The 267,216-nt window shown below is 41.9% G+C and overlaps 17 protein-coding genes and 1 long non-coding RNA gene across 22 annotated transcripts in view; 9 read left to right on the top strand and 9 right to left on the bottom strand.

Moving 5' to 3' along the window:
- Nucleotides 1-26,741: 26,741 nt before the first annotated feature.
- On the top strand, nucleotides 26,742-53,685 carry notch3 (notch receptor 3). Of its 2 annotated transcripts, XM_070847266.1 has the most exons (33): nucleotides 26,742-26,895; nucleotides 27,973-28,045; nucleotides 38,613-38,755; nucleotides 38,857-39,192; nucleotides 39,885-40,007; nucleotides 40,101-40,334; nucleotides 40,426-40,581; nucleotides 40,700-40,885; nucleotides 41,972-42,085; nucleotides 43,208-43,321; nucleotides 44,381-44,614; nucleotides 44,865-44,975; nucleotides 45,088-45,280; nucleotides 45,390-45,535; nucleotides 45,802-46,035; nucleotides 46,159-46,311; nucleotides 46,424-46,652; nucleotides 46,780-46,981; nucleotides 47,103-47,259; nucleotides 47,354-47,538; nucleotides 47,645-47,777; nucleotides 47,870-48,127; nucleotides 48,232-48,344; nucleotides 48,455-48,984; nucleotides 49,081-49,407; nucleotides 49,498-49,646; nucleotides 49,739-49,967; nucleotides 50,077-50,167; nucleotides 50,319-50,487; nucleotides 50,616-50,920; nucleotides 51,034-51,181; nucleotides 51,274-51,371; nucleotides 51,485-53,685. In XM_070847266.1, exons 1-33 carry the CDS (start codon nucleotides 26,835-26,837, stop codon nucleotides 52,985-52,987), a joined length of 7,437 nt encoding a protein of 2,478 aa, XP_070703367.1. In that variant the 5' UTR covers nucleotides 26,742-26,834; the 3' UTR covers nucleotides 52,988-53,685. The 2 variants fall into 2 exon arrangements, with proteins under 2 accessions (XP_070703367.1, XP_070703366.1); XM_070847265.1 differs by lacking the exons at nucleotides 26,742-26,895; nucleotides 27,973-28,045; nucleotides 38,613-38,755; ... (2 more) ...; nucleotides 40,101-40,334; nucleotides 40,426-40,581 and having other exon boundaries at nucleotides 40,735-40,885; nucleotides 49,742-49,967.
- Nucleotides 53,686-57,095: 3,410 nt separating this feature from the next.
- On the bottom strand, nucleotides 57,096-59,591 carry LOC139216728 (retinol dehydrogenase 8). 2 transcript variants are annotated; one of them, XM_070847948.1, is made up of 7 exons: nucleotides 59,423-59,591; nucleotides 58,449-58,605; nucleotides 58,166-58,327; nucleotides 57,903-58,082; nucleotides 57,728-57,821; nucleotides 57,438-57,621; nucleotides 57,096-57,323 (listed from the first exon to the last, which is right to left on the bottom strand). In XM_070847948.1, the coding sequence occupies exons 2-7, from the start codon at nucleotides 58,543-58,545 to the stop codon at nucleotides 57,114-57,116; spliced, it is 927 nt and encodes a 308-aa protein (XP_070704049.1). In that variant the 5' UTR covers nucleotides 58,546-58,605; nucleotides 59,423-59,591; the 3' UTR covers nucleotides 57,096-57,113. The 2 variants fall into 2 exon arrangements, with proteins under 2 accessions (XP_070704049.1, XP_070704050.1); XM_070847949.1 differs by lacking the exon at nucleotides 59,423-59,591 and having other exon boundaries at nucleotides 58,166-58,331; nucleotides 58,449-58,523.
- A 3,983-nt stretch (nucleotides 59,592-63,574) lies between these two features.
- On the top strand, nucleotides 63,575-65,653 carry soul5 (heme-binding protein soul5). Its single transcript, XM_070848295.1, has 7 exons — nucleotides 63,575-63,677; nucleotides 63,784-63,843; nucleotides 64,130-64,211; nucleotides 64,309-64,429; nucleotides 64,794-64,930; nucleotides 65,012-65,175; nucleotides 65,318-65,653. The coding sequence occupies exons 1-7, from the start codon at nucleotides 63,649-63,651 to the stop codon at nucleotides 65,418-65,420; spliced, it is 696 nt and encodes a 231-aa protein (XP_070704396.1). The 5' UTR covers nucleotides 63,575-63,648; the 3' UTR covers nucleotides 65,421-65,653.
- Nucleotides 65,654-67,538: 1,885 nt separating this feature from the next.
- Nucleotides 67,539-71,093, top strand: nr5a5 (nuclear receptor subfamily 5, group A, member 5). The gene is made up of 7 exons (XM_070847309.1): nucleotides 67,539-67,680; nucleotides 68,641-68,756; nucleotides 68,937-69,078; nucleotides 69,403-70,160; nucleotides 70,286-70,405; nucleotides 70,536-70,683; nucleotides 70,826-71,093. Exons 1-7 carry the CDS (start codon nucleotides 67,590-67,592, stop codon nucleotides 71,071-71,073), a joined length of 1,623 nt encoding a protein of 540 aa, XP_070703410.1. The 5' UTR covers nucleotides 67,539-67,589; the 3' UTR covers nucleotides 71,074-71,093.
- Nucleotides 71,094-72,115: 1,022 nt separating this feature from the next.
- Nucleotides 72,116-94,516, bottom strand: camsap3 (calmodulin regulated spectrin-associated protein family, member 3). 2 transcript variants are annotated; one of them, XM_070847306.1, is made up of 17 exons: nucleotides 94,265-94,516; nucleotides 87,975-88,237; nucleotides 80,810-80,950; nucleotides 80,555-80,641; nucleotides 79,224-79,362; nucleotides 78,996-79,135; nucleotides 78,795-78,879; nucleotides 78,640-78,682; nucleotides 78,486-78,541; nucleotides 78,175-78,247; nucleotides 75,988-78,085; nucleotides 75,771-75,895; nucleotides 75,206-75,498; nucleotides 74,992-75,085; nucleotides 74,472-74,590; nucleotides 74,259-74,377; nucleotides 72,116-74,143 (listed from the first exon to the last, which is right to left on the bottom strand). In XM_070847306.1, the coding sequence occupies exons 1-17, from the start codon at nucleotides 94,395-94,397 to the stop codon at nucleotides 73,844-73,846; spliced, it is 4,308 nt and encodes a 1,435-aa protein (XP_070703407.1). In that variant the 5' UTR covers nucleotides 94,398-94,516; the 3' UTR covers nucleotides 72,116-73,843. The 2 variants fall into 2 exon arrangements, with proteins under 2 accessions (XP_070703407.1, XP_070703408.1); XM_070847307.1 differs by having other exon boundaries at nucleotides 78,175-78,211.
- A 2,111-nt stretch (nucleotides 94,517-96,627) lies between these two features.
- Nucleotides 96,628-104,466, bottom strand: xab2 (XPA binding protein 2). The gene is made up of 19 exons (XM_070848447.1): nucleotides 104,352-104,466; nucleotides 103,849-103,997; nucleotides 103,543-103,666; nucleotides 103,233-103,430; nucleotides 102,754-102,888; nucleotides 102,478-102,642; nucleotides 102,157-102,301; nucleotides 101,920-102,071; nucleotides 101,693-101,812; nucleotides 101,007-101,138; nucleotides 100,214-100,345; nucleotides 99,968-100,081; nucleotides 99,704-99,866; nucleotides 99,399-99,589; nucleotides 98,751-98,873; nucleotides 98,476-98,647; nucleotides 98,122-98,248; nucleotides 97,883-97,989; nucleotides 96,628-97,748 (listed from the first exon to the last, which is right to left on the bottom strand). The coding sequence occupies exons 1-19, from the start codon at nucleotides 104,385-104,387 to the stop codon at nucleotides 97,687-97,689; spliced, it is 2,547 nt and encodes an 848-aa protein (XP_070704548.1). The 5' UTR covers nucleotides 104,388-104,466; the 3' UTR covers nucleotides 96,628-97,686.
- Nucleotides 104,467-107,119: 2,653 nt separating this feature from the next.
- On the top strand, nucleotides 107,120-117,882 carry LOC139216271 (myosin heavy chain, fast skeletal muscle). Its single transcript, XM_070847359.1, has 39 exons — nucleotides 107,120-107,338; nucleotides 107,465-107,608; nucleotides 107,776-107,932; nucleotides 108,068-108,095; nucleotides 108,179-108,287; nucleotides 108,375-108,467; nucleotides 108,545-108,608; nucleotides 108,741-108,839; nucleotides 108,929-109,032; nucleotides 109,111-109,249; nucleotides 109,346-109,464; nucleotides 109,584-109,733; nucleotides 109,870-110,040; nucleotides 110,125-110,431; nucleotides 110,873-110,946; nucleotides 111,037-111,124; nucleotides 111,245-111,362; nucleotides 111,460-111,583; nucleotides 111,678-111,814; nucleotides 111,928-112,183; nucleotides 112,339-112,581; nucleotides 112,692-112,868; nucleotides 112,989-113,134; nucleotides 113,248-113,338; nucleotides 113,426-113,815; nucleotides 114,010-114,136; nucleotides 114,214-114,332; nucleotides 114,504-114,700; nucleotides 114,819-115,002; nucleotides 115,096-115,261; nucleotides 115,349-115,473; nucleotides 115,825-116,133; nucleotides 116,224-116,427; nucleotides 116,522-116,647; nucleotides 116,742-116,912; nucleotides 117,027-117,131; nucleotides 117,218-117,313; nucleotides 117,419-117,550; nucleotides 117,763-117,882. The coding sequence occupies exons 1-39, from the start codon at nucleotides 107,135-107,137 to the stop codon at nucleotides 117,778-117,780; spliced, it is 5,811 nt and encodes a 1,936-aa protein (XP_070703460.1). The 5' UTR covers nucleotides 107,120-107,134; the 3' UTR covers nucleotides 117,781-117,882.
- Nucleotides 117,883-122,517: 4,635 nt separating this feature from the next.
- Nucleotides 122,518-133,486, top strand: LOC139216270 (myosin heavy chain, fast skeletal muscle-like). Its single transcript, XM_070847358.1, has 40 exons — nucleotides 122,518-122,573; nucleotides 122,676-122,898; nucleotides 123,142-123,285; nucleotides 123,395-123,551; nucleotides 123,648-123,675; nucleotides 123,764-123,875; nucleotides 123,966-124,058; nucleotides 124,139-124,202; nucleotides 124,325-124,423; nucleotides 124,514-124,617; nucleotides 124,696-124,834; nucleotides 124,931-125,049; nucleotides 125,170-125,319; nucleotides 125,456-125,626; nucleotides 125,721-126,027; nucleotides 126,309-126,385; nucleotides 126,475-126,562; nucleotides 126,651-126,768; nucleotides 126,890-127,013; nucleotides 127,109-127,245; nucleotides 127,361-127,616; nucleotides 127,743-127,985; nucleotides 128,096-128,272; nucleotides 128,393-128,538; nucleotides 128,652-128,742; nucleotides 128,830-129,219; nucleotides 129,414-129,540; nucleotides 129,618-129,736; nucleotides 130,111-130,307; nucleotides 130,395-130,578; nucleotides 130,682-130,847; nucleotides 131,133-131,257; nucleotides 131,390-131,698; nucleotides 131,790-131,993; nucleotides 132,085-132,210; nucleotides 132,311-132,481; nucleotides 132,624-132,728; nucleotides 132,821-132,916; nucleotides 133,022-133,153; nucleotides 133,367-133,486. Exons 2-40 carry the CDS (start codon nucleotides 122,695-122,697, stop codon nucleotides 133,382-133,384), a joined length of 5,817 nt encoding a protein of 1,938 aa, XP_070703459.1. The 5' UTR covers nucleotides 122,518-122,573; nucleotides 122,676-122,694; the 3' UTR covers nucleotides 133,385-133,486.
- A 3,225-nt stretch (nucleotides 133,487-136,711) lies between these two features.
- LOC139216268 (myosin heavy chain, fast skeletal muscle-like) lies at nucleotides 136,712-147,483 on the top strand. Its single transcript, XM_070847357.1, has 40 exons — nucleotides 136,712-136,767; nucleotides 136,870-137,092; nucleotides 137,336-137,479; nucleotides 137,589-137,745; nucleotides 137,842-137,869; nucleotides 137,958-138,069; nucleotides 138,160-138,252; nucleotides 138,333-138,396; nucleotides 138,519-138,617; nucleotides 138,705-138,808; nucleotides 138,887-139,025; nucleotides 139,122-139,240; nucleotides 139,361-139,510; nucleotides 139,647-139,817; nucleotides 139,912-140,218; nucleotides 140,478-140,554; nucleotides 140,644-140,731; nucleotides 140,820-140,937; nucleotides 141,059-141,182; nucleotides 141,278-141,414; nucleotides 141,563-141,818; nucleotides 141,945-142,187; nucleotides 142,298-142,474; nucleotides 142,595-142,740; nucleotides 142,854-142,944; nucleotides 143,032-143,421; nucleotides 143,616-143,742; nucleotides 143,820-143,938; nucleotides 144,227-144,423; nucleotides 144,512-144,695; nucleotides 144,799-144,964; nucleotides 145,250-145,374; nucleotides 145,507-145,815; nucleotides 145,907-146,110; nucleotides 146,202-146,327; nucleotides 146,428-146,598; nucleotides 146,713-146,817; nucleotides 146,907-147,002; nucleotides 147,108-147,239; nucleotides 147,368-147,483. Exons 2-40 carry the CDS (start codon nucleotides 136,889-136,891, stop codon nucleotides 147,383-147,385), a joined length of 5,817 nt encoding a protein of 1,938 aa, XP_070703458.1. The 5' UTR covers nucleotides 136,712-136,767; nucleotides 136,870-136,888; the 3' UTR covers nucleotides 147,386-147,483.
- A 14,909-nt stretch (nucleotides 147,484-162,392) lies between these two features.
- LOC139216385 (myosin heavy chain, fast skeletal muscle-like) lies at nucleotides 162,393-174,640 on the top strand. Its single transcript, XM_070847478.1, has 39 exons — nucleotides 162,393-162,602; nucleotides 162,772-162,915; nucleotides 163,003-163,159; nucleotides 163,252-163,279; nucleotides 163,365-163,473; nucleotides 163,561-163,653; nucleotides 163,733-163,796; nucleotides 163,907-164,005; nucleotides 164,088-164,191; nucleotides 164,278-164,416; nucleotides 164,928-165,046; nucleotides 165,164-165,313; nucleotides 165,450-165,620; nucleotides 165,708-166,014; nucleotides 166,112-166,185; nucleotides 166,283-166,370; nucleotides 166,485-166,602; nucleotides 166,724-166,847; nucleotides 166,942-167,078; nucleotides 167,169-167,424; nucleotides 167,608-167,850; nucleotides 167,961-168,137; nucleotides 168,258-168,403; nucleotides 168,502-168,592; nucleotides 168,690-169,079; nucleotides 169,190-169,316; nucleotides 169,661-169,779; nucleotides 170,147-170,343; nucleotides 170,432-170,615; nucleotides 170,719-170,884; nucleotides 170,972-171,096; nucleotides 171,240-171,548; nucleotides 171,634-171,837; nucleotides 171,927-172,052; nucleotides 173,181-173,351; nucleotides 173,466-173,570; nucleotides 173,996-174,091; nucleotides 174,188-174,319; nucleotides 174,620-174,640. Exons 1-39 carry the CDS (start codon nucleotides 162,399-162,401, stop codon nucleotides 174,638-174,640), a joined length of 5,814 nt encoding a protein of 1,937 aa, XP_070703579.1. The 5' UTR covers nucleotides 162,393-162,398.
- Nucleotides 174,641-175,248: 608 nt separating this feature from the next.
- On the bottom strand, nucleotides 175,249-177,056 carry LOC139217336 (uncharacterized). Its single transcript, XM_070848664.1, has 4 exons — nucleotides 177,011-177,056; nucleotides 176,382-176,561; nucleotides 175,924-175,962; nucleotides 175,249-175,829 (listed from the first exon to the last, which is right to left on the bottom strand). Exons 2-4 carry the CDS (start codon nucleotides 176,475-176,477, stop codon nucleotides 175,413-175,415), a joined length of 552 nt encoding a protein of 183 aa, XP_070704765.1. The 5' UTR covers nucleotides 176,478-176,561; nucleotides 177,011-177,056; the 3' UTR covers nucleotides 175,249-175,412.
- A 12-nt stretch (nucleotides 177,057-177,068) lies between these two features.
- LOC139217335 (uncharacterized) lies at nucleotides 177,069-177,746 on the bottom strand. Its single transcript, XR_011585605.1, has 3 exons — nucleotides 177,634-177,746; nucleotides 177,222-177,375; nucleotides 177,069-177,132 (listed from the first exon to the last, which is right to left on the bottom strand). It is a non-coding gene; the product is annotated as an uncharacterized lncRNA (long non-coding RNA).
- Nucleotides 177,747-185,691: 7,945 nt separating this feature from the next.
- Nucleotides 185,692-197,060, bottom strand: stxbp2 (syntaxin binding protein 2). Its single transcript, XM_070847898.1, has 19 exons — nucleotides 196,990-197,060; nucleotides 194,379-194,428; nucleotides 194,217-194,298; nucleotides 193,440-193,516; nucleotides 193,249-193,324; nucleotides 192,920-193,023; nucleotides 192,456-192,604; nucleotides 192,287-192,371; nucleotides 191,566-191,696; nucleotides 191,326-191,433; nucleotides 190,902-190,959; nucleotides 190,734-190,799; nucleotides 190,374-190,454; nucleotides 188,469-188,610; nucleotides 188,257-188,363; nucleotides 188,073-188,171; nucleotides 187,891-187,976; nucleotides 186,525-186,685; nucleotides 185,692-186,419 (listed from the first exon to the last, which is right to left on the bottom strand). The coding sequence occupies exons 1-19, from the start codon at nucleotides 197,024-197,026 to the stop codon at nucleotides 186,340-186,342; spliced, it is 1,779 nt and encodes a 592-aa protein (XP_070703999.1). The 5' UTR covers nucleotides 197,027-197,060; the 3' UTR covers nucleotides 185,692-186,339.
- An 897-nt stretch (nucleotides 197,061-197,957) lies between these two features.
- pet100 (PET100 cytochrome c oxidase chaperone) lies at nucleotides 197,958-199,733 on the bottom strand. The gene is made up of 4 exons (XM_070848397.1): nucleotides 199,663-199,733; nucleotides 199,384-199,470; nucleotides 199,235-199,267; nucleotides 197,958-198,808 (listed from the first exon to the last, which is right to left on the bottom strand). Exons 1-4 carry the CDS (start codon nucleotides 199,687-199,689, stop codon nucleotides 198,719-198,721), a joined length of 237 nt encoding a protein of 78 aa, XP_070704498.1. The 5' UTR covers nucleotides 199,690-199,733; the 3' UTR covers nucleotides 197,958-198,718.
- Nucleotides 199,734-206,752: 7,019 nt separating this feature from the next.
- On the top strand, nucleotides 206,753-226,887 carry brd4 (bromodomain containing 4). The gene is made up of 19 exons (XM_070847385.1): nucleotides 206,753-207,378; nucleotides 217,743-218,133; nucleotides 218,990-219,127; nucleotides 219,218-219,353; nucleotides 219,460-219,800; nucleotides 219,960-220,346; nucleotides 220,467-220,595; nucleotides 220,734-220,964; nucleotides 221,058-221,287; nucleotides 221,669-222,000; nucleotides 222,116-222,211; nucleotides 222,296-222,685; nucleotides 222,920-223,783; nucleotides 223,899-224,005; nucleotides 224,099-224,249; nucleotides 224,446-224,576; nucleotides 224,732-224,937; nucleotides 225,813-226,149; nucleotides 226,320-226,887. Exons 1-19 carry the CDS (start codon nucleotides 207,281-207,283, stop codon nucleotides 226,386-226,388), a joined length of 4,764 nt encoding a protein of 1,587 aa, XP_070703486.1. The 5' UTR covers nucleotides 206,753-207,280; the 3' UTR covers nucleotides 226,389-226,887.
- Nucleotides 226,888-231,190: 4,303 nt separating this feature from the next.
- On the top strand, nucleotides 231,191-235,754 carry lpar2a (lysophosphatidic acid receptor 2a). The gene is made up of 4 exons (XM_070848709.1): nucleotides 231,191-231,294; nucleotides 232,524-233,276; nucleotides 233,789-234,045; nucleotides 234,989-235,754. Exons 2-4 carry the CDS (start codon nucleotides 232,526-232,528, stop codon nucleotides 235,073-235,075), a joined length of 1,095 nt encoding a protein of 364 aa, XP_070704810.1. The 5' UTR covers nucleotides 231,191-231,294; nucleotides 232,524-232,525; the 3' UTR covers nucleotides 235,076-235,754.
- A 3,052-nt stretch (nucleotides 235,755-238,806) lies between these two features.
- Nucleotides 238,807-262,091, bottom strand: pbx4 (pre-B-cell leukemia transcription factor 4). 2 transcript variants are annotated; one of them, XM_070847921.1, is made up of 9 exons: nucleotides 261,800-262,091; nucleotides 259,350-259,463; nucleotides 257,717-257,790; nucleotides 244,996-245,240; nucleotides 244,269-244,459; nucleotides 243,935-244,070; nucleotides 243,459-243,615; nucleotides 239,997-240,083; nucleotides 238,807-238,898 (listed from the first exon to the last, which is right to left on the bottom strand). In XM_070847921.1, exons 1-8 carry the CDS (start codon nucleotides 261,982-261,984, stop codon nucleotides 240,040-240,042), a joined length of 1,146 nt encoding a protein of 381 aa, XP_070704022.1. In that variant the 5' UTR covers nucleotides 261,985-262,091; the 3' UTR covers nucleotides 238,807-238,898; nucleotides 239,997-240,039. The 2 variants fall into 2 exon arrangements, with proteins under 2 accessions (XP_070704022.1, XP_070704023.1); XM_070847922.1 differs by lacking the exon at nucleotides 259,350-259,463.
- Nucleotides 262,092-264,974: 2,883 nt separating this feature from the next.
- The window catches only part of LOC139216384 (kinetochore-associated protein DSN1 homolog), a 5,378-nt gene continuing 3,136 nt past the window's right edge, over nucleotides 264,975-267,216 (bottom strand). The window contains exons 10-12 of the mRNA XM_070847477.1: nucleotides 266,998-267,145; nucleotides 265,662-265,749; nucleotides 264,975-265,561 (exon numbers count right to left, since the gene is read on the bottom strand). Coding sequence (XP_070703578.1) covers nucleotides 265,479-265,561; nucleotides 265,662-265,749; nucleotides 266,998-267,145 — 319 coding nt within the window. The 3' untranslated portion in view covers nucleotides 264,975-265,478. The remainder of the gene's footprint in view (nucleotides 265,562-265,661; nucleotides 265,750-266,997; nucleotides 267,146-267,216) is intronic.

Below are 267,216 nucleotides of genomic sequence, written 5' to 3'. Positions count from 1 at the left end.
CCTTATTTTCCTGCCAGAGGGAAAAGCTCGCTCTGTACCCCATTAGCACTGCCACGGATCTGATCTATTCACTGTCGCCAACCATAAAGATGAGAAACCAAACAGGGTGCGGGCACACCCATGCCAGGAAGCCCGTCTTACCCCAAAGAGCCCGCATCATTGTTTATTCAGCTTGAGTGCATCATATCTTGGCAGCCAGGGTGAGAGTGAAAATCATAGCATAGTTTCGGGTAGCAGCTCGTTTCAGCATAAGGAATAATGAAAACGGCTCTTGTGCACACTTTCATGCCTCTAGACTCCAAAACCCGAAAGCATTTTGGTCATCTGCTTTACTGAAGAGCAGATGAACGGTAAACTTTGTGCTGCATTCATGGATCCACTTGCTCAAAACAAAAGAATGCCTCCGTCTATTGACCGTGAAAAGATGTTCATAGATTTGTCCCCAGTGAAGAGACGTCTTTGTTGGTTATCTCCATTGGTGAGCCGCCGCCATTTGGCTAAGCCTAATCAGAACACAAACACGCCTCTGTCATTTGGCTGCTCTCCCTCTCACACCCTCCATCTCTCCCTCTCTCTCAGTCTGTCTCTTATTAACTAACACTACAAATTAGATTCTATTTTCTCCCTCCTCGATTCATTTGCACGTCTATTTTTTCATATCCCCTCTCCTACTTACACTTGTTTACGGGTGTGAGTCCATATGCAATAGGAAGAAAATCGCACTACTGCTATTCTCTATGGCCCTCCTCCTCCCACCTTGGCCTCTGATTCGTTTTCTCTCTTTCATCTTCCCTCTATCTAATCTACTCATCTAGATGGTGTGTGTCTCCCCCTGAGGCACAGACACTGAGGCCTGGCATACATTAACTTTGCTTGTCTGTGCACAGCCTGGTTTCGGTTGCTGGAGAGGAAGTGTTGTATTGTAAAGAGAATCCCTGAGGGGGAAGACCTGTGCTGGATTCCTGATGAATACGAGGTGGTCACGTCCTGAATGTGTTCAGGATTACAGTTTCCTTACACTAAAGAAGCACATACTGCTCACCTTGACATCTCAAGAATGATTCTATGCAGCTGAATGTGGCTACAAGCCCAAGACACATTTCAGAGAAGAGGAGGGAAAATGATTGCAACATGAAAACATGTTTCCAAAACCAGAACGAAATCAGTTTTAATTCCACTTCAAAAAGTTTTTTTATAAGAAGTTCAATATGTTATGCACAGACAAATGTTTACGCACTAAATTAGGAATCTGAGACTGAATCACTGACGACCAAAAAAGTACCAAATGGAAATTAATGTCTTTTGTTGTTTGTTGGAATGTTCTGTGATTTAAAAGACATACAACATACAGTTTGTGCCAAAGCTGCTGCACATCCGAATCCTATAACAGAGTTCTTCTCAGCGTTGGAAGACGTATGAATGCCAACCATATGCACACATGGCTGTTCATCAGGCAGTGAAGGGATGTGGTCACATTGATGTTAATGATGTGCACAATCCAGAGCTACACACGTCGCTCCAGGTTCTGTGTGCTGTCACTGGAGCTCACTGGAAGCTAAATGGTTTTTCTGCACACCGACCGCTTGTCTGCACTGAACGTTTGTCCTTTCGCTCTACTTTTGTTCCTACAGTTTAAAAACTGTTACAGCGTGGTGTTTCTGCGTTTAGTGTATATTTCAATATGATATTGTTTTCAACAAATAACAAGATTTGTTTAAACCTTAAATATTACACGTAACACGAACATACATCTCGAAACTGAGTTTTCTATTGTGTATTTGAATGTAGGCTACCGTATCATATTGCAAAAGGTGAAGTTTGTGATGTGCATTCTTTGGTTTGAGTTTTGAGCCTTATTTATGAATCGATGATAAAATATGAATGTCTTACATTTAATTTTTTCTCAATGCTGAGTTCCCATTTTCAGAGTAGGCAGGAATACCACACACAGTAAAACAGCTGTGAACTGTGGGTCATTTTTTATTCACCGACCACTTCTTTCAAAATTCATGAATATTTTACTCAGTCAAACTCAACCACCAGCAAAATTCTATGTATATTATCTGCTGACTAGTCTGCATGTTTACATAGGCTGCTCTTTTCTGAAATCTTAGATTTATTTGGAAAACAAAAGACCCCCACATTTAGTTTATTTCAGCAGGAGGCCCATCCAGGTGACTATCTATATAAAGACACGATTTTAAAATATACTGTGTCCTCTTAACATTTCATAAACATGGACACATCCAGGCGTAAGGAAATGGATGAAACTGAAAGATGAAGTGGAAAGTTTACGATTATCATTCACTGAATACTGGAGGCATGAAGCTCTTGGTATGAGATTAAAGAAATGGATCAGGCAAAGAGAAAGTGATATAACACATTTAGATTATTAGATGATTTTGATAATAGTTTTAAAGTAAAACCAAAAGCTTGAAACAGCATTCATATCTCATATCATATCATTATTCAGAGTAACTTCAATTTTACAGCCTTTTATCACCAAATAAATCAACATCTATCAGAAATCACTGTATAAAAGTCACACAGCAAATATAATCTTATTAATGTTATAGTATGTAAATCCCATGACATGGAATTTAGTCATGATCATAGTTGAAGATGAAAATATTTTTGATGGGATCAGAACCAAATGTTTCATATAACAGAGACCAGACCTTGCACCCAGATCAGGACTCTCTCCATATTTCCCCTGACCTGTGGAGAATGGCCTAACTGTGGCATTTGCTGAAGGTCAGGTCTGCCTTGAGTACTGGGCAAGACCCCACTCATGTGATCGCCCACTTCCTTGGATTTTTTCCAGGAAAGAACAGAGTGATGTGTTTGGTCCGTGGTGGGAAAAGCATCCCTTGGAATGTAAGTTTGAGAAAACCATGTGGGATCGACAAGAGAGTCCTCCCTTTCTCAGTAAAAAGGCTTCTCCTTCTGGGGCTGTGGGGAGGTCAGAGGTCAGATGTACCCAGTGCCCACTCTTTGCAGCACACAAAACCCACAGCTGACGTTACAGCTCTATCCAGAAACCCCGAGGGCAGTGGTGGAAACAACTGGCTACACAGCTAACCACACAATTCTTCCCAAACACAAGTGCATGTCTTTGAGATTGTCATCATGGGGTTTATACATTCATCTTGACTAGAAGTCTGATACCTCAACAGGTGAGTAATGTTTGCTCAGTCAGGTGAAACTAGGTGTTCAAACCTGCAAGGAGTATTCAAGGAGGACATGATGTAACCTGGGATATCCTTGCACGACTATTATGCATGGCGTGTATGTGCTTTTCTCTTTTTCGCTTTGTTTTCTGTGACTGGTTGCCTGGGGTTAGTGTCCACCTACATTTTGTTCCTGGCATAATGCAAACAAACCAGTGGAGCAGTCCATGCACCTCAAAAACCATTGCCTGTAAGTCCAGTCTTATACTATGATATAGGTCTTTACCAAACTCTGCAACAGAAAACGTGTTTTCCATTTCCTTGCAGATATATTTATGACTTGTTCAAGTCCGAAAACCCACCATCCCAGTCTCCAGGGGTACTGTCAATGAAACATGGGAGAATATTCCCTCCATCTTGACCTCCATAACCCCCCCCCCTTGCTGATCTTACAACACAAGCTCTCACAGGAAAATAATAAACAGATGAGTGGGATGGGAAAGGCTCCCAGTGAGAGCAGGCAGGTACTTAGGCAAGCAGGCATCACAGCTCTGGTTCCCAGGCTGGAGGGAAAGAGGGCAGGCCTCAGCTTGACTGTCCCCGTCACCGACCAGAACCTGAAAAACCTGACAGAAATTACCGTTACCTGTCACTTTCTTTGAGTCTACACACCCCCTTGCACAAGTCTGAACATAAACCAAGGAACTGAGAGGAAGACAAAGATGATGATTAGTCCTGCTGTCCTGGACTCTGCATGTGGTCCTGTGAGTAGCAACCCTCCGTGGTTGGGTGCTATAGCTGTTTGAGATGGGTTGTGCTCGCACTTGGGTAATGCTGGAGAGCCGTAGATTCTCCCAGGCTTGTGGGCCCAGGCCCATGCCAGAGTAATCTGCAGACAAACACAGACTATTAACTACTCAGTTTCACAGTAACCCACACCCCCACCCGCCACCCCTTATCCCCCCCTCCTGCACCCTTGCGCACACTCACACACTGAAACACACAACCACTTGCACAACCCTTTTCCAGACAAACAGAACCACTAGAAGGCTCAAAATGGCTGCCTGTCACATCCACATATCTCAGAGACGTCCAGCCTCAGTCTTATCATTCGCAGCAGAGTTCAGAGAGGGTCGCTCGGCACTCAAACACACAGAGAAAAGTAGCCCGCTGCCTTTATTTCTCCCACACCCTCTCTCTCTCGCCTTCATTCTCTTTCTGTATTCTGGCAAGGTCCGCTTTTGCAAATTAAACACAGATCTCCCTTAGATGCTGGGCTGACAGCTCCAGCTACGTGCCAACACTACTAAATGTCTGGAGGTCAGCGGGTCTAGGAACACAGGATTATCCCCACTGACTCTCTTGAGCCAGACAAGTATTTCATTTGGCTCTAACTGTATATGCTTTTGTGTCACTTGGATCCATCTGTTGGCCAATGACAGCTGAACGCCGCAATCATCATGGGCTGATGATGTTTGCAACAGCACTGACATCATAGAAAAACTGAATTACTTACCCACACAACGCTGTATAGACACACACACACACACACACACACAAATTCATACAAACATAAAGAAAGCGGTGCACACAAGGCTCCGAAGCGCAGACATGTGATGTAGGTTTGTACCACAGCAAGATTAACGTGATGAAAGCAGCAGTCTGTGTCTGATCTGTGTCTGATCTGTGTGTACTTGTTTGTGTGTCAATGAGTCACTCTGTCGTCTAAGGTGTAGCTTGAAGTCTCCTGCCACAAATGTAAAGTGCTTTTTCAGTTCTGCTTCTGCTGAGTCACATGGCTTCTCGGATTACGCTGGAAAGACTTATACCTGCAACCTGCTGCTATTTGTCAGTTTGCCAAACAGTGTATCTCTCCCTCTGATTCTCTGTGAGTGTATGTGTGTCGGCATGTTTGTGGCATAGCGCGTGGATGTGGAAATGTGGGCATGCGTCATCACAATCAGTCTGCCAGGAGCCGGTCCGTCCAGGAACATATGCAGATGCACACTTTGAGAAGGCAGAAGAACATCAGATAAATGTTGCTCAGTGTGCGGTCGATTTTTGCACACACAAGAGGGAACGCCACAGAACAAAAGCACAAAGAAAATGTGCGGAAACCACAGCAGTCTGGTCCCTGTGGCAGCAGGCTGGTTATGTGGTGAGTGAGGTGGAGGGTTTCGGCAGGGAAATGGGTATAGAGAACAGGCCCTTGTATGGTGAAATGATGCAGACCCTCATTCCTCCGGCCTTACAAAAGACTATTTTGGGGCATTTTGAACTCTCCCACGCAAGCACAACAATTTTGGGGTTAGTTCATTTATTTATCTTTTATGTTTTCCATCTAATGAAACCCAAGAGAGGGACACGAATAGTTGTTTTTGGCCTTTAAGTCAGGGAGAAAAGGAGGAGGGGTGTAAGAGTGTCTGCATGCCTGAGTGTGTGACTGTAGCCTGAACAATAATTGCTTTTGGTACTTTTGAGCCTTCCCCAAAGCACCACTGCCGCTATGACTCAACTTTTATATCTGCAGCCTATTGCAAAAGGTGTGTCTGTTCTGCAACACCATGGAGCCTTACCCTGTTAGTGGAGCACAGTGAGTTTCTAGCTCTATACTGGCCAAAGCTGGATGTGGCTGTGATTTATGGTTATTCTCTTATACAGAGGAGAGGAATGGGGAGATGGCGTGGGAGAGACTCTGGAAAAAGAAACCTCTCTCTCATAACCCCACTGCGGAGGGCCAAGAGTGGGGTTATAACCTTTTTTCTCTGAATAAAATCCATACCCACATATATATTAGGTTCAGTGCAAAGGGATAAAGTATGAATACAGCACACAGTCACAGCAAAGGCTCTTCTATTTTCATAATTGATAGCTTTTGACTAGCTTTATGCTAGTGTTTACGGGCTTCAAGGACATGGAAATGCTTTGTGGCTCACATTTTGGAGATGATGGCTTTATTTTACAGCCAATATTGCAGTGAAGGCTATAAAGATCGCTCTATTATTCTTTTCAACCAGGTCATAACTCTCCTTGCCATATTTATTTGACGACCTCGGGATGTTAGCCGATTCTGCATTAACTCTGCACTACTGAGCCGCACAGCAATAAGACATACATATCGTTCAGATAAAGATAAAACAAGAGAGAATGCTTAATATCTCATGAGTTCTCTACCTCTTTTGGACTATTACAGTACGTCGTTACAGTGCAATGTATGCCAGTGTGGTGGTGTATTTATGTCTTAAGGTAGAAAGATGAAAGGGTCACTAAGGGCCATTTACATTGTGAGTTATGGACCATGACAGACTTTATTAAATATTACTGTTTGACTAAGACCCTCATGGAGTTGTGTGTTTTTTAAACAGTCAGCCAGATGAGACGCAGGGCTTTCAGCAGCAGTGGTGTGTGACGGGCCGCTACTGGGTTGGTGACAGTTCTGCTGTAGCTACAGGCTCTGACAGAATATCTCCAAAGGGACCAGTAAACACGACTGCCCGGCAAAGTGCTCACTTTCTCACCAAAGAGTTGATGATTAGGGGTTGTTTATGAGTCTCACAAGATATAATATGATACCTTGCTCATTTGTTTTTATGCCCATTTAAGGTTTATACACTGTATAAAGCACTAGAGCTAAACTGCACTGGCAAACAGCATTTACATAATATAGAATTAGATGATTGAATAATTAGCTGAATATTTTAACGGGTGGAAAAAGTATTTAAATCCTTTCTTTACTTATTTATTGGTTCAATTAAGAAACCAGTGCACAACAATACATTTCTGTAAATGTTCCAGACTTGTCCAACAGGGTATTTTTCATCTGTAGTCCCAGGACAGATGTTACGAAGTCATCCAAGTTTTAACACTCTTGCGTCATCAGATTTCATATTACCCTATTGTGTTGTTCTCTTCTAATAGCAGTAGAGTAAAGCATACAGGGGGAGTATTAAAAGAAAATACTCAAGCAAGAAGAACCGCAAATCTATCAGTACAGTGTTTAGTAAATGTACTTAGTTACATTCCACTACGGCATATTTTATTTATCTGAATCTGTTAGACTGTCAGGACTTATCCATCCGCACGTTGCTCTTGCTGTTAACCACAAAGTCTTCCTCCTCCCCCTCCTCCTCCTCCTCCACCACTCTTTAATGTCTACTAGGGGTGTGTATTCTTCTTCCTGGCCTGACCCTGGCCCCCATCTTGAATTAAAGCGTGCACACACTTCTATGAACCTGGATGTGGGCCTTCTACATGCTACACGAGATAAGACTGCGGTTGTAGCGGCGTCTTTCTGATGCCAGCTTTATCAGAGAGGCCCCACGAATGAGCCAGCATAGTTTCGCTGAGAATGCAACAATAACACACCTAACACGCTTCATTCCCTCCCTCTCTCCCACTCTCTCTGCTGGGATGAGTGTGAAGGATAAACTGTCAGACTATCTCACAGAGATCATGTTCCATACTGCACCATCAAGTCTTTAAAAAAAAAACCTCCTTGAGCAAGATAAAGCTTGCACTGTATATACATTTACAATGGTCAAGAAAATGACTCTGCACAAAGTCAATTTTCACAATAAGATGGCAGAGTGAGTAAAAACAACAGCCAGACTTTGCTGAATGTTTATTTAGGCTCTATAACACAAGCCTCTTACACAAAGTCCAGTTTCTTCTCTCCTGCAGTGGCATTCTGTTGCCCAAGTTTGTACCATCCTGTAAACACTGACAGGAAGTGATTTCACTAAGTGGATCTGTTTCATTCTGTGGAGGAGTCAAACTCACATATCCTCAGGGAACAGACCTCTGACCCCTTTGTGCAGCCAGCCAGGCGGCTCCATGCTCTCTTTTTCTTTATATTTCCTCACCCCTTCCCAGTGCGCTTGTTTTTTCATTGGAAGCCCCAACTCAGTATGCATCCCACAGAACAACGCTGCTAGCTTTTCTCTGAGTGTTACTGTGTTGATGATGGTGAGAATGACAGGTGAAATAGGAAATATAACTAATTTTTTCATCATTTCAGTTCAATTTTCCCAGTGTTTAGGACCCCTATTGGGACTGTAAGAGCTTGTGTGTGGGAGGAGAAACCGAGAGACAACTTATGGTTGCAATTTGAAGATGCTTTTTTTAGTCCCTCTTAAATGTGGGAAGTCAAAGTCGTTGAGCCCGGGGCGTCTGTGGGAAGGCAGGCTTGAGATCTGGGAAGGAGGGAAGTTTAGATCTCCTGGTGGAATTCTCTCACTTTCAACTAAGGGGGGCTTTTGGTTTTCAGGGGCCGTAGGTTTGTTGAAAGTTAGGAATGCTTATTTACATTAGATTGATTCAGTCTGTCACAGTAAAGAGGGAGGCATACAAAGTTAATCTGCAGGAAACGGAACATGCAGCCCACACCACATGCAGTTCTCTGTAATGTGGGAACCCTGAGCCACATGACGTTGTAAATGCTGGAAGAAGGCCTGGAACTGAACCACAGATTATAGTTTAACCAGGGGGTAAAAGTCAAAAACTTAGTGCAATTTGATGTGATCTTGCTGTGTTTTTGTGTGTGTGAAAGAGAAAGAGAGGGGGAGAAGAGCGGGCGAGAAGGAAAATAAGAAAGACAGACAGGGACCGTGCATAGGCTTGTAATGGTGTAAAGTGCATCTTAGCCTTTCTCGCTGGTTCCCAGAGTCTGAGCCAGCTGGATGGTAACTGTCCAGTCTTTGCTACACAGCTGCCCTCCAAACTGATTAGAGGGAGCTGGCTCACTTCACCAGCAACCATTGTGCCCTTCTTTCCAATCTGAACTTGAGGAAAATGTGAAAACACAAGAAAGATTACTTTGGTGCTGTTTTTCACTGTCCATTGTTCTTTAAGGATATCGAATGTGGCCGGGCAACTGACCCGTGACATACTTGTGAGTGATTGCTGTCCGTGATGTTAAAGTTTCTAAATAAAGGGGATTAGTGTGAAAAATGTCTTAAAATTCAACTTCAAAAAGGGATATAGTTGACAGATGTCCCAGTTGACCAATGACACTGCCGAAATACATCCGTTGTGTGTGCATGGCTTTTTCAAAAGTGGCTGAAATGCAATCTGCCCATCTGTACAGGGGCCGCAGCGGTGGAACACAGCACGATGAAAAAGAGCATCAAATCAGCGTGCTAATTCACAGTAAATCCTCTTAAAAGACTCCGTTCCTTCCTGTCACTCACACACATACAGGGGTCACAACCTCCAGAGTGTATGGCCACAAAAGTTTTAAAAACCAGAACGAAAACGTCACAGCCCAGCCACAGGCCTCAAGCCGCAGCATAAGAAATAAGATACCCACAAAACGGACCTGCTGCAGGAAAAAAAAAAAGCACAAAGAGGTCTTCAAAGACACAGGCATGCAGATGAGGAGTCTGAGAGGACTCATGTTGAGTAGGGAACGTGAGTTGGACGAATGTGGAGGTCACACAGCCTTTGTTGTAAAGAGCAAACCTGGGCACAAGTGGATAGTAGCAGGTGGCAAGCAGATTTGGTTACCTGGAGCAGAAAGCGGCCATGATTTCAAAGAGCAGTTGGGTGAAATTGTCATTGCTTCACCATAAAGATACAAATAAAAGAAGCCCACATGGTTTTATTCATTATTAAACAGTTGGGGACAAAATGAATTAAAATGAAAGTAACATCAACATCGGATAGAACAGATAATTAATACCTACTAATCAGAAAATCAAATAAAGGAACTGTGCTACTTTTCACACTAATGATGCGTTTATCACTCGTCTGGTGGGAATCTAATTTTCAGGCTGATGTCTTTCCATGACTGTGTCCAGTGCCGCCACTATCAACGTGCATGGTTGGTCTCAAGTCAGCTAATCAGATTCAGTGGTGGTCAAGTTGTGTTATCTGGGCTGCCACGGTCCACCAGTCCACCCATTTTGTGAGCTCTTAGTGGGAGTGCAGTTTCCATGCAGTCATGAACTATAAAGGGGAAGTCATGTTGGCCTCCTGCAGTACTGTGGGAAAGTGCAGCTCTTGCTTCCTCTGCTTATTCGGACCAATCTGGTTATAAATGGAAATTCACAAGCAGGCGGCCCTGCAAGGACAGCCCAGAGCCCTTTAGTCACATTAGCCTCCTTAATATTCCCTATCTCAAGAGACCAGAGTTCTGAGAGAGAGGAGCTGGGGGCCATGCTTTTTTTTCCATTCAACAGAGCAGAAAATATTCACTTGTATGTTTTAAGTGGACGTTTAACCCGCGATAGCCATGATAGTAATTTAGATTGATTGCCTGAAACATTTAGTCCCCAGAGACCTTGTCAGTTTTCTAATTTGCTGTTTTTTTTCAGTCCTTCTCCCCACTTTCCTCATCTTTTCTGAGTGGTTAGCCTCCCTTTATTTATGTCTAGCATTAATAAGATAAATGGGGAAAAAAAAGTGCCATGATAGAAAGATAATGAACAAGACAATCAGATACAGTTTGTGAACGTTCATGTTGCACGCTTGCAGTTTCAAACTGCAACTCCATAAGACTGTTTTGAAACCAAGCATTCTCGTCCAAGCTGCATTCCTCGGCCCAGTAGATCACTGTAGACATATTCCATATCATTAGATTACAGCCCTGCTGAGGTCAGAGCACCCACAGAGGAGCTTCATTGTTAAGTGTGGTGACAGATCAGAAGCCAGTGGGAGGGAATAGAGCAGGTCCTGGCCTCTGCTCCTGGCCGAGGTTCAGATTGGACCCACAGCTGCACAGGCAGGGTTCTGCAGAATCCAGGGCTTGAGCTGAGCCCTGACAGGTGCTGCATTAAAACTGCTCTGAAACCGCTCTCTTTGGCTTAACACTGATCCCCTCTCGCAGACGCCCGTGGAATGGCACTTTTCTTTGCTATGCTGTTAAACTCAACGCCAATCTGTGACCAAAGCACAGGCCAGCATAACACCAGGCCTCCAGAAGACCACTGAAGGAAGGAAGTGAAAGAAAGGATGAGAAGAAAACTGATGCTGGAAGACGTAAGGATAAGCTTTCATCTGAGGATCATCCTTACTCCCTTTTTCTGCATTATCTTTTGGATGACTGACCCTCACTCCATATGATTTATTCCACTCAGAAATCCCAATTATCTCAAGCTCGCCTCTTTTTTCTCTTCCTGCTTAACATTCGTCCACAGTCTCATTTACTCAAACGCTGACTTGAAACAAAAAAACAGAAAAAGAACAATTACCCAGTCTTCTGGAGAAGGTTTGTGTGTGTTCCTAGAATCCCTCAGTTGGACGCGGTAGCAGCAGCTGTCATTGTCACTCTCTCTCTCTCTTTTTCTCTGGCGCACAACAGCATTATACTTTTAATGGGTGATTAGTGTCAGATATCTGGCTGTTGCCGCCTGGACCTCAACTGTGGGAAATAGTCGTGCTGGTTGCACCTGATGGGCTCAGTTTAGAGTTTCCTCCTATTTAAAGAGGAACAGAGAGATCTAGCACACACAAACCCAACTTAGAAGATCTACTTTACAGAACGGCATTTCATTAAGATAAGCACAGCTCTGCCACTCAGTTGGAGCCTCTCCAACCAACACTGGGCTGAGGGGCATAGAGCACAAGTTTACCCAAGCATTTTCCAAACCCAAATCCTCATTTTCATTATACAATATGACAATTTGGCCGGCGTTCCCAGTGAAACTAAAGAGGCTTGCAGAGAGTTATTGTGCGCATGCATTAGGGTCAGGTGAGGTGAATTCCTTGGCTTGGTTACACGAATTCATAGCTGATGTTCATGGTGGACTAAAACCCCCAAAAATTTAAATTGGACACTAATTTCACCCTGGTCTGGTCATAGTAAGGAAAATAGAAAGGAACATTGTACACTGTCCTTTTTTACAATTTTGTATCATTATATTAACCAGCATCATTAAAGACTGTGTGTTTTCTTTAAAGTCTACATCCCACTGTAGATAAAACAATGGGATCCTGTTGTCGTTTTTTATAAGTTCAGTATTCAGTGGAGATCGTTGTCCAAAACAATGGCACAAATATTCTGGTTCCACTTATCTACAGTATCACATTTACTGGATTTGGCTTTCCCCTGCTCTGCGTATTTTGCAAGGATTTGCTAACTCAGTCCTCCAGTGTCTCCCAGCAGCAGTGGGCCGAGTCAATCACAGAATGATGAGGACCATGTGGATCAGCTCTGGAAAACCACCACTACCTAATCACCTGCATGTGGCACAACAGCCTCTTGCAGCTGTTTAGAGAACACTGGGTGATGGAAACAAACAGAACACGCAGACATTAACATTTGGTTGTACAGTTAAGCAATGATTGTTTCTCTCTCTGTCGCTCTGTCTCTCTCCACTGGCACAGCAGCATGTGAATGATGCCCCACACCACAGCGAGGAGCAGTGGGTAGACGGCTGTCTGTGCGACGGCTGCGGTGTCCTCTCTAAGACAAAGGGAACTTGGCAGGCTGCTGGGCTGCGGCTGGATCAAACAGGCCTTGTTTATTGGACCTCTCCCTCTTTGCTCTGCGCTCATCAGAGGCTGTGTGTGAGACTGCAGTCTGAAGTGTCTGAGAGATCTGCTCACTCCTCGAAGACGGGAACCACTCAGACCACACACAGGGCCGCTTCAGCTACCACAAAGGAGGGCCAGAGACGAGGCTGAGACACTCACTGAGCATATGCTCTCTTTATGACGTCTTCAAGTCATCCATTTTGTATCTATGTTATTTAAAGCAATATTAAGAAATATATTTTTCTTCTTACACCAGACCTTAAAGCACATGGTGTCTTGTGGTTTCATTTTTCCTATCTCTCTCACTCAGCTCCCTGCACCAACCCCCTGTCTTTCTTTCTTTCTGTCCCTGTCCTCACTGTGAGAACAATGTCCTTGCTCCTGCTCCTGTGTTTTCCCATGGTGCTAGCACTGGAATGTGTGACTGTTAAAGGTGATATATATTTGCTATCAGGCAGAGAGAGGAGGCCTTCATTACTGCGCGTTACAGATAGGAGGGAAAAGCCAAGATTGAATACCAGTTCCCAGAGGTTTTATTCAACAGCTTTCACTCTGCGTGCATTGATGACATCTGAGATTCACACAGTTGTAAATCTTATGACAGTGGTGGGTTGCAGGAAAGCGTGCTGGTGTTTTTAAGAGAGTAAGAGTGATAAGTGAGAGATAATGATCAGCTTGATAAGTTTGAGTGGGAGATATGGATGGAAGACCATGCATGAACAGGTTACTGCCTTATCCGACATCTAATGTTGGGTTCCCAGAACACTCAAGACTGACATATGTGCAGCGCAGAAGTTTTGCGATTAAAGTTATGACCTCAGGGAAGAGGAGGAAGGAGGAGGAAGAAGAGTTTGCGATGCCTTCCCTATCTGAGCTTTTTTCCCTCTAAATGTTGTGTGTTTGAGTGACAGACCGTCCTTATTCGCTCCCCATCCTCCTGTAGCTGTCCTTGATTCCCACGCTAAGTACCCGCTCTGATGGGAAAGATTCAAAAACACAGGGACAAAATTCCAGGATTCTTGTGGTGTGTACAAATCTGTCACCCAGTTTAAAAAAAAAAGGGAAAGAAAGAGGGAGAAAATTGCACACGGCAAAAAATGCCAATTATTCTAATGTATTAGTGGAAAATTCTGGAGCTGGCTCATTCACAGATTCCCTTGTTTTGAGGAAGCAGTCTGTGTGTGTTTACATCAACTCCTTCAAAGCAAACGTGTTTTAAATAACTGAAATAGATGATGAAAATGAATGCACAGCAATACCCTTGTTTCAAACTTCTCCAAAGAACAAATAAAATTTTTTGTTACTTTTCTGTCAAGGTTTGTGGAAAATTGCGTACAGCTTTCCTCCTTTGACGCAGGAGCTTAGAAGAGCATATAAATGTAGTGAGACTTCTCCATCAGAGTGCCATAACACAACTACAACACAGGAGTGGGATTATCCAGATGATGGATGTTGGACTTGTCTTCCTTTTCGGAACCAGAGTATGATTGTTTGGTTTCAGAAGACTCTGATTACACTGCATGAGCTGTTTGTAGTAGTTTTATGGCATTTTTGGACCTCTGCTGGCCACATCTGTTGTTTTGGAGGAGGCTAAAATATAGCAGCCGCTAAATCACTGTCTGTTACACTGACACACAGCTTCACCAATGCTTTAAGTGATATGAGTCTTCCTATATAATGAGGAAATCCCCTGAATTCTGCCCTCTTGTCGCAGCATAGGAAGCCGTTCTCAGGGTGACCTTACTGCTGCTCATATTTAAGAGAAATTACAAAAAGGGGGAGGAAGAAAAGGATTTTCATGCATGCTCAGCCAAGGCCACTGAACATTCTTATCTCTCCTTCATCGATCCAAACTGTGGTGAGCAGCTTTTCCCACACAGAGTCCCCTCACTCTGCAGAGTAAACACATACACAAAGCCTCCCATCTGCATGTGGAGCAGCAGAGCTAAGAAGGGATCATTTTCAGACACATCCGAGCCACAGGAACCTGCATTTAGTGGCCTGGCTGTGGTAAGGGAAAGGAAAAGAAAGAGAAAGTCTCATCAGGGTGTTAGAGGAGTCATCAAAGGAGGATGCAGAGATGGACGGTACTGAATAATGGAAAGCATTAGAGTGTGCAGGGTGCCAGGCTGAGTCACCGAGGGTCATTCAGCCAACCACTGGCCCACACAGAGCATGTGTTTCTGTCATCAGGAGGATTGTATGCCCTGAGTGCCTGTCAATATGAGAATTCTTGCTGCTTTGAACATGCCAGCGTTCAGGCTGCAGCCCCCATCAGGACAGAGAGATGAAACAGGTTTTAGCCTTGTTAAAGCAGGGCTAAAGATCTTTTGTGAGCCACACGTGTGTAGAGAAGACAAAACATCCAAATAACTCAAAATCCAGAGTGTGTAATAATGAAACCCCCCCCCAGCTGTTCATGGTTTCACTCAACTGAGTCAAGGTCAAACCTGTCCCTACCAAATATCACTATCTGATTAAAATCTGAAAACTGCACTTGGCAGTATTATAACTGGTTTTAAGTTGTACATTTCAGCACCATGTCCCAAATGGAACACATTATTTGCAATTGGTTTAGCAGAAGTGCAAATACCAGGCCTGGTATTTTTCATCCTGCACAGTCATTCCCTTTCACTCACTAAATTCAGCTATCCACTCAACGCTGCTTTGTCCAAGACATGACTTTATGGAAAATGTGTTTTGTGAGGGCTGTGCTGAAAAGGAAATCCAGGCATTAGTCACTCAGGCCCCTTTAATGCTGTCACTGCAGGGACTTTCTGACTTTGAGTAAACCAGTGGATTCCTGAGGACTTGCCACATTTTGTTCCTCTTTCATGTCTTCTTACTTAGTGTCAGATCTGATCACTATTTAAAAACGGCGCCCCACATTCATTCATTTAGCCTTGATTTCAGCAATCACGTTGGTGGTGGTGACTAATTGCAGTGTATAAAATGGGATTTGTTTTCCAAGGGATTTAGGGATCAGATCCAGAAATTCAGTTCAGTGTTTCTGTGCAATGTTCTGTACAACTGCTGCATCCAGATCAGTCCGACACACTGTCATTGGACCTGATATTACACATGGAAACATTAAAGTTGTGGGTAGAACCAGCGCGCTCTGAGGAATGAGATCTCAACCAAGGACTCAGGTTTCAGAAGAACTTCAAACAGTCTAGGACTGGAGGCCAGTTTGTGTAAAACCACAAAATGAGCAGACCCCATGTGAAGGAGAGAAATTCCCTTGTATATGAGGGCGTGGGCTACCCACTTCCCTTATTTGCGACCCCCTCACTCCTGTGCCTCAAGCCCCACTGTGATTGCATTGACCCTCTTCCTCCTTATGCCCCTAAGACTGCGCTTACTGTGGCGATGTGAGGCTTCAGTGCTTCCTCTTCGCTGTTTGTCCTACAGGACCTTAGAGAGATGAGGGAATTAGAACAAGCTGTTGCAACAACTTCCATGGGAGCCCAGGTCAAGGAGACCCCCAAGGTCTTTTTCATATATGTGGGAAATCCACCTCTAAAGCCCAGTGCTAAGCAGGAAGACGTCTATGTCCCATATATTCACAAAAATAAAAAAAGTTACAATAAGCCAGCATAGACAGAGAGGCAATTCATTGTTCTCCTCAATTCATTGTACTGTTAAAGTAGGTTACTTCATTAATCACCTCAGTTGTTATTTGCAAACATTGTTATTTTGGAGTGTGTGGGGGGGGGTCTAAAATATGTGTTGTTTACCATATATTCAACTTGTAATTGCAGTAGCTTGTTTGGGTGCATGTATGTGCACTGAAGACAGGACAAGGAAAATAAATCAATTGGCATCCACCAGCTTGAATCAAAGGACAGTTCTCAGTAATTATGTCCCATAACGGAGGCAATAGTGTAATTAGGGTTTAGTACAGAGCAGAGTGTGGACCACATCTAGGAACCCCGGGGACTTCGTGTCTCAACATGTTCACCAGAGTGTGAGAACCTCAGCCCATAAGCACACCTAACCACACTGAGTTCCTCCAAATACAGCACAACATCTTCGTCTCAAATAACAAGTTTTATGTTAAATGATAGAGTCTAAATCTTTAATCAAACTTACTTACATATTTCTCACATTTCGTTGGTACTCCGGTTAGTTTTTTTTTTACTCTCAAGTTTGGCTATGCGGGGAGGAAGCCAGGTCACTGTGAGAAGTCTCCGAGACATGGGATCTCATGACACACAGTGCAGTCATCACTCTTTGCCTTGTCTAAAGGAATATGAATGAATCAAGCAACAGGTGATTCCAGGACTGTTTTTCTCCTCAAAGCAGCAGGTGCCTGCCCCAGTCCAAACAACCCAGCAGGGGCCTTTGCTTTCCAGTGTGAGAACCACACAGAAAGTCCAAGAAGAGCTGCAACGCCTTGTGACATTTCCAACACTCTCTGAACCTATTCTGATAAAAAAAAATTGGCCCACGACATGCTAGACTAGTGTGCAAGTAAAATATTCCACACCAATTCCAAAATAAATGAAAGCCATCTAGATCTCTTTCTCCACCAATCATCTTACTGTCATTCCCATTGTACTGATTCCAGAGCAAGAGTGAAGAACTGACTCTGCCAGCAGAAAACCCTGAACTATTAGAGAAGAGGTCAGAAATGGGAGATGTCCTTTTAAATTATATACATCAGTGTGGACCAGGTCTTAGTGGTTGATGGTGCCCGAAGGCTGTAGGTGCATCTCTCCTATAAGGACCACCACTTAAATGACTTCTGTTTTTACTGCTGGGGCATGCAGTGACTAAGCTCTATCCTGTAATCCATCCTACCTGCCACAGGTGTTCTGCTGAGAGGCAATGCCACAACTGTGGAAAGTGTGATAGGGGGCATCAGTGCTCCTCACACTCCCCGCCCCCACCTCCTCACCCAGCTTTGATGGTTGAGGGTTTGCAGAGCCTGACAGCTGCTCTTAAATTAGAGAGTAGTAGTAGAGAATACAACAGGACCCAGGAATGTCTGGATTGTCTGGATTGCCTTTCTCTTCCGCAGAGTCCTGGGAAGATGGCTGCAGCTTAGTCAAAGTTTTGTCAGGATGCTGGGTAATCCGGTACATCGTATCTATGCATAATGCATTCCTGACCATATATTATCAACATTCCTTTGGAAATACCAGCTGGCTCAGAGGCATCAGGGGGCACATATGTAGGCGATGAATGTTATAAGATTAATATAACTGAACAGCAGGGACAGAGGAATTGAACGCGTCATTTGTGAGCGGCTGATGGTATCTGCCCTGGGCCCGACAGTCAGGCCATCCTGAGGTGAAACCTCCTCTCTTCGTGCATTATCACACCTCCTTCATTAGTTGCTGGGGAGACAGTGACCAGGTCGCTGAGGTCAGTGTGGCCAGAGGCATGGTTGTAAAATTGCTGAGACAAAAAAGTCAGCCTCAATAACGGTGTAGTGGCCATTCAGGAGAGATTAGCACTACACAGCCTGGGATCCACCCAGGAACACAACCTTTACCTAAAGCCACAGGACACCAAACAAAACACAGGACAAGAAAGGCAGCAAGGGAGGAGCATCACATGGCATCCAGACAGCAAAATCTGCAGTTGGGAGGGACACACATGAGGTGGGTGACCATAGATAATTGGGCCATGAGAGGAAATGGAGGAAAAAGAGATTGATAGAGTGGGGCCGAGAGGATAGGCTGGATGGAACAAACGTAGGAGATTAAAGGAGTGGGCAGAGGAGTGATGGCTGGACAGCTGTTTGAGCAACAGTAGATGGAGGTGTGGAGGGGAGATGTGAAGGAGGGAAGAACAAAAAGAAACATTCACTGAAGCTTAAAGGCACAAGCTTCCACATAGTGAGAGGGAGGTTGGATCCAGCTGTCATGCTGATTTTCTCCTCCTCCTGCCACTGAGCAGCATGTTGTTTTTCTTCAATATGTTTTAATAAAAGTGGAATTACTGCAAGCCCTCCTCTCTCCTCTGCCCCTGGGTGGTGTGGTGTGGAATGTCTGCTGCTGTCAGCCATCACTTCACTTACCCACTGAAACCAAGCCTTTCTGAAAATGGCGACCGCTTGCTTCAAACATACTCTTGACCCATGTGACCCATATCTAAACAGTAAAATAACAGCGCCAGGATAACCGTAAACTGGACTTTAAACTCCTAAGGCACATATTTCATTTCAACATATTAAAACTAAGCAATAGCATGAGAATCATCCACATTTAATAATTAATTCAGTAGTCCTCCTCACCGAGGAACTAAAGCTCACTCACAGATAGTAGTTTTAGCCGGAGAGTGTATTTGGTGTATTTGAAAGAAACTACAAACAGAGTGGTCAACCTCTAAGAGTTTCCTTTTTAAAGCTGGATTGTCAGCCCTCAGGCACAGAGCACTTAAACCATATCGACCCCAAACACTTCACTCTAGTCCCACCCTGTCTTATTCCATTACTGCTTTCCTTATCACTCAAGTGTGCCTGTAGGCAAGCCATAGCCCGGGAACATGGAATGCACCTTTCAATCTTTGTCCAATAAACCTGCCATTTTCCAAGTATACCTCTTTTTCTTCACTTGATCGTTGCTTTCAGTCCCTAAACTGACAACAGATTAGCATCAGATACTTTTTAATGAAGTGCAACAGCTGCTGTGGCATGTCTGAGTACGATAACATCTTTGACTGAATCCAGTTCTGCTGCTGCCGTCCACAACCCATCCAGTGCGATGAAGAGAAGGATGGTGGGGATGATAACCACACATGTAATGTCACACCGCTTCAGCGGGCTTGGACAAAAGGGCCGGGGGCTTCTATGATGGATTTAGCGATCAGACACTGCTTGGCCGACAAAGCAAGCATGCCTGTTGATTTTGGCAAGGATTCAGTCTCTCACTGGACAACGCTGGCAAGATTCATGCCAGACCTTCACAAATAGTCACTGTCCATCTACAAAGCCATAATATCACAGAGGCGCACATCAAAAACCAGACCAGTCAACCTTGAAAAAACACTCCATCAGCAAATGTATCTATTCTTTGGGTTCTTAGTGAGAATCAAACTGCTGTCTATGACATATTTGAGGGTAGGAGAATTATGTGTTTGTGGCAAAAAAGTTTTTGTTTTAAACTGTGTGTGTGTGTGTGAGTGGAGCAGGAGTAGGATTGGGGAATTGGCAGGCACAGGCTAATTATCCCATTCTTGGTTGCTTTAGAAGTAATTATACCTTAGTGGTGTACTAGCATCGTTACTTACTGGCTGTTGTTTTGATTACGCACTGGCCAGGTTTTGTGTTTTCTCCCTGTTCTTTTCTTAAGGAAGATCCTGGCTCAGGAGTGCTCTGCTGGGACACGTAGAGGCACAGGTGGGGCTGCGGGTACAGCCTCTCTCACCTCAATGTGTAAGTGTGGGAACCGCTCAGCCGCCAGTAGTGCATGAGTAACAAGGACCCTGAGGGAGTGTGGCGTAATCTCCTCTAACGCTCTCGTCTCTTCTCTTATTCTCACTCGGTGGAACACACACATTCACTCGGAGGGCTGAGTAAACTCGTGCATTTATCTCAATCAGCATGCATTTGCAAACAGCAATCTTCAAATGAAAGCTTATTCTGAAATCACATAGACACAGACATATCTGTATTGTAAATACAGTCAGAGCCACGTAAATAATACTCTTCTTTGTTGGACCAGAAATGCTGAACTTTACCGAAGGAGCTTGGATGACAAATAACATCATAAAAATGAATCATTTAGTTACATATGCGTCATAAATCTAAATGTATCTGTAGCTTGTCTTTATCTCCACTCTTCAATAAAGTAGCTCAAAATTAAAACCCTCTTAATGCCATGTAGAGTTTATATGTGTTTTACATTTTCCAAAAGCAGCTGATAATTCAAACCATGCGAACACAGAAAACGGGGAACCAGATGGGAGAAAGTGTCATACCTTTAAAGAATACTGTAATGGATATAAATCAGCAGGTCGTTCAGCCTTCATCAGATTATAGTATAATCTTCAACTCTCGAAAGCGAACTATGGCATCAAAACAACTGAAATTCATGATTTTGTAATTTGCAAAGCCATGTGCCGCCAAAAATTACTTACATATATGAATTTTTACACAGATTTACCATATTATACTGTGCTCAAGTGAAAAGGGATTGAAAATGATGTACATCTCTGTGAAGGAATGTAAAGAAATGACAATAAATTGCTGCTCTAATACAGATTTTATAGAGCTGTGTTGGTGGGGCGGTTGGGGGCAGTGGGCTGGCAGCTGTTGCTGCTGTGCGGGGGCCCTCAGGTCTCGGCCTACCCCTAATGGCCAGACCAGCTGTCGGAGTTCTGTCTGTAGCAGCGCGGGGCTTTAGGAGGCGGGGAGGGCATGAGAACTTCCACCCCCCTGTCCTGGGGGGCGGGTCCCCGCCTTGTCTACTCTCCTCTGAAAGGGGGTGATTGATGGCGCAGGGTTGACACCATGCTTCCCCAACAATTGACTCAGGAGGGACAGAGGATGAACAGAGAGCTCGGGACCCCTCCACGTCTTTCTCCTCTGGTTTTCAGAGGCAAATGTGGGATCAGTCGCAGTTATAATTCAGTCATTTTTCTCAATATGTCTTTTATTTGACATTTTTAGTGGAGCATATGCCACTCGAAACACTTTTCAAGCCTGTCACTGGAATAATTCTGCAGACAAATGCAAGTTATTTTCTGCTTTATTTGTCAGATTACATGGATTTGAACATGGTTTTGTAAAATGGCTTAAATGACCCTCTGCCTTTCGTTAAGATAAGCCCTCTTGTTGCAGCAGGCCTTCACTGCCCTCTTCCTTACACCGGTTCAATTAATCCTGACAACAGAGTGGAGATCCCTGGTGCCTCCAGGGTGGACAGTGCCCCGGCCTCAAGCGTGTGTGTTGGGTCATCAGTGGGTATCTGCCCACAGTCTCAGCACCGGGGCCTGCTCACACAGACCTGACCTTTTGCACTAAACCCCAGGATCCTCTCTGGATCCCTTTCAGCACGTCACCAACATCTCCGTTCTCCCTCAAGATTTACAGCCCCACGGAGGAAGAGAGGAGGTGGACAAGGGGTGGGGGTGGGGGGTGGTGCACTGTCCGGCAGCTGTTCACAGTGGTCTTAAGTAGCTATTTCACACGGAAACAGAGTCATAGCTTTCTGAATTCCTCCAGCTGGCCAGTCTCCAGCTCTGTCTGAAATACATTCCTGCACAGAGATGTCTATTGCACTCTCTGCCCCCCATTCTCACTGCTCTGTGGATGCAAATGCCTCCAGACCCTCCACCGAGTCTCTGTCCACTATCTGTAGATTTATATGTCAAAGAGAAAGGACACAAATTCTGCCATCCTGATTAGTGACAGAGACAGACCTTAGAGAGAAAGACATATATATATAGTTGTCTTGTTCCACTGTTCCCTGGACAACAATTTAGACAGTGGGATGGGGTTCAGAAAACGAAGGTTTCCCATAGGTAAAATTCAAAAATGTCTATTTCCTTCCTTCTCTCAGTCCCTGTCCTCTGCAGAAACAAGGCTTATGTACACACACAGGATTTAATAGTCGTTTAGAGAGCCTGTGTGAAAGTCACACACTTTTTCCCACAATCCAAAGAAAGATCCATCATTCACATGTGTTTACTTTAGGCAAAAAGCCCCGCTCTCTATGTCACTGTGTGTGTGCATGTGTGTGTGTGTGTGTGCACGTGTGCTGCAGCAGAGTGGGTGGAAGGAACAGAAGAAAGGAATCACAGTGAAAGAGGATACAAAAAGTATGAATACAAACACAACTCCAGTGGAAGTCTCTGTTTTGTGTGTGTGTGTGTGTGTTTGACAAATTAATTAATCAGAGACTGGGGAGGTACAAGAGAGATATGAAGCAAACAGAACAAGGACAAATCACATTGATGTAAAAAAAAAAAAGATGTTACGTTGCATGCAATGTCAAAGGTAGAATCCTACATGGTAACAAGCACCACAGGAATATCTTTGCTGTTTATTTTGCTCTAAATTTTCTTGAAAAACTGACTGACTGATGTGTGGAAAGGGAGCTGAACAAACGAAAATGTAGGATCCTGGGAAAAGCAGAGGTGTCCTTTTCCTAATTGAAGATCCCAGCGTCCCAGAACAGAGCAGAAACAAAGATAAGTTATCTTATCACTGTGGGATGCAGTTGTGTGCATGTTGTGGGGGCTGCTTGTGCCTTTGTCTCACACACACACACACACACACACACATACAGACAGCATCAGAAGTGTGCCTACTATCTCTGGAAACCTCAGAAGCCCACTACACTTGAAGCTGAAGTGCTTACCAAAAAACCCTGAATGATAAAGAGATCATACAATTATGAAGAAGCGATAAAGAAGACAATCCAGACCATCAACCTGAACACTGCGCTGCAATTGGCCCCGACATCTGTCTGTAGGGGGCCTCGGCCGCTGATTGGCCATGACCAGTTTTGTAGAGGGGCTTCTAATCCTCTCCACACTCTCTGTGGGTGCTCTCGGGGCTTTTCCCACATAAATCAGTCTGGCCTGGGTGGTAAAGTCATCACGTCCACTGTGTCCACAAACACTGCCTGTTAGCAGTCCCATCCACATGGAGCGTGCTGGCACTGAAAGGCCACCGAGCATGAAAGGAGGGCGCTGGCTGACCACACTATGCATGCACTGGTAACTCCACTTGACACTGTACTGTTGCTGTGACAGGGACTTCAGGAAACATGTGGTGACATTAAAATTTCCACCATAGCTAACACAAGCTTTAATTTTCATGAGTATGTCATGCAAACTAAAATTTTTTTTATCGTGGCCTGAGTGACCCCCCCTCCGCAGTCTGTGGACTCACTCCCCTGACTTAGGGGGACAGTCAAAGCTTGAGGATACCATTTTGCCTCTCACCCATGGGTGGTCTTCACTTAATGGGCTTTGGTCAGCTTTCACTCTTAACACTGCAAACGTACAGTATCATTCACATGCAGCTCTGGATAAAAGCCTCTCTGTCAGTGATGTGCGTCACAATGGTGCATGTTATCCCAAGGTATCAAATGCTCAATGGGAGGAATTACAGAGTACTTTGTGCAGCTGGATACTCAGAAGCAGAAAAGTGGTGCCACAAAGGCAGTCTCTACATTAAATGTGTAGGCTAAGGTTATTTCAGGTTTACAGGTTTATTAATTATGAGAAATGCTAATGACCGTTCAAAGGGCAGTGCCGCTCTCTCTCCAACAGAGAACAGAGCTATAAATCCTGACCTGTCACATCTTTGTTTGTGTGATTGGAGATTCCCCCTGAGTTCTGTGCGAGAACTTTGTCGCCAAGGGCTTCTACTCTCACACTTTCTCTCTAATACAAACAAAACAGTGAATTATTTCTTCTGTTGTATGTGTGTGTGTGTGTGTAGAGAGAGAGAGAGAGAGAGAGAAGGTGAGAGACAGACGAGATAATGAAGCAAAGACATAACACTATTAAGAATTCATCAAAGTTACAATTTACAGACTTTACAGTGAAAAATGTCCTGCAAAGAAACCAGAGACTGTCTGATACTGCAGTTGTTCACACAAGATTAAATTCGCTGTTCTCTTTCATTTCTCAAACAATTGAGGAAAGGTCATATTTCCAGGGGGAAGGGCTGGAGCAGCCACTTCCACTAATGAGATCAGAGAGAGAGAACACAAACTGGAATTTTCTCATTGGCTCTTTATTTTCTGGAGTCAAGCGGTGTAGATTGTAATCCTCTCTAACAAAGCATTTTAGCTTGTGAGTGAAGAAAATTGGGAGTTCTGTGGACCTTTCAACAGCGCTCTTTCAAAGTTTGCTGCAGCGACTCTGATTACATGGGGGAATTCATTAATGGGAGAACGCAGCATTGCTGAAATACCTGACATTAAAAAAAATGTAAACTGAAGCACAACATGTTAAGAAGTCTGTCAAAAGAATTTTTTCTGTTTCATTGGATGCCTGTTTCTTTGTACTGTAATTGCTTTTTTTTATGTGACAATTAAAATGATTATTTTGTGCTGTTACGGTATTAAACACATTCTTCTGAGCGGTTTTGTGGCAATAACATGTTGATTGACAACAGCCTCAACTTGTGATACTTTTATTGTGAAAACATTGTGTGAGGACATGAAGAAGCCAGTAGCTGTTTTTCATGTTTTCAGAGGAATGAAGCACAAGAAGCATTTGTTTTGAGTGCCTAGATAGCAGCATGCTGTAAATACAACTGTCTGTCCTTGAGCACACTGAGAAATCTCTTCTCAGACCATCTCCAACTGGAAGCCAGTCAAAACATTGCCAACACCTGCCAGAGTGAGCTGGGTGTGCATCTACTACATCCCGAGGATGTGAAAGACATATTTCACAGCCAGGTGAAAACAGGTCATTACACGTACTTGTAATACCGGCCTACATAAACTCTTTGACACCCCTCTCCGTGTCTCAGTGTCACTAGTTTACACTTGCAGCTAGAGAAACATCATTGTGGATACAAGCTTGCGTTACGATGGCACGATCGTACCAGATTTTAAAGAGGATTTTCCCTCAGTTGCAGTAATATCCAAGTGCCAGTGAAGAATACAAGACTAAGTAGGCCTGTTATTGTGCACAAAAAGCTGAATCCAGCTATTGAAAACTTTGCACTGCCCAACTTTCATCACACGGTGGGTGCCAAATTAAGCAGGTGTCTGTGAGGCCTAACAAGCTCTTTTCACTGACCCCTATAGATGACGTCACACGCACTAACGAACTTCACTCCAAACCAGCCTGCTACATTCATGGCCCTACCCACGCCTGTAATTTATGCAAGGACAGGACCAGGAATAGTGTGATGGAGAGGGGGAGACAGTGGTGTAGGGGCAGTGTGCTTGAATATTAGTGTGCTGCCCTCCCCTGCAGAGAGAAACTGTGTCATAATGCCGGACTGCTTTTATGATTCAAATCAAGGCTATTGTCTCTGTAAGCGACCGGCTCCGCTCTGTGCAGCAGAACAACTGAGGCACTATACGCCGGCTGCAGAAAATGAGTCCACCACCACCATCTGAGGAGGCTCAGGCTGCAGAAAGCAAGGCTGCAACTCCATTCGCGGTCCGTGGGGATAACAGGAATGCCTCCACTCTCTGCTATCATGTAAACAAATTTCACTCTCTTATCTGCAATTCATCAACTGTAAACATGCAAACAAACAATATAAGCCTTCACTGGATTGGACACAGTCCAGTCAGCTGCCATGATACAGAAGCTACTTCTGTGTAGAAGTCTGAAGCAAAAAGCTGTGAAATATTGCCAGAATACAATAAAAATTATATTGTGTTTGTAAAAATGAAGCACAATTAACATCAAAATGAATATGACCAGATTCCTCCGACCTCCAGAGTCCTTGGGTGTCTGTGGGTTTTGTAGGTTTGTAGAAGAGAATCATAAATTAAGAGATACCTCTGGTTTTCAGATTGTTCTGAGGCGTTTGGGGGCAATTCTTGAAATGTTCGGCCTGTGCAGGGAATTTGATTTCTTAAAAAAAAAAAAAAAAAGAAGAAAAAGAAAATACACTCCCAAAGCCGAGTGTGTAACTTGTAGCTTTACGTGACACTAAACAAATCCATAACTGGTTAAGTGCAGATTCTGGAACAAAAGACTATAATAAAACTTGCTTTTCATGTCATGTTTTCGTGCCCATTCATGTCTCAGCAAAGTGAATGATGTGATTTAGTCCAGAACTGAGTAACTGTAGTTTGGACTCTGATCAGTATGTTTCTCCGCCTGTATTCTATCAATTCAAAGGGAGTGAAATAAATTTAACTTGTCTGTTCAAGTGTGTGTGTGCAAGTGTGTGTGTGTGTGTGTGTGTGTGTGTATTTGGGGTGGTGGTGAGCTCTGAGCACTGAGGATCTGGTGTGGGGGTGAGAGAGAGAGAGAGAGAGAGAGAGAGAGAGGAGGCGGAGTGCTACCAGACGCTGGGACACATCGGGAAGGAAAAGTTTTTCAGAAGTTTCAGGAGGTTAACCAAGAATCACAGCAGCCGTGGCCGAGCTGCAGAGGATAATACGGGATTGGGACCTAACGCTCCGCTTTCCGGCTGACTTCATGAAAAATCCCCCATCGAGTCTGGAGCCTTAATTTTTATGTGAACTCAACAAAGGATGTATTTCTACTAAAAGCCCAACTTGAAACGCTGGAAACTTTTCCACCGAAATGGAAGGGAATATTCCATGGATTATTTTGTCATTTTTATTGTTTATGCATATTTGTGAAGGTAAGCCAAACTAATTAACACTAACAATTACTTTTGGTGGCGCACAAGCGGCTCATGCACCCATATAAGAAGACTGGACACGTCTGGACGGTCCATCCACCGTAATTCACCAAATAACTTTAACTGTCCAGGCTTGTAATGAGCACTGGCGAGTTTTGTAACTTTTTTATTAGTCTCCTTACTTTTTTATTAGTCTCTTTACTTTCAGCGGTTTTACCAGTTTGAGTTACAGATATCACCGGATAATCTACAAAGTTTTCCAAAGCCCAATTAATGGCACAGTTGAGCCGCAACAGATGAGGGCAACAGATATCGAAGACGTTTACACGCTTCACGTGTCGTAATATCACGCAAATAATGTGAATAAATCTCTGTGTTTTGAGGGGGGAAACAGATGCTTGTGCAGATTCCATCTGATCTTTCTGCAGTGGCTGGTTTTCTTTTGTTTGGCAGTCTGGTGGCACAATATGAGCGCTGCTGTTCACCAAGTGTCCAAGAAGCTGCTGAAGCACCGGCAGCGCTTTAAAAGCAGCCTGATCTCGTGCGGAGATGTTCAACATGAACACTTCCCACACATGTATTTATTGTATGTTTGAGCCAAAGCAGGAGATAATCACTCCCTCTCTGAACAAAGACATTTAACTTTGAATTGACATTTTGAATATTTTTCCCTTGAAGTGGTTGAGCAATAACTTCTCAAACTTCTCGGTCTCATTGTGGAAGCTTGTATCTCTTCCAGGGAAACAGAAGTTTATCTGCTTTTGACAAAGTAAACAACAAACAGGCGGGTGTGTCTGTAAGATGCCACAAGTGGCAAAGGCCTGCTGCCTCCAGAGGCATGCTAGAAATCTGAACCAGTGACTCTAAAGGCAATGCACGAATTTTAGTATGTCCATGATATGTTGAAGTGTGTTTAAAGACCTCCTGCATCTATACTATTCCAGTGGGACATCATTTAAAGTGTGGCTGGGACTCCCTGCTTCAAGGATTAAATGTTCCTCTTCAGAATAAAAGTGAATGACATCAAGTAATTTGTCAGTTTTGTGGTTCTCTAACTAATTTCTCCATTTCCCACAGGGTTCCGTTGCGTGGATAAATACAGACCTTGTGAAAATGGAGGGACATGCTTAGATTCACCTTCTCGATGCATGTAAGTGGAACATGTAAAGATGTACCAGGATAAAACCTGAGGGCCCAGGGTTTCCTAACCAAAAGCGGAGGCCTTGTGTGTAAACTGATTTATACAGGCCATTGTTTGTTAACTGGATCTTTTAAAGGTTCAGTTCTTTATATCCTGTTGGCTGTGAATTTACAACACTCCCACAGAAGTGGTGAGAGATAGGACAAATCGATTAGGCCTAAGCAGATGAGCTTCAGCGAGCCTCGACATGTTCGGCTGCCACTCTCATCTCTTGCACCTGTTTGTCAGAGACATTAATCACAGCTTTGTACTGAACTTAGCATGAGTGATGTTCTCCGTCGGGTTTTTTGTTTCATTGTTATTTTCAATGTGTGATATTTTCTTATACACTTGTAAGGTTTTCTTTTTATTAGCAATTTTAAGACTTAATTTATTTATTTTTTGATGAATTGTCTTTGTGTCCTGCCTTCTTGAAGCATTTTTTGAGCTCTCTAATCTTTTGACAGTGATAAGGCCTTTGTTTTTCAAATTGGTGAGGGGGGTTGTGTGGGAGCCTATTACAATAGTCAAGTTAAATAGCCTACAGTGTCTTGCTCGGGGGTCATTTGTCCTTTTAAAGAAAACCTTTAGCTTAGGAAACATGCCTGAGTGTTTCAGATGGAGGAGATACAGTCATTGATGGAACAAAAACTCCTTGGCTGCCAGCTGCTTCCCTCCAAAACAGTAGATTTATTATTTTATTGCAGTTATTTGCAGTTTACAATAGTGCAGGGGTCAAAGTTGAGTATGTTGAATGCACTTTTCACAAGCACATTATAAGGCAAATATCTTCTCATACTTATATTATTTTAAGCATAAAAGTAGATGCATTACATTACAATCTATAAAGGGGTTTTTCTGTCTAATAGTGGCCACCACACTCCAGCCAATGTGTAACTTGGCTGCATGTGGTACAACAATTCACCACCCACAGTTTTTCAATCATTAAAGGAGCCAAGCTGGGTGTTGTCATTAAGTTAGTAAATGTATAATTTTTGTAGCCAAATCTTTTGAGCAAATAATTTATTTTCAGCTCCACACAGACATAACACTTCCCTAGTAGTAGGGGGAAATAAACACAGCACTCTGCGTAGCCTAGTGTGTACATTACTCGCATCCTCTCATCACAAGGGATGTGTTTTCTTTTGGAGGACACCATTCATTCATTCATGCTTGGTGCTGTGTACATGTCTGTGTCTAAATGTCGGGGATGTTGGAGTTGGGCACGTGGAATCACTACGCTGGTTCAGCGCCAAGAAACGTGCGCTTTAAGTGCAAAGTGAGAGGATTTCTAATGGAAGGGGGACATCAAATGTCATAGCACACAGAAAGAGACCCATAGCGGGGCAGAGCATTGGAGCGGAGCGTGGCCACATGAGAGTGGTCAGACCAGTCGTAGACAGAGGTGAGTGGTGGAGTCACCCCACCCCTTCCCCTGGGAGCCTACAGAAACAGGAGATCCAAAACAGCAGAAAAGATCCTTTCTTCCACCAGATACCTGCCTGTAACCTGGCACCATCACAACAGGGTGTAGAGAGGGAGAGAAGAAAGGCCACAGGAAAGTGAGGCCAATGCAGAGTAGAAAAACAGAAAGAAAATGCAGACACAGATACATGTTTTGGCATTTGAAAAGAATTTGCAGAACCAGTGGAAAACAACGTTGCTTGAAATCTTCACTATTCCAGAGAGTGTTCATCAGAACGTTTGTTTTAAATTTTTCTGACGGCCAGTAGTTTCTGATGTGATAGTAATACTGTGTGTATGGCAGGCACCATTGTTACTGTTCCAGATACCAGATGTATCTCTGCCCTCTTGGCAAACACAGCTGTGATACCACACTATAGCTTCAACATGTAAGAAATCTCAAAGTTCTCATCTCCTTTTCTTTATGTTTACTTTTCTTCACGTGTCTCTGACATTGTTGGCTTCCTCCTTGGATGATTTGGTAAAGGTTTCAGGCCAGAGTTTCTAATAGGGGATTACAGTAGTAATCCTCAGATCCTCTAATACACATTTCACCTGTTTCAGTGACCCAGCAAAAATCAGTTTATGGTTTTAGTCTGAATGGGTTGAGCATTTCAACATGGCTCCAACCTAGGCACTAAACTTGCAATAGATATTGGCTGCAACTGCTAGTCAGCCATAAATTCCATGTTTAGCTGTGACGTAAGTGCAGGAAATCCAGTATTTACTTATGACCAGCGTCCTGATATGAGGCAACAAGTGTAGAGCTCAGAATCAGTGTCATGCATTGGGTTTGTGTGAGAGATGGTTTAATTAAGGCAGTTAACATGAGGTCGATTGAACTGAGATGATTCCCGTTGGCATGGAAACACTTCATAAGCACTAAAACATGCTTCTGTGTTTCAGTCTGCAAACATGTTAGTTTGTGAAACCAGAATGTAAAAGCTGCTTAGAATAAATCTTAGAACACTCAAAGCATTTAAAAGCCAAAATATAAACCTATTGGATGTTGGTCCAAGCCCAGAGAATATCCGTCATGTTAAACCAGCTAGCTTTTGTTTGAGTTTGTTTGCTGCTAACAACATGTGGGCGAGATTTGGTAGATATAAACAATTTATAAGTAAGTTCCAAAGAAGCCGTAGTCGTCGTGGCATAGATTCAAAACGCCTTGTAATCCAGTAAAGTGAGGTTTCATCCACATTTTTCCGACACACTGTTGTGTTGTGACTCACTGGATACATAATAGATATTTTTTTGAAGCAGTCTTTCTATGATCTTTGTCTGTGCCCAGAGTTTTGAACTTGACAGTGAAGGGTTGATAGTGTCACAGAGAGTGCCGCTTTCTAGGTGAGCAGTCAGGAAGTCTCGTTGAAGAGCCTTTGGCCCCTCGGCTCCGCCCTGTGAGCAGAATGTGCCGCCTGGTGAGGGCCGCAGCGGCACGGCCAGAGGAGAGATAATTAGGCAGATTGAGAGGGTGTCATTCAGAGAGGATCCAGCTGGAGGGACTGGACTGGGGGCAGGGAAAGGGTTGAGGGAAGCTGGGTAGGAGGGCGGGAGGGGGAGGCCAGGGGGGCTGCGTAGGGGACAGCTGGTGGATGTTGTGATGGTAATCCAGCGAAGTCAGATCTTGACAAAGGGGAAGCATAGGGCCAGGTGCTGCCATTGAACAGTCAGCCGCCCCCATACTGTGAGAGACAAGCTCGTGAAGGAATGAAGACGGTAGCTCGTCGTCCCTCTAGCACATGTTGCCTCTCTCACAGTGCAGCAGCAGCCAGGTCCACTCTTTCTCTCCCTCTCTGCGTGTTGTCCCGGCTCTGGCGGCTCATCCTCAGCGTCTGTCTCTTCACACAGTGGCAGATCACAGATTACGACCAACTCCTTCCTCTCAGATCCTCTGAATGAAAATAAATGTGAGGCTTCTCCGCTGTGTGAGGCCCGTGGATGGATACAGTAGTGCTCTTTATGTTATAAATTCTTTGCCCTTGGCCTCAGTGGCAGAGTTTGCATATAAATTGTCAGTGTTTTGTTATGGCCCTGTAGCACCTCCCAACCTCTTAGAACATGATGAAAGAGGACATCTTTGACTTTGATTGGAAGCAGACTGCTCAGCGAGTTGTGAAGGGCTCCTTCTCTACTAAAAAGTGTCAGCCTACTTTATTTCACTTTTGTAAAGTAACAAAATCTCTACGGTTCGAGGAGAAAGGACAGATACTCGGTCTCCTTCTCAATATGGAAGAATTCAGTCGGAGGGTACAATGTTTTCAAATGGGAAATGCAACACCTACAAGATAATTTACTCAAAAAGTGATGAAAAATGCATTTTTGAACACAATTCTCTAAGAAGTGGAAACATGCCCAGGCGCATATTTACTGACAGACCGTAGCAAAGAGACAGATTATATTGTTGGCTTAGTTGAGAGCACCTCAGGGCTAGTGTTTTCTTTGGCATCTTTATGGTGGATTAGAGAGGAATGCTTAGTAAGATTCCTCCTGTCCCTCTGGTGCTTTCAGGTTATTGTCCATACCTCCTATCCATTCACCATGGTAGCCCCTTCAGGAATGCCTTTAACAATACTGTCAGCCTAGTCTCATTGAAAATGGGACGTTTGGAATGACTTGTTTGATTTGAAATTAGTTACTTTGCAATTTTGTGAGGCAACATATAGCCCATATCATTCATGCTGTCCTGACAGGCAGATGGACCCATTGTCTTGTCATTATTCAGGAAAACTGATGCGTTGCAGACCCAGTAGTTTCAAATGACTTAAAAGGAGGACAGTGGTTATATCCACAAGGAGTTGAGTGCTATCCGAGCAAGAGGTTATACCATCATAGGGAGGAAGATTTGGGTTTGTTGTCCCTTCTTCTCCCTGGGTCGTGACCAGAGACTGGAGGCTTTGGTTCCCAGGCCCCATCACAGGAAACGGTGCCTTCTGACCTCCCTGCTACGCACAGCCCTGACTTATCAGGGAAGCTTAAGCAACATACTCAGTGCACCCAGGTCTCCATGTTCCCCATCCTTTGCATTATTTTATTACAGCTTCCCTTCTCGCCACATGACATTGTGCTAAAACTGTTTCATCCGAAGTTGAAATGAAAAATCGTGCGCTCACTTGCACATCACACATTCAGAAAACTAACCCTGAGTGCTTGTATTATTACTCTTTTTTTTTTTTTTTAAGAGTCAGTGTATGTCTGGACCACATGCTTATGTAGGGATAAGCTTGCCTCTGAAGTCTCATCCCCTGGCTGTTTTGTTCTTATCCAGGAGACAATGGCTTCTGAGGAGACATTCAGGCAGGCCTGATCAGAATAACTGAGGTCCGCCAGCGAAATTTCCCTAGCCCCCCTTCCCCTTTTAGAAAAGGAAGGGATGGGTCCATCATTTAATGATTCAGGAAAAGGCATTCACTTTTCCACTAAGCACATTTTCCACAGACATCTTGATTTTAACCAGGCAGCATTTTGCCAGTGTTTACCTTTTCTTCATTTGAGATTTATCAGAGGTTTTAGGACTTAAATACTTTGCTGCATGAAAGTTAAACATAATGGCTACATTATGGTAGTTTTCTAAAAATGTTTCATTAGATATGACTGGCCCACATCCTTCTTTAATATCTACTCCTTCTTTGGGTGACAGCAGTGTAGATAATAGACATTCTCTGGGTGTTTTCCTAGCGTATTCCTTAGCTTATCACTAAGAACCTTTACCAGAGCACCATAAACAAATCCCATTCATTCAGGACTGTGAGTCTGTGAGTCTGTGCTAGTCTCAATCATTCTGTGCAACAGTTTCTGTCAACATTATTAAACTAGAGTGTTTTTTATCAGACATTATTCTGGTTGTGCTCAATCCACATTAATTGTGCAGCAAATGTTTGCTGTGAAATAGCAAAACAAACGATTAAAAGGTCTAAAATCACTCATTATGTTTGTACTGTCAAAGCTAACTTAAGATAAAACATTGGACAAGGCATTGTAGTTGATCTTTTATGTTAAGTTTGGAATGGGGTCTTATTAAATTTCAGTTTCAAAGTTAAGCGAAATCTGGTTCGGTTTAGGTCTTTGGGTGGGGTTTTTGTGGTGGAGTTCAGTGGAGAATGCTTTGAAAGACCTCGACCCTGAGATTCATGCAATGTGGTTATGGGCAAACGTGTGGCTATTTGAAAAATGTCAGAGAGTATTCCAAAAATCTGTTGACACTTTTCTTCACAATTTCTTCATGATCTAAAGTGTAAAAACTATGAGCTGTTGTTCAGCCCATTCATAGCACTGTTACTGAGCACTTGGCAGCAAAAGTACTTTTTTATTCTCTTGGTGCAGAGGATCTGTGCAATCCACACTGGAGTCTGGATCTATTTTATATATATATATATATATATATTATACATGTATTGGAGGGGCTGTCAGAGGAGAGAGGGATGCACTGACAGCCTTCCTAGCTTTTTAGTCAGCTTCATTATTGCTTTTCCTCAAGAGAAAGTTAAATGTCCTGATATTCACATGTTTAATATTCATGCTCTGGGGGTGCTCTGAAAACCTCCTTCCAAAGATTTCAATACCTTCTTTGTGTGTCTAAGCACAATTGTTGAAACAAACTTTGCACTCAAAGCTCTGAAACACGCATCCTTTTAGACATGATCGTACTTAATTACCAGACTGAATTGGTCCGGCACGGCGTCAGTGCTACCTGCATATGTAGGGGATCAGTCCTCTGGAGTGCTCCAACTGTCCTCACGAAACCTCCCAACACCCCCTTTTCTCACTCTGGCTCTCTCTCACCATGGGTTACTGTTGCCAGGCTACAGCCCAGGCCTGTTGGTCCGTGTAAGACCAGGCCTGAAAGACTAGCTGTTTGGGTCACTGCTCCCCCCCAACACTTTCATACAAAGGAGTTCTGACTACTTTAGCTCTTTTATTTGGGCCACAAAACACTCCCCAACCCCCAATCTGGCTCTTTGCTGAGAAAGGGAGAGCCAAGCTGAGGAGAGCAGAGCAGAAGAGGCTATTGGTAGGAGGGGGGGGGGGGGGGGTGTGGATGGGCTCCTGTTGGCAGTGTGGTGTCAGTGTGGAGTCGCATAAAGGAGTAGAGCTGGTTCCTGCTTGCTTGTGGAAGGAGGGGGTTAGGGAAATAGGCCTGTGTTGAAAGAAAGAGACAGTGTTGTAAGAGTTTTCCCAAAGATTGGTATTTCTTTGTAGCAGCGTCACCTTCAAATAATTTAGTAAAACTTTGATTAGTTCTTGTCATGTAACATGAAAGGTGAAATCTTGCACCAAGTCAAAAGATGGCTGTTCCGTTGTCGTTGCTCTTCCTCTCCATTTGTCTTAGTAAATGCCCTCTCAGATAGGAAGACTCCTTTATACTTGTTGCTTTGTGGAGCATGACTGTGTGTATGAACCGTGTCAGAGATTACAGCCTCTTTGTTCACAGGTGAGCCGCCCTTTGACCTCTGGCAGAGTAGCTGCTATTGTATAGGAGAGGATGAGCTCAGGTTACCCTGCTTCAGTGACCCAGAAAGCAGGAAAACTGGCATTGTGTTACACAAGTATAGGTGACAGAACTCTTGTGCATAAATCAAATGGTTTTAATAAGAAGATCTTCATAACTAACTAAGAAATCCCAGCACACTGCTGGAATGTCACATTTCAAATTGAAAAATGTTTCGTACGGTCATTTGTGCTTAAAACCTTTCTTCATTAAATGTTTACCAGTTGCCTTCTCTTTCCTCCCTCTTTTATAATATTCTCTGTGGATCTTCTCTTTTATGGGTTCACGATACTACCCTTCCTCTGAGGCTGGTTGTAAGTTTCTTTTCTTTGTGTTTAGGCATGTAGTGATTGTTGCATGTGTTTGCTTTGTTGCAGTGGTGCCTTTGTGTTACAATCTTGAAAGTGTGCTAAGAGGGACTGTTAATGCATGTGTTTATAACGGAAATGGCCAATGTGTGTGAGTGTGTGTGCTGGTAACTGGTCCAGTTCCATGAGCAAAACAGTATAGTTGTTTTGGCTTAAAGTCTAGTAGGAGAGGTGGATGCCAGACAGCCAAAAGTGCACTGACAGATGTGGACAGATGCATGGTGCCGGGGCTGCAGCTGGCAGAAGTCCTCATGTGCTGACATGGAGAGATTACCCACTCTGGCCATTCCTCTGCTGCACGCAAAGACCTCCTCCTCATCTGCTGCACTCTTCCTCAAAGGTCAGAAGTCGGCACTCACTAAATGTGACTCCGGGGCCAATTGCACAACAGCAGCCTGCACCTGCCTTCCACATCCTCCACAAATAAGGCTGGGCAAAGGCTCAGTTCCTGCTCCGCTTTTCCCAGAGCCAGTGGAATCCATAAGGTTGTAAAGAGCCTGATAAGGAGACTTTCAGGTGCAGCAGGACAAAGTTGCATGTCTCTCACAGTCTACGCACTGATAGCACTCTGATTTGTGTGTTATGGGAGTAGCATGTTGGCAATGAGTCAGGCCTAGACAAAAGAATGTGTGTTTTGGCTGCTCGGTTCATTGTGCATTTGTGAGGAAGGACAAATAATTTATCAGGCATAGCTCCTATCGCCATTCTTACACATCCACCTACATAGACTCATACAAACATGTACACCAACACACTCAAAAATAATCTCCTGTCCACTTTATTCTCATAGCTTAACTCACATTATGCCAAAGTGTATCAGTGTCTGTCGTGCATCGTCACCATGCACTTGGACGGACAATACTTCCTGGAATTGGTTGTAAGTTATTCTCTGTCCACAGAGAGTCACAACTGTCTTGTTAAGGCCGTAGCTCTTCGGCTTTCATCAGCAGTCAAATGCCTACAGGACAGAGCGGCTCCAGAAGAATTTGACTGTCAGTCTGTGTCATACTTTTTCAGCTCTATAAGCAACTTTCCTCCCCAGTCCTTTCAAAGCCGTCTCCGTGCCACATTTGTGTTCCATTTTTTAGTGACACCCTAGATTCCAGACATAGTTAATTTGCCTCTAAATAAACCCAGCCAAGCCATGACAAATAGCCATGGGGACCAAGGGTGGGGGGTGGGGAGGGGTGATTGGTTGGGTGTCAGGCTGGCTTGTTCGTCTGTGAGGTTGCTAGGGCAACAGGGATCGTGCATTCGAAGTGAGTGCGGTGTTTTCAGAGCAAGGGACGAGGGATTACAGGAAATATGACATGACATTCTTTCTGGACTAGACCACTCTCTCCTCCTCTTCGTCGCTCTCTGCAGCAGTTCAACCTTCTAAAGACATTCTCTCCTGCACAGCAGCCCCACCCCACACCCTGCAGCCTGAGTGACATTATCATCACAATTAGATGGGGGACCTCTGACATCTGACCTCTCAGCGCGTGAGAGGAGGGGGTTGTTGAGGGGGGGGGAAGCCAAGCTGGTGTTTAGGGGGGCTTTAGGAGATGGAAGAGTAGCTATAATAACTGTGCAAACTCTCTCTCAACATCAGTGCTCCAGTGCCGCTTCATTTAAACTTGTAGACCACCTTACAGTGCCTCAGTGCTGTAATGTCTTCTTAGATGTTTGATTATTTTATATATGACTGCAAACTATTACTTTAGAGAGTTTCCTTTTTTACTGTTTCTGTGTTGTAGATATGTCCACGTGCCAGGATCCTTCATGTCACCATGATCTTTGGAAAAGCTGGAAACTACTCAATCTTCTCTTCCAGCTTTACAGAGTTAGATCAGAGTCAGTCAGAAAGATAGCAGGCAGTTTCAGTGAAAATCGAGCTCTGGATCTGATCATGCTCTTCACCTTTAGCTTTTCCCCGGCAGGGCCAGCTTCAATCTCCTAGCCAGGGGCAAGAGCCACAATTTTTTTTAGGCTTTGTTGTAGTTTATTGGGGTGGGGGCATCAAAAAAGTAAAAGGTGAACTAACACCAGTATAGAGGGGATGCATTGTTGATCCTGCCCATGGGCTCCTCTCCCAGTGAAAGAATAGGCAGAGCCTAAGGGCGGGCCAAAAGCCAGCCGTCACTGTTCTGTCATCAGCATCAAACAGCCTGTTTGAAGAGGGGGCCTGTACTCAGCCAGGGGCTCTACTGTGGGTGTAGAGTTACCAGCTCATACTGGACTCCTTAGTAAGTCCGAGCCTTGTCTGAACTCCCATAGGACATCTGCAGAGAGTTATAGGAGGCCCTGTTTGTATGTTTATCATATAGGTTTAGGTGAGTCCACCACCTGTGTCTGCACAGAAGTACCAAGTGAGGGTCAGAGACCAATACACAATCACTGTAGTTACTCGTATATAGTGCACGTACAATATAAAGTGATATTTTGTCTATGTAGGCAGCTAAATTAATTAAAACAGAAGCATATCTGTTCCATGTGATGCACATGAAAGGGGCGACTGAAAACACAGCTAAAACTCTGTGAAGACAAGTCATTAGTTTTTGATTAAGATATTACATATCGGTATATACTGGTTTGGGAGGAAGATATGTTGTTTCACTCTGTTGCTGCAGCTGCTTCCATCATTTGGTCCATGTGTGCTGTGTGTAATCCTCATTTTACTCATGTCAGTATTTATTGGCAGTTGTTCAGTTTCCAGACTGCTGTTTCTGGGTGTGTTCTTTTTCATATATGAGAACAGAAACAAGAGTTAATGTGCGGAAAAACTGTAACAGTTGAGGAATGTTAGCTGACATGGAGAGACTGAGGCTTTCCTGTTGGAAATAACAGAGTGTGTCCCTTGTGAAGCCTATAAGACACAGTGAGATGGCCTCCCTCCAGGTTCGTATTTTAAAGTTTGTTTGCGACTGTATGTGAGTTTATTTCATGAACAATCTAATGCATGATTAGTACTCAAGGAGTAACCTATTTAAATACAATTAATTCCCCGGCTGAGAAGCATTACTCATGCCAAGATATGAGTCAGGCAGCAGGTCTTGCCAAAGTGGTCACTGGGCCCTGATTGCCAAACCCAGAACATGATGGGAATTGCACTACGCTGTAGTTGTGTGTCACAGCTCTGTCTTAAATATCTCTGCATGTCAGATTATGACCTGTCTGGACCTGCAAGCCAAAGACGTCCTAATGTCTGCATGTGTCTGTACATTTGTTTTTCCAGATGTCGTCCTGGATTCATTGGTCCTCTCTGTCAGCATCTGGATCCTTGTCATCGATCACCATGCCTTAACGGAGCAGCTTGCAAGAGCCAGGTGGTCAATGGCATCCCACAATACACCTGTGTGTGCCAGAGAGGGTTCAGAGGTACATTTATCACAACTTGTCTTCATCAGAAAGATCAGATCTAAGACAGTAGATTTAAAGTTTGTATTTTAACTGAATACGATTCGCTATTTAATCTCTAGGCCAAGACTGCTCCCTCATTGATGCCTGTGCCACAAGTCCCTGTGCCAATGGGGCCCGCTGTGCCAATTGGAATAACCACTACAACTGTTCCTGCCCACCTGGCTTCCAGGGAAAGAACTGTCGCAATGACATTGATGAGTGCCGCAAGCCTGGCGTGTGCCTCAATGGTGGCCTCTGCATTAACACCCATGGGTCCTTCCGCTGCCAGTGCCAACCTGGATACAGCGGGCGCACATGTGAGGTGTCCACCCTTCCCTGTGCACCATCTCAGTGCCTTAATGGGGGCACATGTCGACAGACCAGTGACCATTCGTACGAGTGTGCTTGCCTACCAGGTAGAATAACTCTCTATCAGCATAACAGAACAGGAACACATGCTCACACACGCATATACATACACTCACACATAAACATAATCAGAGTCGGCGTGCAGAACCCAACTGTTTTCCCAGGCCCTCAGCACAGTGCTACAAACATACAGATTTTCCCAGCCTGGTGACGTAGGTATTAGTGCTGTTGGTGGGATTTACTCCTCCATCCCAGGTCAGCTTCCTTTCTGCTATTAATAGCTACTGATGGGAGATGGGTGGTGGGAGAGTTGAAGAGGCAGCCTGCCGGCACTCTACTCCACTCTGCTCTGTTCACAACAGAAGGAATTTACTTTATGGGCCCTCTGCTTTCCCACTGGGGAACTGACAGGAAATGTCTCTTGCCAGAGAGGAAGTCATTGAAACTGTGAGAGATTATAAAACAAGCAAACACTGCAGGGAGCGCGGACCTCTGTAGCAGGCAGGAGTCATGGCTGTTGCTGGCATCGTGTGGGAACCATCATGAGAAGATGTAAACAATCAGACACCCCCTGAACCTTTTTACTGCCCACATTGCCCCGCACCTCCTCTCGTGTGGGAAACATGACTCAAGGTTATGAGTAAAAATGCTTAGTGTCTGGAACGGGGACGAGCGAATGTTTAATAAACGCTCAGTCCGTGTGTATATCATAACTCTTTCCTCTCTCTGTTTGTCTCAGGGTTTGAGGGACACAACTGTGAGAACAATGTGGATGACTGTCCTGGTCACAAGTGTATGAATGGAGGATTATGTGTGGATGGTGTCAACACCTATAATTGCCAGTGCCCACCAGAATGGACAGGTACAGCTCTATTTAATCATGATTGAACTATAACATTTTAGCTATCTATATCATGGAGAGTATGTGTGAAACAATATGTCACCTCACCACTAGGGCAATACTGTGCTGAGGACGTCAATGAGTGTCTCATGCAGCCAAACGCCTGCCATAATGGGGGCACTTGCTTCAACACCATCGGTGGTCATACTTGTGTCTGCGTTAACGGCTGGACTGGAGATGACTGCAGTGAGAACATCGATGACTGCGCCATAGCTGTTTGCTTCAACGGCGCCACCTGCCATGACCGTGTAGCATCATTCTTCTGCGAGTGCCCGGTTGGAAAGACGGGTGAGTTAAATCATCAAATGGCTTGTGTGCTCCTCGTAGTGCTGTTTGCTAAATTGTAACAATATATTTTCGGTCTGTGCTTTCTTTATAGGTTTGCTGTGCCACCTTGATGATGCATGTGTGAGTAACCCCTGCAACGAGGGGGCAGTGTGTGACACCAACCCTCTTAACGGCCGCGCTATTTGCACCTGTCCTGCTGGGTTTGTAGGAGGCGCCTGCAACCAGGACATGGATGAATGCTCAATTGGCAAGTCTGCTATTTTATCTAGTTTATCAGTGTTGTGGTCATATCATGGTCTGCTTTATCTTTTTTTTTTTCTTCATTGTATTTCATATACTGATGCCCAGCTGCCTTATACCTACAGGTGCCAACCCATGCGAGCATTTTGGGAAATGCGTAAACACAGAGGGCTCCTTCCAGTGTCAGTGCGGTCGTGGATATGCTGGCCCACGTTGTGAGATTGACATCAATGAATGCCTGTCCATGCCCTGCCAGAATGATGCAACTTGCCTGGACCGCATCGGAGAGTTCACCTGCATCTGCATGCCAGGTATTTAGAGCTGTTTAGTTGTATTTTAGCACTACCAGTAAAACAATACTGAACACCTGATTTCACCCCGACGTCATTCATGTGGGACAGCCTGGAACCAGTAGCAGACTAGAACAACTGATTATTTAAACTTGAACTTCTAAAGTACCACTGTCTTCTGTGCTGCCATACTGACAGCCAGTGTAGACTATTATGTAATACATTCCCATTGATGTTGAGGGTATGGAGGTGCTGGTGTGCTCTCAGTGCACGGTACAGACAGACAGGGTATTAGTTTGGACTAAGTGATGGTTTGGACAGTCAGTGACAAAAACAGAGTGAAACTCTCACGCACAGTTCTACATGCATCCTGGGGTTTTGGGAACTATACAAATTAGAGCTGGGAGTCGGGTCTATAGGACTGGATGTGAGAGAGGGCCAGGAGTTAGGGGGAGGAGTGTGCTGTGAATACTAATGAGTGGTAGAGTGGTGGGAATGGAGCGGAACAATAGGGCCCCTCTGTGCTCCACTTTGCACCCCTCATACACACAGAGAGGGAAAGAGGACTTTTCCCAGAGTCTCTCCCCCTCCCCCTTCATTTCCAGAGACGGGCCCTTCCTCTTCACCCTCCTCATCATCAGCCAGCCTGGCAAAGCTCATGTGGAGCTGCTGATTATTTCTGATTCCACGCTAGCCTCTCCCCAGGGGCAGCACTCTGATCCACACTCTGTTTCACCTCAATGAAGGAGCCCTCCATAGTTTGCTAACACAGAATGTATGACATGCATCTGGTGAATGGGACACTGACCCAGGGAGGGGTTATGCTCCACGGACAGTAGGGTGTGGTGATTTCAGGTCAGGGGAGTGGGAACACTGCGGATGCTCTGGGGATCTTTTATTCCATCCTGTGGTTCAGCAGAGACCAGTGTCAAACTATGAGGCTTCCCATGAGAGAAAAGTTTCCCACAGATCTTCTCCCCGTCGCAAAGAGTACACACAATAACATGGACACCATGCTGGCTTGAACTGACACGCATACATAAACATGGTGAATCTTCGTGAACTGCAAAAATGTTTGTGAATTCAGTTTAAACTTCTGTCTTCCAGGCTACATGGGGACTTACTGTGAGATTGACATAGATGACTGTGAGAGCAACCCATGTGTGAATGACGGCATCTGCCGGGACATGGTCAATGGCTTCACGTGCACCTGCCAGCCAGGTAAGACTTTTTAACTGACCTCTTTTAACTCTAAGTGACAACAGCAGTAAGAACAGAGAGCCAAAGTTTAAATGTCCCCAGAACCAGAGGTGGGAGGATAAGTCTCACTACTCTGGCCTGCTGGTGTTTAGAGCCACCACTCAAATAAAAAGGCAGGCCCAAAAGGCTGCCTATCCTCTCCTCACGCCTGAACAAAGACGCTATTGTGACCCGCTCCCCTCTCCTCTGTGGAATGTGGAAGGGACAGCAGTCTCCCTCATCCTGCCCTGGTGGTGGTGGGGAACAGCAGTCCTGCTAATGAGATTCTTTTCCAGGTCCGCAATTTACATCTGGGACAGACGTCCCCCCTCCACCTCCCATCTAGCTATTGAGCCGGTGGAGCTGATGCAGGAAGGGGGGTCTCTAAAAGAGAAAACAATCCCACCGTCTCCTCTAACACCCCTCGCCCCATACCCCACCCTCCTTTGCAACCCAAGCACCAACACACAGACCGTCTTGACACTGTTAATCAACTGAGCAGTGTGCTACCAATGCACCAATTCACCCCTGTCTGGGCACTGTGCCTGCTGATTTCAAGCCTGCTCAGTTTCTCAAGCTTTTAAAGTAGCAGATTATAGATGGATAGATACATAGAGAGATGATGGTGATGATTAATGTTGTTATTATTGTTGCTGTTACCAAAAATTAGCTCTTTTTCCTCATATTCCATAGAATATGAAGTCCTGACAGTCCAGTGCAGAGGACATTGTGCAGACAACATAACAGTAATGTACCATAACCTGACGTCAGCTGAGGCTGCATAAGCTGCATTTTGCTGCCCAGATATTACGTACAACCTGATAGCAATATTATTTTATTGTCAGTCCCTCCTCAAAAACCCCATCAAGGTCACAGGCTTTCTAGTGCATTTTGTAGTGGTCATCTCAGCTTTGGTCCAAGTGCACAGATGACATGTCCTTAACCAGTCGAGACGCTCTCAAACCTATTCTTGGCCAGACGTCACTAACCTACCCAAAGACCTCTGCCCTTCTAAGAAGAGACTGAACTGCCCTCTGACCTGAGCATGGACCCTTCCACTGGACCTTCTTTCTGACCCTTCACCTCTGTGTTTGCATGTCCCAGGGTTTACCGGCACCATGTGTCAGATCGACATAGATGAGTGCGCCAGCACTCCCTGCCAGAATGGAGCAAAGTGCTACGACCGACCCAATGGATTTGAGTGCCGCTGTGCTGAAGGTGAGAGCTTCTGTACCTAATAGTTAGCAGTGGATAGTTGTTAGACAGTACACCGCTCAAGATGTCTTCCCAGGCAGAAGAGCAGATGAGCCTTAACCACTTGTTGGTCTGTGTTTGGCCTTTTGTTAAGTGTTCAGTGTTTTGGGGGGTCAGCTATTTCTCTGAATGTCTGCTGGCCAAGCAGACTGACTTGAGGCCCCTAATCCCACTCTTTCCGTCATCGGCTCTCAGGATCATGGGGTCACCAGCAGTTGCCAAGAAAAGAACCTTGGTCATCACCCCGACATCTGTTCATCTGTTAAACCCCCACACACCACCTTATGCTGCATCTTAACTTTCATTCCTTCACATTCAATCATGTCCATGTTTGAAAAAAACAAACCAACCTAGATACAGTGAGCTGTAGTAAAGTTTGTCAAGGGCTGCATACACAAGCTGACTGTGTGTATACATTGATATTTAACATGTTTGTTTGGAGCTATGCCTATGGATGAGTCTGCTTCATTGTTTCAGTGGCCAGCTGCTTGGTATTCCCTGTGTTTGTGGGCCCCTTCTGTTGAGTGAAGTGGCCCTGTTTGACGTGGTGCAGCCTATTGTTCCCTCCGCCACTGAGAACAAAAGCAGGACTGGGAGGCCTGTGTAGGGCCCTTCTTTACTGCTTTGCCCAACTCAGCACTGCACTCCACACACACACACACACAAACACACAAACCAACACTTACTTGCCTAACACACAGACACTGTTGACATGGAAACCACAGTGATCAGAACCAAAAGCTGCAGACACTTATATAAAGAAAAAGTGGGGGAACAGAAAGAGGAAGTTCAACAAAGTAACAAATGATTAGAGGAAAAAGAGAAAGAATAGATGAAATGGCCATTGAAGGAAAAACAAATTGGGATTAGTGAAAACATGAAAAAGTAAAAGTATGTGTTTTATGATGAAACGGGCGAGGCAAGCATCATATTGTCAAGCAACAAAAGGTTGGAGCTTCGTGAATCAAATAACCAGATACATGCCTTAACATCAATCTCCTCTTGTGCTTTTTCCCTCTCTAGGTTATGAAGGGACACTTTGTGAGAGTAATATCAACAACTGTCAGCCAGACCCATGTCACCATGGTACCTGTATAGATGGCATTGCCAGCTACACATGTAACTGTGATGCCGGCTACACAGGCTATCGCTGCGAGAACCAGCTTAATGAGTGCCACAGCAACCCTTGTCAGAACGGAGGCAAGTGTGTGGACCTTGTCAACAAGTACTTGTGCCAGTGCCAACATGGAACTTCAGGTAAAAAAGAAAAACTCAGTTAATTCAGTCATTTAAATTAATAATTTCAGAAAATGTACAGCAAGGTTTACTACAAATGTACTGCAGCTGAATCCTGTTTTATTCTTGCATGTCTGCAAATGACACTGCTGTTGAGGGTGATAATATGCGATATGTATCATAACACCATATAGTTTTCACTTTAATGTTCTCTACTGAAGCATATTTCTGCAAGGCCAATGTAAAAACGTTGATGTCTTTTTCAACGCAGGTACAAACTGTGAGTTAAACTTTGATGATTGTGCCAGTAACCCATGTGACTACGGCATCTGCAAAGATGGCATCAACCGTTATGACTGCGTTTGCAAACCTGGCTTCACTGGTAAGGCCCTCTGAAAATCCAACCACAAACTTGAGATAAAAAAAAAAACAATGCTCATTGGAAATATTGACAGAAAACACATTTTGATGATGTCCAACATCTCTCCCGCCAGGTCCCAAATGTAATGTGGAGATAGATGAGTGTGCATCTAGCCCGTGTAGGAATGGGGGCACATGTGTGGACGAGGAGAATGGATTTCACTGCCAGTGTCCTGAGGGCTTTAAGCCCCCTTACTGTTACTCCCAGGTGGATGAGTGTGGTAGCAGTCCATGTGTCCATGGCTCATGCAGGGATGACATCAACGGGTATGAACCGTTTTATCCTTTCTCTTGGCATGACCACCTTGTCGTTAATCCTACAGGTTTTTACTTGTACATCAGTTCATTATTATTAACTGTACCTCTGTATTTCCAGTTACCGCTGTGATTGCGAGCCTGGATGGGTGGGGAAGAACTGTGACCTGGACAGGAACGATTGTTTGCCGAGTCCCTGCCAGAATGCTGGCACTTGCATTGACCAGCTCAATGGCTTCACCTGCAAGTGTCGCCAAGGTTTCAGAGGTGAGAGGGCAGAGCGTAGTAGTACAACACAGAGTAACCTTGCAGCCATCGGTATCAAAAAGTCGAGGGCAAAGAGAGGAATGCACACGTACAGCAGTAATTCAGTCATGTCACTGAATGCCTTACAGACTGCATGTCCATCATGTCCTCCTGAATGATGATCGCCTGCCTCCCCCTAGTGGTGTATTAAAAATGCACAGATTCAAAAAAAAATTCAAAACTCAACTCTGCAATAGGTTTTAATGTCTTCTCTGCCTCTCCAACAGGTAACCTCTGCCAGGTGAACATCAACGAATGTGCATCCAGTCCCTGTCTGAACAAGGGTACTTGTGTGGATGGTGTGGCAAGTTTCACATGTCTGTGTGAACTTCCTTACAGTGGACCCACTTGTGCTGAAGTCCTAACCCCTTGCTCCCCTAACCCATGTGCCAATCATGCCATCTGCACACACACACCAGACTACTTGGGCTATCAATGCAACTGCCAGTCAGGGTGGCAAGGTTAGTAATCATCTCTCAATGCCTGATTGTGAGATTATCTGTCTGGAAGCTTACAGAAACTCTTACTGCATAATGCATGATCTTGGATTAAACTTTATTGTACCTTTCTTTTGCATTCTTCAGGTCAGTTGTGCAACATAGATGTTAATGAGTGCATCTCAAACCCCTGCAAGAATCGTGGAACCTGCACCAACACACTTGGTGGCTTTGTGTGCTCATGCAGACCTGGATATACTGGGCTGACCTGTGAAACAGACATCAATGACTGTTCTCCTAGTGAGTGGCTTTGTAAACTGAGCATGCTGAATCACTACAACTGTCTGCTGGTGTCAAACACAGTACCAGTATCATGAGTGACCAAATCCGTCCTATCCTTTTGTGCCATCAGATCCATGCCTAAGTGGAGGTTCCTGCACGGATGATGTGAACTCCTTCCACTGTAGCTGCCTACCAGGCTTCACTGGGCCCCGCTGTGCTTTAGAGATCAATGAATGCCAAAGTTCTCCCTGCAAAAATGGGGGCACATGCACAGACTATGTGAACTCCTACACCTGCACCTGTAGGCCTGGATTTACAGGCATCCACTGCGAAACCAACATCCCTGATTGCACTGAAAGGTGATGGCGTGCCTTCGTGTTTGAGTCATGGACACATATCCTGTTGTACTTTTCTCAACCTGCTCATACACACATGCATATAACTACCGAATATGACAATAAAACTTGAAAATCTCTGTTTTTACAGCTCTTGCTTCAACGGAGGGACGTGCACAGATAAAATCAATGGCTATTCCTGTACCTGCCGCTCAGGCTTTACTGGCTCCCACTGCCAATACGAGGTCAATGAGTGTGACTCCCAGCCCTGCCTTAATGGAGGCATCTGTCAAGATGCCCTGGAGTCCTTCCGTTGCTCCTGCCCCAAGGGCTACACTGGCAACCGCTGCCAGGTACACACATGCATATCTCACAGACATTCTTGAAAGGTCTTGTTAACTAGAATCTCCATACCTTTATGTTTTTAGACTACGAAATGATGACAATTTTTCCATCTGCCTCTTGCCAACCTAGACACCTGTCGACTGGTGTAGACGCTCGTCTCCCTGCCAGAATGGAGGACGCTGCCGTCAAAAGGATGCTTCATTCATCTGTGACTGTAGTAACGGCTGGTCTGGACGTTACTGTGACATCCCCAGGGTCTCCTGTGAGACAGCTGCTCGCCAGAGAGGTATGTTTAACTTCTCTACAGGATGACAGTTGACCTCTCGGCCTGTGATTGTGTTGTAACTGAAGTTACATTTTCTTCCAAATCCTTAAATCAGGCATCCAGACGGACGAGCTGTGTCACCACGGTGGTCACTGTGTCAACACTGGGAATACTCACTATTGTAAATGTCCTGCTGACTACACTGGAAGCTATTGCATGAGCCAAGTGGACCACTGTGAAGACAAACCCTGCCACAATGGTGCCACCTGCAGGGGATATGTGGGAGGGTACCAATGTGATGTGAGTCCATTGCTTTATCACTGTCAGATTTCTGCAAAGTCAGTATTCACACGGTGCTTCGTCACTATTGTGCAGGTTATGTAATGTTATCTGTGTGCTATTACAGTGTATGCCAGGCTATACTGGACAGAACTGCGAGATTGAGATCAACGAGTGCCAGTCTCATCCTTGCCAGAATGGAGGCACTTGCATTGATCTGGTGGGACATTACATCTGCTCCTGCCCCCCTGGCACACTAGGTATGCAAGTACATATTCAAGAGAAACCTGTGTTTAATACTAACAACACTTCACTATAAATATCTAATATCTAATAATCTTCTTCTACGAAGGTGTTCTCTGTGAGATCAATGAAGACGACTGCGCTCCACCCCTGAGGCTGCGTAGCACTCCTCCTAAGTGTCTCAACAATGGCACCTGTGTGGACAGAGTGGGTGGATACCGTTGCAACTGTCCGCCTGGATTCACAGGAGAAAGATGTGAGGGAGACATAAATGAGTGTCTCTCTAACCCCTGCAGTCCCTCCAACAGTCTCGACTGCATCCAGTTGCCCAATGACTACCAATGTGTCTGCAAGCCTGGCTTCACAGGTTAGACAACTGGAGGCTCCCCTCAGCCTCTCAATGGGAATTCTCTTTGTGTAAAATACTCTCTTCCAGGTGTAAAGCTTAACCATCAATATGCTGTTTTTCAGGTCGGAGGTGTCAGAGCAGGTTTAGTGTATGTGAGCCTCAGCCCTGTCAAAACGGAGGAGCCTGCTCTGTATCCAGCAGCTCTGCAGCGGGATACATCTGCACATGTCAGCTTGTAAGTGTACATTCACGTTCAGAGTTAAACACCTCATTTGAATTTGTAGTTTGAGTATTTTGCTTTTTCTTGTTTGTGTTAACAAAATGATTCTATCTATCTATTTTCAGGGTTATACTGGGCCCAACTGTGAGAGAAGCATGTCTTGTCGGGAGCTGTCGTGCTACAATGGAGGTAGCTGTGCTCTTACCACAAGAGGGGCGCGTTGCACCTGCCTTCCAGGTTATGGTGGGCCCCAGTGTCAGCATCAAAGTAAGGAAGGCTGCTCTTCCCAGCCCTGCCTGAATGGAGGGTTGTGCACTGAAGAGACGGGCTTCCCGTTCTTTCACTGCCAGTGTCCCTGGGGCTTCAAAGGTAAACGATGCGAGCAGAGCATTGGAACCATTAAGCCCCAGACACCCTCCTGCCCTCTAGCAGACTGTCATGGCAAAGCCAACGATGGCGTTTGCGACAAGGAATGCAACACGTTTGCTTGTCGCTGGGACGGTGGCGACTGTTCTCTAGCAGTGAACCCCTGGGCTCGTTGTGCAGATCCTCGCTGCTGGCGTGTCTTCAACAACAGCCAGTGCGATGAGTCCTGCAACAACGCTGACTGTCTGTATGACAACTTTGACTGCAAAACCAAGGAGAAAGTTTGCAAGTGAGTTTACTTTTACTGTTAAGAAGATTTTATTTCGTTTTTTCTGTCCTGATCTTAGAAAATTTGAGCTGATCCTTCTTTTTGTTTCACCCCCAGTCCAATATATGAAACCTACTGTATCGACCACTTTGCTGATGGAAAATGTGACCAGGGCTGCAACACGGAGGAGTGTGGCTGGGATGGCTTGGACTGTGCAAAACATTTTCCGGAAGAACTCGCTGAGGGTGTCTTGGTTGTGATAGTCCTTCTACCTCCAGAGGAGCTTCTCCGCACCCGCACAGCTTTCCTGCAGAAATTAAGTGCCATCCTACGCACATCACTGCGCTTCCGGCTAGACCAAAATGGAGATGCCATGATCCGCCCCTACACCCGCCAAGAGGCACGCCTCAAGCGGGAGCTGGAGCCTCAACAGGAGGTCATCGGGTCAGTCAGGCATACAGTAAAGATTAAATCTGAAGCCTTTCCTGTACATCGTACAGTACACTAAACACCTGCCTGTCTGCTTTCCTATAGCTCCATAGTGTACCTGGAAATAGACAACCGCTTGTGCTACAAGGGCTCTGAAGACTGTTTCCCTACAGCTGAATGTGCTGCAGAGTACCTTGGAGCCCTGTCAGCTGTAGAAATGCTCCGCTTCCCTTACCCTATCAAAGAAGTCCGTGGTGAGTAGGGCTACTAAAAGATTACAAAATTAACTTGTAAGTCTAATGAGGCACAAATGTGTGATTGGCTTGTCTTTGTCTTCTCGCCATAGCAGAATGGATGCCACCCGACGATGACCTCATACCTCAGTGGGGCAAGCTAATGATGGTGGGGATAGCCTCTCTTTTCCTTTTGGTCATCCTTGTGATAGGCATGTTGATTGCTCGTAGAAAGAGAGAACACAGTACCCTTTGGTTCCCTGAGGGCTTCTTCCTTAAGAAGGAACCCAGCAGCAACAAGAACCGCAGGGAGCCCGTCGGCCAGGATGCTCTGGGAATGAAGTAAGTTATTTTTGTCCAAATGTTAACACTAATGATGTTGAGAGTGAATTGTTTTAGCAATTTGAGTTTCCCTGTGCTTACATTGTTAAACTTATTCCTCTGTAAACAGACACATGCCAAAAACTGTGGAGGAATCTCTCCTTGGAGATCACAGTGACCAGTGGATGGACTCAGACTGCCCAGAGGCAAAAAGACTCAAGGTCAGTTACACAACTTTTTTTTTTCAATTAAACGTCGTCTTAATCGCACAAGAGTGTGTGTGTGTGTGTGTGTGTGTAAATCTTACAACAGCATGTCATCCTGGATTTGAAGTTAGCAATTAGATTGAATTTTCTTATTCTGTGAGTTTAGGTTGAGGAGCCCAGTATGCTGTCCGACAGTGAAGATGCAGTGGACAGCAGGCAGTGGACACAGCATCACCTTGCAGCTGCAGACATCCGTGTGCCTCCCACAATGGCCCTCACACCACCTCAAGGAGAGTTTGAAAGTGACTGCATGGATGTTAACGTCCGAGGCCCAGGTTAGTCTTGAGATAACCCAAGTTCTATGACCTGTACTTTTTTTAATACTGTCTTTGTATGATCTTTTATGGTGAACAGGTGAATACACATAAACTCACCCATGCCTGTTTTTATCTCCTCCTACTAGATGGTTTTACACCTCTGATGCTGGCATCATTCTGTGGAGGCGGCTTAGAGCCTGAGATAGCAGAGGAGGAGGAGAATGAGGAGTGTTCAGCCAACATAATCTCTGACCTAATCTACCAGGGCGCATCACTTGCTGCCCAAACAGACCGCACTGGTGAGACAGCGCTCCACCTGGCTGCTCGATATGCTCGTGCCGATGCAGCCAAGAGGCTGCTGGATGCGGGGGCAGATGCCAACGCTCAGGACAACACAGGGCGTTCACCGCTACATGCTGCAGTGGCCGCAGATGCACAGGGTGTCTTCCAGGTAAACATACATCAACATATACTGTTTATTGGCCACACCAGTGGTAGAAATGTCTATAGTATAACTTCTTTTAGCAAGTATTGTATAAATCGCCCGTTTCTCTATTATCCTAGATTCTGATCCGAAATCGGGCTACAGATCTTGACTCCCGTATGTATGATGGCTCCACTGCACTGATCCTGGCGGCACGGCTTGCAGTAGAGGGCATGGTAGAGGAACTCATCACTTGTCATGCGGATGTCAATGCAGTTGATGAATTGGGTATGTATAGGTTTTCACCCAAGCGAGTGTCCTGGTGCAGCTGTTCCTGTTTAGTGATAATGTGTAATCTCATTGGTTGTTATCTCTTTTAGGTAAATCTGCCTTGCACTGGGCTGCTGCTGTTAACAATGTGGATGCCACTGTTGCCCTGCTGAAGAATGGTGCAAACAAAGATATGCAAGATCTCAAGGTATGAAATCCACTTGTGCCATTTTAATCACATTTTTGCATCAGTGTGGCTTAAACAGAGGTGTGTTTGTATCTAACACAGCTTCTGATTTGTTGCTCTGTTTTTCTTTTTAGGAGGAGACTCCTCTGTTTCTTGCAGCCCGTGAGGGCAGTTGTGAGGCTGTAAGGGTGCTGCTGGCTCACTTTGCAAACAGAGAGATCACAGACCATATGGACAGGTTGCCAAGGGACATTGCTCAGGAGCGTATGCACCACGACATTGTGCAGCTTCTCGATGAGTACAACACAGTAAGGAGTCCCCAGGGCCACGGAGGGGCTGGACACCACCTCACTGGGGGACACACTCTGTCTCCTCTCATGTGCCCTCCCAGTGCCTTCCTACCTAGTCTGAAGAACACCCCACAGGGCAAGAAGAATCGACGGCCTGGGGCCAAAGGTTCTAGCCTGGGAGGCCAACATGCTACCAGTCTGAAGGAGACAGTCAAGGCCCGCAATAAGAAGCTGACCTTGGACATGCAGAGTGCCTTACTGGAGAGCTCAGTTACCTTGTCCCCAGTCGACTCACTGGACTCACCCCACGGGGGAGCTAGCAATGCTGGCTACATCACCAACCCCACTTCTCCTGTGGCTATGCAGTCACCAGGGCTCTTCCACTCCTCAATGTCTGTGCCAAACACCCCAATGGTACATAATAGCATGTTGGAGGGAGGTGGCCCCTTTGCTGTGTCTCTAGCCCAACTCAACGACATGGGAGCAGCGGGAATGTCCTTGCAAGGACGAGTCTCCATGGCCTCAGATGTCAACCATGGTTATGTGCTGAGTTCAGGCCAGATGGGGCTCAACATGGGCCTGGTCAGTCCTGTTAGTGTGCCCTTCGACTGGCACAATCGGATGCCCAGCTCCTCCCAGTGCGGTCAGCAGGTAGTGAATCTTGTGCAGAGTAGCCAAGCAGGCATGCACCCCCAGAGCCCAGCCATGCAGCAGCAGAACATGCTGATGCACCAACAGCAGATCTACCGTAATGCCATGCTGCAGCCCACACCTGTTACCTCCACACCCACCATCAGCCCAGTCAAGCTGCCCTCCATTGCTGAGCAACAGCAACAACAGCAGCAACAGCAGCTCATCAACCACACCATCACCAACCAGCAGAGCATGGCTCGCATGGGCACCTCCACCCCACCGACACCCCAGACCTCCCAGCCACCGCCATCCTTCTTCCAGCAGCAGCAGCAACAGCAGATGCCTCAGCAACCCTCTCAGCCCCAGCCTCCTCCTCAGCCCCCACAGGCAGCCACGCCAGCAGCCCAGCCCACTCAGGCCCTGCCCTCCCAGCCTAGTGGCAGCACTGCAGGAACGGAGGATTACCCAACCCCTCCCTCACAGCACAGCTACTCATCCGCACTCGATGCCACGCCCAAGCATTACCTGCGTTTGCCCAGCGAGCACCCCTACCTGACCCCGTCCCCGGAGTCTCCGGAGCCCTGGTCCAGCCCCTCACCTCACTGCGTCTCCGACTGGTCAGATTCCACACCCAGCCCAGCAGTTGCTGGCCCTGCCCAGACCCAAATTACTCAAATCCCAGAGGCCAATGGCAAGATGCAGGTGTTTGCGTGAAGATCTCATGGCCCCTGCTTGAAAAGGGACCTGAGGTAAAAGAATCTGTGGACTGGCTCTTGGGCCTGTCTGTGTTTATGTCAGCCTGTTTCCAAGATTTTCATTGGATTTGGATTGACTGTTTATTGCGAGGACCGTCTGCTAGTGATTTTTGCAGAGAAAAAAAGTAAAGGGAAATGTGTGTTGTCTGAGAAAACAGCAGACAATTTAATGAAGTAATTCTGTCACAGATGGACTTGTTTTTTATTATAAAAAAAAAAGTATATGAAGAAAACCAAGTCTTTCATTTCAAAGACTTAGGGATGCTCTCCTGGAAACTAACAAACATTTAAAAAGTAGATAAGAGAAACAAGTAAAATGTTGAAGGGAATTCATTTATTTTTATTTATTGTTTTTATCTCTCTGAAATGTTTTTAGGTGTTTTCACCCTCTTTCTGTCCCAGCTTCTCACGTAATGTGCCACTCCCTTCTATTTTATATACGGACCGCCTACATTTCTGCGGCAAGCGATGATAAAGGAATATAATTCATCACTCAGACCAGTTAACAGACAGAAAGAGAACTATTCACCTTTTGACTGATATTTATTTAGGCCAACAACAGCTGGTGAGGATGATAAACTGGTTCTAACAGATATATATTAAGAGTTGCTCAGCAGTGGTGATATGTTCTGATTTGATTGAATTGTGGTAATCGATAACTTTGATTAAGAATGTAGATGAGTGTGTCTGAAGCACTTCAAGTGACAAATACAACATTTAACTACAATGGTTATTTATGATGTATATTGGAAGCATTTTTTTTTTTTTTTATGACCTTTCAAAATAAATCAGCAGAGTTAAGTATTAGGTGTTGTGCTTCCATTTCAACTGTGGTTTCTCACTGACTCTGCAGGACTCTTACTAGTTATACTGTCAGCCCTGATTGAAGCTTGTTTTCATTCACTTTAAGAAACTGTTTTGCCTATAAAATCAGCCTCTCACTGCCCTTTTTAGTAAATGTTTAAATTTTTTTGTTTGTTCCATTTGTTTTATACTCTGTATATTTGTGAAAACCATGGATACCTTTTTTTTTTCTTTCATCATTACTTCGGATGTACTAAGCTATGCTTATCAGCTGCTATTTTATATCACTCTTCCCTGCAAACATTCCTCCATTTTGCCTGTCGTGTTGAGTCTGGAGAGAAGACAGACGGGTACACGTTTGATCAGTTGAGTCCGCATCGTGTCCTTCACTGGACTAAATGGGAAAAATTCTTGGACTATCTGTGGCAGTTCAGATGTCATTGACCTCGTCTCTGGTAGTGTCTGTGGTGGAGTAGTGGTCAGTATGAGCGTGCGGCTGCTGTGCTGTGACTGCTTATGCCCTGTCACTCCTCAGGGAGGTGTTTTATGGCATGCAGTGGGACAGTTCCCCCTGCATCTACAGTAGCTTCCAGTCCAGGGGCTGTGGAGATGCATCTTAAGATGATTCTTAGAAGAGACTAAAGGAAAGAACACTACTATGTAGTGCTGCAGCCTTTAACTTTTTACACTATTCTGGGTCGACACTCCCAGTCATCCAGCTAACACCTCATGTAATATCTGACCAGCTCTTTGTCTTCGCATGTCCTGAGTGTGGAGCACGGAGGTAATCCTCTCCTTCACGCTCTCAGGACATTTCAGAATAAAGTTGATTGATAGTTGTAGAATAAAGTAACCATTTCCAGAGTGACCAGATATGAGCGGGCCACCACTCCTAGCTACAACGTTAGTGGTGGCCTAACACTGCCCCTAGTTGTGTCATAGACTGTCGTTCATTGTTTGATCCTGTTATCTGCTATAGACTCAGCTTGTGTTCTGTCAGAGTCCACTTCAGTTCACATTTGACTTACAAGGAAAACTGTTTTTGTTTTTTGTTTTTTTTTTATATATATAACTGGTCTTTCAATTTCCCTACCAGATCGCACTAAGTGTTTTGTACATTTCAACCTCCCAACTTCTGTTTGTAAATATGTTTGTTCTGGGTAGATCTTTGCTTGAGAAGTCTTATGTTTCTAAAATGATTGTTATGTACTAAAAAGGACAAAAATAAAATGTACTTCATTTAGCATTATTTGAAGCTGAGGCTGTGACTGATATTTTATTGGTCTTGTGTTATTAGAACAGTCATAGATATTTTCTATCATTATTAATTCCTATACTTGTTTAAAAGTAGTTCAAAATCATTGTACATAAAACCTTTCCATGGTTTTTCTTTCTACAGTCAAAAGTTGTAAAATAAGTTACTTATAATAAAAACTGTAGGGAACTACATTCTTGTGTCCTCGTGTTCAGTGATTATTTATTTTAAAGGAGGGTGTTCATTAATTCAGCTCCTCAGTCATAACCATTAGAATAAAACTGGAAATGCAGCTACCTGAGATGAATTATTCAGTCTGGCATGAATAAATTATATTAAATGATCTAAGTTTGTTAATAAAGTTTAGATTTCTGAAGGTTGAGGTAACATTAGACTGCATACAACAGAAGCTACACCTTACAACGATGATCACACACCTGTGTGATCTCTCTGCATCAAATGGTTGTATTAGTCTGCAGGGTTGTTGTATTAGATTGTACATACAGGCACAGATATCGTGTCCATGCCCACCCAATGTAGTATTTTACCACTAAACATAACCCCAAAAATGAGATGGAAAGAGATTTAAACAAGTCCAATTCTTGTACATATAGACCGTCTTTCTTAATAAGGACACTGAGATCTCATCTAACTTTTAGCTGCAACCAAACGGTGAATCCAGGCTTTAATGCACATGTTCATTTGGACACAGACTCGACTTCGGACTGCTTTCTTGAAGTTTAGCTTTCTCTGTAAACGGGAGCTTAAAACCAGACTCAGTCAATTATGGTGCCAAACAGCGAGCAGACCCCCCCCTATAAGGATTACCGTGAAGTCGTGCTGCTTCATTAGAGCGATAATGGTGAGTTGATGTTCATTTAAACACTGACGTTTAGTTTATGGTGCAAGTTATGTTACATAGTTAAAGAGAAGTTGAAGATTTTAGTGTTATTCCATGAATCCAGTCGGCCAATCATGTTGTACAAATATGCTGTTAGTTTTTTGTGTTGGCAGTTGATCATCCTTTTTCTCACACAACACTTTTCTCCAAAGTGCCTGTGATCCGTCCTTGTCTAAGTGTTGTCTCTGCCACATCTGGAGAGCATTCATCACTCTGAGGAGGAGCTATGACCTGAAGGTAGAAATGAAGGACATAAACAAGGTTAAACAAGTACCGCGTCCAGTTCAGTTTTCGTGGCCTCGAAGATGCCGGTGAGTCCTAACGAGAATGAAATGGCAGCTTCAGTGTCTCAGCATCCTGAACACATTGGAGCAGTTAAGTTTTCTTGATTGTTTTTTTCTTCAGGAAATAAGTGATGATCATAAGTTTTCTACATTTGACAAAGACCATGACACTCACTCTTCAGACCTGGGAGGATGCTGGCATGTGTCAAAACAGCTCATGGAGCAGCTATGCGACTGGAATTGACTGGGTGCCTCGAACAGGATATAAACCATTGTAATGAAGGTAAGACCCCAAAAGTGATGTGAGTGATTAGAAAGATATTTCTTATTACGTTTAATGTGGATCATTTAGTTCAGGTCATAGTATATTACTTATTTTCTTTGCTTGTCTTCCGACAGGACAAATCATAAACAGTATGATTCTATAATTTCCACTAGTTTTACACCAAATCTTCTCAGTCACAATCATTACAGTCCGATAAAACATTCTTTTTATCAACTTGCTCTTATCTTCCTTCAAGGAGAGTGTAAAACTTCTAAGCTTGTTGCTTAAAGAGAATAGAAAATGGAAGAGTGCTTATGCTTCAAGTTATATTATACAGTATTCACCTATACAAACCAATAGAAACTAAATATATATATATATTATGTTCATATTCACAGTACATGGGGAATCATTTAGTTCAGAGTTACTGTGTTGTACTGACTACATCCTGTGTCCCATGTCCAAGTACAGCTGGACAACATACTTCAGGAACTGTAACGAGCTGCAGCTACCACAGTCAATCACTGCCTCCTAAATCAATCACATAATAGTCTGAGCTACTTGACAGTGAATGTTTTATTTCTTCCCTGCCCTCCTCTGTAGCAGGCGCAGCACCCCGAGGCTCGCGTTGAGCACGCGGTCATGTTTAAAGATCATCTTATAGAAAGTGTCCAGAGGCAGTCGACCGGTCGGATCTGCATGCTTCAGCGCGGTCATGGGCATGTACAGGCGGTTGGTCTGGTGGCGCAGAGGAGGCTCCTTGGCTGTGATCACTCCAACAGTTTGCTGAGCAACAAAAACAAAGATATTATAGAAATATCAAACAACGCCGGCCTCCTCATTCTGCATTTTCTCTGGCAAAACTAATGGTTTTACAGAAAGATGAGTGTCATCACTTGCCTCAGCCACTTCCTCCGCTGTCTGACCTAACGAGGCGAAGACCTTTTTAGAATATGGAAGGTAAATCTCACGGAAGATTTTGGCGGTCTCCTCGTCCGCCCCCGATAGATCCATCGTCTCGGCATCCTCGTACACTTTCCTCTCAAACTCCGTCACCACAGGGCCGGGTTCCACCAGAGTCGTCCTTGTGACGGAGATATGAAAAAAGACACATGTAGGATTGTAAAAGTCTTCTGGATGTGCTGCATTAAGTTGTTAAGACCAGTGCATTCTTCAGGGTATGGAATCACTTGATGTTAAACTTCATCGCCTGCACAGCCAGACTTTCACAAAATCCTTCCACGGCAAACTTGGAGGCAGAGTAGACGTCATTGAACAGCAGCCCTGTGCAGAAAGACAAGAACCTGTCAGCAGCTTCTTATCTGCTTTGAATCGTCAGCATTTCACCGACACAAACAAACGCACCCTGTATTCCCATGACGCTGCTCATCACCACGATGTGGCCGCTCTGCCTCCGCTTCATGTCGGGGAGCAGCTCCTTCACCAGCCGTGCCAGGCCGAAGAAGTTTATGTCAAAGAGCTCCTTCATGGCAGCGATACTTTGACACTCCAGTGGTCCGATCATGCCGACGCCAGCGTTGTTCACTGTAACAGCAGAGCAGCCTTTGTCGTTACAGTATTCACCTGAGGAGAGACCTTAACAAAGTGTCAGTGAGAATGTGACAGACCGAGAACATCCACCCGTCTGTCCGGCAGGCTGTTGACGCACTCTCTGATGGAGGCTTCACAACAAGCGTCTAACTGTTTGATTTCCAGCGTTTTGTTTAAGGAGTCGCCCGCCGCGCTCTCCAAGGGCCCCCGCTTCCTGAGATCCCTCATTGTGGCGACCACTGCCTCGGATAGACAACGATCAATCAATCACCCAGTCAATCAATCGTTCCTTATACAGGTTCATAACAACTGTCATCTCAAGATGCTACCCATGGTTATTTCTATCATCGAATGTCTGACCTCTAAACCGTCTCAGCTCATCCTTGGCCAGCCGTGCAGCCACCGCCAAGCCGATGCCAGAGGAGCACCCGGTTACCAGCACCCTCCTGGTTCCCATGGCTCTTTGACTCCTGACCTCAAGGCTCAGGAGGAACCCGACTGCTCAGTCCAAAAAACGCTGTGGACGTGGAAATTTAATTAAAGGAAACAGACATAAATAGGAGAGAGGGATCCGGAGTTTTTTGCTCTAAACAATTCATTTCATTTAAAACTGGACAAATGAAGCCAGTGGATGTGAGAATCCAACCTTGCCCCCGTGAGGCACCACTGAGGTCAGTTTGGTGTTTGTTCAAAGATTAAATTGGCTCTAATCTGATTTATGTCTGCAGGAATGTTCAGCTGCCCACAGCAGCGAGCTTAGTGCTTTGAGCACAGCGACTGTTCATCCACACTGGAACCCTCTGACAGGTACAATCACACCTCATCTCCTACAAAATAATACATGAATAATATTGCAGAATATTATCATACATTTCTAACTATGTTGTTGTTATTATCACTATATACTACTGAAAGTTTCTAAGATGGGAATTCAGACCACCTACATGTAGATGGTTTCCAAAATAAAATCCTAAAGACAATTTGATAACATGGTACTATATCTGCTTATATTATTAAAAACTATGAAGCCATTGTTTCACTTTATTTAATCACTTATAGCACTGGGTAGTCTGATCTATAACAATGCATCAGATTTTATAACTGCAGTAAATCTCAAACACTTTCCTCTGAAACACAGTGAAGCAGAATTAAAGCACCAAATGAAGACACTGTGAAGCTCAGTACTCCAGTAAAGTAATGAGATGTTAAATATGCAGGGAGGTGACAGTGAAAACTGCAGACACAGTAAATCCCCACAGGAAGAGTCCACCCTGTCACAGTCCTGCTCAGAGGCCTGTGTGGCTGCTTGTAGGTGCTGAGGTGCTTCTACCAACCTGAGGAGCGAGCAGCGCGTCCCCCACGGCGGCAGCTCTGCAAGTAAACACCGCACTGGATCGATAAAGCGACGTTTCTGCAGAGCTGAGAGAGGAGGGACGAGGCCGGGACAGGCCGGGACAGGCGGATACATGAGCCCAGCGATTACCTAAATGGGTCACACAGGCCGACTCACACTGTGGGAGTTGTAGTTCTTTAAGTGACGGCGTCTCTGCAGCGGATCACACACACACAACACATTGTATGGGTCACTGATCACACTGTGTGGTGTTAAACTACAGCAAGTAATGCAGCATGATGATGATCAGAGAAGGAACATGTTTTATTATTATCATCATTATTATTATTATTAGTAGTAGTTGTTGTTGTTGTTGTACAGATTACAGGTTACAGGGACACTTTCACCTCTAAAAAACAAACAAAAAATGAGAATAAATATCTGTATTATCTCGACTAAAGAAGGTTAATTAATAATCAGTTAATAATCAGACAATATGATCTTATTTTATATTATCAGCAACAGTGCAGTTCCTCATTGTGGCCACCAGGGGGAGGCAAACACTCATCCTTTTATAAACACTCAGTCCAACTTCAGTTCTTCTGAGCTTCAAAACAGACACAATAAAGACAAACAGACAAACAGACAGACAGACATTGTGATTAATTTTAATTGCTTTTATCACTTAAAACTATGCACCTGAAGTATTTTACACTGGTATCCAATCAGCACTTTAACTTTAACATACTGCAGTTTCTCATTGTGGCCACAAGGTGGCAGAAAATAACACGAATATAAATACATTCAAGTGAGTGGTCAGTCCCTCTAAAGTCAAAACCACAGACGGCGGTCTGGACTGCTGCAAACCTGCTCTGCTCTCTGAAGTGTGCAAACAGACAACAAGACATTCAAACCGTATCCGGGGGGGGCACTGACACTGCAAGGCTATATGTTACTGTACATGATGAAAACATAGATTTATTGATTGAATCATCGCAATTCTGTTACTATAGTTAAGTTTAGATAATAGCATTAATGATAAGTTAATGATTGGACAATATAATGATATTGATATTATTAACCAATGTAGTTCCTCGGTGTGACCACTAGAGGGCAGCAAACACCCGTGATTTTAAACACTCAGAACAACTTCAGTTCTTCTGAGCTTCAAGACAGACAGACAGTAAAGACAGACAGACACAGTAAAGACAGACAGACAGACACAGTAAAGACAGACAGACACAGTAGAGACAGACAGACACAGTAGAGACAGACACAGTAAAGACAGACAGACACAGTAGAGACAGACAGTAAAGACAGACAGACACAGTAAAGACAGACAGTAAAGACAGACAGACACAGTAAAGACAGACAGTAAAGACAGGCAGACACAGTAAAGACAGACAGACACAGTAAAGACAGACAGTAAAGACAGACAGACACAGTAAAGACAGACAGTAAAGACAGGCAGACACAGTAAAGACAGACAGACACAGTAAAGACAGGCAGACACAGTAAAGACAGACAGACACAGTAGAGACAGACAGACACAGTAAAGACAGACAGTAAAGACAGACAGACACAGTAAAGACAGACAGTAAAGACAGACAGACACAGTAGAGACAGACAGTAAAGACAGACAGACACAGTAGTGACAGACAGACAGACAGACACAGTAAAAACAGACAGTAAAGACAGACACAATGAAGACAGACAGTAAAGACAGACAGACACAGTAAAGACAGTAAAGTAACATACTGACTAATAGCTGGGGTCCAGCTCTTGGATCCTCAACAGAACAACGTGAAGTCGATCCTCAAGACCTGCGAAGGACAGACAGACACACAGACGTTCATTCATTTATGATTAAATAATCAAAACTATTCAACAGACTTTGCTACTTAACACTGATGCAGTTTCACTCAGCTGAATGTTGCATCCATGAACTTTAGCATCTAACAAATGACACAGTGAAATAATTCACTTCATGACATTTATATATATATTAAAGCACATTATAAAGAGTTTATTTATCAGACACATTATCATGAAAACAGCTGAAAGATGCAAGTGAGTTTTTTAACACTTATGACTGAGAGTGCGTGAGAACTGGACAGAGGCCTGAGGGAGGGTTTCATATATCTTCCTATTTGCCATAAGAGGAAAAACTGTGAGTTCTCAGGTTACTCTCCTCCAAACACTGAACAGGGGTCATATAACTCCTTTGTACATGAAGTCCTTTATGGAGCTTAAAAAGATGTTTGTTAACCGTCAGGTCTTTACATTAGTGGTTAACAACAACAACAATAATAATATTAATATTAATAATAATCAGCATCATTATAATAGACACAATTTGAACACAAAACATGTTAAAAACATTAAAATAGAATATATAAAATATATATATATAACATGGAAGATACAATTAATTGAAAATAAAGATAATAATGAAAGAAATAGAATTCATAGAAGCATTAAATCAAGAAAAATACACATTTAAAAGAGGAGCAGTGGTGCAAAGTGCTTCTGGGTTGTAAAAAATGTTTGTTTTGAATATAATTTGTTCATTTAATGAAATACTGTCTAACACAAAGCCGTCATTAAGACCTTTACCGGAACTACAAGTAAAGTGTCTCTTCAGTGAGTTAATAACATGGTGGACACAGGGTCCAGGTCTCTGTGTCCTTAAAGGACAAATATTAGATAATCATTTTTTCTTTTTTAGAGCGTGATTGTTATTTCTTTAATGTCTTTGTTCTCTCAGTGATGATCATCGTTTAAAATCAAATGCATACCCAGGATCTCCTTCAGTTAAATCAAGGCAGCACATTTAACGTCTAATGACTATATAATTATTAACCTTTTTGTCTGTGCAGCCTGGTTGTGGACCAAAACTCTCTCACCTGTTGTGCATAAGGGTGTGATTGGACCTTTTGTCTTGTGGCTGAATGCATTTTTGAAGCAAGAACAAACTCCAGGGATTTGACGTTTTGCAGGTAACAAAGCAGGTATCATGTGGTCTGTGCCAACAAAAGGGACAATGTAAGTAATTCTCCTGGGACATGGGGTCTTACATTGTCCATCATTTCTGTCTAATCCGCTTGTTCTTTTCTGTCTGATTGTGTAAACCAGGGTGGTCATTCTGTACAATGTGGTGGTAAATAATATTCCATGGGAAGAAGGCGTTTCTTCTGCTCTGAGAGTGAAAACATGAGCCACCATGTCCCATCACGTTCTGTCTGATTCTGCTGAATGTTGATTTAATCTTTTAAAAGTACGTTTGTCCACTTATTCTGATTATTAGCTTGTAGAGAATCCCAGCAGACTTGCAAGTGATGAAACCAAAACGAAGGGTAACATTTTGTGTATATTCATGTTTGATCACCTGTACAATCCAAAGGAAGGCTTTGCCATAAAGTCTACCTGTACAAAGTGAAGCTACACTGTCATGTGAAGTATATGTACATTACAGAGGCCATAATTCAAGGTGTTGTTTGAAGGGACTACATTATATTGAGAAGTGCCTCTACTGTTTTGTCCTCCCTATTTACACACTGTACTGTGGGGATAAGAAAACTATCAACTATGCATTTTATCTCTCGTTCTTTCTTCAAGGTTTTCTGGTGTCAAAATGAGGACAAAGGCATCATACATAAAAACTGAACATCTCTAACGTGCTCCCAGGATTTAAGAAAGAAGAATCATGAAGATAAAGAACATTTGTCAACTGTGACTTCAGAGGTCGTCACATTAGGATTACCTGTTTCTCCCCTAAACACCCACAGTCACACACACACACACACACACACACAATAACATTGGCAGGTTAGGTGACATTTTACTGATGTTGTTAAAGTCAGTAAAACATCATCAGCACTTCTCTGCCAGTTCCATAAAGTTATCGTTTGCTGCAGCGCTGTTGTTCAGGGTTGTGTTAGATCTTACAGATGCTCCTTTGACTAAATTAGATCTTATTTGATCTCCATAAGATCGTCTACATCTATTGCTTAAAGCGGTTACAAAACTTGTCCGTGACACACACAGTCTCACGTGTGTCTGTTTGTGTATTGATTCTTCTCGGTCTCTTGTTTCAGCTTTGGGTTCCCATTGGTCACAACACTGTCTGGTTCATGTTATAAGCTCAGGGAGTGGCCACTTTTCCTTTCATAACCAGAGTTGATATAAATAGTTTCTCTGCAACGCACAGTAAAGGTCCAGTTTTTGATGCACGGAGCTCAACACTGTGTCACGATGTAAGTATCGTGTATAATTAAATGTTTTGTGAAAACTTGTTGTCTTTTCATGACATGAACAAAATTGCTTTGTGAAATCTGTCTGAAAACTAAATGTGTGTCTCAGGATTTACCTTTCAGGGCTTGTTGCCTTTCTGCTGCTGCTGACAGCTGAAGCCAGAGTTGGGTAAGAAACCAGAATTTAATCCCCATTTTTAGTAGATTGCTGCATTTGACCAAAGTTACAGAGTAAAAAAGGACAAGTTTTTACGATTAAGTGTTGGTCAGCAGAAAACCGGAAGCCTCCTCGAGTCACATTTGAAACTTGAAAGATTATAAAGTAGATTGATGGACATCAGAGGAAACGAAGAGACCAGTCGCATTGTTACCCAGATCTTGGCAAGGCCGATCACTACGATCACCTTCCATACCCCTCACTGTCTTCTTTAACCGCCTCTGCTCTAATTACACAGAAACTCGTCCCAGTTGGCGTTCTGTTCTGAGACAGAGCAATGCCTGCTGTTTGATCTGATTTGTCAGACTGACAAATATGAGGTGAGTGTGTCAGAGCCAGAGAGCAAAACCTTTTCATATTTCAGGTGCAAGAAACTTCCAAAAAGCCCACTCCACTGTGTTTGTTCGTGTCCCTCAGGCCCGTCACTACGGCTCCGTGAAATGGGTCTCAACTGAGGAGACGTCCTTCTTCATGGAGATGGCAGCAATGAGAGCTTTCAGACGACTGTATGAATACATCACTGGTGCCAACGGGAGTGGTGCGTTAGTGTGTGTGTGTGTGTGTACATCCACTATTAAATAAAAATGATGTATTTACTTATTCAGACTTGTGTGCAAGAATAAACGCACAGTAAACAACGTCAGAGCAAACAAACAGATATTTTACTGGCAAAACCTTTTGAAACTCATTCAGTTTGTGATGAACAGTTTAGCTTTCCAAGCTCTGTCTGAATGTGTGGAGCAGCTAAGATTAAAAATACCCTCTGACCTGACATTGTAATTACTGTATTTAGTTGTGATCAGAGAGCAGAGACTTTAGAGGATATTCAAGTCAGAACAGTTGAGGTTTGTTATGCGTTTCCTCTTTGTGACATTTCTAAAAGACAGTTGTGTTTTCTCAAGGAAAGAAAATTGCAATGACAGCTCCTGTTGTTGTGAGAATGCCTGACAAGAGATTCTGGGAAATGGGAGTCTACACAATGAGTTTCCTGCTACCAGCCGAGGAGCAGAATAATCCCCCAAAACCTACGGATGATAAGGCAAGTTTTTTCTCTGACAAGCCTGTTTGAAGGCATCCTGTGAAGTCCACCTTCAGGTAATGACACTTTGCTGGCTTGCAGGTGTTCCTCCATGAAATGCCAGAGACCAAAGTGTATGTGGGGAGCTACGGAGGATGGATGACCAGCATGTCTGACAGAAACAATGCTAACAGTCTGGCCTCTGTCCTCAACTCTGCCGATGCAAAGTACAAAAAGGGCTTCCACTATGCTGTTGGGTACAACAGGTAAACAAATCACCATCATTTTCTCAGTGATAAAAGAAAAAACCCTAAAAACCTTAGTATGTGGTGATGATTTTACATTTTGCAATAATTATATATTGTGTGTGTGTGTGTGTGTGTGTGTGTGTGTGACTTCTTCCTGCAGTCCGATGACGATGTTCAACAGGCACAATGAGGTGTGGTTTGTCGCTGAGGATGACCCGGAGTGCTCCAGCAGTGAGGAATTGGAGTTTTCTCCTTTCTCCTGAATACTGGGAGCCCCGTGCAGTGACGGCTTACAGCAGACAATGTATGAGGGCACGTGTTGTAGGTGAACGCTGCTTCAAGTCATACCACGTTATATAAAAGGCCTTCCAGCAAAAGCACATATTTTTAAAAAGAAATTGTCATGAATTTGAATAAACTGAGTACCACGTGTTACTGGTGACGGCGTGTAACACGTGTGACAAGCTTGTCTGATTGTTTTCTGTTATATTCAATAAAGTCCTCATTTTGCATTAATTTCCTTTGGGTTTTCTTAATCAATTAAACCTTCATATTATGTGTAAAGCAGCTTGTTTAACAATAGATGAAGCCTGAAAAGACAACCTGCCTCTCTTTGGTTTAGAGCAGTGTTTTCCACAACACCACCAGATGGCACTACACACACACACACACACTATTATTACCTCCAGGAATACTATACCACACATCACTTCAGGCTTTTCAGTGACAAAAATAATGAATTGTTGAATATTTTCCATTTCATGAAGAGATAACTTCTGACAGGAGAAACACAAAGTCGTGTGTCAGAAGCTGAACAGACTAGACCGGTGAAAATAGCACTGCAGACCATTTTAATGATAAATGTCATAATACATTTACAAGCTAATGTGCAGGTGTCATAACCAGCCACCCTTGAACTGTTAGCTGTGAGCTGTGAAGCACGGTGATCTCTCGAAAGTGGATGAATTATGTTTTACTCAAGAACAGCGGATTAACTTAAATTCAGCAGTGGAAAGTAACTAAGTACATTTACTCAAATACTGTAATTGACTACAGTTTTTACTTTAATATTTCCATGTTTTGTTGCTTTATACTTCTACTCCATTACATTTCAGAGGGAAATAATGTATAAAACATACATTATTACTCCACAACATTTATACGACAGCCATAGTTACTAGTTACTTTGCAGGTTAACACCTTACATACAAAACACATGATCATCTTACGCACTACAATACATCGCTAAAGATTAAAGCAGTGGCCTGTAAAAGAAGAGAGAAGCATGCAGTCAGGGCCCCTTGTCTCACATTTCAGATGTGTATATCTGTGATTTCACCTCTGAACATCTTATGAGGTTTCAATTTAATTACCAATCAAAGGTTAAAGTTATTCAGTATTTCAAAAAGCAAATATTGGAGAAACGTAAAGCTGCACTTTAGTTTGTCTTTTTCCCCTAATCACCTCATCTCAATCATCTCACAATGATTCAGGTTTAACTTGTGAACATTTGAAGGGACCAGACTCTATAAATTGGGATCCACGGGATTAAATAACCCAATTTGCTAAAATTAGCTTCACTAAAACAGTAAAATGCTACTTAAACATTGATGCATCAGCAATCGAATGCCATATAAGGTAAACAGGCCGGACTCGTACGATACCTTTAAACAACTTAAAGTGCTGTAACACTACATTTACAATCACACGCAGATTGGAGTTTGCCAACCGTGCCATCAGGAGGAGACTAATCATTCGCACACGGAGCAGAGGAGGTTCTTGCCCAAGGACACTTTGACCTGCAGACTGGAGCCAGAGATTGAGCTGCTGCTCTTCTGATTGGTGGATGAGCCACATCAGTCAGTCAAAGGGCCAGTTTCTTTGCTACAAGAGCACATTTAGCTGGTTACACTTGTCAACTTTCACTGTTTTGATTAAGCACTTTTCTTATAAATGAAATAGAGTATTTTTAGTACTTTGTGCTTTTTTGACCACTGAATAAAAATCAGTGCTGCCATACATGATGATGATGATGATGATGCAGGAATTAACGTGAAATCTGAATGGCTGGTTTGATAGTGGTTAACTGCACTCTTTCTTATCTTATCAGCTGAGCTCCTCAATGATAGCAGAGTGATTTCAGTACAGTATATTCCAGCAGGAGGATATCTGACAGTTTTTCATGAAGGGGTTTGCTGACTGACTGACTGACTGACTGACTGACTGGGTAGGAGTGCCAGTCAGGAGAGGTTTTATGACACTCACTTCAGATCGAAGTCCACTTCTGGGCCTCGAACGACCATCAGTCCACTGGGGCTGTTAGGCCTGCCTGCCGGCCTGTCTGTGGCTCTCCTGTGGGTCTGGTGTCCTGGTCTCTGCAGCTCTGAAGAACATGCTGGACTGACTCTGGAGCTCAAGTCCCATAAGCTAGAATGGACCTACCTGGTGATCACCCCCAGCCTCTTGTCCACCACAATGGGAACTACCCAGAGGATCTTTTATGTTTGGAAGGATCATCAACTTGTGAGTACAGGACAGATAGATAGATTTCTGGAAATATGACTTATATATCTAACACACTGTTGCCCATAAAGTTGGAATAAAATGTTTTTTACTTCTTCTATCTGATTGTGACGATATGATTTATGTGTATATCTTCTCAACTTTATTGATCAAACTCTTCCAAACATATCACAGTGAAACTTAAACCACAATTAACCTTTGCAAACTGTGTATTCAGGCTTTAACAAAATTGGGGGTATTGAACAATTATTCCAACTTTATGGGCAACAGTGTAGAATATATCTTTATATCTTTAAATATTTTAAATGTCTTGTTTTGAAAGTGGGGGTACAACAGTGTTAGAAATGTTTATTATGAGTAACGCAGAAATTATGTTGATCAGTACAGTGAAGCAAGCGTGTAAAAGTAGTTCACTTCCGTGCTTTGTATTTTCATTTGGGAGATTGGTTCCTGTGGAAGTCATTACCATTGATCTCTGGGAATTATGTAAGGGTCATATCTGTGATCATAGTCTAGCAAATCAAACTGAGTGATAAGGTGCTGTCTGGCAAGGATAGATGGTCCTGTGCAGCTCGCTGTTCTCTCAACAGCTGAGCAGTAAACCTCATTAGATGACACACTTACATGTCAACAGCATAGCACTCAACCACTGACTATTCTACAGACGTTCTCATTATTATTCATGAAGAACCCATTTTGTGGCTGACTTGAGACATTATCTGCACTGATGCAAAACTGGAGTGTTGTATTACTATTTATGTTGACGTATACAATAATGATGCCGCAAAAAAAAGAAATGCAACACAGCGGGAGGTCCAGCCACCTTCATCATGTCTGTATCTTGATAAAAGTAAATAAGAAAAGGGAGAGATAAGAAAATGGGAACAAGAAAAGAATCAGAAGATTGTGTCATACTATACATTTGATATTTCAAAGCAGTTGTGGTGTCGTTCTCTACAGCTCAAGAGTTAAAGACAGAGCAAGACAGTCTACCAGAGTCAGCGGAGAGCTGCCCTGTCTGTGGTGACAAAGTGTCAGGATACCACTATGGGCTGCTCACATGTGAAAGCTGTAAGGTAAGGCCCAGTCCATGAAGTCTGTGCTCTCTGTTGGTGTTGAAGCATTCACCAAATAGCCTGAATAACTGAGATATATCATCGCTGTAACTATAATTGTGCATATTTTATCATCAACATAGTTATTGGGATTGTTTTGTCTGCAGACAATGTAGCCACAGTCTCTCTCTGTCCCTGCAGGGCTTCTTTAAACGCTCAGTGCAGAACAACAAGCATTACACCTGTGCAGAACAACAGAGCTGCCCCATGAATCTTTCCCAGAGGAAACGTTGCCCTTTCTGCCGATTGCAAAAGTGTTTGGCAGTGGGCATGAAGACAGAAGGTACGGTAAATAGCCCCCCCCACCCCGCCCCACACAAGAACATACACACATACCCTCATGCTTTTGCTATGGTATTCTGCTCTATTGCGACGTGTCTTGTGCTCCACTGACATGCATGTTCTTTTCTTCCCTTGTGGCTTATCTTAGCAGTCATAAACCAGTGCTGTAATGACCCAGATTATATACATTGTCATGGCTTTGTATTGTGGAGCTAATCTAGGGCCTAATATGGGCATATTATTATTTTATATAAACTAAATCATCTCTGGCAATGCCTGCAAACTTGTGACAACCTTGATAATATGTGTCATCTTATATCAACAGCGGTAAGAGCAGACCGTATGAGAGGCGGCAGGAATAAATTTGGCCCTTTGTACCGGCGGGACAGGCAGATGAAACAGCAAAAGGTGTGTCACCAGGCAAACACTGCTCCCTACAGGATTAAGATGGAAACTACCCAAATACACTGGGCCACAGCTCCTAATGACCTTCATCTAATGAGCAGTCACACAAGTGCTCATTTATCCTCTGAGGCTTTTCATCAGTCCCACATGTATCCCTCTGGCATGGGGCAGTTGAGTGCACCCATGCCTCTGGACTGCACTATGAAAACAGATGTGGGGCTCACAGCTCCATCCCTGCCCTACCCCGGACTGTACCACCACACCTTCCCTGGATACCTCCAGGACAAAGGAGAAATGTCTTTCAGCCACAGCCCGGCTTCCTCAAGCTATCCAGTGCACCCAATTTTGAACAGTTCACTCTCACCAAGAAGCACACCAGCATCATCCCCCTGCTCGACAACATGCTCGAGCGCCCCTCTCTCCCAGGCTCCCACTCAAACCACAGACACCCCCTCATCTCCCTATCTTACACCTAACTTTCTAAGCCAGCTGCTGGAGGGGGAGCAGGATGAGAGCCAGCTGTGTGCCAAGATCCTTGCCAGTCTGCAGAGAGAGCAGGCCAACCGAGGCAAACATGACCGCCTAAATACATTCAGCATCATGTGCAAAATGGCCGACCAGACGCTGTTTGGGCTCGTTGAGTGGGCCAGGAACAGTGCAGTCTTCAAGGAGATCAAGGTGATGAATTATGAAACTCTAATCTCTAAATCTTTTTGTGTTGGGTGCTGCTGGAGGTCAAAGGTCACACTCTTCAACTTGCAACCACATAAAATAAAACATAAAAGCTGTTATGCTTCCCATAGGTGGAGGACCAGATGGTGCTGCTGCAGAGCTGTTGGAGTGAGCTGCTGGTCCTGGATCACCTCTGTAGACAGGTGACATACAGCAAAGAGGGCTGCATATATCTGGTTACAGGACAACAGGTGAAGTTTAACACAGAATTATTATGATCATCTAAATTGTCTTTACACTCATTTACACTCTATCTGTTGTTTTAGGATCTGTGTTGCACAGAAACTTATTGATCACCATCTTCATTTCATCCTGATGCAGATTGAGGTGTCGACCATCATCTCTCAGGCAGGAGTGACACTGAGTAGCCTGGTATCCAGGACCCAGGACCTGGTGTCCAAACTGAAGGTGCTCCAGTTAGACAGGCATGAGTTTGTCTGCCTCAAATACTTGGTGCTATTCAACCCTGGTGAGTTTTTTTCTTTTCAAACTCTAGTTAGACCCTTTATAGCAGATACAGATATATTTTGATCAACTTTGTGACCTTATAGTTGTACAATTTTCTCCTAATGTTCTGCTGGCATTGCAAATGTGTGTTCTTTCTGCTCTAGATGTGAAGTCAGTGCAGAGCCGCAAGCAGGTGGAGCAGACTCAAGAGAAGGTGAACAGGGCCCTGATGGAGCACACCCAACAAAGGGAGCCAGGACACTCGGACAAGTTTGGCCAGCTGCTGCTCCGGCTGCCTGAAGTACGCAGCATTAGCTTGCAGGTTGAGGAGTATTTGTACCAACGCCATCTTCTGGGAGATTTGCCCTGCAACTCTCTGCTCACTGAGATGCTGCACACCAAGCACAGCTGAGTCGATGCTGCTTTATCTTCGAGCCCTGGTGACAAAAATGTGGCAAAGCCTAAGTTTGCTGCTGTAAATATTTGTACCTCTTTTTCAGCCTTTCAGACCCAACTGTGCTTTTTACTGTTTAACAGTCTTTACTGTTTCACAGAAGCGAGGGTAAATGTGATCCAGGATCAACCGTGAAGGGGAACATTTACTTAACGTCTGTCATGCTTCACCCAAATGCCCATTGTATAACAGTATTACCACAGCCAAAGGGCCCAGTAAATGTTTTTTTTTCTGTCAGTATTGGAGGACAGATTTGAGATCCAAGCACTACCATGAACCATTTGTCAAAAGCAGAAAGCACTTAATTGTATAAAGAAAAAAAGGAAAATCATTGAATAAAGAAAACTGGTTTTTGGATACGTCTGTGTATCAAAATAACAACCATAACTGAATTTACTGAAGCGTGCATCAGCATTATTATATAAAGGTCACTTTTTCCGCATCTGCCAGAATAGCTCTTTTCTGCAGCAAGATTTTGCCCTTAATCATAAGCATGTGGCAAAAACTGCACCCAAAAGTCTAATAAAATAAACAATGTTCATGCAAATGGAAAAAATAAACACAGGAATGAAAAAAATATAGATGATGATGATGATTTAAAAAGGATTTTTATTTTTCTGGTCCAGTTGCCAAGGATAGTCAATTTATGAAATGAACATACATAATGTGCTGGCACAGGTTTGATAACAGAAAAGAAAGAAAATAACATAAAAACTTCTATGAAATGAGTGAGTGATTTACCACCTTAACCAAAAAAAAAAAAAAGACATAGTAGAACCTGAAACTAAACATCAAATGCACCATCTAATGCAAACCAAATAAATACACCTCTGGGTGGGATTTCTAGGGGGAGAATTGCACAGAATCAAAATATAATGTGTATCTACCACATACTACTCTTTACAAACACATAAATACAGACATTCACTAATTCCATATGCACTCCTCCACTCACACTTTTAATCAATCATCTTACCATTTTCCTAAATGCTGCTAGACATTTGTTTCACATCTGTATTGGAATCTCATTCAAACACCACATTTGTTGGAGGCAGTTAGTGATTTGAAAGAAGATAGCTGCACCATGGCAGCTGCTGTAGTGCTAACGACTGCAAAGGAAGGGAAGAAGGCCAATTTCCCACAGATTTTGTGGCGATGTTGACCTGATCACAAGCAACTGCAGGGGTCAAGTGTTTTCCTAATAACATGGACACACTGGCAAAAAAGAAAAAAAACACAACAACAGCGTGGCGTTTTACATTCCCCCAGTTTTGTGTGAAGGAGTCTCTAGAGACCGTGTGGGGAAAATGAGGGCTGTTACAGTCCAGAATGATCCTTCATTAAGAAACCTCCTGTTTATATGCCAGGGCACACAAACAGGAAATAATGTAATAGGAAACAGACTCATAGTGACCTAAAGGATTTATTCATCCCTAGACAAAAGGTTTCAGCAATTTTCAGCTGTTTGACAATTTCTATTCATTCTCATTCACTCATTTTCATCTCAAACATACATCTCACTAATGCTTAAGCAGCAGGCTAGCTTATTTGTAGCTTACAAAGGTCAACTTACTTTTTACAAATCATTGTCAAAAAAATCAAAGTGATCAGCATTCAGTATATATTAAATCAGCATTGATTATCATTTTCACAAAGAGCTGTATCCAGGTACTGATAAACGTGATAAAGCCCTCCTTCATATTTCCAGTATTGTTTTTCAAGATAAGCTCAGTTAACATTTCAATTCATCACGTGTTGAAAATGAGAAAGCAAGTAAAGAGGAAAAAGTCACATGAATTTCATTCTTCTTTCAGCTCACAAAGGCCGAAGCGATTTGTCCAGCAAAAACATGTCGAAATAGTATAAAAAAAACATCCAGATGTCTACAGCTGAAAGAGAGTTGGAATGGAGTGGAGTGCACAAACTGTGGGGGGCACAGGCAGTTTCTGGGTGTGCAAGTCCATTGACAATCACAGTAGCCTCCGCCAGTGCCGCCCACAGAGGAACCACCCACTATGGTATTTTCTGGCCATGACCAACCAGTGAAAACACCCCTGAATGGAATGAGTGGTTAGTGTGTGTGCCCTACATTCATATGAGAGCAGTATTACCTGCTATTCATTTTCAGCTGAGATCTCCTATCAAAACTGAGCGCTGAGCCACTGTTCTCAGTAGACTGGAGAGAGAGAGTGAGCCCTGGAGGAAGAGAAGGCAGCAAAAGGAAAAGCAAGCAGATTTGAGAGGGGCTGGAACTACTCTGGCCCAGAATAGTGTTGTGTGGGCAAAGGCAGTGTGGTTGTCCCCTCTTTTTCTTGCCTAGGAGTCGCAAAAATGACTCCGGGGGCAGGGTAAGGCAAGGCATGAGGAGGCAGGGTGCAATGTAAAGAGAGTTCTTCATCCTGACAGAATCTGTCACTTTACATTTTACAATCTAGGTAGACCAGGCAGAGCCGATCATGGGCTCTCAGGAGAGAAACTAATCTAACTACATTGGCTGAATGAGTGAGTGATTGGCCGTCTCTCTTGGCGTGTAGAGTTGACTGGATTGTTCTCGTCGTCCAGCCTGATAGCTGGCCAAAAGCCTGATCAGTCATGCTGTCCCCTGCTAGTCTAACTGGGTAATGAACAATCTGAAGTGCCTCACTGGCCAAAATAAAGGACAATATAGCAGTCAAGTCAGGAGTTGGTTCCCTGAATGGTAACATCTCAACCCATCCTGGGTATGTCATTATTTTGGGGTGCCAAGCTTCTTGGGAGTTCCAGGGCGCTTTTGCCAAAAGTGACCAGGGATGGTGAAGGCGTCAACACTCATGGACATGGTTTTGGACGGGATGACAGTGAACTGCTTGCGGTCAGAGCTGTATTTGTAAATGGACTCAACCATCTCGGGTGTGATGGTCCGTGGGCCGATGCCAGTGAGCCGCGCCATCTCCTCGGTTTCGGGGTTCATGGTGTAAACTGCTCTGAACTGGCAGCTGTTGTCTCTGAAGAGGATGAGGAAATGGTTGGCTGCACTCTTCTCCATTTCCTGAAGGTGAAAAAAACAAAAAAGGTGAGAGCAGCTGACTACAGAAATTCAAGTGACTTACAGCCCAGTTGGGGTGGAACTTTTTGTTGGACTCTGACACAGCAGCATGGTTTACCTCTACAATCTTGTTTTTCTGTGGTTCATTGACCTTGCCAGCCAGGCAGCACCGAGTGATAGCATTGTGGATGATGAACTTGTTGGACTTAAAGCTAGGCTCCTTGTACAGCTTTGGTCCTGCAAGACAGCATTTTCAAATGCCATTAACCCAACAAAACAATGCTCAATGGATTCATGTTCATAATCTCTCACTTTGGAACATATCACTGACCTGTGTATTCTGGGATTGAGGCTGGGGAGGAAATAGTGGAGCCAGTCTCCCAGTCCTTCTCTCCGTTCTGAGCAGTCCTTCGTCCTGGTGACATTAGCCTTGAGGGAGAGTGTGAACGGCTAGAGGGAGCCAAAAAATAAAGAAATGAAAAGAGTTTAGTGAGGGAAGTTATGTTGGGTGTTACATGCATCTTTGCCCCTGATAACACTGAGAACAGCTACCACTAAACTTACATTATACTTAATCACACGTGTATTGGATACCTGAATATCAATTTTCTGAACATATTTTAGAAAAGGCAAATGATGTAGACATGATAGCTCCACTGAATCAAGGTTATTCTATATAATGACATCAATATTATAGTGATATATTCCCCAACTCTGCTTTACTATAAGAATTTTACATGTAAAAGACCTTTTATTTCTCTGGAACTTAAAACAATCTCAGCACTGTTTGTACCTCTCACTTTCCAGGTATTTATTATGAAAACACAAGCTATCGTCACTGTGCAGGTTACCTTGGAGACCTCCTCACACTCAGGCCCCCAGAGTCATTTGCCATGGAAGACAGGTTCATGGTTGAGTGGGAGTACACCTTGTTCAGCTTGGTGCCTAGAGGGAGGAAAAGAAGGATGGAAAAAGAAAGTATACTGAGAAAACAAAAACATGTGAGTGTAGGAAGAGGGCATGCAGACGCCCAGACCAGCGTGGGTAAACATGAGAATTATTTACCCATGAAACCCTTGACAGGGCTATGAGAGAGGACGGAGTCGTCTCTGAACACGGTCTTGGGTCTCTGCTTCTTGACACCGCGAACTGTGGTGGGTTTCTGCCTCAGCACCTTGTCCAAGTCTTCCATGATCTTCAGCTGATGTCTCCTCTCATACTCCTGCCTGGTGAAGTCTCCTCTGCGCTGGGGAGTCCCCTCTACGGGTGGAGTGCATGATGCTGGAGGAGTGCCTGGGGTCTGCGGTCTGTCCTCGTTCTTATTCCCCCACCCCTCGATGATCATCCACTGAGGCTTGCTAAAAGTACAGGAAGATAGTGTGTAAAATGTTCAAAAAAAAGAAATATGTGGAGTCTGATTTATCAGTGTGGTAAATATAGGAAACATTTGGTTTAATTCACTAACCATAAAACAATAAATCATTTAATCCTAATCATTAGCAGTAATATCAAAAAAATGAAAGAAAACTTAACAGTAACCTTCAAATCTGACATTTTTAATGTAAGATATTAAATGCTACAGTCTTCATTAGGTTATACATCCCAGTATTTGAATAGAAAAGGTTCTCACTTTGATTCTCTTTCTTTTTCCTGCTCAAGTTTGCGTCTTTTCATCTCTTCTGCTCTCTTCTGCTGTTTTTCCAGCAAAGCTGCTCTTCGCTGGGCCATCTCATCCTCCGGTCGCTCCATGTCATCCTTATAGTTAAGACAGGAATCAAAGAGATGAATCAGCTGACCTGACAGATGCAGCATTTTTAAAACGGCACGTATAGCAATAAGGGGATTACCTTAAAAAAGAAACCAACTCCTTTCATCTCTGGCTCTGTCCGGTCACTCATCGAGTCAGAAAAAGCATCAGGTACTTGGTCGTCTTCCTCCCCATTGCCTTGCAGAGCAGACAGCGAGATCTCTATCAGGCTGCTGCGTTTGCCATTAATCATCCCTGCAGGTACGTCACTCTCAAAGGAGCACTCTGATGGGGCACCGGAGCTGCAGCCCCCACCTGCAAGCCCGTCCTTCTTAGCGAAAGGACCGTGCGAGGGCCCGGCCTCCAGGTCCATGCTAAATATACTATGATCGTCAATGGAGCCTACCTCTGACAGGGCGTCATCTGTGGGAGGGCGGGGGATCGGGATAGGAGTTGGTGTAGGGGTCAGTCTAGGCGTGGGGACAGGAGTCGGTCCAGATGAGCGCAGTTCGTCTAGGTTGTCAGAGTCACCAATAGAGAATGAGGACGAAGTCTGGACTTGAGATTGCCAGGGATTTACACGACGAAGGTGGGGGATGCGGTCGACGTTTTGAGGTGGGGTGAGAACCCTCGACAGGGTGGGGACCTTAACATCCAAGGGACGACTATGTTGGTGGTGTTTAGGGCTTTTAGGGGGCACAGACTGGGCTCTACGATGGACATGAGGAGATTTAGGAGGAGTGGCGTGATTTGTGATTTTGCGAGATGGAGACGGAGAGGAGGAGGCTGAATTTAAATCTCGCGTGGATTCTCGCGACATCCGTGCGGTAGGGGCTGGGGTGGAGGTTTTGGGGCTGGCTGGAATGACCCAGGATTTGTTGCTGGAAGGTGCAGCTTTCTTATTGATTAGCTGGTTCTGCTGCTCAGTCAGCCGCTGCATGTCACTTTGCAGGGAGCTAAGAGCTGCAGTCAGCTTCGATACAGCGTTGTTATAGTCCCCTAGTGGAGCTACCATTTTCTCCCCAGGTGTCCCAGAGCCCTTCTCTCCTGGTGTACCTGCCTTTTCTTTGGAGTGACTGACCATTTTGTTGAGTGCAGGTCCACCTTTGATATTACCCTCATCCTCCACCGAGAGGCGCTGTTCATCTTGTTCCAGCTGTTCTTCCTCTTCCATTCGTGCTAGCTTTTCTTCCAGTTTCAACCGAGAGAGGTCTTCTTCTGTGGAGGACATGCCACTTTCATCCTCGCCTTCATCCTCATGCTGCTCCTTCTTTAACTGCAGAAAGGCACTCTTCCCCAGTCTTTGCCGGTGCTTTGCAAAAATGGCCTCAATACGCTTCTTCTGGGCTTCGATAGCCTTGCGCTTTTCTTCAAGCCGTACCCCCAGCTCAGACATCTCAGTATTGAGTTGTGGGCTCTTGGTGGGGCTTTCATCGGACTTTTGTGCCCAGGTGGTCATCTGAGGAGAAGTGGGGTCGCTGGCTTTGGGAGAATCCATAATCTGCTTCTTTTTGCGTTCTGCAAAGCTGGTCATCCTCACACCGCTGTCAGACACGTCTTTGCCGTGTGCACCAGTAGCTGGAGTGGTTGGAGTTGACTGGGCCTTAGGCAGGTCTTCTGATGCATCTGAGTCCACACTGCCATCTCTCAAGACCGAGTCATCATCTCGTGAACATTCAGAGGTGTTTCTGGTGCGAGTGGACTCCTTGGACTCTCCCGTGGGCCGGTACATCATTCCTGAGCGTGTAGGGGCAGAGCAGCTGATGGGTGCTATGTTGTTGTTATGTCTAGAACTAGCAGGGTCATCAGGGGAGTGGAGGTAGAAGCCATCAGGAGCCCCATCAGGATGTAAACGAGGCTCCATCTTGCTTTCGTTGTGGATAATTTGGAGAGCCTCTTCAATAGTGGGCAATTCTCCCGTTTCACTTGCTGCAAGGCCGTTCTCCTCGGCCATCCTTGGAATACTGGGACTCTGGGTGGCCCAGGATGCTCTCTGCGGGCCGTTGGGGCCAGGAGGTTTGCTCAGCAAATGGCTAAGGTCTTCAGGAGGGGTGTAGGGCACCCGGGTCATGTTTTGGCCTGCTGGGTTCAGTTGGTCTGAGCTCACAGAGCGGGTTATCACAGGGTTGCCCATCACAATGTCCACATCACTGTCAAGGCCAAAAGGAATGCTGAAGGATACTGCTGACAGTGGGCGGCTAGGAAGAAAATAATGACAGTAAGTACAATAAAAATAATTTAAAAAGACAGTGAGCAAATGGTACTGAATATACAGTACAGGTCGTACCTGAGAGGTTTCTTGCCCCATGTCTTTCCAACTCCCTCTATATGAGACATTGAGGTAGACTGAGTCAAAGATCCTGAGTGCAATGGGGGACACACAGACACGTAAAGGCATGCACACCACAGGGATGCACAAATCAACCAAGCAATACACTAATAAAATGAAAAAATGTGCACAAAAAAATCCAAGAAAACATCATACAACACGAAAACACAACTAAGAACAAACAAGGATTGAGGGAAATAGGTGAACAAGATTGTAAAATGATAGAGACGTACGTAAAATACTGTAGTTCAAAGCAATGATAACATTACCTGATGCAGGAGAGGAGATGGGGAGGAAAGGCTTCTTGAAGATAGAAGGGGAAGTACTGTAAGGCAGAGAAACAACCTTTGAGTTCAAACAAGTGCTTCATCCAAAGAAAACGTCAGATTACTGCAAAAGTTCAAATTCAGAGAGGTTCTGTACCTGTTAGCACTCAAGCTACTCGATATCACTGGCGTGGATCCATCTAACAAAAAAACAACACCCCCAATAAGACTTTGTGGCAGAATTTCATTTTTATGTTCACACTGGTGGGATAACACAGTTGTACATAGAGCCACAAAACTGGTGACACTCACCTAACGTGTCTATTGGCTGAACAAATTCAGGCCTCTGCACTTCAAACCAGCTAAGTAGTTCTGCCAGGAAGCTCAGCAAGTTGAGCTAAACAAATCACACAGAACAAACCAGACATTAAGAAGACAGTACAATACTTCATATTTTTTGTCATGGTGCCAGTCAGTTGATTCATGATGAGGTGTAGAGTGAGGTGAAAGTACCTGAAGCTCTTGTGGTGTGTATAGCATGTCCTCAAGTGCCAAGTGACAGCAGCTCTTCAGGCAGCTGTCACAGAATTCGTGGATGAACTGCAGGTTGTACAGACTGTCTGCTACAGACATGGACTCCTTCATACAAACATCTTACAGAGAGGGAAAAAAAAAAAAAGAGTGTTAAACTGACACTTTAAGTACTAAAATGCTGTTTGTGGTTACAATGTTTGCTGGTACCTTCAAGTCTTAGCAGGCCAGGGCAATAGTAATGTATGACGGCAGCAAGAGCACAACCACTGGACAGGTCTTTGACTTCATTCACCACTGGAAAGATAGGCTTTTGTTTGGACTGAACTTTATCTTTCCTGTATCGGAGCTAAAAACAGAACAAACAAACAAACAATCAAACACTGCGGTGCGGCTTTACAGGGGCTTTGTTATGTTAATATGTTAAATATTTGACATTTCAGTGAATGTTAAAACCATCGGCAGAGTCAGGGTTTCCAAACATAGCTAATTATCTGAAGGTTAAATGTGCTGTGGTACATAACAGAAAATGTTAAAAAAAAAAAAAAGAGCTGCAGTATGAATGTAACAAAAGGGAACTATTGAAGGTCATGCTAACGTGAACAAGAGAGAGCTTAGGAGAACAAATGGCAGACGCAAAAAGAGTGACTTAATCGAAGCAGAAAGAAGGAAGGCTTTGTCAGGGGAAACAGGGACGACTGAGGATCTCAGGAGGCAAGAGCGAGAGAAAAAAATGATTCAGGTATGACTATAGTACACAGACAAACAGCTCACTGTCGGTGGGGACCAGCTGAGCAGAGGCCTGTCTCTGTTAACCCCCACAGCAAATCACACACAAACTCACACTCTGATACTCATACAGAGGATCAGAAGAACCGGTTGTGTACTGCAGTTTTAAATACCATGCACCACTGTCCTACCCTATGGCATTTATACTTGATAACATGCAGTTGAATGCAGATTAGGATGTGATGCTGCACACTTGCATTCTCACACCAGCATATGGAGAAAAAAAAACAAAAAAACACACCTGACCATCAGATATTTGCAGATAAATTTGATGAAGACACTGGAAGGATGGAGGGACAGGGGGAAGGAGCAGAGGAAAGATGGGAACTTACAGGAACAAGTTTCCAGTACCAGCGAGTAGGACACTGTCAGAGAGGAGGAAGGACAGGAAATAGAAAAAACAGGGATATGGAGAACAGGAGCAGAAGGAGAGGTATTAAGCCTACAGTGGAAGAACTAGACGAACAAGAGAAAGGGTTGTGGAGGTGGTACTTTCTTGAAATGACAAGCCAACTTTGTTGGCAAAGCAATGGCGCTACCCGTAGTTTTATTGTGTCGACCGATACTGTACGAGAGAGTAAAGGCCAACAAGTGCAGCAGCACCAACAATATGAGCTTAATACACAGCACTTTGGGTGCTTTTTATGGCTTTGAGTGCATAATCCTAGACAGATTATCATGTGTGTTTGGATATAATGATGGGTGACACAAGGTAGAAATACACCGGATGTGTACGGTAATGCAGTACTCACAGAGGGCTGAACAGGCTGGGGCTCTGTAATGGCCTGAGATGTGTCATTCTGGGATACTTCAGTACACTCTCTCAACTTCTGGTTTAACTGAGTATGCCAAGAAGAAAAAACACTTAGATCACACATGTACAGTTTACTGTGTTGCCACCTTTTTAAAGCATAGTGGGTTAAAGGAGGAAAGACAAAACAAAGACTAGTTTCTGACTGGATACAATAAAGATGTGGGCTTGAGATTCTCTCCGGCTTGCTCCTCACCCCATTAACCCAATAAAGCAGAGCAGCTTCCCAGCTCGAGGCTCCACCCAGTAGCTCAGCAGAACCACATGTCTTCACCGCAGTCACCGTCTCCATGGCTCCCACGGACATCAGCGCATCGATCACTGCCAGGTGAGCACTCTGCACCAATCACACGGGAGAAAAAAGAGGAAGTGTCAGCGGTGGGACAGTTGGCAGCGTAGGCCAGAGAGCACAGACAGCATCGGTCAATTATAGCTAACACAATGATGCTGGACATCTGTAGTGCTCGAGCAGGGCACCGCTTACTGCAGAGCAGGGATCACCTCAAACTGCAGCAGTACTACCATTATTTACCAGCAGCATCCTCTAGATGTCACCAGAAGCCAGCTGTGAGTCAGCAGAAACACTAACAGGGGTTTTCAGCACACAAACACACACACACACACACACACACACACACACGCAGACACACGCAGACACAAGTAGATGTGGGTGAACTTTGGACCTGTGTTTGTACAACCATTAAATCATTAAATAGGCAATGGACCAGTAATATGATTACATGTGTGTCCCAGGACCGTCATTCCTCAGCTGCTTTACCTTTATTTGCCTCTTCTCTTCAGTGTGCTTGCCTTCCCTTTTGCGCAGTGAAATATTGCTGTATGACTCATGTGTAAGGCTACAGGATAAAATGAGGCGTTGTAACTAGATCACCGGGAAGCACAACAATGAACTGCATTCTCTGTAAGAAACAGGTGTCCCATGTTTTTTTTTCTGCAATTTCGGTGTATGAATGTGTTTTTGTCCACACAAATACAGCAAACAATAATATCTCGCTCACACGTATCTGACTTCCCAAGCGTTTGTATCCAGCAGTTAAAAAGTGTTATTTCCTTAAGAGTGAGAGACCATTTCAGATGCCTTTCCAGTGGCTAGAGCCCATTAAAATGCACCAACATTATCAGCTCAGTCTGAGAGAGAGCTCCTTAACTCCATAAACCTGTTAGCTCATTAGAAGTTGTGCTCTGTATGTGCCATGGGACTACGAGCAACAGTAATTTATACTTCTAACCTCCATGTTGTTCACAGATTTAAACCGTTTCAACTGTATTTATTCATACAGACGATTGGCAAATTAAACTTTTGGGTAAATTCACGATAAATTAAGCCCTCCTAAGTCCTTTGTCCATTTATTTTCATTTTTGCAATTATAAAGATGGTCAAAGTAGCTTATAAATCAAGTTATTTGTAGTTTTAGAAAGCCTCAACAGGACCGCGGCTTGTTTACAAAATCAGCACTGCAGCGCTAGAGCTTTTAGTTGCCATCCAAGAGCAACAATAGAGCCTCTCTCGTCACTATTGGCTAACTGCAACAAGCTCCTTGTTGTATATGTTGTATATCATCCTGGCCAAGCAAGAGAGAACACATACGTTGCAAACAACACATTAATGCCATGGGGCCTCGCCTTCAATCTCCAGTCTTCAGTTTTGAGCCTAATCTGTGCAAATCAGTGCCTGTTCCCTTTTACTACTTACAAATTCCACTTAAGAGGCCAGACATTCTTACTCTAACCTCTGACGTTGCCCCAGATGGAGGCTGGTGGCAGTCCAGCTGCGTGCATGAGCCCTGTCTGCATGTCTGCCTACTCAACCCTGATGTAAAGTGCTGACCTGGGCAGACCCTGTGCTGGGGCGGGCAGGGCGGGCTATGCCAGCAAAGGCTTGTCAAATAACATTGGGCCAAGCTCTCTAGATGTGCTGCAGTCAGTCGCTGGGAGCTGTGTGGTCCTGACTGGCCTGCACTCCCAACACTGCTGTCTGTGACATGACTTGTCTGTTCAGTGGAAATATCTGCAATACAGAAGGGGACAAATCGTCTCATACTAGGGAGTCTGACTGATTCAGAGCACTGTTACTTAGCAGTGATAACTGAAATATGGCAGGGCAAGGCCCTGAGCAAATTTAAGTTATTGTTTTGCATGTGTAAAGAGGTCTGTCTTATGTAAACGCGCAAAACACAGTTCATTGTATTAAACAACGATTGGATTCTTTTTACATATACACTCCCTGGCCCCTTTACTAGGTGCACCTATACGAGCTAACACAATCCAGCACAACAGCTCTTCAGCATATTCTGCCTTTATGAAACGCTTTTATGCCTTGATGAAACTTAAAATGTCCAGTTTTTGTCAAAAACTTTTTAAAACGGTGTTAATTCAACTGCTTATTACCGAGGTCAGAGTTAGTGGTGGTGTTGTACTGGTCTGTATTGTATTGAAGTATTCTCTTCTGTCAGTATAATCAAGTCCAGTTCAACGCCCCTGCAAACTACAACCTCAATAAATAACCATATTTATACCTTTATGAAGTGTCAATAAAAACTGAGCACTGGGATGGGAGGGGAGAATTTATGGCTGTGCTGTTGTATTGAGTTGTATTAAACTATCAGTGCACGTGAATACTGGAAAAAAATACTCTTATTGTATTAATATTAATATTAATTTCAACCGTGATATAGATTTCAACCATTTCTCTGAGGCCGGAGAGTGAAAGAAACAGACAGCAGCTCTGGTTCAAACGCTGCGAGTGAAAACAAAGTGATTTGAGGTAGCAAGATATTTTTGCTTTGAGCCACAAAGTAATCATAGGTTGAGCCATTGTCACAGTGTGAAAAGAGATGGGGCGACTCAAAACGAGGAAATGAACAAGAAAGAATGAAAGACCTAGTGAAATGTGGCCAACCCTGGTGTCATCCTGTAGAGTAGTTATTCAGAGGAGAGGTTTATTCATGACAGTAAGTGCAGAATGAAAGGGGGAAGAAGGGGGGTTGCTAGTGGATTTCCCGTTGCAGACCCAGGAGAGCTCGCTAAGCTAAATCACAAGTCTCCCTAATGAGAGGGGAGAGAGGAGCAACTCATGAACACCCAGCACAGAGCCTGCCAGATCACCATAACAACCAACCAGCTGACCCACAATGCATCTCAACACAAGCCTGACCGCAGCACTGCTCTGTGCCCCTGGCTTAGCACTGGTCCAACCAGCACTCCTCAAACCGATGTGACAGAGAGGAAAAATTAATACCCCATCAATTAACACCACCAACTTCTTCATGGCTCTATTTGTCAAATCTGCTTGCATAATCACACACACACAAAGAATGCAAAGACATCTTGTGGATCATTAAGTGAGATTATGATGGGGTCAAAACCTGATTGTGTCTGAAATATGACTTAACCCCATCCCCCCCCACACAGCCTGGTGCCTACTGAGGGGGAGACAAACAGGGGGATCAGGCAGGTCTGGGGCCCGCTGGGGGATTTTAGGCAGCAGGTTCTCTCAAAGCACATGGTTATATTAACACTGATATTTATATGAACTGTATGCTTAACCAAGGAAAAACAGTCTAAAAGAGCTTAACACCAAACTCGTTAAACACAAGGTAGATAAACTTAATTATCACTCCACATGAGTTTCCCCATCAGCGAAGGCCCAAAGCAGAACAAATGGTGTAAGATGATGGTTAGCCTTTCTGATAGTCTGCCACTTCTATTTTCAACTAAGCTCCTGACTGATGCTCACTTGACCAGAAACCTGCTAACACAGCAGTATGATTTAAGACCAAGTGTCAGTGCCCATCCAAAACCAACAAGGGACCGGGAGGAGGGTTAGCTGCATTATGGCTACATGACTTACTTTGTCACTGTGGGAACAAATGCTTAACCCAGTTCTAGTGTAATCAAAGGTATATTTGACACAGCTATAGATAATTATGATTCATATTCCACAGTTTCGAGCACAAGTAAATGTAGAGAATTAGTTTGATGTTGTGAGACGTGGTAGGTGCATGGTGAGTCGGTGGTCATCTCTGGCGTGTCATCCAATCGTGGATGATGACGTTCAGTCTGCATGGCAGATTATCTCTAATCTGGGCTGGGCCACTACCAGAAGGACAGATACCAGTAGGAAACACATGCATGCGCACACACACATATATATTTATACATATATATAGCTAGTAGGGGCTGGAGGTAGCTGGAGGGTCCAGTGCTGAACCCCAGGGGCTTTCTATCTACAAAGCTTTCCTTTCAGGGAAACCCTGGCCTCTGAAGATGCTGCTGCTATTTGGGTTGCAGCAGGACCAGTGCCATTGAGTTACTGTTTCAAGGGCTCCATACCCTCAAAGTAGGGCAGAAGCAGACGCATCAGTGTTTGACTTCAGGCTTCATCAGTACCTGAATTAACTTGTTCAATGTGCCTACATTTTGTTATATTTTAAGGGTTTTTTGGCTTTTGCAGATGCCATCACTATCAATGAACACATAGTTTGTAAAACTATCGTCTGTACCATGTATACAAATATGTGTGCTGGGTTTACAAGACACCATAATTTAAATTTAGAATCGCAAGTTAATACCACAAAACTGCATATACAAATATTGGATATTGCTCAAATGTTAAGGGGTTAGACTTTTAGATCTTCATTTTTATATAATTACAACACAAAAAACAAAATCAAGATTAAGTAAATAAATGCATATTTTCCTTCTTTTCTGAGGTTATTTTGTCAAAATCTTTAATTTCATATGCAACCATCTCATATTATGTAAAGTTTAGAGGAAAAGAGGACTCATTTTCTACTTCGCACAGCTGACACCATCTATTTCCATCTACTATTTGAGGAATTTCAAGGTCTAGAAGCAAGGACAAACAGCAAATTCTTCCTCATTCTGTAGCAGCAATGTGCAGTCTGATGAAGAGAATAGTTACTGTAGCACCATTTTATAAGTGTTAGGTGATCTATGATATGTCGTTAGTGCCCTACTTTGATCATAGCACAGAGTGTGTAGTTTTATAGAGGTTGTCATTGGCAGGTCATTGCTGCTTTGTACTGCTGCTGGTGCAGCAACCCAAGCCAGTATCAGCATCTTTGTGGGTTATAACCTACATCCCTGGATTTATGCACGAGCCAAATTTTACAATTATCCCCACTGAACAGCAAAGATGTAAGATATGTGATGCACCAATTACAAGTGAAAAGTCATGAACAGAAAATTGTTTAGCACATCAACTAGCAGTAGTGTTACCTTGTCAGCGAGAAGCATAACTCAATATACTTTTACCTACATTCACTATATGTTATCCTCCTGTTTGACACAGATATGTAAAGCTTGAATTTACAGCAGTGCTGCAGCAGATTGCTGCTGTTCCAAAGCTGTAAACTGGCCAAGACCCACATTGATGCTCCATCCTTCTGATGCTGCTGCAGCATGACCCACTTTCTTTGCTTGCCACACTGTAGCTACAGTGCCAGTGAGTGGCAGACAAGCTCAGAGAGAGCAGCCTGGGGCCAAGCAGCGACTAGAGGGCTCATAGACCAAAGCAGCAAAGCGCAAATGCAGCATTTAGAGTAACAGCCAAAATAAGAGTTTAATGATTAGGATTTAGCTGAGATGGTCCATGGTCTGGCCTGGAAGCTTCACCCAAAACAGAGACACATGCAAGCAGATTATTGCTTGTGGCGTAGTGATGATGATGATGATGATTAAATTGTAGTAATTATTACTAAGAATATATATGCTTTGTTCTTGTGATTTTTTTATTTTTGCAATTTAACGTATTGTTAGTACCTTGATGTGAAATAGCACACCCATCGGTGCTGGTGGTAACGGTCAGACATCCCACAAGAGACGGACTATATGACCTCAAATTCAGTGCAAGAGGAGTGGACACGCTTTAGGGCACTGAACTAACACACAATGAATATAGCAGCACTGAAAATGACTGAAATGGATGCAGAACATTAAAATAGATGCTAAAACTTAAATTGTTAGATTGTGACTTGTGGAAACAGAGGTAGTAGAGGATAAGGCACAGCACTATCTAAAGATAAATAGAAAAACCCAATCAAAGGAACCTTCTTCACTCTGTCCTCGCTAGCAGTTTTCTTCCAGTGCTGTTCATGTGCTGTGTCTTACATGTACAAAACAACATCTGTCCTGTTCCAAAGTACGACTTAGACAGTGTTTCTTTTGTCATATTCGATATAGCTTCACCACAGTACAACATTCAGCACTATCCAAACTCTCTTAATCACCATGCTCTACTGCTAATGATCACAATTCCAAAGCTATTTAGTTTTAAAAAATCACTGATGCACACAAAGCTTTTCAAACATACAATTAAGCTAATAATCACAACAGGACCAGCAGTTCCATACCCGCTGCAGAGGCCAGTAGACACCAGCAATGGAGCAAAGAGCTTGCACAACAACAACACTATCCATGCAGATCCCTGGAGACTCCCCTACTTAGCTTTCAAAAAAAAAAAAAAACAGCCTGTATGTGCACGAACCAAAGTGGCAAAGGAAACCCAGTTGTGTGTCATCTTTTGAGGGAGATAATTCTCTGTATAAAGGAAGGTTTTGTAGGAATGCTTGAGTTTACTCAAAATTGAGTTACAGCGAGTCCTCGTTGTGTCATCAAGCATCCCTCCTCTTTCAGATTATTATGATTCCTACTTTTAAAAAAACATAGTCATCTGTAGGTTTTCATGCTGAGACTATAATAAAGACAGACAGACAGAGAGAGAGAGAGAGGGAGAGAGGGAGAGAGGGAGAGAGAGAGATCCATTGTCAAGGGCTTAGAGGACAAACCAGTTTCTCTTGAATTAACTCACTGAGCCAGCCCAGAGTTTTCTCTCTCGACACAGTATCTAAAGTTACACCAGAACTGTTTAGCCATTGTTCTGCAACTGATCCGGACCATCTATTGAATCTAGACTCTCCCTCCCTCTCACACTCTGGAATTAAAGTAGTCATCCTTTGTGTCACCATGCCTGCCCTGGTCGTAGCAGCTGGATCCACTCATCCTCTAGGATCAGGTGGGGGCAGTACATGGGGGTGGGGGCAGGGTTGAATGAGTGGGGGTCTTTTTGATGTCCTCTAATCCGTAGACTCAAAGCAAAAACAAGCCCCTATGTAAACAACCAGGCACACTCAAGTCTGACTGCTTTTCCAGAGACTCCTGGATAGCAGGCCAACTGGTTCGACAGGAGGTGACATTCACTCCTTCAGGGGAGTGACAGCATCAACAGTTCAGTGCAACAGTTCCTTGAATCAGTCCATGCAGGCCACTGCATGGGTCAGCTATGTGTTTATCGTTCCCATAATCAAATCATAACATACCATTTTGATAGGTTTATGTCGGAGGTCTGCATCAGTCACTGGTGTGTCCTGGTCTTTGGAGACTATGCCTCTTTGAGTGAAGACCTGCAACAGGGCGACATTGTCTTTGGGCTGTGCCTCGGCTCCGGTGCCCCCCAGTAATAGGCTGTAGGTGCGGCAGTAGAGCTCGGAGGACTGCAGGAGGCGTGTGACTGGCGGTTTAAGGTGCTCCTGCTCATACTGGTCACAGTAGAAGGGGTCACGCAGCTCTGCAGGGACATTCTCTACCGAGAGACAAAACATACAGAGTACATACAGTTAGACAAGTTCCTGGAGCAGAGGTAATACTTCACAGCTGGCTGTAGAATGTAAAATACAATAAGTTGAGGGAGATGCACGAGGAGCATGAAGAGGATGAAGTCCTAAATGTTTTGAAAACGGGAGGAAATTCAAAATCACGAGCACGTTCTGTTGGTGCTGGCTTGGAAACCTGCTTCCTGCCAGGTTTGGTGGCAGATTAAGGCAGCTGGTATATACCCTTGAGCTATAATCATATGAGTGGGTAGAGCAGAGCAAGCATCAAGGTCAGTGGGGCATGATGAGCTCAGAGATTGGCATCTGCAGATTACAAGATGTTCTGCCACTGGTTTCCTCCGTCTTTTTAAACCCTCTGCTTCATTTTTGTACAAAGATTCAGCGAAAATTGGTCTTTGAGATCTTCACAAAGATGGTGGAAATCTCTCTAGTAGAAATCAGCAACCTGATCAATGAGAAGCAAATGAGAAACTCAGAGAAAGTTCAGTAAGGCAATATGTAGCACTATTAGTACCTGAAGATTGTTAAAACAACTGTTCAAACTGGCCTTTCTGTAAATAAGATCACAGCAAACATACACTAGACACGCCCTCTGTCAAACTGGTTTCTCTGCATCCAGACCAAACCAGAACCAATTCCAATAGCTTCTGTGCAAACATACTGGAATGAGCATCTCACTGTTTTTAAGGGCTTTCAGGAAAAAAGGCTGAAATACCAGCAGTCTGCCTGAAACGTAAGTGTATCTTAGACTGTGCCTAACAGCAAAGCATAGGGGTCATTACATGGGAGGTGTCACTATGTTGTCATATCATTATAAAGTCATGTAATGGATCCACTAACATCAGACAACAAAACTAAACGCCCAGCTTCAGAGGTTAGACAATGCCCTGTTCAGTGTCTCTCACTCTCACTCCATGACTATAGCTGTCAGACAATATTGTTGTCAGTCACGCCACATGGTCCATTTTGTTGTAAATATGCTCCTGTGTGCCAAAACTGCAACCCTCAGTGCTGTGAACACTGCCACAACCAACCAGCATTTACACCCTTAGCTTTATGTCCATGAATTTACATAATACATGCAAAAGAAAAGAAAAAAAACTCTTCCCATGATGACGTGTTTTACAAAAAAAAAAAGGAAAAGAAAAACATCCCCAGAAGGCAAATCACGATGCAAATACCACAACTCAGTGAGATGAGAGAGATCGATATGAGCACAATTTCCCTATGAGACAGCCACGAATGAAGACACTGTGTGACACATGTGCATTGGATACAAACAGAGTTCAAATTTTAACTTCCAAACACAATTTTCCAAAGTAGTGACCCTGCACATCAGAAATAACAACAGTCAGTGAGGAAAGCACACACCTACTGTAGAAAAACTAAAAGGAGCCTTCAATTAAAGCCAAGCAAAAATAAACGTGATGGCTTCAAAATATTGACATCAATGGGGAAATATTTAGATTAACAACACAGGCTTGTGTGTTTGCATAAACTGGAGCAACAGCCTCTCTGTCACTTTCACAGGTCGTGGGGGTCGGCTCTTATCTGCTGGTCTGAATAAGATGTTATCATGGCGGGAGAGCAGGACGTTTGCTCTTCAGATACAGAGGTCCCAGCAAGTATTTACCATCCGCCGAGGAGATTCTGACCAAGACCAACTTAATCGGCACCACCTGGGGGTGCTCTTTGCTGTAGCTGACCCTGACCTCTTCCCTTAGTTCAAGGGAGGAAAGCAAACAGAGGCTTTCAGCTGTGTCATATTGTTATTATCATCACACAAAAAAACAAACCAGAATGAGTACAGCACCATTTGAGTGCTGAGCTGGTATGCAAGGTATTAAAGCGCACAGTGGAACTGGTGCAGCTTGCCATCACGGCTGTAGTCAGGTCCGCTGTGCTGGCTTCTATCTGTATTGACCCGCTTTGCTTGATAGTCTGCTGATAACAGACGCCATGTTACCTTCTACTTCATTGACTGGATGAGCTAGTGTGCTGGTCATGTCAGACATTACCACATGTGTCTGTCAGTCATCAACAAACACAGAGCACCATAAACACATACAAACAATGGTCTCCTTTAGGGAAAAAAAAAGGTTAGACAAGAGCCCACCACCCACCCCTTCTCACTTTACAGTTAAGTGGAACAGTCGGCATTGGATTTCAAGAAGGTTGTCACAGTAACAGTGAACATTAAGTAGCTCTCTCTATTAATAACAGGGCACGGCAATTTGCAAAACCTGTTGGGTTTGACAATCTGAACTGTCAGGCTGCTTACTGGAACCTGTCAGGAACCCTGGCACACATCAAATAATTCACAAGAGCCAAAATATGCGGAAGTGTGAGAGGTACGCATATGAAAAAGAAGTTCAAGATGAGCCGCCACCCCCCCCCAGGTCATGTTTAGGCATCAGTGCATACCTGACCAATTAAAAGCAAACAATATTTTTCTCACTATGCCACCAACATGATTAACTCAGCACTGCATGTTTTTTGATATGGCTATTGGCAGTGTCCTCTAAATCTTCCCTGAAAAACGGAGCTATAAACATCCTCATCATGTGGTGGTAAGGATCAAACACAGATGATTATCCGCTCTCTCTTTTCGAACAAAGCAGGTACTGTTTTGTTGCCCCAAAATCCAGCACTGCTGAGTGGGGCTGTGTTAACCCTCCTTTACATGTGACCATTAGCTCTGAGTGAGATGCTAATGCCAACATGAACATTATAGCTGAGATGTCTCAGACGAGACAGGAAGAGACCGTATGTCAAGTACTATTCTAGATAAAACTATTTAGATGTTTTGCCGAATTACAGCGTATTTCACTTGCCAGTGACAGCATGTGAAATACACATAAAGCACTGCACATGGCGTGTATGTCTCCCATCCCCCTGAACATTCACAGGTTCACTTACCATAGAAACGCCACCCCTAACAGCCCTGTGCGTCCTGAAACACATCGCCACAGACAGCGCTGTAGCATGACATAAGCAAAGTGGCTTTAAATTGCATTAAAGTCCAGCGAACACAGGAGCACATCAGAGAGTGTAATTACAATGTGGCTGCTTGAGACACTAACAGGACAGCATTGGATGTCTGAGCGATAACGTGTGCAGGATGCATTTGTCTTGAAAAGGTGGACAGCCGTGCAGAAAAGGTCCTGCAGTTACAGACCAACTCCCAACCAGAGCTTTGTGTCCTGTTGTGTAGCTCACTGTGACCTCTGACCCTCCTGTGTGGCATAAAGAACCACTTCTCTTACAAACACACACTGAAACTCAAACTTCATCGAGTGGTTTACCAAAGTGTGGAAGAGTTCTATGTAGTCCTATTCTATATCAATAGGACTGCCTATGTCTTGAGTAAACACTAATAGCAAGACGACATCCTCCTTGGGTCCTTGTCTCTTGATGACTCACCGTAGTTACAATGATTAAGAGAGGATGAGTAATCACTCTAATAGGATCTCAGCATGATCCAAAGAGCTTTGTAGTTAGGTGGAGCTAACATCTTAAAGAAACAACTTTAAGAAAACAAATAGGTAACATCTGCATGTTTTAAAAGTTGTTTCTTCTTCTGGTGTTCTGGTTTCATAGCTCGGAAAAATGCAAAACTTACATTAGCAGCATGGGCAGAATTATATGAGCAAGTTTCACCCAAGTCTACAAAACTGGTGGATCAAGAGTTTCTGGTCTCATTCGAACGACACAGTAAAAAGACTTTGAGTCACCGTGAAATGATGAAATGATCTGTCACAGCAACTACAAGGTCAGATCAGAAATTACTTCCTTGCCAAACCGCTCTTCCTTCACCTTGATGGAAAACATTAGGCATAAATTAGATTAGACATTACAAAATAATCAGCAGCACTGAGCAGACAAACATCTACCACCCAAGACTGGTAGAAATAGCCAAATATGAACAGATCAATCAATCTTGCTGACATCTAAGATATATATGAGCCGGCACTAAATAATTACAGTGCATTAGACCGTGCAATGATGAGGCTTTATGCTGGTTTTAACTATGTTATTATGAAACTACAAACATAATGCTGCTGGGTGGATCAAGTAGTCTTTAGGGAACACCCACACTGCATGCTGACTGCTGGGGCTAGGAACTGTGGGGATGGCACAATCTCCTTCCTTTCATTAGGGATGATTCTGTGTTTCCTTGGCTGGAGGAGGCAGGAAAATAACTGCTGCAGCTCTTTTCTTTAGCATTTAGAGTATTTGATCAGGTTTAAGTGAGTACGTTTTATTGGAGGTGGTTAACTGTACACTGTGGTTGTAGTGGGAGATGAGGGGATCAGTCTTCCTGTGCACCAGCTTCTGGGTTGTTGTTTTTTTCATTCTAACAAAAGGTATTTCAGCCCAAGCCAATGAGCAGCTTTCAGATTATCATGATTACACATGGATTCATTTTAGGGTGGGCTATATATTCCTCAGTGGACCCTCACCAGCTCCCGTTAAATGCTCACCATTTAACATCCATTTATCTAATTAAATATGGCCTCAGATGTATACAGTGTGTAGTCCATGTGAAAGTCTGACTTGTATTCCAACAGCTCAGAGATTAAAAATGCCGCCTATTGTTATCAGTAGGTTAACTGACCTGGAAGAGCCGAGGACCAGATGACCCAGTCTGGCTCCTGCTGTGATATCTGTTGTTTCTACCCAGGAAGGGTCGCTGTGACGTCACCTCGACTCAACTATCAGTAAAGCAATTGAGTTGATAGAGACAAAACCACACATCATCACAATCTTGGTCCTCATATTCGCGTCGCTTGGAACGGAGAGTGACTTTGACCAGAGGGCGTGGTTGAGGTGCTAAACAGAGCACACAGAGGCCTCTGCAACCTATAGTCCAGGACCCGAGGCCTGTCTGGGATTGTGTAATATGCAAGTCATGTTGTTAAAGTGAAACAGAGTTAACCTCACACCACGTTCTGGCCTTTAAAACCTTGACCTCTGAGCATTTATTTACATCCACGTCCCACGAATGAGGATGTTTTTTTTGTGTCTTGGCTTATTTCAGTAAACACACGCCAGATTACTTGGAAAGTGTGCCCTTTCATTAAGACAACCGTGCACACAGTCTGGTGAAGTAAAGTCAAACTGAGAATGAGAATGAGACACAGACATGTTTTGGTGTTCTTCTTTGCCAGATCTAATCTTCACCAAGGGCTTTAAAACAAAAGAGACTCGTTATCACCTCAGGGTCAAAGCTGACGCTCTTCTACCACTTGTCTCAAGCAACCCAAGGCAAAACCATGTCTTATGATACTTCTGCTCCATGCAACACAATTACTTCCTTAGGTGGGAGGTGTTTTGCATCACAGAGGCTCCTCTCGGGATTTTGTTGACAGAGGACACTGGAAGAAACCCTCTGACAAACTGAGGGGGGGGGGGGGGGGGGGGGTATTACAGTCTGTCCACTCACTGTACAATTGCAGAGGAATTGCAGAGGAAGTGGTGTTGCTCTGCTCAGGCTGTCATCACAGAGGAGAGAAGAAGAATTGGTGCTGGGGGGAAAAAAAAACCTCTCTACGCCCCAAATGCAACGTCTGTGTAACCGGATTAAAAACACACCCGGTAGGCTGCAGTTTGTGCCTGAAGCCTGGCGGCTAGAAAAACGAACAAAATGGGTTAACGATAGCGTGATAAGGCCTAGGGAGGAGGCCCGCTTCTCTCTCACACACACACACACACATATACCCAGAAAATGTGACCACACATTGAGTGAGAACAAATGACATGTGTCAGAGTCCAAAAAACGCACACCCGTGCACGGTCCGCCTTTCATATGCTGCTCTTTGTGCTGAGAATCGCTGAGCTGTACACACACTGTACCCCGACATGCATGTGCTTTACGCTGCACTGCTGGACAGAATATAAATATATTGGTGCACAACAAAAGGATGGTGGTCTTCACACCCCCTCTCCGAACAGTATGGGAACTCAGCAGGCCCGCAGCCTGGACTGAAACCTACCTGCACTGCCGTAGGACTTCGCCAGGAGCCATCCGACACTTGCGCATATTTTTGCTTTAGTACAGTCATACAAATCCAATGGCTTTATGTCTGGGACCACAAAAGTCTTCCTCATAGTGGGGGAGTCCACCATAGCGAGTCTGTATTAAAAAAAAATGGGAAGCGTTGCTGAGAAAAAAAAAAAAGAGGCTACAAGACAGTATAAAAATATTCAAGCGATCATTATTTCAGCTGGCTCTTCCACACAACCAGGGCTGGAGCTCGGCTCTGGTGACGGGTTTGTCGGGAAAATATCCGCCCCGGCGCAGCTCCCAAACCGCTTAGTGTCCGTTTCCTTTCGGTTCAGAAGAAGAAATCCCTCTTAAATTACGCCTCACGACAAAGCAAAGCCCCGATCGGAGGGGTTGTAAAGGAAAACCAGACTATTCCCCTCGTTTTTGCCCTTCTTCGTCCACATTTCGGTGCAGTCAGCCCGCTGTGCGCAGCTCCACTGAGAGCCCCGCCGATGACTGACTACCAGGTGCTCCACACTGGCACCACTCACTCATCCCGCCGTCCAATAGGAATTGAGCTTGTGCGGCGAGGGCGGGCTCTTCCCTGTGTGAACACAGGCAGCAGGTAGAGGTGTGGTGTGACTTCTGCCACAGGTTCATCTGCTGGTGCACGCGCACAGGTGAACGCCTGAGGAGGCACCTTTTAACTGGGGAGTCAGCTAAAAGTGTCCTAATGTGAGAAATATCACCAACTTCATAGATGTGTTTTATACATAAACGCTGGGAAGGACTGAGGAAGTATTCAGGTCTGTCTCCTCAGTAACAGCAGCACAATCACAGTTTAATTTTTATTTACTTTGAATATTAGGCACAAAATCTGCTTAGATAATCAAAAGTAGCCCTCTCAATATGCAAAGTGCTCTCCTGTGTGTTGTATGTAGGATATTTGTGCAACGTTGATGCTTCAAAATGTAATTCAGATGTAGATAGTTCAAAGATCCTGCACATCCATGGTTCCCCCCCAATGAGCTCTGTTCACAGGACTGAGCATGCATGTTCAAAATGGGCTTGACGGACATGTTTCTCACTCTTCTTTTAATTTCGCTGCAGGACAGGTGACAACTCCATCATACTTATTAGTGCATGGAGCTCTGTAACCTCGAGTTAATCCCAGTATGGCTTCGCACAACTCCAGCTTGAGCAGGTTTTTAATAAGCAGCAATAACTGCAAACATCTGTGTGGGTATGTGGGGCTTTTTATCTGTTATGCATCTTTTTTTTTTACAGCTGATCTTGTGTTTTATATATAAAATCAAACTGTCATTTTAGTTTCATAATATGAAAGGGGGTAAAATGAGGATCTAGTGCTTCTCAGTGAAGCATCATATTTTAATTTCTTTGCTTTGCTTTTATACTCCAGAGAAAGAAGGCATTAATAACAATTCAGACCACGCAGACACTTAAAACCTTGACACCCCATAGCAGCTTGTATTAGTAAACTACTTTTAAGTTTGTCCAGAATTAAAATACATTATTGAATAATTTTATCAGTATGCCATGTAAATTAAATGCATTTTTATAACAGCTTTGCTTTCCTCAAGAGCTAAAGGTACAAAAGCAAGACATACAATGGCCACACTATCAAGAAATGATTAGGTCATAACTATTTCTATCAGTTAATATCTAGTGTAGATCAGCAGCGATGTCAAAAACCTGCAGATATGTTTAGCTGCACCTCACTATACCTTCAAAGCTAGAGAAAATCTGCAATGAGAGGAACAGAGTAAACACACAAGTTTAGTGTAAACCTGTTCAAAAAGGAAAAAGGGAAATCAAATTTGTGAAATAGTTGTTTGCTTCTAATTATTGTGACCCAGGACGGTTTTCCTCCCAGTTGTTTCTGAAGTCTTGTTTCCAGTGGCACCATCCTCTTTGGAAAACAGTAATCTCAAGAGTGCCTCGTCACATGATGTTGCTCAAAGTGGCCCACTGCAGTAACTTTGTAAGGCGATTACCTCTCAGCTATTTTAATCTAATTATGAAAACAATTTCTTCCTAGTCTGTACTTTTTCAGTCCTCTGTCATTTCAACTCTTTTGACTGGGTGCAAACAAATAAAAGCATGACGCCTTTTTCCATTTAATACTACAGAAGATCACATTTAATTCTGAAAGTAAATCCCCCGCGGATTCATAGGTTGCACATTCATTATCGGAGCACAATTTGAATGTGTTAAGTGATGTCTGAGTAAATGGGAGTTTTACAAGATATACATGTATGCTACATCAGCAAAGTGAGACTTGAATGCTTAGCTCCTGCTTCTATGAAATGTTCCTTTCCTGCAAACTCGTATGCAGCATTTTCTGGGACAGAAAAGTCACTCAACAGGTACAAATGCATTTTTATTACAACTGCACTTTCAAAGTAATGTAAAGGAAGTTTTAAAGATTCAGAGACCAGCTTGTAACAGTGAGAATTGCTGGTGCAGAATTCACAAACTGCAAAGGTGTGTGGATATTAAAATGACTTGTTCTTACAAATCTTGTTTTGTACCAAAGGCTGCTTTGGGTCACATGTAAACCCTCGGCAACACTGACTGGAAGACATTTTTACAGCAGTATTACCGACAGTGAACACCATCAAAAACAGGCATGAGGAACTCCTGCAAATTCACATTTACTGCAGGGCTGTTGAATTATTAGTTGTTTTTAAATATATTTTCTTTACAGCCGTCCTACTATTCAATTGGTCATACAAACTGTTCCTTGAGCAACAATACATGAGCAGGATTTTAATATTTGGATAGTGACATGTGTATACAAGTTATGAAATCTTTTCTGAAACACTGGGTTTTGCAGGACTCCCACCTAACTAGTGATCCTCAAGCCAAAAATGTGAGGCTTGAATGCTCAGCTCCACTTTCAAATGAATGCCCCCTGTTGAAGAAACTATGCTCCTCCCCTGTGTTTTCTAGGGCAGAGCTTCCTGTTAGAGAAAGCTCTCTGTATTTAGAAGGTGTATAAAGGTGTTTTAACTCTTTTACAAAATGTTCTCTGGAGACAAAGTCAAACTACACCTGACTTCAGTTACAGCTATCATGTAACCACATATTAGCATTTTTTAGCAACAGAAAGCTGCTCAATTGTACAATTATCCTGAACTTCATACTTGAGAAAGACTGACACCATATGGCCAATACTAATACAGGCTCACATCTTCGTATACTGCACTACAAAAATAGACCAGGAAAATACATAGACGGCACAAATGCAGCCATTCTGTTTTTCACTCATGTCCTGTTCTATTCTTAAAATAGAGTGGATACAACTGAGCATTTACAAAAAATGTTTAAAAAAAAGGAGCCTATGCAATGTCTACAAGGGAATTCAGAGGATTGCTTCTTTGCAAAGTTCAGTGAGTGAGGCCTCTTTCAGTCATCTTTCAGCCCTCCAAACACAGCTGTGGGGACACTCTTCTGTTCAAGAGGCACCTCTGTAGAAGCCAAGAGGAGAAGACTATTAGCACATGCATGTTCATGAATAAAAGGTGTCTGCATGAATGTTTAAACAAATATCAAGTATTTCTATTTCACTGCTGAGGCTGGGCCTGTTGTGTCTGTCACTCACCATCTGGTCCCTGGTCTTCGTCGTCGTCGTCATCATCATCAATGTCAATCTCATCAGGATTGGCTTGTTTGGAAAGTTCAGCCAACTCACTGCGAGAGGTGTCACTCCTGCACAGGCAGATACAGAGAGTGAGACTTGTGTCACCTTTTACTTTGGATAGAATCTAACTTTATATTTAAAAAAGGCGCAGGTCTTCACAGATACTTCTCACTGGAGTTTAAAAAAGGCAAGAGACAAACCTGACAAAGAGAATCTTCTCTTTGGGCTTTGGTTTGTCCTGCTCAGCCTCTGCAGCAAGCTGCTGTGCTTTCTGCTCCAGCATCTTCATGTCATCGATTCCCATTTGGCCTGGAGCGAGATCTGACACTGATGACACAAGATGAAACAAACGGTTAGATCAACACAGACACATTAGCAAAAATATACTTGTACATTAATGCTTGTGCAGTTCTTGGTGTAACATCAGGATTTGGGGATCAGGAATATCTAGCATGTGTGGGTACCATATAATGTCTCGTATAGCCCACACAGGTAAAGGCACTTGCCCAGGGTGAGCTTGTCAGCTGCTAATGAGTTGGTGCAAACTTTCTCACCAGTGCCTGTGGAGCTTGTTGTGGCCTTGAGCATCTGAGAGGACATAAAGTTGACCTGGGTGTTGTATGTGGCCTGGACACTGCGTTTGATCCTCAGCATTTCTCTAATAGTGTCCTCATTTCCATGGCGGATCTCAAATTCTTTCCAGGTCTGCCAGAAATTAGCAGTCACCTGAAAGATCAAGTTCATAAATATATCAAGAGAAATTATGATGTGCACACAAATGTGACATTTTATGTGGAAACAGGTGAAGGCAGCAGGCTGTGTTTCTCACCCTGGGGTCACAGATCTGGGAGCAGTAGGAGTAGATTGCTCTGGCTCGATCGATCTCGCCCAGTTTACTCTCCATGTCAGAAAATCGCAGACACATGTCCCTGGCATGCTCATCAGGAAGGACCTGGATAAATACAAAAGTACAATTTAGATTCTTGTTGTTTTAACAATGAACAGAACAAAAGAACATAACCTATACATTAGTTACAGTATTCGAGAAAATGATTAAACTTGCACATGCTTTTCAGGAATTGGAACAGATCAAACTGGGCTAGCCTCATTTTAATCCAAGGAGGAATATCCTCCAAATGAAAAAGCAACAGTAACTAGTTTTATAGGACAGCTAACAGGTCAGACTTAGTAGAGGAGAGAGATAATCCAAAGACAATAATTTGAAAGTATCACACTTAAAAAAAGATAACTTTCATGAGTACAAATTTGAATGTATGAAATACCATACATATCTCCTATTCTTATTCTCAGTGCACATAAAGTACTGAGCAATCAAAGCAATGATTTGTTTAGACAAAAAACATCGACAACACCATGATTATCTTCATTAGTGCATCTACATGAACACCCTGAAATTCAGATTAAGGAAAAAAACATGTTTCAATAAGACACATTCATTAATGCTTTTGGCAGGTACCTCGATAGCCTTCTGGTAAATTGCTCTAGTATATGTGACTCCATAAATTTCAGCTGCTCTCTTGATGTAGATGTTGAACATGTGATGTCTCTCGTCAGTTTCTACTGCCTGCGTAGCTCTTTCATAGACAGCCATGGCGTGTCGTGCCAATCCATATCCCTCCTCCAACTTGGCATAAAGCAGGTAAATGGCTGGAAAGCAAAGCACAGTGGTACATTCCAGTTCAGTACATTTCATAAAGAAAAAGTATACACAATGGGGATCACACTTCAAGCTGGCAATACAATCCAAACAAAGACACTTACTCTTGGCAAATTTGGCAGGGCAGCCATCTAAGGCTTGCTCAAATAAGTCTCTGGCTCTCTCCAGCTTCTTGCCCCCGTAACGATCAATGAACTTGGTGAGGTAAGTGTTCCAGATGTCATAAACATTTGGCCACCTGAAGAGAGCAATACCGCGTTCATACGCCTACAAAGGTTGAAAAAAAGACATGAAGGAATTAAATGGGTGGTAGGTTGACCAAGGGAAGAATACATGTTTAGTTTAGTTAATTAGCAGCAGGTTATTACCTTGAAACTTTCCTCAAAATAGTCGTGCTCTTCAAGGAACATGGCATAATTGATGATGATCTGAGGCGTGGCGATGCGGAGGTCGATGATGCGGTCATACACCGCTTTCGTAGACTGAGGCAAAAAAAAAATGTCCTTTTTAAAAAAAGGAAAATGGAGGAAGACATAGACCAAATGTACAAAACTGACAGAGATCAATGTCCACAATGTGGACGAGGATGTATACCTCATATGTAGTGAACATACCTGGAAAGTGCCAAGACTCTCCTCCAAGTCCGCCAGCATAGACCAGACCTTCAGGGACTTGTAGACTCTGTTTTGAACTGGCTCAGATGCATCGAAGTACTCTGCTTTCTTAGATGGGATAGCTGTAGCTTTCTAGATTCATATTATATAAAATAAAAACATACATCTTACAGCAATATCCACAAAGCATTTATACACAAATATATAAGTGGTCTCATATATTTTAAAGGTGCGATCAGTAATATTTTACTCTTAGCTTGGACTTATAAGTATTGCTGTTTAATGCCAGTTATTTCTCTGTAGCTCAGATTTCATTACCTCTGAACAGGCAGAGCTGCCCCAAATCTATTTGATTGTCAGTGCTCTAATCTCCTAGGGCCGTAAACCACCCAGCCTAGACTATGCATTTGGCTTTGTTTTCCCCAGACACAAGTAAACATCTGTAAAATGGTGAAAAGAACATCAGACAAAGCAACCAATGGCATGCAATATTTTGTTAGTCACTTATCAAGCTAGTGTTTTTAGTTTAATGCCAACCAAACGTCTCCATGAAACACTATTACGATATGCAGCCTTAGGCCTTATCTCTGGACTACTGTATCAGTTACCAGGTGTTAAGCTTACATATCATCAGCTAAATCTTGATTGAGAATACACTTTAAAACACTTTCCAATGTTGTTGTAGTTCCTTGGTCCTGCCACTAGATGTTGCTAAACATTCAGTGTAAATGGTGCTGGTATATTACGGATTGCACCGACAGTTATGACTGCAGATTAGTTACAAGTGTCTCACTCTCAGTATGCGCAGAGCCTGTTCATAGTTCTCAGGACGTAGCTCCATCTCCCCATATTCACACCACACCGCAGCGAGGTCATCCACCTGCTTGTAGTTCACCTTGGTGGCTTTCTCGAAAATTGTCCTGGCCTGTCAGTAAATATAAAACACATAAAGAATAGAAAAAGGTATCTGGTTTGAAATACCTGTGGGAAGATTACTGTGGGGGCAACTTTTCCGTGTGGGGTGCTGGAGGTTAGGAGATGAGTTTAGACTCACGGTACAAACAAAAGCACTCTCAGAGATCCTTGTAATCCGTTCCTTGATGTACATTCATTTAAAGTTACGTCAACAAATAAACTCTGAGGTTGACTTTTCCGTCAAATTAAATTCTCATTACTTAAACAAAAGAACAACTCAAACTTAAAACCTGTGGTCATAAATCTGTTTGTCTTCCTTCCAACACAAAAGAGATCCCCCAGCTGTCTCCTGTCAGCTGATTATAATGCAGGAGGGGGCGGAGGAAGGAGATGACCAGCGCCAGATACGCTAGAATAATTATAGCAATGCAACGTTTCTCTAAATCAAAAGTTTCAAATGATCGATCAGAAAATATATCATTAACAATGCATGATCCAAATACAACTCAGAAATATAAATACAAATTAATTTCTGTGTTGGCTCCAACAATTACAGTGACTTACATCATCCATTTGCTCATTTTCCTCATAGAATTTAGCAAAGGAAACCCAGAGAGAGTGAGGCTTCCCTGTGGCTTTCATTGGATCCACAGTCTGCACTGCCTCGGTGTATGTATTGATGATCTGCAGAAGATTGAGATGCAAAAGCTTGTTAAATTTTACACTGCTATGAATCGTGTGTGTACTGTCCCTTTAAAAAGAAGTGGGGAAAGAATAGGCCTAAAACACACCTGCCGTGGATTGCCATCATACAGTTTTACCCGCTTATGCCACTCATGGACATTATGCGGGTTCTGCCGCAGTAGGACGCTGTTCAACAGGAGAGGACGCCTGGCTATCAGCTCCTCAAAGCGGGCCAGTCTGAGCTCCACGTCTGTGTCCTCTGGGATTAGAGGGACAAAGAGTAAGGAATACATGACAAGAGAAGCACAAGAAAGGACAATTGCCAATATTTATAAATCCCCCACCATCTTCATCCTGCCCCATCTCAGCAGTGGTCTCCATCTTTGCTGCGATCATGCTCTCTTCAAACTGGGCGTAACTATCAAACACTTGTGTGAAATCCCTTACAGTTACCACCGTAAGGATGGCCTCCTCATACACATCACGGGCCTGAGAAAGTATAAACACATTAACAGCCAGTCAGTCAAATGTGCACACAGTAAATTAATGGTAATGCAACTGCGCTGAACTAAAGAGCAGAGGACTACTTTGAATCAACAACTTTCAATACGTTAATTGCTTGTGAGATGTAAAAAAAAAACGGGAGCTATTCAGAGGAAACACACCTTCTCAAAGTGACCACTCCTGATGAAATAGTCGGCTAAAGAGCACCAGAGTTTTCCAAGCTGGTCTGTGAAGCGAGTGAGGCCTCCTCGGATGATGGCTCCAACATTCAGAGACGTCACCTTATCAGGGTTCTGGGAGATCAGGTCACAGAGCTCATGCCAGAGCTGTCCAAGAAATAAGCACAGAAACATGATTTATTGATTTTTCTGTTCAGCTTAAAAAAAAAAAAAAAACAGGCACAATGTTGGGTGCTTGGAATGAGAATAAAATCTTACTTGATAGTTGGACTTGCCCTCCTTGGACACAAAGCTCTCGTCATTGACAACAGCTGCTAGCCGCACAGCTGCTTCGTCCAAGCGGCCAACGGACCGCAAATAGTCTATGTACTCCTCTGTATTCTCTGGAGAAAGCTAGATAGCACGAAGAGTGCACAGCACATATTGAGGACATTTTCAAACAGGAAAAAAAAAATATGAATCACTTCAATGTCACAGTCAATTGCTATCTTTCCTTTTCAATAGTAGTTTCACCTATAAATAGTAACCCTATTCTATTGTATAGATATGATTTTAAGGAAATTTGTCCTCCTTCTTAATCAACATCAGAGCTTTACACAGAATGCTGATGAAGCATTTTAGATGGTTTGTGAAACATTCAATTCAATTCAATTCAATTTCAAGTATTCAGAAACCTTCCTACATCAGTCCTAAATGGCAGCTGCTGTATGGAACTAGTTGATGCACCATGCTCTCACCTTAAGGTACCTGCGGTACACCCGGATGGCTGTCTCAGGCAGGGGCAAGTTACGGACAAAGCGGAGATAAAGAGGCCAGATGCGTGGGTGCTGGGTAACAGGAAGAGCCCTGAGTGCACGGTCAAATGTTTGCCGACTTCTCGTGATCTTGCATTGACTAACAAGGAACTGGCAGTAATCAAGCCATATTCTAGGCATCTAGTTTAAAGAGAGACAGATTGTTAGTTGCAAGCACAACCTCCCTAGACACACTGTAAGATCATGTTGTACTGTCAAGTGGTTCAGTATGGGGTACTATAGAAGGCATTACCTTGTGCATGAACACCAGTGCCCTTTCATGGCAGTTATTGATCTCTTCATAGCCTGGTTCAGTGATACATTTCCCTTTGACTTGTTTCCGTCTCTCCCTCAGATAATTGTACCACAGCTTATAGCTGCAAAAAGAAAAAGAGTTAGACCATGGCCATAAAGTAATCAGATTAATCTTAAAACTGCTTTGATCACACTTTCACCTACATGAAAACTAAGGTAGTTATCCAAATGTTTTAAACAACTACTTTTAATCGCAAAGCCAAAGCCAGCTTTCTTTATAACCCTCTCCTGTGATGTTAGTTACCTGCCAGGCAGCTCCTTCAGAGCGCGCTCGTAAATCATGTTGAGGGTGAGTTTGGGCCCATTTTGTTTGAATTCGATGTAACGCATCCAGCACTTGACCGAGTAGGGGTTCCTGATGATTTCCTCTTCATAAGGCAGGTCATCGTCCTCCTAACAGACCCAGAAATCATACAACACAAACCTTCAAGTACAACCGTTACAACTTTTAGGAGAATTGCTAACGCTAACGTTAGCACGACAGCGTAACGTTACTATGACGTTGACCATCTTTCATCGGTACATTGTGAATTAAACATCATTAGATCAACGATAACAGAATTTAAATACTATCACGACACTTCAGGAGCCAAGTGTCTCTGACAACGACCCTGAATCCGATTTTACGAAAAGCAACAAGCTAACTTCAGTTAACACTACACACAGTCAAGCTAGCACTCCAGCTAAAGATAGCTAGTTAATACTCAAACACTTATGGAAAACAATATACTGTGGGATGTAACTTACAAAAATAACATCAGGTTTTCCGTTTAGCGAAGGCATTTCTACCAAGACAGAACGGTCGTTCGAGATTAACAAAGTAATGCTAACTGCAGCTAGCTCAAGCTGCCTGGGTGTTCGAAGCGTGTGGTACTCAATGTTACTTCCGGTTTCGGTACGCAAAGGGTACGCAAAGGCGTAATACTCGTCAAAAACTACAAACGTCACTGTGTTTGTAGTTCCAAAATGTATTTTTATGATATGCTATTTGGTAAAATGTTGTATTTGTTTGTTAAAATGTTGTATTTGTTTGGTAAACTGTTGTATTTGTGCTTGACCATGCAAAAAATGCATATTGCACATTCATTAATTTATATTTATATATTTATTTATATAACAAAGTAATGATAACTATGATTTTGGAACATGCTGTAATAGGTAGCATCCTGGTAGTGTTTACTATAGAGCACAATGACAAATGACTGATATTAATATGATTGTTTTTATTACTAGAGAAAGTGATATCCTCAGTATGAGCAGCTCATTTCTCTGTAAACTACGACTCTCGCTGTCTTAATGAAAAAGTTTGACCTACAGTGCAATACTAAACAACAAGTCATTATGGCAAAATGACAAATGACAGTCAAAATGAAATGCATACAAGATATTTAGTTACCACTTGCAAAACTTTAATTTCGATTATGCCTTTATCGAACCCTTTATGAATGCACAAAAACAGAGTGCAAAAGCTGTTTATCAATGGAGGTCCTTCAGTTTTAAAGTGTTTTTTTAAGATGTAAAAAAAGGGGGGAGGGGGGAGGGGGGGACTATTATTGTATAACTTAATGTTATGACCTTTGAAAGGCATTTTGACAGTTGGCAATTATGTAGGTCATTTTACTTTGGAGCCAATGCCGGCAATGTCTCAAAAACAGAGTCACATAGTTTGTCAAGGACACAGTGTTTCCATAACAGCAACAACATCCTTAGAATCAAATGTAGCATGAGGATAAAGATCTTTGATATCTGAGTGGGACTTATTATAGGTCTTATCTCAGCCTGCCTGGCAAATGTTCCTCGGGTCCTTTTAAGGCAAGGTGTAATACCACTTGAACTTTACAGAAAGGGCCTTACATTCAGTTTTATTAGAGGAATATGAGATGTGCCAGTGTCCTGCAACCATATACCAGCACCACTTGGGTGCTTCTCCAAAATGAGGTTCCATTCCTGGCTGTGACCATGTTTAATTGCAAGGGTAAATAGAGACAGCCTCTCATTATTAAATGATGAACTCCTTCTCCTGTAAGTCAGAATCTATATTTGAGTAAATTATTTACTGGAACAAATTAGTGGTTTAAAAACCCTAAATCTATTTAGGGACATACCATCACACTTAACGTTTTATGAGCCAAATTAGAGTAAACACTGATGATTCTCTTTAAAACATGATGTTTATTGTTATTAATATTACATTTCTACATCAAAATTAATATGTGGCATGTGAGGGACTTGAAGTCACAATGCTAAATGTTATTTTACTTACAACATTGGTGATAGTCACCGATATTTAATTTTATTGTATTTAAAAGATTTTACATGTGCACAAGCTCTGACACTCAATACTAGTGACATTTGAGTTCATCTCACTGAGGGAAAAGAGCTTATGGGTTCAAAAAGGGAAATCAAAGCACATGTCCCTTAATAAATGATTTAAATATGCATCTGTCACATTAGGTGTGTTGTGATTTTATTCATTCTTTTTCAGTTTTCCCGCTTTCTTGTTTTATCGCTATTTTGTTAAGCAATGATTTATCTTAAGCACAAAAAAGCTCACTAAACCTGCGATGTTACGAGATACTCCTTAAGATGACAGGGATGCTTGACCAAATCGAGTGGCAGACTGCTGCTGACCAGGCACTTCCAGCCTCTATAAAAGCAGCAGCTTCAGGCTCCTCTAAGAACTGACAGGCATCCCAGGTTAGTGCTTTTGTGTGTTTCTGCTCGCCTAACATGCTTTTGCTTAACATTATATTAATGTCATGTGACTTTTTGTCATCATGTTTTCATGTTGAATAATCTTTAGGGGATAATATCAATGAAATATGCTAGTTTCTATTGCACAGCAAGGAGCAAATACATAGTACAACCACTAATTCAGAAAAAGCATGTCAATGAATTTGTTGTTTGATATTCTTTGAACACTCAAATACTTTGGAATCACTTGAGGGGCCAGTCTTCAGAGTGGTGTTGGTACTTATAGGCTCATGTTGAATTCATTGTAAAGGCAAGGCAAGGCAAGGTAGCTTATTTTCATAGCTCATTTTCAAATATGGGCAATTCAAAGTGCTTTACATAGGCAAAGAAAAGCATTAGAATGACTAAAAGGCAGAATAAACTTAGGCTAGAATGAAATGAGATTTAAAGAATAGATGAAATCTAAATAAAATGCATTAAAATGAAATGAAAGACAAGATGAAATGACAAATGAAAGTTTAGTGATAAAAGCTTATGGAGCCATGAAGGTTTAAGGTTCAAGTTCACATAGTGTGATAGCTGTTTGGAAAATTAAAATTTTAATGTTGTGCCTTCTTTAATGATCATCTCACTCTTTCTTTAATAGCATCTTTAGACAACAACAGACCTGTGCCATTCAGTCGGGGTAAACTGAGGTAAGATATGGCTGAGATGACAAAAACTTCCATCATATTCAGATACAAACACAACCGACACCATTACTTAAATTACATCACAATCACACATATTCAAAGTAACTCCAACTCTTTCTTTTCAGTCCCCGATAAAGTGCCACAATGAGTACGGACGCAGAAATGCAGCAATATGGGCCTGCATCCATATACCTCCGCAAGCCTGAGAGGGAGAGGATTGAAGCTCAGAACACTCCATTTGATGCCAAAACAGCTTTCTTTGTGGCTGAACCTGCAGAGATGTACCTCAAAGGTAAACTCACCAAAAGAGAGGGTGGCAAAGCCACAGTTGACACACTGTCTGGAAAGGTAAGCGAATCAATGCTTTATTTAAAATTCTTGTGAAATAGGATGACATCCATTCCTATAAAACATGATCTGATATACTGCTCTAGTAAAACACAACCTTTTTTAAAAATTGAATTTCCTATTCAGACTATCACTGTAAAAGAGGATGACATCCATCCCATGAATCCTCCAAAGTACGATAAAATTGAGGACATGGCCATGATGACCCACCTCAATGAGCCATGTGTGCTGTATAACCTCAAAGAGCGTTTCGCATCATGGATGATCTACGTGAGTGTTTCACTTTACTCAGATTAGCATGAACCAACAGATAAAAATTTGCAAACGTTTACAAGTGGAGGTTTCGCTACTACTCTAAACAAAGTTCAGTTTGAAATTATATCCATGTAAAAATATAGAAGCAGTGACGTTTAGAGTGAACTTTCCTCTCTTTCCAGACCTACTCCGGCCTATTCTGTGTCGTTGTGAACCCCTACAAGTGGCTTCCTGTGTACGATGCTCAGGTTGTTCAAGCATACAGAGGCAAGAAGAGAGTTGAAGCTCCACCCCACATCTTCTCCATCTCTGATAATGCCTATCAGTTCATGCTCACTGGTAAGATATTTCATTGTGATCAATATATGTTTACATGACACTCAAAATCAAACACAGAATATATGACATGAAATGTGGCTGCATTTTTTCCGTATGTGGTATTTTATGAGATATTAAAGTGTATGTTATTTTCAGATCGTGAGAACCAGTCTATCCTTATCACGTGAGTAATTTACAAATATAATACTGAATGAATATATATTATATCAAAATATCAATATTGAGATACTATGATTCTTCCCCCAGTGGAGAATCCGGTGCAGGAAAGACTGTCAACACCAAGCGTGTCATCCAGTACTTTGCAACAATTGCAGTGGCTGGAGGAAAGAAGGCTGAGCAAACTAGCAAAATTCAGGTTAAAATGGGCATTGAAATGGTCAAAGAACTGTCTGTGTATGTATTCTTTACAATCTACAATATTTCTTTGGATATCTTTTCGTAGGGTTCGCTGGAAGATCAAATCATTGCAGCCAACCCTCTGCTGGAGGCCTATGGTAATGCCAAGACTGTGAGGAATGACAACTCCTCTCGTTTTGTAAGTGTTCAAAAAATAAACATAAGCTTTTGGGCTGCATATCAAGAATCCTCCTGACTTAAATCTACATTGTTTAGGGTAAATTCATCAGAATTCACTTTGGAACCTCTGGCAAACTGGCCTCAGCTGATATTGAAACATGTAAGTCACTTTCTTTGAATTTATGTTTGGGTATAATTCTAATTTTAGAAAAAGGTTAAGAGACATTTGTTGCCATTTTGTGATGTCCTACCAGCAATATGGTGTAATCTCACCTTGACTTGTTACTTTAAGATCTGCTGGAGAAGTCCCGTGTCACCTTCCAGCTGTCTGCTGAGAGGAGCTACCATATCTTCTATCAGCTGATGACTGGCCACAAGCCTGAGCTCCTGGGTAAGTTGTAGTAAGAACTTGAAATATAAATTTCAACAATATAGACAAAACACCAAACAATACAATGCATTTCTGTTGTGCCCCTGCAGAGGCTCTTCTGATCACCACCAACCCCTATGACTACCCAATGATCAGTCAGGGTGAAATCACTGTCAAAAGCATCAATGATGTGGAGGAGTTCATTGCAACAGATGTAAGACAACAATTTAGTTAAATAGATATTAAACTGGGGAAAATGTTTGGCATACCCTAACTTACACTTTCACCTCAGACTGCTATTGACATCTTGGGCTTCACTGCTGAGGAGAAACTGGGCATCTACAAGCTGACTGGAGCTGTGATGCATCATGGCAACATGAAATTCAAGCAGAAGCAGCGTGAAGAGCAGGCTGAACCAGATGGCACTGAGGGTAATTGTCAATAACATCATTCTCATCATGCATGTTTTCTGGTGAGTAAAATACTACTCAGGTCATTGTGTAATCATTGTCTTTCTTTTCCATCAGTGGCCGATAAAATCGCCTACCTCCTGGGCCTGAACTCAGCTGATATGCTGAAAGCTCTGTGCTACCCAAGAGTCAAGGTCGGAAATGAGATGGTGACCAAAGGTCAGACAGTGCCACAGGTAATGAAAAGAGGATTATCTATTTGATATTTGAAACAAAAATAAAATTGGGGACATATTTGCATTTTGATATGAAAATATAATTCTGAAAGATTTGCCTTCTAAAATCTTATTCCTAGGTCAACAATGCTGTCATGGCTCTGTGCAAGTCCATCTATGAGAAAATGTTCTTGTGGATGGTCGTGCGTATCAATGAGATGCTGGACACAAAGCAGCCAAGACAGTTCTTCATTGGAGTGTTGGATATCGCTGGATTTGAGATCTTCGATGTGAGTTGTTGACAAATATCCAAACAAATTTAAAGCTTGACCCTAATTTCCCAGGAAATTAAATATTTTCACCTAATGGTGATTATCTACATCTACTGCATGCCCAATGACATGCTTATCTACCTGTATACTGTAGTTCAACAGCTTGGAGCAACTCTGCATTAACTTCACCAATGAGAAACTGCAACAGTTCTTCAACCACCACATGTTTGTTCTGGAGCAAGAGGAGTACAAGAAAGAAGGCATTGAGTGGGAGTTCATTGACTTCGGTATGGACTTGGCGGCCTGCATTGAGCTTATTGAGAAGGTAAGACAACTGCCTGGTATAACAGAATTCCTGACTACCTGTTAAATTAGTGATTCTTTTAAATTTGACAACATTTCCTTTCAGCCAATGGGCATCTTCTCCATCCTTGAAGAGGAGTGCATGTTCCCCAAGGCCTCTGACACAACTTTCAAGAACAAGCTGCATGATCAGCATCTTGGCAAGACCAAGGGCTTTGAGAAGCCAAAGCCTGGAAAGGGCAAAGCTGAGGCTCACTTCTCCCTGGTTCATTATGCTGGTACAGTGGACTACAATATCACTGGCTGGCTGGATAAGAACAAGGACCCTCTGAACGACTCAGTTGTTCAGCTCTACCAGAAGTCTTCAAACAAACTGCTGGCATTGCTATATGTAACCCATGGCGCAGGTGAAGGTAAGAAGCAACAAACTGGTGATCAGTTAATTCATGCTACTAAGCTGAAAATGTAGTTTTCATGTGGATATAAACCTGAGCACAAACAAAAGCAATGTAGTATTGTTGCAACTTGTGGTTGCTTGTCCGTTGTTTAAGAAACATGATGAATTTCTTATAAAAACATTAACTACTTTCTGTTATTATTGGTACAAGATAGTGAGCAACATGGTTGAAATAGCTGTCTCTTCATTAGCTATTAGCAGCTAATCAGAAAATGTGGTTACCTATTACATTTGGTTTGGGACAAACCTAAAGTTGATTTCTGCTCTGTAGTGATATATTCATTCATATGACGAAATAAAAAATCCACATTCTGCGGAAAAGAAGAGTGAACATAGTTATTACAGTGTTATATATTCAGTGCCATGAAACAATGAAATCCAATGTTTTGCAAAACAGAGGCTGCTGCTGGTGGCAAGAAGGGTGGAAAAAAGAAGGGTGGCTCCTTCCAGACGGTGTCTGCTCTTTTCAGAGTAAGTATTTTTTTCATAATTTAGGATACGAATTAAACACCTCATCTTAAAATGATGTGAGCGAATTGTTTTTGTCATGGTGATCCACAGGAGAACTTGGGCAAGCTGATGACCAACTTGAGGAGCACCCATCCTCATTTTGTGCGCTGCCTGATTCCTAATGAATCAAAAACGCCTGGTAAGAAGTTCATAACCCACCATTCTGCACATTGTTTTAGCATAATATATATATATATATATATATATATATATATATATATAATATAATATTTTACCAATATGTATTTACAATGTTCAGGTCTTATGGAGAACTTCCTGGTCATCCACCAGCTGAGGTGTAACGGTGTGCTGGAGGGCATCAGAATCTGCAGAAAGGGCTTCCCCAGCAGAATCCTCTACGGTGACTTCAAGCAGAGGTGACTTTTTGGTAGAAGTAATTCAAGTTGTTTTCAGTTGACTTGTTATGGAATAAAACACAAGGAGAATGGGAGGTAAACACAACTTCTTTTGCAGATACAAAGTATTGAATGCCAGTGTCATCCCAGAGGGACAGTTCATTGACAACAAGAAAGCTTCAGAGAAGCTGCTTGGCTCAATTGATGTGGACCACACTCAGTACAAGTTTGGACACACAAAGGTTCATCCTTTTAACTAACTTTTACCTCTGCAGTTACCCTGTTGTATCCAAGTGTGCTGATGACCAATTTCCTTCACCTGATAACATACTGTAGGTGTTCTTCAAAGCTGGTCTGCTGGGTACCCTGGAGGAGATGAGAGATGAGAAACTGGCTGAGCTGGTGACCATGACTCAGGCTCTCTGCAGAGGATATGTCATGAGGAAGGAGTTTGTTAAGATGATGGAGAGGAGGTAGGATTCTCACACAGTACACTAAATTGTGTCTAGATATTATATTGGTAACATCCCTATTTCTAAAAAAATATTGCAAGAAAAGTGAAATTTTGTTTCTATTTCTTCTATAGAGAATCTATCTTTTCAATCCAGTACAATATCCGTTCATTCATGAATGTGAAGAACTGGCCATGGCTGAAATTGTACTTCAAGATCAAACCTCTTCTGAAGAGTGCTGAGACTGAGAAAGAGCTGACACAGATGAAGGAGAACTATGATAAGATGAAAACTGACCTGGCTACTGCTCTGGCCAAGAAGAAGGAACTGGAGGAGAAGATGGTGTCTCTGCTGCAGGAGAAGAATGACCTGCAACTGCAAGTGGCTGCAGTAAGTAGGAGATAAAAGAAAGTGTGATAATGTTCATATATCTAAGTGAGATAAGAGGAGGTTACGGAATTTCCTTTTCATTTCCTGGTTGTCTTTAGAATATTAAAAATATTTAACAAAAAAGCTAACTTATTGCATGTCCAAATGTACTGTAGGAAGTTGAGAGCCTCTCTGATGCAGAGGAAAGGTGTGAGGGGCTCATTAAGAGCAAGATCCAGCTGGAGGCCAAACTCAAAGAGACAAGTGAGAGACTGGAGGATGAAGAGGAAATCAATGCTGAGCTGACTGCCAAGAAGAGGAAGCTGGAGGATGAATGCTCTGAGCTGAAGAAAGACATTGATGACTTGGAGCTCACCTTGGCTAAAGTGGAGAAGGAGAAACATGCCACAGAAAACAAGGTTCTTATAATTTTAAATCGATTTTGATACAATATGATGAAATGTTTCTACAGAGGCTTCAAATATATAAAGATGCTACAGGACAAATGTACCTCTCATTCCATGTTCAGGTGAAAAACCTGACAGAGGAGATGGCATCTCAAGATGAGGCTATTGCCAAGTTAACCAAGGAGAAGAAAGCCCTCCAAGAGAGCCACCAGCAAACACTTGATGATCTCCAGGCAGAGGAGGACAAAGTCAACACTCTGACCAAGGCCAAGACGAAGCTGGAACAGCAAGTAGATGACGTAAGAAAACAAATGCTCTTACTTTGTAGGTTTTTGCCCTGCAATTACTTGGTATTCTTGGTATTGGTGCTCTGTCTTTCAAATGACTCACATTAACTATCATTTACTGTCATCTGGTAGCTTGAGGGGTCACTGGAGCAAGAGAAGAAGCTCCGCATGGACCTTGAAAGAGCCAAGAGGAAGCTTGAGGGAGATCTGAAACTGGCCCAGGAATCCATAATGGACCTGGAGAATGAGAAACAGCAATCTGATGAGAAAATCAAGAAGTACGTTCTTTATATGTTTTAGGTTATTAAGTCTCTTGTCAGCATTTCATACATTACACTCCAACAACTGTGCAAACTATGACAGTGAAAGCTTTCTTGTTATCCTCTTCAAGGAAAGACTTTGAGATCAGCCAACTCCTCAGCAAGATTGAGGACGAGCAGTCTCTTGGTGCTCAGCTTCAGAAGAAGATCAAGGAACTCCAGGTAACATATTCTGCATACATGCAGTATAAAAAACAGTACATTACTGCACATTTCAGTTAATAAACCTTCTACCATCATCACATCTAGGCCCGTATTGAGGAGTTGGAAGAAGAGATTGAGGCTGAGAGGGCTGCCCGGGCCAAGGTTGAGAAGCAGAGGGCCGACCTTTCCAGGGAGCTTGAGGAGATCAGTGAGAGGCTCGAGGAGGCTGGCGGAGCAACAGCAGCTCAGATCGAGATGAACAAGAAACGCGAAGCTGAGTTCCAGAAGCTGCGTCGTGATCTTGAAGAATCAACCCTGCAGCATGAAGCTACCGCGGCAGCTCTGCGCAAGAAGCAGGCTGACAGTGTTGCAGAGCTGGGTGAGCAGATCGACAACCTCCAGCGTGTCAAGCAGAAGCTTGAGAAGGAGAAGAGTGAGTACAAGATGGAGATTGATGACCTCTCCAGCAACATGGAGGCTGTTGCTAAATCAAAAGTGAGTCTTTTCGTCTTAAGTGAAGGTTTTATCTCTCTGTCATTAGGTTTAAAGATACTAGCACAGAAACTATATTTACATGAGTATAGTTGCTAGATAAGGGTAACACCAAGAATAGTCACACAATAAAAGTGTCTATTGAAAAGTAGTGTTAAATGCAGGTTTTTCAAAGGCAGCACATTTGTTTTTGAAAGGGCAACTTGGAGAAAATGTGCAGAACTCTTGAGGACCAGCTGAGTGAACTCAAATCCAAAAATGATGAGAACGTCCGGCAGCTGAATGACATTAATGCACAGAGGGCCAGACTGCAGACAGAGAATGGTGAGTCACCTTTGATAAAAACTAGTGATGGAAACCATTAATGAACACTTTTATGACTGTCAATGATTGCCATTTAGGTGAGTTTTCTCGCCAGCTTGAGGAGAAGGAAGCTCTTGTTTCCCAGCTGACCAGGGGCAAGCAGGCCTTCACTCAGCAGATTGAAGAGTTGAAGAGGCACGTTGAGGAGGAAGTCAAGGTATAACGATAACCATATTTTGCACAAAATGCATCACAACATAAATGAAAATAAAAAATTGTGAAAAAACATCTTTTGTAAGTTACCAAGAAAGTTTTATGCTGCCTCAAGATCCTATTTACAGCATATGATATGTATGTCAATAAATAATGTCTCTGTCATTCTGAATAGGCCAAGAATGCCCTGGCTCATGCTGTTCAGTCAGCCCGCCATGACTGTGATCTACTCAGAGAGCAGTTTGAGGAGGAGCAGGAGGCCAAGGCTGAGCTGCAGAGGGGAATGTCCAAGGCCAACAGCGAGGTGGCTCAGTGGAGATCCAAATATGAGACGGATGCGATTCAGCGCACTGAGGAGCTGGAGGAGGCCAAGTACATAAAACTTTTCTAATTTTTCCACAAATTAAACAAACTTTATTAAACTGTAGTGTAAGTACTTTTCTTTGTATAAGTGTGCAAGCAAAAATAAATCCTTGTTTGCTCACTACAGGAAAAAGCTTGCCCAGCGCCTGCAGGATGCTGAGGAATCCATTGAGGCTGTGAACTCCAAGTGTGCCTCTTTGGAGAAGACCAAGCAGAGGCTGCAGGGAGAGGTGGAGGACCTCATGATTGATGTGGAGAGAGCTAATGCTCTGGCTGCCAACCTTGACAAGAAGCAGAGGAACTTTGATAAGGTAACAGTAAATCAAGACCAGATATTAATTTGAGTGTATAGAAAAATCTGTCTTACTGTCAGTAATAATTGTTATTCATCTATGTCATTATAGGTCCTGGCAGAATGGAAGCAGAAGTATGAGGAGAGCCAGGCAGAGCTGGAAGGAGCCCAGAAGGAGGCTCGCTCTCTCAGCACTGAACTGTTCAAGATGAAGAACTCTTATGAGGAAACTCTGGATCACCTGGAGACCATGAAGAGAGAGAACAAGAACCTGCAGCGTATGTCAATTTCTATATTTGAGAGAAAATAATACAGATTCTACCGTTTACCACCTCTTAAAACTGTTATCTGTTTTTTTCCTGTAGAGGAGATTTCAGACCTGACTGAACAGATTGGTGAGACTGGAAAGACTATCCATGAACTGGAGAAAGCCAAGAAAACAGTGGAGACTGAAAAGACTGAAATTCAGGCAGCACTGGAGGAAGCTGAGGTAGAGCAACATCAGTTCTTAAGCAGGGCTTATCAAACTAGTATTATAACAATGATAAAAAAGGTGTTGGATGTAGCACTTTTCCTTCTGATCTTCAAAGTGCTTTGGCATTGATATGTCACTAAAAACAATGTACTTGCTCTTACTGAAAATTGTTTTTGTAATTTTAAGTATGTATTTTGAATGCTGATATGTTGGAAATATACTCTTAGAGGACATTTAAAGTGGCGTAATGGAAAAGAGGCCTGTTAGTAATTTCACATCATATCACTTAGATAGTGCTAATATGTTTAGAGGAACTCTTGTAACAGTCATTAACTTTCAGAACTTACTTGTTGAAATTACACAAAGGGCACACTGGAGCATGAGGAGGCCAAGATTCTGCGTGTTCAGCTTGAGCTCAACCAGATCAAAGGTGAGGTCGACAGGAAGCTGGCAGAGAAGGATGAGGAGATGGAGCAGATCAAGAGGAACAGTCAGAGGGTGATTGACTCCATGCAGAGCACTCTCGATTCTGAGATCAGGAGCAGGAATGATGCCCTGAGAATCAAGAAGAAGATGGAAGGAGACTTGAATGAGATGGAGATTCAGCTGAGCCATTCCAGCAGGCAGGCTGCTGAGGCCCAGAAACAACTGAGGAATGTCCAGGGACAGCTCAAGGTGAGGATTACATATTCATTTAGTTTACAAAAAAAAAAGAAACATGCAAAGAGTTCAGATGGTTGACTGTGTTTTTTCTTGTGGTCTCAGGATGCCCAACTGCACCTTGATGATGCTATCAGGGGACACGAAGACATGAAGGAGCAGGTCGCCATGGTGGAGCGCAGAAACGGTCTGATGCTGGCTGAGATTGAGGAGCTGAGAGTCGCTCTGGAGCAGACAGAGAGAGGACGCAAAGTGGCTGAGCAGGAGTTGGTTGATGCCAGTGAGCGTGTCGGACTGCTTCACTCCCAGGTTTTTTTTTTTAATGTTAATTCACATGAAACATGTATTTATTGAAAACAGATTATAGATATCATATTAAGCATGGCTTTTCTTACACATTCAGAACACCAGTCTTATCAACACCAAGAAGAAGCTGGAGGCTGACCTCGTCCAGGTTCAGGGTGAAGTGGATGATTCTGTTCAGGAAGCAAGAAATGCTGAGGAGAAAGCCAAGAAGGCTATCACTGATGTGAGTTTACATGTCAAGAAGTGCTTAATGCAGTCTACTTGTTTGTGTTCAAGTGTTGCTTGAACTAGAAATAGAGAACATATGATCCTTCCAGGCTGCCATGATGGCTGAGGAGCTGAAGAAGGAGCAGGACACCAGTGCTCATCTGGAGAGGATGAAGAAGAACCTGGAGGTCACAGTCAAGGACCTGCAGCACCGTCTGGATGAAGCTGAGAACCTCGCCATGAAGGGTGGCAAGAAGCAGCTCCAGAAACTGGAGTCCAGGGTATGCATTATAAATAAAAACTGATCATTTTTGGGAGCACATTACACTTTCCCTGTTTTCATGTATGTCATGTATTACTTTTGTTCTGATGTATTATTTATCATCGTGATACAGGTGCGCGAGCTGGAAGCTGAAGTTGATGCCGAGCAGAGACGTGGAGCTGATGCTGTGAAAGGAGTCCGCAAATATGAGAGGAGAGTGAAGGAGCTGACCTACCAGGTAACTCCTACTAAAAAGAAACTACCTTGACTTCTCTGTAATTTTCTACTCTTCATCACTTACTGTTTAATTCTTTATCTGTACAGACTGAGGAGGACAAGAAGAACGTGATCAGACTTCAGGACCTGGTGGACAAGCTGCAGCTCAAAGTCAAGGCTTACAAGAGACAGTCTGAGGAGGCTGTAAGTCACACACACAATGTAACACATCATTCACACTTGATTTAATAATATCATTACTACAAACTGTTTTGTAACTATGTCAATACAACTCCAAACACTTCACAGGAGGAGCAGGCCAACTCTCACATGTCCAGGCTGAGGAAGGTCCAGCATGAGCTGGAGGAGGCTCAGGAACGCGCTGACATCGCTGAGTCCCAGGTCAACAAGCTGAGAGCCAAGAGCCGTGACGCTGGAAAGGTAGCTTTGTTGTTTGCATGATCACAATATCAACTGTATTTAAAGTAGAAGTCAGCAACATGATTTGACTTTCACCATTGACAGTGTAAATCAAGATCACATCTTATGAAGTACCCAATTTTTCAAATGAAAAGATAAAATAACTCATTCAGTAACTTGATTCCTAAATTTAAATTTTCCATGCTAATTGATTTTCCCCTCTTTTCTTTTAGTCTGATTCTGCAGAGTAGGAGTCATCATCCAGTTGAGGCCTTTCACCAGAGTTCATAAAATATGAATCAGTGGAAGGGGGCTCTTTAACATTTCAATAAAGATGATAATTGTTATCACAATCCTGAATCCTGTCATTTCCTCTGTGACAACTAAGTTATTTGGTTGTCCAGGAAAATATTTAGTCCAAAACTAAGTAGAGCAATTAGCCATGCTATAATGTCTTGTGCTACAGTATCATGTATTTAAGATGGAGATAAAGTGGAAACCTTAGATTTGCTACCTTGAAAAAGTTTAATAGTGATTTTCTGACACTGAAACCTTTTTGCTTCTTTTCAAATTGTTGATACTTTTAAAACTTGACCTGAAGAGATGAAAACTCCAGCAACACTTGAAGTAGAATAACTGTTATGCCCCAGTCTAGGGGTTCTGGAGCGCAAATCAGGTTTGTTAATAATAATCAGAGATAATTAATAATCATATTTATTAATGGGACTTAGTGTAAAGGCCACCTTGGGGGCACCACTTCTTTAAAAAGAATAAAAAGATAAGTCAATTTAACTGATTCAGTCTCATTAAATACACTAAACTATCAATTTGGAATTGTGATTGATAATTAACTTAATAACTACATTCAAAGTAGAGTTTATCACCATTCACTCTGCACAACATTAAAGAAGACAACATATATTAATACATTAATTAAAACATACAAAACAATATAACTACAGGGAGAGTGGGTGTGTATCTGAGTGTGAGGTTGTGCGTGTACACGTGACTGCAAAAGAAGAGAAGGCTCGGGTGTTTGACTGTTGAGGCAAAGAAAAAATACAAAAGGTATCACAATCAAAAGGTGACCACGTGCAAAATGGCTGCCATTCAGACTTGATGTGTGGGTCAGAGGTAGATAATGGATGTGCTGGAGACTCATGTGTGTGGCTGTTAGCTCTGTCTCTCGGTTGGGGTAAATTTGTGTAGATGTCTATGTAAGTGTGTTGAATAATGGTACCAGGTTAGGAAAGAATGGTTAGTTTGCATGCAAGACCCTGTGTCTGTGGTATGGCAACACAGTAACCTGACACATCACACATCACAACAATCAAAGTCAATGAATATTTTTAGCAAATCAAAACCTACACATTAACAAGATTAAACCATTGCTTGGCAATGTATACAGTTATGTTATGCTATGTATGACCAGTTAGAGTTCCTTGGAGGGAACAGAGAAAGGTCCTTCGGTGTGCTTTCTTACCTGGCAAATTTGTTGATGAGCCAGGCTGGAAAAAGTAAAGGTGGTCATTGTCCTTGCTGTATCCTGCTTGCAGGTTGGAGGAAACTGGTTGTTCCTTTGTTCTTTAGCCACTCAGTGCTAACTTGTTTGTGTACGTCTGTTGGCTTGAAAGATCATCTGGCCAACTTTCTTACCTGCTGGCACTAAATAAACTTGTTTCAGGCAGGACTTCATGGTACTGCCATGAAAAGAAAGGGTGGCCTGCTTTATACAGGCCACACTAAGGCAGAGAGATGGCAGCTGAGGGCCTCTTTAGCTCAGGAGAACATCACAGGAGAGAGAAGAGTGCAGCAGAGCTGGAGCTGGAAAAGAGAGCTGAGGTGGAGTGGGACCCTCAGACATCCAGGGGAGAAGAGCACAGCAGACCTGGACCCTCAGTAAGGTCCACTCCTAGGGAGAAGAGAGAAACTCTGCTCTGCTTGTCATGGCTCATGTGCCACACATTGATCAATTGTGGGTGGAGGCTGGATCAAGGGATTTAGCATGTTGGTGTGAAAACCTACAGAAAAGACAAAGAAATATGTAGTCCCCAACATTATGGGGGAGATCCAATAGTTGAGTTGTGCCAGAAATCCCTACTCTGCAAACACAGCCAAGTGGAAGTTAAAATGGGAATATGTATGTATATGCCGATAAAGTTGGAATAAAATGTGTTTTACCTCTTCTCATGAAATGATGAGAATGACAATGTGATTTATTCTTGATAAATAAAGTGTATATCTTCTCAACTTTATTGATCAAACTCTTCCAAACATATCACAGTGAAACTTAAACCACAATTAACCAAACTGTGTATTCAGGCTTTAACAAAATTGGGGGTATTCAACAATTATTCCAACTTTATGGGCAACAGTGTATATATATATATATATATATATATATATATATATATATATATATATATATATATATATATATATATATATATATATATATATATATATATATGTATATGTATGTATGTATGTATGTATGTATGTATGTATGTATGTATATGTGTGTGTGTGTGTGTATATATATATATATATGTGTGTGTGTGTGTGTGTGTATGTATATATATATATGTATATATATACACATATATATACATATATACATATATACACACACACATATATATATATATACATATATTCTTCATTGTTGAATCAGTCCAAACACATATCATGACACAATACACGCCCACACAAGAGCTGAAAGAGCTTGTCTGAGCCTTCTCACTCTTCATCCAGTGCAAGCCGAACATTTGTCAACATTTGTCAATTGTTGGCAGATTATTGCATTATGAATATGTATTATTTGTCCTGAGGAACACTGTGTGCAGCTCTAAGGTTACATTATTCACTTATTTGAATTCCAAACACGTTATTATTAATGCATCTTTAACCCTCAAATTCTAGACTCATAAAAACAATGATGAAGAATGAATGTTATTTTGAAAATTAAAGGACAAGAAAGGAGTATTCTGTCTTAGCATTCACATTCGGCTTAGGACTTGTGAAAAGAATAAGGCTTGCCTTGTATCCTTGCAGCGCTCTCTTTGGGATGTCACAGCGACAAAGTCATGCAAGTCCTTGCACTATGACCAATGGTGGAAAGTACATCTTGACTTGGAATCTTGGAGCAGAGTGTGCTCACCACTTAAGCTTTTAATGAACCTTCATCTGTCATCCCTTTGGGTTTTTCAGCGATGGGGAATTGGATTTCACATCCCTTTTGTATCCTCTTAAAAGGAATATATGTTGACAGGCTAAACATGCCCATGTCACATATACAGCAAAAGAAATCAACACCACCAATTCACCATAGAGGATTTCTTTCCATAGCTGAATCCTAAATATAAAGGGAACAACATTTATAACTAATGGGTCCCAGTACCCATACCTACCAGACTCCTTGGATGAACTCACAAATCATTCTTTACAGCTCGGACCATATAATTATATCAAACAAGATGCAATGTGGTGGTTTTCCCATGAATAGGTAATCTCGCCACTCTTCCATGTCTTCCATGTGCATATTGGACCTTAGTATCAAATGTAACTACTGGATGACATTTTGCCTTGTGATAAACTTATTTTGAGCCTTAACTCAATGCCAACTGTTTTCATGTCCATTCATGGAGTTACATAAAAGGACATTGAGCTTTTATGGATTATACCTCATCTTTACTTTTATTACAGGGATATGAGATGTGCCAGTGTCCTGTAACTGTAGATCATGAACATGCTGGGGCCTCTCCAAAACTAAGCTCCACGGAGGCAAAGCATTCTTGTATCTCTATTAATAAAGTGCGTTAATTCTGATTTATATGATGAAACAGTGCACAACATTTAACACGTTTTGTTAAATATATTATTATTATTATTGTCAAACATGATTGAAAACTATGATTTAATTATTCCCCAGACTTAGCACATCTTCTAAGTTTATATTAAAGCTGATAATTATTGTTGTTATTATTAGTGTCATTTAGGGGTGGACTTTCTGTCATTTCAGCAATCTCAAATGTGCATGTGTCCTGCAATTGAATACCAGTGGAATTTGAAAGACTTTCCAAAACCAACCCAAGCTGCCCATGAATTTAAAAAAAGATTCTAAATGTTCACAACATGTTTCAACTCTAGTTTTATTGTACATTTATTGGAATTGTACATAAGTCATGTTCTGCGCTATTTAATGAATGGTAGACTTTGGCTGTCACTTCTATGCCTTCACTTGGAGGCAGTAGTGGACCAACATTTAGAACAGCCAGGCTTGTAAATAACAAAAACGAATCTTGGGCAGAATGCATAAGCATCTCCTTTGTTCCCACTTGATTAATTTGAAATTCACACTTCCTTAAGACTTAAATGATTTACTGGAATGTCTCTGTGTTTGAACATTTTTACAGTAGTTTTTTACACAAGACCGTGATCATAATTAACATACCTGTTAAAACCATTAAGTCATATAAATTTAAACACCCACATTGTGTTGGTCACATCCAACATTGTAATCAAATTAGTTGGTAAAACATCATAACGTATCCTGAATTTTAAAAATTCTATTTACAAAGAAATGTGATGACCACCTGCTGGACCATCACTGCCACAAAATAAGCAACAGGATGTAAAGTGGACATGACCAAACTGAGGGAGAGATCACTGCTGACTAGGCACCTCCACCCTCTATATAAGAGGCAGCTCTGGACTTCTGCAAGAACTGATAGGCTCCCAACACAGGTGAGTGCATTTACTGTGAACTCAGATGGCACTATTGATTTGTCACTGAAGTTAATGTGTTTCTAATTACTTATGTATATGCAATTTTCTTGATATACTTAATATACCCTTAAGAAGGGATTTCTTCCACAAAAATCCCATAATTACTTATTTTGTGCTGGTTTTTGATTGACTGAAATTCCACAACTAAAATTTTAATTTACAAAAACAATCTGAACTCATGTTTTATCATCTTTTTATAGCATCTGGAGACTCCACCAAAAACTGCACCACTCAATCTTTTTTGGAGCAAACTGAGGTAAAAGATGTCACCATGACATTGCCACCATCATCTGGATACAATACTGCATCTATCTCATTTTGATATGTGAACACTTTTGTGGACTCTTCATCTTTTCAGCCTCCACTAAAGTGCCATCATGAGCACAGACGCAGAGATGCAGGCCTATGGCGCTGCAGCCGTATACCTCCGGAAGCCTGAGAAGGAGAGGCTTGAGGCACAAACAGCTCCTTTTGATGCCAAAACAGCCTACTTTGTAGCTGAACCTCAAGAGATGTACCTCAAGGGTAAACTCACCAAAAAAGAGGGTGGCAATGCTACAGTTGACACAGACAGTGGAAAGGTAGGTGATGCTTTGCATTTCTTTTTAAAATATTTCTTTTGATCCTTTCTGTACAGGGGGATGACTATCTATCCACGAACATTTACTCAACATGATATCTTAGTAAAACATTTAGTGAGCTATTTATTTATCGCTGTATGTTAAATTTAAACTGACACTGTAAACAACTATGGCATCCATCTGATGATTTGTCTATTAGAAATTATTTCTTTGTAAAAATGTTGTACTGTACTTCCTATTCAGACTATCACTGTAAAAGAAGCTGACATCCATCCCAGGAATCCTCCAAAGTACGATAAAATTGAGGACATGGCCATGATGACCCACCTCAACGAGCCTTGTGTGTTGTATAACCTCAAAGAGCGTTATGCATCATGGATGATCTACGTGAGTTTCCACTGTACTACACAAATTCACTGTGTTTGTACTCATGTACATGTGCCTGAATAAATCTATCCTAATGTTAACATTATGTCTATGCCCTCTACTATGACAGACCTACTCTGGGTTGTTCTGCGTTGTCGTGAATCCCTACAAGTGGCTTCCTGTGTATGATGCTATATGTGTAGCAGCATACAGAGGCAAGAAGAGGATTGAGGCTCCACCCCACATCTTCTCCATCTCTGACAATGCCTATCAGTTCATGCACACTGGTAAGACCACAGTTTCTCATGTGAAAGTGGAAATAAAAAGAAGTTAAATTGTCCTTAAACAAAAACTTATTGAAAGATCAATCATTTGTATTTCAGATCGTGAGAACCAGTCTGTCCTGATTACGTGAGTATAAGATAAACTGTCAAGCTAAATCATTATGAACTTCATGATAATGAAGCAGAATTTTGATAATGTATCTCTTCTACCCCAGTGGAGAATCCGGAGCTGGAAAGACTGTCAACACCAAGCGTGTCATCCAGTACTTTGCAACAATTGCAGCTATTGGAGCCAAGAAGGCTGAGCCAACACCCGGCAAAATGCAGGTAATTTTAAGGTTATTTAAGATGAAAGTCTTTCTCAGAAGAAAGTTCATTTGAATGCACGACTCATGTAACTACAATCTTCTCTTGCAGGGCTCCCTTGAGGACCAAATCGTTGCGGCCAACCCTCTGCTGGAGGCCTATGGTAATGCAAAGACTGTGAGGAATGACAACTCATCTCGTTTCGTAAGTATGCAAGAAATATTTTGAGACTTTTTTGCTAAAAAATTGCAAAAATGTAAGATTTTAATGATTTGGCTGCCTAGGGTAAATTCATCAGGATCCACTTTGGCTCTACTGGCAAGCTGGCTTCAGCTGATATTGAAACGTGTAAGTTTCAAGCATGGTGTGAGTCTAGATTCAACTGAACTGAAATCTGGTCTCTGATAAAGTAAAACAGTGTAATGCAATACAGTTGTCTTAAAGTTCTCAATTAATTGTGTTATTTTTAGATCTGCTGGAGAAGTCCCGTGTCACCTTCCAGCTGTCTGCTGAGAGGAGCTACCATATCTTCTATCAGCTGATGACTGGCCACAGGCCTGAGCTCCTGGGTAAGTTGTAGTAAGAACTTGAAATATAAATTTCAACAATATAGACAACAACATCAAACAATACAATGCATTTCTGTTGTGCCCCTGCAGAGGCTCTTCTGATCACCACCAACCCCTATGACTACCCAATGATCAGTCAGGGTGAAATCACTGTCAAAAGCATCAATGATGTGGAGGAGTTTGATGCAACAGATGTAAGACAACAATTTAGTTAAATAGATATTAAACTGGGGAAAATGTTTGGCATACCCTAACTTACACTTTCACCTCAGACTGCTATTGACATCTTGGGCTTCACTGCTGAGGAGAAACTGGGCATCTACAAGCTGACTGGAGCTGTGATGCATCATGGCAACATGAAATTCAAGCAGAAGCAGCGTGAAGAGCAGGCTGAACCAGATGGCACTGAGGGTAATTGTCAATAACATCATTCTCATCATGCATGTTTTCTGGTAAGTAAAATACTACTCAGGTCATTGTGTAATCATTGTCTTTCTTTTCCATCAGTGGCCGATAAAATCGCCTACCTCCTGGGCCTGAACTCAGCTGATATGCTGAAAGCTCTGTGCTACCCAAGAGTCAAGGTCGGAAATGAGATGGTGACCAAAGGTCAGACAGTGCCACAGGTAATGAAAAGAGGATTATCTATTTGATATTTGAAACAAAAATACAATTTGTGGTATATTTGCATTTTGACATTATAATATAATATAAAGAGATTCACAATCTCAAATACTTATTCCTAGGTCAACAATTCTGTCAGTGCTCTGTGCAAGTCCATCTATGAGAAAATGTTCTTGTGGATGGTCGTGCGTATCAATGAGATGCTGGACACAAAGCAGCCAAGACAGTTCTTCATTGGAGTGTTGGATATCGCTGGATTTGAGATCTTCGATGTGAGTTGTTGAAAAATATCCAAACAAATTTAAAACTTGACCCTAATTTCCCAGGAAATTAAATATTTTCACCTAATGGTGATTATCTACATCTACTGCATGCCCAATGACATGCTTATCTACCTGTATACTGTAGTTCAACAGCTTGGAGCAGCTCTGCATTAACTTCACCAATGAGAAACTGCAACAGTTCTTCAACCACCACATGTTTGTTCTGGAGCAAGAGGAGTACAAGAAAGAAGGCATTATTTGGGAGTTCATTGACTTCGGTATGGACTTGGCTGCCTGCATTGAGCTTATTGAGAAGGTAAGTAACCATTCTGGTAGACGTAAGTTCATGATTCATGCAAGTGTTTGCTTCCTCAGTTTAATTTTTAACATGAAATGCAAATTCTTCTCAGCCAATGGGCATCTTCTCCATCCTTGAAGAGGAGTGCATGTTCCCCAAGGCCTCTGACACAACTTTTAAGAACAAGCTGTATGATCAGCATCTTGGCAAGACCAAGGCCTTTGAGAAGCCAAAGCCTGGAAAGGGCAAGGCTGAGGCTCACTTCTCCCTGGTTCATTATGCTGGTACAGTGGACTACAATGTCTCTGGCTGGTTGGATAAGAACAAGGACCCTCTGAACGACTCAGTTGTTCAGCTCTACCAGAAGTCTTCAAACAAACTGCTGGCATTGCTATATGCAACCCATGGTGCAGGTGAAGGTAAGAAATAAGAGTGAACAGAGTATTCAGGAACTCTGCGTATCCAGTACAGATCAGCTTATCAGAGATTGAGTGTTGGAGGAGGGGCAGCATGTTAGTGACGGGTAAGAAACTGTGTCTCTTTGGGTCAGGCCTGGTAAGAAGCTGATGACCACTCTGTGGTATGAAAGTTGAGATGAAGTTAATCCACATAGACAAAAAATCTTCAAACAGTTGGAACTACAGTGTTATGTGTTACAGTGTATTGTGCCATTAATGAAATTCAATGTTTTGCAAAACAGAGGCTGCTGGTGGTGGTGGCAAGAAGGGTGGCAAGAAGAAGGGTGGCTCCTTCCAAACGGTGTCTGCTCTTTTCAGAGTATGTATTTTTTCATATTTTTAAGTAGTAATTATGAACCTCGTCTTAAAATATTGGTAACTTGATAATGTTGTGTTGCTGATCCACAGGAGAACTTGGGCAAGCTGATGACCAACTTGAGGAGCACTCACCCTCATTTTGTGCGCTGCCTGATTCCTAATGAATCAAAGACTCCTGGTAAGAACTTCATAATCCACCTTTCTGCACGTTGTTTTAGCATAATAACAAAAGAAGTATTTTACCAATATGCAACTGCAATGTCCAGGTCTTATGGAGAACTTCCTGGTCATCCACCAGCTGAGGTGTAACGGTGTGCTGGAGGGCATCAGAATCTGCAGAAAGGGCTTCCCCAGCAGAATCCTCTACGCTGACTTCAAGCAAAGGTATCACTCATTTTTAGTTGATGCATAACAAATTCAATTCATTTTACTTCAAGCACTGGGATTGAGAATGCCACACCAAGATTTTAAATACATCTAAGTAACAACACATTTTCTTTTGCAGATACAAAGTATTGAATGCCAGTGTCATCCCAGAGGGACAGTTCATTGACAACAAGAAAGCTTCAGAGAAGCTGCTTGGCTCAATTGATGTGGACCACACTCAGTACAAGTTTGGACACACAAAGGTTCATCCTTATAAGACAATATTTACAGACTTAGTCGTCCTGTTATATCCAAGTGTGCTGGTGACTAATTTCCTTCACCTGATAACATACTGTAGGTGTTCTTCAAAGCTGGTCTGCTGGGTACCCTGGAGGAGATGAGAGATGAGAAACTGGCTGCACTGGTGACCATGACTCAGGCTCTCTGCAGAGGATATGTCATGAGGAAGGAGTTTGTTAAGATGATGGAGAGGAGGTAGGATTCTCACACAATACACTAAATTGTGTCTAGAAATTATATTGGTAACATCCCTATTTCTAAAAAAAAATATTGCAAGAAAAGTGAAATTTTGTTTCTATTTCTTCTATAGAGAATCTATCTTTTCAATCCAGTACAATATCCGTTCATTCATGAATGTGAAGAACTGGCCATGGCTGAAATTGTACTTCAAGATCAAACCTCTTCTGAAGAGTGCTGAGACTGAGAAGGAGCTGACACAGATGAAGGAGAACTATGATAAGATGAAAACTGACCTGGCTACTGCTCTGGCCAAGAAGAAGGAACTGGAGGAGAAGATGGTGTCTCTGCTGCAGGAGAAGAATGACCTGCAACTGCAAGTGGCTGCAGTAAGTAGGAGATAAAAGAAAGTGTGATAATGTTCATATATCTAAGTAAGATAAGAGGAGGTTACAAAAATTGACTTTCATTTCCTGGTTGTCTTTTAAGTTATTGCATGTCCAAATGTACTATAGGAAGTTGAGAGCCTCTCTGATGCAGAGGAAAGGTGTGAGGGGCTCATTAAGAGCAAGATCCAGATGGAGGCCAAACTCAAAGAGACAAGTGAGAGACTGGAGGATGAAGAGGAAATCAATGCTGAGCTGACTGCCAAGAAGAGGAAGCTGGAGGATGAATGCTCTGAGCTGAAGAAAGACATTGATGACTTGGAGCTCACCTTGGCTAAAGTGGAGAAGGAGAAACATGCCACAGAAAACAAGGTTCTTATAACTTTAAATCGATTTTGATACAATATGATGAAATGTTTCTACAGAGGCTTCAAATATATAAAGATGCTACAGGACAAATGTACCTCTCATTCCATGTTCAGGTGAAAAACCTGACAGAGGAGATGGCATCTCAAGATGAGACTATTGCCAAGTTAACCAAGGAGAAGAAAGCCCTCCAAGAGAGCCACCAGCAAACACTTGATGATCTCCAGGCAGAGGAGGACAAAGTCAACACTCTGACCAAGGCCAAGACGAAGCTGGAACAGCAAGTGGACGATGTAAGAAAACAAATGCTCTTACTTTGTAGGTTTTTGCCCTGCAATTACTTGGTATTCTTGGTATTGATGCTCTGTCTTTCAAATGACTCACATTAACTATCATTTACTGTCATCTGGTAGCTTGAGGGGTCACTGGAGCAAGAGAAGAAGCTCCGCATGGACCTTGAAAGAGCCAAGAGGAAGCTTGAGGGAGATCTGAAACTGGCCCAGGAATCCATAATGGACCTGGAGAATGACAAACAGCAATCTGATGAGAAAATCAAGAAGTACGTTTTTTATATGTTTTAGGATATTAGTTTTCTTGTCAGCATTTCATACATTACACTCCAACAACTGTGCAAACCATGACAGTGAAAGCTTTCTTGTTATCCTCATCAAGGAAAGAATTTGAGACCAGCCAACTCCTCAGCAAGATTGAGGACGAGCAGTCTCTTGGTGCTCAGCTTCAGAAGAAGATCAAGGAACTCCAGGTAACATATTCTGCATACATGCAGTATAAAAAACAGTACATTACTGCACATTTCAGTTAATAAACCTTCTACCATCATCACATCTAGGCCCGTATTGAGGAGCTGGAAGAGGAGATTGAGGCTGAGAGGGCTGCCCGGGCCAAGGTTGAGAAGCAGAGGGCCGACCTTTCCAGGGAGCTTGAGGAGATCAGTGAGAGGCTCGAGGAGGCTGGCGGAGCAACAGCAGCTCAGATCGAGATGAACAAGAAACGCGAAGCTGAGTTCCAGAAGCTGCGTCGTGATCTTGAAGAATCAACCCTGCAGCATGAAGCTACCGCGGCAGCTCTGCGCAAGAAGCAGGCTGACAGTGTTGCAGAGCTGGGTGAGCAGATCGACAACCTCCAGCGTGTCAAGCAGAAGCTTGAGAAGGAGAAGAGTGAGTACAAGATGGAGATTGATGACCTCTCCAGCAACATGGAGGCTGTTGCTAAATCAAAAGTGAGTTTTGTCTTCATAAGTTAAGGTTTTATCTCTCTGTCATTAGGTTTAAAGATACTAGCACAGAAACTATATTTACATGAGTATAGTTGCTAGATAAGGGTAACACCAAGAATAGTCACACAATAAAAGTGTCTATTGAAAAGTAGTGTTAAATGCAGGTTTTTCAAAGGCAGCACATTTGTTTTTGAAAGGGCAACTTGGAGAAAATGTGCAGAACTCTTGAGGACCAGCTGAGTGAACTCAAATCCAAAAATGATGAAAACGTCCGGCAGCTGAATGACATTAATGCACAGAGGGCCAGACTGCAGACAGAGAATGGTGAGTCACCTTTGATAAAAACTAGTGATGGAAACCATTAATGAACACTTTTATGACTGTCAATGATTGTCATTTAGGTGAGTTTTCTCGCCAGCTTGAGGAGAAGGAAGCTCTTGTTTCCCAGCTGACCAGGGGCAAGCAGGCCTTCACTCAGCAGATTGAAGAGTTGAAGAGGCACGTTGAGGAGGAAATCAAGGTATAACAAGGTTACATGTCTTGTTACTTGGTTTTAACTGTGGCTGAATGCAGTTCTCATTTTCAAATATAGTCATTAAAAGATACTTGCATTATATTCTAAGATTATGTTAAAAAATAATAAAAGCTCAATTATCTAGTCCTTTAAAACATCTAAAAACATCTATACAAACATCATACAAAGTGAAATCTCTTTGTACGTTTTTGTCAGATAATGAAAAGAAAGATCAATATTACCTGATGCTAAATAGAAAATATAAATGGTAAAAGCAAATGCTCCAAAACTAAACTGAACATGTTTCAACTTGAGAAAGTGCTCATTTACATTTTCTCTGTCTGCTCCACTGGTAAGCTGCAAATGTTTTTTTTCAACAGGCCAAGAATGCCCTGGCTCATGGTGTTCAGTCAGCCCGCCATGACTGTGATCTACTCAGAGAGCAGTTTGAGGAGGAGCAGGAGGCCAAGGCTGAGCTGCAGAGGGGAATGTCCAAGGCCAACAGCGAGGTGGCTCAGTGGAGATCCAAATATGAGACGGATGCTATTCAGCGCACTGAAGAGCTGGAGGAGGCCAAGTACATAAAACTTCTCGTTTTTATTCAATATTTTATCACCCCACATATTTTTGCAAAATTCAAATTGAAAACACTTCTTCGCTACAGGAAAAAGCTTGCCCAGCGCCTGCAGGATGCTGAGGAATCCATTGAGGCTGTGAACTCCAAGTGTGCCTCTTTGGAGAAGACCAAGCAGAGGCTGCAGGGAGAGGTGGAGGACCTCATGATTGATGTGGAGAGAGCTAATAGTCTGGCTGCCAACCTTGACAAGAAGCAGAGGAACTTTGACAAGGTAAGTGGTGATAGTGGACAAGACTAGTCTCAACTAAAGGCCTGACCAATCTGAAACATGATACTACTTTAGTAATATTTTTAATTCATCTATGTCATTATAGGTCCTGGCAGAATGGAAGCAGAAGTATGAGGAGGGCCAGGCAGAGCTGGAAGGAGCCCAGAAGGAGGCTCGCTCTCTCAGCACTGAACTGTTCAAGATGAAGAACTCTTATGAAGAGGCTTTGGATCACCTGGAGACCATGAAGAGAGAGAACAAGAACCTGCAGCGTATGTCAATCTTTTAAAGTAAAAATGCAAATTATGTTGGGTTCTTTTCTGACCTTCACAAGAGTACTAAACCTCTATGGCATAAAAAACTCTTTTGTATGAATGGAAACGATACTATACCACTTTTCAGGAGACTCTGAATTTGAGGGAGAATAATTCCTTTCAAAATATGTTACAGAAGAGCCCTACTTTCATTTTTCATAAAAAATTTAATTTCTGAAGCATTTTGTAGGACAGATTCTGTGGGCCACTGTTAACTATACTTTGGTTTTGCATGCTCTTCAGAGGAGATTTCAGACCTGACTGAACAGATTGGTGAGACTGGAAAGAGCATCCATGAGCTGGAGAAAGCCAAGAAGACTGTGGAGACTGAGAAGACTGAAATTCAGACAGCCCTGGAGGAAGCTGAGGTAAAATCTTGATTGCAATATTGGACCACTTAAATGATAAAATACAACAGCATATATTATGTAACCATGTATTTCTTTTGAGTTGTTTGTTCCTGCGAAAAGTAACTTTTGTTATGTTTGTGACTTTTCAAGGGCACACTGGAGCATGAGGAGGCCAAGATTCTGCGTGTTCAGCTTGAGCTCAACCAGATCAAAGGTGAGGTCGACAGGAAGCTGGCAGAGAAGGATGAGGAGATGGAGCAGATCAAGAGGAACAGTCAGAGGGTGATTGACTCCATGCAGAGCACTCTCGATTCTGAGGTCAGGAGCAGGAATGATGCCCTGAGAATCAAGAAGAAGATGGAGGGAGACTTGAATGAGATGGAGATTCAGCTGAGCCATTCCAACAGGCAGGCTGCTGAGGCCCAGAAACAACTGAGGAATGTCCAGGGACAGCTCAAGGTGAGGATTACATATTCATTTAGTTTACAAAAAAAAAAAGAAACATGCAAAGAGTTCAGATGGTTGACTGTGTTTTTTCTTGTGGTCTCAGGATGCCCAACTGCACCTTGATGATGCCATCAGGGGACACGAAGACATGAAGGAGCAGGTCGCCATGGTGGAGCGCAGAAACGGTCTGATGCTGGCTGAGATTGAGGAGCTGAGAGTCGCTCTGGAGCAGACAGAGAGAGGACGCAAAGTGGCTGAGCAGGAGTTGGTTGATGCCAGTGAGCGTGTCGGACTGCTTCACTCCCAGGTTTTTTTTTATGTTAATTCACATGAAACATGTATTTACTGAAAACAGATTACAGATATCATATTAAGCATGGCTTTTCTTACACATTCAGAACACCAGTCTTATCAACACCAAGAAGAAGCTGGAGGCTGACCTCGTCCAGGTTCAGGGTGAAGTGGATGATTCTGTTCAGGAAGCAAGAAATGCTGAGGAGAAAGCCAAGAAGGCTATCACTGATGTGAGTATTCTTTTTTTATGTAAAATGCTACTTCACCAAAGACTTGTTTATGCTTGACCATCGATGTCATGTCCTAATTCCAAACTGCCCATCATTTCAGGCTGCCATGATGGCTGAGGAGCTGAAGAAGGAGCAGGACACCAGTGCTCATCTGGAGAGGATGAAGAAGAACCTGGAGGTCACAGTCAAGGACCTGCAGCACCGTCTGGATGAAGCTGAGAACCTCGCCATGAAGGGTGGCAAGAAGCAGCTCCAGAAACTGGAGTCCAGGGTATGCATTATAAATAAAAACTCACAAGTGATCATTTTTGGGAGCACATCACAGTTTCACAGTGTTCAATTAATTTAACTCTATTTCTTTTTAGTAAAAGTAGTGAAATAAAATGGATGTATTATTTATCATCGTGATACAGGTGCGCGAGCTGGAGACTGAAGTTGATGCCGAGCAGAGACGTGGAGCTGATGCTGTGAAAGGAGTCCGCAAATATGAGAGGAGAGTGAAGGAACTGACCTACCAGGTAGGTTTAATATTAACTAAAAACTACCATGACTTCTTAATGTCTTGATTCTGTCCCTATACTCCATTGGTAATAATTCTTTATCTGTACAGACTGAGGAGGACAAGAAGAACGTGAACAGACTTCAGGACCTGGTGGACAAGCTGCAGCTCAAAGTCAAGGCTTACAAGAGACAGTCTGAGGAGGCTGTAAGTCACACACACAATGTAACACATCATTCACACTTGATTTAATAATATCATTACTACAAACTGTTTTGTAACTATGTCAATACAACTCCAAACACTTCACAGGAGGAGCAGGCCAACTCTCACATGTCCAAGCTGAGGAAGGTCCAGCATGAGCTGGAGGAGGCTCAGGAACGCGCTGACATCGCTGAGTCCCAGGTCAACAAGCTGAGAGCCAAGAGCCGTGACACTGGAAAGGTAACTTTGTTGTTTGCACGATCACAATATCAACTGTATTTAAAGTAGAAGTCAGCAACATGATTTGACTTTCACCATTGACAGTGTAAATCAAGATCACATCTTATGAAGTACCCAATTTTTCAAATGAAAAGATAAAATAACTCATTCTGTAACTTGATTCCTAAATTTAAATTTTTCCATGCTAATTGATTTTCCCCTCTTTTCTTTTAGTCTGATTCTGCAGAGTAGGAGTCATCATCCAGTTGAGGCCTTTCACCAGAGTTCATAAAATATGAATCAGTGGAAGGGGGCTCTTTAACATTTCAATAAAGATGATAATTGTTATCACAATCCTGAATCCTGTCATTTCCTCTGTGACAACAAATATTTAGTCCAAAACTAAGTAGAGCAATTAGCCATGCTATAATGTCTTGTGATACAGTATCATGCATTTAAAATGGCGATAAAGTGGAAACCTTAGATTTGCAATATGGTGCAAGACTGATACCTTGAGAAAGTTCAACAGTGATTTTCTGACACTGAAACTTTTGCTTCTTATTAAATTGTTGGTGCTTTTAAAACTTGACCTGTGGTAATCAAAACTCCAGCAACTCTTGTACTATACAGAACAACTTTATTGTTAGAGCAGCACATTTTGGCCTGTAGTCTTCGTCAGGGTTGTCTCATAATCAAGATGTTCTGTATACTATAAGCACTGCTGGAGGTTTGACATCTTCAGTCTTTTTTCTCTTCTCCATGAACATTAAGCCAGTAATTCCTATTATTATCTAGATCCATAAAAACAATGATGGATGAAGAATGAATGCTAATTTGGAAAGTAAAGGACAAAAAAGGAGTATTCTGTATTCTCAGATGAATACAATTAGCATTCATATTCTGCTTAGGACTGGTGAAAATGAGAAGGCCTGCCATGCATCATTGCAATGCTCTATTTGGGATGTCACAGGCGACAAATAGATGCTGGTTGCCAAGTCATGCAAGTCCTTTCACTATGACCAATGGAAGGAATTAAATCTTGACTTGGAATCTTGGAGCAGAATGAGCTCCCCACTTAAGCTTTTGATGATCCTTCATCTGTTATCCCTTTGGGTTTTTCAGCAACGGGGAATTGGGTTTCACATCCCTTTTGTATCCTCCTAACGGGAATATATGGTGACAGGCTAAACATGCCATGTCACATATACAGCAAAAGAAATCAACACCACCAATTCACCAAAGTGTATTCCTTTCCATAGCAGAATCCCAAATATCAAGGGAACAACATTTATAGCTAATCGGCCCTGGTAATGATGAGTATCCAGGTCAGATGCAATGCAGAGTCCTAATATAAACATAGAAAACTCCCTGGATAAACTCACAGTTCAGTCTTCAGAGCTTGTACTATAAAGTGATATCAGTCAAGAGGCTATGGGGTAATTTTCCTGGGTAAATAGGTGTAATTTCTACACTCTTCCATATCTGTCATATGTGGGCACAAACCCCCTTCCTACTCACACACACACAAACACACACACACACACACACACACACACACACACACACACACACACACACACACACACAAACCCCCCTCCCACACACACACACACACAGGGTTTTGTTTTTCCATCAATATCAGATTTAAAGCAGGGATCTGCTGTGATGAGTATCAACATCAAAGAAGTTATGAGAAATCTGTGTGTTGGTCACTTGGCCATTTTAAGTTGTCACACAATCTGCTCAGATCAGCATGTGTCCTCACAGCTGACAGAAAAAAATTCAATATTACTAAAGAAAAGAAGTTGATAAAACTCCACTCCACTTTCTGAGACGTGTCCTCTGTGGTTTGTCACTAAAAATTAACATTTATGCATCACATGTATCATGTATCTTGCTTCTTAAACAGATGTCATCTCCTTAGTATCAAATGCAGCTATTGGAAGAAGTTCATTTTGCCTTGTGATAAACTTATTTTAGGCCTGATCTGCAATGTGATGCCAACTGTTTTCATGTCCATTCATGGAGTTACATAAAAGGACATTGAGCTTTTATGGATTATACCTCATCTTTACTTTTATTACAGGGATATGAGATGTGCCAGTGCCCTGTAACTGTAGATCATAAACATGTTGGGGCCTCTCCAAAACTAAGCTCCACAGACGCAAACCATTCCTGTATCTCTATTAATAAAGTGCTTTAATTTTGATTTATATGATGGAATAGTGCACAAATCTAACTACTCACTTAATGGTATTGATTTTGAGGTATTCTTTAGCTTGTTGTGTTAAATATATTATTATTATTATTGTCAAACATGATTGAAAACTATGATTTAATTATTCCCCAGACTTAGCACATCTTCTAAGTTTATATTAAAGCTGATAATTATTGTTGTTATTATTAGTGTCATTTAGGGGTGGACTTTCTGTCATTTCAGCAATCTCAAATGTGCATGTGTCCTGCAATTGAATACCAGTGGAATTTGAAAGACTTTCCAAAACCAACCCAAGCTGCCCATGAATTTAAAAAAAGATTCTAAATGTTCACAACATGTTTCAACTCTAGTTTTATTGTACATTTATTGGAATTGTACATAATTCATGTTCTGTGCTATTTGAATGGTAGACTTTGGCTGTCACTTGGAGGCAGTAGTGGACCAACATTTAGAACAGCCAGGCTTGTAAATAACAAAAACGAATCTTGGGCAGAATGCATAAGCATCTCCTTTGTTCCCACTTGATTCATTTGAAATTCACACTTCCTTAAGACTTAAATGATTTACTGGGATGTCTCTGTGTTTGAACATTTTTACAGTAGTTTTTTACACTAAGACTGTGATCATAATTAACATACCTGTTAAAACCATTAAGTCATATTTTAAATTTAAACACCCACATTGTCTTGGTCACATCCAACATTGAAAAAAAAATGTAATCAAATTAGTTGGTACAACATCATAATGTATCCTGAATTTTAAAAATTCTATTTACAAAGAAATGTGATGACCACCTGCTGGACCATCACTGCCACAAAATAAGCAACAGGATGTAAAGTGGACATGACCAAACTGAGGGAGAGACCACTGCTGACTAGGCACCTCCACCCTCTATATAAGAGGCAGCTCTGGAATTCTGCAAGAACTGATAGGCTCTCAACACAGGTGAGTGCATTTACTGTGAACTCAGATGGCACTATTGATTTGTCAGTGAAGTTAATGTGTTTCTAATTACTTATGTATATGCAATTTTCTTGATATACTTAATATACCCTTAAGAAGGGATTTCTTCCACAAAAACCCCATAATTACTTATTTTGTGTTGACATCTAGTTCACATCCTGTCTTATCACATATATACTAAGGATCATAAAGGACAATCTGTTTCTCTAGTTGTGGAGGGAAGGTGAGATGACCAGAGAGTACTGAGCTTTGATAGTTCAATTCATTAAGACGAAGACATTTAGCTTCATTTAACTTTTACTATTCTCGAACTTATTGGATTTCCACAACTACAATTTTAAACTACAAAAACAATCTGAAACAAATTATTGAACTCATGTTTTATCATCTTTTTATAGCATCTGGAGACTCCACCAAAAACTGCACCACTCAATCTTTTTTGGAGCAAACTGAGGTAAAAGATGTCACCATGATATCGCCACCATCATCTGGATACAATACTGCTTCTATCTCATTTTGATATGTGAACACTTTTGTGGACTCTTCATCTTTTCAGCCTCCACTAAAGTGCCATCATGAGCACAGACGCAGAGATGCAGGCCTATGGCGCTGCAGCCGTATACCTCCGGAAGCCTGAGAAGGAGAGGATTGAGGCACAAACAGCTCCTTTTGATGCCAAAACAGCCTTCTTTGTAGCTGAACCTGAAGAGATGTACCTCAAGGGTAAACTCACCAAAAAAGAGGGTGGCAATGCTACAGTTGACACAGACAGTGGAAAGGTAGGTGATGCTTTGCATTTCTTTTTAAAATATTTCTTTTGATCTTTTCTGTACAGGGGGATGACTATCTATCCACGAACATTTACTCAACATGATATCTTAGTAAAACATTTAGTGAGCTATTTATTTATCGCTGTATGTTAAATTTAAACTGACACTGTAAACAACTATGGCATCCATCTGATGATTTGTCTATTAGAAATTATTTCTTTGTAAAAATGTTGTACTGTACTTCCTATTCAGACTATCACTGTAAAAGAAGCTGACATCCATCCCAGGAATCCTCCAAAGTACGATAAAATTGAGGACATGGCCATGATGACCCACCTCAACGAGCCTTGTGTGTTGTATAACCTCAAAGAGCGTTATGCATCATGGATGATCTACGTGAGTTTCCACTGTACTACACAAATTCACTGTGTTTGTACTCATGTACATGTGCCTGAATAAATCTATCCTAATGTTAACATTATGTCTATGCCCTCTACTATGACAGACCTACTCTGGGTTGTTCTGCGTTGTCGTGAATCCCTACAAGTGGCTTCCTGTGTATGATGCTATATGTGTAGCAGCATACAGAGGCAAGAAGAGGATTGAGGCTCCACCCCACATCTTCTCCATCTCTGACAATGCCTATCAGTTCATGCACACTGGTAAGACCACAGTTTCTCATGTGAAAGTGGAAATAAAAAGAAGTTAAATTGTCCTTAAACAAAAACTTATCGAAAGATCAATCATTTGTATTTCAGATCGTGAGAACCAGTCTGTCCTGATTACGTGAGTATAAGATAAACTGTCAAGCTAAATCATTATGAACTTCATGATAATGAAGCAGAATTTTGATAATGTATCTCTTCTACCCCAGTGGAGAATCCGGAGCTGGAAAGACTGTCAACACCAAGCGTGTCATCCAGTACTTTGCAACAATTGCAGCTATTGGAGCCAAGAAGGCTGAGCCAACACCCGGCAAAATGCAGGTAATTTTAAGGTTATTTAAGATGAAAGTCTTTCTCAGAAGAAAGTTCATTTGAATGCACGACTCATGTAACTACAATCTTCTCTTGCAGGGCTCCCTTGAGGACCAAATCGTTGCGGCCAACCCTCTGCTGGAGGCCTATGGTAATGCCAAGACTGTGAGGAATGACAACTCATCTCGTTTTGTAAGTATGCAAGAAATATTTTGAGACTTTTTTGCTAAAAAATTGCAAAAATGTAAGATTTTAATGATTTGGCTGCCTAGGGTAAATTCATCAGGATCCACTTTGGCTCTACTGGCAAGCTGGCTTCAGCTGATATTGAAACGTGTAAGTTTCAAGCATGGTGTGAGTCTAGATTCAACTGGACTGAAATCTGGTCTCTGATAAAGTAAAACAGTGTAATGCAATACAGTTGTCTTAAAGTTCTCAATTAATTGTGTTATTTTTAGATCTGCTGGAGAAGTCCCGTGTCACCTTCCAGCTGTCTGCTGAGAGGAGCTACCATATCTTCTATCAGCTGATGACTGGCCACAGGCCTGAGCTCCTGGGTAAGTTGTAGTAAGACCTTGAAATATAAATTTCAACAATATAGACAACACCAAACAATACAATGCATTTCTGTTGTGCCCCTGCAGAGGCTCTTCTGATCACCACCAACCCCTATGACTACCCAATGATCAGTCAGGGTGAAATCACTGTCAAAAGCATCAATGATGTGGAGGAGTTTGATGCAACAGATGTAAGACAACAATTTAGTTAAATAGATATTAAACTGGGGAAAATGTTTGGCATACCCTAACTTACACTTTCACCTCAGACTGCTATTGACATCTTGGGCTTCACTGCTGAGGAGAAACTGGGCATCTACAAGCTGACTGGAGCTGTGATGCATCATGGCAACATGAAATTCAAGCAGAAGCAGCGTGAAGAGCAGGCTGAACCAGATGGCACTGAGGGTAATTGTCAATAACATCATTCTCATCATGCATGTTTTCTGGTGAGTAAAATACTACTCAGGTCATTGTGTAATCATTGTCTTTCTTTTCCATCAGTGGCCGATAAAATCGCCTACCTCCTGGGTCTGAACTCGGCTGATATGCTGAAAGCTCTGTGCTACCCAAGAGTCAAGGTCGGAAATGAGATGGTGACCAAAGGTCAGACAGTGCCACAGGTAATGAAAAGAGGATTATCTATTTGATATTTGAAACAACAATACAATTTGTGGTATATTTGCATTTTGACATTATAATATAATATAAAGAGATTCACAATCTCAAATACTTATTCCTAGGTCAACAATTCTGTCAGTGCTCTGTGCAAGTCCATCTATGAGAAAATGTTCTTGTGGATGGTCGTGCGTATCAATGAGATGCTGGACACAAAGCAGCCAAGACAGTTCTTCATTGGAGTGTTGGATATCGCTGGATTTGAGATCTTCGATGTGAGTTGTTGAAAAATATCCAAACAAATTTAAAGCTTGACCCTAATTTACCAGGAAATTAAATATTTTCACCTAATGGTGATTATCTACATCTACTGCATGCCCAATGACATGCTTATCTACCTGTATACTGTAGTTCAACAGCTTGGAGCAGCTCTGCATTAACTTCACCAATGAGAAATTGCAACAGTTCTTCAACCACCACATGTTTGTTCTGGAGCAAGAGGAGTACAAGAAAGAAGGCATTATTTGGGAGTTCATTGACTTCGGTATGGACTTGGCTGCCTGCATTGAGCTTATTGAGAAGGTAAGTAACCATTCTGGTAGACGTAAGTTCATGATTCATGCAAGTGTTTGCTTCCTCAGTTTAATTTTTAACATGAAATGCAAATTCTTCTCAGCCAATGGGCATCTTCTCCATCCTTGAAGAGGAGTGCATGTTCCCCAAGGCCTCTGACACAACTTTTAAGAACAAGCTGTATGATCAGCATCTTGGCAAGAACAAGGCCTTTGAGAAGCCAAAGCCTGGAAAGGGCAAGGCTGAGGCTCACTTCTCCCTGGTTCATTATGCTGGTACAGTGGACTACAATGTCTCTGGCTGGTTGGATAAGAACAAGGACCCTCTGAACGACTCAGTTGTTCAGCTCTACCAGAAGGCTTCAAATAAACTGCTGGCATTGCTATATGCAACCCATGGTGCAGGTGAAGGTAAGAAATAAGAGTGAACAGAGTATTCAGGAACTCTGCGTATTCAGTACAGATCAGCTTATCAGAGATTGAGTGTTGGAGGAGGGGCAGCATGTTAGTGACGGGTAAGAAACTGTGTCTGTTTGGGTCAGGCCTGGTAAGAAGCTGATGACCACTCTGTGGTATGAAACTCATTAATGAGAGTTAAACAGTTGGAACTACAGTGTTATGTGTTACGGTGTATTGTGCCATTAATGAAATTCAATGTTTTGCAAAACAGAGGCTGCTGGTGGTGGTGGCAAGAAGGGTGGCAAGAAGAAGGGTGGCTCCTTCCAGACAGTGTCTGCTCTTTTCAGAGTATGTATTTTTTCATATTTTTAAGTAGTAATTATGAATCTCATCTTAAAATATTGGTAACTTGATAATGTTGTGTTGCTGATCCACAGGAGAACTTGGGCAAGCTGATGACCAACTTGAGGAGCACTCACCCTCATTTTGTGCGCTGCCTGATTCCTAATGAATCAAAGACTCCTGGTAAGAACTTCATAATCCACCTTTCTGCACGTTGTTTTAGCATAATAACAAAAGAAGTATTTTACCAATATGCAACTGCAATGTCCAGGTCTTATGGAGAACTTCCTGGTCATCCACCAGCTGAGGTGTAACGGTGTGCTGGAGGGCATCAGAATCTGCAGAAAGGGCTTCCCCAGCAGAATCCTCTACGCTGACTTCAAGCAGAGGTATCACTCATTTTTAGTTGATGCATAACAAATTCAATTCATTTTACTTCAAGCACTGGGATTGAGAATGCCACACCAAGATTTTAAATACATCTAAGTAACAACACATTTTCTTTTGCAGATACAAAGTATTGAATGCCAGTGTCATCCCCGAGGGACAGTTCATTGACAACAAGAAAGCGTCAGAGAAGCTGCTTGGCTCAATTGATGTGGACCACACTCAGTACAAGTTTGGACACACAAAGGTTCATCCTTATAAGACAATATTTACAGACTTAGTCGTCCTGTTGTATCCAAGTGTGCTGGTGACTAATTTCCTTCACCTGATAACATACTGTAGGTGTTCTTCAAAGCTGGTCTGCTGGGTACCCTGGAGGAGATGAGAGATGAGAAACTGGCTGCACTGGTGACCATGACTCAGGCTCTCTGCAGAGGATATGTCATGAGGAAGGAGTTTGTTAAGATGATGGAGAGGAGGTAGGATTCTCACACAGTACACTAAATTGTTCTGTTCATTTCAATAGTGTCCAGAAATTCATCATAATTCAATCATAATTATCCCTAGTTCTCAAAAAACAACAACAATGCAGTAAAAGTGATTTTCTGTTTTCTGTTTATTCAATAGAGAATCTATCTATTCAATCCAGTACAATGTCCGTTCATTCATGAATGTGAAGAACTGGCCATGGCTGAAATTGTACTTCAAGATCAAACCTCTTCTGAAGAGTGCTGAGACTGAGAAGGAGCTGACACAGATGAAGGAGAACTATGATAAGATGAAAACTGACCTGGCTACTGCTCTGGCCAAGAAGAAGGAACTGGAGGAGAAGATGGTGTCTCTGCTGCAGGAGAAGAATGACCTGCAACTGCAAGTGGCTGCAGTAAGTAGGAGATAAAAGAAAGTGTGATAATGTTCATATATCTAAGTAAGATAAGAGGAGGTTACGAAAATTGACTTTCATTTCCTGGTTGTCTTTTAACTTATTGCATGTCCAAATGTACTATAGGAAGTTGAGAGCCTCTCTGATGCAGAGGAAAGGTGTGAGGGGCTCATTAAGAGCAAGATCCAGATGGAGGCCAAACTCAAAGAGACAAGTGAGAGACTGGAGGATGAAGAGGAAATCAATGCTGAGCTGACTGCCAAGAAGAGGAAGCTGGAGGATGAATGCTCTGAGCTGAAGAAAGACATTGATGACTTGGAGCTCACCTTGGCTAAAGTGGAGAAGGAGAAACATGCCACAGAAAACAAGGTTCTTATAACTTTAAATCGATTTTGATACAATATGATGAAATGTTTCTACAGAGGCTTCAAATATATAAAGATGCTACAGGACAAATGTACCTCTCATTCCATGTTCAGGTGAAAAACCTGACAGAGGAGATGGCATCTCAAGATGAGACTATTGCCAAGTTAACCAAGGAGAAGAAAGCCCTCCAAGAGAGCCACCAGCAAACACTTGATGATCTCCAGGCAGAGGAGGACAAAGTCAACACTCTGACCAAGGCCAAGACGAAGCTGGAACAGCAAGTGGACGATGTAAGAAAACAAATGCTCTTACTTTGTAGGTTTTTGCCCTGCAATTACTTGGTATTCTTGGTATTGATGCTCTGTCTTTCAAATGACTCACATTAACTATCATTTACTGTCATCTGGTAGCTTGAGGGGTCACTGGAGCAAGAGAAGAAGCTCCGCATGGACCTTGAAAGAGCCAAGAGGAAGCTTGAGGGAGATCTGAAACTGGCCCAGGAATCCATAATGGACCTGGAGAATGACAAACAGCAATCTGATGAGAAAATCAAGAAGTACGTTTTTTATATGTTTTAGGATATTAGTTTTCTTGTCAGCATTTCATACATTACACTCCAACAACTGTGCAAACCATGACAGTGAAAGCTTTCTTGTTATCCTCATCAAGGAAAGACTTTGAGACCAGCCAACTCCTCAGCAAGATTGAGGACGAGCAGTCTCTTGGTGCTCAGCTTCAGAAGAAGATCAAGGAACTCCAGGTAACATATTCTGCATACATGCAGTATAAAAAACAGTACATTACTGCACATTTCAGTTAATAAACCTTCTACCATCATCACATCTAGGCCCGTATTGAGGAGCTGGAAGAAGAGATTGAGGCTGAGAGGGCTGCCCGGGCCAAGGTTGAGAAGCAGAGGGCCGACCTTTCCAGGGAGCTTGAGGAGATCAGTGAGAGGCTCGAGGAGGCTGGCGGAGCAACAGCAGCTCAGATCGAGATGAACAAGAAACGCGAAGCTGAGTTCCAGAAGCTGCGTCGTGATCTTGAAGAATCAACCCTGCAGCATGAAGCTACCGCGGCAGCTCTGCGCAAGAAGCAGGCTGACAGTGTTGCAGAGCTGGGTGAGCAGATCGACAACCTCCAGCGTGTCAAGCAGAAGCTTGAGAAGGAGAAGAGTGAGTACAAGATGGAGATTGATGACCTCTCCAGCAACATGGAGGCTGTTGCTAAATCAAAAGTGAGTTTTGTCTTCATAAGTTAAGGTTTTATCTCTCTGTCATTAGGTTTAAAGATACTAGCACAGAAACTATATTTACATGAGTATAGTTGCTAGATAAGGGTAACACCAAGAATAGTCACACAATAAAAGTGTCTATTGAAAAGTAGTGTTAAATGCAGGTTTTTCAAAGGCAGCACATTTGTTTTTGAAAGGGCAACTTGGAGAAAATGTGCAGAACTCTTGAGGACCAGCTGAGTGAACTCAAATCCAAAAATGATGAGAACGTCCGGCAGCTGAATGACATTAATGCACAGAGGGCCAGACTGCAGACAGAGAATGGTGAGTCACCTTTGATAAAAACTAGTGATGGAAACCATTAATGAACACTTTTATAACTGTCAATGATTGTCATTTAGGTGAGTTTTCTCGCCAGCTTGAGGAGAAGGAAGCTCTTGTTTCCCAGCTGACCAGGGGCAAGCAGGCCTTCACTCAGCAGATTGAAGAGTTGAAGAGGCACGTTGAGGAGGAAATCAAGGTATAACAAGGTTACATGTCTTGTTACTTGGCTTTAACTGTGGCTGAATGCAGTTCTCATTTTCAAATATAGTCATCCATACAAACATCATACAAAGTGAAATCTCTTTGTACATTTTTGTCAGATAATGAAAAGAAAGATCAATATTACCTGATGCTAAATAGAAAATATAAATGGTAAAAGCAAATGCTCCAAAACTAAACTGAACATGTTTCAACTTGAGAAAGTGCTCATTTACATTTTCTCTGTCTGCTCCACTGGTAAGCTGCAAATGTCTTTTTTCAACAGGCCAAGAATGCCCTGGCTCATGGTGTTCAGTCAGCCCGCCATGACTGTGATCTACTCAGAGAGCAGTTTGAGGAGGAGCAGGAGGCCAAGGCTGAGCTGCAGAGGGGAATGTCCAAGGCCAACAGCGAGGTGGCTCAGTGGAGATCCAAATATGAGACGGATGCTATTCAGCGCACTGAGGAGCTGGAGGAGGCCAAGTACATAAAACTTCTCGTTTTTAATTCAATATTTTATCACCCCACATATTCTTGCAAAATTCAAATCAAAAACACTTCTTCGCTACAGGAAAAAGCTTGCCCAGCGCCTGCAGGATGCTGAGGAATCCATTGAGGCTGTGAACTCCAAGTGTGCCTCTTTGGAGAAGACCAAGCAGAGGCTGCAGGGAGAGGTGGAGGACCTCATGATTGATGTGGAGAGAGCTAATAGTCTGGCTGCCAACCTTGACAAGAAGCAGAGGAACTTTGACAAGGTAAGTGGTGATAGTGGACAAGACTAGTCTCAACTAAAGGCCTGACCAATCTGAAACATGATACTACTTTAGTAATATTTTTAATTCATCTATGTCATTATAGGTCCTGGCAGAATGGAAGCAGAAGTATGAGGAGAGCCAGGCAGAGCTGGAAGGAGCCCAGAAGGAGGCTCGCTCTCTCAGCACTGAACTGTTCAAGATGAAGAACTCTTATGAAGAGTCTTTGGATCACCTGGAGACCATGAAGAGAGAGAACAAGAACCTGCAGCGTATGTCAATCTTTTAAAGTAAAAATGCAAATTATGTTGGGTTCTTTTCTGACCTTCACAAGAGTACTAAACCTCTATGGCATAAAAAACTCTTTTGTATGAATGGAAACGATACTATACCACTTTCCAGGAGACTCTGAATTTGAGGGAGAATAATTCCTTTCAAAATATGTTACAGAAGAGCCCTACTTTCATTTTTCATAAAAAATTTAATTTCTGAAGCATTTTGTAGGACAGATTCTGTGGGCCACTGTTAACTATACTTTGGTTTTGCATGCTCTTCAGAGGAGATTTCAGACATGACTGAACAGATTGGTGAGACTGGAAAGAGCATCCATGAGCTGGAGAAAGCCAAGAAGACTGTGGAGACTGAGAAGACTGAAATTCAGACAGCCCTGGAGGAAGCTGAGGTAAAATCTTGATTGCAATATTGGACCATTTAAATAATAAAATACAACAGCATATATCATGTAACCATGTATTTCTTTTGAGTTGTTTGTTCCTGCGAAAAGTAACTTTTGTTATGTTTGTGACTTTTCAAGGGCACACTGGAGCATGAGGAGGCCAAGATTCTGCGTGTTCAGCTTGAGCTCAACCAGATCAAAGGTGAGGTCGACAGGAAGCTGGCAGAGAAGGATGAGGAGATGGAGCAGATCAAGAGGAACAGTCAGAGGGTGATTGACTCCATGCAGAGCACTCTCGATTCTGAGGTCAGGAGCAGGAATGATGCCCTGAGAATCAAGAAGAAGATGGAGGGAGACTTGAATGAGATGGAGATTCAGCTGAGCCATTCCAACAGGCAGGCTGCTGAGGCCCAGAAACAACTGAGGAATGTCCAGGGACAGCTCAAGGCGAGGATTACATATTCATTTAGTTTACAAAAAAAAAAAGAAACATGCAAAGAGTTCAGATGATTGACTGTGTTTTTTCTTGTGGTCTCAGGATGCCCAACTGCACCTTGATGATGCCATCAGGGGACACGAAGACATGAAGGAGCAGGTCGCCATGGTGGAGCGCAGAAACGGTCTGATGCTGGCTGAGATTGAGGAGCTGAGAATCGCTCTGGAGCAGACAGAGAGAGGACGCAAAGTGGCTGAGCAGGAGTTGGTTGATGCCAGTGAGCGTGTCGGACTGCTTCACTCCCAGGTTTTTTTTTATGTTAATTCACATGAAACATGTATTTATTGAAAACAGATTATAGATATCATATTAAGCATGGCTTGTCTTACACATTCAGAACACCAGTCTTATCAACACCAAGAAGAAGCTGGAGGCTGACCTCGTCCAGGTTCAGGGTGAAGTGGATGATTCTGTTCAGGAAGCAAGAAATGCTGAGGAGAAAGCCAAGAAGGCTATCACTGATGTGAGTATTCTTTTTTTATGTAAAATGCTACTTCACCAAAGACTTGTTTATGCTTGACCATCTATGTCATGTCCTAATTCCAAACTGCCCATCATTTCAGGCTGCCATGATGGCTGAGGAGCTGAAGAAGGAGCAGGACACCAGTGCTCATCTGGAGAGGATGAAGAAGAACCTGGAGGTCACAGTCAAGGACCTGCAGCACCGTCTGGATGAAGCTGAGAACCTCGCCATGAAGGGTGGCAAGAAGCAGCTCCAGAAACTGGAGTCCAGAGTATGCATTACATATAATAACTCAGCAATTTAAGACTCTAAATCCCTTTAAAAGTTTTTCTGTCTCTGCAGTCAAATCCTTCACCTACAAAACCTTGATTATTTCTCATTGCAGGTGCGCGAGCTGGAGACTGAAGTTGATGCCGAGCAGAGACGTGGAGCTGATGCTGTGAAAGGAGTCCGCAAATATGAGAGGAGAGTGAAGGAACTGACCTACCAGGTAGGTTTAATATTAACTAAAAACTACCTAAACTTAATGTCTTGATTCTGTCCCTATACTCCATTGGTAATAATTCTTTATCTGTACAGACTGAGGAGGACAAGAAGAACGTGAACAGACTTCAGGACCTGGTGGACAAGCTGCAGCTCAAAGTCAAGGCTTACAAGAGACAGTCTGAGGAGGCTGTAAGTCACACACACAATGTGACACATCATTCACACTTGATTTAACAATATCATCTGTATTGACTTTCTTGTAATGATGTCAATACAACTCCAAACACTTCACAGGAGGAGCAGGCCAACTCTCACATGTCCAAGCTGAGGAAGGTCCAGCATGAGCTGGAGGAGGCTCAGGAACGCGCTGATATCGCTGAGTCCCAGGTCAACAAGCTGAGAGCCAAGAGCCGTGACACTGGAAAGGTAACCATTTATGTGATCATATTTTAAATAAGATAATGGAGTTGTATTCTTTATACCATTTTTTATTTATCCTGCATAGATATGCATAATACACACTGAATAATTGTATGTGTCTTGCTTTTTTCCAGTCTGACAGTGCTGAATAAAAGACAATATCCTTTGGGAGCCTTTTGACAAAGTTCATAAAATATGAACTAGCTGTTGAATTGTCTTCTTATAATGTCAATAAATTGTATACACATGAGTTGACTCTGTTTTATTTACTTTCTATTTTATCTACATTTTGCTTTCTATATTTGCTTAGTGTTTCCCTAAGCTGTATTTAGCATGAGTGATACCTTAAAAGACATCTTTGGATTTTACAGAGCAAAGATGACAATGCATAATTTCAATATACAGTAAATACAGCATCATAAGCAAAATACAACCCTAAAACCACAATTAATTCCCATTGTTAATGATGTTAATGATGGGCCAGTTAGCATTATTGCCTCACAGCAAGAAGGTTTCAGGTTCAAATCCAGTTTTGAACCTGGGGGATCTCTCTTTGTGGAGTTTGCATGTTCTCCCCATGCTCCGGCTTCCTCCCACAGTCCAAAGACTTGAAGAGTAAAGAAGGTTAGGTTAATTGCTGACTCTAAATTGCCTGTAGGTGTAAGTGTGAGTGTAAGTGTGAGTAATTGTCTGTCTCTATGTGTCTGCCCTGTGATTGACTGGCAACCAGTCCAGGGTGTACCCCGCCTCTCTCAGCTCAGCTCTCAGCTGGGATTGGTTATAGCCCCCCTGCAACCCTGAAGGATGAGTGGTGTAGACATTGGATGGATGGATGGATGGATGGATGGATGGTAATAATGCAGTACAAACACATAAGAACAGGATAATAAACCCATAAACCATTTACAAAAATATGTTCAGCATTCTAGACAGCAGTAATACCTCACCCAGGCTATGGAAACCAGTACCTCTCTCTGGAGCTAGACCTGGGAGGGTGGCTGAGCCTAGATTCATGGGGACAAGCCTGAAGAAAATGGAGCTGCTTCCTAATTACAGGGTGTGATGTAAGGTGTGCGAATCCCTGGCATTGCAGACTGGCTCCACAGACATTGGAATGTCACCACGCTGGCGGGGAAGGAACCAAAGCTGGTGCAGAACGAGCAGTGGTACCAACTACATATGATTTGGCTCACCTCTACACACAAACTCCTGGAGAGGGGCTGGACTCTCTCTGTTTCCAGAGTTGCTCAGTGAGGGTGCATACTCACAAGCCCCCGAATGGTTTCCCTGGTGAACAAGAGGGCCACATCTGTGCAATTAAGACTAATTGAGGGGAAGACTCTGACTGTTGTGTGTTCTTATGAACCAAACAGCAGTTAACAGTGTCTGGCCTTCATCAAGTCTGGTTGGCCCCAGAAATGGTTCCATCCATGGACTCTATAGCTCTACTGAGGGATTTCAACAGAGAAACCTAGAGGGGGGTCATTGGGAGAAACGTCTTGCCTGATCTGAACCAAAGTGGTGCTTTATTATTGGACTTCTGTCCTAGTCATGGATTGGCCATAACAAACACCATGTCAAGCATAAGGTTGTCCACAAGTGAACATGGTAATAGAAAACCTTAGACCAAAGATCGATGATTGATTGTGTGCTCGTAAATAAGGAAGTTCAAGTATCTTGAGTATTGTTCATGAGTGAGGGTGAAATGGAAAGACAGACAGACGAATTGGTCGTGGCATTAGCACTGTACCGTCCAATGGTTGGATGGATTGTCAATCAGCTTCAAACAAGGTTGATTTTGTGAGAATCTGAAAAGCCTTGGAGATGCATGGTCTTCAATGGACACCCTTCTTTTGTGATGGACATATCACACCTGAGTGACTCCACTAATTGAAATAAGTTAGAGCAAGTGTTAAAATGAACTCTTCTCAAGAGAGAAGATCTGCAAGAGAGGAGCAGAGGGCTCGGCAAAATAAAATGGTGTAATTTAGAGTAGCAGAAGGGGTTTGAGACACATTTTCTCCAGATGTTAATGTTAAAAATAGGGCTGCAACAAACAATTATTTTCATTATTGATTAATCTGACAAGTATTTTCTCAATTATTCAGTTAATCGTTTGATGTGCGAAGGTGTGAGGTGTGTTTGTTTGTGCAAGCAACAGTCCAAAACCCAAAGGTATTCAAGTTACACCAATATAAAACAACAAAAAACAGCAAACTATTGCATTGGAGACACTAGAAATATATAATGTGATTAATTTGTTATCAACACAGTTACAGATAATTTTTCTATTGGTCAACTAATTGACTGTTTTGATTGTAGTTGAAGATATACATGCATCTGTCTTTCAAAGACACACTCTCCACACTCCACAGCCATCTGCTTCAAGAAAAGTCCACCACAAATAGAGGTCATCTCCCAGTTATGACATGGTAAATGCATGGTCTGACACTCGTCCTCCATGGTGAGCACCTGGGCAGAATGCTCAAGGTCCTTACAAACCACAATGGCCTTCACAGCAACTGGGTTGCAGCAGAAACCACTGACGAGCAACCACTACTCAGAGAGGCTCAAATAATACAACTTTTCTACACAATTCACTCCAGGTCAAAAAATTGTTATAGCGGACCTGCTCTCCTGTCCTTCAGGAATTATGTCTGCTTGTCCCAGAGGGTCTGAGCTCCTGTTACCAGCATATCCTTTCCAAGGGTAATGAGGGTATTGTGAAATCCACATCCAAGCATTTAAAGATGATATTAGAGCTGCCTGTAGTTGTTACAGTAGCATTACAGAGCAGCAGAGCTGCAGCCTGCCAGCACCACATGAAAGAATGTTTTGACAAGAAAAGTCAAAGGGAAGACCAACGGGCTACACGGTGCTACAGGGATGACGGACTACATGACAGGGTTCGCCAACCTAGCCAGGGCCACAAACTGCTCTCTGTCTGGCCCACACAAATTGAGGTCACAGATTAACTGAGGCCAGTTGTCATTTCAGTCATTGTTCTTGTGATGCTCATGTTTTGCCATAAGTGAATTGCATACCAGGGCTAAAAACAAGAGGTCCATTTTCCAGTTGTGGTTGTGGCTCCTGCTTAATGCTGGAGCTCTTCTCTGGCAATTCTACACGACCCCAGAATGACTGTAATGAATCTACATAATGTATTGTACTTAATAAATCCCTGGGAATGGCCATACTTTACTTCTACAAACATTATTCTTTTTACTGAAATACTTTTGAGAAATAAATTGATTATTTGAGAAGATAAATGGCTAAAGATTAATCTCTTTAAACTTGGGTAAACAACATATCTAAATGAGTCCTATAAATATATCCTCCTCTCATTGCCAAATATGAATCACTGCTCCCTCCCATTGCTGGATTTATTTTTGACCAAGGTAATACCTCATGATCTGCTGGTAAGATGGCAAATAATAAGCCAAGTCTGTGCAAAACTTAGAGATGAAAGTTGCTCCTGGAGATGATCCCAGACTTTCCCTTCATTAAATCATTTGTCAGTCAGTCAGTCGTTATGTTAACCTCTTCCCATCAAAAACTACATCTTTTTCATTCCTCGTAGCAAAATATTAATGGAGTTTGTGAGGAACACATCTCTGGGATTAAATTATCTGAGTTGGCAATCCTTCATAAAGTCTGTTCCTTGGAGATATATAACACTTATCTAGTGTTAATGGAATGACCATCAGCCTAAATTTTATTTCAGATATCTGAGACCTGTAACTATACACCAGTGACATTTTAATGCTTCTTCAAATTGAAAACTCATCACTGGCTGTGCTAACAAAATTCACAGAACTCATGTGCTTACTACAAGCAGTGTCCACTTAAAATAATTCACCCTCCGCGTGCACTGAATAAACAATCCACAAACAATGTAGTGCACTTTTGCAATGTACTACTGGGTTTACTGTGGGCATTTCTGGTGTGCTCAGTATTTACAAGCACAATCAAGTTCCAAAATATGTCAGCCTAACAATATCGTCATCTGTTACTGACAGTACTTTTCAACAAGGAGTAATGATATTCATTTTCAGGATTATGTTAGTGGTGTGTGCAAAAAGTTACAATAATTTTACCCCATACTATTTTGGTACACATCATGAGACTATATAAATGATATATCAAATGTTAACTATAGTGTATATGTAGAAAATGAAACATGCTTTTTCATAAATATGCACAAAACATAAATTCATTCCTAACCAAAGTGAGTAGAGCACTGAACAGACAGCAGCTCCGGACTGATCAGCATCAAAGATGACTGAGCACAGTTAACTGATCCTGTGGCACGTCTTCATGATAGTATTATACTTTATCACTGTTAATTGATAATACATTGTTTCGGTGTTTCACTTTTCAATTACTTGTTTTGTAGCATCTTGACATATAGGATGTTATGTTTGCGTCCGTTGAGGTAAATTCTTCACAATAAAAACAATGTAAATGAGTCAACTGTAGGTTCGATAGCAAACTTATGCCAGTGAGATTGTTTAAGAGTTATTATGTGCAGTATCCAGTGTGTGAAACTTAATTACTGTCCACATGCTACCGAACATAATAAACTGTTGCTTATTCGCCATGTGATGGGATACTTTTGAGCTAGCTGGCTTAGATCCTCCACCTTCCTTCAAAGGAAACTGCAGAAGCAGTATGGATGCCTTGGCAGTGTCAGTATTTGTGAAGTGGTGTCTTAGTTTAGAGCTTACTTCTCAAATAGAGGTGAGCAAAGAGGCATGGCATGCTGTGTGTACAAAACTACAGATGGTTTTTATGTATCTTTTACCTTCTGTTTCCAAGGTTGTGCTGTAACTTTGGCTCAGTTTAAGAACTTTCTGCAAGGCCACTGATGCTGCCCCATGTCCCCATTTCTGCTCTTTGGTCATTTATTTTGTTGCCCATTATATTTAGTTTTTGCCATTCATAACACGTACTCACAGTCATTGCCCAAAAAGAAATGTTAGTATTTCATTAACATGAATTAAACTCAAGAAAGGGTATTGGTCACCAGATGTGGGCGAATGCATGGGTGGATTACTGTACAGGCCTACTGGACACAGGGGCTCAGGGGGGCCCTAAGTCAAACCCTCTGTGTGAAGTCTTCACAAACCTTGTATTGAGTTTCCACCTCTGGTTCATAAAAAAAATGCATATACTCGATAAGTCATTCTCTCTTCCCTGGAAAGTACGTCCTGACTGACCTGCAAATTTCAGCGCACTTTCCAGCAAAGGAAGGCAAGCAGGTGGAGCTCCTTCTGTGCTTATAGAACTAGAGTTACAATGGAGAGACTTCATTATCTTCGTTATTTCATGACTGCTATACACCTGGCAAATTAAAAACATTATATTTCATTGTCTGTAACCTACTCTTCTGTAATACCAGAGCTAAAAACAAGTTCAACAAGTCAGTCGTTTTAGTATTGTGCTTGTGGCTCCTGCCTAATGCTGTGTGTTGGCTCAGCACTTCTCTGGCAGTTCTACCTGACTACAGTGAACATACAGATTACTGAAGTTAATAAATCCCTGTCAATGGCCTTACCTTACACACGACATTATTGTTTTTATTGAGATTCATTTGAGAAATAAATAGGTTGCTTTAGTGGATAAACTGAAAAAGAATAATCTCTTTAAACTTGGGATATGATATTAACAAAATATCTAAATGAGTCCTATAAATAAATCCTTCTTTCTATGCCAGGTACGAATCATGGCTCCCTCCCATTGCTGGATTTATTTTTGAACATGGTAACACTTCATGATCTGCTGGTGAGATGACAAATAATAAGCAAAGTCGGTGCAAAACTCCCAGATCCCAGACTTTCCCTTCATTAAATTACTTGTCAGTCAGTCAGTCATTATAAAAACCCTCTCCAATCAAAAACTAAATCTTCTTTATTCATCACAGCAAAATATTAATGGAGTTTGTGAGGAGCACATTTCTGGTATTAAATTATCTGAGTTGGCAATCCTTCATCAAGTCTGTTCCCAAGAGATATGTAACACTTGTCCAGTGTTAATGGAATGACCATCAGCCTTAATTTTATTTTAGATATCTGAGACCTGTAACTATACACCAGTGGCATTTTAATGCTTCTCCAAATTTAAAACTCATTGCTGGCTGTGGTATCACAATTAAAAGGGCCTATGAGCTTACTTACAAACCGTGTCCACTTAAAATAATTTCACCCTCTGCATTTATTGAATAAACAATTCACAAAAACAGTGCACATCATTCTCAAGAAACAAGATGTCAAGTATTTCTCTGTAAAGTTGAGGCACTTTTACTGAGAAGGCAGAATCATGTGTAAGAAACATATAACTTACATTTGAATCATATTCATCTATTGTCATATTTTGAGTCCCCAGTAAAGTGCCAACATAACCCTAACCCATAAATGCACAGAGAAGTGAAGTGAAAACAACAGAAAAAGAGATCTGAGGCCCAGACTGCTCAGCTTGATGCCAAATCTGCCTTCTTTGTAACTGATACTGATAAGCTGTATGTCAAGGGCAAACTTGTCAGAAGAGAGGGTGGTAATTAGCCACAGATGTGACAGATGGAGGGAAGACAGGTCAATAATTATACAATTTGAAATACCATGGTAAAAAAAGATATTTTTATCATGACTGTTATAGTCCATGTTATTTAACTGATAAACCATTTCATGAATTAACTATATTTCGTTGACTCCTTCACTCTATTTCCCACTCAGACGGTCACAGAAAAAGAGGATAACATCTATCCCAGGAACAATCCACAGTTTGATTAAACTGACACCATGGCCATGGTGACCCACCTCCCAGAGCGTTATCAAACATGAATGATCTTTTGTTTATATTTCAGATCATGAGGACCACTCTATCCTGGTTGCGCGAGTATGAAACAAACTGTCAAGGTAAATCTATATGAACTTTATTACAACTAAGCACAATCTTGATAATGTGTGTCTTATATCTCAGTGGAGAATCTGGAGCTGGAAAAACTGTCAACACATAGCATGTCAATCAGTACTTTGCAACAGTTGCTGCCATTGGTGATAAAAAGGCTGAGCCAGCAGATAAAACTGCTTATTTTAGATTAAAATGTTTGTCAGAAGAATATTAATGTCTTGTAATTACAATCTGCTCTTGCTGGGCTCTCTTGAGGACCAGATCGTTGCGGTCAACCCCCTGCTGGAAGCCTATGGTAATGCCAAGACTGCAAGGAATGACAACTCCTCTTGGTTTGTAAGTTATCACGTCCAGGAATCATCCTTTACTAATTGCTCTCTTGTAAAATGTTTCTGGGAAAAATTCATTAGGATCCATGTTGGTTCCACTGGAAAGCTTGAGTCAGCTGATACTGAAACATGTGCGTCAATGCTAAATTTACAAGAATTTATAATTATATATTATTTATAATTGATGATCGTCTGTACTGTTGGTCCCTTGTATACACATGGCATCTATTGCATGTCTGTCAGTCATGGCGGGGAGATCCCCCCACTGCTGCTCTTCCTGAGATATCATCCACTTTATTGCCCTGTCAAAGGGTTTTCATGGGGAGTTTTTCCTCATTCAAATCAAGTGTTTAAGCAAACGGGTTGCTGTATTCTGTAAATACTGTAAAGCTCCTTGAGACAGATTTGTAATTTGTGATATCGGGCTCTGTAAAAAAACTGACTTGACTTTTATCAAAAATGGCTTTGTTTAACTATTATTTTAGACAAGGGACAGCTGATGCATAACATTAGCCCTGTTTACATACCATAGATATGATGGATCAGTTTAGTTTAAGGAAGAGAAATTATCATGTTGTGGGGAAGCGTAAGCATGGGTAGTGAGCGTGGTGTGTTTGCAGCGAGGCTGTGGCCAAGGTAATTCATATGAGCAGGCAGCTTAATAGTCACATATAGATTCACACAGTAATTGACTGCCATCTGTTGGTCTGACAGCACTTCATACCATAGTCATATTCCAGCTCCCCGCAAATGTATGCAGTACAAGAAGGTGATGATAGGGGATGGATAGACACTTGCAGTGACCAGGGTTAGAAGTAAGGCAATGTGAAGGAAGCTGCAAAAAGTGTTTATGGTGTGTAAAAAGCTACTCCAGTTAAATTGTATTTAGCACATTTTGTGTATTTTGCTCCAAGAGTCAAGGCTGAAGGTCAGAAAGTGCCACAGCTAATAAAAAAAGAATGTGATGCTTGAAAAAAACAGAGAAATAATTTCATTTTGATATGAAAAGAAATAAGAAAGAGATTTTCATCCTAATATCATTATTTCTAGGTCGGCAATGGCTCTGTGGAAGTCTGCACGATGCTATATGTACAGGACAGCATATAATCATCTGTGTATGCTTATATCCACACAAGTTACCTCAAGAACTTACTGCTGAAGGCAGCACATGTTAAATCAGAAGCTACACACAGAACAGAATCTGCAGTGGAGGAGGTTGAGGAATAAAATAAACATTACTGACTGAACTATACAACAAAGGGGACATCTTACTGGAGGGGACTTTATCCTGATGTGGATTTATTCTGACAAATAAGTCCAGACTTGCAAATGCCTTTCCACTTTGATCAGGTTATATCACCTTACCTTCTCGAAAAATATGTGCAGTCACCAGATAATTTACACCTGTTAGTTTTAAAATCTGATATTGTTTCATAGCACATTGCACAGCCATATATGTCAACCGTCTTCAGAAAATGATCTGTTGCAACCTGTTAATTAAAATAAATAATGTTTTAAAAAGGGATATGAGAGGATGGAGTTTAGATAGATTTAGTATTTTGTAAGTTTATAATAAGCAGTCTAAAAGAAACCAAGAAGGCCATGTGCAATGTAATAAAATCCAAAACAATTTCCTCCATCACACATTGGCTTCAGTATGCTCAAACCCCTGTAAGCAACAGGCAGTTCTAAAAATATACTTCAGAGAGGGCAGAACATCAACCTGGTTCTGGTTCCACATTTTCCATCTACTCTGTTCCCGTACCATATATCAACAGATCCTGCCACTCCCTCCTGCCCTTCATAACCCGTGTTCCCGCCATTCACCATCACCTAATTTTCCATGCCCATCTCCATAACTGTTCCCACTTCCTCATCAGCCTTGCAGTATATAGAACGGCCCTTTCACATTCATTCACTGCTACATCGCTTATCCACTCTCACTTAGCAGTCTGATATTGACATCTCTGCCTGTCTGATTCTCGCCACCGTCAACCCCAGCCGATCTGTCTGGAACGGACTTTTGTCTGTCTGACTCTTGCATTCAGGTCTAAATCTGATTATACTAAACTGGGCTTTTACAGCATTATTGTGTGCAGTTATCCAAAGAGGTCATGGGTCTTTGAAAACAGTGAGAAAGACTTTGAGGGTCTTTCATGGTTTCATGTATAGCTGCTATGAAGCAATATCAGATTTTAAAACTAGCATGTGTAAATCATGTGATGACCACACAGATTTTCGTAAGGTGACATAGTCTGATCTGGTGTGATAGAAGGAAAGATAGATAGACGCCCCTCTTGACCTTGTTCATAGGTACATCTAGCAATATCTAGGTTGTCAAGCTGACTGTACTGTATTTGATGAGTGGAATCTGTCTCATCCCCCTGTAACTGTACACCAGCGACATTCTGACACTTCTCCAACTTCTACACTCACCAGTATTGACCAGGCACATATCACATTCGAATATATATATATATATATATGTGTATATATATATATATATATAGATATATATATAGATATATAAAAATAAAAGCTGTCAGGTCTGGATGCCCACAGGTTCTGATACAGGTGAGTGTAGTCATATATTCCATGATAAATGAAGATGGTTTAGTCATGATCAGTCATCATCTTACACATAAGGCTATTGCAGCGACCTGAACTCACATGGCATGTCGTATGTTTGTATTCCAGTCCGTCCGATTACGTATTTAGGAAACATGAAATGTGTACTAATGTAATTCCATAATACATAAGTCAACATCAGATCATATTTTAAAGGATACTTCTCATCATTTTTCAAATGTTGCATTTTGAGGTGTGGTGTTTGACTGAGACAAACCCCTGAATCGATGTAAATAACTGTTTACTGCAGGCCAAGGCTCAGGAAGGTCCAGCATGAGCTGGAGGAAGTTCAGGACCGTGTTGGCGTTCCCAGGTCAACAAGCCATGAGCCAAGAGCTGTAATGCTGGAGAGGTCTCTACTGAAGCTGTCTGTAGAGTATGCTAATACAAATCACTTAAAAGGATGTAAAACTGATACCACTGACAAGTTGCTGTCTGAGATTATGGTAGGATTTAGCAGTGAGTCAATGGCCCTTGTAATAGTGAGACACTCGCTGTTATGGAATGACAATTGGCTTTATATAAGCTCAAAACCATTGCAAGAATCCCGGTACTCTCTTGCGGCTACTTGTTGGCTTGACTGCACAATGCTCCAAGTGTTCAGGAAGGTCACTGTCAGTATAAATGAATAGCCATCCTAATAACACTCTAATTTTACGACCAGTCCTACTTGTTGCCAACAAAGCCCATTCATACACAGAGTGCTGACTGGCTCATACGAAATAAACTATGACAAAGGTCCCATCAGCCAGCAGCAGTAACTCAAGCGTTGCAAAGGGATTTGAAAATTGTCATTGACTGACAGTGTTAATAGTTAAATCGATCTTTTATTCATTTCAGTGTGGGGGTGCTGATGAAGAGACGTCTGGTGGACAACTTTTAGTGCATAAAAAAGGAATGCTCTGTTGTGACATTTATACAAATTAATTAAGGCTTTTGTGTACTGTATATTGTGGCTTTTCCCCCTTTTTTCTTTCCAAAGCCAAACTCAATGCACCAAGACAGCACAGTTTAACTGAACTAACTCGGACCAGGTTTAATTTGAGGAAGCGGCTCCACGTAATCACAAAGGTTTTTCCAAAGTTCTTATAATTTAAAAAAAGGATTTCAAGATTAAAGTAAAAAATGAAATCTACAGGATTGTTCAGTCAGATAGAAAAGATGTTACTGAAACCTTAATTTGCTTTTTTGCGCAACAGGTGTGTGAGTATGCAACTTTATCACATTTGATTGAACAATTCTTTCGCTTTACTTGATGCAATCTTTGAAGAGTGGGGGCCTGCTTTCCCATTCATTTATTTGGGCACAGCTAGGCAAGCGCTTATGGTACAAAATTACAAGTTGAAGACATGGATGTAACCAGAAAATGTATCCCGTAGGTTACATGATATGACAGTAAAAGGAAGGAAGGATTAATTAACAGCAGCTTAAGATGCTCTTGCATTTGTGACACCCAACCCTCACAGTCTGCATAGGAAGCACAGGTGCTGGTGGACCTTGCACACTGACTGGTTGCCCATTTGTGCACCAAGATATTTTTAGGAATTGACTTGGCTTTGTAGTGTTTATTGACAACTGCAGGTGAGTGGCCACCAAGGCGTTTGATGTAAAGACAATATCCTTTGTTTAGATTGACAAAGACAGTATCATATGACAATTTGACACAGCTGTCTTTATATTTTTAATGTATAACAATGGCATGCTTAAGCTGTGGAGAAAATAACTGCTGTTTAATATTGTCTCACTCTCATGTTTCAATCATAACACAGTTGTTCAGGGTTTTCATTGGAGCTACTTCAATTTACGCCTGACATTCCCCTGATCAAGGAATCTATTTGGAAGCAAATGCAGTTTATGGTTGACATGAATATTCCAGTTAACCACTGTGCTTACAAAAGCAATATAACAAATTAAAACACAACCATCAAGATTATTTGAATGTGTAAGCTTTGGCTACAACATGCTAATTAGCATAGGATTATTGTATACAGGAAGCTTCACTGTCAGGCTCACCTCCTCCTTTTTTTCTTTTCTTTCCCATTCTTGTTATTCGTCATCTCTTCACAAATTATTGCATTTCAGGTTAGACTGGCAAGCTAGTTTGTACGCAAATTCTGAAAATACAACCTTGAAAGGTAAGCACACCTGTGCTCTTTAGTCTGCAAGTGTGAAACTAGGAAAACTAAATCAAGCAAAGTAAAATAGAGAGAGCTTAACTCTCATCACCTTTGATTGTGATAGTGTCACTACCCAGTCTTAAGAGGAGTCTAACACTCTTTTAAACCTTCTCATGCTCCTCCTCACCAGACGTATATGGCATGTTATATTTCAGTTCAAGGGCTTAGAGCAGAGTCTCATCTATAAGCACTCAAGGACATACAAAGGAGAAGGTTAGTCGGGACAATCTGTCCCAACTTGTCTCTGTCTTATCTCCACCTTCTAAAAAAAAAGCTTGTGCCTCTCACTCATAATCTAATTATTAATAATCCTGTTGAAGCTTACAGTTTACATTTCCAGTAACACCACATAATGCAAAATAAGTTTTAGCTTTTACTCATTACAGTAAATAAACAAATGCTAACATGCAGTCTAAGCTTGCTGCATTTTATTCTTAGATGTATTCAAAAGATAATATGGTGTGAGTGGTGTGTATCATGTAATCTGCATCAATATGTGCAGTAAAATACATGTACTGTACGTAGAGGCAAGAAGACAGTACCCTCAACAGATAAATAGCAAGTAAACTATAAAGTGAAGTTCTCTATTAAACTATAGCAAATGTAATGTAGCACCATGACGCTGCATTTTCATCCTGTGGCAGTCTGGTGTCAGTGACTGACACAACAAGTATATAATTCTGTCTCTTCATCATCCTGAATCACAACATAAAGGTTTCATTAATTTAAAAATTAAATGGCAAGCCCAGTTTGGGACATCACTGTTTATGTTGATCACTAAAAAGGGTTTAGATACAACTCAAAACAGCTGGTGCATTTCGTCACCAGAGATGAGACAGTACAATAATGGGCCCTGTGTGCACAGCATGCTGTGTACCCAAGGTGACACAGCACATACATACCATCTGTAAGAAACTTTAAGCCTTAGAAAATGAACAAGTTGCATCCAGAAGACTGTAATGGAAGCATTGGCTCATCTTTGTGTGACACATGCAGGTTGAGAAATAGTATGAAATCATAATTGAACAACAAAAGCCTCACCTCTGCTGTGCCCAATGTATTTAAGCACACCAAGGCCGTCAAACAAGCTGACTAAAAACACAACTGAGGACCTATGACCTTACTTGAATAGCATACTTGACACGTGCTATTCAGGTTGGCTGAAAAAAAATGGAGACCTTTGACCTCACTTGAATAGTTTGTGTGCGACACATGTTTGCACAATAGCCCACCTACCTGTTGAGGTCAAATGGGTGACATTCCTCAAGGTCATCTCCTTATTTGAAGACAGAGGGTTAAGTAAATCTAAAAGGCAACAACAGAACTTCCCTCAAGAATCCAGATTTAAAAAAAGAAAAAAGGAACAGTCTTTGGGGAAAAAATAAAAATACAAATATTGTTTCCCACACTTATTACATTCAAATTTTAACTTACACTAGTCCTTGATACACTTTTCATTCACGGTACTGTTACAGGTCTGGAATCTCCAACATCTTGTTTATTGGCATAGGACTTATTTTAGGTCTTACCCGAGGCTAGATGGCAACTGTTCATCCACTCCATTCCAAGGTGCTATGTAATCCATCCTCAGCTTTTATGGCATGGCGCTCAGCCTCAATTTTATTTCAGACATCTGAGATGTGTGGTTGTTCTGCAACTGTATACCAGTGACATTTACATGCTTCTCCAAAACCCAGCCTGTGCCTGCCATAACAGAGTCTAGATTATCATTACTAACACTGCAGAGTATTAAGGAAATTACATTTTATTACTGAAACAAGTAGCTGACAGATCTGTCCTTTAATGAAATGGATATATCTAGTGTACAATCTGTGTTCAGTGGATTCCAGTCAAATGTCCTACTAATTACTGAGTCATATTTGATGGCATACTGTTCACTTGTATGGTGATAAAATAAGCAATACAAACAACTGGTAATAAAGGAATAAAACATTTTAAACATATTAGCAATATATGCCATGAGTCTTAAAAATATTACTAAAATAATGCTAAAATATTTTTTTATCTGTGACCCTGAATGGAATGGCTCTGACCCTATTCTATGGAATTGATCGCCCTGTTTTATTGGATGACAAATGTCATGTGAATATCCTGCAACTGTACACCAGTGACATTTCAGTGCTTCTCCAAAACTGGAAAATAGTTGAATCCATGCTATATGTGAATGTACGTATCATAATTTTAACTGACTGACTGACATAATATATTATACTGTGTTTAAATTTAACAATACAGATGACATCAACCCTTCTCTTTTAAGAGAAGATATTCCTTTATTAGTCCCACAACGCAGAAATTTATAAATTCTATGAACTCGACTGTGCTTGCAAGTCATATGATAGAAAATGGAATATCTTTTTTAAATTATTTTTGTAAACTAAAGTCTAAAAGTCACTGTTCATGTAAGCATATCATTTGAATTAATTGTACTAACACTATGCTTTTTCACTATTCAGTCTGGGCGCAGGGAAAAAAATACCTACAGCAACAAATGTGAGTACAAGGCAATATCAATCAATGTAAATGTCAATGTCACAGGATTAGCGGCAACATGAGAAGAATGCATGACCAAATTGAGCAGGGCACACCTCTGAGGAGACAGTCCTCCCGCTATAAAAGAGGCAGTCCAGAACTGTGTAGTTAACTGGTAGGCTTCCAGCTCAGGTAAGTACATCAACTTTAACTGATTATTAAGCAAGTAGTTGATTAATTATCTAAATGTATTTGCAACAGTGCTTATAAGCATAATTTAAAATCTATTTTTAATATTTTTTTATTTCCACTGGTGTGCTATACTCAAATGTGAATCCAGTCAGTAGATTTTAAGATATACTGTATATGAACATGTATTTCTCTATAGACTTATGTGCTCATGTTCGACCATTTATCAACAGGATCAAAAGAACAGACGGACCTGTATTCCATCTTCTGTTGGGACCAAAAGAGGTAAATTGTACTTTAAGGCAACATGTACTACACATATTAGTATTATACACCTCACCTCTCTGGCTTACCAAGAAGCATGCTAACATTTATTCAAACACATACTAAAGACATTTAGTATGAATGACCTCTCCCTATTTTTCACTTAAGGTGCCATCATGAGCACAGACGCAGAGATGGAGGCCTATGGCGCCGCAGCCATATACCTCCGGAAGCCTGAGAAGGAGAGGATTGAGGCACAAACAGCTCCTTTTGATGCCAAATCAGCCTACTTTGTGGCTGAACCTGAAGAGATGTACCTCAAGGGTAAACTCACCAAAAGAGAGGGTGGCAAAGCCACAGTTGACACATTCTCTGGAAAGGTAGGTGCAATAATGCCTAAATGATACTGAAAGATAGACAAATTGATCACAGTCCTCCAAAACATCTGAATAATATTTGCTTTACTTCATAAACTCTTTCAGCAAAAAGAAAAATTAAGATTATTTTTATTCAACTACTATATTCTTATTTATTGAATTTCCTATTCAGACTATCACTGTAAAAGAGGATGACATCCATCCCATGAATCCTCCCAAGTACGATAAAATTGAGGACATGGCCATGATGACCCACCTCAATGAGCCTGCTGTGCTGTATAACCTCAAAGAGCGTTTTGCATCATGGATGATCTACGTGAGTTTCAATTTTGTAATATATTGTGCTCGATTCTGTTACGTCTGGGCATCAGTTGTGATCATGTTTCTCTCTTTGGTGCTACAGACCTACTCCGGCCTGTTCTGTGTCGTCGTGAATCCCTACAAGTGGCTTCCTGTGTACGATGCTCAGGTTGTTCAAGCATACAGAGGCAAGAAGAGGATTGAGGCTCCACCCCACATCTTCTCCATCTCTGACAATGCCTATCAGTTCATGCTCACCGGTAAGATCCAAGCTAGCAGTCACAGAATGTGAGTGGATGATGACAATGAAGCTCAGCCATGGGTTTAACTTGAGTGTGTGCTCATATTGCAGATCGTGAGAACCAGTCTGTCCTTATCACGTGAGTATAACTCAATTTATTAAGACAATTCTTTATACTTATTCTACCTTGCTAAGTAGGTAAAGATTATCTTTTAATTCCCCAGTGGAGAATCCGGTGCAGGAAAGACTGTCAACACCAAGCGTGTCATCCAGTACTTTGCAACAATTGCAGTGGCTGGAGGAAAGAAGGCTGAGCAAACTAGCAAAATTCAGGTTAAAATGGGCATTGAAATGGTCAAAGAACTGTCTGTGTATGTATTCTTTACAATCTAAAAAATTTCTTTGAATATCTTTTCGTAGGGTTCACTGGAAGATCAAATCATTGCGGCCAACCCTCTGCTGGAGGCCTATGGTAATGCCAAGACTGTGAGGAATGACAACTCCTCTCGTTTTGTAAGTGTTAAAAAAAATAAACATTAAGGTTTTGGGCTGCATATCAAGAATCCTCCTAACTTAAATCTACGTTGTTTAGGGTAAATTCATCAGAATTCACTTTGGAACCTCTGGCAAACTGGCCTCAGCTGATATTGAAACATGTAAGTTCTAGTTATCCTCCCTTTGTAGCTGGCAACACAAGTAGTGCCCAAATAGGGGTTTGGCATTGTTTGATGCGCATCAATTCTTGATATCTAACAAATACTCACAGATCTGTTGGAGAAGTCCCGTGTCACCTTCCAGCTGTCTGCTGAGAGGAGCTACCATATCTTCTATCAGCTGATGACTGGCCACAAGCCTGAGCTCCTGGGTAAGTTATTACACAATAAACAAATAATCAGAAAAGAATAAGAGTATGTGCTCACTCATGCATTGCCTCTACTTTCTTCCAGAGGCTCTTTTGATCACCACCAACCCCTATGACTACCCAATGATCAGTCAGGGTGAAATCACTGTCAAAAGCATCAATGATGTGGAGGAGTTCATTGCAACAGACGTAAGTTGATAGCAATTTGTAGAATAACAGCAGATGAATGTCAGAATACCTGATTTTCTAAGGGGATTTCCTGTGCCGAATTGCAGACTGCTATTGACATCTTGGGCTTCACTGGTGAAGAGAAGGTTGCCATCTACAAGCTGACTGGAGCTGTGATGCATCATGGCAACATGAAATTCAAGCAGAAGCAGCGTGAAGAGCAGGGTGAACCAGACGGCACTGAGGGTAATTGTATTTATAATGTGAATTTACGCTTTCATAGTAATATTAATGGAACCTCAAGTTTTTTTTGCATGAATTTAAACTGCAAGTATGTAATCTCAATTTAATCGCGTTGTTATAATAGTGGAATATATTGGTTGAATGCCAATTGGCATCTCTTGCCTATTAAAAAAAAGGTCCGGTAGTCAGTGCTCTAAGGTGTAAGCCTTTAAAGATAAGATAACTTATGGTATAGTACAGTAAGGAATGTCATCTGTGCCAAAACTGTGGGGATATGATTTAGTAGGTCAAGGAGTTGAAAATATCATGACATATTTCAAACAGACAAATTGCATGAATGAAGAGCAGACAAACAGCACTTCACATACAATGTGATATACATTTTTAGCAGTGTTCCCAGTGATGATTTTAATAATATTACAGTTAACATTCTTGCTTCATAGTGTTAACATCGCTTTGCTTTGTTAAATACTGTGCATGTCTTTGCCTTAACATACTTTTTTCTTTCAATCAGTGGCTGATAAAATCGCCTACCTCATGGGTCTGAACTCAGCTGATATGCTGAAAGCTCTGTGCTACCCAAGAGTCAAGGTCGGAAATGAGATGGTGACCAAAGGTCAGACAGTGCCACAGGTAATGAAAAGAGGATTATCTATTTGATGTTTGAAGAACAATACAATTTGTGGTATATTTGCATTTTGATATGTATATTGTTCTAAGAGATTCACAATCTCAAATACTTATTCCTAGGTCAACAATGCTGTCAGTGCTCTGTGCAAGTCCGTCTATGAGAAAATGTTCTTGTGGATGGTCATCCGTATCAATGAGATGCTGGACACAAAGCAGCCAAGACAGTTCTTCATTGGAGTGTTGGATATCGCTGGATTTGAGATCTTCGATGTGAGTTGTTGACAAATATCCAAACAAATTTAAAGCTTGACCCTAATTTTCCAGGAAATTAAATATTTTCACCTAATGGTGATTATCTACATCTACTGCATGCCCAATGACATGCTTATCTACCTGTACATTGTAGTACAACAGCTTGGAGCAGCTCTGCATTAACTTCACCAATGAGAAACTGCAACAGTTCTTCAACCACCACATGTTTGTTCTGGAGCAAGAGGAGTACAAGAAAGAAGGCATTGACTGGGAGTTCATTGACTTCGGTATGGACTTGGCTGCCTGCATTGAGCTTATTGAGAAGGTAAGACAAGTCTGTTAGGTAGAATTGCTTTCTGAGAGTATGCTAAACTGTTATAACTCTTTTTAATATGACACAATTTCCTTTCAGCCAATGGGCATCTTCTCCATCCTTGAAGAGGAGTGCATGTTCCCCAAGGCCACAGACACTTCTTTCAAGAACAAGCTGCATGATCAGCATCTTGGCAAGACCAAGGCCTTTGAGAAGCCAAAACCTGCAAAGGGCAAGGCTGAGGCTCACTTCTCCCTGGTTCATTATGCTGGTACAGTGGACTACAATATCACTGGCTGGCTGGATAAAAACAAGGACCCCCTGAACGACTCAGTTGTTCAGCTCTACCAGAAGTCTTCAAACAAACTGCTGTGCCTCCTGTATGCATCTCATGCTGCGGCTGAGGGTAAGAAGCTGATACTGTATCTCCTACATGGAAATTCAGTTGCTCATTCAGTTAAAGCTGAACAATGATGTGCTGACACTATGTTTTAATAAAACAGAGGCTGGTGGCAAAAAGGGTGGTGGTGGAAAGAAGAAGGGTGGTTCCTTCCAGACTGTGTCTGCTCTTTTCAGGGTATGTTTAACATTTGTAAAAGTCAAGATTCAATTTAACCTGATTGGTTTATAGTGAAGTTGACATTTGTTTTAAATGCTAATGTTTCACCCCTCAGGAGAACTTGGGCAAGCTGATGACCAACTTGAGGAGCACTCATCCTCATTTTGTGCGCTGCCTGATTCCTAATGAATCAAAGACCCCAGGTTTGGCGTTTTTTGTTGTTTTGTCTTTTTTCTCAAAAGCAGACACTTTTGAGAAAAAAAAGCCCAGAATCACAGAAATGCTTTTTAGACTGACTTATTTTATACAATGTCCAGGTCTTATGGAGAACTTCCTGGTCATCCACCAGCTGAGGTGTAACGGTGTGCTGGAGGGCATCAGAATCTGCAGAAAGGGCTTCCCCAGCAGAATCCTCTACGGTGACTTCAAGCAGAGGTATCAGTCATTTTTAGTTGATGCATAACAAATTCAATTCATTTTACTTCAAGCACTGGGATTGAGAATGCCACACCAAGATTTTAAATGCATCTAAGTAACAACACATTTTCTTTTGCAGATACAAAGTATTGAATGCCAGTGTCATCCCCGAGGGACAGTTCATTGACAACAAGAAAGCTTCAGAGAAGCTGCTTGGCTCAATTGATGTGGACCACACTCAGTACAAGTTTGGACACACAAAGGTTCATCCTTTTAACCAACTTTTTCCTCTGCAGTTACCCTGTTGTATCCAAGTGTGCTGATGACCAATTTCCTTCACCTGATAACATACTGTAGGTGTTCTTCAAAGCTGGTCTGCTGGGTACCCTGGAGGAGATGAGAGATGAGAAACTGGCTGAGCTGGTGACCATGACTCAGGCTCTCTGCAGAGCATTCCTCATGCGGAAGGAGTTTGTTAAGATGATGGAGAGGAGGTAGGATTCTGATACACTATCCTGAATTGAAATTGCAATGTGATGTTAAACAAAAGCAATATTTATACACTAAGTGATGCTCTTTTTTAGAGATGCAATCTTCACCATCCAGTACAATGTCCGTTCATTCATGAATGTGAAGAACTGGCCATGGATGCATCTGTACTTCAAGATCAAACCTCTTCTGAAGAGTGCTGAGACTGAAAAAGAGCTGGCTCAGATGAAGGAGAACTATGATAAGATGAAAACAGACCTGGCTACTGCTCTGGCCAAGAAGAAGGAACTGGAGGAGAAGATGGTGTCTCTGCTGCAGGAGAAGAATGACCTGCAACTGCAAGTGGCTTCAGTAAGTAGGAGATAAAAGAAAGTGTGATAATGTTCATACATCAAGGTGAGATAAGAGGAGGTTACGAAATTTCATTGTCTCCTGGTTGTCTATGTGCTTCAAGTTGTGCATTAACAAAATTTATAATCAACAAAAACTAACTAACACACTAACTAACTCATTGTATGCCCAAATGTATTATAGGAAAGTGAGAACCTCTCTGATGCAGAGGAAAGGTGTGAGGGGCTCATTAAGAGCAAGATCCAGCTGGAGGCCAAACTCAAAGAGACAACTGAGAGACTGGAGGATGAAGAGGAAATCAATGCTGAGCTTACTGCCAAGAAGAGGAAGCTGGAGGATGAATGCTCTGAGCTGAAGAAAGACATTGATGACTTGGAGCTCACCTTGGCTAAAGTGGAGAAGGAGAAACATGCCACAGAAAACAAGGTTCTTATAACTTTAAATCGATTTTGATACAATATGATGAAATGTTTCTACAGAGGCTTCAAATATATAAAGATGCTACAGGACAAATGTACCTCTCATTCCATGTTCAGGTGAAAAACCTGACAGAGGAGATGGCATCTCAAGATGAGGCTATTGCCAAGTTAACCAAGGAGAAGAAAGCCCTCCAAGAGAGCCACCAGCAAACACTTGATGATCTCCAGGCAGAGGAGGACAAAGTCAACACTCTGACCAAGGCCAAGACGAAGCTGGAACAGCAAGTGGATGACGTAAGAAAACAAATGCTCTTACTTTGTAGGTTTTTGCCCAGCAATTACTTGGTATTCTTGGTATTGATGCTCTGTCTTTCAAATGCCTCATATTAACTATCATTTACTGTCATCTGATAGCTTGAGGGGTCACTGGAGCAAGAGAAGAAGCTCCGCATGGACCTTGAGAGAGCCAAGAGGAAGCTTGAGGGAGATCTGAAACTGGCCCAGGAATCCATAATGGACCTGGAGAATGACAAACAGCAATCTGAGGAAAAACTCAAGAAGTAAGTGAAAAAATTAGGTATTGATGAAATTCCTGCATTCACACACAGAAGTTAGAAAAATCTAATATGAAACATTGCTTTTTGTTTTAATCATTAAGGAAAGACTTTGAGACCAGCCAACTCCTCAGTAAGATTGAGGATGAGCAGTCTCTTGGCTCTCAGCTTCAGAAGAAGATCAAGGAACTCCAGGTAACATATTTGACATTAATAGTGAACTCAGTGAACCAAAAACAACATGTTGGACTATGTTAATAAGCATTCCTGACATCATTACCATCACATCTAGGCCCGTATTGAGGAGCTGGAAGAAGAGATTGAGGCTGAGAGGGCTGCCCGGGCCAAGATTGAGAAGCAGAGGGCCGACCTTTCCAGGGAGCTTGAGGAGATCAGTGAGAGGCTCGAGGAGGCTGGCGGAGCAACAGCAGCTCAGATCGAGATGAACAAGAAACGCGAAGCTGAGTTCCAGAAGCTGCGTCGTGATCTTGAAGAATCAACCCTGCAGCATGAAGCTACCGCGGCAGCTCTGCGCAAGAAGCAGGCTGACAGTGTTGCAGAGCTGGGTGAGCAGATCGACAACCTCCAGCGTGTCAAGCAGAAGCTTGAGAAGGAGAAGAGTGAGTACAAGATGGAGATTGATGACCTCTCCAGCAACATGGAGTCAGTCGCCAAAGTAAAGGTATGCACTGTTTTTAAGAAAACACAACGACATACAGTTTCAGCAGATATCCAAATAATGAAGGTGCAGAATAAATGCAGAATATCTGATTTGAGTCATATCAATTGCAGGCCAACCTGGAGAAAATGTGCCGAACTCTTGAAGACCAGTTGAGTGAAATCAAGTCCAAAAATGATGAGAACGTCCGCCAACTAAATGACATGAGTGCACAGAGGGCAAGACTGCAAACAGAGAATGGTGTGTATCCAAATAAGCGCCTTTTAAAAGGGCTTGGGTGAATGGCCAAAAATGATTTGTTTGAATGTTTAAATGGATTCTGTGATTTTTACATGTATAGCAATGGTCCCAAAACTTGATTCTTACGTTGGTCATGAAAGGCCTAGTTATTCAGATCACATTTTTACCATGTTTTTTTTATCTGTTGTTGTATTCTACATATTTTTATCTAAAGAAAATGGAGTTTGATACGTATAATTCTGTCCGTCTCTTATGTGTGTTGTGCTCTCATTTCAAATATTTATTTTCTTTCTGATGTAAAGCACTTTTAGCAACAAATCTTATTCTTGCTCATATTTGTTCAGGTGAGTTTGGCCGGCAGCTTGAGGAGAAGGATGCTCTTATCTCCCAGCTCACCAGAGGCAAACAGGCTTACACTCAGCAGATTGAGGAGCTTAAGAGACACATTGAGGAGGAAGTGAAGGTACAAGATCATATATTAGCATCAGCCACTTTATAATGCAATGTGTGCTTGGACTGTGTGTCTATTTGTCAGGTATGATATCTTCAGTGATATCTCAGGCATGACTGGTTTCAGTTTAACAAGGCCTGAATGACAGATGGATCTCTACAATGTAAACTGATCTTAAAAATGCATAAATGAAGGAATCAGACAGCACTTGTCTGATTAAAAAACATTAATATGACCAGAAATTTCAATTTTTGTTTCTTAGTTAAGATAACACAGCAAGTTTGTCAAACTGTGCAGTTTGTTCTTTGTTTCATTTATGTTAAACAAGATGTTAACAGAATTAATTAAGACTTCCATGATTTTTATGATGAATTCATAGGCCAAGAATGCCCTGGCTCATGCTGTTCAGTCAGCCCGCCATGACTGTGATCTACTCAGAGAGCAGTTTGAGGAGGAGCAGGAGGCCAAGGCTGAGCTGCAGAGGGGAATGTCCAAGGCCAACAGCGAGGTGGCTCAGTGGAGATCCAAATATGAGACGGATGCTATTCAGCGCACTGAGGAGCTGGAGGAGGCCAAGTACATAAAACTTCTCGTTTTTAATTCAATATTTTATCACCCCACATATTTTTGCAAAATTCAAATCAAAAACACTTCTTCGCTACAGGAAAAAGCTTGCCCAGCGCCTGCAGGATGCTGAGGAATCCATTGAGGCTGTGAACTCCAAGTGTGCCTCTTTGGAGAAGACCAAGCAGAGGCTGCAGGGAGAGGTGGAGGACCTCATGATTGATGTGGAGAGAGCTAATAGTCTGGCTGCCAACCTTGACAAGAAGCAGAGGAACTTTGACAAGGTAAGTGGTGATAGTGGACAAGACTAGTCTCAACTAAAGGCCTGACCAATCTGAAACATGATACTACTTTAGTAATATTTTTAATTCATCTATGTCATTATAGGTCCTGGCAGAATGGAAGCAGAAGTATGAGGAGAGCCAGGCAGAGCTGGAAGGAGCCCAGAAGGAGGCTCGCTCTCTCAGCACTGAACTGTTCAAGATGAAGAACTCTTATGAGGAGGCTTTGGATCAGCTGGAGACCATGAAGAGAGAGAACAAGAACCTGCAGCGTATGTGAACTGCTATCTGCATTAAAGACAAATAATAATTTATTACCACCTCTGCAAAGTCTAAAAATGTCTGTCTTCACTTTGTAGAGGAGATCTCAGACCTGACTGAACAGATTGGTGAGACTGGAAAAAGCATCCATGAGCTGGAGAAAGCCAAGAAGACTATTGAAAGTGAGAAGGCTGAAATTCAGACAGCCCTGGAGGAAGCTGAGGTACCATCTTTTATATTTAATATGTTTGTTTTCGCAACAACTAATTCAACAGTGCTCTATGCTATTAGTTCTTTAACTAATTTCAAATATAATCAAGAGGTAATTTTGGTTCTTAGCTATTCTTACCTGACTTTTTCTTGCAGGGCACACTGGAGCATGAGGAGTCTAAGATTCTGCGTGTTCAGCTTGAGCTCAACCAGATCAAAGGTGAGGTCGACAGGAAGATGGCAGAGAAGGATGAAGAGATGGAGCAGATCAAGAGGAACAGTCAGAGGGTGACTGACTCCATGCAGAGCACTCTCGATTCTGAGGTCAGGAGCAGGAATGATGCCCTGAGAGTCAAGAAGAAGATGGAAGGAGACTTGAATGAGATGGAGATTCAGCTGAGCCATGCCAACAGGCAGGCTGCTGAGGCCCAGAAACAACTGAGGAATGTCCAAGGACAGCTCAAGGTGAGATTTGTGCGAGTGCTGCATGAAAAAAAACAGTTTGAGAGTAAAGACAGTTGTGATTAACTCTTAATTTCTATGTACTCAGGATGCCCAACTGCACCTTGATGATGCTATCAGGGGACAGGAAGACATGAGGGAGCAGGTCGCCATGGTGGAGCGCAGAAACGGTCTGATGCTGGCTGAGATTGAGGAGCTGAGAGCCGCTCTGGAGCAGACAGAGAGAGGACGCAAAGTGGCTGAGCAGGAGTTGGTTGATGCCAGTGAGCGTGTCGGACTGCTTCACTCCCAGGTTTTTTTTCTATTAACTCACAAGATCTAGAATTTTGAAAATACATAATAGAAATATCATATTAAACATGACTTTTCTTAAACATTCAGAACACCAGTCTTCTGAACACCAAGAAGAAGCTGGAGGCTGACTTTGTCCAGGTTCAGGGTGAAGTGGATGATTCTGTTCAGGAAGCAAGAAATGCTGAGGAGAAAGCCAAGAAGGCTATCACTGATGTGAGTTCACTTCTCTAACTCACATATGTTATGTTTCTGGTCTATTTCTATGCACTGATGACACAAAATTACATTGCCATAACACATTTACAAGTCCTGAGATAAATTTACATTTAAGAAAACAAATTTACAAGACGTGAAACACTTTTACAAACGGCGAGACAAATTTACAAGTAACTTTTTCAACCGGAAAGGGAATGTACCGCGTTAATCGGCTCATATGTTCGCAAAAGACCGCTTGACTGCCGTCCATCTTGGGTCGCCATGAACTCCTCATTTCCGGTTCTACTCGACAGTTGGTACATTCCCACAATTTTTTTCGGCCGCTTGTAAAAGTGTTTCGTCACTTGTAAATTTGTATTTGTAATAAAAGAATTCAACAAGTCACCAAACACTCTAACCACCGACACCAGGCATTTTCAGCAACACAATTTGCTCCTCGGAGCCTGTAAGCCAAAGATACCGCTCGTAGTTGCTGACCTGAAAGTGGCGGACGAACCCTTTTCCCGGCTGGGACAGGCTTGCTAGCTTCGGGGTAGGCCAGCATTTTCTTGGAAAGTCCGCCTTTAAAATGGATTTCTAAGTAGATCTGCGACCAAATTAACATCTTCTCCTCCGTCAGCCATTGTGGGCTAAAAAAAACTGCTATTAATACTTACAATCATGATAACGTTTTAGCTCGTGCAGGTCGCTACAGCTAAGAATCGCTAGCTTTGGCTAAACTCTCTGACCAGCCAATCAGAGGACGTGAAAATACCGACGTCATCGTACGCCTGTTAGAAGGCCCTGGGGTCACCAGCTCGAAATCTGATTGGTTAAAGCAACAGTTTCATTGTGACGTGTTTTAAACTACGGGCGCCTGCACTTTTGATTCTGAAGGCCTCGGGGCAGATTTCTTTGACCCTGGCAACACATGATGGCTGAAATATGATTGGATAAAAGCTCTAATATAGACATACACTGCTGGAAGAGACACAGAGAGATGAAATGAAGAGCATAGCCTATTAGGAATAATCTAAAAAGATTAATGGGAAAATATTAAAACGTAAATCAGTGATTCTGAGTTTAGGCCAGCAGAGAAGGCCACTGCAGAATACAAATTAATTAGAGAACACTTGATCCTTCCAGGCTGCCATGATGGCTGAGGAGCTGAAGAAGGAGCAGGACACCAGTGCTCATCTGGAGAGGATGAAGAAGAACCTGGAGGTCACAGTCAAGGACCTGCAGCACCGTCTGGATGAAGCTGAGAACCTCGCCATGAAGGGTGGCAAGAAGCAGCTCCAGAAACTGGAGTCCAGGGTATGCATTATAAATAAAAACTCATCAATTTAAGATTCTAAATCCCTTTAAAAGTTTTTCTGTCTCTGCACTCAAATCCTTCACCTACAAAACCTTGATTATTTCTCATTGCAGGTGCGTGAGCTGGAGGGTGAAGTTGAAGCCGAGCAGAGACGTGGAGCTGATGCTGTGAAAGGAGTCCGCAAATATGAGAGGAGAGTGAAGGAGCTGACCTACCAGGTAGGTTTAATGAACTAAAAATAGCCATAATCATACCTTAATGTACTTAAATGCAGTTTTGAGGTACTTAACTTGAGTATTTCCATTTTATGTTACTTTATACTTTTACTCTACTACATTGCAGAGGCAAATATTGCACCTTTTAATCCACTACATTTTTTGATAGCTAATTCTTTGCAACTTATAGGCTGAGTACATCCCCACAGGTTTTTCCTTTTGCTTTTGACACCTCTAGTAATTCTTTCTGATAATACTTCTGCACTTTTATGAAAGTACATTTTTGAATGCAGGACTTTTAGTTGTAACAGTATTTTTACACTGTGGTATTACTATTTTTACTTCACCAAAGCAACTAAAAACTCTTCTTCCACAACTGCTTGATTCTGCTTCAACTCTCCATAAGTGACCATTCTTTATTTGTACAGACTGAGGAGGACAAGAAGAACGTGAACAGACTTCAGGACCTGGTGGACAAGCTGCAGCTCAAAGTCAAGGCTTACAAGAGACAGGCTGAGGAGGCTGTAAGTCAACTGAATTAATGTGACTAATCACGGAGTTAGATCAATAATGATACCACATTTAACAACGAAATTAATGTAACTCTAAACCCATCGCAGGAGGAGCAGGCCAACACCCACATGTCCAGGCTAAGGAAGGTCCAGCATGAGCTGGAGGAGGCTCAGGAGCGCGCTGACATCGCTGAGTCCCAGGTCAACAAGCTGAGAGCCAAGAGCCGTGACGCTGGAAAGGTAGCTTTTTCATTCTCTTTGACAGTGTCATGTACCGCCCATATGCCTGCACTTCATCTATATATCCATGATTTTTACATTTCAATACATAATATCTATATACATAATCACCTCTGAAGTCAATGATTAGTTGCAGCGTGGTATTCCACAGGGTCACAAGAAGCCGTTTTGTCGCTCCCTAAAATGTTGCATTGCTTTTTCCAACAATACAGAGTGATTGTTATTGTACTCCTACTATATAACATTCATACAAATTGCCCACAAGTACTAATTATCTCTCCATCTGTCTCTCTCACTCAGGGAAGTGACTCTGCTGAATGAGATACAAGATCCAGCTGAGGCATTATTAACAGAGTTCATACAATATGAACTGCTGAGAATTTTCTTCTGTAAATCATCAATAAATGTTTAAAATGTCTCAAGTGTGCTGTTTTCTTTTTATTTGTTTGTCATGTTCACACTCGGATAACCAAGTTTGCTTAGATAACATTACATGAAACTGTATCAGAATACTGTGTCTCACTATGAAGACCGAACAGCCAAATTATTGTTGCAGCTAAAATCAATTGTTTCACATCTTTTCATATCACATGCTGCAGTTGAGATGTACCAGCAATTTATTGAAAGCAGTTGTGCCGGACGCTGTTAATAGCTATACTGTAGCTAACTATGTAAAATGTTGCAAGTAGGCTCTAGTTTCATTTGTCAGTTATATATAACTAACTAAGAGCAAACATGAATTGGCAACCTGGTTTAATTTAGGAATTTCTGTTTGTATTTTTATTCATTAGTTTCATCATTTTACAGAGTTTTCAGAGTATTGGATTTAATCCCAACCTACTGAAGATTTCTCTCTTTCTCCTTCTCTATAATTATGGAACATCTAAATTGCAAAGAAGGAAAAAAATGCCCTAACAAAAAATCAACCCAGCTCTGAGAAGAAAAAAAACCAGAATTAACAGAAAAATCCTCTCATTAGTCCGGGCATATGAAAACTACAATTTCATTCACACCATTCGATCGCAGTCAGTCACTGACACATCACATTTCATCTCTATTGTTTTCCTCAATAGAGCATGATCAATGTACTTGACTAATGTTTATTGCCACCATCTTTCTTATCTTTCTTTAAAGCCTTCTTTCCTTTTCCTTGTTCTTTGCACTTCTGTCCTTGAAGCATTGCTCTCTGAAGCTGGGCTGTGTGAACCTTCTCGATCAGAGAGAAGCAGTCATCGTCTGGACTGACAGGGTTGACCACAAGATCCCCCTGGTCGTGTGGGTATGAAGTTTCAGGATGTGCCCTACTGGTGTCCCCTGGATTGGGAGATGACGGCCTTGAATGGGCTTTTCTGGGACTTGGGGAGCAGTCCGTGTCTTCTTTTGGGACAAGATTTAAGTTGAATGACAGTGGTCTGTCGGGTGTTGGGCTCAGAGGGATTACAAAGTTCTCTCCAGGGGCTCCTAAAGTGAGGAAGACTTCTGGGAATGGTAGGTCAATATGCTTCTGTCCCTAGGCAGATAAGAGTTGAAAAAAGCATCAATGAAGGCACACATCTTCCTTGGGCAAATAGCTCACTTTCTACACAAACTGTGGTGCATCTTACCTGCGGTGGTGTGAAGCTCATGGACACCTTCACTGTCATCTGTAAAGAAATAGCATGTAATTGCTCTATACAAAGTGTATCAGTGATTGTTGTTTAGCATTTCATTCACTGGTTGCCAACCGCAGACCAGTTAAAAGACTAGACTTGAAAAAAATCAATCAAAGCACCATAAATTGGCAAGTTGTCCTTATCAGTGACAGTCACACATGGGGCTCCAGTGTAGGAGCATCATTTCCTAACTGAAACCCACATGAAGTAATAATTAAAATATTTAAAAACTGGCTTCATGCTAGTTAGATCTTTTTATTTTCATCCATTTGGTGTCTCTCAGTGCAAGTCATTACTAAACAACCAGATTGGCAAACACATGCAGTCTACTGACACCGCCTTATTTGACCTCTCCAAGCAATAACACTTCTAATGAAATAACACTGTTATGATTGAGGTGAACAATTTACTTGTGCTGGGGAATGCTTCTTCATATGTTCTGTCTCAGGGGTAAATGAAGCAGATTTGGGTAGGCCTCTGGGTGAGCCAGATTCTGCATAACCCATTGGGGGTTGAGAGTTTGGTCTGGAACCGTCTTTCCTTGGTGTTGTAGGTGTGCTTTCAGCCACAGTGATGTGTGGGGGAGAAGCCTTGCAGAAGAAAAATTACAACCAAAGTCAGGTGAGCTGTGAAGGATTCACTTATAATCAATTATGGGTAGAAAACTATTTATTAAGCAAATATTTCCATTTCAACATTTTTTTTTCTTCTTTAGATAAAGTGCACATGGTACAAATATGCTCAAAATATAGAATTAAGTCATATCTGAATTTGGAGCCGTAAAGGTTTTACAAAATCTATTCATCTCAGCTACTCTACAGAGGGAATCTGTGATCAAAGTATGACATTTCTGCTATGAACGGTTCTCGAGTTACAGTACTGTAGATGCATGTGATGCAATGTGAGAATGGCAGACACACATCATGTCCTGCATACCATTCACTTTGTGGGAGCGTGACTAAAGTTAAATTTAGTAACATTTGGTAGTATTATTTATTTATTTGTGCAACGCTATTCATTTAAATGTTGTGTAACTTACTGCCTTTGTATTTCTACTATGTTCTTTCACTTCAGACAAGGCAGGAAGTGCGACACGCTGATCATCTAGTCGCCGTGACTGACTGGAGGCAAGGATATTGAAGAGTGCGTCAGCGTCTGCACCTGTTATGGAGAGACAGGAGTTACAAGGGTTATTTCTGTGAGACAGAAAACACATACTTGACCTTCCGTGCCCAGTGTGTTTTACGGACCTGTTGGTATATTATTCAAAGCACTTCCATTGTGTGTGGGTGTTCCAGTTGTACTTCTGTTGGGTTGTAATGAGCAACGCTGCTCATCCATACGTCCACTTTGTGCATGGCTTATCATTTTAAAGAATTGGTCCCGTTCAGCTGGCGATGCCTCCTAAAAAAAGATTTGAAGGAAGAAAAGCAATAAAAAGTGGGACAACTCAAACATCTTGGCCAACCGAGGCTTCCACTCAAAATTATCAGGAGGACAAAATTAAACAAACATGTCCTCAAGAGACCTTCAAAAGACTGTGGAGGATGAGCCACCCTATCTACCACTGATGACATTTTCATACCTTACTGAATAAAAATAGGGTTTTACAGGACAGGAAGTAAAATTATGAGCTGTGTACTGAGCAGAATGACATCTCACCTGATGTTGGTCAGTTTTGGCACGGTGTAAGGAGCCAGACCTCTGGGGAGGTTTATCAGACGCATCAGAAGTACTCAAGGGTGCAGAGCATCTTTGTTCATCCATCCTTGAGCCCTGTTGGGAGGAAAATGGGTTTCATTGCTGTAATGTTGGGATCAAATGGTTTTTACAGCATTTGCACTTTGAGATCTGGACTGTGAGAACTAAAATGCATTATTATTCTATTTTTGTAGGGGTCCCACCTGGACTTTGGAGACCATGTAACACAAGTAGCTTGCATCCCTCTCTGCAGCATTAGATGTTGATGTACTGCCTCCATTCTGTATCCCTGGCAGTGAGGGAAGAGTCACTCGCTGGTCATCTAGCCGTTTGCCCTGAGAGTTGGCCAGCAGGCTGAAGAACTTTTCAGAATCTGGACCTGGGAAGGTGAAAAAAGATACATTAGTTTTATAATAAAATAAATAACTAATTAAATAAAGCCTTAAATTCAACAAAAAAACAGGCAGGCAAAGATATTTGTATTCAAACCTTTGGGTGTGGGACTCTGATTGGGCTTGTGTTTGGGTGTGGAGTGGGAGGTGATATTTAAGACACATCGCTGCTCATCCATTCGTCCACGCTGGGAGTGACTCATTAAGGACAAAAAATCTTCCTGGTCACCAGGGGACAAGCCCTAGATGGGAAAATTGTTTGTAGGTCAGTAAATAAATAATCTGAAATATAAAATACATGCAAACACAAATGAACATTTTGGTTGCAGGTCTAAGCCGTCATTTTAAAAAAAATGTTGTAATCTAATAAGTAATTTACCTGCTAGGGTTAAAATGATAGCAGGGACTTGATCATATACCTGTTTTAGAGGTGTTTTATCTTTACTCTTTGGTCGTTCTATGTCCATGTTCTTTATGGGCGAAGACTGGGTTGCCGGGGTACCTATTTGAGGTAGCGAGCATCTCTGATCGTCCATTTCAGACCCCTGAAAACACATAAAGCCAGCAGTCCTCAGTGTCTTTAATCAGGAGGCACACTTCTTTAGCACACAAGTCCCACAAAACATTGAGTAAATTTTGGCTTCATGTGTGATTTTGGTTGTAAGCCCTAAAAAGACACATTTTACAAATGACATATTAAAGCTTTCAAACTTTGTCTCATATGAACTGTTCCTATAGCAGCAAGTAGTACTGAGAAGAGAGAGGACTACAGCTCCACATCACTACAGCATTTTGGTTCTTTCTGTTAAAAATGTCAAATATTTCGTTCTTTACACTAACCTGGACTTTAGAGATCATGTAACACAAGTAGCTTGCTTCGTTGTCTGCAGCAGAAGTGGTATTTTCTTTCTGTAATCCTGGTAATGTTGGAAGAGTCACTCTCTGGTCGTCTAGCCGTGTGCTCTGAGTGCTGGCCAAGAGGTTGAGGAAATCAGAATCTGGACCTGGGAAGGTAAAAATATCATATTAGTTTATGATCAAATGTGTAAATAATTATAACATAATGTAATAAAGCAATGAAATTATCATTGTAGAAACATTAAAGCAGGACAAAAAGCAGTAAAGGAAACGTGTTCCTGTTCCAACCTTGGGGTGCGGGGCTCTGACTGGGCTTGTGTTTAGGTGTGGACTGAGGGGTGGTACTGGCAGATATAGCATTTTTTTTCTGTAATCCTGGTAATGTTGGGAGAGTCACTCTCTGGTCGTCCAGCCGTCGGCTCTGAGTGCTGGCCAAGAGGTTGAGGAAATCAGAATCTGGACCTGAGAAGGTGAAAAGAGACACACGTTAGTTTTATGATAAAATGTATAAATGATTATCACATTCTGGCATGATAAAATAATTAAATGATCATGGTGAAAACATTAAAAAAACAAACAACAGTAACACAAACATGTTTGTATTCAAACCTTTGGGCGTGGGACTCTGACTGGGCTTGTGTTTGGGTGTGGACTGGGGGGTGATAGTTAAGACACATCGCTGTTCATCCATTCGTCCACGCTGGGAGTGACTCATTAAGGACAAGAAATCTTCCTGGTCACCAGGGGACAAGCCCTAGATGGGGAAAGAGTGTACAGTACATATGTAGGTCAGTAAATAAATAATCTGAAATATAAATTACATGCAAACACAAATAGATATTCAGAATGCAGATCTAAGCCGTCATTTGTATGTTGTAATGTTGTAATCTAATGTTATTTACCTTCAAGGGTTAAAATGATAGCAGGGACTTGATCATATACCTGTTTTTGAGGTGTTTTATCTTTACTCTTTGGTTTTTCTATATCTGAGTTGGGGCTGAAGGAGGCTGAACGTGGAGGGCCTTCATTGGACACAGACTTATCCTTTTTGGGTGAAGACTGGGAGGTCGGGGTTACGATTTGAGGTAGCGAGCAGCTTTGATCGTCCATTTCAGAGCCCTGAAAACACATAAAGCCAGCAGTCGTCATTGTTTTTAATCAGGACGCACACTTCTTTAACACCCAAGTCCCACAAAACATTGAGTAAACGATGGCTTCATGTGTGCCTGTGGTTATAAGCCCTAGAAAGCCACACTGTCAGCCGGTTTGAATTTTATATATTTTACAAATTACATATCAAAGCTTTCAAAAAGTGTCTCATGTGTACAGCTCTTAAGATGATGACATGCTTTAATGTGACATTTCCATGAAAACAGACTATGAGGCATTGTACATCCAAAACACTGAGAAGAATGAATCTGCTTTCTGTTTGGCTTCTTATACCATCTGACAAATGACACCATGTAATATTTTGTCCACATTCTAGTTTCATAGTAGTGCAACATTTAAAGCCAGAGGCAACATCACTGCATAGTTTTTGTTCTTTTTGTTAACATTTTTAAATATTTAGTTCTTTACACTAACCTGGACTTTAGAGATCATGTAACACAAGTAGCTTGAATCGTTGTCTGCAGCAGAAGTGGTATTTTCTTTCTTTAATCCTGGTAATGTTGGGAGAGTCACTCTCTGGTCGTCCAGCCGTCGGCTCTGAGTGCTGGCCAAGAGGTTGAGGAAATCAGAATCTGGACCTGAGAAGGTGAAAAGAGACACATATTAGTTTTATGATAAAATGTATAAATGATTATCACATTCTGGCATGATAAAATAATTAAATGATCATGGTGAAAACATTAAAAAAAAAAAACAACAGTAACACAAACATGTTTGTATTCTAACCTTTGGGCGTGGGACTCTGACTGGGCTTGTGTTTGGGTGTGGACTGGGGGGTGATAGTTAAGACACATCGCTGTTCATCCATTCGCCCACGCTGGGAGTGACTCATTAAGGACAAGAAATCTTCCTGGTCACCAGGGGACAAGCCCTAGATGGGGAAAGAGTGTACAGTACATATGTAGGTCAGTAAATAAATAATCTGAAATATAAATTACATGCAAACACAAATAGATATTCAGAATGCAGATCTAAGCCGTCATTTGTATGTTGTAATGTTGTAATCTAATGTTATTTACCTTCAAGGGTTAAAATGATAGCAGGGACTTGATCATATACCTGTTTTTGAGGTGTTTTATCTTTACTCTTTGGTTTTTCTATATCTGAGTTGGGGCTGAAGGAGGCTGAACGTGGAGGGCCTTCATTGGACACAGACTTATCCTTTTTGGGTGAAGACTGGGAGGTCGGGGTTACGATTTGAGGTAGCGAGCAGCTTTGATCGTCCATTTCAGAGCCCTGAAAGTTCCACAGGACATTAAGTAAATTATGTGTTCATGTAAGAATGTGGTTATGATCCCTAGAACAGCCACACTGTCAGCTAGTTTGAATTTCACAAATGACATATCAAAGCTTTCAAAAACTTTGAAAAAGGAAAGCACTAACCTGGACTTTAGAGATCATGTAACACAAGTAGCTTGATTCGTTGTCTGCAGCAGAAGTGGTATTTTCTTTCTGTAATCCTGGTAATGTTGGAAGAGTCACTCGCTGGTCGTCCAGCCGTGTGCTCTGAGTGCTGGCCAAGAGGTTGAGGAAATCAGAATCTGGAACTGGGAAGGTAAAAATATCATATTAGTTTATGATCAAATGTGTACACAGTTATCACATATTAATAATAAAGCAATGAAATTATAATTGTAAAAACATTAAAGGACAAAAAGCAGGAAGGGAAACGTGTTCCTGTTCTAACCTTGGGGTGCGGAGCTCTGACTGGGCTTGTGTTTAGGTGAGGACTGAGGGGTGGTACTGGCAGATATAGCATTTCTTTTCTGTAATCCTGGTAATGTTGGGAGAGTCACTCTCTGGTCGTCCAGCCGTCGGCTCTGAGTGCTGGCCAAGAGGTTGAGGAAATCAGAATCTGGAACTGGGAAGGTGAAAAGAGACACACGTTAGTTTTATGATAAAATGTATAAATAATTATGAAGCAATTAAAGCATTAAATTCAAGAAAAAAGGGAGGAAAAGATGTTTGTATTCTAACCTTTGGGTGTGGGACTCTGACTGGGCTTGTGTTTGGGTGTGGACTGGGGGGTGATAGTTAAGACACATCGCTGTTCATCCATTCGTCCACGCTGGGAGTGACTCATTAAGGACAAGAAATCTTCCTGGTCACCAGGGGACAAGCCCTAGATGGGGAAAGAGTGTACAGTACATATGTAGGTCAGTAAATAAATAATCTGAAATATAAATTACATGCAAACACAAATAGGTAATCAGAATGCAGATCTAAGCCGCCATTTTTTTTTAAATGTTGTGATCTAATGTTATTTACCTTCAAGGGTTAAAATGATAGCAGGGACTTGATCATATACCTGTTTTTGAGGTGTTTTATCTTTACTCTTTGGTTTTTCTATATCTGAGTTGGGGCTGAAGGAGGCTGAACGTGGAGGGCCTTCATTGGACACAGACTTATCCTTTTTGGGTGAAGACTGGGAGGTCGGGGTTACGATTTGAGGTAGCGAGCAGCTTTGATCGTCCATTTCAGAGCCCTGAAAGTTCCACAGGACATTAAGTAAATTATGTGTTCATGTAAGAATGTGGTTATGATCCATAGAACAGCCACACTGTCAGCTAGTTTGAATTTCACACATGACATATCAAAGCTTTCAAAAACTTTGGAAAAAGTGTTCCATGAGAACCGTTCTTAAGATGATGGTCTGCTTTGACGTGAAATGTCCTTTTTGTAGCATTTCACAAATGACACTTTATTTGTGCAATATTTTATCCACATTCTAGGTTCATATTTGTGCAACATTTAAAGCCAGAGCTATCATAGCTGCAGTATTTCAGTTCATTAGTCAATTGCTGTTATTTTGTTCTTTGAAAAAGGAAAGCACTAACCTGGACTTTAGAGATCATGTAACACAAGTAGCTTGATTCGTTGTCTGCAGCAGAAGTGGTATTTTCTTTCTGTAATCCTGGTAATGTTGGAAGAGTCACTCTCTGGTCGTCTAGCCGTTGGCTCTGAGTGCTGGCCAAGAGGTTGAGGAAATCAGAATCTGGACCTGAGAAGGTGACAATATACACATGTTAGTTTTATGATAAAATGTGTACACAGTTATCACATATTAATAATAAAGTGGTGAAATTATAATTGTAAAAACATTAAAGGACAAAAAGCAGGAAGGGAAACGTGTTCCTGTTCTAACCTTGGGGTGCGGAGCTCTGACTGGGCTTGTGTTTAGGTGAGGACTGAGGGGTGGTACTGGCAGATATAGCATTTCTTTTCTGTAATCCTGGTAATGTTGGAAGAGTCACTCTCTGGTCGTCCAGCCGTCGGCTCTGAGTGCTGGCCAAGAGGTTGAGGAAATCAGAATCTGGACCTGAGAAGGTGAAACATGAAAACAGGTGACATAACTAATTAACTATATTATACATTAGTATATGTAATATGTATGTGACCCCTGGCTCTGGATCTGTCGGAAACAAATTTAAGTAAAAGGCGATTGCATGGATTGCAACATTTCTAGAAATATTTAAAGAAACAGAGATTTATGAATACAATGAGTTTTAATTATCACCTGTGTTTGATGCACTTGCAGCAGATTTTCTGTTTGTGTTTTGGGGTGAACAGGGAGCACTCTTGCTAAGATCCAAGGAACAGCACTGGTCCTCCATGCGGCCACGTTGGGCATTGCAGATTATATTCATGAACACCTGTTGTTCATCAGGTGGTTCTACCTATGGAGCCAAAACAGTGTGATAAAGATTTGTCTAAATGTCCATCAACGACATTGTAAACGGAACCAGAATGACATAGTAGGATATAAGAGGGAACCTTTGATTGGCTGTCTGGTACCAACAGATGCTTCCTGTTTCTATCTGGAGTACACCCTGTTAGAGAGATCTGAGGCGTAGAGCCGTGATGGTTATGGCTCCCAGGTTCCTGAGAAAACAAGTCACATTTTGAATAGACTTCAGTCTTCTGATCTTCACACCAACTGTGAACGTACATGCACTAAACTCTTTACAACCATTAGTAGCCTTTTACCTGGTAGTTCAACCCTGGCAATGTCACCTGCAGGTGTTGCTCCTGTTTGTTGTCCAAATTATGGGATATCTCCTCATGGTTTGAGCCTGTGGGGTGCAGGGTCGACAAAAATCAACCATCTATAAAAGGACACAAACGATGCAGATAGTATCTTTGTGTCTGCTGTTCCAACCTGAAGTTGTAGTCTTGCTTTGTCCAGTTTTACCAGGACTCAAGGCACAGCGCTGTTCGTCCATCCGTCCACGCTGAGAGTAATTCATTAAGTCGACGATCTGCTCCTGTTCTGGGGCCTGCTGAACACAAGCCGAAAGACGCAGCAAATAACGTGAACTATCGAAACTTATACACAACATTTTCCTTGGCGCTAGATCAGTTACACCTTCATTTTGGTTCATCAGCCGCTGTTGATCTCCTTTAACACTCTCCATATGACAGTAAAAGTCCTGGGACCCATGTTGAGGATGTAAAAACATGACTGTAATATCAAAATGTAATAATTTACTGTATATTACATTGCCAACAAACTATGATAAAACAATTGGAAGATGGAGAAAGATAAATGTAATACATAAATATATTTAGCTCTTTGGGTCACTTTAAATCGAATACAATTCTAAATATAAATACATTATACTATGCAATAAGAATGGAAATAGCAGCCAAGAATATAAGGAATCAAAACAAAATGCACTGATATCATGAATGTTACACCAAAAACGTCTTACCGGCACAGTGTCAGTAGAGTCCACTTCAGTAGCAGCCATCACAAAAAATACAAAAAAGGGAAACAATCCCGAGCTGAAAACTAAATGAAATGCAAAATAGTACAGAAAATTACACAAAAGTACTTCTTGTGATTGCTGGAGAATCCATCCAATATTTCTTTAAAGGAAGTGTTGTATGAGCGGTGGTCCTGACTGGTGCTACTTCAAAAGTGTACTGGATATTGCTTGGTGGGAGGCTTTTAAATAGAGTTAAGTCCTGAGTATTAACCCATTGCCATTAAGACCCCAGCCAGTGCCCCTGTCTTAATATCACCATCTTTAATCCCAGATGAAAACATAATCCTGCACATGGAGAGGGATGATCTTTTTCACTGGTAGGTGTGTGCGCTCTTCTGACCCGACACCGTACTTAAAGTTCATGTTTGCATTTTCAAGCCCCAACATTGTCATTATAACGTGCAAGTGGGCATATTCTCACATCACGGTGTGGAAATGAACTCAAGTACCACTACTGTGATAAAGTAGTTATGAGTAGAGTAGGACACACAAGGTTTTTTGTACATTACTGAAGGGTAATTTCAATAGGTGATTATTTCAAACTCAAAAATGATGAAAGAAATATAAAAAAAACAAAAACAATTATATACATATTTGATAAATGGCAAATGACAAATTGCAGACACATATATAACAAATGTGAGCATATTCTCTGAAAAGTTAATGGGTATTAGAGGTGGTTGAATAAGCTAGAGAAGTCAAAAGATCTTCTGAAGGATTTAAAATAAATCCGAGCATTCAAGTTCATCCTTGACTTTGGGGCCGGCATATGTGACCACAGGTTGAGATTATTTTGTCGGTCTATTTCAACTGAAAGTCCGCAACACAAGTTCAAGTGAATATTATTCTTTTATTGCTCATTTTTAACAACAAAGAAACAAACACCCACCACAGTCGCTCCCGGCAACATATTAAAGTACATGGTAAATGTGCAAGATTTCAGAACACAGCAGTTGAGACATTTAGTCTGAGATGAAATTTCCCAGAAAAGGAAAATGAAAAAAGGTACCTGGTGGAAAAAAACACGATATATATATATATATACTTCTAGTCATTTATATACATCTATATTAAACTTTAATAAGATGTTTGGTGTGCGATGATCACTTTGTGGGCATGACACAATTTTTGAAGTACAAAATTATGGAAATCAAATATATATTGTAGTAACAAAAATAGGAATTTGAGTGAGAATAGTAAAATAATCAAAATATTAATAATTTCTAATTAAATAATTTTAATACAGCTTCAATCACAGAATGATTCAATACAGAACCCAGTTCACAACAAACAATAAAAAGAAAACATCTAAAATAAAATAAAGAATCACAAATGTTTCCTTCCATGGCTACATCTAAAATTTCTCTCCCTGTTTGACTTCAGACGTCAGAGATGCTGCGAAAGAGACCAGCGATCACTGATTTTAAATGAAAGACTGAACTCTTATTCCAGTGTGGTCGTTCCTGTCCAGAGTCTATCTAACAGTCAGGATTAGGAACCTGGTCCAGACTCTTTAGGTCATTGAGGAAGCTGGTTGGAGTCAGGATGTGAGATGACCCTGTCAAGGAGAAAATAATATTTATCATAAAAAGAGGTAAAACCTCTTGAATGTTACAATTTTGGGGGAAAAAAAATCATAATCTCCACAACTGTGATTGCTTACCAATCAGCACCTCCCATTTCCCATCAGTGGCTCTTGTGACTTCATACGCAGAGCGCATTTCTGAGTGTGATACTCCACCAATCACAAATATAATTAGACGAGGGCCAGAGCGATATTCTGTTGGAGATTTAAGTTTGTGCCAGTGTCCAAAACGTGCACTGCTGTAAGACAATCATTGAACAACAAGGAATTATTACTAGAACTAAAAAGGTCTGTTTGCGAGCGGCCAGTTTCTTTGCACCAACATGTTCCATCAATAATTATATCGCTTTACAGCTTTTATTTTTATATTTCATGCAAAGAATGCTACACAAGTGAAAAGACAACAACATCCCGAATCTTGAATCTTAAATCTGTGCTCACATGAAACGGACCCTGGTAGATAAATGTGAAAATCCTAGAAAGCAATTAGTCCTGTTTAGCCGATGGGTTCCAGGATTGCTGGGACCTTGTGATATTGTTTGTATCAGTCTGGAGGTTTTATACATGCAGTTGTGGATGAAGTATTTCGATCTTTTCCTTATGTTTAGATTGCAGTGTCATGATGTAAAAATCCCTCATTATAAGTAAGTGAGTAGTAAGTATGTATGTAAGTATGCAAATGTATGCAAATATTTTCAGCTAAATGTAATCAAAGTAAATGTACTTACTATGTACAATGGACCCTTTAAGTGTTATATTATATTACTAATGCATTAATAGATAATGTAATTATTCTATATACGGCTGGTGTCTTGATGTATAGGACTAATTGATAAGGCAAGAGGTCATAACATACAGGAAAGACAAACACAGAGTTTAAGTTAATATTTCATTTATATTCTATTGTAATGCTTTGCTTACTACCTCTGCTAATCAGTTTTATAATGTTGCAGAGGAGGTCAAACAGGCAACATATATACACATATAGATATGTATAACCAACCTAATGACTACTCAGTTTTAAGTATGCACTTTGCTAAACAGGAAGCACGGGCATTGTGCATTATGCAGATTATAAGTGAACCAAGGTCCAGGAGAGTGGTTTGTAGAAGCGCCATCATCATGCTAGGAATTCCCCGAGGGATTATAGAGTATGCCAAGCTAAACTGGCTTAGTTTCACCTTTTCAGCTCTTAGTCAAAAGCTTGGCTCAAACTCAGTTACAGGGATAAAAGCTTTAATTTGACAACATCATTCTGTTTGCTACCGACAAAAGTTTATGTTTTTATTTATTTAAAAAAAAAAAAAATCATGTAATACATGTATGTGGGATGTGTTTCCTAGCTGTCAAGATTATTTCTTTATATACATGGTGAACTCTTATTAGAGTAACAACATGCTGTTCATACATGATAAAAATGTTCTCTCCTGTTTCCAGCACCTACCTGACTGCAGTCTGAGTTGTGTTGATGGGTGCAGGATCAGAGATGAATGGCCACTGCTTTCTGTCCAGTTTGTCCTCTATGGCATTCTGCAACACAGAAAAACACAGATAATGTACAAGGCTGAAAGCAAAAACTGAGGAGGTGTGCCAGCACCATCAGAAACTTAACGTTGGCTTCATTACCTCCATGACATCTCTGATGATGGGTGACCATCTAGAGAGCTGGTACGTGCTCTCTGTGCGCTCCTTCCGCTCTGGCAGCGTCCTCCCAGCGTTGCGGCCCTAACAAACAACATGGCACACTCTCTGTAACAAATACTGAGGGCATAAATCTGTGCTACAATAACACTGACACTGTGAAATTTACCCCAGCAATAATGTTACAGCCCAGGTTTTGCAGGTTGTTGATGATGTTGCTGTCAGCCTGTATGTTTGCGTGCTGGATGAGCTTTGCGAGGTTCTCCTCCCCAATGCCTACATGGATAACAAGACTCTTCATAGTATGCCGTTTAGCACAACCAATGCTGGCTTTACAATGTTGTATCAGTTAAAACAAAAAGATTTGTGACAAGGGCACACCTTTTTTCTTGTGGAATATGTACAGCAGTATGATGCGGATTTTGTCATAGGCCCCGATTTCATTGTTGAGGAGCACAGGAACGATGCTCTTCATGGCATCCTTCAGAGGTTCCCCTTCTGCATTTGCTCCCATTGCCAGGTCCTATCGAAGACACCCGTGGTTAACAATTAGCTGCAGTTGGAATCTTTATAATCAGTTACAACTAAAATCAGCTGACAGCCAACTCACAGGACAGCTGACACAGGAGAGTGACTTGCCTCCCAACTTTATTGTATTTCTTTTTCTACCACTTCTAGTCTTTCATGGCTAAACTATGATTTTAAAAAACAGCTACTACTACTTAAAGGATAACTCTGGTATTTTAAAACCTGGATCCTATTGTTACATATTTTGGGTTCAAAATGACCAGTGGGTCCAAAAACCTTTGAAATGGTCCAGTTGATCACCTCCGCAAACAGCTGAGAACAGGAGGTGGATGAGCTAAATGACTGTAATGTGACCCTTCAGGGCAACTGCACCTGATCAAAGTGCATCCACTAAAAAAAGCTTGTTTTGGCCACTGACAGGCTCAGATTGTTACTGTCTGACAACATTATAGAAAGGACGAGAGTTACTGGTTTACCTGTAGTAAGGTTAACGCTAGGGTTACATATACTATAAACTGCTCTTTAACACAGTAGACTTCTAGAGTTGCATTTGTAATCCTGTTACCGATGTCAAAAATAATAATGACGTAGCCTATATTGGCCATTTAACTTTTATAGCTTTTATACTTACATCTAGCTTTGGGATTTCCCTTTAAAAGCAATCCTGAGCACTGTGTGACCTCCCTAAAAACTCTTGCTAAGATTAAAGATGAATTTGGACTAAGCCTGGTTAGGGCCAATCAACAACTTAAACTAGGGAGTGGCCACAAGAGCGCATAAAAATACAGCACATAACTTTGTTTACAACATTACGCACATATATTTGTATTGGACTGCCCAAACAATGTAGAACACTTGAATAAGTGACAGCTGACAGAGAGCTGTTGCTATCTGGATCACACTGTTCATCTTAGAGCCAAAATATGCCCATTGGATTAAAGAGGCAGCTTTCAGACATGCTGACAATCCATTAGTGCAGTCAAGTGATTCACTCGTACAAAAAGGCCCCATTAACACTTGTATCTCATAATGCCACAACTATGCATCGCTTATCATTCTCTGTGTGCTTGTGACTCATCTAATACAACACTAAATGTAGCAGAATACATCCCCTCAGGGAGACAAAGCATGTCTGGCGCATACAAACAACGCTGTGGGACTTGGCACTGGTCTCTACTGTGGCTTTATCCCAGGCTTGTGTTGATGGAGGGATTTCTACATTACTCAGTGGCACATGTATGTGTTATTAAATGCCTTTACAGTCAGTAATGACATAACAGCTTCGTCTGCACTCTAGATATATGGATGTTGACGTCCGGTCCTGAGCTTCTTATGCAATATTACAATTATCCATTAAAAATCACCAGACCGTGCTAGTGGCATCTGAACATACCCCCGAGGCGCTATAAATAAAGTTGAGGTCACTTAGTGTGTGTAGAGAGTGGGACAGAGTAAATCCATAGCAGACATTCACTCTAAGATACTTACTGTCAGTAATTAACACAGGACATTTTAGTTGATCCCCTGATACTAAAACTACACACTGACCAGTAGTTTTGTCAGCATTACCAGAGCAGATATTCCAAGGATATTTCCTTAAATGGCCAAATAATCAACATTATAATGTTATTTATTTAATCAGAGCTGTTTCTTGCTACAATAACAATACTGTCTGTGACCTTGATTCTCTGAGCCAAAATGTCAAAAAAAAAAAAAAAAAAAGATTATTTCCTTTGTACACCCCAGAAGAGTACTGACCTGTTCCACTTCACACAGGCTATCAAGAGAGGCCTTGAATTTCTCCATACAAGCCCCAGCTAGGTGCAAGTGAGTTGAGTACTGTGAATGAGAACGGGTAAAAACAATTTACTTTAATTAATTTGCACAAAATCATCATGATACATAAAGAAGTATCATAATGGACAGTCAGCGTACATACACATGAACTAGAATGTGGGAAAATATTCAAGGTCTAGATAAGATAAGCTAAGCAAAAAGAAAGAACAATTCTAAACAGTGTCCAATTTAATGTCACTAGTAACTGGATATGGTTGAAATACTGATTGAGGATGATGATACTAAAAAGGTGAAGAGTTGGCTTTTCTTCATCCCACTCACCATGCTCAGCTCCTTCTGATACTGTGGCATCTTTTTTAACATCTGAGAGAGATCTTTTATGTTGGCCTGCAATGCAAAACCCATTTTTACCAAAATTGCACCTTAACTTTATCATGGACACCTGTAACTATAAGTGACCCAAAATGAGTACCGCACACAAACACTCACATTGTCGGTGCACATTCTCTTGCTCTCACAAAAGTTGTGAAGCAGCTCTGTCACTTTCCTGCAACGATGGGTTTAGAAAATGATTAGTGCACCTTGGTCAGGACATTTCATTAGTAATAATAATACCAAAGAGACCAAATTGCTCCGTAGTTAGACTTTTTGATTTTTAAAGTACCTTAAAGTAATTCCTCTAATATTTGAGTTATAACTTATCGTGCTAAAGAAACATGGCAGCCTTATTTCTTATTAGAAAATGGATCCATTTTTCAAAAAAGCCTGCTTTTGAAATACACAGGCAGAAGGCACTTCCCACAATCTTTGGAACAAATTTTTTACTGCAATCTCACAATCTGCAGTGACTAGAATTTGTTGGGAAGGATGACAGTGAGAGCCACACACACTCGTGTGGTTGTGACAGACTTACTTAGTGACATCTGCAATGTGCATATGTCTGAGCTGAACCCAGAGCTCATCATCTTCATCCAGTAACACTTCTCTGTTGTTTGAATTCCCAATGCCGGTTGTCTGATAACTTAAACAGATAAAACAAGTACACGATTACGACACAAATGAGTATGGACCAAAACCTGGTATGCCCAGGACAGCACACTGACCTGGAAGAGCAAAACAACAGCAATCATTGTACAGTAAGATGTTCACTTACGAATAGATGTCCTGTTTGATATCTAGCAAGTCGTACGCCATTGCCTGCAGAGTCAACTCATGTAGGATAGGTGAGATGGGATCAAACCCACGGTCAACAATCAGTAGCTGAGATCGTGCCTTATCTGGACCCTAAAAACAAAAAAAAAACACAAGTTACTCAGTTTTTTCTTTCTTTTAACAGATGCAAAATAAATAAGGATGTAGCCTAGAGTACACACGAAAGGCAAGGCCCCTCAATATGTGTTTGTAAATCCACCATGCAGTGAGTCTAATCAGCTTTTATCTATAGAAGTTCAATACCACCATCTCATGCAACATGAGGCAGCACTTGAGGAAACTTGCAGTACAGTAAGAAAACAGAATGCTTAGACAGCACAGCGTGATAATGGTTACGATATGTGGGCACAAAAAGAACAGTAATACATGCCTGTTAAGACCCATCTCAGGAGCAAGGAAATGTCAGCTAAGAAAGACAAAAAAAGAGGGGGAAAAGAGAAAGGTCCAGCAGAGGGTAAGAAAAATAATCAACAGGAAATAAAACCCAGAAACCACAGAACAACCTGTGAAGGTGTAGAGCTGGAGAATGCCAAAGGAAGTGTGGTCTTTTAGAAAAAAGCTGGTTTACCAGAAAAAAGCAGTATAAGAATTCAGTTCACAATTGTATTAATACAGTAGAGCACATAAGAATGATGTGGCTGGTGGCTTAAGTGGTTCCTAACCTCTCCCATGCTTGGGTTATCAGCTTTGTGAGCAGTCAGGCGCTGCAAGACCTCTTCAGCCAGTCTAGCATTCTCCTCTGGTCCCCTTAGAAACAGAGAGGTATACAACTGACTCAGCAAATTTATCAGTAAGGTACGTCCAGGAAACTTAAATGCAAGGCTTCCATACTTGCGGTAACGGATCGCAGGGTACTCCTTGAGTGTATCACACAGGGTCGCGATCTGCTCCGCCAGATTTTCCATCATTTTGTCTCTATTTTCATTTGGCTTAGAACTATAGAAGGAGTACAAGGAGGTTGGGTCATCCAGGGAGAACACCTGCAGGGGTGAAAGGGATTCGGTTTGCCTCAGTCTTGCCGTACCGCATCTATACAGAATCTTTTGGTTTTCATGGCCCACAACTTAACCGTTTTATTTCACTCTCAACTTTGAAAAATCCCACTGTGCGCTGCCTGCCAAGTACCAAACACCTCGCAGACACATTTGGCAACTCGTTGTTCAACACAGTGAAAACATTTAGCAGCAAGATAAAGATAATTTTCTCCCAAGCTATTGGTGACCAAAACACAACTAAAACTAAAGTCAATGACAGAAAATCATGTCAGTTTAAGTGAAGAGGAGCTAATTCCTTACCTGAGACTCATACGGCAGGAAAGCTACGTTGATCTCTTTTAAAGTCTTGGCAACCTTTGCAACTCTGGATTTTCCAATTTCTGCAAAGAGACCATCTGGACAGTCTATGGAAGCAAAAATAAAAAAATAAGTAAGTAAGAAAACAAATATTGGCTATTACTAATGTAATAATTCAGTATATTTTGAAAGGTTATATGTTGTGGACAGTACATTCCAAAACAAGTGATTAATAAATAAGTTTCCAATTATACACTGTGTTTTTCACACACACACACACACACACACACACACACACACACACACACACACACACACACACAGAATCTTACTGTCAGTGAAGAAGATGTGTGCTGCTTTGTAAGTAAAGGCAGAATCTTTGAAGTCGTTAATGAGAGCATGAACAGACTGTAATTGAAAAAAAAGAATGCAAGATAAAGTCACAATGAACATCTTAAGAAGATCTTATGAATGAAGATCTTAACATTATAGAGGGAACTCTGAGGAGACGGCAACAACTAACCTTCTCCACAGGTGAAATTAAATAAATGGCCTCCAAACTAGAGATGGGCTCCCTTCTTTTATTGATGTCCTCCACAACTAGAACAGGGGAAAACAGTGGGTTTTTAGTTCAATCTAAATAATCTGGCTTGATCAATATCACATGCAAATGCAAATAAAAATCAACATCATTATGTAAAATGAAATACAGTAATATACATTACAGCCAGATCAAAAATAGCGAGTGCTGGCATGAATTACAAGCTCCTACGGCTCAACATCAATCTTCCATGGAAAATTCACACACTTGGGTTCTTGCTTTGATAAGTCCAGAGACAAACACAAGTAAAAATTCAGACTTTTGCTAATTTAAATTATATGAGTGTGGTTTTTGCGTGGACTGCATTATCTCTTTTTGGTTTTTATCAGATCAACCAGTGACCACTGACGCCCCCGGGCACAGTACGCACTGTGAGCTGAAAGATTACGGCCTTCCAGATATAATGTCTGGCAGAGAACGAGCACTTTGTAAGTGACAACATCTCTCACATTTCAATTCTGTAACTACCAAAATCCTGCTCTATGGGTATAATGTGGGGTTTAGCAGCATCTAGTGGTGAAGTTGCACATTGCAGCCAGCTGAATATTATATATATATATTATAATATATATATTATTATATTCTATTTCTGCTCCTCCTACACAATTAACCTTTAAGCAACATTTTTTTTTACAGTTTAATCTCTCATGTATATAACTGAACCATATGATGCAAGAGGATTAATTAACTGAAACTTACTGGTCACCCCCTCTGCCAAAATGTCAGACATCTTGCAACAAGAGGACAGAATTCGCATGCTCATGTGATCCACAATAAGAACCTGAGGAAACACAAAACAAACAGGAGTTATAAATTCAAGAGTGACCAGGTGATTCTTAAGTCTTGTTGGAAAACTGTTACCTTCCATTCTCCATCTTTCTTCACACTCTTGATGACCCCATTGAGGATTTCTGTAGAAGAGAAGAGAAACATCCATATATGATTACAGAGCTATCAATAACTTCTGAGGACACATTTAAAACAGGTAAAACAGGTAACAAGTGGAATTTTAGCAATGGCACCAGTACATCATAAAACAGATTTAACATAACACCATAATGATATTTGAAGTGATAGCTATGATTTACAAAACACCCAATTTGTTACACCATTTATTCATAATTCATACTATTCAAATAGGACCAGAGGCTAAAAAGTAAAAAGAATACATGTGTGCCTTAACTGAAAGATGAGAAAAAAATTAAGATGTCTGCGGTGAGTCTACAACTCTATAAATCAGGAAGCAGGAACTTTCTCGAAAGAAGCCCATATGCACTTGTATTTACAAACCCAGTATGGTTTGGTGCAACTTCCTTGTTTTACACAGTTCAGATTACAGTGTATGAAGATAAGACAAAAGCATAGTTTGTCCAGGGACTTCACAGGCACAACACTTGAGGCAGGGTGCTACAGGTGAAATTAACCGCAAAACTGAGGGTTTCCTTTGGTGCTTTACAGCGCAGGTGGTCCACCTTTCCCAAAATGCCCTGAAATCAAACATTAACCTTCAGGGTAAAAGAGCATAGGTGCTATTTAACACAGCACAAGCCACACCGTTTATATGACTTGGGCCATCATCTACTCTGCAGAATTTAACTGGCTTAACACCTCAGCTTTACAGTTTCCTCACTATTATAAGTACAGAATGAAGTGGAGACGTAAAAATGAAGAACTACACTGATATGATATGATCTTCACTCAACTTCCTTGTTCAACCTCACGGCAGTAACTCTCTTGTTGTAAGTCTCTTTATCACATAAGTCCATTTGCTAATCGGCACGATAACTTGCTGGTTTCAATAATGGCACTCGTCTAAGTTTGCAGTTTATCATAATAAAAGAAAAAGATGGCTGCTCTTCACCCTATGTTAATGGCCACTGTACTCACTATATTATGAATTGTTGCCAAATTAATATTTGGTGATGGTGAGGTTACTGAATATTTCAATGGATACAGCATATATTTTTATTAGTAGTATTATTAGTAGTGGTATTATTGTTATTATTATTATAAGACTCTGGACTCACCTGGTGCAGTAATTTACCTCTGTGTAATAATTTGTAATAATAATTTTTAATACATCTTTTTTTTATTCATACTTTTATATATTTATATTTTACTTTGTGTTTGAAGTGTATTCTTATTCTTTTGGAGCTGTGTGTCACAAAAAGCAATTTCAATAAAGTAATTCTGATATATATATATATATATATATATATTTGTTTCTGGGGCAGGACTATTAAAATATGGCTGAATTATAATCTAGCCTGTACCCACACACATTAAACAACATAATACAATAGACCATGATTACTTCACTTGCTAACAACAAATTACGTAAATGTAAAAACAAGAAAAGAGAACTGACTCACCTATCGGAAAAATGATTACTAACAAATGTCTTGTCTGATCTACTCACATACAGGAAAGACTACTTGTGACGGGGGTTCTCCACAAACAGACAGCCACCAAACTACTTTAGTCACCTTCATCTTAGCCCCTGTATTTGTTCACTTTGTGTCTGAGGCTTGTCCTGCCTGCAACAGAGCCCTCTTGTGCCTTATGCAGATTATAAAGTATCAGTTTCTAAGACATCATCATATTCAAATACAGATCTGAGCGTGCTGTGTTCACTGCATACGCTGTGTAAGATCACAAACTATATTACAGGCCTGGTACAGTCTAATAGGAGGAATACCTGGTCAGGGTTACCTGTTTAACAGGGTTACCTGTTTAACTGTGTGTCACACTGCACTTCCCCTCTAAACAGGTGTATGTACAAAATATACATTACAGACATCTGCTGACCCTGTTCAAAGGAAATGTAACTTCACTTCATTTCAGTTAAATATTAAATTAAATTAAATACTCATAATTACATGTGACGTTCACTGTTACACAAAGAAACACTTTAACAGCACTAAAATTATTGATTTATATGACTGCTGAAACTATAAAGTTGGTTATTTATTCAAGTAATCAAGGAAGCTGAGATATTATAGAAACATCAGTTGCGTTACAAAACACTTTCAGATACTAGTTATGGTTTTGCCGATGTCTGAAGCTGCTTTCAACATAAATGTTTGACTTGTTAAAGTAAAGTTGGTCCGAACTTCCTTTTCGGCTAGCTAACTAGCTAACTAGCTAACGTTAGCCTTTAACTCGGACGGTCACATTTCCAGCCGCGTTTTTCTCTTTTTACGTCCGCAAAACGTCCCAACAGCATCAGCAGATGTTGTTATCGACACATGCAACACAACAATACTACTTTTTAAACCACTTTTGATTTGGTTAGCGACAACATTAGCATTGTAACTGGAGCAGGAAGAAACCTTTAGCGGACCAACGGCAGTGATCTGTGTCTGGCGGTAAACTTATCGAGATAAGCTCAAGTATACTAGCTGTGTTTGTTTTTTTTTAGTAGTAATAAACTTATTAAAGCAGACAACGTTACGACGAATGTATCACTTACTTTCTCCGACTACAGCTTTCAGTCCGCTCGGTGCCATCTTGACAGCAGCCTGCTGGCTCGTCGGTCACTTCCTTGTTGTTAAAGCTCGTGCAGTGACGGTGGTTCAACAGCACAGCTTTTAACGGTGAAATGCTGCCCCCTGCTGTCCGACACGAGTATTACAAGAACACGTCTCATCTGCTTTTCATCATTTTGTGGTTTTACAATATAGTAAACATGTGGGAAATATTAGTTAAGCTCTAATTAATGTGAGTCTTAGGGTGTGTAAATGTTTTTTTAGGGTGGGTTGAGACTATTTAAATATCACTACATCATAAATATATGTATTATAATGATGATATATGATGCCATTTTTTTTTTAAATCTATTCAGATGTACGACAGCCATGAAAAGAAACAGTCATACACACTCATATGACCTGCCAGTGCCTCAGGAGACGGACTGTGACACATCCAACTGGCCACTTGACATTTCCAAATATATTCACGGGCATCATCTTGGGAAAACCGTGTCATTGCTTCATCACGATGATTAAGACATTCTGCAGTTTGTTAGTTGTGGTTGGTGTGAAGACACATTCAAGACTCAAAAGTGTTGGACAAACCAAGCGCAGCCTTCTCAGATACAGTATATTCTGATTGGGGAGATCATAGATACATGTTCTGGTCTGAAGAGGGTCATGGTGCAATGTTTATTATTATTATTTATTAAATGTTATTCTTACTTATATGAGTGCAAGTGTTATCTCACAAAACAAACATCACCTGGCAACTGTTGCTTTTGCTCTCCAAACAGTACCAGTAACTTATGGAGCTAAAGAATCAATAGCAATATCCTTCCACTTCCAGATAGGGTGTTGATTGCCTAATAATATGAGCTTTCAGTATACAGTAGAGGCTACAAGTTGACAGTTAATCATTTTTTGATTAATATCATCAACCTTCCCAGGAATTACAGGGAAAACATGATCATCATTTTTGCTTTATTCCAAAAGTTGAGGCATTTTGAGTTTTGAGTACGACTGACTCATCTATATAATCTGCCTCGCACCAGCAGATGTATTTGAGTCATGTAGATAGTCAATGCCTATGCTTAAGTTAGTTATTCACACCTGACTCCTACTCAAGATATTGCTACTGGTCCAAGGCATCAAACCAGTGATTCTTCGGTCACATGGTGAAGATGTGGCCATAGGATGGGACAGCATACACGTTACATCTTCATATCCAAATGAAGCCACATTTAATGGGCAAAGCAACGTGCATCACAATGGGTGAAACAAGCCAACACATTATTCTAATGGAAAACAGCATTAAAGTTATAAAGCAGTATACACATAATCAGTGTTTACAGTGTCAACCCCACAATGAATATGATTTCTAGTCACTGGAACTCACAAAATAAATCAGGACTATTCAGATTCAACTGGATTTTTAACTCAAATAATTATTTTATGACAGTGTAATCACAGCAAGTCAACTGATCTGACATTCAAACACAACGAATCCTCGCATTTTAAAAGTCTTGCGATGAAGTCAAACATGTAAATTGAATTGAATATCCCTTCATAGACCCAGCACAGATTTGGGATGCGTTAACTTCAGAAAATGTACAATGTGTCACGCTTTTACTCCAGTCCGACCGTTTTCATCTGCCCGAACCAACTCATTACTGGAAGATCCTCCACTGGTCGTGCTGAAAACTTGTGCGTTTCATCAACATATAATCCTCAGTTCTCAGGTTCCTCCAAAACCTTGCTTAACATCTGCCGCTCCTTAAGAAGACGCATTTTCTCCTTGAAGCTTTCCAGTTCTTTCCTCTGAAAATAAACATAGCAAAATCATGATCATACATCGTGCTGTACAGCAGCAGTTCTAAACAGACTTCATTAAAACACTGTTCTATAGGATATGTTTAAAAATAGCTGAGGAAACATGCAGACACACACAAATTATTCTAAATAAATTCGTAAAAAAAAAAAGCATCACAAGGACGAGTTCTGGTAAACTCTATGCAGTGTTACTGTGCTATTTATCTGTTTGTTTCAGGATGATACTGTGAGGAAATAACATGGAAAAAAGTGTGTGCTGCAGAGTATGAGGTGATGGAAACTGCAAGATGAACAAATGTGACTGCAATTGTTTATGGTGGTGAACGCTGAGTTTTTTTATGTTATTTTTCTGGTTTTATCTTTCATGGACAGAGGGGACTTTATAAACACATCAGGCTTATGCATCACACTTACATGCGTTGGCTCGCTAGGAGGGAAGAGCTCCCTCTGGGTACCATAAAGGATGCCATCATAGTATAGAGAAAGAGAGAAGAAGACAAGTTAAAGAGAAACCTCACTAAAGTGGACTGATTTGAATGATCAAATACATAAACATTATTAACCTTTCTCTGTATTACGTATTCTTCAAAGTACTCTGCTTGATTGGAGATCCAGAACATGGTCACGGGAAAGGACAGGTACAGCACCATCTACTCAAAACAAGAAGAAATAAATCAGCCAGTAAATGAAACTGGGAAACTGTTACATGAGCTAGCTAGCTGAGTTAGCTGAGCTAGCTAGATCGAGCTACCAAACATTGACCGATTTGTAAGATTTTAAGCCTTGGGACAAATACACATCTTAATGTCCAGAGACTTTGTTTAAAAATATGTGATACTTACTTTAAACACCTCTATTTTAACACCCATTTTCACGTCGACGTCAAACGTGCAACGGTGATATGTTATCTAAAACTAAAACCATCGCCAAAGACCTTCACACAACTTCCGGGTTTCTACGGCCAATCACAATGAAAGGCACTGCGCATGCGCTGTTGCAAGAAACAATTTTTCATTTTTAAGTTAAAAATACAAAAAACATTAGATGTTTTGTGGCTGTATTTTTTAGAATATTCCTAATCAAATAAAATTTGGAGATCTTAATCTGAAGCTTACTTTTGGCTCTCAGCTGAGCTTCGGTTTAGTTTAATGAAGTATTATTACGTTAGTTGTCCACTAAGGGGCGCTGCAAACCAACCAAACAACCGCACAGTGGATGTTAACAGACCCCGTTAAACTGACCGTTTAATGTAAGAAAACAGCAGATAATTTACGATTTTGACAGTCCAATGAGTGAGTCACACATTTTATTGTACCTTTCAACTCTTTTAAACTCTTTCTATGGAGACACAACAATAAAAAACAGTAGTTTTTATTCATTCTCACCTATCTTGGGAACTTAAATCATATCTACAAGTTTTGTGAACAACTGCAGTAGCTGTGATTAGTTTGTTGACATAAGGATAGAAGATAAGAGAAGAGGTAGTGGTTGCTTCTTTTCTGCAGTTATCTGTTCAATATGTTTCCTGTAAGATATTGGCATTTTAATGGGCTCTGAGAAGATTATTTGACTGAAATGGGATCAAGTTTGGCCTGAGATTGACTCATATTTTCCTTTATACCTGTGTCCTTAATTGTCCTGTCGGGATTCGGTGAGAATAAATCCTTCCCGGTGCACAAACATGAGAGTTTCTCCTCTCAGTTGGCGCTGAAGTTGCAGTCCGTGTCACGCTTTTTACGTCCTCCAAGAAAGACCTACGCGTGACGTCACCGACAACGAGAGGTGTTCAGGATCCTCGGAGAGAAAGATCCCGCGCGCCCTGGCAACCTGATAAACCCAGGTAAACGCCATTGCTTCAAACATTATTCTGCCAGTCATGTTGTCTCAGTAAAACTAACGAGTAGACAGCAAGAGACACGGTAACAGCGGTGTAAAGGCTTAAGGGGTAGCGCTGATGCCCGGCGCCCACTGAGACCGTTCACTTGCACGGCGGCCTGCTCTGGCTAACTAGCTTGCTAGCTAAAGCTAGTTGGCAGTTGTCTATCAAAAGACACAATAACCGCACCTACATTGTGTGTTAGTGTGACATCCCGTGCCTGTCTCGCCAACTGTTGGCCACAATTACGCTACAAGTAGCCCAACAAATGCTGCTACGGCCACCGTGTTGGGCATCTATTGCCTGTTTGCTCGTCGACTGTCTAGTGTTGTGGGGGACGGTGACGCCGTCACGGTGATGATGGCGCACACTCAGACTGAGGCTATTTGATGAGAATGCAGTCAGTGGAGCAGATAACACAAAATAGGACTGTAATGCTCAGTTTCCAATGCTCGCTGCCATGAGATTGGAGACAAAATGTCTATCGTACGCTTCCAGTTCTGCTGTGCACAGAACTGACGTCCATTACGAAACCCGGCCAATAATCTAACGTTATGCCCTGTGGCCTAACGTCAGGATCTTGGCTTCTCGACGATGGTCGCTCGCCAGCAGTCATTACTTTGCATTTTCTCGTTTTATTCATCCCATCTGGTAATGGTCCCTACCCCAGACAGATGTCTATGGGTCTGCAGTGTTTATATGGTTGGGTATTATAGACACAAAGCAGTGGCATTCAGCCGACTGGTGTGTTCAAACAGATTATTCATGCAGAGGCCCGTTACTTAGCACACTGTCCCTGCTGTTTTCACTGTAAGAGGAATCCTCAATTTTGCAGGCGTTAAACGTTTTTATTTTATTTTAATGGTTTAGTAGTTAGAAGCCAAAAAGTGTTATAATGTACAGATCTGTGTATTGACAGTCACATGCTTATTTGGATGTGCTTATTTACCTAAAAGTGCATAAAGACTTAAGTCTAAAGCTCTAAGTCTACTGTTACTGCTTACCTAGGTCTTCTGTGCTATTCTTGTTGAACAAGATTTTTTTTATCTGTATCCACACTTGTATATGTTGGGTATGAATGAACGCAATGTGTCACTGGTTAGGTAGAAAAAGTGTTATCACTATCTACACCCTGTGTGTAAATAAAGAGGATGAATTGGGTCAAAGGGCAGGCGTTTACAAGGTAAGTAGTAAATCAGACAAGCTCAAAAGAGCGAGCTATTAATCATTGTGCTGCAAATTGTTTTGTTTTTTTAAAGTTAAACTTGATCAGCTGTAGCATAAGTTTGTAAACAAAGACGGGGTCAAAGTGCTCATAGATGCCAGACTGGGCTTTGGTTCACAGCACTGAACTATACACTCAAAATACCCATATGTAATGACTGTTTGTCTGATCATTTGAAGCTACTGAACTACTTAGAGCATTTCAGGGTGTCTAAAAATCGCTAGCCAGGAAGACCTGTATGTGTGCTGCAGGTCTGACTTAGCCTTGCTGGCATTTTCATTATCATGTCCCATGCTGAAGAACATACGTCTTTTGGCCCTGTTTTTTCCTTTTCCTTATTTCTTTAATTCTTTTTTTTTTAGTCTGTTCTCCGGTGTAGTTGCCATGGTAACACCATCCTTGGCCTAGTTGTGAATGACCTCTGAATGAAAAGGAGAGTGTGGTCAGGGAACAAATGAGCGAGCAAACAAAATCTATTATAGTGTGTGTGAGGGTATGTGCTTCGTGTATCACTTTTGAATCATAAGTTTGGATACAATATTTTTTATTATTGTTTTCTGATGAGCAATAATTTCTATTTCTTTTTCAGCTAATGCCTGTATTTTTTTTTTTTTATCTCAAGGTTTGATGTCAGTAGAATCAGCCAGCCTAACACTATTCACAGGTTTCCGTTCTCAACTTCTTTTACCAAAACCTCTTGCCATACAGCCTTCAAACAGTTTCCTTATCTGTCACACGTGCCATTTTCATTTTCTATGTTAGTGAAAGCATATAGGTTACACAGAGTCAACCTACATTGGTACACATAAATACACTACATAGAAATGAAAGGTTCCAACAATTTTTTTTTTTAAATGATGTTGCATCTAATATTACACATGAATAATTTGCATTGTGGTCTTTTTTTACAGTTCAGCCGTAGTCTATAAACAGCACAATGTTCTGTTCACAATGTCTGTCAACCATTAACAATTTAATTAAAACATTACTCCACCAGAAGCTCTTGGCTATTTTATTGGAAGCAATAATTTATTGCAACTTTCACAGTTCAAAAGGTGCAATTTCACATACGTCATATGTACCATAACCTTTTCAGGTGTTAACTTGTTAACAGTTTCACATCCAACAGCTACTTTATCATTTGGAGGCATATTTCTGGCCATCTGGCAAACTTAAGTCCAATATTTGCTCACCTTTAGGTCTGTTTTTGGTCTTTGCCAAATCCAGAGGGAAATATGTTTTGATGCCAAATGCTCCATGTTCACCAGTTATTCGCTGTCTGTGGCCATCAGCTATTTGCTCAGTTGCCTACTGTGGCCTAAAACCACTCTATAGAATTGTGACAGTGGACCAAAATGGTAAAGTTGTGGGCCGTTCAGCTAAACATTGAGCTGTTCATCACTATGAATGACCCTTCAGCAACTCTAGTTATTGTCTAATGGATGGATGTGACCCATAATGAATGGATATATCTTAATCTCAGCTCAGATCTAATATTAAGGTTGCAGCTGCATGTTTTATTTATTTTCATTCAAAATTTCAGTAGTGTAATAGTAGTGTCAGTTGTATTTAAGGGGGGTGGATTGAGATTAGGACAGATGTGAAGATGATGATGAAAAGAGTTACTCCAGTGAAGTAGTACAGTACTGCACTTCCATAAAGTTGGAGCGATCACAAGAGATGGTTTAAGAAGAATGAATGGATAAAGGGCTGGAGGCTGAGATATCCTGACTCTGAGTCTCTAGTATCGGTCAAGCTTTCCCTCATTAGACCCTCCTGCCTCCTAAGTGCCCAACACCAGCTTTCTGATAACATTTTAAATAGAAAGTCCCAAGTCAAGCTGATTAAAGAAAATAATAACCCTGACGGTCACATCATCATTCAAACTTTAGACAGCTCCCTTCAGAGCCACAGACGCTGTGAAAACTGATTTCACAGGCTGAGCTATACTCCGTGAAACAAGCGAACTGTACTTCATGTGTAAAATCGGTGGAGTGCTCCTTTTTAAATTGGCATAGAATATTCCCTCATCCTTGAGCTAGAAAGAAGGCCGACTGTAGAGATTTGCATGTGCTGAAATCTGGACAATAAATCTATAAATCTGTACAACTTGTTACCATAGAGAACAGAGGAGGTGAGCAATGCTCAGATTGTGGTTTCCAAGATGTTGGATGATACCAGATTTAATAACTTCAGAAGCAGCCTTTGTTAGATTCAGTTAATTCTCAAATAACAACAAGGTTGGTTGTTATTTTTACTTAATTATGTACCATTTTCAACACCCTTCTTTCTATTGTTTTTCTTAATGCATAACTGGATATACACAAGTGCATGATACACCATGTCAGTTTGGCAAATTGCCTGTTCCCTGCTCTCTCCCCTCAGTCCCTGTAGATTCTGGCTTCGCCGCTGCTCTGATGATTAATGGAAGTGCGCTCAGACTTTCTCGCAGAGTCTCATCTCAGTGTGCACTGCCGCCTCTCCCTGTGACCCCCCCCACCTCCACCTCCCCCCCACCATGGTCTAAATGCAACCCTCTCCTTCGCTTTCCCCCTTCCTCTCGCTATCATCCCTCCCTCCCTCCTTCCCTGTGTCTGAATACGATCCCCCCACCCTTCCACTGACAGGGCCATCGGTTTGGCCTCCTCTGAATTGCTGTAGGTTGGAGCTTTGTCACTCTGGCAGCTGCTGTATTGTCTTTGGGAATGGTGCATATGGCACGTGGACAGGGAAGTGGGTCTGTGAGGACACTGTGTCTGGCTGCAGCACAGATGAACTGCTGCTGGTTTCATTGGGGAATACAGATATTGTGAATTGCACTCACCAGTCACCTGACAATTATACATAGCAGAGGGTTGCTCTTTACTCACCTGATCTCTTGGGGTTTTGTCATCTGACTAATTCTGAAATTGCGTGGGTGTGTGGTGCCTGTTTGCTAGCACATGAGACTTATGATTGATTGAGAGGTGGGAGGTCACCAGTCAACTCGCCTCTGGTAGTATATCCGCTATTACTGGTACTAAGATGTATAATGTGGTTAGTATTGATATACTGGAGTGAGCAATGCAATATTTTATGTTTTAAGGAGTTTGATAAAGTTGAAAGTGAAATGTCAAGAATATCCATTCAGTCAAACAGTTGCCTCTCACTTGCCTGAGGATTTGATCATGTTCTGTCTTGGTGAGAAGTGAACAGGAGGTTAGAAGTCTAGTGTTACTTTAGAAGGGTTAAGAGGCAGTATTGTCAAGCAGGGTTGGATGATTGGTGCAGAGTAAATGGGGTCTCTGTATGTCACATCTGTCTCTTGAGATTGTATCTTGACTTGTGATTCCTGCCTGGAAGCTATGCTTACATATGTTCCATGATTCAACCATCATCACACAGAGAGATCCCTGTTCCTTTTGGTCCTTTTTATAGGCATTGTGCATGTATTATGAGGCGGCATTTAGTAGAACCTCTCTCTGTACTTACCTGGCCCACTAAGACCTTGATTTTTTTTTTTTAGTTTTGTTTGTTATTTTATCATTCATATCTTGATATGATCTGACTGAACTCAAAGCATGTGGCCACAGTCATATTCACAGTCAGTTAAATTTGTCTAGACAGCAAAGCGTTACAAAATAATAATTGGTATTGGAAATAATCCAGTTCATCTGATTAAAAGAATTGTGTACTTCCTGCCGCCAGTGCAGTGTGGTCATCGCACAGTCATGAACGCCATTACTCGAGGCTGTGCTGCTACAGGAATTCACAGTGGGTGGTCTCACTCTTTTGCACTCTTTCTGTCACAGTCTTCGTCACTCTCTGTGATCACTGCGCTTTTCCTTCATGTCCTCAGCCTGACCGTTCCGCTGCCTTATGTTATGTCCTGCATCCAGATTATTCATGAGTTTACTGGAATCTTGCAGTCTTGAGCTTGTGACAATGCACAATGTACACTGCACGTATTAATATAATATTTCTACATGCAGGGGTCATACATTGTCTTGAAAGTTTGGAAAATGCTTAATTTTAATCGTTATGTTTTCAAGGTTAGGATTATGCTAGAATTCAAATTTGCTACTTGTACGCCAAAAATCTTGAAATATGCAAAATGAAACTAAAAGTGCTATAGTAGCACTTTAGATGTGATCATAAAGGCTTCAAGAGTCTGGAAATTTTTGGTTTAGCTTTTTCTTGTTGCTTGCTGTAAGGGCAAAGTGGCCCCATGAAATACACTTGCCATTTTTATTTTACCTAGTGTGGGTTTCACAAAAACTATCTTCCTCAAATTGGACCAAGTTGTTTGATTGCATTATTGCAATAATATTGTATTTTCCCGTAGGTTTGACCTTCCTGGTCAAGTGGTAATTTTGGTAACCTTTAATTAAGTTCTCTGCTGGAATTAAATGTCATTTAGGGCCAGCTGATGTTTCCGTATCATCGGTCTGGTCCAATATCAGATGTTTTATCCTCAGTAGAATTAAAAACAAACAAGTCCAACCACAATATGAATGCGATCGGTGTATGAGGAGAGGATGGAGTGCAGATAAGGGAGCCCTTAAATTGGTGGGGGAAGGCATATACAAGATCACTCTGAGGGAGGAGAGTGAGTGGGGGTGGGGCATGATGAAATGGACGGAGGAAAAGACAGGAAGGGGGTGGGGTGTTAAAGGTGTAACAGAGAGTGAGAGAGAGAGAAGAGCAAGGACCTCAAGCTATTGATGGGGAAAGAGGGGAGGGGTGGAATGAGCAAGCGCGTAGGAGAGAGGGAGGGAGGGAGGGGTGTGTGGGCTGAGGCTCCCTTGAATGAGGAAGCAGCAGAGCCATTTTTACTGTTGAGTAACTGCATGCTGGTCTGCCTGTACTAGGGAGAGGGTGAGAGAGCGAGCTAGAGGAATAAAGTGCTCCTCCTGGATCTTATCGGAGCCCTCTCCCCTCTCTCGCCTTCCCCTCTCCTTCTTGTACAACTCTTGCTTGCGGCCAGTGTCCATTTAAGTTGGGGAGACCCTGGAGAGGACACACAATGGAGCGAAGAGCCTGTGGCAACTGGGCCGTTGTACTGCTGAGAGGGGGATGGGGTAGAGAGAGGACCGGTTCACACAGCTAACACAGCCTACCGGCTGTAGGCTCCACAGCCTCTCCTCCCCGCCTGGACCTACTGTTTCCAAGCTGGGGCCTTTTTCGTAGAACAGCCACCTTCAAACTCCGTTTGGACCACGCTAAGGATTACTCGCCTTGTTCTGTGGGATTTTAGGAAACGCACTGGAGCCTGAAGAATAAATTCCTCCTGTATTTTGGATGAGAGAAAAGGAAAAACAAACTTCCATATAATTCTTTTGTGCCTCTTTTTTTGGTTTCTGTTTAGTTGAGTTCATAAATGGATTACAAGATGCATGCCAAGTCAAACGATTTGCTGGATTTTCAAAAACTGGACGCCCTTCTGGAAAAAATTGCACATTCAGTCTCTGTGAAAAGGTAATGTTATTCCAAGAGGTACACTCCTACAAAGTTTTCATATATTTTATAGAGTCTCTAAAGTCTTTACAGTCATACATACACAAACGTATTAATTGAAATACATAGTTTAAAATGCTGAGGGAGAGGTGAAATTAAAGACAGCCTTGAGTATTGTTTTTTGGGACTATCACGTGATTAGCAATATCTCTAGTTTCACAACAATCTGGAATAGATGTCCTCTGTGTTGTGTTGAGAATAGTATTGTTATCCAGATTTCAGCCAGAAGCCATGAACCTACCTCCTGATGAGAGAGGGGGGTGTGGGGGAAGGGGGACTACAGAGGAAGAAGGGGGTTGTGTATGTGTGTGTGTGGCAGTAGTTGAAATGTCTCCTGATTCCTGGCAGGGTTTGGCTTGCTTATCCTAACCAGCTGGACGTTATGGCCTGAAAGAGCTGGCATGTTTCTCCCTCTTTCCTGTTATAATGTGCCTGACTCATGGTTAGTCTATTTGAGTCAGTTTGTGTGCTCATACACTGACTCATACAGTGAGTGCTTGTCTTCAATACAAGGGGAACTTCTTTGAGTTTGTGACCTTGCAATGAATGATTTATTATTGGAAGTGATAAGACGTCAGAGAGTTTATCATATCTGGTTTACATACCAAGTCGTTGTTGTCAAGATTTGTTTGTTGTAACTGACAATTACACTTTTCTTGTGTTTGTCTATAAACACACTCAAAAAGTACAGGTCATGGGTGGTTACTATTGAATTGGTGAGCATCCAAAACTAGGATTTGGAACCATGGAGAATAAAAATACAGTGCACTGGCCAAGAAGTGGAGTGCTACCATAGAAACCTTGGCAACATTTGTTTTTCTTGAAGCCAAGTTTCAGAGGCACTCAAACAAGATAGCTACAGACCAGTCGCACATTATACAAGTATTTCTTTGGCAGTATTTAGCCCCACGCTGTACATTTTTGAGAAATGTAGGGCACTTAGTATTTTACTGAGTGTGAACGGCACCTTGATACCTTTTTGTTTATGACTTCTGTACAGTCGGGCAGGGTGTTTACCATTACAGCACTTTGCTGTGCAGCTGTTGATGTTTACATTGAATCATAAACTCATAACGCTATCTCTTTAATTCAGTATTATAGTAGTAGTAGTATAGTAAATTGGGACTGAAACTGGTTTTGATTGGAGAAAACAAGAAATTGCACTGGGACATCCTTTAATAGGTGTGTATATCTTAACCTTTCCTGAACGGATCATCAGACTCATTAGTGATAATAGTAAATTCAAAGCTCATAAAATATATACATATATTGTTTTGACTGAAGCTCATCATTGACACAGTTGCTTATTTTACCAGCATGATTAAATTATATTTCTGAATAGGGCTGCAACTAAGGACTATTTTGGTAGATGAATAATCTACTCATCAGTAATAATGCACACGTGTCTACATCTGTGTTTACCTGCCAGAAGCTCTGTCTTAAATTCACATTTTATCCAGTTGTAGGCCATATTTCATACACTTTTTAGATCTATATCTTTTAACCAGATATAGGATTTTAGTCACTGGACTAGCGACATGTCAGTACAACACAAGCTTGCACTGGTTTGAGTTGTAAGTTCCTTCCTTTAAACAGTATGAGGTGTGGCTTCATTAAACACAAAATACTCTCATGTTCTTTATCTATTAATCAATCTACAGGAAAATAGTAAAATAGAAACGTTTTAGACATGAGTGCAAGAAGACCAGCGAACATCAGCATCAGTGGAATCAATAAATGGCTGTTTGTTGCATTAGAGTGAAGCTGCTCCCTGGAGATGGGTTGAAGGTGGTTTGGTGAAACGGTGAAAAGGCTGGTGAATAAGCAGGGAGTGGTGTTCTTGGCCTTGTCACAGTGGTCCCATTAATTATTTATTCCTTTGCTTTCAGGCAAAATACAGGCCATCATTCTGACACTTACTGAGGGCCTCAAGTGGAATCTGCAGGCCTATATTTTTGCCTGAACCCCTCCCCTCCTCCCCTAACATGAATGATTAATAGTTTACTTTCATGGGGCATGCAGACATCTTGCCATTATGTTTTTCTCTCCCCTTCTATGTAGGACAGTCACTGTGATGCTGCGCACAGGACCAGAGTTCCTGGTGTGAGAGATGCATCCCCCACCCAGTAACTAGACCCACTTCCTCCCCAGAAAACATTCCACAGCAGTCTGCAGTGATGTATGTCCAGGTCAAAGGTCAACTGTTATTCCAGAGCTGAGAGGAGATGTAGGACATGCGGCAACAGGAAGTAGACCTCCTGATGGACCTCTTTTGGGGGCGTCTGCACATTGATTAGTCTCACATTCCAGTATTGCTCTTACACCAAAGCAGCTGGTTATTGAAAGTGGTGTCATTTGACATATATTGATACTAATATGTCGTCACAGTTGACTTCAAGGTTAAAATGAACACAAAAATCTTGATAATGTTTACAAATCTGTATTACTGATTTCAGTGTAGTAATAATAGCAATCTTAACAGACTCAAATCTAACTATATGGTCATTTAAAAAATAAAGTCAATTAATCAGTTGATTGAAATGAAACTGATCATTTGTTCTGTCAAAAATCACAGTTTTCATATTCTTTTCAGTGAAATGAAATCGAAAAATAACCATTCCCACTAAAATAATGACTCATATCGCCTTTTTTTATTTATTTTATATCCTTCATCTCATAATTAACCGACTACCAGTGGGGAAAAAACAAGGGAAAGAGAAACTGAAACTGAAACTTAATGATAGAGGTAACACAGGGTCACTTAGTAAAACCTAAAAGGAACCAGAAAAAACAAGCTCAGCAGGTTCACATTCCCTATTATTTCAACATCAGTTGCACTAGCTTTGACGTTTGAGGTATCACAAATGAAACCACTGCAGTGAAATCATTTCACATAATCCTATAATGGTTCTTGAGATACAATGGAAATGCCAACGAAAATGCAGTGAAGGAGCTTTGATCTCTTGAGTTAGTCCCTAAAGTGGAGGGTTGTCGCTCTCTGGGACTGTTTGGGTGGAAGGGCCTAAATGACATTCATGTTTACAGTAGACTGTCCTTGTGTAACAGTGCAACATGATGCACATTCAGTCTGTGTGGCTATGCTGGAGGCCATGCCTTGACAAACTGTAATAACAAGATCTGATGAAAACAACGGAGCAGGCTGTCTTATTGTGTTACAGCATTTATAAATCACCAGAAATATACATCCTGTTGCTTAACTCCCCTTGTGATCACTTGTCTTATGTCTCAGCAGGCTATAACACAATACTTGTTTTCATTGGATTAAGAAGGTAATTTTACCACTAAGTAGAAAACCATAATGAAAACTCTTTGCATATGAATCATTTCCTTGGATGGGAAATGGATGGCATTTCTCCAAAGAGTGTCTCACAAAACCTAAATTTGTCAAAGTAGTCAGTGTCAAGTGCCATCATAAAGAATTTATCATTGTAGTAACTCGTGCTCTTGATGAAGCTAAAATGTTGTACGGTTATTGAAGTGTGTAACCTGATCACTGAAACCGGGTCTCCTTTTTCATGATGGGCAATGTGGGATTGTGTTACACCTCACAAATGACTTTTCTTTACACAAAAAACAGATGTAGATAAATATCACATGGATGGATAGATACATGAGTTAGATCAGTGCTTCCAGGTGTTTTGTGCATGAGTATGAGAGCATTGAGGGGCACGAGACACCAACAAGCCAAAACTGTGAAGTGAAAACCCAGGTTTGTATACATCTCTCTCACTGGGTTGCCACTTTGTCAAGCGCCTGAATCGTACAGGTGTCATTCATGCTCCCTCAGTTATTGCATCTGTCTGTTCCCAGAAGATTTATACTTGTCGTGGCTGGAGTGCTGTTATATCAATGACTCGCTGTAATTGTGCTTGTCGCTGATATTAATGAGCTGTTGAAGACCATCTGGCAATATTTGTGTGTGTATATGATGAAACTTTGCTCCATGCAGCACCAGAGGCCAGCTGGACCAGGCTCATTTTGTGCCTACCTTTTTTGACCTTGTCCTTGTCCAAGACTGCCTATCGTGTTGGCTCCAGAGCAGTTAATGCTGTAGATGTGTCTGTCTGGTGTCGCTAGCCACCTGTGCCGTATCTGCCTGTTCTTCCTGGTGAACACTGTCTCATTTCAGCCTGGCAGCTTCCTCTTTGTCCCCAGTAACCTTTGATTCAGCTGCACAAAACATTTCCCTCAAAATCTTCCCTTCAATTTGTGCCATTAAATCGGCATTCTTCCAGCAAAGATAAGGGATTGCAGTCGCAAGATTAGAACCTCCCAATGGAGGCGTCATAGAAGATCACTTAGTGGTAGCGCTGAGTAGAGGACGTTTTTAAAATTTATTTACTGCAGTGTTCGGGTAGAACAGGTAATTTGTGTAGGATTGTTATCACGGCCACCAGCAGTCACTCACCTTCGGATTTAAACAAAACTGTTGATGTTGAATTAGAACGCATTTTGAAGAGTTTCTGACATTCTGGTATGAAATGTATCATGAAAAAAAAATTATTCTAGGACTGATGTAGTAGATTGCATTATAATATACCATGATTTCTATTTATCTGGACCCGGAGTTTTTTTTTTTACACAGAATTGGCCTTTTTATGTGTTGGTGTACTAAGTTGAATACACCCTTCAAAGCTTTGCTGCCTTGTCTTTTGTATATTTATTACATGATTACAAAGTAATGAAATGGACAGCTTCACAGTTGCATTACACATTATGTGACTGGGCATTATCTATCCACCTGACAAGGATGGCTTTATCCACACCCTGTGCGTATTTGTTTTATATCTCCATCAGTAGCAGCAATGACTGTTCCTTGTTGTTTGAGTAGACCAGTTGCCCAGTGGTGTTTTGGGAAATTCAGAAAGAAATTCAGCCCTGGATTTATCCACGAAGCCGGCCCTGGCTGGTTGCTGCATGAGATAAATATGAGTAACATGCACACAGAGAAGGCCAGTAAAGACACAGGTGGGGCTGGACGGCTGTCTTTCGTGGATTTTTTTTGACAAGCCACCAGCTCAACAATTTGGAGGCCCACCAGGATTTGTCTTGGTGTGCCAGATGGCCAGAACACCACTGAGGTAGCCTGAGGAACACCAAGTGTTGCGGCTGCAGCATGTTTGCTTGTTTTTGGCAGTTTGTCATAACCTTCACGGAGACAACATCTTTCATTCAGAGAAAATGACCTTCTTTTTCCCGTCATGGTTTCAATATGCATGCAGCACCAGCCTCAGGTAGCCAGCTGGAAGCAGACAGGTTACCACCAGGCAAAGTATCCTGGGAATAAAATAAAAAGAATGTAATTATCGTGTTTTTTAGAAAAACTTTTCTCCATATATTATGTATGCAAAGACACGAAGTCAAGGTTGTAAGCGGACAAGTTGATTACTATAAGTGAGTTATTTTAATAGCATTTGTATGGCTAAAACATTTCTCTCAAAGCATTTCAGATTTAAATATTTAAAGTTAGTAAATTACTGCAATGACCATTTTATGTTATGTCAATTTTAAACTTATTGGAATATTAAGTGTTTATCAGAAATTAAAATGGCGTATAATAAACAAAAGCCTGTTAAAGTTCTGATTGCAAGCTTGTCATGCTGACAATGAGAGCAGGTTATGCAGGTTAAACTTCTGTCGGACATCCTGATAACTCTCCCAGATTTTGTCATTCTAGTTTGGTTAGATCAACTATTTTGTGTTGCTTTACAGGGCCTAAACAAAATGTGTCTCCATTTCCGCAATGTTGACTCAGGACAGGTTTTTGCATGACCTTTGTGATCCTAGTAATGAGCACTTCCCACAGCAAAGTAGGAAAGATTTTGAATTATTAAATTTTTTTTTAAAGACACTTGGAATTTTCAATCCCAGTTTAGCTGAGGTTTCCACAGAACATACTCCTTTTGTTTCCCACTAGATCCCATAGTTCAATTACAGGTTCCTTGATGAGCCAAATGTTCCTGTCATTTGTGCATGTGACAGGTTGGCAAGACATTTACAGCTGCAGGCTCTGTTACTGTTGTCACATCTTTGACAACTAGTGATCAAATGTGACAATGAAGGCTGGTGTAAATATCTCCAGCTGAAATGAATGAGGCTGAAGCTGTCTAGTGCAATCTCTAAAACAAAGGTGGCAGACACAATATCATAAACACCTGTGCAATCTAGTGCCATCCAACATAATAGTACTTGTTAAACTATATGCACAAATAAAATGACTTGCAACACACTTCATGGCATCAAAAAACTACTTCATTGCGTCACAGACACTTATTTTTCGCATATGACTCAAACAGTGGCATTCCTGAGTAGTCTAGCTTGAGCTAACCACAGTCACGCAAATCTTGCTAAAATGATATTTGTGTAGCTCTCTATGGGTTTAAGCTTTTATGGTTGTTCTATTTATGGTCACATCCCAGCCTTGTGAGGTAACCAATTCTGTTCATACATGGATTTGGGGTTCCTGCTAGAATCTATATACATGCTTAAAAAAAAAAAAAAAAAAACATTTTCCTCATACTGTGCATTCTGCTGTTTTCAGCCTCTTGTAGAAAACTGTTTTAGCTCCGGCCTCTTTAAGACACTTCAAGGTGATAGTCTTCTCTCACAGTTTCAAGGTCAGTAGTTTCAAGAAAAGTGCATTTTGCATGATAAGTCTCCTTTTTAAAATATTTATGGGTGGCTTGGCTTTAGTCATTAGCCTAAGGCTGTTTAGTGTAAATTATTGTAATTTCTTCAATCTCTTTGTAAAGCCAAATCAACAAAGCACATCTTCTCAGCAGTGTTACTTTTTGCTGGGTAGTGCTGGAAATGAGCCATGGACTCAATGTGCACATTTGTGCCTCGGGCCAAGACAAGTTCTGTGTTTGTTTATTTTGTAAGGCCCTTTTTGCTTCCAGCCACAAATGTACCATCTGCGTTAGACTAGTACGGGTTATTTTCATGTGTTGTCATTCAACATATTGGTCAGTTAGTCAGATTCTCCACTGTGTCTGAGTGCCTCGGGGAGGCCAAGGCAGCGATCACGTTGTGTGCAAACTGTTTCCCTCTTCTCAGAAAGTGACTCATCAAGAATGAGATTAGTCACTGTTCTATACAGTGGTGTGTGTTTTATCTTTAAGGCCCTGTTGTGGGAATGGGTTTCACTGTGTGAGACTGGAAGCTTGTTTCTAGTAGAGGCTTGAATACACAACCTTATGATGGGCGCTTTATTCCCACAACATTGCTGTTTTCCAGTCTATTTTTAGTCCAGTATTTCTAGACTATTATTTGGCCTTGTTGTTGTCTTAACAGCATTTGTGTGCATCTTGGACGCGACGTCCCTGACTGCCTGGGAGAGGACATTATGTTGGACTGAGCGCTGCGCAGTGGAGCACACAGTCCCTCAGCTGCCAGATGACGCTTACCGCCCCCCACTCTCCACCTCTGTCCTCCCACATCCCTAAACACTCACAGGTCCGGAGACAGAGTGGGAAGACAAAGATCTATTAAAAATATGCACATGCATGTTGGAGCCAAACCAAGACCTCTGAACTCTGTTGTTATTTTAATGACACAATATGATATAATACAATTCAATATAATGTTTGAATATCAGTTGTAAAAGTGCCCTCCATTATATTTTGGACAGATATTTTTTGTTATTTTGCCTCACAGCACCACCACAATGGATTTGATAAAAATACAGTTAGTATGTTCATTTAGTGCAGACTTGGAGCTTTAATTTGAGGGTATTGACAGCAATACTGGTTAAACCATGCAGGAATTGCAACCATTTTTATGCACAGACCACATTTCAGGATACTGAGAGTGTAAAATCAAATAAACTTTATTTGTATAGCACTTTACAAAATACACAGTTGATCCACGGGGCTTTTCAGTGCATAACAAAGGAAACCAAAAGAAGGGCACAATCACAATAGAGAAGAAAATTAGAGTGATGATAAATATCTGTTATAGTAATAATAATAGATAAAAGCTAAAGAGTAGAAGTATGTTTTAAGATTTTACAGTGGCAAAAATTAATTGAACAAATAAAAATAAAATTGATTACAGTCGTCATATTTAGTATTTGGTTGCAGATCCGTTACAGTCAATGACTGTCTAAAGTCTGGTACATCACGTGACATTAGGTTTCTTCCCAGATGATGGTTAACCAGGCTCATCAGCAGCCGTCTTCAGTTCCTTTTTGTTTTGAAGGCTTTTTCGGGGCATTTTCCTGCTGCAGTGTGAAGAGCCATCCAAGATAGGATTGCTCTGTACACCTCTTAGTTCATCCCACTGACTCCATCTTCTGTCACATCATTAATAAACACTAGTGTTGCATTACATTTACTCCACCGTGTTCTGCACACGGTGTGTTATTCTTCGGATCATGCTCCATTCCAGCCCTTATGTTTACTTACTCACCTTTTTATTTTTTTCTTCCTATCGTTCAGGTGTAGGTTAATCTTGGTTTAATTTCTCCAGAAAAAGCTGTTCCCGAACTGGGCTGGCAAAGTCTAATCAGGCCTTTCTACCCTTGAGGCTTATCAATGGGTTGCTCCTTGTGGCGAACCGTCTGTATTTTCCCTCGTGAAGTCTTTATGGTAGACTTGAATAATGATATACCTTTCCTCCTGGAGAGTTTTCTTCATTGGTTGGAGGTTAGGTCTTTGTGGATGTCGGGGCCTTTTTGTGTTGCTGAGCTTACCAATGTGTTCTTTTTTTCAGTATGTACGAAACTGTCCATCCTATTATCTATCTGGTGGATATTTTTGTGTTTTTGCAACCTATGGATGGCCTGTTTCACTTGGCCCTAGAGCTCAGTTGACTGCATTTTGTGGATTCACAGCTTCTAATTGCAAAAAACACTCTGCAATTCCAGACCTTTTACCTTTTCAGTCAGTTGTCCAGTTAATTTTGTTCCCTTGAAAAAGATGGGGTTTTATGATAAGGAGCTCTAATTTGTAAACTCTATCATTTAGATGTGCACACTTAGGTTAAAGCTAAGAGTTTTCACTTTAAGCCTTTATTCATTATGCAACTGTAAGTTGCATATGTTTTGGCAAACAATTGAAATAACAATTATTGTCTTTGTTCCAGTCATTATGGAGGGAACTGTATATCTGAAGTCATAAATAAATGCATGTGATTATGATCTTTTTGTGAGCTTACAGTGTGTGTTGATAGTTTTTTACAAAGTAGAAATTAAATGGATAAAACAAATAGAAAAACGCATTCAAATTTCTCATTCTTTTTGTTGGTGCAAGGCTCCTTGAACATATCACGTCTTACTTTTAGGACAAGGGGAATACTTGAAAATGACTATTTTGTGCGATGTGTTATTTTACCATGTATGTGTTTACTGGAACTGGAGGTGACCTGTCAACAGTTTTACACATGTGCTGAGCGTTTGCCTAGTGTCTAGTGTCTGGAGTTTTTCTAATACTCCTAGACTGTTTTCAAGTTGTCATTCATTTTTTAAGTTTGTTGCCGGTTTAACACATGGCTAGCTCTGTGACACCAGTGATTGTTACTGACATTGCACGAAAAAGTACTGTCGCTGTGGTTAACTTGAATTTAATGCACCTTGATTTAGAATAGTGGTTAAACTGTTAACCGGAACTAGTTTGAGAGGCAGTCAGCCCATCAGGAATGAGTCATTTTTAATGGCTGGCTAATTTGTGCATGGTCTGTGTCACCCAAGTCTAAAGCCTATTATTGTCATGACCACGGCTCATACAAATAATAAAATAAAAAGATTAAATAAACAATTATTTTATCGCTGAGAATGGAACTTGAACTTGGAAGTTAATGTAAATGGGAAACATTAAATCAAATCATAAAACACAACAGTGAATGAGTTTTAGGTTTAAGGACATGCTGTTGAATATCTTCTTATCATGCAGTTTGCCCTATTTGGATTTTCATTGTCATCACAGTCACGACTGAATATCTTGTAGATTTGTCAAGTGGGTTTATTTTTTACCACTTAATAGCAAAAGTGACTGGAGACACCACGGGTGTTTCAACACATTTTAGGATTTTATTTTTCAACATGGGAATAAATTAACGCAGCTTCTCTGAATTTGTATATTTGTTTTTATTCAGGAGAGATGGATTAACATGAGTTCTTACTTCAATTTAAGCCTGTTAGCATACTGTGCACTCAATACAGCTTGGCTGTACAGTAGCTGTTTCAACACTAAATTGTATAATAAAACAGTGGTTAATGACTGTGTTGCTGACAAAATAAAGTGAAATTTTATAGAAGAATGAGTTTAGAGACATACTGATGACACTGTTCTATCTTCTCTCTCCAGAGAGTCCAGCGAGGAGTGCAATGGGATCAGTGGTGCTCTGTCAGTGGAGTCTGTGCCGGGGCCAAGACTGAACTGGTGTCCTGCCAACACCACTACCCCTGCCCCTGCTCCAGCTCCAGCTCCCGCTCCGGGGCTCGAGCCCACGCCCAACCCTGTTAGAATGGGGGACGGCCTGGATGCAGCACAGATGTCGGGCAGCAGCAGCAGCAGCCAGGGGCAGGCCCAGTCAATGGTCAACCCCCCACCCCCAGAGTACATCAATCCCAACAGGCCAAAGCGCCAGACCAATCAGCTGCAGTACCTGCTCAAGATGGTGGTGAAGACCTTGTGGAAGCACCAGTTTGCCTGGCCCTTCCATGCACCAGTGGATGCCATCAAACTCAACCTGCCTGTGAGTAATATCTTTGTCTCTGTTTGGACTATGTCACATACCTTAAAACCTTTATGGGTACATTAGGCACCACATACAACCTGCTACCAGGTTCTCTGCATCCACACATTCCAGCTTTACATTTATCTGTCATGATTTATCTGTTATGATTATTTATATTTTGACTGTTTGCAAACCAACTAGGTCACCCTTCTCTTTTATTATTTGTGCATATATAGCATACTTTGAGGTATCAGGGCTGATTTTTCTCCACTCAAGTCAAAACGTAGCATTCATTCCTGTACAATGTAAAACTGTTCACACACAGGATACACTGTGAATATGTCTTTCATTTCACTGTTGCAGAGTGAGGTTGTTTTTCAAGGTTCTTACACCTTTTCCAAATTCAAGCATTTTCAAGCATTTTCACCTTTTCGGATGTGGTAAATAATCTAAAAATCAAACCAGTCAAATAGCAATTTATCATATTAATGCAATAAGAATGTCAAAGCAGTTTCAATCTCCTCATCCAAAATCCAGGCACTTTTCAAATCTTGAAAACGCCACATTAAAATAAGGCATTTTCAAGGATTGAACCTGTATGGAGCCTGGTTTTTATACCAGGATGCAAATCGACAAACCTCCATTTGGACCCAAGTTTATTTTTGTTTATTATGATCTGTTTAGTCTTCGTTATGACATAAGTACAAGATAATCTTTAAAACACCTTACAAACATTTGAGATGTTTTTTTTTGTAATAAAAATGTCAACAGATGGTATGCACTGCAGGATGATTGGTGAAATTATTTTGCTACTTCAGTTAATCATAAAATCAAACATAATGCTTAATTGCTTACTTGCTTGCAACCCTCTCAGGACTACTACACAATAATCAAAAATCCTATGGACATGGGAACAATCAAGAAAAGGCTTGAGAACAGTTACTACTGGAATGCCCAAGAATGTATCCAAGACTTCAACACGATGTTTACCAACTGCTACATATACAACAAGGTAACATAGTTATGAGCTGTCATTACCACAAAGTGCCAAATGTTCTGATATGCCTCCACTTTTGCTAAGAGTGTTTGTCTCCCCCTGCAGCCTGGAGATGACATAGTCTTAATGGCTGAAGCTCTAGAGAAGGCTTTCCTCCAAAAGGTTACAGAAATGCCTCAGGAAGAAACTGAGATTGTTGTCATGACAGGGAAGGGACGTGGTCGGGGCCGGAGAGATGGAGGTATGTGATTCACCTCTTTACACCATCTTTTGTTGTCAGCACACGTTCTTGGAGTTGGCCTCGGTGAGACGGGATATTTATCCAAGTCTCTTGTTCACTCATCAAGGTCTGAACTTGAAACCAGGGCCCATCATTGAATCTTCGTCCACGACTCCTCAAACACGTGGTCTCTCAAACCTCTCAGCGGCACCACAGACCAGAGGACCAGCGCAGGGCCCGCCTTCACTACCTCCCCAGCCTTTGATGCAGGCCCTGCCGTCCCATGTGCCCCCAACGTTATCCAGCCATGCGCCACAGCTTGGAGCTCCCTACTCCCTGGGCCAATCAGACTGCGCTCCTCAAGTTCCCATCATGACTTCGGTGCCTCCCCCTGCTCAGACATCCCTTCCCCCAGCATCCATCCAGAGCACTGCCCCCATGCTGCAGAACCCTATAACCATGACCAAAGTGAGTGTGATTGACACAGGGAAATATACTTGGGCAGGTTTTGACCATGCTTGTGAGCATTAGACAGGTGTCATTAAGTTTTGGTATCTGAATCTAATCATTTATGCCCTTGCCCTCTTGCCCAATGTCTCTGCTTTCTTTGTATTCACTTCTATTTAGCAAAGAAAGAGCCAGAAAAGGAAAGCAGACACTACAACGCCCACAGCAAATGACCAACTGAGTGAGTCTTCACCAGCAGAGTCCAAATCTGGGAAGACACTACCTAGGCGAGAGAGTACCCGGCCTACAAAACTGATGAAGAAGGAAGCCCCAGACTCCCAGCATCACATAGGCATAGGCATAGGCATGGGGATGGGACCAAGTGGAGGTCATAGCCCCAAACCACAGGATCAAATGGGATACTGTGCTAGTCTGGTTAGGGAGATGCTGTCCAAGAAACACGCAGGCTACGCCTGGCCGTTCTACAAACCTGTTGATGTGGATGCACTGGGACTACACGACTATCATGATATCATCAAACATCCAATGGACCTCAGCAGCATCAAGGTGTGTTAAAGACAGTATAGTTTCAACACACCTTGATGTTGTGTTTATTGAATATATTGATATTGAAGGGAGAGGATTTGTGGCATGACAAGTAATTCATATTCTTGGTGTGTTTAATAGGCCAAGCTGGAGAATAGGCAATACCGGGATCCCCAGGAATTTGCTGCTGATGTACGATTAATGTTTTCCAACTGCTACAAATATAATCCACCAGACCACGAGGTGGTATCAATGGCACGCAAGTTACAGGTAAATGTAGCCTAACATTCAATCAGTGCTGCAAAGGGGCCGTTTTTAAAAATCATCCATGATATCAGCCATCAGATATTGGAACAAATCTCACACATACACGCATGCTTAGCTTGTGTGCTTCTTTTCGTTTTATAGGATGTCTTTGAGATGCGCTTTGCCAAGATGCCAGATGAACCTGAGAGCAAACCTATGGTTATTGCCCCAGCTCCTACACTTCACCACCCTGCCCCCGTTAAGCCCCAGCCTCCTTTGGCCCACGTCGCTTCGTCTTCAGACAGCTCCAGTGACTCGTCCTCTGAGTCAGAGTCTTCCACAGATGACTCTGAAGAGGAGAGAGCCCAGAGGTTGGCAGAGCTCCAGGAACAGGTCAGTGGCCATAGAAGATTCAAGGTGGCTGAAAATTTGTTATCCAGCCCCTCTTTACCCATTGTTGAGAACTGGTCTCTCCTGTTGATGCAGTTAAAGGCTGTCCACGAGCAGCTGGCCGCCCTGTCTCAACCACAAGCCAGCAAACCAAAGAGAAAAGAGAAGGAAAAGAAGGAGAAGAAAAAAGATAAGCATAAGAAGAAAGGAGGCATGCCTGGCATTGTAGATGAGATCCAGGATGCTACACCTCTTTCGCAGCTCTCAAAGAAGACCAAGACCAGTAACAATAACAACAAAGAGGTTGTTCCCAAGAAGAAACCAAGGTGGGTATTAAACGTGTATAAACTTTGTCCATGTTGTGCAGCTTGTTAAAGCCGCCCCTTCATATTAGCTGTTAGTATAGCCCTTCTTATCACACTTTTATGTTTTCACTGTCGAAGTGTGACCAGTGTGATTCAGTGTAAATTCTGGAGGTTGAGTAATCTTCAGAGAACATGTTCAAACATTTTATTTGTATTTGTTTTTTATGTAAATAAATATAATCTTACATAGTCTTACAATGCAATATTCCACGATCGGCAGGTAATCTTTATTATGCCTTTTTCACTTGTTTCTAGTTGTAGCGCTTCAAGCTGTGCCTGCATTAATAAAGGCCAATCAGTGATCCATATTAATAAATACATATTTGTGTTTTGCCTTTGTAGCAAAAAGGAAGGAATGAAAAGCAACCATCCCTCCAACCTGCAGCCAGTTCCCACCCTGGAAGATGACCTTGTGGCAGCTGGGTCGTCAGCTACGGGAGAAAAGTGTAAGCCGATGACGTACGAGGAGAAGAGGCAGCTAAGCTTGGACATCAACAAGCTTCCTGGTGACAAGCTCGGCCGTGTAGTGCATATCATCCAGTCCAGAGAGCCCTCCCTCAAAAACTCAAACCCTGATGAGATCGAGATTGACTTTGAGACGCTAAAGCCTTCCACACTGCGTGAGCTGGAGAGATATGTGTCTTCCTGTCTCCGCAAAAAGAAAAAGGCTCCAGGTAAGCCACCTATTGAAACTAGCAAGGGCAGCCTTATGTGATTCTTTGAAAAATTTAATTTCACATTTGATGCTTTATTCTGGAAATGCATGAAAATATAACTAATGTTTTGCAGTTGAGAAGCCTGTGGAGTCCATGGCTACCTCCAAAAAGACTGGATCCTCTTCGGAGAGCAGCGGCTCAAGCACAGACAGTGAAGCTGAGGGGACAGGTGACTCACTGCAAACCTGACCGCTCAAATGTCCATAATCAAAAATACAAAATTAGATGCTTAATGTTTATTTCATTTCTTCAGGAATGATAAAGCAGCAGAAGAAGAAGGGCCAGTCTGTGAAGGAGGGGAAGAAGGCACATCTTCATGCTCAGAGCGGCCCTGCTCAGACTGTACTTCATTCCCAAGTCGCAGGACTTCAGTCCAGCAGTCAGTTGAAGCAGCATCAGCAGCAGCATCAGCCATCTCCTGCAGGCTTCATTGTTCCCCCTGTAGCTGCTCTTGAGTCTTCTCAGTTACTGGAAACTAGCTTTGAGTCCCTGCCCCCTTTCAGCCAGCCCCTCATGCATCTGTCCCACCACACTGGCAACTCTTCCCCACCTGCACCTCCACACCTCAACGCTCATTCTGCTGGGCCAGTGTCCCCTGAGACCCATCCCTTCCTTAACCAGCATCCCATCCTCCCATCTCCAGGTAAGGCTGTATGCTGGCTCCTGGCCCAGTACTAATGACTGCTGAGGTTTCCATTGTTTCTGCAGGTGTAACTGCCATCCCTCCAAGCAGAACACACTGCATTAACAATCCAATCCCAAAAATTCCCAATCCCCCCCTAAAAAATCCCCTAAAAAAAGGTCATTTTGTGACAACAAATGTGTATTAACTGTTTTATTTCTTTCTTCCTTTCCTTTTGTAACTGTACATCCATAGCCTTGCACAGTTCCATGCCTCAACAGCCTTCTCGACCAAGTCACAAGGCAGCGCCTCTTCATCCCAAACCCCCTCAGCAGCAACCAGCACCTCCACAGCAGCAGCCAACCCTGCAGCAGCAGCCGCAGCAGCAACAACCACAACCACAACCACAACAACAACCACAACCACAACAACAACAACAGCAACAGCAGCAGCAGCAGCAGCAGCATCTCCAGCCCCAGTCAGCACCACCACCACAGCACCAGCTCTCTTCTCAGATCCTCCACCCACCTCAACCCCTGCACCAGCGGCCCATGTCCCCTCCAACACTCACACCCCAGGGCTTGCTGTCTTCGCAGCCTCCCCAAATGCTACTTGAGGACGATGAAGAGCCGGGGTCGACAACACCTATGAACCAAGTACAATTATACCTGCAGCAGTTCCAGCAAGCCCGTCAGCCCCAGCAGCCCATGCAGTCACTCCAGGCGCAGGCTCGTCAGCAGCAGCAGCAACAACAACAACAACAACCAGGACAGACGTCTCTTCTGCAGTCTGTCCAGGGACAATCTCAACTCTCCTCTCAGAACACGCTGCCTCCTCCCCAGCTCCCTGTTCAGTCCCAGGCTCAACCAGCCCCATCACATCAGGCCCCGCCCCAACAGATGCCTCTACACCAGGCCCGCCACATGCAGCACACTCAGCCGCAGCAACAGCAGCCACAACAGCAGCAACTGAACTACCAGCAGGGTCCTGGACTAGCTGGTCAGTCCCAGGGATCACAACACAAGGTGTCCATGCCCACCAACAAAGCACAGCAGATTATCCAACAGCAGCAAGAACAGCCGTCCCCACGTCCAACCAAGGCTGACCCTTACAGCACGGGTGAGTCTGACAAGATCATGCAAACTTGTACTGTCTAACTTGCGGTAGCAAAAACTGTTGCTGTACATGTGAGTTCTGCTGGTTTGAGTTTTACACCCCTCCCTTCTGTTGACAGCTCACATAAGGGACAACCCTTCCCCTCTCATGATGCATTCCCCACAACTTCCCCAGTACCCACCTGTGTCTCACCAGTCTCCACCTCACAACATGCAGCCCAAAAAGGTGAGAATCCTGCACAGTACTTCTGGAGGAGTGAAGCACCAACATTAAGTCTCCACATGCCGGTGTCTGATTTTGTCTCTTCTTTTCACGCAGCAGAGGGCCCCTGGGAGTCAAGGTGGGTTAAAGGAGGAGAAACTTCCTCCATCCCCAGTGATGAGAGGAGAGCCATTTAACCCTGCAATGAGACCAGACCATCACAAACATCCTGACAACAAGCCTTCTCAACCCGGCCACGGCCAACAGAGTGAGTACCAAGACCAGCTGAACAAGAGGACTGATACAGGTTCACTTCCATGTTTTATTATGGTCAATCAGGTTCAGGTCGGGTCTCATTCTATTACCAATGGTCCCAGGTCTGTTATCATTATTGTCATTTTGGACCTTTGAGGATTTCTAATTGAGACTTGTCCGTGTGTGTGTGTGTGTGTACATTTGTGTAGATGTGAAGTCCATGGACAGCTCGCGACCTGTCATCCGCTCCTCTGAGCCCAGTGGAACACCCTCCTCTCTGCAAGACAAGGATAAGTTCAAGCAGGAGTCCAAGGTGCCCATTGCGCCCAAAAAGGTACAGGTGGGTGTCGTAGTCTCTTCTGTAATTATCTCATACTTCTCTTTTGGTGCTCAGCATGTGAACTTTTTGGGATTGCATCATGCAAGATTTTTTGATTTGATCATGATTGATAATTCATGTGGCTCTTCCTCTCGTGTGTTCATGTGTTTTCTCAGGATGTTAAACTGAAGAATATGGGCTCGTGGGCCAGCCTGGCACAAAAGTCCACATCTACACCCTTATCTGCAGTGAAGTCATCGAGTGACAGCTTTGAGCAGTTCCGCCGTGCTGCCCGGGAGAAAGAGGAGAGGGAGAAAGCCCTTAAGGCCCAAGCCGAGCAGGTGGAGAAGGACCGACTACGCAGAGAGCAGGACAAACTACGGTACGGTGTCTAGGAGATGAATGGAGACAAAATATTTAGAGGGCTGTAGTGTTTATCTCATGAGGGACTAAAGTGTATTGAGTTTTAAGTTTTAAGCAATGCAGGCCATAAACCGTAATCTTAAAACTAGAAATCATGGTGATGGCAGACTTTGTTGCCTCTATGTTGAGGCCACGTAATTACAGATCAAGCAAAGCTTCAAAGAGCCTCAACTGCCTAAAACAGGGTTAAACATCAACATTTAAGTCATGGCCGTATAGTCATAAGGCAAAACTGTACTTGGGTGGCTGCAAATGTATTCAGGTGGGCTACCTGATGATAAACAAGACACAAAACCTGAAACTGTAAGGTGATGCATTCTGCCCTCTAGTGGCCTTATGTTTAAGAGTAACTGCAGCAAGGGTTGTTTCAACATGTGATCTAAAACACATAGTTATGCTACTGGTTGCTTGTTCAAGCCATTACATATTTTAAGTGCAGTTGACAAGGCCGAGCTAAGACATGCAGCTCTTTTAAAAGACATAGATGGTCCAGATATTATCATCACTGAGCCTCTCAATAATAAACCTTGCGTACAGAGAAGGCTCCACTTCAACAGTGTTGGACCTTTTTTAATATTCCTCAAGCTCATATTAATCTCGAGTCTCTAATATTTCCCATGTTTAGAAACCAGCTAGTGTCTTTTAGCTAAAATGTTCATGTACTGATCTGCATCCATCAGATCTTGTTTTGCTGGCCGTTCCTCCTGTGAGGCATCTAGGATGCCCAGGATAGCTGTTAGGATATCTGTTATGCAGCTGTGTAACCCTCCCACAGCAATGCAAGAAGTATTTGTATTTCACCTGTTGTGGATTATTGGTCTGAATGTCTTCCAGAGGTCGAGATGAGGAGGACATCATGGAGCCAAGCAGAAGGGTGCACGAAGAGCCACGCAGGCGTCTGGAGCAGCAGCACATCCAAGCTCCTTCACAGCAGCAGCAGCAGCAGCAACAGCAGCAGCAGCAACAGCAACAACAACAACAACAGCAGCAACAGCAACAACAACAACAACAACAGCAGCAGCAGCAGCAGCAGCAGCAGGAGCCCCAGCCGGCTGTGATCCAGCAGCCTCCTCAACCCCCCACGCCGCCTCAGCCCGCCACACAGAACCCGTTAGACCAACAGAGGGAGCTAGCACGGCGTAGAGAGCAGGAAAGGAGGAGGCGAGAAGCGGTGAGATAATTGTCTTTAGCACTCTTTTGTCTGAATAATACTAAGTACCATGTAATGAAAAAGATGTACCCCATCGATCGAGACTCTTAAAGCAAACAGAAGCGGTAAGAAATTACTATTGTATGTGTGTTTGTAGCTGAAGGAGCTTAGTTGTTCTTTTCTTTCTCCAGATGGCAGCAACTATTGACATGAATTTCCAAAGTGACTTAATGGCTATCTTTGAGGAGAACCTGTTTTGAAGAGAGGAGCGACTGAAACGCAACTGCAAAAAAAACAAAGAAAAAAAAAGAAAAAACCTTGGATGATGTAAACTTCCTCTAAAGAGAGATTTGGCGACCACGCAGCACAGAGGGACGCAGACTGTATGTAGATGTGACGGGCCCTCGGAGACCGAGGACGGACGCTGAAGCGGGCGGTCACGGCTCGCTTTGCCCCCCCCCCCTCCGTGGACCGAACGCACTCAACACGCGGGGATAGTCTCGTCGTTTTGGATGTCATTTCCTGGAAGCTTGGCATCGCTTGCCCGGTGAAAGAGGACCCCCACTGGCACAGTTGCCTTTGTCACACTCGCTTCTCACAGCGTGCGTGGTCGCAATGATTAACTACAAGAGTAAAGACATCCCGATATCTATGAAAAATGCTCTGATAATGTACTGACAGACTGCGCAGAGGCGTTCTTAAACTGCCAGATGTCTGAGGTGGTGAAGAAGACTGGTCTCTTTATGTTATGTTTTGTTTCGTTTTTGATTGTTGTAAGTGAACACACAAAATGGTTGGGTGGGTGGGGGGGGGCAACTTCCATACTGTAAATCATGTATATTTCTCAACCAGAGAAGGTACAGTTTGCCTTACACCTCTTTCCTAAACAGACCATTATGTTCTGTGGCCTGCACACGTGGACAAAACCAATAACAATTACAAGCAGGAGTAGGAGCAGTGCAGACCTTTTTTTCATCATCTAGTATCTACTGTAAAGAAGTATTTTCTTATACTACAATAACTGTTTATTTTGGATCTTTCTTTTTTTTTTTTTTCCTCTTTTGGTCTTTGAATCTTCACACCAACACACTCCACCACCTATGTCTATGCCAAACAACCCATTATCTTTTATGCTAAATTACTTAAAAAAAACACGGTAGGTAGCTAGTGACGAAAAATAACCCCCGAATATATGCATAATCATAGCTCCAGCAAGTATTTATCCAAGTCAGAATCAGTTGAAATTGTCATCCTGCCTTGCATTTTCTTTTTTCTTTTTTTTTTTGATTTAAAGCTACAACAAGAACTCGTTAGCAGAAGAAGGGAAAGGGTCCAGCCGTATCTGAGCTTCGTTGGAATATAATTTCACTACAACTGTCGCACCATTAATTTTGTATTACACTTTGACACATGATGTTAGAAATGTCCATATCATCGGCCCGTTCACAGGAGTCACACTACTGGATCAGTTCAGAAATCAAAACGGAGAAGCCGAGGGGCCCCTTGCTGCCTCTGCTGCACGCGCTCCGATCTCGACCTAAAGCTTTGGATCTGACATGAACAGGGAGAGCGCTCGAGGCGGCAAAGGGACGTTCAGGGGAATGAGACGAACACTTAACACCTCTCTGTAGCTGGTACTTGAATCAGGTTAGGAAAAGAAAAAGAAAAAAAATTTTTGCATCTAATTCACTTGAGGGCACACTGTCAACAGTACAAATAAAAAGACAAACGATCACAGAAGTTAAGAAACGGAAAATGCTGAAAAAACAGTTTTGATTTCTATCTTTGTTCTTGTTCGATAGTAGTGGATGTGAGTTATAATTCTGTTCTTGGAGACGTCGTTCAGACCGGGGGATGGGTTTGAAACTGAATGCATCTCGTCCTCTTCACTTGTCTCTTATGGTGTTTTTTCTCCAGTGCCTGTATTGTATTGCAATTCTCGTTGGCTTATATTACACTTCGAGGGGGTCGGGGGGCCGGGGAGGGGGCGGGTGGGGATTTAGAAAAGGTTGAGTCAGGACTTGGGTGGTGTAATATTTGAACGGGGAGGGAGATTTTTGAAAGAGTTTGTGTAAAAAAAAAAAATAATAAAAAAAGGAAAAGACAGCGTTTTATATTTTACCCGTTGTCATTATTCGGGTTTTAAATTTAGTTTTAGCTGGACTTCTATGAGTGTACACACCTGACAACTACTTTCTCATTTTGTTCAATCAGCAGATTTTAGGTAGATATGTTTCGGCGTCGCCACACTAGCGTTTGAGTCTGGTCTGTGAGTGTGACTGTGTAAATTTGGACGGCTGTGTGACTGTGTGTGTGTGTTTTTTTGTTTTGTTTTTAAAGTGTGTGGTGCAGGGAGGCATGTTCTGATGTAGATAAGCAGTCTATCGATGAGGAGAATAAACCGATAAACAGTACTTCAGGAGAACTTGTTTCTGTGCTTAAGTCACCTTTTTAATTTCTACGAAGTCCACCATATATGAGTATAGAATTTTTATTATTAGACTGGCTTTGAAAGGGTTAAAAAAAATAAAACCTTCATTCCTTTTTAGCCTTTTTTTTTTCCTTTTCACAATAACTGTTGGACATAATGTGCCATGAGCTCTACAGAATGTGCTGACCCGCAGCTCAGCCCAGAGTTTGCTTTATTCAGGTATTTTATTTTGTGTTACATTTTGTTCTGTTTTGGGGGTTTTGTTGAAGCATTTTCCTCGATTATTGTTTGGTATGTGAGTGGTCTATCGAGGTCTCTGATACAGTCTGTTATGATCATTGAATAAACTCATCTCTTTTATAGAAAATAAAAAAAATAAACGAAATCCTGTATGTCTCCTTTGTGTGAGCTGCCTGTTGAAGGTGGCATGTAGCCCACTTGTTCTGTGGAAGCAGGTGTTTTTGTTGTCAGACCAGTTTTACACATGCCAGATCACCAGCTGCCGTGTAAAACTGGTCATGGGAGGAACATTTTACAGTCATGGACTGTATAAAAGAGAAAATAGCTTCCTGGTCTGAAAAATCAATCAAACACGTCTAGTGATTACCTTCAAGTAACCATAACATTGTCAGTCATTATGTGCAATAGTTGCATATATCACTATGTACAAGTGATTGTTGGTCCATTTCTTTCACACAGTCTGTCTTAACAGACAGTTTTTAATTAAATAATTAATAATTTAATGTGTGTTTGACCGGAGTGTGTTTAGATTTAGTGTTTTATTGCCCTCTAGTGGTCACAGTGAGAAACTACACTACATTTAATTAACCAAGTACTTCCTGTACAACTTTCAATAACTATAAAATTATCAATTACGATGTGTAATAGTTAAATATAATTTATTACTGTGTACAAGTCATTGTTAGTGTTATTATTACAACATCATCAGTGTTGGTGATTAATGTATTAACTGCGCTGGCCGCTAATTTAATGTGGTGCTGCAGTTCCTCACTGTGACCACAGGAGGGCGCTACATGTCCATGATTTTAGACTTGCTCATGTATCCAGCGAACATCAAGGTAAACAAACCAACATACTGAAAATAATGTGTAAAACTTTCATCATTCTTCAGGAACTACAAGGATTCTGATATTTAACTTTTTCAAAATTAATTATTCTGATAGTTGTGTGAAATATTTTGATCCTCTAGTGATCATGACAGTGTGTAAGTAAACTCTAGAAAAATGAGTTTTTACCGCCCTCTCGTGGTCAGAAGGTTATTATCAGTATAGAAAATCAATCATTATGAACAAATCATTATTTTAGTGAATGTCACAAATATCTTCATAACAAATATTAATTGTATTAGTAAAGAATCACACTTAGTGCTACTGGGACTTTATCCTTCATTTTATCACAATTACAAAGCAATTTAACAGTAAAAAGATAATGTAGAGAAATAAAATAAACATGCTCAACACACTTAATGATTATATTGATAAAACCTTATCCTTTACAGTCATGGACTGTATAAAAGAAGAGAAAATAGCTTCCAGGTCTGAAAAATCAATCAAGCACACCAACACTTCTAGTGATTACCTTCAAGTAACCATAACATTGTCAATCATTTTGTGCAATAGTTGCATATATCACTAGGTACAAGTGATTATTGGTAAATTTCTTTCATACGGTCTGTGTTTACAGACAGTTTTTAATTAATTAATTAATAATTGAATGTGTGTTTGACCGGAGTGTGTTTAGATTAATGAGTTTTATTGCCCTCTAGTGGTCACAGTGAGAAACTACACTACATTAAATTAACCAAGCACTTCCTGTATGACGTCCAATAACTATAAAATTATCAATTACTATGTGTAATAGTTAAATATAATATATCACCGTGTACAAGTCATTGTCTGTGTTATTATTACAACATCATCAGTGTTGGTGATTAATGTATTAAACTGCGCTGGCCGCTAATTTAATGTGGTGCTGCAGTTCCTCAGTGTGACCACAGGAGGGCGCTAAATGTCCATGATTTTATACATGTATGAGTTGAATGTATATATTTATTATTATTAATATATGTGTTGTATGTTTATTATATTATAATAATAGTAGTAGTATCTGTTCAAAACCCCGTAATTTTTAATCTTTAGATTTATTTATATTATTTGAGTATTTTACTGCCTTATTTATGCTGTTTTTAGCCAATTTCCGCCACTGTGATGGGGGGAAAAACATCCTGTAAGTTCTTACAACGACAAACTTTATCGAAACAATGACTCTGTAACGATGTACTATGACCAAGTCATTATTCCGAGATGGTAAGTCATTGTTTTGATAAAGTTTTTCATTCGTTTGAGATGGTTTCTCATCACAATGACTTCTTTATTACAGTGGTGGACATCAGAGCTGTTTTAATAGTCAGAGCTCACAAAACCACCTTCTAAATGTGATGTAATTTATTAAGAGTATGTTTTTTTTAAGTCCTCAGACACAAAGAGAGTCAACCCGAGGCTGTGTTTGTTTTTTCCCACTTTTCGCGCCGCCGTGGAGGCAGCACCGCCACCTGTCCGTCAGGTGCAGCTGATCTGAGTGAGAATGATTCAGAGAGGCGTCGACCTCGCGCACAAGGGAGAGCCGCTCCAAGACATCCTGCTTCATCTCATGGCAGCAGCCAGCTGCGGGTTCCTGTCGGACCTGTGTGGATGGAGGAGACCTTAAAGACGGCGGTGGGTTTCCAATAAGTCTTTATTATTAATCAATGTTAATTAATTTAAGTGTGAGCGAAAAATCCTCGACTGAGAGTTTCCGGTTAACATGTTAGTCAGTAGCACATGTTTCACTGCGGGCTGAAGATCAGTGCTGCAACTACAGATGTGTTAGATTTTCATTCTTAAATGTTTTATTGTGTGAATTTTACCAGATGATTTCAGCTCTTTAGCTGCTGTGTTGTTTTTTCTGTTTTGTTACAAGCTGTTGGGGTTTCTCTGAAACTGTGATGATCTTTACTTGAAGTCATCACAGTGGCAGCAGAGTTTATGTTCACTGATGATTATCTATGAGGTGTCCTGATCACATTGATAACCACTGTGTTCAGTGGAGACTCCTGAGCCTCTCCTGACTTCAGTATAATAGTTTAGGGCCACTTGAAGTGCAGTAAAAATAAAAGCCTGAGCCTTCTGTTACCATCTCAGGTCATTAAAGTGCTCAATGAGATGAGGATTGAAAGTGTACTGACCAAACACAGTAGAGGACATGGCATGACTGATATGACTCAGATATGTTTAAACATGGGCCCCTTGTTTACATATTTTGGGTTTGAAATGACTAGTAGGGACAGAAACTTTTGGAATCGGTCCCATAGATCATCTCAGCCGCAGATAGGCTCAGATTGTTATTCGAAGTGTCAGACACCATTACAGAGAGACGTGTAAGATCATGTTTGTCCAGCCAGAAACAGTTGTTATGTTGCCTCAAAGCCACCAGACTCCATTGACAAAAACAGCAATTTAACACGAGATTTGCTCGTCTGCTGTTGTCTTGAACAATTTGTTTGATTGTGATGTTGTGTGGTTAAGAACGGATTAATTCAGTGGGTCTGGGGGACTTTAAACTGAGATATAACAGCTATTTCTGGTTGAAACAAAAAGGTCTGTCACTGTAGGAATCCTGTCTGTAATGTTTTCAGACACAACAATCTGAACCTGTCTGGGGGAAAAAACTTGTATTGGACTTTGATCTGATTTCATTACAGCCATTTTAGCTCATTCACCGTCCTTCCTAAGATGATCTAATCAGCCTAAACCAAAAATCTCCAGACTTTCAAAGCTTTTATTATCACATCTAAATTATTACAATAACTACAACAGCAAAAAATAAAGTAGAAAACTACAGACTTCCTTTATACCCCGTTCTTTGTGTGACAGCAGGTCCTTACGCTTCTGTTTTGTGTCTGCAGTGATGGCGATGGAGAGCAGCGTGTGGGATACTTGTGACTACAGCCACAACGTCACTTTCTTTTATAACTTGGTGGGTAAGAGGATCAGCGTAGCATGGACGACACAGGACTTTGTGGTGATCGGACTGGGCTTGACGCTATGTGTCATCGTAGTCCTGGCCAACCTCATGGTGATGGTGGCCATCTTCGTGAACCACCGCTTCCACTTCCCCATCTACTATCTCCTAGGCAACATGGCCGCTGCGGACCTGTTTGCGGGCATCGCCTACACCAACTTGATGTTGAACACGGGCCCCTGGACCAGCACGCTCACAAAGAAGCAGTGGTACATCCGCGGGGCTTTGATCGACATCAGCCTGACGGCCTCTGTGGCCAACCTGCTGGCCGTCGCCGTGGAGCGCCACCAGACCATCATCACCATGCAGCTGCACAGCACGATGACCAAGCGGCGCGTGGTGCTGCTGACCGTCTGCATCTGGGCCGTGAGCATCGTCATGGGCCTGGTGCCCTCGACGGTTTGGAACTGCGAGTGCGATCTGGATGACTGCTCCACCGTCGCTCCTCTCTACAGCCGCCGCTTTCTCATCTTCTGGGCGGTTCTCAACCTGCTCACCTTCTTCATCATGGCGGCCATGTACACGAGCATCTTCCTGTATGTGCGATACCAGAGCAGGTACACGTCCCAGCACAGCTCGAAGATGCGGTACAGCCAGACTGTTGTCAACCTGATGAAAACTATCTCCATGGTTCTGGGTGAGACGGTGTTTGTGCACACTGCTGGATGTTAATTGTGGGTCAAAGGTCAAAGTTTGGGAGGTTTTGCACTTATCAAAAAACACAAAAGTGTCACTCTGCACACGTTAGGGACATCGTTTGGCTGAGTTGTGACACTTGCTGCCTGGATGTCCCACTTTCCCCACAAACCAGTTTTGCAGCTTTAGTCTAGTTTGCATGTCAGATCCAGTCTGATTACTATCTCAGTTGAAAGGTTGTTTAGTCATTTCCAGTGTGTCACAAATTGAAACTACAACTGTGCCAGTCATCATTACCCACCTCTTAAACTGCGCAGGTGACTCCTGAAGCCGAATCTGTTCTAGCTGCCTGTTAATCTTGATATTAAGCAATCAAGGTGCAAATATTGCCCAACGTCGCTGCACGCTTGACACGTTTGGCGTCACATTACAAGGGTGCTGTCATTAATGGAAGATTTCCGTTTCATGTTTTAACTCTTTCCTGCCCTCATTAACAACCCAACATCTCTGCAGGCGCCTTCGTGATCTGCTGGACGCCGGGCCTCGTGACTCTCTTGCTGGACGGCCTGTTGGGGAAAGCCAGCCACGCCAACGTCTATGAGAAGTTCTGTTTGGTTATGGCAGAGTGCAACTCTCTGGTCAACCCCATCATTTACTCCCTGCGAGACAACGAGATGCGGAGGACGTTCATGTGGATACTGTCGTGTCGGAGACAGGACGGCCAACAGGGGGAACCGTCACCTGCTGAGGCCGTGTCACCGCTGCCAGAGGTACACGGGGTTATAGAACAGTAATGTTTGATGAAGGAAAGTCGCTGTCCAGACTGTCAAAGCACTTTAAACCACATATATCAGTACCTACAAACTAGATTATAGGACAACTCTAATATTTTTAAATCTGGGCTACATTTTTACATATTATGGGCTTTAAATAGGTATAGTAATGGGTAGAAAAGCTTTTCGAAGTGGTCCTCAGCTCAGTTGAACAAGCCTCAATGGCTACATGGCGAAGTAATCCTTTGGGGAAATTGCTCTCGATCAAAGTACGTTCACTAAAAGTGCTAGTTTTTTTTTTTTCAATTGAAAGTGTCTGACAACAATCCAGAAAGGATGCTGGCAAAGTTAGACCTGTCACATCATGTTTGTTCAACCATTATATTGCTCAATTCAAAGCCACCAGACTCCATTCACAAAAACAGTGATTTTACACAGGAGTAGCTGGCCGTCTCAGTCAGTTTGTTACTTTGGTGTTTTAGAGGGTCGGTTCAGATCCAAATTACACAAACTACCGAACTGATTGAAGAAGCAGCAGACTAGTCACTCTCTTGTTCCGTGAGGTAAAACTACAGTTTCTGTCAGTGGCACAGGTTTAGAGACGCTGGAGTTATTCTTTAACAAGACAGTGCTCATATCTGGTCACCGTCACTGATCTGAGGTTTCTGGTTTCTCACATTCGCCCTCTGAGTCATGCAGGTTTTCACTTATTACACTAACATACATGATGACTTCCAAGCTAATATCAGCAAAGAAGCAGGAACTTCCTCTTCTTGATTTCTGTTTCATTTCTTTCAGTCAGTTTAAATAGATGAACTTTGCTTAAGTCATCGTTAGAAAATGGGATTGTAACTGAATTGCCTTGAAATTCAAACCCTATTTTTTTTTTTTTTTTGTCTGTTTGTCCTGTCACACTGACTAACTTATGTTTTGTCTACAGGGAACTCTTATCCAGAAGTCAGATGATCAGGATGTCTGTACGGAAACAAACAATAAAGAAGACAGTTGGACATTGGTGGGGGTATAATGGCTGTGATTTAAAAACAAAAACAAAAAACCTTTTTACTGATGCTTAACCAGCAACACTGTAAAACTCATTCTGTTTTTTTTCTGATAGACATCAGTCATCTTCTTCCAAACTACCTCTCTTCCATGCTTGCATTTGTGGTTTCCAATAAAACATGTTAAGATGCATCTGATGAAAAGCTGAAAAGGATCTTATCCGTGTCGGACAACGATGGTCTCAGGTTTTCCTCCGTCTCAGTGAGGCGGACAGATTCACATCTCGATCATCAGATGGTGCAATCTCTCCTTTTATTACATTTGACTATCACAAGAGCATTTGTGACAAATTATAAAATGAAACACTCCTAAAATCTGAAATCAAAAACTGGAGAAATAAAAAAAAAAAAAAGAAAAAAAAAAAAAAAAAAAAAATCACACTAAATCATTTTATTAATTTTCTAATAAGAACACTACAATTTGTCATATTCTTCCTTTTGTTTTACTCTTTCTAGAACAATTCTAAAGTTGAGGTATAAAAGGAGTTCATACAGACTCACGAGTCTGAAAACAGTGGGGGTTATATACAAGAGAAATGGAAAGACAGAGGTAGAGAGAGGGGTAAATACAAGGGAAAGAAGGGAGATACAAATATACTAATAAAAATAAAGAAATCAAAAAGGTTTGAGAAGCCATTTGGTGCTGCGGAAGTCATTTAGTCACCTGCAGAATCCAAACGAGGTTTAACGTGATCAACAGTAAAAGGGAAAGTTCAGCTCGGTGTTTTAGAATTGCATAACTGTGGCAAAAATGTGTTTGCGCGTGATTTTATTTCCTGTACTTATTGTTTTTGAGGCAAAATGACGAGTGGTGCGTGACGGGTCGACCATCCGCTTTATTGTGAAGGTCTCCCACTCTTCCTGTTTAAGGGTGTCACAAGAATTTACAGTTTTTAAGTTAAGAAGCCTTTTTAGTCGTTAACAAAAACGAAACACAATTCAGTATTAACCTCCTCTCAGTTTATGCAAAAAGTCTTGTTTGCATATTCTCACTAAACAGCCAGCAGCAGACCTCATTCTGCCATACTCCAGGTTTTTAGAAAAATAAAAATATAGGTGAATATTTGAGTGCAGAAACTGAATTAGATGGGAAGTGTGTGTGTGTATGTGGGCAAAAAACACCAAATAATCATTGGAGACCCTCAATTATCTTTCCACAGCACCAAATGTCACACCTGTAAACCATACATTGCCTCCCAGTTATGTAACAAAAGACCTAAATAATATTCAAAAATTGATACAGAGTTATCGTGAATCCTGTGACACAAAGGCCAAATAAAACTGGCATCTCAACCAAACATTAAAGTTTATAAAAAGAAAGAAAGAAAGAAAAACAAAAAAATACTGAAACATTACACAAACTGTACAGTGACATCCATTACAACAGGTAGAAAAAGGGGGAGGATGATAATTTGGTGTGGTGATAACGTTATTTGTAAGATACAGTCGTATGAACTGCGATGAGTAACAAAACAAAGTAATTAGATGTGGGATATCACGTGTGACCAGCTTATAAGCTCAAGTTTTGTTCTGTAACATATGGTTCAACAAAGTCTCGACTGACACTTAAATCTTCATAAGGCTTTACCTTACTATCAAAATGCTTTGTTATTCACATAACAGTTAATGTATAAAATAGTTCCAAAGAATGAAAATCCCCAAAAACGTTGCAGGTTTGTCTTAAACACGAGTTCAGAGTTTTACTACACCCAGTGCTGCCTCTTTTTTTCTTCTTTTCTTTTTTTTTTTTTGGTAACAGAGGAGAGAGAGAAGCCCTTGCCCAATCGGCCATAGAACTAAAAACAAGATAGTTGTGGTTTTACCAGAATGGATTAAAGTAAACGGTAAATGGGAGAGCATACGTTCTTATGCTCACAATCAAATTACAGCTGTGATATAACGGCCCTCGCTCCATCCGCCCTCCCATGACGCCCCACAACAAACCCCCCCGCCCCCCCCGCAAGAAAAAAAAACAAAAAAAAACTTAAGTCAACTTGAGGCATGACAACACCACACAGAGAGACACAGATACAAATATAATTCCCTCCTCTCCTCGAACTGAAAAGGTGGCTGTGCACCTACTTTAGAGAGAGACGCAGAGTAGCATTATTACATTGCTGAAAGTGGTATTTTTGGTTTTGGTACAACAGAAGGTTGTAGTGTGTTGCCTCGGGCTCACGAGCTTAAAATGTTTCGAGATGGGGAGGAGATCTCAGTTGAACCCCGCCTGGTGTGTCACTGGCTGGTGGAAGCACCCAGTCTCTATAATGCTCACGAAGGTCGGAGGGCACCAGCCGGTTTGACTAAGACATCCCAAGAACACTGTACACACGCCCACACAGAGACACACACATCATAGCAATACATGATGCACTTTTTCCTTTTTGGTCTGACTGTAATAATTATACCCTTTATTTTTTTTGTTAATAAAAACGAAGCTAAAAACTTGGAAGGTTAAATGAAAACAATAATATCACGCCTAGAAGTCCTACATGCATGGAAGACAGTCACGTTTCTAAATTCATGTTACGTTTGTCCCAATAACACATCAATGCCCCACAATCACTCCGCCCTTCTCCTAACGTCATCTAGATGCTTTATTGAGCTCATTTTTGGTGGTGGCTGGTGCATTCTTGGTGAAACAGCATTAGAAAATAGCCTACAATCAAAAAAAACTAGTGGACAGAAAGCAAGAAGTAAAGTCTACAAGCCATCTACCAACACCCTCTATTGGTTAGCAACAAAAAGGGCTATTAGTTACACCCACTCAACCAAAGATATTCTCCTCTCTCTGCCCTTTCCTCCTCTTCTCACCAGCCCTATTATCACCTGTCCTGTCTGGTTTAGAACAGTGATCCCCTTAACTACCCTTCTGCAGGTAGAGACACCCATAACGAGGATGCTAACTTTTGTGCTTGACACATCTTTTATGTCAGCTCACTATGAAAAACGTGAGGTGTGTGTGTGTGTGTGTGTGTTTGTGTGTTATGAAAGGGGGGAGGGTGCATGCACGTCTGTGCATATCTCAATTAATCACTTTGAAATCTCCAACAGAATGAAACATCGAGCTATAAGGACAGGAAGGTACAACAGTGTCTTATGTTGAGTTGGCAGAGGATGATCTCAGAGGAACGGATGTGTTGACAACTACCGGGGCAGCACTTTGGTACGAGCAAGGGGAGGCAGAGCTCCCTGGTGATCCGTATCAACAGTTTGGCTGTCAAATGCCAAGGCTTCAAGAGATACAGGCAATCACACACAGTTTTCCAAAGCAAAGGGTCGAGTGCAGAGGTCAACGGCACATGGACAAGCTGTGTGAGTACTGTGTGAAGTTAACGTGCATATACACATAATGTACAGACATCATGATCATCTACACAGCTGGGTCAGTGGTTTTCAAAAAGTCCTTGGTAGTAAAGATGCTTTCTATCGGTCTCGGCATCAGTAAGCTCCATCCCTCTTTTATTCTGAGTTAAGGAGCATCTGGCGTTGAAGTGGAGCAGTGGGGTGGAGGGGGAATTCCTCCTAACTACTGTTCGGCTGTCCTGTGTTCCAGCACAGTTGTGTTTATGAAATGCAAGCACAGCCTGGTGTGGCCGTCTAGTTGAGAGACGAGGGAATCATGAAAAATGAGGACAGACGATGGTAGTCAAAGCAGACCGCGGTGGGAATGAAGTGATGGCAAAGAGAGCCACCGAATCAGTTAGAGGTGTCGGAGTGGACGCTGCCAGGAGGACCGGGAGGGGAGGTGACCGAGGGGGGGTTGGTGGTGTCCTGCCAGCTGTTAGCCTGCAAACAGTCAGGGAACAGAGTATTCTGCATGAAGAGGGAGTTTTATAATTAGTGGCCTAAATCAGCTATATTTTTGCTTACAAGCAGCAGCCTCAGGACAGCTCACTGGTTGCAGACAAAATGCTGTTCACTCTAAGAAACACCTATCTGTTCAAAACAACAGCAGCTGATTGCATTAAGTGTGTTTTCATTCACTTAAGTAGCCGGGTTATTCGGATAATCAGAACAGTTTAACATTAAATCCTCATATAAATGCAGCAGATTTTTCCAGTGACTTTGAAAGCATCGTTACTACTTTTAGTTTTAGTCAAAGTTTGGAAAGAAATACTTTAAAACAGGGTTCATACAGCTTTTCAGGAGTAAAATTCAAGCACTTTTCACTTTCAAGGTACCAAACAACACATTTCCAGACTCTCAAAGCCATTATCATCACATCTAAATTATTACTATAAATGCAATAGTAAAAAATATTAAGAATTCCCAGGACACACCAGGAGACAATATGACGTTGTGTAAAACACCAGATTTCAAGAAATATATTCCAAACCTTGAAAGCACAAAGGGTAAAAAAAAAAAGACTGTTGTGCACATGTGTACTTTACGTCACACTACATCTATTTCTGGCAGAGAAAGTGGCTTTCTCAAGGAGAAATCTAGCTGAGGAAGTCTGTTTCTCTAATCCCGACCCAGAACACAGACTCCACGTTCCTTTTTAGTGGCGTTTAAGAAATCGCCATCAACTATAACCCAGTTTCTTAAGTGCATGTAATCGCACCAATTTTTCTGCCGAGTAATTTCATTATTTAAGCTTTAAGTAATTTAATCTCAAGTAATTTCCTGAAATCAAATCAAATGGGAAATACTTTCCCAGCAAGAAGCAGCTGTTGGTTTATTGTCACATCCCAGAAATTTGCGATCAGTGATTTGCAAGTTAAAGATGCAGACAGGAAAAAAGTCCAACTAGGGCAGCAGTTCAATCGCCTGAATTCATTTGAAGAAAACAGTACAGCAGAGCATCGTCTAAGCAGGTATCCTAACCAACTGCACACTTATCCATCAGCTACACGACAAGAAGAGCTTTCGGTTGGTACTCACATCCAGGCGATGAGGGGTGTAGAGGCCACTACCCGACAGCTCCTCATAGCCGCCCGTCAGGTGTGTAGCACGGTGCAGGGTATCCACCTGCCAGACCAAACACAGCAACAAACTTCAGTACAACATATAACAACTAAACAAATGTTTACGCTGCAGTGTTTAACTAAACACCCACAGGCTGAACAGAGGAATGATCGTGTCCACAAACCTCTACTGTTTGCATCAGAGCCAGCCTGCATCACTTGCTTTCCTGCTAGTGAACATTAAGACTCACCCATCATCTTCACGACTCATTATCAAACCACTCCTGCTAGAATTTCCGTGAAATGAAAGACTGCAACTCAAGCCAAAATCAAATGTTGTACTTTTGTTTACTGGACTATTATATTTGCACTTTAACAGCAGAAATCTGTGGATCCCTCCAGAACAACAAAACTGCACGTCTATGAAAAGACAACAATCACAAGCACAGTTTCGTCTAAAGAAACTTTCTATACATAAGGTAGGGAACATTTAGAGAAATGGGATTGGGGCAACTTGTGAAAGGGGAGGAGAAACAAGGACTAAAGAGGCAGGGGACTGTTGGAGGTGCAGGACAACCTAGAGGTAGTGAAACTGACCATTGACAAGATGGGTTGCTGGTTTGATCCCCACATGGGATTATTCAACCAGTTTTTCCACAAGTTTAGAGGACTACTTAAATCTCTCCAGTCATTATGTCTGGTGAAAACAAAAGCAAACTAAATAACCATAACCTATTGCTGGCTCATATCATTATACTTCTAATTTTCAATAGCCTAAATAATTATTAACAGTTTTTATTCTTTTTTCCGAAAAGGAATTCAAATTTTAACTTTAATCAAAATGTTATAAGTCAGACAGGCATGTATTTTTCAGTTTGTCTGCAAATACTTTTGTATTCTGTTTTATTTTATCTGAGAATATGAAAGGGCCAAACAACACGTCCACTATGATCAATGAAACTGGCTATTCAATGTGTGAGAGCAGTGCATGATGCATGTGCACTACAGGAATCTGCTCCATAAGCATCAAAATAGAGTAATCTTCTATTTATTTTTTTTTACATGAGGTGAGCACAGTCATTTCTAAATAAGCTGAAACAAGCTGACATCATTCCTCTCAATTGAAGCCATAAGCTCCTCGGGGCTCGCTGTACAGAGCAAATCACGGTCAGTTTGCGTGTGGATGTGTTGACGGGGTCAAAGGTAAAGTCGGGATGGGTTCTGAGGAGAGGTCGAGGTCAAAAGGAGCTATGCTAAGGGTAGGCATCTGGGGGGTTTGGGCGGCTGGGTCAACGGCAGTGAGGTCAACTCTGCAGCTGTCCTCAGTGCATACCTGCGGCTGTAGAGAGGGGGCGATGTTGAGACCCTCCCCGTTGAGCGAATGCAGGCCGAGGTAGGCGTCGCCTGTGTGAGACAAACTGTATGACCCCGGTGACCCTGCAGGCAATATATATAGCCAATATCCAATCAGCCTCACCACAGGTCCATGGAGTCAAAAGGTCACCACTGGCTGGAGGTAGTAAATTCTAATAACCAGTTTCAATATAAGGGTCAGTGTCCTGTAGTAGATCCGAGTAGATCATTTTGTAAGCCTAAAGCCTGGCTTCTCCTCGGCACACATGCACACACCAGCCGTGTTAATGTCTGCCAGTTAGCTGCAAACAGTTTTACAGATGCAAAAAAAAAAATGGAATTTGTTAAAAGTGAATCTGTGACTAAGCCGACCGTCTATATGGATAACAGATTTGGCCTTTTGATAAAGGTTAGGAAAACTGAATGAGACAGAATCAGTTTGTCCGTCATCGTGGGTGCAACCATGTGAGAGCAGGTGGGACAGAGCAGTCCGACAGTAGTGGAGGATATGAGGCATTTCACTTTATAGATGTTGTTACGGTTGCAGCGTACGTCAAACAAACTGCTCTGAATGCCTGACAGTGAGGGAAAGCCACTGTCTGCCACTTAGGTTCATTTCTCATTTTGAGGTCTGCTTTAACCATATCTGAATCTCTCTTCTTGTTTGAAACCTGAATGTTTACTACCGGTTTGGCAAGCTGACTTTCAGAATACACAGTTTGGCTAAAATGGCTTTAATAGTTTGCATAATCAATGTACAAAGTTGAGAGGCGGTCTGTGGCGTGCAGTTTTATGTAGTACGGTACAAGTTTACCCCCACTTTGGTGAGATATCCTCTGAGTTAATTAAGTTGGTCTCATGTGGTGAGAATGCATTATGACAGCAACTTCTACAGACTGTCTCACCGTAACGAAAACTGGGAAATTTGATTTAATGCTTTGATGAAACCTGCACGAAAACTAACTCTCAACACAGATCGTGATTCAAACTGAACATTATCTGCTCATTCAGTGACTTCTGCTATGCTCCCTCTTGACACCTTAACATTTTCAGTCTTTTTCTCTAAAAACACATGTTCTCTGGCAACATGGCTGTCCAACGCCACAAAAAGTGAACTAACTAACTAACCTACCTGGGTCATTCAGGTTCCTTAGCAAATTGCAGTTACTATAATTTAGTTACTTGAATAACTGTTTAAAAATAAGACAACGTACTACACAGACAGATGCAAAGATTTAGGTAAGTCACATGACAAAACCAATTACACGAGCAATGATTTAAGAATGATTTCTAGAAACAGAAGGAGGGAAGGCGCTTAACCAGACAGCAGGGAAGTCCCTCTAACTGATACCAACGAGTACCACAACAGTCTCAGGTTATGCTGAAGTGATAATTAATTTAAGTGAGAGTATGACATGTTTGAAAAGCATCTGACACCCAAAACAGCACAAGATGAACTTTAGTCTTGGCTGACAGACAACCAGAGACCACCGCTGTCCACACTACACAGTCCTCAGCTGTCTGGTCCTCACTAACTGTCCCGCACACCCGACTGGAGATGGTAGAAACTCAAACCGTGGCAAAACATCATTACAGATTATTATACACAAGGGGATGAAGTGGAGAAAAATGTGACTTAAAAACACAATGAATGTAAAATGCTCTCTTATAAGAGAAAAATATATATAAAATAGTGACAATCCTGCATATTGTTGTCAAGTTCTTCAGAATTTTCACCTTTTCAAACATGGCATCAAATAAAGGATTCAAAATCTAACAAATTATGCAGCCAAAATGTAAATGTGGGCAGTACGCTCGACAGCTGCAGCAGCGCCAAGTGAGCGAAGATTAAGTCGTACATTTTATACTGTGTTGGCTGAATATTTGACCAAATAATTCATGCAGAATAAATAGGATGATTTCACATGACTCTAAACACAGCTGGCTGAGAGTACATCTGCAGTGTCGCTTTGAACAACCACATCAGCTCTTCGTACAACCAAAAGTGTGGTTATGTAGAGGAAAGTGAAGCCTGTTAATGAGAAGTGGCGAGGCTAGTGGGTAGATGAGACAGAGTATGTGGTACCTGAGTTGGGCGTTGCCGGAGAGTTTGCCTGGCTAGCCTGCGCAGACACATTGGCAGCATCCACCGCTGTTTTAACTGCGTAGAGGTTCGCTTCCTCCTGGAACTTACCAATGTTCTTCTTGTAGCGTATTCTCTTGTTGCCAAACCAATTAGAGACCTGTGGGGCAGATGGATGTCAGATATTCGATTGTTGTGTTTGCTTTGCATTCATTAAACGTTGTAGAGCCCCTAGCTAAGAAATAGTGAAAGGAAAATGAATCAATCAATTCGCTCTTTCAGTTTGATAATTCTTTACATTTATAATAACAGCAAGAAACTAAAAATGGAATAAAGCCCTTTTAGATGCTATAAAGTATATATACTTGAATGATCTTGAAACAAAAACAGGTGACACTTAGTTTAAACCACAAAAAAAAAAAAAAAACATCTTCCACAAAAGCAGCTACAGTGTACTTGTAGTGGTTTTAGGAATTCACCTGAGACACAGTGATCCCACACTTTTTGGCCAGTTCCTCCTTGGCTTCCTCACTAGGGTAAGGGTTAGACAGGTGGGAGTAGAAGTACTCGTTCAGCACCTCTGTAGCTTGCTTGTTGAAGTTGCGCCTCTTACGTCTGACAGAAAGAGAGAGAGAGAGAGTGAGAGACAGAAGAGATAATGACCCGCGGGGACGATGTCCAACATGCTTGGAATGTACATGTCTGACACAACAACGTCACAATGCTCCGATCGCATCAGCCCTCAAGGAAATAACCAGCCACCCAACACACACACACACACACAAAATACCAGCTAGTCACAGACAGACAGACCTGGCATCAAGGAAGCGTGAGCGCAGGATCATGACGGCCTCGCAGGTACTCTGTTTGAGCTGCATCTGAATGGAGCTGAACTTGCGGTGGATGATGGCCACCATGCGCTCAATCTCCTTGGGAGAGATGGGCCGTGTGCGAGACTGCTCTCTCAGCAGGTTCATTACATGGTTGGTGAACTCACTGCAGGCCTGGAACAGGGAGCGAGAGAGAGAGAGAGGAGTTGAATGGTGCTGGGAAAGATCGACCAAGCAGAGAGTCTGTCCAGTGCCATGACATGTTTTGATGATGATGATGAGATGTAGGCCTCCACTGTCTGACTCCCCTGTTGATCAGATGCCTTCATTTTTTTCCTGATGAAATATAGTAATATCAAGATACATTTGAACCATAAAACACAGTCTACAGCAGTGGTGTTCAAACCTGTGTCAGTGAAACACCAGGAAAAGAAACAAAAGTGTGCACAGTTAAATACCAAAAATGCAGACTTGATAGTTTTAATTTAATTCCAAACAACACAGCATCTTAAAATGGTAATTAAAATATCTACAAACACTAAAAGAGTCTTGTAGTGTGGCGTAGTTTGAATGAGATCCTTATATTTCCTTTTATTTAGCACAAGATGAATGATGAAGTTTCTCACTCTAACTGGCTGGCCTAAATTTGTTTTATCATATCATGTTAATATTTGCATATGTTGAAGTATTCAGGTCTACTCTGCACACACCTGCTCGTACTTCTCCAGCTCAGAGTGATAGATCTGGCGGATCTGGGCAAGCTTGGCTCTGTAGTCAGAGTGTTCGATGCTGCTGTCGGTGGGTGAGCCGCCCGCCGCCGCTGCAGCTGCGGCCGCTGCAGCCGATCCTCCGCCCTTCTCTGGTCCCGACACACCCTCTGCTAGCAGCATGTTGTCCAACCGCATGATCTGGGGATCTGGGGGGTCCTCCTCCTGCACACCTCGTATACTCAGCACTGGACAGGAGAGAACAGAAAGTACAGTTGTTAAGGCAAACTTAGTTTTTACTCAAATCTTGCCCAAGCCAGAACACCTTTCTAGGGCTGAGAAAACCTGTTGGATACAAAGTTTCTGAAACTGACAGACCACACATTTCCCTTCGAGGGAGGGGGGTAAGACTTTGTGTTCTAAGGGAGCACAGGAAGACGCTTTATCACTGCTAAAATTCAAAAGAAGTGCAGCCCTGTCAAAACCCAGTCAAGTTTCTCCCCTGAGTCATTGCTACGAGCGCCTGGCTGAATTCTCAATGAGCCCGAACTTCCTCTAAACCAACAGCAGAGGGCAGTGTGGTCCCTCGGTGGCAGGCTGCCAGAGATAAGGGCATGAGGCATGAGACCAGTAATGGGAGTGCATGTGCTGTCACTATGAGCCCCAGTGGCCATAAGTATAGTTATCAGTTGCTGCTCCCCACCACTGCATTATACCAGGACCTCTGTCAGCCTGCAGCCATGCTCTCATCTCTCTCTCTATTTCACACACACACACACACACACCCTTAGATACTTCTCTTTTACTGAAAAAGTTTAAGTATAGACAACCATTTCTCCTTCAGAGCCTGAGGCTTTTAACACTTAACTAAATTTTATCTTGCCCCTTGTGCTTCTCAATCATTCAACTTCAGAGAGCAAGAGAACAAACTTTGTTTAGTAATAGTTTGTTTGTTTGGTAAAGAGAAATAATGAGATATGAAACATGGCTATTACAGCTTTACTTTTATTCATTAGTTCACAAAATTATTTTAGTGCTAATGAGACAAATTGCAAAATATTAGAGCACGGAAGATTAGGTGATTAATCAATTAGCCAATTGACAGAAAACAGCACCATTAATTGTTCCCTCACATTTTTCAACATTCACTGGTTTTTCCAAATGTGACGATTCTCTGATTCTCTCCGTTTTATATCACTGTTAACTGAATTGCTTTGAGTTTCTGACTGATGGTCACACGAGTCAAACAATTTGACGATGTCACATTGATTGTAATGGAGATGGGCCTTTGTTCACTGTTTTTTGAAAATCTGTTGATGAAAACAACCGAAAATAAATTTGCAAATCGATCCATAATTTAAAGAATCATTACCTCCAGATAGTAGAATGAATGCATGTTAGTATAATTGCATTATGAAAGTAAGGATGCTATTGATGGGATATTATATATATATATATATATATATAAACTAATATAATACACAACCAGTGCTAAAATATTCCCTCATTGTGAAATATTGATTCAGTCATAGATAAGTACAATATTATGTCAACATATGTGTTGATCTTTATAACTGGAGACTAAGTTGAGGAGGTAAAAGCCAATTTAAACAGCAGTGAAACCAGACAGGACATGAAGGAGACAGACGCTAACAATATGGATGACAAGATTAATCCCAGTGGAAACTAGGTTAGTCGCTTGTCCTCCTTAAGGATTACACTAGTTAGTCAAAGCTCATCATCAAAGGTTAGGGGGTGCGTGAACTCGCTCATTCAGAGCTTCTCTTGTTAGAACAATTGGACAGTCTTATGAGTATTTATGCTGTTGTCAAAGTTTCCCCGTAGAGACTTGTGCTGAAAAACAAGTTTGCAGCCATGCAGCAGTCACAGCTAACAAATGAGCAGAGCTGTACTTTAGGGCTACCAGATGTGAAAGAAACGAGGACAAAAACAGTTTGGCTTAAAGTTTCCAAGTGCTATGGAGCAGATGAGTTTTTGCTTTTTCAAACTTCATTTGATAAATGAGTCTCTTCCACCATTTAAGGCCTCTCATAGCAAAGCGTTCAACACCCCCTCCTCCTCTTTTTTTTTTTTTCTTCTTTCTTGTTCCTTCTTGCCTTTTTCTTTCCCTCTGCTTAGGTCTCTTCTCTCTCCAAGGCACATTCCTGCTCTGCTGCTCCCCCATCTCAGGGCTCAGGAATGCAGCAGACCCAGCCGCCTGAACTAATGACCCTGATTCGCCCATCTCTTTCCCTCCTCTTTTTCTTTCCTTTCAGTCATTCACTAACGATCTCTGCACTTATTACCAGATGAATTATTGCTAATTCATTGATCAAGCACCACTAGTATTTGTTCTGTACCTGTTGAACTTACATGATTATCTGGATTCTTTGCCTACACTCGGATAGCGGTTAACATTTCCTGACAACATTTAGGCTACTCCGCAGCTGACAGCTCTGACTGTAAGTTGTCATGTGTGGGATTATCCTCACTGTCCACTCACTAAAAAGTACAACTGACCGACAGCGAAGAGGGCAACTGTGGCTCTTGAAGCTTCTCACCTCTTCCCTCCCCTTTTTGCCCCCACTGCTCATTATGGCCCCCAGCTGTAGCCTAATGCCCCTACATTCCCCTAATTACTCCAATTAAGCTGTGATTACCCACAATTGCACTCCTGCACAGTCTAGTGGCCTAGTAGTATTATAGCAGCTGTTGAGATGAGTTAAGGTACGGCACAGGAGAGGAATGTATGACATGAATACAGGTAAAACAAAGCCTTCCACTCACACACTAGCCATTGGACCCCAAAAAAATACAAATAGCAATAATAAAAATAAAAAAAACACAGTTCTGAGAGCTGGTTGGCTGTTTTGCTCTAACATCTGAGCAGAATTTCGTTTTGATCAACTGGCTCCTGACATTGCCTCCGGGCTGGTTCTGTTACTGAGAGACTAAAACTCAGAGTGCTGTAAGTAATGATACTTAAATTCCCTTCTGTTTTTTAAATAGGAAGGCAGCTTAAGGCCCAGAGCCTGCATCCACAGCTCTTAGAAATCACACTATTATGCACACGTTACCACCCTAGCTGGGCTGTGTGGCATTGAGAGACGGCACATACTATGAAATATTCAGGGTATCCAGCTGGGCTTTCACTGCATACATAATCATTCTCATTTCTGCACAGCCAATGTGGAAACGGTGTGCAGTGCAGACACAACAGACAATATATGAAGTGGTGCAGGTAAGGGTGAACAACCTAACCAATAGTGTGGTGCTGTACATTAACTGTAATGCCTTCCACACATACGGATAGATAAGACTTAAACGCAGTCAGTATATCATTGCTCAGCTCGCAACACAAGCTTTATCCTTGTCTGTCTTTTCCCTCGCTAGCATCCCCTTTTTCACTCTGTCTCCCCCCAACACACATCCCCTCCCCCCTCTCCCTTTCAGCGCACCCCCACCCACCTCCCCCAGTGCCCCCCCCTCCCTCCCTCTGTTCTCCATTTCAGTCGAGTTCTCCATGTGAGCCGCAATCCCTCATGCTGTCAGCCCCCCCTCTCCCTCTCTCTGTAGACAGACAGGATTAGCATTTTAATTGCATCAGCTCCCTTGGGTATTCTCAGCCTTTCACTGGGAGAGAGGAAGGGAGCGGGAGAGAGAGAGAAAGAGAGAGAGAGAGGGAAGGATAGAGAAGGAAAAAAAAAAAAAAGGGGAAAAAAGGTAAGGAGAGAGAGCGGGTAGAAGGAGAACCAAGGAGAATTGAAAAAAGGAGTCACGGGAGAAGATATGTGTGCGAGAGAGGAAGAGACAGGGAGAGAGAGGCTGGAGAAATATAGAGAATCCCGAGTACGGACTTGCCAGAGAGTGAACAAGGCAGAAAGAGTGAAAAGATAGGACTGTGAAAACATCAGTTTTTCCTTTCATTACAGGCAGAGAATTCAGATAAAGAGAATGGGCCATAGCAAGATGGTTTTCACAATGAAAATATTCTACATGAATATGCAAATGTACCTTGCAAAAACTGCAAAAACAAATCTCAACTGCAGCTCTGGGAATTTGATAGGTAAACCCCTGTATGAGGATTAAAATAGTCTCTGGGCTATACAAATGTAGCTAGAGAAAATAAAGAATGGATGCATTAAAATAATCTTTTACATTTTACAAAAACAAGTAAAACCTACAGGGAAAAATACACTTCTTCCTACAACATGCATGACACCAAGGATGGGTGCTTCAAACCCTTCTGGGTCGTATGAAGGGTGGTTCTGGGAAAAAAAATGGCTCCTTCAGTGGAAGTTTGAGAAAACTCGAGCCTGGCCAGACCCGATCTGACCTTTATTTTTTCATAATTCTCGTGTTGGATCAGTTTGACTTCCCCTATTCAGAAAAACGGTGATGAGTGGCATTAGCAGAGAGAGAGAGGGCAGTTTCATTAAAGTCCTTGACCTTTAAATCCATGCAGTGAAATACAAACTTCACCTTCATTATGTTCAGTTTGTCAACCTAAATCAAATCTGTAAATGCAAAAATTCACATGCTCATATCATGATTCCAATGGCATTGTCTTTGCAAAAAAAAAAAAACATATGTTGTAACAACTGATCAATGTCAACTGTAACAAGTTCCTCTGTGCATATAGCATTTTAATTTACCGCGTCTTTTTGGTAGAGTATGGGTTGCTCAAAAAGAGGTAGGGTGAATAAAATGTTGCCTTGGGCGAATTGTAGAAATTGGCATTAAAAATAAATCATTTTCCTAATGGGCTTTTTGCCAAATGGATATTGGGGACCGGCACATTTTTGCTGCAAATTCAACATAAAAAGTGCACACGCCATTCTTCTAAAAGGGTGTTTTTGTGGAGTACAGTCAACTTAATGAGCCTAATCCATATGTCCATTCCTACTTTAAGCAGCTCACGCTAATCAGCATCTGTTTGGGTAGTTCACCAGAGTCCTGTTGCACGCAGCCCCCCACTCAACCACAAAACACACACATATACTCAGAGAGGGGGGGGGGGGCATTCAGAGTAAACACAGTGTGGTCTGATTGAGGTGTGAATTGGAGAACTCACACCTTGGGCAAACACAACACTTCAGTCTAACACATCATTAATCAGCCCTTAATTAACAAAAGAGAGAGACTTGGACACCCGAGTGATGACTACGTGTAACCCCCCCCGAATGGTCATACACAAACACACTGTGACAAACACACAAACACAAACACTAGGATCAATTTGAGTTGTCACTTAATCTGCATGAACACAAAGCAATACAGGATTTACACGGCAAATTATTCACATATTTTCCAGATAGCCACTAAAATAATTTTTACAGGGTAAAAAAAGGCTAATCAGCAAATAGAAGCTACATTCCTTAAAAAACAGTTCATGCCTCAAACAAACTCTGGAAATATTATTATTATAAGTCCACATGCCTCAAATAAAAAGCACAATCTTTAATTAAATGTGACAACCACATCACTTTAATCATATAAATACCGAAAATACAATTAAAAAGCGAACTTAAATTCCATAAAATAGGACTGACGGTCTGTAAAATTATGGGTTTATGACCCAAAAGTAGTACATTTCGCTCAAATGTGAGCTGACTGATCAGCTGAGGTGGTTAAAATTTCAGTCAGTGTGGTTTACTGCCCTAATGTCAACATAATATATATATATTTTTTTCTAATACAGGACTTTGTGTGTTATATCTGCTTCCTGCTTGACTGGCAAGCTCATCCAAATAGCATGGACAGCATTAAACAAACAGACCTTGAGTTACAGTGAGTATTTGCTCATAGCGTGAGTTAAAGAGTAATCTGAGATTCAATCTGAAGCTCACTGCCAGCCTGACTACTAGCAGACCCATTAGCACACTGATAAGTTATTTTAGGTGACTGAGCAATGTAAGGTCTTTTCCAAAAAAAATACTTGAGTGTCAATATTGCACTCAAGTGCTAAAACAAATGGTGTTTAAAAAGGATATATCAAGCACTGTTGATTAGCTGCGACTCTATCTCTCACATGATATCCCCAGTTTAGTATAGTTCTGCACACAGAGAAAAATAGGAGACATGGAAGAAAGAATTTGAAATGTCACAGGAGGAGGAGGAGGATGACGAAGAGCACCTAAGCAGGAGGCTTGTTAAAGCACTGCTAGGATCTTCCCCCAGTCAACTCTCATCAGGCCAGCTGCCTCCTGTGCTCATTAGCACAGACTCTTAAGGAGCTCCTAAAGACTTTGTGAAAAATGAACGCTCATTTGAGAGGTCGTTAATTTGCACTGTTATGCAAATTAGGTGGCAATTAAGCGATAGATCAGAAGAGCAGTGCCCATTTATAACAAGTGAACAAGCATTATGACACAGTCAGATGGTGCCAGAGAGAGTCGGGGCTACATGGTTAGTCTGCACAGGTCCAATGTACCGCTTTAGTAAGGAATAAAATCATTGTGCCAGTAACATGTCGGCTGCTGAGGATAATAATTTACCACTGGTTTTACAGGGGGGCATCCTTAATTGGCTTTGCTAACCAGTACAGATATTACAAACTGATGGGAACACAAGCTAATCATTCTTCTAGAATATGTTGTTATTCTGGATTAGCAAACAGCAACATACTACCACATCAATCCATCCATCTATACTGATGAAACACACCACAAGCAACCAAAAAAGGAGCATGAGCTTCCCAGTATCTGTAATATCCTAATGCATACTGCTAATCCCCCCTACACCCCCCTTCACCACCACCAGCCCTGATGTTTCTATCTCTCCCCTGCATTTATGACATGGTGTGAAATATACAAACATACTGTCTGGGACAGTAATGTGCACTACTGCAGAGGGGTGGAAGGCTCCCATCAATTGTAATTAATCCTTAATTAGTCAGGATTAGGAGCTAGGCTCCGGCACTCTCCCACCCCACCACCACCAACCTAATGCAATCCAGCTGAGACCACATTTACATATCTTTAATTAAAGCGACGCCGACTTCCTTTAAGAGCAAAGCCTAAAAGCAGTGTGAGAGGTATAGACATGCTGAGAGGGAGGGCAGATGAGATGAAGAGGTGGGAGCTCACCCTGTGGGTGATCCTCCAGCAGCACTGATGGGTCACTCAATATTTCCTTTTCTTGTTGTTGGACATGAATTGATGGGATTTTGAATCCAAAGTCAGCCGTAAGTGTGCAAAACATGGAATCTTGCCTATTGTGCCACTCTGGCCAATTAAATTTAAGCAGTGTCTGTCACCATTATTTGTGTGCCAACTTCCTGAGTGTTGCCAAGTTTTATTTGTTGACCTTTTTAATTTAGTAAGTAACCCTAATGAAATACGGCGCAAATAGATTTTAATTACACTTAATGTTTAATTTAATCTTATCTCGCTCTTAATTTTCTTAAAACTCCAATCACTAGTGCAAACCATCAAGCAAATGGGTAAACGCCTGATCAGTGTCGACTCACGTCCTTAACTCCTCCCCATAATAACCTACTGCTCTCGTCTCAAAGCGTAAACTGTGTTAAGAAAATTGGTTCAGACAAAATATCCTAAAGTGGGCATTTGTCCCAATATAAGTTTCAAATCATTAATACTTGTTAACTATGAAAAACTTTTGTACTCGCTTGTCCATATCCACCGACCTGCATCCCCCTGAAATAGAAGTACAGCAAGGCCAAATCAGAGCTCTTGGAGAATCATGGCCAAAATCATGTTGCAGCCGTCTTAAAGGTGAACAATCCCACTGAGATTTTCCCACCCTACAACACACTCCAGACAGCAGTCTCCCTTGTCAATACACAGAAGCTCAGTTCCTACAGGAATAATACCACATGGGGAAATCAGTTGGCCCACACACCATTAGGCCTAGGCTGAAGGTTGGGGTGTTCTGCCTCCCCAGTTTGAGCTGGGGTGTGGGGGTGGGGGGAGGGGGGGGTGTAGCAGTGATGTGTCTGTCAGGGCCAGGGGTCTGTGTGATATTAGCCGTCTGCCAATCTGGCTTGGGGAATGGACACCGAGTAATTACTCCTGCTCTTACTGCCTCATCAATCTCCCCGTATCACTCCTGCACCCCCCCCCCCCCCACACACACACACCCCACCTCCACCCAACACACACTCCATCTTTTTTCATTCTCTTCTGCAAAGGAGCAAGGGGGAAGAAAAAACGATTGAGTGGCAGGACACCACAAAACACATCTGAGATTCCTGAAAAGCCAATGAGATAATCCAGCACCACTGCATAGTGAGTGGAAATATAACACAGACTTTTCAAAAGCTGAGGATTTGACCGAGCGAGAAGTTGTGACTGTACAAAAGGTGGATGGCATAACACTGAAAATACAGGTTTGGTTGCTTCACTAAGTAGCTTTTTTTTTTTTTAAATCTTTTTACTGCTTTTGGCTTAATAGACACTGTATGTGCTCCCTCATAAAAATATAATAAAAGTCTTCCCACAGGTTCCTAACAACTCATTAAATTTTAGGGCTCAGTTCCAAATTGCGCTCTTTGAAAACTAATAATGATTAAGTTGCTTTAATGAGGCCTGTGATTCACTAGACTTCAGGTACTGCACTCGGTCAAAGTCAGAGGAATACAAACATTTAACTGTTTTGAACGTGTTACCCACGGGATAACACCGATGTGTGATGTTTTGTTGTCGACTTTAAGCTAGGCCTCTGAAACCAAAACATATACAAATTAAAATGAGGTTTCTGGGTGTTAATGAACACATGACAACAATGTGTGACTAATAGTGTTGTTTTGTTTTGGTGTTTTAACAACTACAATCATGCTGTAATTCAATTAACATGTAATTGAGGCCGTTTGGTCGCTGACATGGAATTGTCATGCATGCAGACAACTTGAGTGCTATGAATACCCACATAAGGTCATAATTTCATTAAGACACTTCAATAGTTAGAGGCAAGTTAAAATACGGACTGCTTTGAAGGCTTATTTAATGCACTAAAACTGCGTAATGATTTATACTGCTTTGAGGTAGTACTCTACTGCCATTTTTTTCTTCACCTCATGGTCTAATTCATGGAAATTCAGGTTGGAAAAATGTCAATATACAACAAATCCACTGAAAAACAAAGAAGAGTTTAGTATGAACATATTTAAATCTGATTGATTGTAACAAACTAATAAAATGCTGTTTAACTTGGGCCTCTTGTATTCATTTATAAGCTACCGAGAGAAGCTTTTCATATTAAATGTAACCAGAAATGGCACTGAGGTAACAAACCAGAGAGCGGGTTCATTGAATTTGCTAAATCTCACATTCATCCATCTTGTCAAAACATTAATAGGTTGAGATGATGGGATGTCAGCTAGCCGCTTTGCTAACATACTAGCTAAGTGCTGCTGGCACACATTGACTGACATTTTGGTGCTTGTAGGTGGTTAGAAAAATAAGACACTTCCATCCACAATAGATACATACAAGTCAAATTAAACAAACATTACTGCCTGATTTTCAACCAAATAGTGATTATTTGAAGAACCAGGAAAGGTGTCTGCTCTAAAAAAAAAAAAAAAAACAACTCAGAGGCTGGTCAGAAAATGCATTAGAAAAGGGAGTGGGCCTGTGGCAGAGGTAGACAGCAAATAACCAATGCCCCAGACACATTGTTAGGACACTGGCACAACTGGGCACCTAACAGACCAATCAACTGGCTCAAGTTAGCATCATGCTGGCTACAGGCCATCAGGATGTCCTTGTACACCCTCGCTGTTGTTGCTGAGGGATACATTGCCCATGTGAATGGGAGTCAACAGATGCATGCACAGCGCAAGAATGACTCTGGCAAATTAACTTTTAATAAATAAGAGGCGACACAGAGACAGCCATTTCAGTCTTAAGTAGGATTCTAGCCAGTTTGCAACCATTTCTACACAGCCAACTAGCAGCATTATCCCACAGAGTTGTTTATCAGACAGCTTATCAAGATGAGTGGCATGTGTTGGAGTGTGAACTTGTCCAATTGAGGGGGAGGAGGGAGAGACTTGTGGTACACTTTGCCATTTCCAAGCTAAAAAAAAAAAACTGCACAGCTTTAATTCCCCTTGAAAAACTATTTTTATTTTCATTTAAAACCACGTCCAAAAATAAACAACTGGGAATGTTCAAGCTTGAAAAAGAGGGACTTGAGCTGAGTGACAGAACAGAGTGAGTGACAGTTTCACTGTTGTCACGTGTGAAGCACAAAAAAAAAAATGCATAAAAGTAAGGAGAAACGCCTCAAACATGCCCAAACTAAATGAAAAACTTCTGAGAGTAACTGCAGTGGCTTGTGAGAGATTTTGGCATAAGCTGTCCCATTGCACCAAGAGCTATTTTTACAGCAAATACCCATGAGAGCGAGGGAGAAGAGAACTGAGTTGAAGCAAAGCCACCGGCTCTCAACTTTGATCATTTCCTGTCTCTCTCTAAGTGCATTAATTTCTTTTTTGAGTGTATCTTTAATAAAGTATTAACAAGAATCAAATTTCACGCATATGGAGGTCACGTTTTAAGTGAGAGCTCAGGACAACGCAGGCACTGTTGTAAAATGGGGGGTGTTTTTGGGTGGTGGTGGTGGTGGTGGTGGAGGGAGGAGGTACTGGCATTAGCGCAGAACATTTCCTTTACAATGAAAACAATCTCACCAACTGCAGCACTCAGAGGAATTCACCTCCCATCCCCCACACCCCACCTCCCCTCCTCCTCCACCACCACCACCACCATTACATTACCATATCAAAGCCCCGAGTTCAGAGCAAGTCTTCTCTTTCAAGAATGGGAGCGAGGCGAAGGGAGGGAGGGGGAGAGGACAAGACCGAGGCAGTAGGAGTAGACCCAAGACCGAGTTCGCTTTTATCCCCGCTCGGTGTGTGCTTATGTGTGCAAGAGAGACAGAGTGTGTATGTGAGTGCGTGTTTGTGAAAAAAAGACTGCAGAAAATCTGTGGAGATACTAGAGGACTACTGATTGGGTCTTCCACAAGCTGCACTGAAGAGAAGTCAATTCACATTCCAGAGGCACATAATGGGGCCTGCAGGGGGTCTGATGGAGGAGCACAGAAATGCCAAAGCAGGTACACAGTGCAGTTAGGAGGGCACTACGTGGCAGATGGCCAGCAGAGCACAGGCAAAGCCAAATATCTCTATATCTCATAGTTGGCATATTCACCTCAAGCTTGAATCTATTGTTAACCTACCTCCACATCTCGTCTGTTTTTCCGCTCAGCTTACTGTAAGACTACTCACATACCCTCTCTCTAGTTTGCTGGGGGACTAAATGTGAAAATCAAAGTGAATGGCATTAGGGTAAATAAGACCACTGGTTGCCTGGGAAACAGTGTACCCTGCCCCACTCACTCAAGCCTAGCCTTTACTTTTGTCCAATCACTGGAGAGCAATAATACATTATTGACAGAGGGCCACAACAGGCAGCAGTGCAGCATTTTCAAATTGTATTTGAACAAGAGAGGTTTGCTGTTGGAGGATACACAAGGCACGGAAAAGAGGAGAGAAAAGCACATAGAAAGACAAGAACAGAGAGAGACTGGCAGAGGCAGAGGATTCAAAAAAACGCACCCCATTTACACCACCATAACCATCAATCTGCCATCCATCCCAGGCCTGCTCCTTTGAACCACACTGGAATCAGTCAGATAGCTGACTCGAATCGCTAACAAGATAAGAATAAGCAGTGTATTTACTTAGGCTAATTTCATGAGAAGAGCAAATCTGAGATATTTGCACTGGCAATATTTTGCCGTGTATTTGAAATTCAGCATTATTTGTTTAAGACAGTGTCAGAATAGTTTCTTTTTGCATATTGTGTTTGGATGAAGGCATTGATGTGCATGGAAATGTATTCCCAATATACCATTAGCCTATACTGTGTAGTGCAGCTTTTTAAAACAGAGTGGGAGAGAAGAACATGGCTTTGTACTAAAATAACAGAAGAGTTTGACTGCAAAGCAATAACCCCTGTGGAGTTTTCCCACATCTGCCTGCTGTCAACTAGCTGCGCATTAACTTTCTGCTGGGATCAGATTTGATTTTTTTTAATCTCGACATTTGGATAGGATAGCTTTTAGTCGTAGGTTTTAGTCCCCTGCCTTCATATAGTATATATTGCTGTGATATTCAACCAACTGTAAGTAACAGTTAGTTGCACCGTTCATACATTTTGTCACAATATTATTCACCATTTGAGATTCGGGCAGTAAAAAAAAAAAAAAAAAAAAAATGCAAATATGTTAAACTAAACACAGTATATTTATGCATTCAGGCACTCCAGGTCAAAATGGAAGACAGAATTGCAAACCGATAAAAAATTGAGTGAACTCAGGGTTGTTCGCATGTTCTGCAGCAAGTTCTGCTGTCTGACTCAAGTTTCAAAGGCACCAATCCACTAAGATTAGTTTCAGCAGGTCAGTGCAAAGTCTGGACAGTGGCCAAAAATAGGTTAAGTTTCTATAATTACTAGACAAACAGCAGTGCATATTTAGAGCGATCTTAAACGGAAGCATAGACAGTGCGTGCAGCTAATTCAGTTTTGCACCAAATACAATCAATAATCAATCAATAGAGTTCTCTGTATGGCCAATAAAAAAGTAACTGGGTGTCAGGGGAAGTGGAGGAAAGACTCACTACATCTCAACACTAGGTTACAACCTGTGCAGACTGGAGTACACAAAGAGAACGAGTGAAGTAGAAACTCACCCGTCTTCTCTTTGATCTCACAGAGAACGCTGAAGAGGGCTGGCTTCATTCTGTGACAGTTCAGGGCATGCTTCCTGTAAGAGAGAGGAGGGAATAAGAGAGGGAGAGAGCGAGGAGGATTACAATAAACAGACCTCCATCTCAAGTCATTCCATGTCCTCCCCCATAAAAACAGGTAGAGGAGCTGTATGTATTATGCATACAGCATTTCAAGAGAGCAGTGCAACACAGCAGGACAGAGCAATGTTGTTTAAAAGACATTTTAAATAGCCAAATGCCTTTTGTCAGTGCAGAAACATCCCTGATGCGTCAATCTGAACTAGCAAGAGTGATGTTGTCATTTGGATGCTTTGCACTGTGGGACAGGTAATGATGCCAAACCTCAAGGTCATCAATTACTGAGCACCAGATTCCAGAGTTAATTCACAGTAATCTAATTTCTACCTCTTACAGAAAGACTCATTCCATGATAGTAGATGGTGAGTTGATAGAGAGGATTAGGATTAAGTTGCAATTTTAATTTAATCAGAGATGTTCTCTTTATTGCCAAACAGGCTAAAAGCAATTAAAAGGATAAAAAGCAAAACTTCTACAGTTCGTCGTAATCAAATCACTACACCTCAGCAAAATTTTCTGCTAATGTTCATCCACGCACCCACACACCCATTCAGCCTACTCGTGTCTTAAGACTTGTAAGACTGAGATGCTGAAGAAACTCCCAGATCCTAAGACAACGACTTGTTCTCTAATGTTACTTACTGTACTGACTCACCAATTGCATCAGAGTGAGGGGATATTTTAAATAGCTGAGCACAAATAGAACTGCGTTTTAAAAGTGTAATGTTCTCACATTCAAAAACATGTGAAAGGCACACATCATGAACATGTAACTAATCGTGCAATACTTAATACTACACCAGTGTAGCCCCTAATATTGATATTTATTGTTGAGAGGCGTTGTTTAAATCTTTGGTAGCCGTGTGATCATAGTTTGCGGTGCTGTTCTACTGCATTCTCCTGTAGAAATGTTGCTGTAATTTTGTGCACCCCATGTATTTTCAGTAACAACTCCTAAAAACACAGAGCAAACACAAGCATTTCACGTGTTTCATAGAGATATTTACAAGTCACACCAGGCATCATTTAGAGCAAAAACAGGTTTGAGAGGAAACAACTTGAGAAAAAAGTGCAGCATACACTTGAAGTTCGGGTGAAAAACAAAAACACAACCAGCATGAGGCTTCCGTTTCAGATGAGCATGAATTGGAAAACATAAAACCCTGAAATAAAGCATTTCTTTTCCAAATAATATCTCCAACAACACATTAAAAACAACCACAGATGAACATGATTTGGCTACACCTGACCTCAACACCAATTCCAGTTGTGAATGTCCACTGCAGTATTAATGAGGGGACTGACAAATAGTGCTCCTACTGTGTATGCCATGAAAGACTTCCTGCAAGATTATTGAGGCAGTATGGTGTAGAGAGTTATGTGTCAAGCATCAAATATGTCATTTTGTCCACCAATATTGTCACTGCTGGATTTGAGTTGGGGGGAGGGCTGCCTTTAGCATGGAGGGTATGAGCAGGAGGGGGAGAAGGAGGTGCTCATGCGGTCCTGTACTGACCTGTGCTGGAAGTTGAGTGGCAGGCCACCCCCTGCCATGCCCCCCCCTGCTCTCCCTCCCTCTGTGGGGTCGTCTGATCCACCCCAATGCGCCGGCGAGTCCTCTGGCCAGCATCTGAACATATGGCGACAGGGTGAGAGGATGAGGGCGTATGGTGCGCAGGAAGTGTACTCTGCAACACCGAGTTCTTGCGCTGCCCTGACCACTCCCCATCCCAACACACTGCCACCCTGCATGACAAGGGTGTCATGCTCACATGTGAGACACCTTACACGTTAATGTGTGGATCATGAGCCAGGGAAAGATTGATGTGTGGGTGACACGCTTGATTAGAGTTAACTAAGGTTGTACAATAAGTCATAACAACTGCTATATAGTATTACACCTATTTGTTAAAAGAGACGGTATGTAGTACTTAATCCTAGTTTTGTTTTGGCCTTTTAGCTGAAACCTCAGAAGCAATTAGCAAAACCTATACCGGTTCCACACTTAGTGCTAGCTAGTCTGTCAGCTAATGCTAGACACACGCACACACCATTTAGTAGGTGAATATTTTATCATCAGCCTTTATTGATTATGCACAGCATCAAGGATTTAAGACATGTACACCACACAATGTGTATCAAGTGCACTGAACCGAACAGACTACATGCTGCATTCTTCTTAGTATTAATCCTGCACATATGGCACGAGGAGTTCATGCTCTGTGTGGGAATTTAGATCAATACAGGCATACAGCAAGGACACCTCTGGCACTTCCGAAGCAGCCACACCTTTAATTGGTTTCTCAGAATAGCCTGTTAACACCTAATATTAGGCCTGCTATGTGATTTCCTACACTATAATTGGCCTTTTAGATCCAAATAACTGTAATTTAAATTATTTGACTCACCATAGTACAACCTAAGCACATATCATAACAGGAAAAATGACTGTAAGAGGAATAAAATAATGGACTAAATGAGGTATTCCAATGCAAAATTATTTGCATTTGTTCATGAAATAAGGACTGAGTAAGTCCTCAAACTTCTACTAAAGAAAAGGCAATATCCCAGTGTTCATAGGCTGCCGGTATAGCATCATCCCTCCCCCTCACCACCATCTCATTAATAGAAACTCGATTTGCGGACAGCTGCACTCGCGTACACATTATAGGAGAATTGATTGCACCCAGCACACAATGAAAAGGATGAACACCAGGGAGGGAGGGAGTGAAAGAGGAGTGAATTAATTAAGAGAACCAGGTGGTCAAATGTTGGGTGGAAAATCACTAGCTAATGACACATCACACTGTGGCCACAGTCTTGCAGTGGACGGTTGGCTATTGTTGAAACACTGACGCTTCATCTGAAACTGACCTTATGCTCCTTGAGCCACATGGCAAATGAGTGCAGGTCACTCACTCACTGCAGTGCATACTCCCTACAACAATGATAGCAAAAATACTGAACACAAACATTAAGTGGGGAGTCATATGAATGAGTGATTGCTGTCATCACAGACAGCAATGGGCTGATACATGGAACAATTGAGTAATCCTTACCCTAACCTTAATTTATCCACTCATTTGCATTTCAATGACTAATGCTATTGACACTCATTTGATGTGGAGCAGCATTGCAGATACATGTTGTTGTAATTAGAGAAATCTGATTTGGCATAGTCTGATTAGTGATATTTGAAAGCTTTGGCAACATAACCAGAAGACCCAATTCTGACTGGAGCTTTAAAAAAAAAAAAAAAAAAAAAAAACTACAACATGCACCATCCTAGAAAAGCATTATATAAATTGCTCACATACTTATTACCTCTAGTTTAGGTAATTAGTCTAAAAGGGGGCATTTGAGTCACTAACTTTATATTCTAAGTGCTAACAGGAAGAAAACAAAATCTCTTTTAAGTATACAAGAGTGTCTTCAGGTGCAGGGGGTTAATGAAAGCCTTATAAATATCACTGCTGCTGTGGCCTAATGAAACTACTTTTTCATCACCAAAAGATTCATGCAAATCCAGCTGTAGTGTTAAGAAAGTGGTTGTGTGCCTTCTACACGGCTACCATTATCACACACACTCAATAGGAAGTTGAAACTTTTTTTTAATTTTAACACTTCAATGCTAATCCAATTGAGATTAACCCAGACTTTGCTAACTTTACCGCCCTATTTCAACCAAGTGATCGTGTTTACCGACTATATTTTACATTAAAAAGCCCGATTTGAAGTAACAAAGAGCCACCTCTCAAACTACAACAGCTCTGTAATGAGGGTGTTCAAGTTCTCCAGCACCTTAAATGTGTTGGTTTGGCAGAGAATTACAAATGTAACGTGAAGTTTAATTAATGCTGTAATTACCTGATGTGAAGCGTTTCGCAGAAACAGCAAAAATAAGACACATACAACGCACTTTAGCTTTCGCTATCTAAGTGGAAAATGGCTCTTCGCCTCTCTTACCTGGCCTGTGCTTCGTCCAGGCTTTCGTCGGTGATGGCCATTATTTGCTGTAGGATATCCCCTATGTCTTGTTGAGGCTGACCGAGGGACTGCTGTTTCCTCACCGAGTCTGGGTCACCGACATCGGCTTGTGCTAGTCCACCGAGTCCGGTGAGACCCGTCATCATCCTGGTCTGGTCATCCATACTTTCAAAGAAAACTCGCCGTTTTCCTCAGTCGAAGAATACACACAAATAGCTAGCCTGTTAGCTAGCCAGCAAAGTATCTTCTACGACAAATCATACAACGCTTCTCGCCGTACCCGACAGCGACGATTAGAAAACAGTTAAAGGCTGCTGTCATAAAACAAATCGCACAAACACGCTTTACATTCGCTTGTATTTTTCCCCCCCTTCAAGTCCGTAAACGCGGCCGGGCTAACGTTAGCTAACCACCGAGTGAGGAGCAGCTAGGTTAGTAGCTGTAGCCCCGCAGAAAAGCAGCAGGGACACACATGCACGGACTGTGTGAGCTTGCCAACAGCGCCTCGCACATTTTCGAAGGGAAAAAATGTGTAAAAACGGGGGGAAAATACAACAATAGACGAACCCTGTTGTCTAAAAAATGAAACTCGCAGATTTTTTTAAAAAAAGAAAAGAAAATAAGGAGTGAATGCACGGACTAGGCTTTCGCACCGTGTGGCTCCAATCAGAAATCTCCTACCAAAACACACCACGGTTTGCCATTGTTATTGATGTCGCGCGAGTATGTGGGATGTGCTGTGGGCTGCGCGAGCGGTGTGCGTCGCGTTGACCATTGAACTCGCAGCAGCGCAGACCGCGAGCTCACGGGTGGGTTATAATGAGCAGGGAGAGCCACTGGTGCAGATGCGTTTGTCTAATAGCCCCACGCATGAAATACACGGGTGTTTATAACACAGAGCCTCGGACACTATAACTGCATTTATTCATCCAGGTGATAAGACACCACCCCCCCTTCCTCGTGCACGGCCTTTACAAATGGATAGCATATTACGTCATCAGCATGCTTGTCCTTTATTATTGGGTTATGAATATTTTCTAATCAATAAAAGGTGAGGTGTATAAATAGTGCGTTTTTATACAGAAGTTGTTGTTGTTGTTGTTGTTTTGAATGGAAACACTGTGTAATAATACCATAGGTGTGTTTTTAAGATTTGTTAAAGCAAGTGCAGAGGTGTGTGGATCTAAAAAAAATAAAAATAAAAATAAAAATAGCCATGACAAAACAGTCTGTCCCTCCTCGTGAGCCAACGTGTTCAATAGGGGTAGAAAAGAGAAGTGATGAAAATGGTTTCCTCCAGTCGGAGTCATTTCAAAAGTTGTGTTGGAGGAAGTCGGCTCGTTGATAGCCATCTATGTGGGCAAAATGTGGAAATATTCAATATCAAAGCAAAACAGTCCTAGAAAGAATATCATTGTGTCCTAAACCCCCGATGAATGAAACATCCCATCAGTTTTCAGTATGAAAATGTTGACAGGACAGATTGAAAACAAGTGTCCTTGTTTTTTTGCAAACTGGGCAATTCTGCTGTAGTTTATCACTCAGATCAGAGAGACAGCTTTCCAAGACGAATGGCTGGCTGAATGGATGTGGAGGAGAGCTGCAGCCAGCCTCGCCGTACTGAGAAGAGATGATGGGTGTGCATGAGAGAGTAGGACCAAACTGGCAGTGGTTTATGCTGACTCTCCACACATCCATCTACCACAATCTGTAGCTAATCAATCTAAAGTTAGAGACAACAAGAATAGAGAATACAATAAAGCTAAACAGTAATTGTTCTTTGCATGTGCATATAGTACAAGTCACAATTCAGGTTTCTTGGTGGTTATACAAAACAGTGGATTTTAACCCCCTTAAAAAGTTCCCTACCACGTTAAAACCTCTAATCTTATAAATGTGAGGGTTTCAGGAAAATATTCATGTAAAAGAGCAACAATAACCCTCATTGTCTTTCTTTCTTTCTTACTAATAATAGTCAAATAAGGAACCTGGAGAGCCTGGTCACACCCAAAGCACCTTTATCCAAATATGCATGACATCCAAGTCAAACACTTAAAGAATAACTCCTAACATTTCCTGGGGTCACTGAGATTGTTTAAAGCCACAGTTTGCAATTTTAAGTGAGTAGCTGCAGGGGTTACCATCTAACCCCAGTCAGTGTCTATCACTGTCAACGGAGACCTTCCCTCGAAAGTTTAAAAAAAAAAAAAAAAAAGACAGTCGGTGGCCTTGTAAACTTCTTCGTGTGTTTTTATTGTTGCTGATTTAGTTAAGGATCATTTCTGTGAAACTTCTATTCATTTGGATGCTAAAGCCGCCCTCCTCTCACCCCACAAGCATCAAGCCTCATTTTCATCTAAATAAGAATCGATCTCTCCCGCCGTGCACCATCCTCCCTTACTCTTAACTCTCACGGTCACAACCCCACTTGTCTTCTCCCCGTGCTCTCTCGTCACTCCCTTGAATACAATCACAAGGAAAATTCACCACGCTCCATGTTGAAGATCATAACAGCAGAGCACAGAAAGTGCATCTACTCTTATTTACAGTAACGGGGCTAAGGGGGCTTTCTACTTCCTGTAATCATCAGAGAGGCAAATTAAGTATGAACATTAATGCATGAATGGGTCCAGGAGATAGGAGTGATGGTGAACAAAGCTTTGACTGACTGGTACAATGTCAAAGCTTCGTTCTGCATCAGTGACCCAGCCAAATGCAAGAGATGGGGGTGAGTCACTGTGGGGGAGGGGCCTTCTTCTCAATGGTCAGGGGACACTGATGAAGTGAAATAAATGCAGCACCAAAAAGAGAGTAAATGTGACAGAAGATGAGCATGTGAAAAACACTGCACATAAACTGAAGACTGTGGGGAAACTCCAGAGCAGAATCCTTCTGTATTCAAACTCTAGTTTTGCTCACAGCTTCATAATCTTTAGAATTAATGCTGCCCTGTTGTACAAGTCAATATCAGTTAAAAGGAAATGGCAAATGTCTTCACTGGTTTAATGGCACTTCTTGAAATTAACACCTTCTATGCTAACTGGGTCCTGCTATTCTTTTCATAGCAAAATATTAGTAGGCCTGATCTAAACAGGTAACTATGTCCCATCACCAATCTCTAGTTTATGAAAGACAAATCAATTTTGGTTTCCAAGAGTCATTATATTTGAATATTTCAAAACAGATCATTCCATACAGGTCATTAGTAGAAGAGGTAGGGGGTCTCGTTCTCAACAGTTTATTCATTAAATGAAGAATGACCAATAACACCATTTTGTTTGCACCTTAATTTCTAACAGCTGGCAGTCTAATCTTAACAGTTTATGGTTTTAGAGGTGAGACTGCACTTAATTAAGGCATTACAAAAAAAAATCCACACCAAATTCACCATGTTTGTCACTATTTTGAATAGCCAGCCACTGCCACCTGCTGGTCAAACACATGGACTACCTGAATCAGCTCTATTACCACTTCTGCTGCTGACGGAGATTTGAAGGAGGATGGAAAAAATACAACTTTATACTATAAAACAAGACAAAAGAGACAGCAAAGAAATTGTATGTTCCCAAATTACCAGAAAGTACACATATATGGGCTTTATATACATAAAGAGTCGTGGTCCATTGGACGATTAATTCCTTGCCTCCTGCCAGACAGACTAGACAGTTGCAGAGGATAAAGGTGCTGCCATGAGGTTCCTGATGGGGTCGGGTGAAATATCCTGGAATCCTGCCTCTGCAGCTGGTAGAAAAAAAAACAACCAGATTAAATGTTAAATTGTCAAATCATTGTTGGTTAGAATTATTCCTTTAAAAAGATGAGAGGCAAATCAAATCGTTACCCAATCGGCCACTGGTCTCTTTCACCACTAGCTGCGACTGCTCCTTGATGGACTGAAGCTCTCTGACCATCTTACACTGAGTGTCCATCTATGTGTAAAAAAAAAAAAGGAATAACTGATTACATAACAAAATATAGCAGATTAAATTAATTCAGTACAGATATTAGTTATTTTTCAATAGGTCCAACATTTTCATATTCGAGACTAAAAGCTGCTTCTTTCTACAGCAATAAATTATTATGTGCCAAAAAATAATCAGCAATAAAAGTTACAATGACAAGGTTTGGGGGAAAAAAAAATCCTATGTTGCCAGCCCTGTCAAACAACCCTACAATTTGTCAGAACATTTTGAAAAACTTTGCTTAACTTTGATGCACAGAAGTGACATGTTTTACTTTTTTTTCCAATGGAGCCACACCACGGACAAAAACAAAAATCCTCATGTAAAAAAAACAAAAAACAGTTCTAACTTTGGCAGAAAAACACTGTGCTCTTATAGGAATCCATCACTTACTGTTAGAAGCTGATTGAAAAAAAGGGTTTTCAGCACCTTTAAAGCATTGAATGTTTTGCTGCAGTAAAACTACAGCAAGTAGGGCGAAGGAGTATATATGCTGCGCTATTTATGTCATCTCCCATTACCTTCTTTATTATTATCTACCAAAATTAACTGTGATCATTCAGTCAGATGGGGTGCATGTGAATTTATTATCTTACTTATTAGTACGGTCACCCTGGACTGTTGCGAGGCCAAAGTCTCATAAAAATTCCTGAAATGCAGTGGATGGAAATTGAGAACCGGCTCGAGTAGAGATCCGGCTCCAAACTGTCTAATCCATCAGTATTGTTTGCCTCTGAGTTTATCAATTCCTTTTCTCAATGCCGACAATTGCGAGTTACACAACAGTGACTTCAAAGTCTTGCTTCTTAGTGATTTGAACAGAGGGAGTCATGGCAGAAAGTGTGGCTTCATTTCACAAAGACCAATAACTGTGCCAGTTTGTGTCTGAGTGATCATTTCAAGTAAGGCAGTGCATGACATGCATAGCATGTCTGTTACCGAGGGGAAATATTATATCAGCATCAGCGCCACACCGGTAGGCTTAGTAGATTTTTTTTGACTAAGAAAACCCAAACGAAAACGAATGCTGTAGAGATAATTTCATCCATTTCAGATGACACGGCCAGCTTCAGAAAGGTCAGTATTCAGTACGCATATGGTCTATAAGAACGATGCAGAAATTAAAAACCATACAGATTTATGCATTCGCTAAAACAGTTATTAATTTCTACTACTGATTTTTTTCCCAGTGATATATCAAAATTTCAAACATACAATCATTTCCATAGCGTGAAGCATGGGCAGTTGTCTGCAGAGAAGACCGTGGTAATCAGGTTTACTCTCTATGAAATGGGACTGTGAGGACTGGGCCACCAGTGTGGAGGCTAATGATATGCCTCCCTCCTGGCCCTGCTCCACTTTCCTGCAACAAATAAAGAACACATTCTTGTTTCACAATTGTGAAGATAACGTGGGAATTCCTCCATGGCTATG

Source organism: Pempheris klunzingeri, chromosome 17 (assembly GCF_042242105.1).
Source record: "Pempheris klunzingeri isolate RE-2024b chromosome 17, fPemKlu1.hap1, whole genome shotgun sequence".
NCBI lineage: Eukaryota > Metazoa > Chordata > Actinopteri > Acropomatiformes > Pempheridae > Pempheris > Pempheris klunzingeri.
This window is presented reverse-complemented; position numbering and strand designations above follow the sequence as displayed.

Excerpts from the sequence above, each read along its gene's own strand:
- nr5a5 (XM_070847309.1), top strand. The coding sequence starts at position 67,590 with ATGGACCTACCTGGTGATCACCCCCAGCCTCTTGTCCACCACAATGGG. Across the intron at positions 68,757-68,936 it reads TCACATGTGAAAGCTGTAAG|GGCTTCTTTAAACGCTCAGT; the intron begins GTAAGGCCCAGT and ends CTGTCCCTGCAG. Across the intron at positions 70,684-70,825 it reads CTTGGTGCTATTCAACCCTG|ATGTGAAGTCAGTGCAGAGC; the intron begins GTGAGTTTTTTT and ends TTTCTGCTCTAG.
- LOC139216385 (XM_070847478.1), top strand. The coding sequence starts at position 162,399 with ATGAGCACAGACGCAGAGATGGAGGCCTATGGCGCCGCAGCCATATAC. Across the intron at positions 166,371-166,484 it reads TAATGAATCAAAGACCCCAG|GTCTTATGGAGAACTTCCTG; the intron begins GTTTGGCGTTTT and ends TACAATGTCCAG. Across the intron at positions 168,138-168,257 it reads TGGAACAGCAAGTGGATGAC|CTTGAGGGGTCACTGGAGCA; the intron begins GTAAGAAAACAA and ends GTCATCTGATAG.
- LOC139216270 (XM_070847358.1), top strand. The coding sequence starts at position 122,695 with ATGAGCACAGACGCAGAGATGCAGGCCTATGGCGCTGCAGCCGTATAC. Across the intron at positions 126,386-126,474 it reads CGGTGTCTGCTCTTTTCAGA|GAGAACTTGGGCAAGCTGAT; the intron begins GTATGTATTTTT and ends GCTGATCCACAG. Across the intron at positions 127,014-127,108 it reads ACAAGTTTGGACACACAAAG|GTGTTCTTCAAAGCTGGTCT; the intron begins GTTCATCCTTAT and ends AACATACTGTAG.
- soul5 (XM_070848295.1), top strand. The coding sequence starts at position 63,649 with ATGCACGGAGCTCAACACTGTGTCACGAT. Across the intron at positions 64,430-64,793 it reads CACTGGTGCCAACGGGAGTG|GAAAGAAAATTGCAATGACA; the intron begins GTGCGTTAGTGT and ends TGTTTTCTCAAG. Across the intron at positions 64,931-65,011 it reads CAAAACCTACGGATGATAAG|GTGTTCCTCCATGAAATGCC; the intron begins GCAAGTTTTTTC and ends GCTGGCTTGCAG.
- LOC139216728 (XM_070847948.1), bottom strand. The coding sequence starts at position 58,545 with ATGGGAACCAGGAGGGTGCTGGTAACCGGGTGCTCCTCTGGCATCGGC. Across the intron at positions 58,328-58,448 it reads TGAGCTGAGACGGTTTAGAG|TGGTCGCCACAATGAGGGAT; the intron begins GTCAGACATTCG and ends TATCCGAGGCAG. Across the intron at positions 57,622-57,727 it reads GCGATGAAGTTTAACATCAA|GACGACTCTGGTGGAACCCG; the intron begins GTGATTCCATAC and ends CTCCGTCACAAG.
- pet100 (XM_070848397.1), bottom strand. The coding sequence starts at position 199,689 with ATGGGTGTTAAAATAGAGGTGTTTAAA. Across the intron at positions 199,471-199,662 it reads TTAAAATAGAGGTGTTTAAA|ATGGTGCTGTACCTGTCCTT; the intron begins GTAAGTATCACA and ends TGTTTTGAGTAG. Across the intron at positions 198,809-199,234 it reads CTCCTAGCGAGCCAACGCAT|AGGAAAGAACTGGAAAGCTT; the intron begins GTAAGTGTGATG and ends GTTTATTTTCAG.
- lpar2a (XM_070848709.1), top strand. The coding sequence starts at position 232,526 with ATGGCGATGGAGAGCAGCGTGTGGGATACTTGTGACTACAGCCACAAC. Across the intron at positions 233,277-233,788 it reads AACTATCTCCATGGTTCTGG|GCGCCTTCGTGATCTGCTGG; the intron begins GTGAGACGGTGT and ends ACATCTCTGCAG. Across the intron at positions 234,046-234,988 it reads CCGTGTCACCGCTGCCAGAG|GGAACTCTTATCCAGAAGTC; the intron begins GTACACGGGGTT and ends TTTTGTCTACAG.
- stxbp2 (XM_070847898.1), bottom strand. The coding sequence starts at position 197,026 with ATGGCACCGAGCGGACTGAAAGCTGTAGTCGGAGAAA. Across the intron at positions 193,517-194,216 it reads TTTGGCAGAGGGGGTGACCA|TTGTGGAGGACATCAATAAA; the intron begins GTAAGTTTCAGT and ends CCCCTGTTCTAG. Across the intron at positions 190,455-190,733 it reads ATCAGAAGGAGCTGAGCATG|TACTCAACTCACTTGCACCT; the intron begins GTGAGTGGGATG and ends TCTCATTCACAG.
- LOC139216271 (XM_070847359.1), top strand. The coding sequence starts at position 107,135 with ATGAGTACGGACGCAGAAATGCAGCAATATGGGCCTGCATCCATATAC. Across the intron at positions 107,609-107,775 it reads TCGCATCATGGATGATCTAC|ACCTACTCCGGCCTATTCTG; the intron begins GTGAGTGTTTCA and ends CTCTCTTTCCAG. Across the intron at positions 110,432-110,872 it reads AACCCATGGCGCAGGTGAAG|AGGCTGCTGCTGGTGGCAAG; the intron begins GTAAGAAGCAAC and ends TTTGCAAAACAG.
- camsap3 (XM_070847306.1), bottom strand. The coding sequence starts at position 94,397 with ATGGTGGACTCCCCCACTATGAGGAAGACTTTTGTGGTCCCAGACATA. Across the intron at positions 80,642-80,809 it reads TGCTTTATTGGGTTAATGGG|TTAAACCAGAAGTTGAGAGA; the intron begins GTGAGGAGCAAG and ends TGGCATACTCAG. Across the intron at positions 78,542-78,639 it reads AGTAGCTTGAGTGCTAACAG|TACTTCCCCTTCTATCTTCA; the intron begins GTACAGAACCTC and ends TCTGCCTTACAG.
- LOC139217336 (XM_070848664.1), bottom strand. The coding sequence starts at position 176,477 with ATGGGTTATGCAGAATCTGGCTCACCCAGAGGCCTACCCAAATCTGCT. Across the intron at positions 175,963-176,381 it reads AGAAGCATTCCCCAGCACAA|ATGACAGTGAAGGTGTCCAT; the intron begins GTAAATTGTTCA and ends ATTTCTTTACAG. Across the intron at positions 175,830-175,923 it reads TGAGCTTCACACCACCGCAG|GGACAGAAGCATATTGACCT; the intron begins GTAAGATGCACC and ends TTATCTGCCTAG.
- pbx4 (XM_070847921.1), bottom strand. The coding sequence starts at position 261,984 with ATGGATGACCAGACCAGGATGATGACGGGTCTCACCGGACTCGGTGGA. Across the intron at positions 245,241-257,716 it reads TGAGATCAAAGAGAAGACGG|TGCTGAGTATACGAGGTGTG; the intron begins GTGAGTTTCTAC and ends TCTCCTGTCCAG. Across the intron at positions 244,071-244,268 it reads TCACGCTTCCTTGATGCCAG|ACGTAAGAGGCGCAACTTCA; the intron begins GTCTGTCTGTCT and ends TCTTTCTGTCAG.
- brd4 (XM_070847385.1), top strand. The coding sequence starts at position 207,281 with ATGGATTACAAGATGCATGCCAAGTCAAACGATTTGCTGGATTTTCAA. Across the intron at positions 219,354-219,459 it reads TCGGGGCCGGAGAGATGGAG|GTCTGAACTTGAAACCAGGG; the intron begins GTATGTGATTCA and ends TCACTCATCAAG. Across the intron at positions 222,001-222,115 it reads CAAAAAGAAAAAGGCTCCAG|TTGAGAAGCCTGTGGAGTCC; the intron begins GTAAGCCACCTA and ends AATGTTTTGCAG.
- xab2 (XM_070848447.1), bottom strand. The coding sequence starts at position 104,387 with ATGCCTTCGCTAAACGGAAAACCTGATGTTATTTTT. Across the intron at positions 100,082-100,213 it reads AGAGTCTTGGCACTTTCCAG|TCTACGAAAGCGGTGTATGA; the intron begins GTATGTTCACTA and ends TTTTTGCCTCAG. Across the intron at positions 99,590-99,703 it reads CCCTGCCAAATTTGCCAAGA|CCATTTACCTGCTTTATGCC; the intron begins GTAAGTGTCTTT and ends TTTGCTTTCCAG.
- LOC139216268 (XM_070847357.1), top strand. The coding sequence starts at position 136,889 with ATGAGCACAGACGCAGAGATGCAGGCCTATGGCGCTGCAGCCGTATAC. Across the intron at positions 138,618-138,704 it reads CCACAGGCCTGAGCTCCTGG|AGGCTCTTCTGATCACCACC; the intron begins GTAAGTTGTAGT and ends GTGCCCCTGCAG. Across the intron at positions 145,375-145,506 it reads CAGCCCTGGAGGAAGCTGAG|GGCACACTGGAGCATGAGGA; the intron begins GTAAAATCTTGA and ends TGACTTTTCAAG.
- notch3 (XM_070847266.1), top strand. The coding sequence starts at position 26,835 with ATGGAAGGGAATATTCCATGGATTATTTTGTCATTTTTATTGTTTATG. Across the intron at positions 48,985-49,080 it reads ACCAAGGAGAAAGTTTGCAA|TCCAATATATGAAACCTACT; the intron begins GTGAGTTTACTT and ends TTTCACCCCCAG. Across the intron at positions 51,182-51,273 it reads CAATGCAGTTGATGAATTGG|GTAAATCTGCCTTGCACTGG; the intron begins GTATGTATAGGT and ends TATCTCTTTTAG.